The following is a 277500-nucleotide window of genomic DNA, read 5'->3' as shown; positions in this document are numbered from 1 at the left end:
AGCACTTCAGAGAGTGTGAGAGAATTTACAGGGTTTGTGCAGACGCCAGCAAATGTTATTTAATGCTATAACAGGAACATTATGATTTTCTTTACAAAATAAGAGCAAATTAATTGGAACATGACACTTATTCAAATAATAATAATGATAATAATAATAATAATAATAATAATAATAATTATTATTATTATTATTATTATTATTATTATTATTATTATCATTGTTATTGTTGTTGTTATTATCATTATTGTTATTGTTATTATACTCATCACTAAATTGTGCCATAGTGACTCCTCTGCAGAAAGTAGTAATTGATCCCTTGCTACTTTGCGCTTCCCCATCATGTGCATCATGGATTTTTTTTTCCATGAAAGAAAAAAAAAGCTACATTGTGGAGACACACTCTGTGAAGGTTTCCTACATGCCAGACTGACAAGTTAACTGTAATTTCACATGCCACGGGCACTCCTCAGACGTCGAACAACAGCAGTACACATATTTACCTTCATCTTAAATTATTAAACCTTATACCGTAACTGTAGTACTGTTATCTCTGCTGGTTTCCATGTCTTGGCTGTACGTAGTCAGGATCACGGAGCCGCTGTTGCCCTACAAGTAGGATATATAACTGTTATCAAGCCAGTAGCTGACCAAACATGATTAAAAAGCAGAGTTTACACATGACATTCCAATTTATTACGAAAGATAAGACGATCCCAAAACCTTCTTTCCTCCTTACCGATCTCTACTGTTCTCAACTGACAGGACAGTCAAGCTGTCAATTGGCTCAATGGGCACAACAACAAATCCACTCCTCATTGGTGCCCAGGTTTTGGTTCCAATTAACCCACATGCACAGGCATGAGTCAGACTAAATGCGAGCTGAGCGCTTCTGGTTGTATGTTTCCAATGAACACACTATTATGTATTTTTGTTTGTTTGTCAGTTTTACTGTATAAACAATATAAAAAAGCAAAATATGCAATCAGAAAACATTTTTAAATGTGAAAATCCGATCACCCAACTGAAGTAACAAAAACGAGTTGAAGCACTGTTATTTATCATGTTTTAAGAAATAAATACATTTTTTAACCAAGAAAAACACATTTTTAACCCTCACTCCAAAAAGCATTATTTACAAGATGGTAATAAGCAGCAAGTGGGTTACTTGCAGTGCTACTGGTAGGATGTCACATTATTTCGGAAGCTCATGCAGTTATCACTGATCGGCCAACGCACCTGAATGAAAATGTCAACCGAATGGGGTTGTACAGCAGACTACTGAACTGAGCTGTACCACCCAGTGAAAAGGTAATTACAGCTACCTTTTAATTATCCTGACGTTAAGAAAAAACAACTAATTAGAGAGGTCTTTATGTATTCAAGTGAACTGCGCATCACTACTATTTATGGAAAAACAAAGCATGTACAGTCATTTTATCTCTCGCCTAACACATTAAACGCAGTGGACTAAAACGTGACGTTCACAAATGAGCCAGGCAATAAATTGCTCTTTTATTTATTTGTCTTTTTGACTGCTCTGTCCATATTGAAGATGACAGGGGCCTCCTTACCGAAAGGGCACATACACTGACCGATGCTTACTTTTAGACTCCCCACAACCCATTGGAAGACAAACAAGATCTGAAGTATGCACACACTCAATGCCTTCATTGCATCCCTTCCAATCTCCATAGACTTAATAATTCAGCCTCTAAATAATAAACAAACAGGCAGACTCAAACGATCTTGAGATGGTCCCAAGATTATTTTTTGGGATGAATCGAAGATTGAAGGGATTGCGCGTTTAATCAACCACTCTTAAAAGTAAAGATGATTATTTGGTCTATGATTAATTTGTTTCTTTCATTTTCATTTCCAATATATACCGTATTTCTCTGAGTGCAAGTTGAATTTTTTTTTCTCTTTTTCAACCCTCCTATTAGGGTGGTGTACTTATAACCGCATTAGTTAAAACAGACCAATTTTTTTTTTTGAGTGAAATTAATTCGAATGTGAATTAAGAACTATTATGTCACTTACAAGGCGTAAAATGATTATATATACAATAAACCCCTGCTGTACGAAATTAATCCGTTCTGGAGTTGGAATCGTAAGGTGAAATCGTCGTATGGCGGGCAATAGAAACAAATGTGAATTAGCTAATTGCAAGGTATTAATCACCTGACACATGTGGGTGCTGTTTAATTAAATTTCTGACCAACCTAAGGAGTTGAAAATCACAAGCTAAAGTTCACAATGCAATGCTCATCATTGAATAAATTTCCCAATTCCTTAAAAAAAAGAAATTGGAATTATGGGAGAGCAAAAAAAAAAAAAAAATACCCCACAAAAAACAAAGAACCACAACTACAGAGTAATAAACACAATCAACACACATTGTTCCAACCTTACTTAAGAGAGAATGAGACACATCTGGACAATATACAAGCAGATGGAGAACACTGATTGGCTGATATAATATATAATGGTAATAATGATGATTGACAGCGAGCGGAAATGACAAAAACAGGTGCGGACAGGACAGGGAAGCCACAGACAATGCACAGAAAAACCAAACTCCAGATTACATGAAACAAATCCAACTCAGATCCAAACACAAAGAAAATCATGAAGCTCAACAATTACCCAAAGTCAGCCATGACACTAATGAGGATTGGCGGGATAGAAATGGAATGAGATAGACCATGAGCACAGCATTTGCCCCAAAAATCTTGATAGATTTTCAAAGACTTTTACAAATGTCTGTACAGACTTTGAACTGGATCTCATTTGTCATAATGTATTAAACTCAAGAAAAACCTTTTTTTATTTTAATTGCCAGAATGCATGTTACTGAACACACTGAAAGCAGTGCGGAAATGCTGTGTTTGGTGTCACAATAGTGGGCTTGTATAGATTCCATTTTGCCATGCATCCATGGGGGAATTGTTTTTCACAGCAACCTGACTGGCAATATGTGACGCAGCAGTGTGTGTGTGTGTGTTTGTTGCGGCGATTCATCATTCATTAGAGCGGCCTTGGCACCTTCATAGATTTCTTTAGCTTTCCATGCCGCAGATTCCAATTTGCTGCAGGTCTGAGACTTTTATTATGAGGATATCGATTTGAATTTCATAGTGAGACCAATAACGCTGGGTGGTAAACATGGACGGCTGGGTCTTGGCTCAGATGAGCAAACCAATTCCTGCGTCCAAAAACAGATGCAATAAATATTTCACTGGATACGTTACAGCCACCTGCACTTCCCTTATAAATGCAGGATTTTGGCATGGCATTTTTTTTTTTTTTTTTTTTTTAGTATCAACGTTTTTACATGTGTTCAGCAATCAGAATAATTAATCGACAGTACAATGTGCACCGTCTGAGCTGCACTGATTTCTTCCCCCGCTCTAATTTTTGGGAAGTGCACTCTCCTCTGCCCCAAAAATGCTCATTAGTGTAGCTAACACAGATCATGAAAACCTGGGGGATGCCATTAGTCTAAAAAGCCCCGCTAGTTTCTGCCTCATTGCAATAAACGGAAACAGAAATATTACAGGGCATGTATCCTTCAAGCAAAAACTGTCCTTTTCAATGTACAGTCGGCCCCCGGGTTACGAACTTAATCCGTTCAGCGGCTACGCTCGTGTCTCGAATTGTTCGTATAGCGGGCAATCCAAACCCATGTTAATTCGTGAATGCGTGCAACGCGCACCGAAGCCTTAGGTAAAAACGACACACTGTATACATATATTAAAATTGAGTGACATAATCTGCTGTACACTTGCATTATATAATAAATACAATAGATAAATAGCTTTTACCTTTGAAACGACGAAACTTGAGCTGGGTGTAAGCAGAGGGGGGCAGAGTCCAACGCTCGAAGTTAACACGGCGATAGATATGCTATTGGTCTTACAGTGTTACAGTAACTCTTTCAGTCAGGGTGCAAATCACGCAGATACTAAAACATCATCCTCTTATTTCTTTCTTTACCGCTGCTAGTAATTTTAGAAGCTATGTCTAACAGATAAAGTTTGCAAAGTCTTCACAACATTCCGTTTTTCACTAATTTTCTCTCATTCCTTCCATCCTGTCCGATCAAGCTAGATAAAGGCGTTCGGCCAATAGCATATCGGCATTTCTGTGATTGACGTGTGACGCCGGCCAATAGCATCTCCGTGAGTGAGACCGGGTGACCTTAATCGACCAATAGCATATTCGCATCTCCGTGACTGACTGATAATTATTCGCACTTTTTTTTTAAACGGTTGGAATGTATTGACATCTTATTGATTAAAACACATTGAAACCTGTGACGATTTTTTGTCCTGCAATCGGCACACTTAATTTCATGTCAGCTGTTTTTCCCTTTAGCTGTACAAACACTACACTTAAATGGTAATATATTTAGACACCGTGAGTGAGACAGTCAGTGTGACGTTGTAAGACCAATAGCGTTCACATTACTGCCACAAGTATCTACTAGTGATTGATAATGTCGCTACTGTTGATTTTATTGACGCACTTAAACGAGAATGTTTCTTCATACTCAATGGCCGGCATGTCGAATTGCTCGTAAGGCGAGAGGTTTGTTCGTAAGCGGAGGACAAAATTCCCCCTGATCCACGCTCGTAAGGCGAATTGTTCGTAAATCAGGGTGCTCGTAAGCCGGGGGCCGACTGTATTTTATCCTCTTCGCAGGTAAACAACGTTGCATTAACATTTGGGAATATATTGCGATATCAAAATGGCAAACATGGAGTAAGTGGTGTAATAAAAATGAAAGGTGCTGCAACAAAGTAAGACTGCTAAATTAATCGACTTTTAATCGCAATCATGATTACTTAAGCTGATACATGGCGATATTAACATTCAAAAGTCAAGCAATTTTTTTTATTACAAGTCAAATCAAGCACTGAGATCCTTGTCATACTATCACCAAGGGGTAATGTTTCCAACATGTTTGCATAACAAAAGCATGTTATTTTGTCACCCTGATATTAATTACCAGTGTGGAATGGTGTTGAGTTTCTCACCTGATATCTAATATATACCATGCTAGCTGTCAATTGAGACGAATTTTGAAAAATCAGATTCGGTTAATTCGGTTTGAAATGACAGAAAATGACATTTTGACTGAAATAATGTGCTTGGTTCTAAGTAGGCTTATTTTTTTCATTGGTTTGCACTCAGCAAGTAATTTTGCTGTGTACCCTGCATGTTTTTGCCATGAATTATTATTTACTTTATTTATTTATTTTAGTTTGTTCTTATTATTAGTAGGTATCAAGCCTTGAAGCCTTGTTTATATACTGTTTGTTGAAAAAAGGGCAATAAATAGACATGTTTGACCAAAGATAATGAATAATCGTGATTAATAATTGTGATTTCAATATTAACCAAACTAATCGTGATTTTCATTTTGGCCATAATCGTGCACCCCTACAACAAAGTATTTACGAAACCTATTCAACCAAGGTACATCCAATATTACAAGAATCTTCCAATTTTGGCTTATTTCAAGCAGTGGTTCTCAAAGTGAGGTCCGTGGACCCCCAGGGGTCCGTGGCCTGACTCCCCCTTGTCGTCGTTGTTTATTTAAAAAAGTCGCATCTATATGAAACTGCATAGTGCAGTTTTAAATTCATGTAGAAGCATGCTAAATCGCTAGGCGGCAGTAATGTCGCAAATTCTGTCCAATCAGAAAGAACTTCTGCCTCTGACGTCACCGGTATCTGTGTCTTCAGCAGGAAAAAGAGTAGTGTGATCACGCAAATCCCCATTGAAGCTCGTCACACGCAACCACGAAACCGGAGGTTTGGGCAAGTCTCCACTTTGGCCGGAGGTTTTGAAACATTTACATTTTGAGACATTTGCTGTACTGCCTGTTTGTAAGAACCTCGGCTACATGTAGACAAGACCTTAGTTTATCTTTTAATAGTTACAGATGTGTGCCTTGTTCGGCTTGGTCTTTGATTTTTGACATCGCCTCTGGCTGCTGTTGAAGAAACATTTCGTTGTGAGAAAATGCAAATTATGACTTCAAGTTTTGGCCAAAATACCACATTTTCAAGTTGTCTTCAACTTTTTTTCTTACTCTTTTTGTTTTTAGTGGCCTGCGATATCCGTAAATGCATGATGATCATACTTAAAATTGATTTGACTTCACAAAGTCATAACACCCCTCCAACAGAAACTTAACAGTCACTACAATGTGGCCCATGATAAAAATGAGTTTGACACACCAGCTATAAATGTTAACAAAAGAACCTCAAAATAAAATGAAACGGTGTTGTCATTGTTTGTCATTTGTATGCACATGCATACTAGTTATGTGCATGTGTATAACTATTGTAAATTCAGTTTAGTTCAACATTTTTCCCATGTTGCACTTAGCAACCAGTAGAGCGGTGCAAATGCTATTTTTGCCACTTCTCTAAAACAATAAATTCCACGAATTTTTCTTCAGGTTCACGCTCGGGTTCTTATTACCTGTTTGAACGTGGTCTCGAAAATGACTCCAAAAAATGTGTGGCTCCTTATGCTGACTCATTGTACATTCATGGAAGCACACATTTCGATTTTCCTCAGTGTAGCATAAATCTCTGGCTCAATGAATCTTTGTGATACATATACTTGAAGCCTTTCTTGGGTTTTGGTATTTAACATTTCAGAGATCATCATTAGAAATACGCATGAACACAATTGAATCAGAATGCATTACTACTGTGTGAGGTGTTCTTAGAGTGACTGCTTTGTTCACTTGTTTGGGATGTTATCACACAAAAGCCAAAGGAGAAATAAGCTGCAGGGTAATGGAATGCCATGGTGGCTGAGGTTTTTTTCCTTGGTTATTAGGGACGATGTAGGAGTCAAAGGAGGTAATGGGCTAGTTCTTGGTGTATTATTCCAAACTGCTGCATGGCCTGCAGCTTAGTTGTTATGCTGCTACACCACTGCATTGATGTGGTGGGCTGGGGTGTGTGAAGATCAGCCAGTTGTTGCACTGCAGTATATTCCACAAACTGACATTCATCGACCCAAATGTTTCTCTTGCTCTGTCCTGCTGTCCTTCTCTCTTTATTTGTATTTACCTTCAAGGACTTGTGCTGTCTAGCTTGTGGCACCAAAGTGATTCTGACAGCCTTGGAAATGGTCTCAGAATCTTGAATCTCTCTGGGTACTTTTTCATTACAATGTATTGCAAAAATAGGCAATGATTTTGGCCTGAAGTATTACTATATTGGTCAATCCATAATTGGAACCTCTGTTATCCAAAATTGGAACCTCTGTTTATGAAAAAAAATATTGATGCATTGATAATTTTCAAGAAAAACATGTAATAAATCACTAATTGTAATGTGTTTTCACAAATTCAAACATGTGTTGGCAAAAAGGAAAAGTGAAGTATTCATACACAATGAGCAACCGGTTTACGAAATTAATCCATTCCGTGGTTTAACAATTGGTATCAAAATAGTATAGTAAGTGCTACTTATATATAACATACATGCATAGAATTAAATAACATAATAAAAAAATATATAAAGAATTTATTTACCTTTGAGTGACGCTTGTTATGGCCATATTCCCTAGTAAGGGCAGCCTAGGCTAGGCTAGCTTAGTTCTCTTCATATTTCTTGATTACATCCAGCTTCGTTTCCATATAAATCATCTTCTTACTTCTCTCATTGACATCACCAATATTGGGACTCATGGATAACCCAATTCAAATACAAATACAAAACCTTTGCATATGCTAACATATAGCAAAGGGAAATACCTTGCACAAACTAAAATGCTAACAAGCCAAACACATACAAGGCCGCGCTAAATAAAATTCTGAATATAAGAACGAACATAGGTAGCATGTTGTCAACACTCACAAGTTATTGGATAAAGCATATTATCATAAATGACAACTATATTACAAAGAAAGTACAACTTCCACACACCCGGGCCAGATTTCACAAGGAGACAGAGAACAAGTTCATCACCGACAGTGACTGCTCTAAAAATGTAATATCAACAGCGGCCACAGGCGGCGCCAAAAAAAACTAAGATCTAGCCAGCAAAGCAAAAATGAATGGACTGTTAAAGCAGTGGTCCCCAACCCCCGGTGGTACGCGGATCAAGTGGTACCGGGCAGCGTGGGCTGCACACGAAATAATGTTTTGGAGATGATTAGTTTAATGGTACGCGTACCATTAAACGAACACGAACACGAACCAGGCGAACAAGCGGAGCGTTTTGTATTGTAGTCAATGGAGTTGGCGTGACTGGGGCGCAAATGCACGTCGGGCGTCGCGATGGACGCGAATGGAGCGACGCAAATGTCCGCGCGCGGTCACGAGAAGCAACTTTCGAGTGAAGTTATTTTTTTATTTACTTTTTCCGCGTTTCGAGTCACCATAGCCAATCAACTTCGGGAACATTCAACAGCTTACGCGATCCAAAACGGCCAGCTGAGCTTTCAATACGAAACAGAGCCAAGCAAGAGCCCTCACCTGGCTTGTCGAAAGGTGGAAGCGAGAACTTGGGACAATTGGTATGTGCAGCGTTTGCTTCACTTAACAGCTGTTGAACCGCAGTTACTGTGCTAAGCTAACGATAGCGCAGCATTGTCAGCACAATATTTAGCACGGTCTCGGCCACTCCATTGCGACATAGAAACTTTTATTTTTTTGGCAGGCGAGTATTGCCGCAAAGAATAAAGGGGCTGTCGGTGAAAATATTGGCTCTGTCACATCCCAAAAAAGTGAAAGTTCTCAGCAATGCTCTTTTTTCCTGATCTACCGTGAAGTGCACAGCAAGCTCGCCCCCCTCCCCCATTCAGTGGACAAAAAGTCCATACCATACCCTGTCCATACGTTTGTGGCCTGCACCGCCCCCATCCGCAGTCTAAATTTAAGACGGTGATCAAAAGGTTGGGGACCACTGCTGTTAAAGGATACACTAAATCAGTTCCAAAACATCATTTTTTCGGGTGCGGCCCATGTGGTACAGTTTGGCCCACGGACCGGTACCAGGCCGCGGACCGGCAGTTGTGTATGAGTCCACCAACCGTTGTATGGTATATTGTGTAACAAATACTTTATTGTTGATTTGATATTCCCCAAAGAACTTATACAAGCACAAACACATAAATATGTTTTACTCTGGAATAAGGTCACTTTTGTTGATAAATGTCCATGTAAAGGCTGTGTGCACAACATTAGTCATGATGTTTAGAGTTCCCATATCGAAATGTTCATTAATTCACCATGCATAGTCGGGAGATGATATTAAGTGACTGTGCTTGCGTAGAGCAGGGAGCAAGCTTGAGCGTGAGGCTGATAGACGAGAGCCGGAAACCAGACCAAACATGGGCACAGGTGACGCACAGAGGATCCCCAGTTTCCATAGCAACGGGCAGGTGCAAGAGCCGGTCTAGCTTGCGATCTGCGGAGGTGAAACATTTACATGCACATCGCGATGCGGCAAACACTCACACGCACTCAAAGGCAAGGAGGTTTACACGATACATATAGTAGAAGTACAATATGATGAAATGAAGGAATCATGGAAAGAGAAAATCATGGTTTTTAAAGGCGCTGGAAAAATAAAGGAGATCATGAATTTATAATAGGGGGACACGGGTATGATATAAAAATGCGAGTAGTGGGGAGGGGAAGCTTGTGAACAGGAGCCTTGATCCATAACCTGAGGCGTGATCCATGATGGCGGTGAGAAAAGTGGACAGGGTCAGAACGGAGGACATGTTGGCGGGGAGGAGAAAAAATAGATGAAAAACGACGAAAAAATGTTTGACGAATAAGCTAAAAAATGTCATTAATGTGATTGTAGATGCTTGATGAAAAATATTTTTCTAATTCTGTGTTCCTTGTAGGATGGGAATTATTACAAATGTATCAATTTTGATTCCATTAAATTTATAATGCTTGTGAGGCGTTTCACATAATTACCATGCAAACGGTCGACCACATATATAAATATAAAGATAAAATAAATTTTGAACTATTTTATGTTTTTTCTAGCCGCCAGGAAACAATCTCTTGGTAAAGAGAGACAGAAGAAGACTATATTAAAGTTTTGATTTTGAGTTTGAATTGATATTTTACTCGCCACCAGGGGACACTCTCTACTAATAAATGCAACACCCATGTTACTGTTGTGTTGGTGCAGCAGTCTCACAATCCAAGTGCGTCTGTGTTTTGTTGAAAGTATGTTGGTGCTACTCATTTCTAAACATGAATGGATTACAAGCTGCGTTGAAAGCATGATGTTGCTGTAACCAGGCAGTTTGAAAAAAAAAGTTTCATATAAAAACATAAATCTGAAAAAGTTTGATGTGCCATCCACATAAATATCTGGTGTTACATACTGTGACTTATAGCTCGGTGTGGCGAATTGTCTGGAAAAGAAAAATCACACACACACACACACACACACACACACACACACACACACACACACACACACACATATGGACTGACAGTATGTGAACTTCCACCTATGCCCTCTACAGTATCAGCAACTAATTGTTACCTTGCTGTCATAATGGGTGCCTTAACTTTTTACGGCACCAAGTTGTTTTGTAACTAAGGCCAACCCTAATGAATAAAAGAGGGACGGACAGAAAGTATAACCAGACCAAATGGAGCTATGAGAAAGTGAAGGTTCCTGCCCGCTCTCCTTGTGAATATAAGGCCATTGTCTTCCTTCCTGTTTGTTATTTATTAAATGTTTTACATTGCCTGAACATGACAGAAACTAAATGCACTCATAGCCAACAAGACAACATGAAACACCTGGACAGGAAATGATTGGCAGAGGGAGCTGATTGGTCAACACAAGGGGGCAGGTTAACACAGACAGGTGGACACAATCACACTGACGAGGACAGACACGAAGGGAACAACACCTGAACTACACACATGAACAAAAACCCCACAGCTCAGAAACAACTAAAAAACCCAAAACAGAAAAGAACAGTAAAACCCTGATACCAACCCACAACAAACAAGAACAGAACATTACACAAATATCTGCTAGCACAACCAGTTTTCAAGCATTGCTGCAGTTACATAAACCTTCATTCAATTTTAATTCAGTGTTATTGTAGAGCGTCTCGACTCGCTCTTATCGCAGAAAAATGTAGAAACTCTATCTTGGAGTGCATATGTAAGAGCGGTTATCCTGTGTAGTCCTGCCTGAGGCTCAAACCCACAAAACCGCTGTCCCTTGGGCCGGACTCGAATGCGCTCAACAGCTGAGAGGCTGCTAACCCACGACTGCCGCTACTCATAAGGCTCTCGAGGAGTGACCTTTGACTAATGTACTTTTGCAGGCATCCGCTGGCATCCGTTACAGACTCACACAGACTAATTAAACTCAATTCAAAAATGTTACAGCCACATTTGCCTCTTTAGCATGTCATCCCCATGCTCCACTCACCAGGCGTAACCAATCGAAGGTTGTGCAAAAATACATTACACATCAAAATAAAAATATAAACGATAGACGCTTGTATCATATGGTACCACAATGTTGAAAAATTCTTAACCAAAATGTGTTTCTTGTGTTTAACATCATCACTCATTTGTGGAATAGGATTAGCTAAGTGATTCTCAGGAATTAAATTACCGGTACACATTGTTTTAGGCAACAGGGTTTTATTTCCCATCTCAAAAGGGGATCGTTTTAGTTTGGCCTTTGACTTTTTATTTGGATGAAAAAAAAAAGGAGGCTCTCAAAATGTATGTTAAGTTCACCAATCAAAATTGTCAAATGATTTTTGGGCTATCTGTACGTTTTTTTAAATTAAAAATTTTGTTCCATCGTGACATGACCAGTTTGGCAGGGCAAAGATCCAGAGCCCCTTTCAAGCAAGCTCCAGAGTTTGGCAGCTCAACTACATTCTTTAAACTATCATACTGAATCACACACATCTCACATCTCATAAAAAAGCAAAAGGTAAGCAGAGCTGCATTGAGTTATGTTGACTGATTTATTGCTTTACTTGAAAATATAAACAAAAAAACAAAACATCTGTATAAAGAGCAATGACAAAAAAGAAAATAAAATACATCCCATGGCATAGTTTATGTGTTAAAAATGGAGTGGAAGAATATTAGATAAGAACCTAGTGCTCGCTGAGTCTCTGAATAGATTTGAATTTTTTAGAATAAGGTCTTATTAAATTAGGACCTTCAATGCTGGACAATATAGACCAAGTACAATAAATTAAATAAATAGGTATAATAGTATATATATCAGTGGTGGACCGTCAGGTCCAGCAAGGCCTTCTCTGCTGGCCTAACATAGCCTGACATCATTATCATAACTATAATGAACTATAATAATTATAATATCTTTAATGAAAGTCGATTTCATTTTAAATGTATTTACACTAAATATATGTATTATTCATATATATATATATATATATATATATATATATATATATATATATATATATATATATATATATATATATATATATATATATATATATATATATATGTGTGTGTTTTGTTGTTTCATGTTTAATATGTTTATTTAATATGTTTTATGTTATTTTATTTCATTCATATTCAATTGATTGAAATATTCTTATTTTAAACTGTGATTTGTAATATGGACTTCATAAAATGTCGTGTATAACATTGTGCAAATATTCCCCAATATATCATAACATCTATTGTAATACGTCACTGCTGTACCCAGCACTACTTTTGGGCCACAAGGTTCAAAACCGTCTAGTCACATTCAGCATAGAATCCAGTCCATTTACAGTGTCAAATTTGCTAGTTTCAGCAAGACATTAAACAATGTTTATATAGTTTTACTATAGTTGGCATTGGCTATTTTGCTGCACATATTTTTTTGGAAAGATGGCAAAACTGTTTTAAATTGGGTGAAATTGAATGTCTTGTTTAAGAATGTGTCCTGGAACAAATCCTTTTCGATGTTATCCCTCCCAGCATGAAAATAAACTCCACTCAATTTCTTCATGTTTACAAATTATGAGGATGCTTTATTCTAGTCATGCGGCAGGCAAATCTCAGCTGCTCCAACATTCAAACAGACACATGTTTATGAACAATTTTATACACGCGTGCGTGCACATATGGGAGCTGGAGAGTATGCACATTTTGAGATCAGTCAGCAGTAATGTGCACTGGCCAGGAGGGATGTTAGATTCTGGGCCAGTGCACCACCACAACTTCTCTTCGATCTGCCCGATCCTGCTCCTCACTCTTACATGTGGAACTACATTAAGGTGTTACCTGCGTGTTAGCACAATTGCGTTGCTCACAGCTGGTCATCGCCTAATAGCTTCCAAGATAACTTAACCCTTGTGCCATTATGTTAAAAATTATGGTAAATCGTTTGATTTTTTTAATGATATCATAAAATGATCAAGAACAAAAAAAACACTAGGGAGCTGAAATTTCCCGCAGATGATTAAAACGTAAAATTTCAAAATGCATCGTTTCTGACATTTCTGCAGTTTCTGGACGTGTGAGATTTTTGCAACGTTCCGTTGAACGGCGGTCAAACTGTCAGCAAACAGAACGTTCTTTGTTGACTTGTATTTCACCTCTAGACAGTAGGTGGCGGTAGCTACCAGTTAAGGGCTATGTCTACTTAAAGTGTCATCATCAAGTCACAGACTACAAAGAGAGATCATACCATTTTTCAAATTTTACACATATGTATCAATGGAACTGATGTCACTGACCCACTAAGTGGTGGAAGGAAAAAAATGTTCTTAAATAGCTTTAATTAGAAGCATTTACAAAATTAGGGACAACAAACTGCAATCTGTATAGTTTGCAAAGTGTGTGCAAAAGGGTTAAAGAAGTCGATGTTGCATCATACTGTATGTCGGCCGTGACTCTGCTGTCCTCAGATGTTTACATGCAGTCACTCTGGCCTTTTTCCGTCCTGTTTATAAAAGCTGCGGCCAAGGTTCCAAGGTTCATGTTCTTCATTTGCTATCGAGTCACTCATGCGCAAAGTGAACCAAAAATGGAATGAAAGCAAAAATGAGAATGTGCGCAATTGAGCAGGGAGGGAGAGAAATAGGAAAGGACAAGTAGGAAAAGAAAGACAAAAGGATGAATTTGAAGTAGAGCACTGCAGGTTGATGTGGATCAATGCTCCCACTCATCAATGTCACCACTCACTTTGGATTTATCAATACCGCAATTATTGTTTTGAATATCCTTAGTGGGCCGCACGCTCCTCAAAGCTATTTTTCATGCTTGTCTTCGCTCAGGTTTTTTGGCTTACATGAGAAGACGAAACAACACATTTAGCCTGCAGGTGAATAGAATGTGATTCGCACAATTGTGACAGGAGGGATGGAGGGACTCTAGTTGGGCTGCATACACACAAAGGTGTTTTTAAATATTTTCTTGCGCAAAATCAGTCCCAGGCTTTCAAGAGCTTTGGAAAATAGTCATATTTTTTCAGACCATTCACTTTAATAAAAGTGGTGTCAAAAATATTCCAAAATGGGTCAAAAAGGAATCAATGCATGTTTTTATTTCATTATAATTATTTGTTTAACCCAGAGGTGTCAAACTCATTGACATCGTGGGCCACATTTTATTTTATAGTTTCTGTCAGAGGGTCAGTATGACTGTGAAGTCCAATCAATTTTAAGTGTGTTTGTCACACGCTTACCTAATTTTGAAATCAGACACCGGCAGAAACTGTTCAAAGGAGAGATTGGGAATGAAAAAAATGCTTGTTTTCACCCTCAAAAATTTAAAAAGTTTGGTATTTTAGCCAGAAATTTGAAGCCAAATCTGCAATTCACAGGCCACACAAAATGATGTGGGGGCACCGGATCTGGGCCCCGGGCCTTTAGTTTGACACCTGTTCTTTAATCCAAAAAGATGTTTATACATCTTTTGATCTGCCACATTTATATAATAGAACTTAACTAAAACACAAACATTGATTGGGTGTTTTTCTGGGAAGTGTTTGTCATGTTTTTTGTTGCAGTGGGTTTTTGGGTATCTGTTTCTGTGAGGCTTTGTTCATTTCTAAGTTCATTTTTCTGTTCTTGTTCGTGTCATTGTTTCCATTTGTCTGTGTGTACCTGCCACACCATGTGTTATAACTGGACAGCCATGATCTATGTAATCACTAAAGTCAGGGGTAGACTTACGATCACATTTTTGTAAAATTCACCAAAGTCGAAGTTAAAAAGGACGGCGGGGCCGACTTGTACTCAGAGAAATACAGTAATATTTTCCAGCAGAATCTGGAGCAACTGGCGGTTGGATGTCTTGCTCAAGAACACTTTGACGTGGTCACAACGGTTTGGGGATCAAACCGTCAACCTCTCGATTAGAAAACGCTTACTCTCCCACTGAGGCATGCCGCTCCAACGGATGCCATCTGTTTGAATTCCTCTGGTAAATCACATTTTCACTCGTGACTGGTCATGACACGCTCTTCAAAGTGACGAGAAATAGGCTGAATGTGTTTTGAATGACTAAGTACTGATATTTTGAGAGTGAGAGAGCAATTTTAGTGCTGAGTCACTGCAAGGCTGTTACTTGTGCAGCACCCTCCCCCACATGCAGCTTGGCTCCATCGCTCTAGCCTCTTCTCTTTTTACCTCCATGTGTTCATCCTTAAGCCTCTGTGTGTTGTTTCTATGTATCCTTTTTACCCATTCTATGCACTACTACTCTTGACTATCCTCGTGAAAAAAAATATGAATGGTTTATCAATTAGTTATTTATTATACCATATACACCTTAAAAACCTGAATGAACTGCAGTTCATTCTTAATAAGCAGAGTGGCCCACTGTTTGCTGAATTATGGGCCTGGATTTATCTCTGCAGCTTTAGCACTTTGGTAGTTATAAATTGTAATAGCTCTTAAATAACGGTATGTAAAGTGTATTGCGAGTCATGGTTCACGCCCTCGTTATAGCTCAGATTGCGAAGTTGTTGTTGTTAATGGGATTTTAACAGCATACTGTACAAGCAAGTCCGATTTTTGAGTTCACTGTAATAATATGTGCTACAACATGTGGGGCAGCACTCTACCAGAAGTACAGTAAATACAGTGCAATTAAGTGTAGGATTAAGAGGCAAAGAAGATCCACTACTAAACTCCAGTAATTGTCATGACACTAATTAGACTAGAGCCGTGCTTCTCAATTATATTTTGCACCCCATAGATAAAATATTTTGTGCCCCCCTCCACTCACTGCAGTGACTATAAATGAGATCATTTATGAAAATTGAATGATAATATCTAAAATTGTATCCTTTTTAACATTAACGAAAGGAAAAAAAAATTATCAACTTTCAGCAAATGTTAATTGTACTTTTTACAGGTGACAGCTTATTCTGAATCGGGAAAAAAAGCTTAGAGTGTATCAAATTGCCTGAAATAAAAATGTCAACCTTATTCAAACTACAAACATTGTTGACCAACTGAACTGTTTGATGCTGAAAAAAAAATCATAAATGTACAGTCGGCCCCCGGTTTACGAACACCCTGTCTAACGAACAATTCGACTTACGAGCGTGGACCACGGAGATTTTTGTCCCCCACTTACGAGCAAACCTTTCGTCTTACGAACAATCGGACATACCGGCCATTGTGTATGCAAATATATTTTCGCTTAGTTGCATCATCAAAATCAGCAGTTGACGCTTGTGACAGTAACGTGAACGCTATTGCTCTTACAACGTCAAAGTCACTGTCTCAGTCACGGTGTCAGTCACGGAGTCAGTCACGGAGATGCCATATGCTATTGGTCGATTAAGGTCACCCGGTCTCACTCACGGAGATGCTATTGGCCGGCGTCACGTCAATCACAGAAATGCCGATATGCTATTGGCCAAACGCCTTTATCTAGCTTGATGGCACAGCTGGTCGGGATGGAAGGAAGGAGAGAAAATGAGTGAAAAACGGAAGGAAGGAATGTTGTGAAGACTTTGCAAACTTTATCTGTTAGACATAGCTTCTAAAATTGCTAGTAGCGGTAAAGGAAGAAGTAAGAGGATGATATGTTTTAACATCTCCGTGACTGACACCGTGACTGAAACAGTGACTGTGACATTGTAAGAGCAATAGCATATCAGCAATGATATCTGCTTCCCTCCACCTCCACCCAGTTCAAGTCACGTCGCTTCAAAGGTAAATTTCATTTTTCCTGTGTATATGTTGTTTAATTTAACTGTACAGTAGATTATGTTACTCATCTTTAATATGTGTATAAAGTCGTGATGGTTTTACCTAAGGTTTTTGCACGCGTTGCACGCATTCACAAATTAACATGATAGACGAATTTTATGATAGACAACAATAGATTTGAACTCCTTCAGTCAGGTTTTAGGGCCAACCACTCAACTGAGACAGCCCTAGTAAAAGTGACGAATGATCTTCTATTAGCCTTGGATTCCAACGTCTCATCAGTATTATTACTGCTTGATCTTAGTGCCGCATTTGACACTATTGATCATCATATTCTTATAGAACGTCTTAGATCATGTGTTGGTATCTCGGGATCAGCACTTTCTTGGTTCAGATCTTACATCCTGGGAAGGACGCATAGTGTTTCTTATGGTGATGAGATCTCTGAGTCTTTCTCCGTCTCATGTGGTGTCCCGCAGGGGTCAGTACTTGGTCCCTTACTGTTCAACATCTACATGATTCCTCCCGGCGATATTATACGCAAACATGCTATTAGTTTTCATTGCTATGCTGATGATACCCAACTCTATATGCCCTTAGAAATAACGGATCCGTGCAAGTGCAGTAAACTGGAGGCTTGCCTTGACGAGATTAAACAATGGATGTCTTTCAATTTTCTGCTTCTCAACCCTAATAAAACTGAGATGTTATTTATTGGCCCTGCTCATCATCAGCACTTGCTTAAGAATACCACGCTGAACCTAGAAAACTGTATTATTTCCCAAAGTAGTTCTGCAAAAAATCTCGGCGTGATATTTGACTCCACTCTCTCCTTCCGAACACATATTAATAACATGACAAGAACGGCGTTTTTTCACTTCCGCAATATAGCTAAAATTCGCCCTATTCTTTCTCTTAGCGATGCAGAAACATTAATTCATGCATTTGTTACGTCGCGCCTAGACTATTGCAACATTTTGTTTTCTGGACTTCCCATGTCCTACATTAAAAGCCTGCAGTGTGTACAGAATGCAGCAGCGAGACTATTGACAAGGACGAGAAAGTTTGATCATATTACTCCGATTCTAGCTGACCTCCATTGGCTTCCAATACACGTGAGATGTGATTTTAAGGTGCTGTTAATTACTTATAAAATTTTACACAGTTTAGCTCCTTCCTATCTCGTCGACTTAGTATCACCTTATGTTCCGTCCCGACACCTTCGATCGCAAAATGCCGGTTTGCTATCGAACCCACGGGCTAAAATGAAGTCTGCGGGATCAAGGGCATTTTCCATTCGCGCGCCAGTACTATGGAATGCCCTACCAATGGAAGTTCGCGCAGCCACCTCAGTAGAAATCTTTAAATCCCGACTAAAAACACATTTATATTCAAAAGCATTTAGTTAATTTAGCCTGTCTGTAGCCTTCTTCTTTTTTCTTTTTTCCTGCCCCCCTCTTCCGGCTGGGAGAGGGGGCTAGCTAGATGGTGAGGGTTGACTTGACCGCCTCCATTGGGTCCTGTGCTGGTCGACCATCACGGGTTAGGAGTTTGGCCTTCTGCGGTCCACCTGGCTGGAATGTGGGATGGTTCCTGCCCAATGGCTTTGCCTGCTGTCAATACATCACTGCACTATATAGCACAATATGTTTTCTGTAATTTATGTTGTTTCTGTGTCTGGTACATGCAGCATCCACTTCAACCTGTGGGCCTGGAAGGGGGCTCCTCCCACCTGTGGTCCCTTCTGGAGATTTCTGATTTTCCCCAAATTGGGGTTTTTGAGTTTTTCCTTCCCCTTCTGGGAGCTTTGACAGGGGATGCTGTTGTGTACCCTATACTGAAAAGATGTCTCTGTACGACCTCTTTTCATTCTGTGAAGCCCTTTGAGACTTTGGTGATTTAGGGCTATATAAATAAAATTTGATTGATTGATTGATTGATGAACATAGGTTTGGATTGCCCGTCATACGAGCAGTTCGAGTTACGAGCGTAGCCGCTGAACGGATTAAGTTCGTAACCCGGGGGCCCACTGTATATTGATTTGTAACATTGACATGAATATGTTTCACAAATGCATATTGATTTGTGACATTACACGAATATCTTAAATATTTTAACGAAGAAAAAGGGACAACATATTGTGCTGATCTTTTTCTGAATGACATTAACCATTAATGTGAGTTAGAAAAAAAGAAAATCTTGCTTACAGTGATTGAAAAAGTTTAGAACCCCCGCAGAGACTTCGTCAATGAGAGCACCTCTGCGCCACCCTGTGCCGTAGATGTGGAATTACACTATACGGAACAAACGCAAAGATTATTTTCCTGCACCCCTTCGCATCACACATGCCCCACTGTTTGAGAAGGACTGGACTAAAAGGAGGATCTAACAATGGGTTGCTGCTCCATTAAAACGTTTCAAGGCTTATAATTATCATAAAATATATGCTCATTTCCATATAAGGTGTTACACAACAAGCTAGCAAGTTTTGTTCTCTGAAAATGGATTTGGTTGAAGAATTTGATGTTTAAACAGCAGCACAATTCTTTTTTAGTATTTTTATTGCTGGGTGCAGGTAGAAAGGGGAGTTTGCGCCATTGTGAATGAGCACAGCTAATTTGTTTGGTTTGTCCTCATTCTCTATAAATTGAGCACAGAAGTGGCTCACACTCACATTACAGCAGTAGAAGTAGATTCGATGGAGTCCCTGTAATAGATTAAACAATGCATGTTCATAAGGGAATGAAAGCAGAACCCCATGGGTGAGGAATGTAAAGTTGAACAGGAGAAGCACCTTTCATCACTGTGAGGTGGATATTTGCCAACCTCCTCCCAACCCAATCCTGTGGGACCTAATATGCACTTAGATCTGCATTCTTGGAACCTTGACTGCACATGTATAGCATAATGGTTGCTGATAGTACCTGGTTTTGCTAAAGGAAAACTGCATGATTCCATCAAAAAGGGACATTTGTTTGGTCCAAAATTGAAGCTAGAAACATTTTGGAAAATTTGCATTTCGTACATGAAGCTCAAAATGTATACACTAATGGAAATATGTGCTGTTGTTTTGTTTTTGTTTTTTTTTAATATATAAATGCAATGTATCAGTAAAATAGTAATGTCAGTGTAAAAAAAAAAAAGAAATAAACTTGGACCAGGAGACATTGAGACAGGTTGTCTCCTACAAAAGCAACAAAAGGCTTCCTCCAACAGAGAAGTAACATTCCACTGTGAACAGAAGGCCATTTGCTGCTATCAGAAGAAGATGTCAATCAGGATTGATGGCTCTCTGACTTCCTCCCCCTTCAAAAGAATGATTGGCGTGTGAAGGACTTTTGAAGACACCATCCCCACGTACACCCACACACACACCTGCATGCACACACACGCACGCACACACATGTACACACCTGCATTCCTCAATGAGACCACATCCCCCAAAAGTGTAAAAGAACTTGATGTGGAAGATGAAATTCCACCACTATTGTGATCTGCTGAGGTCCGAGATCTCGTGTCCACTCCTCTTGTCTGGATTAAATCAATTGTTACTTTATGTCGTGGTATGTGTGATCTTTCAACAAAAAACGAACACAAACGAACACGCTTTGAACTAGTTTGATGTGGGAAGTTTGTCTAGGTTCCTTAAACACCCAGTGGAATAGTTACACGGATACACCAATCATTTAAAAAATTATGTATGATAAAACAGGATCAAAACCTGTAATACAAACATCAGAATGAATAAAAATACCATAAGTTAATAAAGTCAAGATAGATGAAAATTGTTGATGAGCTTATTAGAAAAAACTGAAAAACCTAATTGACATGTTAGACTGTTGGAAAACATTTCAGTTCTGGCAACATCTGGTGTGCTTTCTCCCCCTCCATCTTTCCTTCTCCCCAGAGCAGAGCTGAGCTGAAGGAGGCTCCCAGGGGACCTGCAAGCACAAAATCTGAAGAGGATGCAACTGGAACCCAATACAGGTGAGAACAGTTTGTTAGCTCCAGTTAAGCCCACTTCATTGCAGCAAACAGCAAAGACAGAGAGGAAAAATGCACAAACAGCTTAAAATTTGGTTTCATTTGGAGACAGAGTGCCAGAGCATATTTAACTAAGTTGGTTTCTACTGTTTCTTTGGGGTGACTGGGGCGCTGATGACGGGATTGAGCGACATACCCACAATTGACTGGCGGAAGGACCGACAATTTTAATGTTGAGCTTGAAAAACAACAGACTACCAATGACAGAAGCAGGGGCGGGGCACTGATGACTGACGGACCAGAGAAAACATATAAAATGCCCACCTGTGCCACCTGTAAAGAAGACGCATCCTTAATTTTGGGCTCAAATTCTGGTATTTTTATGTTACCGTGTATAAGATGCACCAATACTTTGTAATGTGAAAACTAGAGCAAAACAGAATGAATCTGATCTTTTGTAAACTCTTCATATTTTCCTTTGTTCGTATCCGTAAGTTGTAAATTTGTTGTGCATTAAGCATGTTTTATATTTTAACATATTTTATGTTATGGTAATTATTGTAACAATATGGCTGATATAAAAATGCAAATATGGGTGTCAAAATTTGGCTTATTTGACTGATCAGTATTCCTTGAATGGTGCCGAAAAAGAAAACATAACATTTTTCAAAAATCATATTGAAAGTACTGTTTATAGGATGCATCTTTTGTGCATCATATTTGGGGAATTACAGAAATACATGGAAAATGCAATTTCTGCAGAAGGCTTTTATTTTCTATTTTTTTCTTCTTTTTTTTTTTACAAATTGATGTAAATATTTTGGGAGGCAATGTATGAAACAAAAGAGTGGCAATGGGAATGTACCTATTGTTGCTATCTATTTTTGCTCAGTCACTCTTTCATAGTTCACTCCTATTCTGCTCTCCTGCAGCGTCCCACCACCCCTTGTAAAACCTAATTAAGAATGAAATATAGTAAGTCATCAAAAGGAGAGGGAGAACGAATACAATGTCTGTTGCAAGCTTGATAATGCCGCCACTAAGCTTCACCTCCACTTGCTTGTGTTTTGCTCTTTGACCGCGAGTCAAAGCACGGCTCATGCTGAGCTCTCCATCCTCTAACTTCCCACACCTTTCTCTCACGCAAATGCCACTCCGATTTCAATGGCCTACCGTGCAAAGTTAGACATTGTCTTCAGTCTCTCCAAAAATGGAAAATGAAGCTATCAGTTCCCATGGCCGGAAAGTCTCGAGGGATCTGAAGAATGTAATCAAGATTTAAGAGTTTTATTGACATATACACAGTAATACCACACAATGAAATTCTTATTCTGTTTTCTTCCCTGAGCAGACTACAATCCATAATCGAGCAAATAATAAAGTAGGCAATAAAAGAAAAAAAACAAACAAAACAAAAAAAAAAACAGTTATAGAGTAATAAGGGCAGCAATGATGAAAAACTAATAAATGAATAGACTTACATTTTGAGCATATTATGGACTAGATGGAGTGGAAGAAACTGTGTAAATATGAGGATGATAGTGCAAAATATTATGTATTTAGCAGCTTTCCTGCTCTGTGCAGAGGTTGTAAGGTGCATGTGTGCATGCAGTGAAGTGACTTGTGATGAGGCAGACATGAAAAACAACATTATACATTAACATTATGTCTCAGCATAGTGGTACTGAAAAATTGTTAGCATAGCTGCCTCTCAGTCAGGAAATAGTGAGTCTTCTCTTTAGCAGCGAAATGATATGTACAGGGTTAAAATCTGGCCACTGGTTTAAAACATTCCTCTTCATGCCAATAATGAAGTCCCTTGCAATTTTGGACACAGAGTATGTATTTATCTTGCTGTATGATGAAAGACCTTCCACCCAAAATGTGTAGTGCTGTATCAGTGAAGATGAATGACTCCATTGCAAAAGAATCCAGGCAAGCCCAAGCAATGATATTACCTCCATTGTATTTCACAGTGAGTTTGTACGTTTGGCATCACGAGCGGATACTTTCAGCAGTTCAACAGAGTGTGCTTGACCTGTTTCCATCTGCACTGCCTGATGCAATGGGAACGGTGACCTCGGGCTCAAATCCAAGCTCATATATTCTTCATCTTGGTCTTTATTTGATATATGTCCCTCCAAAATGTGAAGTGACCCCTGTATAAAATACGTAATATGAGTTACAGTACAAAAAATGTGGCACTTGATTTAGACATTTGTTGCTTGTTGCTTACTCTACTAGGGGTAGCTTTTTTGTCAGATCATTTTTTTAGATAATTTCTACTCCAGAAGGAAAGCTAACATTAGCGCAGACTTGGAATCCTATTACCTGCAACCATGATTCAAGATCCAAGACATTTATTGTCAAATGCATAGTAACACTACACAATGAAATTCCTATTCTGTTCACATCCCCGAGCAAACTTACATTCCACACAATAGAGCAAATAATAAAGTAGGCAATACAAACAGTAAGAGGGCAATAGGGACAGTCAAAATGAAGCACTAATATAAGAATATGCTCACATTCTGAACATACAACCATGTTACTGTGATTATAGGAAATGTGTTTATATATTTATTTAATCATGTGATGCTATTTATCTGTAAGGTGAATTAATCAAGCCTATGATAGTTAGTTACTTAATATTAGTGAATATGTAGCAGAGAATCAGAAAAGTAAAGATTTAGTTTTCAAGACTTTTTAAGCCAAAATGTCCTCCAAATCTGGAATGGCCTCTATAACACACTTAAAAGGCCTTCTCGTTTTTGTTTTATGTCAAAATATCTGAACTAAAAAATCATGTGCTCTGACAACCTGCTCCATATTACACAAACAGCTGCAAGTTTCATGTCACTCCCTATGTTTTTGTGTGTCCTATTAAGTGTATAGAACAGTTTATGTTCATAATATGGTATGCTGGACCGTATTGTAGTAGGGAGAATGGTAGATCCTGGAGATCCATTCTCCACACATTCACCCAAGCTTACCCTGACCAATGCACTCAGACACGCACATACAGAGCCAACCCCATCCTCTCGCTTCTTCTCTTCTGGCTCCCTTCTCCGAATTGATTTTTCATGCTGTGTTATCATAACCATTAATTTAGAAGACAGGCTCACTTCAGAGCAATTGAAGACACATTTGTTATGGTGCCAAGCAGCGACAGCGGCGGGAGAAAAGGAGAGGCGAGCAGGACACCGCCTCGCTGCTGAGTCCACATTCAAAGATCGATATAATGCTGATGGACTGAGCAAAATCTGCCAGCGCAATTTGTGTGCTTTTATAATTCATTCTTGGAAATTGTTTATCTTAGCAGGTATGAGGGCACCGGCGTTTACTGAGGGTATTGCCATACGCACTCTGCACATGTCTTTATGGTCTAATGGGGATGACCTTTTCTTCCACCCCTGTTGTGGCTTGATCAGAAGAATTTCATTTGTAAAGAGTCTGAGTGAAAGCACTACTAAAATTAGCCATACAAGCGAAGTTAAAGTCAATGGAACGTCCTGGACAGCAATTCTCCGTCACACAGCAATGCCATAAGATTGACATCTGAAGTAAATACTGTAAGTAGATAAATAATGTAATATCAGGCCCATATTAGGTGGGTCAACAGCCAAGGGCAGCCAAGGGCAGCCAAGGGCAGCCAAGGGCAGCCAAGGGCAGCCAAGGGCAGCCAAGGGCAGCCAAGGGCAGCCAAGGGCAGCCAAGGGCAGCTAAGGGCAGCCAAGGGCAACGTTCCACACTGTGATCTCACAACAGTCGTCACTTGGATAATGAAAGCTTGAGATAATAACCCAAGTAAGATGATCAGCAAATAACTTCTGAAGACCTCTTTTAAATAAAAAAAAATGGACAGGTCCAAAGATGACTTTCGTGTAAGAGTAACAGGATGTTTGGACAAATGATGTCCGGGAGTTAAATGTGAGAAGTTATTTGGATTTCAGATAGTGATGATGACTTGTAGGGCTGTTAGACAATTTAATGTTCAGCTGCATCAAAAAACGAAGCATTGAAACTTCATATCATTTTATTGTTGCAACATTATTTTCAGGTTTTGCATCTACGCATACATTGCCTCACAGTCTTCTCTTGTTTACGCCCCTCTCCCTTCCCTCCTTAACTGCAACAATATGTTACTTAATGTACAGTGTAGAAATGCCTCTAAAAATAACATAATTTTGTGATTTTAATAACACACCGACCGTATAGCTTGAAAGGACAACCATGATATATGTCGCCATTAAAGTTAGAGGTAGACTTAAGATTGCGTTTTTGTAAAATTCACCCAAATTGCAGTGAATTGAGGAGGCAGGGGGAGGGGCAACTTGTACTCAGAGAAATACGTTACCTCCAAAATATAGCAGGAATATTTGACTTGCTTAGTAAAAGCCTCAGGCAACACAAACCCAGTAAAGAGAAGGAGCCAGATGGACTAACCTAGAGCTCCAACGTGTCACGTACCACTATCAAATTGACTGCCAAGAAGAAAACATATGAGTGGCAGGAAATGCTGGACTGAAACGCATCACAGATGCACCAATAATACCAACATAAGTACAAGTCCTAAACAAGATCAATAGAAGCTGGATACAGTAAGATTGAGTCTATCCCAAAAGACTGTGTGAGAGGGTGGATTAAATATTGGTAAAACAATAAATCTGAAGATAGCAAATGACTTTGCCACACTACTGCGTTTTGCTGCATCTGCTTGAGAGTTAGTTTTATTTCACTGGTGAACTTTTACAGTTAATGACATACACAATTTATTGTCGATGCGGTTTTTACCACTGGCATCAGATGTGAAATTTGAATGGAAAAACAGTAAGGATACAGATATGCTAGGTGCTTCTTCACTTGCTGACGTTTATGAAAAGAACATTATTTTATTTTTTTATTAAAATATTTGAAACTAATTTCACGTTCCCTAAAACTGAATTAAATGATTTTATTTTTCTGACTGTAAAACGAGGTGAGGTATAATATTTATGTGTTATGTGTTATTAATTAAATGTTGTATTTAATTAATGAAACATTTATATAATTATTGACACTTTTAATTTACATTTTTTTTTAATTAATTGAACTTTTAATTATTGAATGGTACATTTATTTATTGAATTTGGGCACTTTTGCTCCTACACACTTTAAAAACAATTTGCCCCCAAAAACGTTGTGGCCAATTATTTAGTCAAAAACAGCATTATAAAATAAAATGCTGCTTTAGCTTTGCTGGCTTCATAACCTAATTAGCATTGAAGAAACAAAACGCATTTTGACAATTTTCTTAATGACATTTTTGAAAATATGTTAAACTGGGTGAATTGATTGTTTGTGGAGTTATGAATAATTTCACAATTTAATATAAAATAGAATGAACACAAATGTATATATTTTTTATGAATAACCCAATATTCTGTCCTTCCTAGATGGTCCAATGGCTTCTATCTAGGTAGACAGCGATCAGCAAATGAATGTCAGTGGTACAGCTGTCACTCATTTGTTTTGTGAAACTGCAAAAATATACAAACATAACTCAGGTGGGTCCCATATGCAAAAATTAGATATCTTACTAAATAAACACAAATTTCATATAAACCATTATAATGGAATGACAAATTATATTCCTTTCAAAAAAAAAAATCAGATGCGAACGAGTTTGATCATCAATGCAAAACATTTGCATGTGCCAACATTTACCAAAAGGAAATACCCAGCACAGACAAAAATGCTAATGAGCCAAACACATACAAGGCAACACCATATAACATGCTGAAGGTAAAAACTAAAATTAGCTAGGATGTTATCTACATTCACAAGATGGACCAACAAACAAATAATTTAGGGGATATTCGCAAAAATGAAAACATACTAATAAAGAAAACACAACACAGACACTCGTGGGTGATTTTCGTGCATCTAGCGTGCAATCTGAGGAATTTATACAGCAATTTTAAGTTTTGTTAAACATATAAAAATAAATCATTCATTTCTGGATTTTATTAGGGAATGACTTTGAATTATTTAATGCCGCTGCTCATGGAGACTCATCTATGCCAAAAGTAGGCGCCTGCTTTGTTTTTAGGTTGCTAGCTGTTTTGGTTGTGGAAATATTTAAAATTGAAGTTTTTAAAATACGCCTCCCAAGGATGGGCTCTGGGCCCTGTTTCCTGTCAAGTATGAGTGAAGTCTGTGCTTTATGATAATTGAAACTTACTGTAAAAAAAAATACAGATAGAATGAACAAAACCATATATAATAAGCATGAATATACTATATATATTATAAAATAAGCATATATTTTATTAAAATAAGAAAATATCATTTATAATTAAAACATACTGCAAATGAAATAAGTTTATAAAAGAAACAAAAAATGTATAATGAAAAAAAAAAAACAACCTTCACTTGGTGGATTTCACTTATTGCAAGTTTTTTTTTTTTTTTTTTTTTTAGAACATAACCCACACGATAAACGAGGAAACACTGCAATTTACTCAATAAAGATAGCTTAAATTAAACCTGGCTATGTATTTGTATTCCTCAAGTTCTCACCACCAGTTGAGTATGCAAGTGTGTCTAATTCATAGCCCCGTCTGTTTATTGTGAGAATATATCTCGTGGGAGATGCTTCGTGTATTGACCCACTATTAAAAAATACATGTGTAGTTTTAAAGCAAAAACAAACACCGCCTCTCTCTTTTTTTTCGATTAAACGCTGCTTGCTGACGTCAGAAGCTCCGCCATCTTTGACGAGAGCTGCACTGCTTCCCCTCATTGAAGAAGTGAGGAAGAATCGGCGCAGCGCCTTTGCAGCATCACCGTCACAGCGTGAACACACACATACACACACAAACGCACACATACATACACACACACATAGGGGCTCTGCTGGTCCAAAAACGCGAACGCATTTCCTCCAGTACTGACTGCAGGCCGACGACCACAAGCTCGGGTAAGTTTGCTCCCCTTCGCTCTTTTCTTCCAACCACATTTTGCGCATTGCCTATCGCTTGGCTATTTTCCTCTTGTGAATGAATGGCAGTGATTGACGGCGGATCTAAGACGTATTCAAGGGCGACACGTCTTATTTTTAACGTTTGAGGAAGGAACGGTGCGCGAGCTCCCAAGCGCAAACGCGCAGCGAGTTGGATGGATGCGGTGCGCAGTAATGCGTCGATGCAATGTGGGCGTTTTCGCTCTTTCAGCACCCCGGATAGCGACGCACCGCTGGAACGCGAAGAAAGGAAACGCCGCAAGCTTGTCATAATGAGGAAAAATATTTTAGGGCTCCATATGTTGTTGGTGAGCTATCATTCCGGTGCTTGTCTATACATGGGAATCCGCATCTGGTAGACTGACGCCACATCGAGTTGGTGAATTGTCTGCCAGACGCCGCGATCATTTTAGTCAGAAATGCAATACAAATCAATATTTTCAAAAGGGACAAAAAGAAAGGAGCTGCGGGGAGAACGGAGTGCCATGCAAGGTGATTGCGGCGGAAGTGCAATAGTTAAGTGCGCCATGGTGAAGTTGATGGGAGGAGGGTAGCCCGTATAAACAGCAAGGGGGGGTGGGGGTAAGGGTGGGTGGAGGAGCTCGAAACGCGCCGTGCGCCGTGACACCTTCGACGCTTGTCGCCGTCAATGAGGCCGCCACGCGTGTTCTTTCGATCGCGAGTGACGGGGCTGGTGGTAATTAACCCTCTGCGGCGCAGGTGCGTTTGTCCAGGCACGGAAAAACAGAATTGCTGCATCTACGTCACATCTCTAAGTTATGGGTCACCGCTGGGCCAGTGTTGCATTATAGGGTGCGCAATGGGTGGTGATCGGGGTGGGCCCCGCAGGATGGATGGATGGATGGATGGATGGATAGATAGATAGATAGATAGATAGATAGATAGATAGATAGATAGATAGATAGATAGATAGATAGATAGATAGATAGATAGATAGACAAACTGGTAGACGGACAATGGATGGAAGGAAGGATGGATGAATGGATGGAAAGAAGGAAGACAGACAGACAGACAGACAGACAGATAGATAGATAGATAGATAGATAGATAGATAGATAGATAGATAGATAGATAGATAGATAGACCGACAATGGATGGATGGATGGAAGGAAGGATGGATGAATGGGTGGAAAGAAAGAAGATAGATAGATAGATAGATAGATAGATAGATAGATAGATAGATAGATAGATAGATAGATAGATAGATAGATAGATAGATAGATAGATAGATAGATAGATAGATAGATAGATAGATAGATAATGGACAGATTTACTGTATCGATTATGTAAGTGAGAAGTTGTGTTGTCCATCGAGTACGCAGATGTTGTGACAGGCAGATCGAGGTAGAACAGTGTCGCGGCCGATGCGGTCTGCGGCTTTGGTGTCAAAGCAGTGTTCATGTCACATTTGAATAACAGCCTATACGTGTTGGTACAGACGCGCATTCATGCCGATGGCAGACGAGAGGACGCCCTAACTTGGAGGGAGTTAGGATGTTGTGGTTGTCATGACTGCTATATGCAGTTTGAACCGCAGGGAGACAGAAAAGGGTGGGAGGGGTGACGGGAGGAGGATGGCCTATTGAGCACATTGAGAAAGGGGTTGCTTGCCAGATGAATGGTGACTCACTGATATCATCACCGCGGGTTGGCTTCTCAGAAACGCCCTGGTACTGTTACACTCTTACTGTACCGCTGCTGAAAAGAAGCCTGTATAAACACTATGATGGATGCTGGTCAATATGAGCTGACTGTGTAACTGCATTGCCTTTTTGGTGCAGGCTGGTGAATATTTTATGACACGCAATACAATTAGGTTTCTCGTTGTGGGCGGATAAATGCTTAACAATGTATCATAATGACAAACATATGGCGTAAAACAAATGAATAATAAATTTTAAAATATGCAGGTCTGTTGTGAAAATACAGTATTTTAAAATGTTTTATGTTTTTCTCTAATACAAGCATGCTTGTTGTTTTATGAAAAAGGCTGTTTTTAAATTGTTTATGTGATAGCAGATGACACAAAAGGATTTCACGGATTTTGAAGAAAGTTGAGTGGCTTGCGCAAGTACCAGTGCAAAATAATTTTGGTCAGGAAGGGACAGAAAGATTCAAAACAGCGGAAGCCCCAGGCTTATTTTATTTAGAAACGTATTTAGAAACTCAATTAGAACATAAGAAATTTCATGTATTATCACTTGTTTGAGTTCCGTCCTCTGCCAGCAAATTGGGTCACTGATGACAGTATGACATACATGTACATCAAAAATCACAATAAAGACGCTTTGCAAAGGAGTTACATTAACACAGCAAGAAGCTGCTTAATGTTGCAATCCTTTTTCATTAATTTGAAAAGAAAAATGTAGTGTTCCATCCACAGCATGAATTAGATTTGCTGATAGCTGCAGAACATTTGTTAAAATCTAACAAACCCCCTGAAGTTCCTTCCCCTACACTCAGGGTTGCTCCTTCCCCCAGAATTGTTCCACTTGAATATATACATGTCAAACTCGTTGAAGCTAATGGGCCACATGGAGGAAAATATATATATATATATATATATATATATATATATATATATATATATATATATATATATATATATATATATATATATATATATATTGTTTTTCTTTATGAAACATATACTATAGTTTTTAATTTATTCACATTAGTTTTGTGAGGTTTTCAGTTAAATTATTTGTATGGCAGTTTTTTGCTTGTTATTTATATTTGTTTTATTTTTTAAGATTTTTTTGTGATATATACCCTGTTCAAGCCTCGTAGCATCAGTCCCATAAAATGTATGCGCATATGCCACAATAAAACTGTGAGTCCACCTGTTGTTAGTCATACTACTGAATGAATGACTCATGGCTTCCTGGAAATATATCAGAATAGTGTTAAATCAAACAAGGCCAGTTTTCACACTGAGTCAATCTGTGAGTAAACTGAGACAAGGTAATCATTTGAGTATCTTTGGTTGGTGGCATGTCGTTAGTTTTTTTTCTTCTAAAAATGATTGCCTCGGCTCGCTAAATGTTGGGAAACACTCTTCAATACAACTTGTCCTTTGCAGTCACTGAAGAGCAGTGTTAGGAGTCATGCATCACAAAAGTAAAGTAATTACCATAAGTGCATAATTTTTTTCTGTAACACGGTAGTGTAATATATTACACAGAAAAAACAGTGACATTCTACTCGGTACAAATGAGAGTAATGCAATGCATTGCAATGCATTTTTAACCTGAAAGCGCCAAAAAAAATTTGCCAAAAAACTGCTAGATCGGAAGAAATATGTCCAGTGCAGTGAATATGGGCAATACGTACCATATTTTCCGCACTATAAGGCGCACCGGATTATAAGGCGCCCCCTCAATTAATGACATATTTTAAAACTTTTTCCACATATAAGGCACACCACATTATAAGGCGCAAGGTAGAAGCAGTCAAACTTTATTAGTAGATTACAAAGCATCTTTGTGACAACTCCATTCACTCCCAAAATGAATACACAATTGTCTTATGTTTTATTTTATTAGTATTTCCATGACAGTTTATCTTTTAACAGCAAGGTATAACATGTAGTGTTACTTTTATATCAGGGAACTTTTCCTCCACTGCAATCACATTATAGTAATACTCAAAGTAATAACAATATGAACTCAAATAATAACTCTAAACTCTCAATAGCATAATAACTCAATGTCAATATAACCAACCTTGTTCAACTGTAAACACACAAAAGAAACAGGAATCTTACTTTATTAATTAATTCCCCATCTACAAATCCCAATCTCAATATTGAGCCACGTATTAGGCGCACCAGATTATAAGGCACACCATTAGCTTTTTAAAAACATTCAGGCTTTTAGGTGCGCCTCATAGTGCATAAAATACAGTACACAAGATGGACATACGTCCATTACTTTTAGTTTGTCAGAGATAAATACAAGAACAATAGAATAGTTAGGTGCACATTGTGCGTGACACCTAAGAGCTAATTCACACTTCAACAAATAGCACCAGTAATTTGACAAACCATTTAGAGCGAAGCCATAGTAACAGAGCATTGAGAGTGAGAATAAAACAAAGCAGGCAAAATGATCGTTCTGTCGTGAAGGGATGCCATTTCCACCTCAAGAGGTTAAGAGACGAGAGGTGTTCGTGGAAGATGTGTCGCCGCTTTGCACAGTGGATTTGCCAGCATTTCGAAACCTTGTCACAACTAGCAATAATGACAAGGTAAGCTAACACTTACTTTTACAGTACAAGTGTGATTAATAATAGTCTTTAACTAGTTCTGGTCAATGTGTATCAAAATACAAAAACTCAATTCAAACAGTATGTTAAACCCAAAAATCGATGACGTAGGCTAACATTCGCCCCACCGAAACAATCTACTGTACTTTTGAAATGTCTGTTCCTTACATAGCTGACTGTACTTGAATTTGAATATTAACATTAAAATTGTGGCATGCGCAAACTGTTTCTGCCTCAAGCATGAACAATGCAGGGCTATGCTGTGGAGCTACATTATATAGGGATTAAAATATACAAAATAATTGTAACGTGTCTTTAATAGTTTACAACACTAAACAGATTAAAAGATTTAAACTGTTTAAGCCAACCTTCCACTGGATGTGTAATGAGCGTAATGAGTTACATTTAGAATGGCAAATCCATATTTCCAGTTATGGTGGTGATCCTAATATAAAAGCAACGCAATAAAGTGTAATGCCTTCCATTTTCAAATACATTAATATTGTAATGTACTGTAATCTAATTACTTTGAAATGACAGTAATAATTAATAACTAATACATTACAATTTTGAAGTAACTTGCCCAACGCTGCTGGAGAGCGACAGTAACTTTGATGAAAGACAAAATAACCTTTTACCGTCGTCAGCCAATCACAAGGCACATATCGCCTTTCACGATCACATTTGGAGTCTTCAATTACCGCAATTTGGACACAAACATAAAAGGACTATGAAGCAGACATACCACCATGCTATCAAAAGGAAAAAACCCCGACAGATGTCTGCTTTTCATCAGCTGCCATTCCAGTCTATTGCTATGAAAGCTGTTTTCATACAGCGATTCTATTGCATTCAATGTGCTATGTAAGTAAATTATTGATAATGAATGTTACTTGTCATGGATTCTTTTGCAGTCCACTGGCAGGACCAAGACAGATATAGTTTTTTTTTTGTTTTTTACATAATGGATACACTATTATTATTCTAATATTTTTACTCCTGCTGCGAGGAGAGCAGCATATGGGTGTCTGGCAGTATTGATGCAAGAGATGAATAGCAAACAAGGGCATTTTAAGTGCCCTTGTGCAAAGAACTTGACCACTGGCCACTTTTTGAAAGTGCTGCGGCTGAGATGGGAAAATACAAACTGCAGCAGTTCCATTTTTGGATGCATGACAAATATGACCATGCTGATAAAATCAGCATGCCTTATACTTTCATATCATCTATCTGAATTTGTTAACTACTGCGACCTCAGGACTGTTTCCCTTATATTTAATTTAATTCATTTGATTTGTAGTCCGCTCAGGAAGGGAACAGAATAATCATTTCACTGTGTGGTATATTACCATACATGCAACAATAAATCTCTTTGAATCTTATGTTATTATTATGTTTGTTATAGTGTCAAGCAACCATTCACTCTTCAATCTTCAATGCTCGATGTTTTTGGAATGTGGGACCACAAGAAATCCATGCAATTACAGGATAGCAATTACATATAGCTCCACACAGGAAGGCCTGAGCCAAGACTCAAATTAGGAACTTCAAAATGTGTGGCAGATATGTTAAGTATTGGATCAAAAACTCCAGATATCAACAGAAAATAAGTCTGGTAAGAAAACAACAAAAATAAGAATAAAATACTTACTTAGAAGATCCAAATTCAAAGCAAACAGGGTGAAGCGGCATTTACCTGTCATGATGCATGCAAACAGAATAAGCTACCAGTAGAATTGATGTCAGTCACAAGTGTAAATGTTTTTAAATCCAGGTAAACAAACAACAACAACCCATAATAAGAAATAAATGTTTTTTTGCCATACTTTGTTAATATGTTATTATAAACGTCAATCTACAGTCAATTAGTAATTTTACAAACCTAGTTTTATTTAGTTACTTTATATATGCAATGTTAATGCCGAATATTCTCAGCAATGGCCGAAAACTCTTTATCAAAACCCAGAGTTTTGATAAAAATATTTTTGAAATATTGACGGATGCATCTTTCATTTGTACGCACGATCTACTACTTAGTTATTTTCAAAGTATTTGATTACAATGTAGAACGTTAGGATTTTGAAAAATGAAAGCCGTGAGCTTCAGGACCTTGTTTTTTGTAGAACTCCCAAAATGGACATCTCTGTCGAAAATTCATCTTTTCACTATTATCTCAAAACTTTGCAACATAAGCCTGGTTTTGAAAATGCATCCTTTATATTAATCATGTCATGACAGGAGGAAATAATTTCTTCTAGATTTGGTGAAAGCAATTTTTTGTTTTCCGAGTGATGGCTACAACTGCACAAAAAAATGCACGTAGTAATACGTAACATGTCACTATTACATTCGTAGCATAAAATCACATCAAACTCTTTTAACATATGATGTTAGCGGAGGTGGGCACTTCGTCAGCACTGACGGACTTTCCGTCAGTCTGTCGCTGCAGAACAACTTTGCATTCTTTCTATGATTGTCTCTTGGCCAGGAAATGCAAGGTAGAAGTTTTTTTTTTTAATTCCCTAAATAAAAACGTTTTTAAGTAATTTCAACCTCAGCACTTCTTTGTTTTACTTGTAGTGTATGTGACCGATGAAATTCAGACAAATATGGACAAATGTTGATGAAACCGTCTTCTATAGTTGTAGGACAGGCAGTTTTAAATGAGAACCAGCAGCCACTATTTGAGCGTCATGTAAGGCATTATAATTCCACTCAACGGACATGATTGCTAATTGCACTCTTGTCCCCTGTATTAAACATGGTGTATTATAGCCTAGGGTTAAAACCCTTAGCTGACTTTGTTTTCGTGTTATACTTATACTACGGTGTTGTGTTTCAATTGCAATGTAACTGTAAAACCACATAAATGGTGCTAACTTTAAGTGTAAATACTAAAACAGAAAAAAGAATGAGTATGAGTGTAGAATGACGGACCAGAAAAAAACAAATGTTGCCCTCTAGGGAAGGTTGGTCAAAAACACACAGACGGACTGATGGATCGACGATTACAATTTCGCTTGAAAAAATTAAGTGCAATGTGTGACCTGTCTAAACAGGCTTCCCTAATAAATTGGAACTGCTTCTTATGCTCATAACTTGCTTTGTTAGTCCATGGAATACACACAACAATAGCATAATTATTGTGGAAAAACTTTCCTTTTCATTTCCAAGGAAGTTTTTATGAGCCTGCTGCAAAAATCTCGCATGAGGGTGAAAGAGAGTTTGAGGTTGTTTTTTTTTTTTTCCTGTCCAGTCGGCCCTCTGAGGACAGTCCTCTCACAGACATGCTCGGCATGTAAACAAAAACAGAGGAACAAAATGGCTGCTCCAGAGGCACAGGCACTGCACTAACGCGAAGACAGGAAACACACACGAGCTTCATCAGACAACTTTTGGAATTTGGAATTCTTGGAAAGGAACTGGCTAAAGACGATGTATTGATAGAAATACAGTAGCTGCAGTTTTCCTTTTATTATCAATGCACATAATAAGACCACGGTGAATGAAAACTGACAAATTCAAATAAAAAATTGGGGGAAAAAATCTTTAATTAAATATAAAATGATAAAAGACTTGGCTTCACAAGGAAAAGCTGTTTGAGAATTGTATTTTATTACATTTGAGTGACCTTATTTACATTGCACTCACCAAATGCACCATATACTTAAAAGCAATATGAAAACTAATAATAACTACATTAAAATGAAGCACTGGAAAAATCGTACTTAATAAAATGAAGAAAACTGACTCTACTTGTTAAAACTGATTAAAAAAAAGTCCAAATTAATTACTGTATCTAATCATCAGAGGGTTTTGTTGATTGTTAAGTGATTGTCCTTCAAAGCTTTTGTTTTTAACTTAAGCGAGCACACCAAGATTTGAAATATAATTGTTCGGACCACAGATATGAACTCTGGTGAATGCGGGCCTGAGGTCCCGACATTTCCAGGGGCCCCCCCCAAATGCCTCGTAGGAATTGATAGTTTGCTTCTGTTTAAGATGATTAAAATTGTTTTATTATTAATTCGCACACGTAAAAATGCATCAAATCTATGCAACGGACTAGTGAGAGGTACCCATCCCCCAGTCCGGTACCGAGCCGTGGATAAACTTGTACCGGGCCACATGGACCGCTCCCAAAAAATGATGTTTTCATTCATTTGTGCTTTGTTTGGCTTGAGCTTTGTGTTTTGACGCCATCTCTGGTCGCAGGTGGTATTACAATTTATGGTGAGGAAGGACAGCGTGGCTTTTGTTGAGAGCAGTCACTGTCGGTGACACACACAGTGTTCTTTTTCTGTGTAATCTGGCCCACGAGTGTCTGTAAGTTGTACTTTCTTTGTAGGAATCTTGTCATTCAATCATTTGTCATTCAATATGGTAAAAAGTAATGACACTTGTGACTGTGGAATACATGCTAGCTAATGTGTGGCAGGTTTTGCCATATCTTGGTGATTTTGTTTTAATTATTATTCACTTCATTTATTTTTATTTGTTATTATTATTTGTAAGTATCCTGCCTTGAAGACTTGTTTATATACTGATTAATTATAAAAAGGGCAAAAAACGGACATGTTTGACCAAATATGATGAATAATCGTGATTAATAATTGGGATTTTAATATTGACCAAAATGATCGTTATTATTATTTTGGACATAATCCTGCAGGCTTATGGTGAGCTCACTTTTTTATACTCGCCCCTCCCACACAAAGATGAATATTGCCCCATGTCTGCAACAATGTCGCCTATGTTTGTTCAATCAATAGCTTTTTTTTGTTTTTTTTGTTGAGGCCACAAATAAGTCGAGGATTGATCAAAAACATAGCCAAGTAGAGTGCTAATTTTTCTTTAGTTGCTGAGACAATATTTTTCAAGTCAATGGCACAAAATTGTCAAAGTTTTTAAGTAATGAAATGATTAAGTCCATCCATTATTTGGATACTGTAAATGTTTATAGTAACAATTCCTTGCCTTTATGTTTTATATAGTGTATTATTGATTCCGGTGTATATTTAAATTTGAAAAACCTCATTCTTATGTTTCTTCTGCATAAATATTTTCTTGATTGAATTTACAGTATTGTAAGTTAATGTTATTCACTTTTTTAGAGCCATTAAAAAGAAAAAAGTCTACATGTAATATCATATTTTTGAGTGTGTGTATATCTGTATGTTCAGTGTGTGATTCTCTGGACAAGCCTAATTGTTTTTTAATGTCTTCTGGAATTTTTTTAGGATATAGGCAAGATCAGTAAAATAGTCTGGAAAACAAATGGTCTTTTTGGGGGGTTTCTTTCATTTGAAGTCTTAACAGAGCAGTCTGTTGGTCTGTAACAGAGTGTGAAGGGCATTGTAAGCATTGCATAATATGATTACTTCACATATTATTTCACATTTGAATTAATGTTATTCAGAAACAGATAGCAGATAACATGAAAAGTCGACTCCCCTAATATTGGGGTTTGAAATTAGGAAAAAAAAACTTTACTTGTACTTGCAGAAATACGATAATTAATTATTTTGGGTACTGAAGTACTAAAATAATTGATAGTTTAATGCACTAAAGTACCGTATCACATTAACCCTAAGTACCTGGGATTGAATGTCTTTACTCATAAAAAATTGTAAAAAATCTTTGGGGATTGAATGAGTTGAAATGAAAAAGAATATTTTTTCTTTCTTTCTTTGAAAATATTCTACTTAACCTTTGTTAATTGGAACATTTTTTTGGGACAAATTGTTTCACATTAGACACACACTATTTTAGACAAAAGATAGCATTTCCCCATATATATATATATATATATATATATATGCGTATGCATCTCTCTCCTCTCAGGAGAGGAGCTGCATCAGTGGCAGGCATCTTGGATCCTATATCGAGACATAGATAATCAAAAATGCCCTTGAGTTCACCTTCCATCTACCTTTTCCTGGCATCCACATCATTCCCTTTATAAGGCAATCAATCCAATTCAAGGAGGATTATTTACAGAGCCCATTTTGTCTTCTCTTTGCAAATTCCTGAATTAACCCCAAAAAGCCTTAGATGGCTGCATCATTGTTTTAAAGGATTAAAATCCACATTGTTTGAAGCGCCTGGAAGGAAAGATTATGCTGGGAATGTTATTACAGTTCATAGAGACACAATTATATGGGTTTATGGTAAGTCAAAATGTATAGTGGGGTAATACGGTGAGCAGCAAATATGGTGGTGCAAATAAAGCACAATACAAGCACAAACAACTTCATCTTCCCATCTTCCTCCAATTTTGGTCCAAAAGAGTGTAGATTGGATAAATGTTTACAGTGTTAAAATTATGATGATATTTTTCTGCTGGTGATATTTGCACCGCAGATGATTTAAGAAAGAGAGAGAGAGAGAGAGAGAGAGAGAGAGAGAGAGAGAGAGAGAGAGAGAGAGAGAGAGAGCTCTGAATAAAGGATGGGGTTCCGAGGTTCTTGGGTCATTCATGCATGTCAGTCTCTGTCGGGTGGCCCGCTGGGATGTCGCTCCAGCACTTAATGCCAACTCTTCTCTGGAGAGAGAGCTCGAGCTGAACTGACACGGAGGCCTATTGCGTCATCTTACATCACTTTTATTAGTAAGGCTTGTAAATATAGCATTGTAACGTTGAATGGGCTCGAAGCAGTAGTTTTTCCATTTCTTTGCAATCCAGCTCGAGTTCATTTTGCCATAAATACCCAAAGTTGCATACCACCTGTGTAGTGTGGGCCATTAAGTTTATGAATGTGTGTATATGCCAAAAGACCACAACTAATAAACAGGTCAAATGGAATACATTTTCTGTATTCTCTAACTTGTGTACTCTTATTTGAATAAAACATCATAAACTTTATATGATCCTCTCCTATTTAGTAATATTCCTGTGTGAACGAGGATGGGCTCGGACATTGGTTCAATCAGATCGCTTCTTTTATGTGGCTTTTATTTGGCTGATGTCGCAATCTTCCTCGAAAGATGTTGAATTAAAAAAAAAATAATCTTTAAGTTACCTTTTATGGGACACACCCATACTTTTAGCCTTCAATTTAAGAAAAAAAAGTGCATCTTATATTTGAGGATTTACTGTAGATATGTTGTATTATATACTGAAATGGACCATACCGATTATGACCCCTTTCTGTTAAAAATGTCATTAAAGTATATCACTATTTTTGGTTAACAAAAAACTCTGAATAAAGAGATTTTAGTGCAAATGCAAGGCTTGCTGGACATATTTGCCAATTTGGCAGATTGATTGAAACCAAGATGGCCGGTCTTGAAGTGCAGCGTCATGACAATTTTGTGGCAGAAAGTCAGTCAACCTAACCCCCCACCCCACGCCCCAACTACATCTAAATTTTGGTGCAAAGTAGATGTCTCCCATGACATTTACTTCCGATAAATTTCCCCAGAAACTATTTAAACGATAGCATCATGTACTTTGTTTCATTAATGCTGTTTACAGTGAGATTTTCTTAATGTAAAATATGTCATCTGGATTTCCAGTAAACTCCTCCTGATACCATGGGGGGAGGGGGGGGGGGGGGGGGGGGGGGATAAGGGCATATTCATATCTGATGTGATTGTTCCCACGGTGACCATGCTGCTCCAAATGTCGTAAAAACACATCCCTACTAACCTCATATGTTGTTTTGTCCTTCTCTTCCTCTCCTATTTATTAGTTGGAATATTGCTAAAGTCATTATTTAAAACACTGTGTTAGGACTGGAGCAACCTTAATCCAATAAAGCGTGTGGTCTTCACCGCACATGCCATAAATCACATTAACTGGCCCTTCTTTTGTGCCATAAATTAAATCCTGCGCTAATCAGCAAACCACACCCCGGCATCTTCGTTGAGGCAACATCGCTCTAATTATGCGCACGCACACACGCACTCACTCACACACACACACACTCCAACAGCTTTGTGTGTTTACAGCTCGGTTATGAATTTTCATAAAAGTGTGGATGGTTCTTTCCCTTCACGTGTCTTGTGCTTTATTGCCTGGCTGTTGACTTAAGGTCACCTTGGTTACCATTCACTGCCTTGGATCTGCGTAATCTGCGCTAGGTAGGAGATGACTCAAGGAGAGAGCAGTGCGTCACCTTTTTGTCTGGTCACGCACGCTCACACAAAAGGTGATTAGTTAGTGACGCATTCATCTCCTGTGACGTGTGTAAACGCTGAAAAAGACATCGGATTCAATCACAGAATTGTTCTGACATGCTTTTATCCATCCATCCTTTTTCTACCACTCATCAAGGGTCAGGACGTGGGGGCAGCAGCTTTAGCAGGGATGCCTAGACTTCCCTCTCCCCAGCCACTTTGCTCAAACTCCTCAGGGAGATCCCCATTCGAACTGAGGCCATCCACGAGACATAGTGTCTCCATCATGTCCATCGTTTTGGGACTCCTCCAAGTTGGACATGTTCAAAACACCTCAGCAGAGATGCGTCCTGGCAGCGTCCTCACTGGATGCCCGAAACACCTCAGCTGGCTCCTCCCGACGTCAAGGAGCAAGGGCTCTACTCCGAGTCCCGCATAAATGTCCTAGCTTCTCACCTTACTTCTAAGAGAGAGTCGGAACAGCCTGCAGAGGAAAACCCATTCCAGGATCTTCTTTTGGTCACGATCCACAGCTGATAACCATAGGTAAGAGTAGGCGGGTAGAAAAACTGGTAAATCAGAGAGCTTCAACTTTGAGCTCAGCTCCTTTCTCACCACGGCAGGCTGATATAGAGTCTGCACCACAGCAGATGCTGCAATGATCTGCCTGTTGATCTCCTGCTTAATCCAGCCCTCACTTGTGAACAAGACCCCGAGATACTTAAACTCCTCCACTTGGGGCAGGCCCTCATCCCTGAAACGGAGAGGGCACTCCACCCTTTTGCGACTGAGGACCATGGTCTCAGATTTGGAGGTGCTGACCTTCATCCCAACTGCTTCACACTTGGCTGCCAACTGCTCTAGTGAGAGATAGAGATCAGGCTTGAAGAAGCTAGCAGTACCACATAATAGGCAAAAAAAAACAAAAAAACATTTCTGCATCTAGAAATTCTGAAGGTAATGAACAACATTTGTGACTAAAGGCAACCTTGGCAGAGTCCAATCCTGATCTGGTTCCCCTTCTTATACAGGGGGACCACCACCCTGGTCCACCAGTCCAAGGGCACAATCCCCAATTTCCATGTGATGTTGTAGAACACAGGTGTCAAAGTCAAAGCCCGGGGGCCAGATCTGGCCTGCCACCTCACTTTTTGTGGCCCTTGAAATGCTGATTTGACTTCAGGTTTCTGACTAAAATACTAAAATTGTCCAAAAGTTGTCTTTTAAAAATTTGGGGGAAGAAAAGCAAACATTTTGTTATTCTCCAAAACTCTTTTGAACAGTTTTTGCCGGCTTCTGATATCAAATCTTGGTAAATGTGTGATCAACACACTTAAAATGTATTTGAATTCACAGTCATTCCGGCCCTCTGACAGAAACTATCACTACAATGCGGCCCAAAATAAAAATTAGTTTGACACCACTGTTGTAGAACGACACTAGTCATTTTCCAGGTCTGAACCGAACTCCTCCCACACCTGGGTTTTTGCCCTTTTGACCCCTGAATCCACGCTCTGTTTGCCAGTTGGTACTTGTCAGCCACCTCCGGAGCCCCACAGGCCAAAAAGGCTCAATGGAACTCCTTCAGATTGAAGGGATCCCTTACCACTAAGGTCCACCTTCTGGTTCGATGATTGCTCCCATGATAGGTTTCATCATTGATTTTTATCCATACTTACCAAAGTGTACCTATGGTGCTGGAATGGAAAGGGCTGTTTGGTCTATCAAGGAATACTGTATCTAAATGTGTTTTTGGTTTTATTGTTTGTATTAAAGAAAGCCTTCAAAAGCTGGGGAAACGTGTTTGTCGGGGATAACAGTCCTTCAATCCTTCAGTATTGACTGAAAAATTGCAAGACTTAATGATCGAATAAGAGATGAATGGAATGAAAGGCGTCAATCGATAATGCTATGTCATGTCTCTAACCCCTGTTGGCAAGTATTGCACACGTCCTCTTTAATTATTTGTTTTAAATAAGTCATAAAATAAGAGAATTAAATAAAAATAGTCAAAGTTCATCAAATTACTTTAATGCACTACAGTAATTTTACATGCTTTGAAAGGCTTTTTAATGACATGTTCAAAATGTGCAATAATAGTTATTCCATACTTGGGAAAGATGTATCAGTCAATATTTCAGTGACAAACACATTTATTGTATTTCACTCTTGTTGATGATCCAAATTTTGCGGTGCAACAGATGGGCTCTCAACAAATAATAATGTACCGTATTTTCCGCACTATAAGACGCACCGGATTATAAGGCGCACCCTCAATTAATGACATATTCTAAAACTTTATCCATATATAAGGCGCACCGGATTCTAAGGCGCACCTTCAATCAATGATATATTTTAAAACTTTTTCAATCACAATATAGTAATACTCAAAGTAATAACAATAATAACTCAAATAATAACTAATCTCTAAATAGCATAATAACTCCATGTCAATACAACCAACCTTGTTCAACTGTAAACACACAAAAGAAACGTGTAAAGCTTACTTTATCAGTTCAGTCCCCATTGACAAATCCCAAGCTCAATATTGATCCATATATAAGGCGCACCTGATTATAAGGTGCACCATCAGCTTTTTTAAAAAATTAAGGCTTTTAGGTGTGCCTTATAGTGCAGAAAATACGGTAATTTAAAGAGGATTTAACAGCAAACAAGATACTGGGATTTTGGTAAGCAAAAATTAAACCAAAAATGTAAAAAAAATAAAATAAAACAAGATACAATGAGAGAAACCAAAATGTGCTTACTACAAAATGAAAAAAGAAAGGACTTGGGAAAACAGGACTCACAGGTTCAGACTCAGAAGAAGACAATGACAAGGTTATTGACAATGTACTAACAAGGACCGAAAGAAAGCAGGGAACTCAATTACAAGCCAGTTGACAAGACAACAAGAAACACCTACACAAGACTTCAGTGGCAGACGGACATGATTGGTTGACACAAGGGATAGGATTCAAATGCACAAGAGAATGCAATAAACTAATGAGGCACATGGGACAGTTAAAACACGATGGGACTAACCAAACCAAAAATTCTCAAAACCCCAGAAAGTGAGTTTTCACTAGTATCTTTAATATCTTCATTTATCGAATAGGGAAAAAATGTTTGCTTTATCTTTTTTCATTCAAGATTATGACTGTATGGTTTCATGTCCTTTAAGTGGTGCTAGGCAATAGCATCTATCAACAGCACAAATCGCACAAGACGCAACAAGAATGAGATGAGACGAGAGTTTGGCGAGATTTGCATTGTAAAAAAATAGCGATGTGATCCGAGTTGATTTTACCATAAAAACCTGAAGTTGGGCAGCATGTGTGTTTCACCAAGTTTATGATTGTCTGTGCATGCCAAAAGACAGCAACTAATAAATGAGAAAAAAAATCATCATTGGTCATTCCCCACTGTTTTCAATAAATTCAAATTTGATGTAGGTAGACTGTTTTGTATTTTCTTTTTTTTGGACAGCTTTTCTTTTGTCTTTTCCTCAGTAGATGAAGTGGACGGTGGCATCCATTGCTAAGTAGCTAGCAAGTCAAGTCAGATTTTATTTAGGAATCACATTTCAAAAGACCATGGTCTACCAAAGTGCTGTACAGTGACATAATAATGCAAACAGAAACAGAAAACACATAAAACAAGAGGTCCTGAGGGAGCGAGGGTCAAGCTCCTAGATAATGATGTGGATTTTGTGTGTAAATTTGACAAATTTCAAAAGCGTTACATTTTTAAAAAACTATATTAAATGGGTTGGCTTGATTGTTTTATTAATGAGCCACGAATGCATAGTAGAGACTCCATGTCACCTGTGACCCTAAAAAGACAAGAGGTATGCAAAATATAGATTGATGTTGCTGATGCAGTTTACATATTGATGTTGACTCCATAATGTTTACTCATAAAAGCAAGGTAAGGCAAACAGTAACAAGTGAGCCAATGAAACATGAAAAACAACGTTGATATGCTCATTAGTCTACGATGTAAACTGATTATGTAAATGCATCATTTGAATATGAGTTGAATAAACAACCTAATACTGTATGTGTTTTACTCCATTTTTATTTTATATTCTCAAGCGTCTCCCAGATAGGTATCTTGGCATCTTATCAAGATGGGGATCTCTGAGAAGGTTGTCCTTTGCAAGGGAGCATTATTAGAACAAAAGGCTAACTCAAAGGTCATCAGTTTGATCCATGTATGTCAATAGTTCTGTGGATTGACACATTGTTGCATCTCTCTGATAGCGTGAAGCTTTGACTCACTCATTTCTCTCTCTCTCTCTCTCTTTTTTTTTTTAATGTTGAGAGTGATGGAACAAGGGATCCGGTGTCTGGATTGACAAATCTGATTATAGCTGTCATACAATCCAGAGCAAACAATGTCAACAGATTAGCTCTTCTTATAAACATATATTTTTGGATACGCCTAAGAACGCAATTTCAAATGTCCATCCATAAGGAAACACAGTTAAACCCCTTTGGAAACTATTTTGAATATTTTACCTGCGGAAAATAGGAGGCTATAATTGTAAACTATGGAAGTAAATTCTAAGACATATCTGAAATGTATTGCAATTGAAACCCACCTAATTAAGTGATATAAAATGTTCCCTTGCCATTCAAATGAGTTTGAGAAAAAAAAATCCCCAAATAGTGGCAAAGGCCTCTTTATGGGTCATTTAAGAATTAGTGCCTCAAAATATTTGAAATAGAAGATTTCAAAGGCTTTAAATGATATAATATCAAACACGTGATTGGCTCATCTTGGAGATTAATGGTACACATTTTATTCTGTGATGTATTTGGTGTTTTCAATATGTGTTAAATTAACACAGCAACGGGATTGCAGCTAACAGGGTTGCAATTCTAGAGAAAGTTTAGCCTTCTCTCAGGACTAGAAGCTAGCAATTTAGATAGCAACAAAACACAATTCTGTAAATAAGTAAAGAAAATATATATATATTTTTTTTTAAGTTTTAATGGGATGATATGCATTATGGGTTGCATGAGTCAGAGTGAGACATTGAATCAAAGCTATGTTAGAAAAATATGAAAAAAAAAATGAAGTGAGAACATAGCTTTGTTTTACCCATTCTTTTGGAAAACTGATTCTGTCAAGTCCAGTGTATCTCATTTGATCATGGTTTCAGGGTTGTTTGCATGCTATTAGACACACTTTGAGTAATAATTATTATTTGAAATATGTCAAAAACAAAATTTCCTGCACTTACAAGAGACAGCAATGAAACCAATAAAAGCAACAAAAAAAATAGTATTTTGACTGTTTTTTTGTTGTTGTTGTTTTTTTTTGGGAGGGGGGGTGTATTGACTATTTAGTTTTGTGATTACTCAAAAATTCCTTATGTCCATATATAAAAAAGCTACTAAATGCTCAATGCTATGCTACACAACGATGAAGCTAGCTCTTGAATCTTTCAGTTGTTTGAAAAACAAATTAATCACTCTCAACTTCCATCCACCCATCATCTATCGCTCTCAAATAGGGGAAAACAATATACAGCTTAGCGGTAATTTCGATAATAAATAACGTGCATGCTGCTTATTTTTAATGCTAATGTACTTTTCACAGTGTGTCATCATGTGACTTCTGGGCTCCATTTGATTAGTTAAACTGAGTTAAATGTAACTAGTGGTTACAGATTGGATTTGTTGAATAGAGTCTGGTCTCAGTGCTGTCTAAGGAACCAAAACAAAGAATGTAGATTACTGTACGAGCAATAATGAGAAAAATAAAAGTAAGTAACAGAATTGACGTAATGGAGTAAAAGCTTCTTCTTTTTTCGAAAAATAATGCTATGATAATGTTCCACTCAGATAAGTGCGTGTTTTGCCAAAATGCACACATCAGCTTTAGCTAAAAGTATTAGCGACACTAGGCTACGATTAGCCGCATTTTTGATGTCACTGAATGGGCCATGGCCTTTCATTTTACACAAGCAGCACTGAAGCTTTTGTGGTGATTTTCAGCTTGTATTAACATTACCAGTTATTAAATTTGATGACACTTTTTTTTTTACATTCTCTCATAATGTTGAAAGCAACACATTGATTTATTAACTCTCTCAGTGCGAAGAATTATCCTGAAAGGCAACCGCTAGAGGGCCAGCCAATTTCAAGCATTTTGATGCATCTTTCAAGGTCGACGGAATATTGTCATGTATAACTATGTAGACATTGGTGGTATATGAAAGCTTGGATTCCATTCTTTACCTAGAAAAAGAAAGTAAGATTCTACCTTATTTCTTTTTTTAGTAATGACTGTTTGAAAATAGGTCATTTCATTGACTCCGATCTTTTTTTTTGTGAAGAGATGTTTTCTGCACAATTGTGACTTTGACAATTTTTTGTAGCATCTGATATAGCATCTGAAATATCTCAACAGTCATTCCCTTTGATAAAATATGAACAAAAACAGTGAAAATGTATTTTTGATGGAAAAATAACAGTTTGCGTATGAATATAACTACATTACAACAAATCATTCGATTGGCAAAATGTTAAGAGGAGCACTGGCCATGAGTGTCATTTATCCATTGATTTAAAAAAAAATAGTTGATAAGAATGTGTGTCAATGGTACACCACCTAAGGATTTTACATGATGAAAATTCTCATCCATGGCACTTGAAAGAGTAATAAACACTTACAATTTCTGTGATGTTTTGGGGGGCTAGAACAGCTTCATGGAATTGAATGGAATCCATGCCAGACAACATTATGAGTGTTTGCAAAATTCCAAAGCTAAAACAAAAACAACATTTGCATAAACATCCGCACAAGAAACGTTCCAGTGCCAGGAAATAAATGCTTAGGAAAGCTAGAGTGCAAAATGTGACGCTTGTAATTAAGCCATAAAGCAAAAGGTCAGTGTGGCCAGTTAAAACATAATTGCTCGAATTTAGTTACATAAAGCAGGAGGGAGGCGATAATCCGTCTCCCTTCGGCAAGTGGCTGCGAAGTCTGCTGTAAATCGTCCTTGATTTAGATGCCAAGCACTGCGGTGCGCTGTCCACTTTTGAGGTTTATGTAAGCCAACATGGCTGCTGTTGGCGAGCGATGCAGCCGTGCGAGAGGAAAGATGAGAGCGAGAGAAAGAAATTAGGGCATGGGCAGAGCTCAAATAACATTATAAATTGTTTTTCATACAACATACAAACCATCTATGGGTTTCTAAAAGTATCTGTGTTTGGCTGTCTCACCATAAAACGAGACTCAAATGCAACCTCGATAGGATGGATTCTTTGCTTGGGGGGTTTGCTGAGTCACACCCCGCTGTTGTGATATCGACGTGGCCGTAAACATGAATTTATTATGTGCTTATGAGATGTAAGTGGCTCTACTCTTACAGTACAATGGACTGTACAGTATAATACAGTTGGTTCTTTGTTTTTCGTTGCTATGGCAACAACATAAGCTAAATTTGTACGTAAGTCTGTCACCAGTCCATTGGTAACACGGTAGTAAAGTCGTAATTACAGTAAACGTGTAGGGAAAACACTTCTAGACCACAATTACAAAACAATGAAGTGAAAAACAGTAATATGTGTGTGCTTTTCTGTCAAGATAACCAGCAGAAGTTGTTAGGGTTTTTTTTTTTTTTTTAAATTATTTTGACTAGTGTCACTGACTTGATGGTGCCTATCCTAGCTGTCTTTGGGCAGTAGGCAGGGGACACCCTGGATTGCTCTCCAGACAATCGCAGGGCACACAAAGACGAACAAACATTCACGCTCAGAATCACACCTATGGGCAAATTTGGTGTCTCCAATAGACCTACCATGCATGTAATTGGAAAGTGGAAGGAAAGCAGAATGCTCAGAGAAGACCCGCACAGGCAAGGGGAGAAAATGCAAACTCCATACTAGAAGGCCGAGGCAAGGTGCAATTGAAGCCCTGACCTCAGAGCTGTGAGGCAAGCATGCATTGGACACTCTAAAATTGTCCTTATAGGTGTGCATAGGTGTGTGAATGGTTTTTTGTCTCCATGTGCCCTGTGATTGGCTGGCAACCAGTTCAGGGTGTCCCCCATCTATTGTCCATAGTCAGCTGTGATAGGCACCAGCATTTCTAGCAAGGCTAGTTTTCTGAGTCTATTTTTTAGGTCTATTTTATGATTCTTTTTGTAGTTAAATTGGATTCCAGTGTAGAAAGACTTTCTACCACTCCGATCTGCTTCTAACTCCATTTTATGCTTGCTTTACATCCAGCTATGTCATGCAGCTGAGGGCATGCTGAATGCTGACAATCAATAACTGTTTCATACAAATGAATCTAATATAATTCTGTTTTTTGTTTTTGTTTTATTGCCTACTTTATTATTTGCTTGATTATGGAATCCCATTTAAATACATTTACTTCTCGATGTGGGGTTGGTCCATGTGGTGGCCAGAGAATGGCCAAGTAGCTCTGCCCCTATTTCCTGTGCCATGTAATGACATTCTTACAAATTGTGTTATTGCACGACTGATCCTTGAAACGTGTTATGAAAGGACCATCATAAATTAAGGACATTGTCATGTATCCAGCAGTGCATAGCCTACGTCTATATAAGTTGTGTCATCAAACCAATTTAACAAAGTAGCAGTCAATAAATCTTAAACAGAACAGTTGACTGTGCTGACATTATAGTACATACAAACCCGGTTACCTTTCGCTGCATATAAATTTACATTTATTTATAACAATCATGGTTACTTAAATCAGGTGTACCAGATGAGGGTTACATGGAAAACAGGCTAGGGGCTCTCGAGGACTGGACTTGGACTTTGAGCCTCCTAGTGTTTTTTTTTTTATGCTTTTCCTTTGATATCACACATCAAAAACATCAAAAAGCCCAAGTTGGGTCAAAATTTCCTTAAGGGGTTAAATAAACTAACCTGATCTTTTCCCACGTCAGTTGAAATGTATGATATTGGGTCTGATTTCACATCTGGACAGCCCTAGTTCAAACCCTTATGACAATTATCCAGCATGTCAATGTTCAGTGCATAAGAAGTGAAAGTTGTGACATGACAACTTGATGCTGCTCACAATACCCTGAAAATCTGGAAGTTCTAAGTTTCAGTGTGATTGTGATTTGATTTCCAATATTTATGGTGTAAACTTCAGTATGGCTGATTTGTTGGAATTGAGGAGGCGTGCAATTTGTAATTTTTATTTTGTACACTGTAGAATATGAATATGATATACGTAATATATGACTGAATATGATTTTTAATGGTGGTGTGTTAATGTTGGTAGAGACGTGATGATGGCAATAAAAAAAAGGATTAGATAGCTTGTAGCAAACTCTGTTGTGAAGGCCAACTTCAAAATAAAGAGTATTATAGTCCTTCCATTGACATCCATGTTTTATTTTTCGTATATTTTTATATACTGTATCAATTTTTCGACATTTGATATTTTGATCCTTGAATTGTAGTAAATAAGAACGTTCATTCTCTTGTGACTCTATTTTTGGGCACACCTCTTTCATTTTCCAGACTATAGGGTGCACCAGTTCATAAATTGTGTACATAAATAGGGTGCACTGATTATAACGCATACTACTGCACACAAAGGAAAACAAATCAGTGTCATCTTCTGTTGGTGTTGTTGGAATTTTGGTTAATATTGTGGGTTTTTGTTCATCTCTAATTGTGGGGTTCCGGTGTCATGTTCCTGTTTCTGTTCCCACTGTTTTAGCCCTCGTTAGTTTGTCCACCTGTCTGTGCTTACCTGCCCCCCAAAGCTACCCCTGCCTCTTGTTCCTGTCCAGCTGTCGTGTGTAGCCTAATTAGTGTTGAGTGTATTTAGTTACCTGTTTAGTTTCGCCTCTTGTTGGATCACTGTCATTTGTCCTGTCATGCCACGTGTACCTGCCTTTTTGTTTTTGTTACCCGCCTTCCACTATTTTGAAGTTTAGCTGTCCAGTTATTATTATTTTTTGACATTCCACCTTCCTCTTTTGCTAATTAAAATGGCTCCCTGTCTCGGAGCTTCCCTGCATCAAAAAAAATACTGTGAACTAACGAACTGAATCAACAGAACCTCTGCAGATGAAAATTCAAAATAATCAATCAAGTGATTAACCCTTATGCGGGGTTTTTTGTCCAATCTTTTGATATTTACATCAAAAGCATTTCACGGGGACAGCATTGAAAAAAGACACTAGAGAGCTGAAATTTCAACATAGTGCTACCATTTTGTTAAAACACTACCAGGGGTGTGCCATTGGCTAAAATACTGTGAAAATGATGTGGAAGAAAATGACCCAAAATGGTAAAAAATACACATCGGTTAATGTGAAATCAGAATGTTTATTGGGAGGATGTTTTGTTGTCATATGCGTCACAATTTTTTACGTGTTTTGAAGCACGATGAAATGATCATTCAACTGACATCTGGAAAATATTCCGGTTCTAATTCTGACATGTTACTTTATGCAAGATTTATCAATGCTGCCATTCTATGGAAAGGTTTCCAAAAATGATGTTATGGGTGTCATTCCTTCATGCTACACTTTCCGGCTGAATAACAAGTGTGACATTCGATTACTCATTTCTATCTCAACGCTCTGTGGGAAAAAAGCCGCGATGTCGCAAGTGTGGCGAATTCTCCAAAATGAATCAGTAGTTTGCGCTCCTCGCTTTGACTCACTTTACAAAAGGGACATCCATAGTTTAAGATCATTGTGCATGTAAAAGAGCAACAAATCAAACACAGATGGGCCTAATACATATCATTAGGCAATTAGCAATTGCAGGCACATGTCTCTTGTCTGAGTGCGCTCTGTGGCTAGTCCTTTTATTTCTGGTTAACCTCAGTACATATCTGAGCGGAACTCACTGTGGTAACCAAGCGTGCAGACTGCGTGCTTGTGATGATGATATAACTTTCATTTAATGATATGGGCTAAGTGCAGAAAGCTGAGCCTACTTAACTGCGCCTATAAAGCATCTGTCATGTCTTGACCCTTGGTCTATATCACGGTAGAGCTCGGTGGTTCTCAAAGATTCCACCATTTTAAGAAATAATCCGTTCTACTCTTATGATCAACATTTGGATTTTCTAAACAGGCATATTCATAGTGTCATTGGCCTCAGTTGCTCACATTGTAATTATTTTGTCTTTCTTTCAGCTCTTCCCGGATTCCCTCTAGGATTTCTTCTTCCCTGTTGGAGAGCCTCTCCACCCCCCACACCCAACAGCCATGGCAGATGATGCGGACATGCGCAATGAGCTGTCAGACATGCAGCAACGTGCTGACCAGCTCGCCGATGAGGTGAGTCCATGCGCCGGTATTTAGCGAAATCCAGTGCTAGCTTAAGAGGCACCGACTAAGGAGTTTTCTGGGTCAGGTGCCGTCGCTCTTAAAACATTTTAGGTCAGAGTGGGTGAGATATGCCGCTGAGAGATTGCGGCAATGAATGACACACGATCTACCCAGGAATGCGTTTTACAATTAGTTTAATAATTGATCGATGCGTCAATTATTTTATCGATGAATCAATGAATTGGACTTTTAGAATAACATGTATAGGCTTGTCAGGACAACAGATTGATTGCAATAAATTAAATACAGCCATAGATAAATTATTATTTATTGTTACTCATGTTAATCAATAATGATTTCTAACTTTCTGTTTTCTGCATGCTGACTAGATCAATCTTTTTGCAACAGGCTCCTTCAGTTGTTGATGGTTGCAAAATGGACACCCACACTGTGAAGTCGACACTGATTAGCTGTCATTGTGTTTGCCATTAACTGATAGGATCCTGCTGTAAGGGAGGGCAATTTCAGGAAGACATGAAAATGGAAGATCACATGACAATTTTAAATCTAACTTTAAACAGTGCCCCAACCACAAATTTGATACGCATTTTTGTAAGAAGTAGCTTGCTTACCACAAAAGCACCGAAAGCTTAGTCTACAACATAAATGCAAAGCGGCCAGCTGTGACAACGGCCACAGCTAATGATAGCAAATGTAGTAAAGCTCTTTGCCAAACTATACTAGAGAACTAAATGGTTGTAATTACATCTGTTTATGTTTTTATGTACTGTGCTTTCACAGAGTATTCAGGAAATCTAAGAATATTTCTTATCAAGAAGCTCAATGTCTGAACGTTTGGACTATTTTAGGTCTCTAAACAATTTGGTAATTGATTCTTTGTTGATTAATCGTTGCATCTCTAAATTCCAGTGTAAAATTTTGAAAATAAAGCCAGATTTTCCTCACTGTTGCCTTTGTAAAGATGGTTACGACAAAGCACAAGCAAGGTTTCACCAATGTCATAAAACTCTAAAGTAGGCCATTCAGAATAACCATGGCAATGCCATGTTATATTTTCCTTGACAAAAGCTGGTGTAACATCAAAATAGATTTCAAAATGATCTCACATTTTTAATTGTAATACACATCTCTATGGAATTGAAATGTTTTCCATACAAGACTGAGATCAGGGATTGCTTTCCTCTTTATAGGTCAAATATTCATATACTCGCTTGACCTTGTGAGAGTCTAAATGTGGATGTTTGTTTCATCACAGCAAGAAAAGCCTCAGTGAAGGCCTGGAGCAGGTCACCACTCCCACCACTCTCACATATGACTCACACTGACAAACACGGGCAGACTATTGAACATTCTCAAGAATAGGACACACACAAAATGGTGGAATCGTGACGATGACCATCTCGCTTTGCTTTCAAACGTACAGGTCACATTCATGGTTTAAACAAAAAAAAAAGGCTTTCTCTTATTATTGGATGTAGTCAGTGTAATGGTGGCGACCAGCAAGATGATGCAATGTCATTGTAACTGCCTCTCACATCTTAGGAACTCGAGCATGTCGTGTATTAATGATATCCATTTGAAAATGAACCACACCATTAGCACCACCTCCAAAAAGATCAAATATGAGAGCCGAAGCAGAAATTATGCATTGAACATTAAAGAATAATTTTCAGTCTTGCCCGACACAATCAGTAAGTTGATCATTTAATATTTATTTTACTGTAGGTGCGGAACTGTATCGTTTTATACTGAGAGATGAATTTTTATTCCATACTCTTCCATAGATACTCTAAATATTTATACTGCACCTCACACATTGTAACAAGAGTCTCTAGGCATATGCTATTCCAGAATATGCTGTAGATCATGTAACATCATCTCGTTTATTTCTGGCTCATTTGCTGGAAAAAAGTTGTGTCATTGATGATACTGTGCAACTATATAACACTTAACAAAATAATGGCTTGCAACGTTTTGCAAAGGAGTCACTATACGCAATTTTGGAATAGGTTGCTTAATGTTCTATTTCATTTGCTCTTAATTTGAAAAGTAAATTATACTGTCCCTTCCACTGTGTTAAGAAGCGTTGAGTTACAATTGTGAGTATCTTGTGAAAAACTAACCTAACATCTGAAGAGTTTTTACATACACCGACTGGTAATGATGAACAGAGACTTTTTGTATATGGAATTATCCATTCATCCATCACTAGATATGATCATTTCTACTTAAGCCTTTTAAGAAAAGCGAGCCACTATGTTTTAATGTACCCTCAAAATTTGACCTTAACTGATTTTAACTGATTTTGTCTTTCTTTCCCACAGTCACTGGAGAGCACCCGTCGTATGTTGCAACTGGTCGAAGAGGTAAAACTATTTTTTTTTTATCCTTTTTTTGTGGTCATTTTACTCTTCTGATCATTTTCCTCACACCAACGTGTCTACGCTTAAGCTAACAACTGCAGCTTGGGGCAACAAATCCCTGAATTGTTTTTTAATTGTTAGCTCATTATGAAAAATAAGCATACTGTATGTGTGTAGTTATTCATGCTCATACAACATTCATGGCCAGTAAATGACACTGAGGCAAATTAAGAGGGAAGGACAATGAGTTACCTAAGGCTTATGTGAGTAGATAAAAAGGCAAGAGTGAAGGATAAATGAGGAGGCAGAGAGCATCATAGGAAGGGAGGATCTGAGAAGTTGATGATGCAGATCTCAAGGTCATACAGATTGTCTATCTACTCATTACAAGCTTATGAACCCTGAAAAAAAAATCCTAACAAAGCCCACAGTTTGTCATATGATCTTGAATCATCTAGGATGCTACAACAGGCAGGGTTGTAAGAAAAGTACACTTATTTAGCCATTTTCAGAAGTTAAAATCTATAATTTTGTCTCTAATTAACTTGATGATTAACTTTGAAAACGACTGCCAGCTGTGAGAATCACATGACTACCAGTTGAGCCATGATTGGCCGTTTCTCTGGCCTTGATGTCATTTTCAAGTTTTTAAAGGTAGTAATTGTACATGAAAAGCAGTTTAGTTATCAAATTAACCCATTCAATCACAAAGACATGTATATATATATATATATATATATATATATATATATATATATATATATATATATATATATATATATATATATATATATATATATATATATATATATATATATATATATACTTTTCATCATTTTTGTAGGTGTTCAATTAATGACTATTAGCCATTGCTCAACGATATTTGATTATTCCACTGCAGATGCACCAAAAGAGTAATAACATTTTTTTGGAAAGTTTTCCTTGTGGCATTCACACAAGTAAAAGACTGGATCTGTGGTAAAACCAATGAAGAAAGATTTATTTTAATTACAGTATACTAGGAAAAAATGTTGCTTTCCAGAGCTGAATGTTAAAATGACTAACATTTGGAGGAGCAACGTTAGAACTTTGCATTTAAACATGATTAAAATGCTGCGATTACTGCAGTAGAACCAAAAATGAGCAAGACAGCCATTTCTTTGCCTGCTTTGGATCATGATTACTTGTTTGGGAGTTTCCTCATGAGGCACATTTCCGCTACTTGGGGATTTCTCCTGGCTGTAGACGCTGAATTACAGAATAATTTATACGACAGTCTTCCCTTATTGCACCCTTCTCGCCTCGCAAGCGTCAATGTGGCTTTCGTCCCAAACTGCTGAGGAGGCAGCCGGGGGGAGGTTGTGAGGGGTTCATGCATGCTAGATTACTTGTGTGTATATACACCGACACCGTATAATCGTATTCATGCCTATCGGGCCGAGCCAGGTGCCTCGCACCAGTTGGGGGTTGCAGTATTTCTAAAGAGCAGGCAGAAAGCAGGATTGCGGACAATCTGGTTGCAGTATCCTCCCTTCGAACAAACATGAAGCTGGGCTATCCATCACTTATTAATAACTGTCAAATCAACAACAATCAACAAACCTATTTAACTCATTGATTGCCATGGACGGGTATAAACATCAAAACAGCTCTTCGAGTTAATAATAACCTTTCTTCATCGACGATATTTATCCTACTCTACTGTGTAGTCAAAATCAGGGTTTCTACCCAGCTCTACTCTACCCTACTTGCTTTTTTTGGAACCAATAAATACCTTGGAGACCATTGATTGGTCCAAGGCGACATGGTGGAGCAGTGGTTAGCACGTCCACATCACAGTTCAGGGACCATCCATCCATCAATCCATTATCTTCCACTTATCTGGAGTCAGGTTGGGGGGCAGCAGCCTCAGCAGGGAAGCCCAGACTTCCCTCTCCCCGGCCACTTCCTCCAGGGGGAACCCCAGGCATTCTCAGGCCAGCCAGGAGACATAGTCCCTCCAGCGTATCAGGGTCGACCCCGGGGCCAATTCCTGGTGGGACATGCCCAGAACACCTCACCAGGGAGGCATCTGCGAGGCATTCTAACCAGATGCCCGAACCACCTCAACTGGCTCCTCTCAATGCGGAGGAGCAGCGGCTCGACAGAGTCCCTCAAAAATGAGCTAGCCTCTTACCCTTAGTTCAAGGACCCGAGTTCAAATCCGCCTCGCTACAGCCTTCTGATGTGGAGTTTGCTGTTCTCCCTGAGCCTGCATGGATTCTCTGGGTACTCCTGCTTCCTCCCACACTACAAAAACATGCATGGCAGGCCTATTGGACATACTAAATTGTCCTTAGGTGTGATTCGATACATGAATGGACCGTCAACCAATGAGGGCAGGAGTTTTATGGAATTTTATTTGTGCCACAATCACGATCACGCAAAGAAAGATTTTGAGCGTGCAAATACAGATTTTGAGCACAGAAAAAAAATTGGTGCGAGCAAAAATAGATTGTGAGCACAGAAAAAAGTATTGAGCGCACAATGAGTTTAAGTGAGCAACAATGGATTCTGAGCACAGAAAAAAAAAGTTCAGCACACACATTACAAATATGCCACAGAACTAGCCAATCAGAGCTAGTTAATACACGTTGATTGACGGCTTGGTGTCCAATTAGATTGTTTGTTGTGTTCACCAAGGAAAAGCAAACGAGATCGCGTCAGTACAGACTTAGGAAGGAGAAGGTGGATTTCTTCAGAAACAATGTATGGGCATTATTTTTAATATTATTATTATTGCTGTATAGTCTCACTTGATAGAACTACCTTGTTAAATTTTGTACTTTAATGCTATAAGTCCATCTTCTCCTGCCCAGGTTGACGTGACTCAATCTCATTTGCTCTTTCCAGGTGAACACAGTAAATCATCCACATAAATATCATCGACATCACTTTTCACAGCTGTCGCCTTAGAAAACTAAAAGCTTTCCCTGCTAAGAGCCTTATGTGCAGTGTTCAAACACGACAGACGAACTTTTAATAAAATCTACGCTTCACCCATGTTTCTCCACAGTTGTTTTTACAAGCCGTCAATCACCAGCCATCCGTACTCCACTCCCCAGCCGCCTCGTAACACATGTCACAATTGCTCATTTTAAAACTTAATAAGATTGGTGAGGGTTTTCTCGACTTTGAAAGAGTTTCTGAGAGAGAAATAAGCAGAGAACAAAATTGGCAATTTCCAAGCCATCCTAAAAAGTAGCAAAGAAAAATGGGGAGAAGCAGTGAGGGGAAAATGGAATGTGGGAATGGCTTATGGCAGCAAATAACTTTCAGTTCCCACTAACTCTCCAAGGCGATATCGCCTCATTACTGACTGCTACTTCATTTATTTTTTTTTCCTCCCTTTCGCACACTACCTTGCTACCTGCCTGCCTTTGGGGAGTAGAGCAAAGATGCCGGCATTAGGACTTTGGTCATGTTGGATGAACAAGGAGGTAAGTGTGCAAACGGGCAAATGGAATGAAAATGGTAAAACCTGTCATTTTGGTCACATAAATATAACATTGTAAGAGACGTTATTTATGTACTGGAAAATATTGTTTAATTGTGCCAAAAATGACTGTGTCATACACGATGAATGTTTTTAAATGTAACTCTAAATTTATTCCATTTCTCCAGATTTTACATTATTTTTGCAAGGGGTTGGATTTTTTGATGGTTTATTTAACATTTCTTTGCAGGAAATCGTATTTTCCATCTTCTTTTAACCTTTGTTTCTTTTTAGCAATTGTCTTTAGCCTTTTCTTTGTTATTTGCCAGGAGCTTTTTTGTTTATTTGCGTTAGCCAACATCTACAAGAGCTGGACATCTTGAAAAGTGCCAAACACTAAAACATGAGCACATATGAGCCAACCACCACAGTGACAGAAAACTCTCTTAATTAATTAATAACTTCAGTATTTTTTTTTGTCTTAAATGAATGTATTTGGTGGCAGAATTTAAAAGGGCAGATAAGCTTTTAGAACCATTTAACGCAAGTAATCTTTTTTGTTGGTTTTGGTCAATTGATATCCTAGAAGTAAAAAAAAAAACTGAAGAGAAACGATCGATTTAACTGGTAAAGACAAAATATTTTGCCACTTCTCAGTCAACCCATTCTCTGCTTTGTAAAATCCCTGGTTGCAATATTCCTAAACGTATTTATACGTTTTTACGGAGTCCAAGGTCCGTTCGTGCGCCATATGAGGTAATCCCGTAGACAGGAGGATGGATGCTCCTATTGGTTGTCTGACCTGTCCCAGCACACACCCACGGGACTCCAAGACCTCAGCTGATTGAACTACTTTCATTTATGCGGCCTACATCACACTTAAACGAGCATAGCATAAGTCAAAACAATGAATCATTTACCAGCGTCAGCTGGGACACTGCAATACAACCCTTGACCCTAATGAAGACAAGCATTCAAAAAAACAAACGGATGGAAATACTTCGTACTGTATGTCTGCATGCCAACCAAGGATTTTACAAATCTGAATGTAGTTTATTAATTAATATCCTCCATAATTCGCATGCTGTCTTTAATCACTAGTCAGGCTGGAACGTCTTGAAAATGAGCAGTCACCAAACCGCCATTCACCACATCAGCATGAGAAAGGCCAAATTCATCCTTGTTATAATTGTGTGTGTACCCCAGCCTATTCATTTGTGTCCACTGTAGTGGACAAAGGTTTTTGCTTTATATCGCTTGACTTTGAGCTCCCTTACAAAGTCCTAGTGTGTCCTAGTCCTTTGTTAGGTTCATTCTGGCCTTCAAATGATGTCTCGTGTGTTTAGGTGGGATGCAAATAACTTTGCTGTCTTGTTGAGACAAAAGTCAGTAGTGGGCACAAATGTACTTAATAGGCTGGGTCTAAGGAGGATATCTTAGCCAGGTGCATTTATTCACTCAATCATATGAGTCATAGGGTATCTAGTGTAAATGCTTTCTTTATCAAACATTTTACGAGGGCTGCCGGCTTTTCAGGCTGCCGGCTCAAAATGTACAAAACGTACAAAAATGTACACAAATTACACTGATTAAATCAATCAAATTACGAATGCTAATCATTTCGATACGAAACGTTAATCAAATTAAAACCTAATCAAAATCCTTTGCATATACTAACATATCCCAAAGTTACATGGCACAAACGAAAATGCTAAAGAATGCCTACAAGGCAGCACTATATAACATGCTGAAGATACGAACATTAGCCAGTCACAAGTTATTGGATCAACAAACAAACTATTTGGGGGCATATGAACATAAATGGCAACATTCTCACAAAGAAAGTACAACTTACAAACACTTTTAGGCACATTTCACAGAGACAACAACATGTGTATCACCGACAGTGACTGCTCTCAACTCAATGTAATATCAACAGTGACCAGTGGAGGCGCCAAAAAACAAAGCTCAAGCAAAACAAAGCACAAATTAACGAACTTCTAAAGGATGAGCTAAATCGGTTCCAAAACACCATTATTTTGGGTGTGGCCCATACCCCCGCTACCAGTTGATCCAGTGCCGGACCGGCAGTTGGGGAACTCTGATAAACAGTACTAGTTAAGTTTGGAAAGGTAAAATTAGGAAACATCTTCCAATTCAAATGATCTCAAACACGTTCACTTATTCACTCTCATTAGTTAGTTATACATGTCAAAGAATCAATTTTGCCAGAATAGCAACAAATAGCTCCTCCCATTTAACTCACGAACGTTCTTATCTTCCTCCTAATCATTCGTTCAAACATCCTTGTTACTCGGTAAGATATCTTCGAACCCATCCAATTTGTTTGAAATGGAACTCTTTGGAAAATATTTGCTAATCATCTTACTTGGGATATTATCCCAAGGTTTCCTTATCCAAGTAATGACTGCTGTGAGATCCCAGCACGGAAGGTTGTCCTTCGCTGTTTCTAACTTCACCTGCCGATATCCATGCCGGCTTCCTGCACACGTCCACTAGCTAAAGGAGACAAGTCAAGCCGTCTTCTCTTTTTTATAATGCATCAAAGTCTGACGAAAAAAGTTATCCATGCAGCCTCGTTGTTGACAACTAAGTGGCAATTAGGCGGCACTTGATGAAAGTAGATTTTTACGATGTTTTGTGCAAACACTGTAAAACGGATGCATATCTTGAATTAAAAGTATATATGATCATTTTAAGCCTTGGAAAAGACATATTACTTTTTTCGCATTCAAATAAATGTTATTCAAACACAGATATGTGGAGAAAAATTGTCCGTTTTGAGTTATGCAGTTATAAGTCAACCCCCCCATATTATGGGGGTTGAAAATGTGGGGAAAAAAAGTCAACTTCTACTCTGAGAAATACGGTGGTTATCGATTAATCAATTACCTTTAGTATATTTTACTATAAGCGCCTTGAACTCTGTCACTACTTCTAGTGAAATGGACGACATGGCTCCTTTCCACCGAGGGAGGGGCTGATCTTACCTGGAGTCGCTGTCTGAGATTAATCGAGGCAACCAGTGATCACACATCCTTAGACACAGACATCAAAATGTAAAAAAGCTCAAGGGAAATTGTTAATATTTGTAACAGTGAAAACATTTCAAAATTTGAGAACTGTCAAAATGACAGCAATGGTAGTTCTATCACGCAGTAAACAAAAGTGCCTTGATGGAAGTCTGTGGTTAGGTAAGTGATACCCCCACCAGACAGCTCTGCTCTTAGCATAACACATTTGCTTTATGGGCAAATCCTTCATTTATGTTAATGCTATTGTACTGTAATCAAAGAGTGTGTCCAATAACTCTAATCAAGAATGCAAATCCATCCGCCCCAAAGTGTAGTCCAGCAGTAGAAAGTCCTTGACGTTCAGTACAGGTATGGCTGAGCGTATCCCCTAAGATAAAGCTATACATTACGCACATTTACCCAACTGACCCAGTTACTGCTCATCATAAGTCATATTTGTGTCAATTAGCCAATGACATTCATTCCACTACTGTCATCCCTTTGTCCTGACCAGAGCAACTCGATCGTGTTGAAGATGGCATGAACCATATCAACCAAGACATGAAGGAAGCTGAGAAAAATTTAAAAGATTTAGGGAAATGCTGTGGGCTTTTCATATGTCCATGTAACAAGTAGGTACTGACAACGTGCCTCAAAGGTTGTCACATATGTGGTGGCGTCCAGTTTTTTCCTTTTTTTTTTTTTTTTAATTTTATTTTTTTATTTTGTGTTTATTTTTTTTGTTCTGACTTTCTTTCGTCACAGTGAGTGTCTGAAGTTATTGTCTTCTCTCCTTTTGTCTTCTATCTCTCTCTCTCTCGCTCTCTCCCTCCCTCTTTTTCTCCTCGTGCTTCGTTCTGTGGGGGATAAATGACTTGCGTTTAATCAGAACAACTGGAGCGCATCGAGGAGGGAATGGACCAAATCAATAAGGACATGAAGGATGCAGAAAAGAATTTGAACGATCTAGGGAAATTCTGTGGTCTTTGCTCCTGTCCATGTAACAAGTAGGTGCTGCTTGCCTGCCTGCCTGCCTGCCTGCCTTTACAAAAATTTCAATTTCTTCATAAGAACCACTTGAAAGCACTGGCATGATTACGGCCTTAGTAGTCTGCTCTGCTCCAGCTGCAAAAAGGCATCTGTGCCTTCCACATCCATACACATAGGAGGCCATGATGCAGTTTCAAAGACCAGTTATAGCCCATAAGCTAATATGGATAAATTCGTAAAAGAGTTCATTTTATCCACTTGAACTATCAAAAAAATTAATGGAGCCTTATCAACACACTGTCCTGTCATCATTGGGGTTCCTTCATGATGCAGGGACCTACACACCCAAAACAAAAGCATGGCTGAATTAACAAAAGACTGTAAAAAAGTGACATTTCTACATGGATTAACAGTTTGCAACTGTCAATGGAATGTTTAGGTGTTTGCTTAGATTCTGTAAAATAGCTGTTCTCAAATGGGGGGTATTAGTACCCTTGGGGTACTTGTAGGCACTTCAGTAGGTATGTGAGAATTTAAGATTTCTGCAGGTATCAGCAAATCCTATTCCAGGATTTTTAATGCCATCAAAGTAGTTTTATTTTCAAATTAAAAGCAAACTAATTGGAACATTTCACTGCTTATTAATGTTATAGTCACTCCTTTGCAAAACATATGCCTTTATTTATTTATTTTTTTTAACGTTTTAAGTCTTAGATACACCAATCCAATGTGGGCCAAACATGATCGATGACTTCCACCTGTGGCATCGGCCCGACCATGGGCATGCCGTGCTGTAAAAATGAGAGAAAAACACAGCAATGACATTAAATATTAAGTACCTTTTGCTCATGCGTGAGAGGTAAATCCCCTCCGCAGCATCTGTGGAGGTAGTCACTATTCCTAATTGTTAGAAAAAGCCAAAGAGGAAGCTCTTTACATGGGTGGAATATACTAATGTAAACAAGGCATGCCGCTATCATTTTTGCTCTCCCTGTTCACGCCGATTCACTCGCTAACAGCTAATCAGATGGATCAAATGAAATGATGGTTTGACGCTGATTCAACACGATGAATCCACCAAAAACATCCTGTCGCCTAACCGATGGCACCAACGTAACAATAGTATGTTATTATATTTCTCCGAGTACAAGTCGCCCTTGCTTATATACTGCAATTTGGGTGAATTGTATTGGGTGAACAATACAAAAGTACCAGACTCACTCGAAGTGAGTATGCACTTAGCAGTCAAAATGTCATTTGTGGTCATTTCAAAGCCAATTTATTCAAATTTTTGACAATTGGATTTTCAAAAATGGGTCTCAATTGACAGCTAGTACGGTATACTAGGAGCTGAGAAAAGTGGAGGCTTTTGGCATGCAAACATGTGGTAAAAATTGTCATCTAAAGGCTTTTAGGGTGGAACTGATATCCTGATATCTCCGGGGCGCACCAGTGAAACCAACTTCAGCTTTGTCAACGCGTCCCACTCTTGAGGCTTGAAAGAGGACGTGTGGAATCTTGCCGGCTAGTAGATTCAAACGATCAAAATTCTTCAAAGTCTTTTTTAGTTGTTTTTTTTTTTTTAACTCAGACTCCTTGCCTCTGTGTACTTGCTAGCCGGTATTCACCAGCAAACACCAATAAGCAATAGTTCGGCCATCATGTTTTCTGCCCGGCGCTTCCACGTGATAAAGAAATTCTAGAAGGTATGCGTTGCGGAAAATCTGGCTCGCACAGACATCACGTGACGTAGAGTGGTTAGCGAAAAAAATGTCATTTTGACGCGTGGCGCCGCGTTGAACTTGCGGGGCGCGTCAAGCATAAACCAAGCTGTGGACGTTCATGCAGGATTTGCTCGCTTGCTGTTTCTTAAGCTTAATGATGTCTTAACCTTGCGTTTGCCCCTTCGTGGTAGGATGACTGCAAGTACCTTATTTGACATGTACTGGTAGGCGTTTTTTAAAATGTTAATATTGCCAATTTTCATCTTAATTAATTGTGGCAGCCAATACCGTGATTGCGATTAAAATTCAATTAATCGTGCAGCCCTAAGGTATACATAACAATTTTAAGCATTGTAAATGACATCATACTTATTTTGCATTCAGAGTGATGTTATTCAAACACACATATATGGAGGAAATTAGTCTAGTTTTGAGTTATGCGGGTATAAGTCGACCGCCCCAATATGGAGATTGAAAAAAAGGTGCACGACGGTGCACGGCGACACCCCGAATCTTCCCAACTTCAGACACCGGATTGGTGTATCCAGGCACTTATACAGCTGAGCATTGTAATTAGTTAATTTTATGGCAGACAAGGCAGAAATAAGACTGATGATCTTACACAGTCTATCTTCTGGAGTATGTCAATAAAATATGGAAATACAACTACTAATGTAGATCCAAAGTTTGTTTAATTAGACGTATATGGCACAGCATTCTCTTTGAGGTTTTTTTTCATATTTTCTGCTGGCTAGGGGGTGCTTGGCTGAAGATAGAAAAATATTTCACAGGGACTACATCATTAAATGTTGACACCCACTGATGTAGAACATTGCCCAACCATAAGCAGTTGTTTTCAAATTGAATGCAAAGATTTACCATTTTTGAGAAAATAATGAATAGTTAACCAAAACCCATGTGGAGCTGAAGCATGTAGGGAGAGTACCCCATTAAGAACTCAAGAGCCAATTTTGGAGTTAACTTATTACATCACATGCAGTCCTGTTTGGAAAGCATTTTGTGTATCATTCTGATACTAGGACTGTATTGTACAAACGCAATAGCTTACAAAAGCAGCAGCTCACTGGCGCCTTCACCAACGAACCGCACTGAGATATACAATAAACCATCCCGGACGCCATCACTCGGAGGCTTCTTAGCTAATATTTATATCTATGACACAGATAATGAGTATGGAAATAGAATTACTATCCAGCAAGAGTCCAGTCCTCCACATAAGCTCCCCTGCACTCAGCAAAAGGTCTACCAGCATGTGTCTCATTTAAAACATCCTTGTGCTAAGCACCCTTTTCTCTCAACTTCAGAATCATCGACCTGCAGGCGCAGCCATTCCCAACAGTTATACTCATTCCTTTCAAAAAAACTAATAATTGACGTAGTGTGATAAAAGCAGGAGATAAAAATACTCAAACCAAGAGTAGAACTAAAGCATCCTGGCATTAAGTTTGAATTTCCACAACAGTCTGACTGTGTGAAGCTTGTCCTCATCTGCATGATTTTTACCACAAGCTACACCACTCTAACATTCACTAGATGCTCACCTTTTTGCAGGCAATAAACAGTTGACCCCATCGATACCCCCGTGCCACCCACTACATCGAAAATGACATGGAATGACTAGCGAGCATGACCCTTGGAATGCTCATGCATGCATGGCAATGCAACTCATACTAGCATTGCTGCACGTGATGATGCTAAGATTATGATGATGATGATGACATTGATGTACAGCTTTGGTGTCCAAACTGTGACCTGGGGCGCATTTGAGGCCCACCATCCAATTTTCAAAATGACCTTGGCTACAAATAAATATGTCATTTAGCAATTGCAGAGCTTTTCTGAAGATGCAAAGATACAAATTAACTGTTTACAAGTAAACTAGAAACTGTATTTCTCTCCAGAATACTGCAATAAATAATGCTAATGTTTTGTTTTGTTTTTCCAAACAAATATGGTTTCCTCTGCTTTATACTCTGTGTCAAGGTCCAAATTGTCAACATATCATATAAAAGATTTCAGAATGGTCACTTTACAAATGCTTGATTCCGTTTTGGTTCTAAATTTAGAGAGGGACAAGTCCAGCCCACCACATCATTTTATGTGGCCTGCGAAATGTTAATTATGACTTCACGTTTCTGACAAAAATACCAACTTTGCAAGTTGTCTTCAACTTCAAAAACTTTTGTATTTTATTTTATTTTTTTAGGCTTTTTTTTTAAACAACCCCCCTTTTGAACAATTTTTACTGGCCTGAGATTTCAAAAAGGTGAATGTGTGACAATCACACTTAAATTTATTTGGCTTCACAGCCATGACGGCCCTCTTACAGAAACTAGAAGTTCAATCTGGCCCATGATTAAAATATGTTTGACACTCCTGGTCTATGGGATCTATGACCACTCTCAAATGTTGTAAAATATGAATGATTTGCCTTATAAATGAGTGTTCATGCAGCAGGTTAGAAAAAAAATAAAATAAACAGCATACACCTAATTGATTCATGTTGGTGTGCTTAATAATTAAAAAAAAAACACAAAAAACAAAAAACAACAACTGATCAAAGAGTTTTTATGTAAGTGGCCCTCAGAGGAAAAGGTTTGGACACCTCGGATGTACAGTATATGATGATGATGATAATGATGTAAAATATATGTCCGTTTATGGTTTGATATACAACACAAAAAGAGATACAGAACCTGGAGAGGTAATTGGTTTGTAACCAAAAATAGCCATGATATACATGAATGGAAATATTGTATAAACATTGCAGCTATAATTGCTGTCACCTTACTGGAAAGAATTTATGGAATTTTCCAGATCGTCTGTGGGAAATAATAGTTAATAACAACCAAAACAGCATTTGTGAGATAAGAGATTTTGGCTAACATACTTCTGCGGTTCAAAAGTTCATTCATGCCAAACTCATCCAACCATGACTTTCTGCTTGCTTGTGCGCTTGGGCACACTGATGCTTGAACAAAAAAAGGTTGTTGTTGGGTTTTTTTTTTCTCAAACTGCTCCCAGAATTGCTCAAAAAGTTCAAGTAAGCTCATGAATTACCATGCGTGTAATTATGTACACGACATGCCATTTGTAATCAATTTTGATATAGCTCATTTTAAGTTTTATTTTATCCAAAAACCTTAGCTTGATTGCCACTGAGCTTATTAAATGGTATTTACAGCATCCATTCGACAGTGGAGAAGAAGCCAGTATATCTTGGAATAAAATGAGAAGCTAAGAAGAGCAGACAGATGGCAAACAAACAAGTACAAAAAGAAAAGAGTGTGTCAGCAGGGACTGGCAGCTAAGTGAAGCTGTGCCTATGTCCAGTTCTAATAATAAAAGTCAAGTAGGATGCTGAGCATTCGCCATCCGGCTTGCTGAAACAATACTTTGCCGTTACACTCCACAGTAATTCAGGCACAGAGGCTAAAAAAAAAAAATCATATGTATAAGACTTAATGCTGTACCCGGTGTCAAACCAAAGGCCGGGGTCATGTTTCTGGCTAAAATACCAATTTTCCAAGTTGTCTTCAACTTTTTTGAACAGTTTTTACTGGCCGCTGAATTCAAAACTTGGTAAATGTGTGACAAACACACTGAAAATTGATCTGACTTCACATTCGTCATACCGGCCCTCTGACAGACACTATAAAAACAATGTGGCCCATAGTAACAATTAGTTTGACACCCCTGAAATAGAGGGTGCCTACTTCATGTTTCTTGCAAACTGGATTTGTTCTTTTCAATTTTGCCCCAAAAAATCAAATCTCACTATCACGCGCTACCTCACTGTTTTGTGGACGTTCTTGCTATTTTTCGTCATTTCAAGCTGACAAAAAGTGTCACTTTATTTTAAAGTGAATTACAAAAACTCTTAACTCTCGGTTTGTCATTTAGTTCATGGAATTGCCCCCCCAAAAACAGAGCCTAGCTTATGCTGTCCCCAAGAAGTCAACAGCTACGTTCAGAAATGACCTTGAGTGGCACATGAGAATGAGCATGACAAACTTTGTTCTGATAACTGCATAGACTCTCATGTTGCACTGTAACCAAAAGCACAGATGAATTAATGTGCTTTTCAAGTCTTTGTAATTCGCAAACCAAAACCAAGTCGCCATGACTACTTCCATACTTACGGCTGAAGTTAGTTCTTGGTCAAGTCAAGTCATGTTTATTTGTATATTCCTGAATCACCACAGTCTCAATGGGCTGAAAAAGAAGGGTGACAAGGAAATTGGACAGAACATCACAAACACACAACGGCATCCCCTGAAGAAAGCGTCCAGTAGAGGAAGGAAAAACTCAAAAACCTCATCTGAGGAAAATGAGAAACCTTCAGAAGTGACCGCAGGTGGGAGGAGCCCCCTTCTATGGTCAACAGGTAGCACTAGATGCCGAGTGCTAAAAATAACACGTTTTGCCATATTAAACAGTAAATGTCCAGCGCAAAGATGCCGTGATGGTAGGCGATCGGATAAGATCCCCCTCACAGTCTGGCCAAGTGGATGCATCCGTACAAAACCCACGTCGGTCGATCGGCGCAGGTACGACAGCATTCATTTCATCTCTCACCATCTATCTACCCCTCTCTCCAAACCAGGAGAAGGGGGCAGGAAGGAGAAGAAGGAAGCTGCATTCAGACAGACCCATTAACCAAATGGTTGATCGTATAAAATATGTTTTTAGTCGGCAATTAAAGATTTCTACTGAGGTGGCTGGGCGAATTTCCAATGGTAGGGCATTCCGTGTGAATGGAAAAGCCTGAGACCAACAAACTTAGTTTCAGACCACAGGGTCATTAACAAAGCAGCATTTTGTGACCTAAGTTGTCGGGACAGAACATACGGTGATACTAAGTCAAGGAGATAGGAAGGAGCTAAGCCGTGTCAAATTTTATAGGTAATTAGCAACACCTTAAAATCGCACCTTAGGTGTACTGGAAGCTAATGCAAGTTGGCTAGTATCGCTTCAATACGATCAAACTTTCTCGTCCTTGTCAAGCGTCTTGCTGCTGCATTTTGTTCTGACTGCAGGCTTTTGATGCAAGACATGGTAAGTCCAGAAAACAATATGTTACAGTAGTCAAGGCGGGACGTAACAAATGCATGAATTAATGATTCACCATTGCTAGGAGACAGAAAAGGGCTTTGTCATCTTCTATAAAAGAAGAAAAAAGAAGAGGACGAAAAAGAAGTAGGGTAGTGAATACAATCATCAAGGCAACTTAGTTTGGAGAGCAGAGCTTCACTATTTGTTTTTCTGTCATAACGGCCCTCAGAGGGAACTCCCAGGGGGCCCACCACCAAAATGAGGGTCTATGTTGTTAAACGAGTCTAGTCTTCATGCCATCAGTCGATGGAAAATGAACAACGTTAGCAAAGGTTTTGTTTCGTTTTGGGTATTTTTAGGCGTGCTGACTATAAATATTAGGAGCATGCATGTATTGCTATTTAATCATTTTAACACTGTTATATTACTTACATATTCGTTTTAAATACAAAATAAACATAAAAGTCTGGACTAGCACAGGCCCAAACACAACAACGGCTGAAAAACAGTGCCTAAGCTGTAGATATTGAAAAACATGAGCATGTTGCCTATCAGTGCAACAAAATATAATGATGTAGTTGAGATAATGCAAAAATCCTGACATGCTACCTTTGGCATTTGTCTGTTCATTAACTGGGCTAACTAGCGTAAACTTACTAAAAAGCTTAGCTCAAACAATGCCTTCAAAATCTCCAAAACCTAATAAATTACTTCCAAATTCTTAGTGATTGATTATTAAGCTCATTTGGAAATAAATGCATCCCTAAACTACATGTGCACTTTTCAAGACCAATGTGGTACTGATTAAAAACACGGTGATGAATGCTAACTGTGATCAACAGGGAGGTACTTTCACAGCTTAAGAACATAAATGAAACCCACAGAAAACTTTAAAAAGAACTTTCTAACAGACAAGACTGAGATAAAACAAGCCATAAAGTAAATAAGACACAATATGGTTATGCTGCACAGTGAAAAATGATACAACATGTCTGTATGCAAAATGTAACTTTATCCAGTTTCTTCAATGGTTTGCGGGTAAAATAGATAATGAATTACGAACTATAGGGAGGCAACACTGACAAAAGCAGTCTGATTGCACATCTTGTTAGCACAGCTCTATTTGTCAGTACACACTTCCAGTTCAGACAGACACCGGGTAAGCATTGATATCGTTATCACACGCCTCACTGCTAATTAGGAACACAAAGCTTTTCCAAAGGCGATAGCACAGAAACCAATGGTGACTGATACAAGCAGGGGGGATATTGGAGTGTGAGGTCCAAAAATAGTACATGGAGGGTCATGTGTTACTCTGTCGACCTCCTTCAGTTTATTTGTTTTTTTTTCCTTGTTATTGTTTTTCTAGTTTGTTCTCCACATTATTGTCATCCCTCCACTAATGATGTGGCAGTCCTGTACACTTTATGTCGTTTGTCTCCCAGGAGCTTGGCTCCTTTCTGTTATCTGTCACATTGGGACAATCAACTGTTGGACTGATGGAGGGATTGTTTTTATTTCAGAAACATTAAGGTGCCAATGGTATAGTTCCAACAGGTTACTGCTGTTAAAATGCATGCCATATAATACAAACCTGCAGATGGTACTCAAGGTTTTGATAGCATGTTCAACACTTTGCAAGATATAGTATCACTCACATTGCTATTGTGTAAACAGAAGCTTGCACCTTCCAAATCCTAACAGTCCATGCTTGCTATGCTTTGCTTGACTTAGTCTAGTCTCCACTATTACTCATACATGTATGTGCTGAATGCATGAAATCACGTAATTTGATAGTTATTTATTTAGAACCCTACCCTCAAAGCCGCGGCTCTCGGTGTTGATTCATTTGAACAAAGGGAAGCCGGCCTGCTTGAGGGAAATCATCGTAAATTTCTCCAGAATGTTGAGTAACTGTTCTTCTTCGTCATCTTCGTCGGCCAGGATGAAGAGCGGAGCCAGCAAGGCCTGGGGGAACAACCAAGATGGGGTGGTGGCCAGTCAGCCAGCCCGTGTTGTGGATGAGCGTGAACAGATGGCCATCAGTGGAGGCTTCATTCGCAGGTAAAGATGCCAAAACATGGCTTCCTTCATCGTTGGGTGATGAAGGATTTTATTGTACGTCATTCGTGAATATGACAACTGTCTCATCCTGCAAATCGTCATAGAAATTTAAAGATTCTTTCTCCAATTTCCGACATGAAACACTGGACAGCATCACTGATGTCACTCGAACTTCTCACCCTTCTCTTACTTTTATTAAAATTAGTGAATTTAGTGGTACACGGATGACCCCAGGGAAAAGGATCTGTTTTTGCCATGTGAAGTGTAATTGTGATAAAATAAGGATTGACATTTTTTTCTAGGCACCTTAATTCACTTTCTGCTTAGACAAACCTTTAACCTGTATAAATCTTGAAAAAAAAAAAGTCGTTGACTTGTTGAAAACTGGTTTATAATGCTTTTTCCTTTACTCGATTTTAAAAAAGGATACAGTTTTAGGTATACTTATACAATTTTTACAATCGTTTTTATGGTAAATTGGCAAGTGGGATGTGGGGGCAAATTGTTTTCACTCTCCTTGGGAGGGGCTTTGCGAATATAATTGAGAAGCACTGCCTGAACATGTACATTTTTTCCACACACCTACCAATCCATAGATCATGTGTGACCCAAACTGTTGTGTTTGTGTGTGTGTGATCCGTACGGATCATGGATCAAAGCTTGTACTTGGACCAGTAATTAAACGTGTTATTAACGAAATCTTCACAGCTGTGATGGATATGAGGGACAACACCTGTGTTTGCAACCATTCGTAGATAATCAATTACAAATTAATAAAAATTTTCATCTAGAAATCTGTTACTTATTTAATGTAGTTAGCATCAACTGTTAGCTTAGTTAAATAGAGGCAATGAATACATATTCCCACGAGACAAACAAGCGGTGGTTCACTGAGTGGTAACATTGTCGTTCCTTGGCGAATCGCGAATCACTCACTCACCTTCACTACTCAACTGTTAATGGCAGTACGTTCATTCACTGATTAGTCCATGATCCGGAAATGACGTATCCCCAAGTAGCTCTTCCATCCTTGTTTCCATCCGACTCTCCGTGTTTTGGGAAACTAAATAATGCTTGGTTCAAATCGACTATGTGGACGGCGTAACAAGCGACGCATGTTAATTGCGGTCAATGAAGTTTGCGTGATTGGGTGACATCTATAGGATGTGTTTGGTACGACAGGACACGGAACGTGACGCGAGACAGCCAATCAGCTTTGGGTATGTAAAAACAGGAAACGGAAAAATAGCTCCGCCTTACAGATCAAAAGCACACATTCAATGTAAATTTTAACTGAACGTTAAAAACTAAAGCATTTGAAGAATTCTTAATGTCATCTTAATGGCCCGCAAGGATAGACTCAAATGTTCGGTCAGTCTGCTAGTTCTTTTCTTGAAACCAAGTGGGTAACAACCTTGGCTAAAACGAACAATGCTAAAACCTAAATTACGAACAGATAACATAAACAGAAAATACAGCACGGCCCTCCAGATTAAAAGCAGATATTTTAGAACAAGATGAAACATGTGAGTAAACAATCCAAACAAAGTGCTTGAAGAAGTCTTAGCTCTGAATAAATCTCATTTACATCCCCCTGTTGTGAACACGGATGAATTAGGACGTTGGTTCGGTCTGCTTGCTTCTTTTAATGAAAATAACTTGGCACTTGCCCCATTACCATAATTATCGTAAGAATATGTTTGATGTTCTATATATTAATCTTCTTTTCGGATATACAAATGTTTGAATGCCGGACACGAAATCAAGGCAAATCTTGTTTGGACCAAAGAGGTTGTTATTGCTGTTCCCTTACTTCGAGTTGATTGACACAGGGCAAAAATGACGTTTGAATGGAGAATATTGTTGTGGAATAGATATACAGCATACAATACAGCATACGAGATTGTAATTATAGTCACGTTATAAGTCCAATTCCTACTTATTTTTTTTTCGTCCTCAGGGTAACAGATGATGCCCGGGAAAATGAGATGGACGAGAACCTGGAGCAGGTGGGCGGTATCATTGGAAACCTGCGCCACATGGCCGTGGACATGGGCAACGAGATCGACACCCAGAACCGCCAGATCGACAGGATCATGGACAAGGTAAAGAAAACACACAGAAGGAAAACACGTATCAGCCTATTGCTTGTGCTGTACGTCCTCAAATATTATCCAAAGTATCTTCATTGTAAATTGTTTAAAATCATGCACTACTTCCATCATTTGTTTTATCTTAGCCAAACTAGATAACTGCATGGCATCTGAAAACGTTCATTTAAAATTTTCTAAAATGCTATTATCAACAAAGGTTAGTTCTAAAAAAAAAAAAAAAAAAAAAAAAGTAAAGTATCTCCAAAAGTATTAGGATGTTCCACAATCCTATTGTCACTTTGAGATTACACATAAATAAGAGTTTTCCAGTAGCATTTTCTCATAGGATTTCAAAACGGAAAATGACCCGTGTTTTAAGAACGTTATCTTCTATTCCCCCATATTTGTTGAGCATGAACCAAACCAACAGCAACCCTCCGTCTGTGCGTTTCGCTCACCCAGGCTGATTCCAACAAGACCAGGATTGATGAAGCCAACCAGAGGGCCACAAAGATGCTGGGCAGTGGCTAAACACCCACGCCCCGGCGAGCATGACCCGTTCCGGCGTACGGCGCGGCACGTCATCAGACGCCGACATGCTTTCATCATGATATTGACCTTCTAGGTTTGCACACATGCACATATCACCTCCCCTCCCCATTGTAAATGTCGTTCTGTGTGTTGTTTGTCGAGCTTTTTCAAGATGATTGTCCTCGTAAAATGATGATTTCTTATACTCCGTACATCATTCTTTCCAAAGGTTGTATATAGTGCTGAGTTACTGGCGCTCTGGCTCACCTGTGAAGTTTTTATTCTCTTGAGATATATATATATATATATATATATATATATATATATATATATATATATATATATATATATATATATATATATATATATATATATATATATATATATATATATATGTGTACACTGCTATGGATGGCAAGTATGTGATAGGAATGCGATACAAGCTGTTTGTTTTGATTCTTCCTTCTTTCAGTATCTCAGTATTGTCGAAGTAAAACGGTTTCATGTAGGCGACTGTCACGCTCCTTATTTTAGTGTTTTGTCACAGCAAACGGGAGAAGAGCGATGGGCAAGTCGTGAATCAGTGAGTTGGAGAAAATTGCAAACAGCGCTTACAATCATAAGAGGAAGTTGCTGGTCCATTTTCCACCTTTGCAATCATACTGGGTTTACTGTTTAGACAATGTGCAACTAGATTCTCTGTAGCTGTATTAGGCATTTGCATTCCAAGTGATGTGAATTGTGCGTTCTCTGCATGACAAATGGTAGATTTTAGTCTTCTAAATAAAACATGTCTGAAAAAATATATATAAAAAAACGATAACACGGCAGTAGCGACTTGACAAAACGCATGCTCAGTATTAGGACGCAGTTGATCGTTCCATTCTTCCCTGCAAGTTTGCAATAGTGCCACTCTCTCTGTCTTGATATATTGACTGACTGTGTCCATCTTGTTGTAAAATAATGCAAAAGGGATCAAAAAGTGAAATGAAGGTGACAATACAAAGATTTGAGGTGGTATTGAAAAAAAAAAAGAAAAAAGAAAAAAAAAGTTGTTTTCTAAACGATTATGCAGTTCCGCGATGAGGATGTTGATTAAGTGCTGAAAGAGGAGGACTGGTTGTGTACTGTAACATAGGTTTTGGATGCTCTGAAAAAAATAAATAAATGTTTGCAATGTAAAGCAAAGGCGCATATTTCTGAGAGACCTTACTTTTATAAGAAGACTGTACCTGTAAGTTTATTCTCCCCGTGTGGTTTGTTATTGGTAAAAAAAAAAAAAAATATGACAATGTTGACAATAACTATACACTGAAACAAACATAAAAAAAAAAAACATAAAGGGTTTTTGTTGCTTCTGTACTTTAGAGCTATGCATACCAAATCTCCAAAATGTCCCTTAGTTAGAGTAAGGTGATGAAATACCCAAACCTGAATGACACAATAGATTCAACTGTGAGATTGATGTCCTCAACGCATGTTCTATTAAAAGACTCCCTCTCTGTATCTTGTCAGTGTGTAAAGTGGTGGACATTTTGTAGCTAGCTGAATTGATTAAAAGTAATCAACCCTACCTGTGTTTGTCTTTATTGATCTTGTTAACACTTTCAGTGCCATGGACGAGAATTTTCGTCATGTAAAATACTTAGGTTGTGTGGCAGTGACAAGAATTCATATCCACTACAGATTTTTTTTTTTTTTTTAATGAGTTGATTCATGACATTTGTGGCCAGCGCTCCTCTTAATATTTTGCCATTTGAACACTGTTGTAATGTATTTATATGCATTAACTTATTTGGCCATCAAAAACACATTTTCACAGTTTTTGACTGATGACCTGATTTAGATGCTACAAAAAAAAACGTTTTGTTTCAAAGTCACTGTTGTGCAGAAAACACATCTTCACAAAAAAAGCTACTGTATTTTTCGGACTAAAATCTGCAGCAGCAAAAATTGAGCAAAAAAAAAAAAAAAGATTTTTGTCACAGATAAGCCGCACCGGACTATAAGTCGTAGGTCATAACATCAGGTATTTACACAGAAAGATGATTTTTAGTTCAAACTAAAAATGTCTACAGGTTTCGCACCAACACGTTTATTGAAAATGATTGGATATTTTCGACGTAACACCAACAGAATACTGTGAGGTAAATTAGAAGAACAAACTCAAAATCAATACTTCCGTCTTTTTTGTTTCCTTTTAATTGAGACATTGATTGAATTTAGGAAACATATAACATATATTGCACAAAATTCATATATACAATCGTGTATATATATATATATATATATATATATATATATATATATATATATATATATATATATATATATATATTCACACAATCGCTTTGATTGTTTTGCCTGGTTTCACCCAAATGACCTAATTTCAAACAGTAACTACTAAAGAACGAAATAAGGTAGAACCTTACGTTTTCTTTTTAGGTAAAGAATGGAATCCAATCTTTCATATGGTACAATCAATGTCTACATAGCCATACATTACAATATTCTGCCGGCCTTGAAAAATGTGTCAAAATGCTTGAAATCGGCTGGTTGCCTTTTCAGATAACGCTTGGCACTGAAAGTTTTAACTGTACCCTTAATAGATAAAATCTTCTCTATTAAATGTTTTAAACGAGTATAGTATGCTAAATGTGGCAAGCAATACATTAGAATGTGTGTGGAAAGTATTTTCATTCAGGAATCTAAAAAAAAATTAACTCTACAGTCAGGTTCATAAATATAGAGACAGACATAATGTTCATCTTTTTGGCTCTAAATAAAACAACAATGGTTTTCATATGAACAGATACTAGATAATGCCCTTTGGGGAGGTAAAGTGCAAACTTCTTTTTCCATTTCCTGGCTAAGACCCAGAGTGAGATTCTTACTTTGTGCAAATGATTTATTCATTTCAAACATATAAGCAAAATAAGACAAAAACATCTTTATATTTCAATTCTGCTTTTTACTTTAGGCATGTACAGTGGACCCCCAGCATAAGACATTAATCCGTTCCAGAGTTGGGATCGTAAGGAGAAATCGTCATTTGGTGGGCCATAGAAACCAGTGGTGAAAAAATGTCGTAACAAGGGGACGAAAAACTTCGTATTCCACTTCGCAACTTGAAAAAAACGTAAGCGAGCGACGCCTGAACCCGAGGGTCCACTGTACAATGAATGTGCTGAGCAAAATTGTGTGATCTATCTATCTATCTATCTATCTATATATATATATATATATATATATATATATATATATATATATATATATATATATGAAACGCACAAAAACCGTAGGAGAAAACTATTTTTTTCGTAGGTAGTACTCGAGTACAACTAAAGCCAAAATCCCTTGAATGTGTTGCTCCTGTAAAATGCTTAGTGCTCAATGCTGTGCGAGTGTGAAGTATGAGTGGGAAGAGAACACATCATTCCACTGGAGGGAGGACATGCACAGACAAAAGGAGTCAAACAATGAAACGGCAACACAATAAAAGATTCAAGGAGGAAGAGAATGGCTGTAAAGTAAAGCCTGTATACAAGCAAAGGCAAACATAATGCCAGTAATCAATATCTCAAGTGCCAAATATGAGCATATGGGAAACTACTACAGGAAGTACGAAAATATTCAAAAAATGAGCACCATCAGGAGCTTATTTGGATATATTATTGAGATAGGATCCAGTCACCCCCAACGTTCCTTCCTATATCCCCAATTAAGTTATTACTACCTTTCGAATAATACTATCTAACTAAATTCCTTAATAAGGGCTTTCTGGGTTTCATATTCTCCAAAGCACTGCGCTTAATGGGTTTCATGGCAACAAGAGAGATGTGATTAGAGTGTTGGCAGATGATGGAAGCTATCCAAAGTGAGACGAGGATATCACATGAATAGCAGAACAGCTCCAATGGCGGACTGTCGGCAGGCAGTAAGGGTGGGGCTGCTCTCTGCTCCACCCCTGGGGAACCACTGCAATCTCTCGCTCTCGCACCAACACTGCAGCTCTTTATCACACAAGCGATATGTGACGCAGGAACTACACTACTGACATCTTCCATCTTCACAACCACTGTTTGGACAGTTTTTATTGGAGTGGCGGTGACAGCAGGGGGATGGGAAGCAGATGTGACGGCGAGATGGCTCACATGGTGACTCACAACCTGAGAAAGGGAATCGGGAAAGAGGAGGGGGTGGGGGGGGCGCCGAATATTTCCTTCTAATGACTGCCGCATCAGTCGAGTGGTTGTAAAAAGTGAAAATCTTCAGAGAGCTTCCACGGTGACCCGCTGTCACTCCTCATACCGCCTCCGCATCCTCAGAGGCAAGAAATGACCTCTGCTGTCAAACCGAGACGCGCAGGGTCATTGTTCATCGGGAGAAAGAAGGGGAAATACTGACATCTCCTGGCAGTACAGGTGAAGTACAACACATAAATATGGTTGCGCATCACCAATTGCAATTGGGTTGCAGCATCCAATTTTTATCTGGGGAACTTGGATGGTTGAATTGGTGTGATGCTAAAACGTTCTTGCATCATTTTGAAAAAAAAAACCACACATTTAACCAGGTTTCAATGAGAAATTGGTCTCCAATCAGTCATAGCAAGGTTGTATATTTTTGTATTTCTAATTATTATTTTTCTACTGTTTGAGAGCGATGATGTGTCGGTCAATTTGATGGGTGTAGGCAATAGTTCAGCAATGGTTGGAACAAAAGTTCCTGTTTGAAAGCAAAATGTGATAAAGTTTGCTCTTTTTTACGTGCATTAATTTATTTGTAATTAATGCATCTTGCAAGTCCTACCCATGGTATATTTGTATTATCATTTACAGAATAGTCTCCATTTTTTTTAACCTTTTTAACTAAGCGTTTTTATTGTCCGAGTACACATGTATTCAAGCTATAAAAATGATCAAATATGGATACAGGCATGCAGCCATATGCAATTATTTGTTTATTTTATTGCATAATCGAACATATTCAAAATTCAAGAGATTTATTTTTGTATACATAGTAATACCACACAATGAAATTTGTATTCTGTTCATTTGCCCAAGCAGACTACATTACATCATCGAGCAAATTATAAGGTAGGCAATAAAAATTTTCAAAAAGACAGTATGGACATGATGAGATGAACATGACTTACTTAATTTGCAAATGTATGGTAAGGCATTTAAAGAAATTAAAAGACAGCAATGCCTTAAATTGACATCTAACGTTTACACAAAAAAAATATTTTTTTTATTCTAATGTACAGATTGATGGGCATTTTATACATGCTTAGCAGCGCTAATGTTTAAATTCAAATACTATGCAATGTTTTATTCATTGAATGCCACATTTTCCCGCATTAAAACATCAAGCCTTGTTGGACCATACTGCATTAACTCATATATTCAAATATAATATGAATATGTACCTATGAATGTCACTCGCAAGATTCATTCTGGCAGGTACAACCACTTTGCAACATGTCAAACAGAACACACACAAACAATTGAGGGCTTATTGTTTAGTGGCTTCCTCATAGTTTCGGACAGAGAACTTGAAGCCGTGCTTATGAAGGCGGTCAATGAGACTGGTTTTGTAGAAGGCGCTTCCCGGTGTGTAAACCCCTCCCCTGCAGAGGTAGATGTACGCCAAAGATTGAAGCGAGAACATCAGAGTATTTTCAGACAACCGGTCGGGTAATGTGAAGGAAACATTACTGACCTTCTAGGAAGGGAGTGTTTTTCTTTTAGCACTGTCACTGCTGCCTGTACCATAGCAATCACCGTGGCCACATAACCAGGTTCTTAAAAAAATAAAGACAAAAGTAATTCTTTAAACAAGCAGACATTTGTCCATTTTACATCAGTTTAGAATCGTTACAAACAAAAAACAGGATTTCTATTGAGAAAAAAAATATACAAACATATAGTGGAATTGAGGACAGAACTGATCTTGAAGTGCGGAACAAGGGAAAAAAAAGCAACTGCTTCAAGCGCATTCTACATTACGCTGGCGCAGCATGCACTCATCACTCAAAGCGTGGGAAATCTGAAACACAATGCCCAACAGATACCGTAATTTCTAATATAAAATACACTTTTTTCCCCAAAAATGAAGGCCAAAAGTATGGGTGCATCTTATAACTGGAAACTTAAAAATTTGAATTTTTTGTTTTTGTTTTTGTTTAGTCAGTACCATTCGAGGGAGCTTTATTTGTGAGCCACATAAGCTGAGTTTAGATGCACAGATGTGCATTTTTATATCGGCCCTATTTTTACTTATAATAATTACCGTACTGGGTTGACATCAGTTGGCTGTTGGCAGCAAGTGCCTTTTGCAGCTTGTAATAGTTGGGTTATAACGGCATTACAGTATTTTCAATAAAAGAAGTGAGCAGACTGAACCAACGCCCGAGTCTATCCATGTTCACAGGAATATTGCTAAAACAAAGAGCATCATGAAAAAGTTGTGATGTCTCTAGCTAATCCAGAGGTTCTCAACTATATTTTGCCAGCCCCCCCCCAAGAAAAGAGAAAACTTTTTGCCCCCCCCTCACCCCCGTCAATGCACTGACTATAAATAAGGTTATTATTGATGAAAATTGTTTAAGTATACCTACACATGTATCCTTTTAAACATTAACATAAAAACGCAATATAAATCAACTTTCAACAACTGTTAATTATTTTTATCGCGTTTATACGTGTTACAGCTTAGTCTAAAACGGAAAAAAGAAGCAAGTGCACCAAAGTGCCTGAAACTAAAAGAAAATAATGGAAATTATGATTTTATTACATAAAGTCACACTTAATTACATTCCACATGACAAAAACAAAGCTTTTTTCCTGGGATCATCCACGCCCCCCCTGACATCACCTCACGCCCCCCCAGGGGGGCCCGCCCCACTATTTGAGAAGCACTGGGCCAATCCAATTAAGAGCGGCGAGCTGCGTGCACCGGTTAGCGAAAACAGAAAGTTAATTCACTTGACTCGTTTAGTAATTGTGGTCTTTAGGTATATAGCTACACACAATCACAATCTTGGTGGAACAAGGATGGTGCATAACTTCGGGTATTTATGGAAAAATGCACTCAAGCTGCGCCGTAAGGAAAAGGAAAAACAACTGCTTCAAGCGCATTCAACGTTACACTGGCTCGGCGTTCACAAACCGCTCACAATGTGGGAAATCTGAAACATACTTAACTTTACACGCAACAAATATATAATTTAGGAATATGAAAACAAGAAAATATGAAGTTAAGGAATATGAGATTTATTCTGTTTTGCTCTAGTTTTTACATTGTTGCCAAAGTGTTGGTAAGTCTTATGCACACTAACATAGAAAATACCAGAATTTGGCCCCTAAGTTAAAGGTGGATCCTATACACAGGTGTGTCTTATATTTAGGCTGATTAGGGGATATATGTTATGGATATGAACACAAAAACATGAAGAATTTACAAAGATGAGATTTGACCAAGATTTTACACTGTCGCCAAACTGTTGTTGTGTCCTATACAAAGTAACATAGAAAATAACAGAAATTGCCCCTAAAATTAAGGGCGCGTCCTATACATAAGAGTGTCCTATATTTGGGACAGTCGTTATAACCACTCCAAATCACATTCAAACTCAATTGATTTTTTTTTTAGATGTTTAAAATGGAGGAGTAATTATTCAATTATGCACTGTAATAATCGATAGGATAATAGATTTTAAAAAGATTACATCGTGACAGCCCCGATCTTTTTCAGATTTTTTTCCCTCCTCTCTTCACATTTGTGGCCATGTTAGACTCAATAAGTAATCGAACAAGTATTATTTTGGAATGTGGTAGGAAGCCCGACTACTGGGAGAAAAGCCGCATAAGCACAGGGAGAACACGCAAACGCCAAACCAGAGGGCCCAAATTCAGATTCAAAGCCAGGAACGCCTGACTGTGAGGCAATCGTGCTGATCACTTGAGTAGCATCCTCTCAAAGTTGAAACGGTTCAATGGAATGACACCGCTATTGCATTATATCATTTACAAATGAGTGGCCACATGAGCAGAGCACACCTACCTCCTCCCATGACCTCAGTGCAGATCTTGGCATTGGGGGGACCCTGGGAGGGGTCTGAACCCTCTGAGTATCCCTCTCCGAAAAATGTCATGTTGAAACAGGTGTCTTCGATCTAGCAGGTCAGAGTACAACATTAGGGGTGGCCTCAAAACCACTCAACTAGTACACAAAGCACTAACTGAATAGTTGAAAAAAAGTCAGTTGTCAGGGGCTGCAGTGTTTGTTGATATGTGTTCTTAAATAAATAAATATGCACCAGGAATAATAGACTAGCTTTGTTCAGTGAATGAGAAAAAGGGATTGTAGTGTCAGAACAATATTTGCTTTTAATCTGCAGTTTCCTGTTTACATTCTCCGTTCGTCATTCAGGTCTTAGTGGTGTTCGTGTAGACCAAGGTTGTTACTTTCTTCTTTTCAATAAAACAACTAGCAGACTGACCTAACGTTTGAGTCCATCCTTGTTTACGATGCAGGGACAAGATTGCATTTATTTTGTGTTAAGGATTCTTCAATTGCTTTAGTTTTTAAACATTTAGTTATATCTTACTTTGAAAATGTGTACTTTTAATCTGGAAGGCCGCTCTATATTTTCATTTCCTGTTTTTAAATCCCCAAAACTGATTGGCTGTCTAGCGTCACGTTTCGTGTCCCATCACACCAAAATGTCCTATAGATGTCGTCCTATGACCTAATCACACAAATTTCATTCATTGCGATTCAAATGTGTCGCTTGTTGCGCTGTCCTACGTAGTCAAGCTGAACCAAGAATTAATTATTTTTCAAAATTACGGAGCGCCACAACATAAGGATGCAAGAAACGCATGCGGCTCAGGAACCGTTGGTTGCCGACCCCTGAACTAAATGGAGGAAGCATACAGAACAATGTAGCCCCTGAAAGAAAGTTTGATTTAATGGGAGAAAATTAAGAAATAAAACTCTTACCTGTTTAATTGTTGGACCAGCCTTACTGAAAAAGCCAAAGGAAAAAAACCTTGGAAACTTTGGAAAAGACAGACATCAAATTAGTTTTCCATTACAACATGGGGTGCAAATTTCTATCACCAAGCAGCTCAGTTCCCCTTAGTTTACCATGGTTTGTAACAGAAAATCAAGTTGTGTGTTCTTCCATTTTTAATGTTGCAACAAAAGCTACGTGGGATGTAAACTGCAGTCTTGCCCTACTTTTTCAATAGCTAACCCTGAAAGATGTCCCCATGAAGCAATGTTATGCTATAGACCTGTTGAGGAAAAGACGATGTCCGTACCGTGGTGAGAATTTTCCTGCCCAGGCTGAATTTGACCAAGATCCAGAAGAACAGTCCACCACAAAACAGTTTGGCAACTGAGAAAAGACCTCCTATCCCAACATAAGCACAATACTGAATCTGTGAATGGAGGATGAGGGGAATTGGAAGAAAAGAAAAAGAAATAGTTTTAAAACAGAATGAAAGATGAAGTTGCTGATTTTTCGCAGTAAGTAATATCTTTTAATAAAATCCATCCATCCATCCATTTTTTTAGAGTCATTTATCCTCACAAGGGTCGCAGGCTTGCTGGTGCCTATCACAGCTGTCCTGGGGAAGTAGGCAGGGGACTCCCTGAACTGGTTGCCAGCACAGGGCACACAGAGATGAACAACCATTCACGCACCCAATCATACCCAAGCATGATTTAGTATGTTTTGGGAGTGTGGGCGGAGAGATCCCAGGCTTGGGGAGAACACGCAAACTCCACATAAGCAGGCCGGAGCAAGCAATATTTGAACTCGGGTCCCTGAACTGTGAGGCGGACATGCTAACCGTTGCTTCACCGAGCCGCCTTTTTGAAGAAATTTATAATTAAAGTAATGCTTAACATACATTTTCATAATGCTTTTAATGAGCAGAATGCAAAAAAAATAAAAAAAATGGGCGTATGCAAATTGAAAATAGGAGACAAACTGTCTTGATCTTATCTGCCAGTATTTTACCACTTTTTTCTTGAACTGGAAACCCAAAATATCACCAGATTCGCCACACAGGTGATTTGAAAGTAATCAGAGAATCTATTATATATATATATATATATATATATTATTATATATATTATATATATTATATGTGTGCTATTTCTCCTGTAGGACCACAGCTCTTTTAAAATTAACATTTTTTTTTAATCAAATTAAAAATCCACTTAATTTTGAAATTTTTTGAATCTTTTTCTTCTGCTTAAATATAAACGAAGATTTGAGGCAACACTTTCTCTGACTTTCCTGATTTTGAATGACTGCCTTTTGTAATTTTGTGATAGCATTTTATGAACTCAAAATTAAACCGTGCTTGCAGCATCTTACTTTTGTCTCTCGAAAAAGAGAGATTTTAGACAACTCTTGCCACAGAAATATTAGTCTACATCTATTAAACCTGCCTTCCAAAAGAAATGTAACTGCGCTCTGGGGCGCCGTAGCACAGTGAGCTAACGACTAATTTACCCTTAACGATAAACTAAACGCTGGCAACAGGCACCGTACATGAAAAACTCAGTGAAAGAAAGTCATTTTTTAGCACTCCCAATTGGCGATTGAACGTTATTTCAGAATAATGTTTCGTTATTAAATCGAGAATCACAACTCTACACTTACTCCCAGAGCAACAATTTGTGTTCAGTCGGTTATTCAATGTCATTATTTTACAAACTCAGATTCTCACCCATACTAGAATGGTTTGACCCACCTTGTCACATGCCACCTCTCGTTACCTGTCCAACTAATGATTTACTTTTGTGAACAGATCTCTTCTATGATCCCAAAGGAGGACATTTTAAGTGCAATTTAAAGACACTGAATATTTTTTTGTGGACAAATATGTGTTTATAAGTATTTCTTTTTGAGAATAAGTCTGAACCCCTTATGCTGATTATTTTTTGTCGTTGAATATTTATTAATATTTAAGTTAATAACTTATTGTGTGACCAGATCTCGAATGTAATCCCAAAAGAGGACAATATATGTTTAACATTTTTCTGTGGACAAGTATTTATTTATAGGGATTTCTTTTTGAGAACAGGTTTGACACTTTATGTTGATTATTTTTTGTGGACTAATATTTATTAAGAATTAAGTTAATCATTTATTTTAGTGAACAGATCTCTACTGTATTCCCAAAAGAGGACATTTTATGTTTAAAATTGTTCTGTGGAAAAATAATTATTTATCATTTCTTTTTGAGAACAGATCTGACATTTTATGTTGATTATATTTTTGTAGACAAATATTGATGAATAATTAAGTTATTTCTTTTAGATAACAGATCTCTTCTAAAAGAGGACATTTTATGTTAATTTTTTTGTGGACGAAGACAAATGAAGTTTTAAGGGCTCTAAAGTTTAATAAATCAGACATTTGATGGCATATTTTAAGTCTTTTTTCTTTGAATGCTTTGCACTGGTTAAGGGTACTTGCCTGAAAACGTATTTCACATCACTTAAAAAAGTTTGAGAACCACTGATAAAGAGCAAAGCAGTGGTCCCCAACGTGTCCGTGGATCAACTGATAATGTTTTGGAACTGATTTAGTGTAACAGTTCATTCATTTGTGCTTTGTTTAGCTTTATCTTTGTTTTTGGCGCTACCTCTGGTCGCTGTTGATATTACATTTTGTAGTGAGATGGATTTAATGTAATTTGCGTACATTTTTGTACAATTTGAGGCCTGGTCCACAAGAAAAAAAATATCTAACGTTGACCGGTCTGTGGTGATTAAAAAGGTTGGAGATCACTGCAGTAGAGCATTAACGAGTAGCACATTCTCCTGTGAATCCCATTGCAAAAACAACAACCAAAAGAAAATAGATTTCATGCTGTGCTGGGATAAGAAATCATGTGGCGTTCTAATCTCAAGAGATCTCATTCCCATCACTATTTGCTTATTCATCATATAGTTTTCATGTAAATCAACTATTGAATTTGCACAATTTGCATATGCATCCAGAGTGGTGGTGCAGAATAATGGCCGCACACCTGCGGGATAAATTCTACCTAAGCCTAATTCATAGAGGCTATACACACCGATGAATGTAAGACCACTGACTCATTTTATTTGTGAGAGTGCACGGCACTCTGTATTGTTACTATAGTGACGATGAATCATGCCAGGTGACTCATCATATTTCCATAATGGTGGATGTTAAAAGAATGATGGTAAACAAGAACAAGCTTTTTCATAGGCTGCTTATTAGCTGCCTCATAAAAGGCATGTCAAATTATTGATTAAAAGGAAATGTAATTTCCTCTCCTCTGGATTAGCACTCAAAATGAACAATATTTGATGAGAAATACTCAGATTCTTTGGAAGGTTGGAGTAATAATAACATTCGCCAAAGAGTCTATGCAAAATGAAATTTTGTGATACAGTCACGATATTGCACAATGCATGCAAGTGCCTGCTGTATTTTTACTCCTCAATCATAATAAAAAAATGTTTTTATCATATTCCAGGGTATTTAGTGGAGTTACATGGTGTCCTACTATATCCCAAGGTTCAATATACACCAATTTCCGTACACTGGCATAACACTATCATACATAGCAATTCAAATGTGTGCAAGGTACAACCACAAAAAACAGCCTTCTATTTGATGGATATGAATTTACATTAATACTTACTGGTGTGCGACATTCCTCCTGGTAAAAGAAACGCTGCGTTCTCTTGACGACAGACGGATCTGAACCCATAAAAGGGATGGTGTACTGCATAATCTCTTTGCTATAAAACAAAAACCCTCTAGAGACACACAAAAACAGACACAGACATGAGATCGGTCTTCTTAAATACAGTAAACACAGGACATGTCAGTTTCGCTATTCAAATACAGTGTAAACCACCATTTATATACAAACAATGCAAACATATGACACCCATTCACATACAGATATACAGTATACACATACGGTATCTGTCATTTACATAAACCCAAAGTAAACACTTGTCAAACACCACAAACACACATTTGAGGACACTAAACATCTGCCCCTGCATTGATATAATGTAAAACTAAGGATTACAATCCAGCTAAACTGTAATGATCAGAAAAGGAGAATTTGCCAGAGACTTTTTTTTAACTGCCTTACCTGGGGCGAATTTTGGTTCCCACCACAGGAAGTAGCTTGTGGCCGAATTTTCTTCTCAGCTGGCGAAGGGCGCTACTGTCCGCAAAGCCGTGCACGGCCGATTGCCAAGTGGCATCATGGCCGCACGCACCCTACAAGGATTAAAAATACCCGCAATTCTGATTTGATCTTTTTATTTTGGTGAAAAAAAAAACAAGACCCAAAGATTTTGTCAACTTTTAAATGACAGGTTTCGTTCTCTGTAATGGAGTAATGATATTAGGTTTTGTAGTTTAATGATCTTAAAATAACAATGTTGTTATGTACGTTGTTAAAACGGTAAGCAAAGCTATTCCATGAAAACAAACCAAGTACATACTTTCTTTCTTTCTTAATTTCTTTCTTTCACTACTAAGGCAATTCTGATGCCGATTACCTGAGGCCCACTGTTGATTGTTAGGAAGCTCTCCACTGCTGTCAGCGTCCCTAAGATAATAACAGTACACAACGATTTACAAAATGCAAGATCGATGATGGCCTGACTTTTTAAAGGTCATTGATGTTTTTATCTATTTGTCAATTTTGTGCATGGTGAAAATAATTTATTTTATAAGTAATTTTAAAAATATTTATGTTCACACTCAATAATAATTATACAAATATGTGCAGTTATTAAACAAACTATTTCAATTGAAAAATTGGCCCATCTTGGGGTCAGATCGGCCCCAAAAATCCCAACCAATGTGGGACAAGAGAAAATGTAATTTAAAACGATTTTAAAGCATTGTTTCCATAGATTATTTCATATTTTGTCTAAGGACAAGTAAATTCACTCAGAAACTGCATGTTTTAGTATTTTATATGTGGATTATTTCAGATTTGTTGTGTGGGACGGAAAATGTCCTCCAATTCTGGGATGCCCCATATAATAATCCACAATGATTTAACAGTCCAAAAAAAAGGTAATTCATAAAAGCTACTAAATTTGCTTTAATTATGTCTTTTTCTGAGGATTGACCAAAACAATCTTGCCATAGAAATAAATACACCTTTTAGCGTTCTTTTTATTACTTCTTTTTTACATTTAAGGGGCTTCTGAGGGTCCACTATACCAAACTTGTCATGTAAAATTCTGACCATTAAAGTGGTTCTGAGTATAAAGAATTCCCAGGTCTGCTGGTATGGAATCAAAGCCACAGCTGCCAATTACGTATACTCCTTTGTGCAAGGCCTTAGTGTGGTACTCCAGTTGCATGCGCTCCAGAAACTGCCAAGAAAAAAAATCTTTTTTTAAGTTTGCCTCCCAGCATACACCTGATCAGACAACAACATGTCTATTTACCTGAGGCTCTCCACAGATGTCAATATAGTGAGCTCCATTCTCTACACATGCGGCGACCACCGGCTCACCATAAAACCTGTACTGGAAAAACAACACAGTGGAAAAGGTGCATTAGTTCTATTTTAACTTTTTTTTTTTCTGTATTCTATGAATTCTTCAGTACCAGCAGCATTTAACTTACAGGACCCACACAGTTGAGAATAACTAGAGCCTGTTGGCACATGGTGGCCAGAGAATCTTTGCTGGACACATCTGCTACAATGATGTCAATGTCTGTGCTCAACTCAGGAATGGCTGGAAAACAAATACATCTTTATGATATGATATTACAGTATATTGAGTATCTTTAGTTACAAAATCATGTACATTATGTCAAGCTGGGCATTCGCAGCCATGCATATTCCAAAGTTCGTAGTCTAAGCTTCACGATTGCAATTACAGTATAATAAAATTAATTCAGTTTGCCCTTCTTGAATTTTAAATTCTTGGGTATTGTTTTAATTATTATTTATCGTTTAATATTTATTCACGTTTCGTTGCGTAGTAAAAATGGGTTTACATATTGTTCGTTGAAAATTACTGCAACTATTCACCAGTTACTGTACTTCAGTAGCTTTTCATTGCAAATTCTTATTCATTTGGAGGAGAACATTTTACCGACCCAGCCTGTCAGCGGCCTGCTTTAACGCCCCTTTAAGACGCTGTTCGCTTCTCCCAGCCACGGCCCATTTTAGGCGGTTGTCTCCGGTACTGTCGGCGGCGAAGCGGGCTACTTCTTCAACCACAAACTTTCCGGTAAAGCCCGATGCACCAAAAACTACGATATGGTAAGGTCTGCTGAATGTTACCGCCTCCATTGTGCGCTTCTGCAAAATCGCTCCGGGTAACGTTACTTCCGGTCGGTCCCCGATTGGTCGGCTCGCTGCCTAAAAAAAATATCTATCTATCTATCTATCTATCTATCTATCTATCTATCTATCTATCTATCTATCTATCTATCTATCTATCTATCTATCTATCTATCTATCTATCTATCTATCTATCTATATATATATATATATATATATATATATATATATATATATATATATATATATATATATATATATCGAGCTGGTCACGATCTCGTATACGTTAGCATTTCCGCCATATTGGATGTGTAAGATCCTGCAAGTAAACCAATGTTAAATCAACAGACTAAACTTCAAAAAGCAACAACCTAACATGCGTACAAAACTAAAATGTTCCCAATGACATATTCAAACAAACACAAGCAAGCACAGATGATGAATGTGTTTATTCCCCCATAAATTTCAATAATAGCTTGCCACATACATGTTAAAATATAGTTGGCTCGTTACCCTTGAAAAAAACAACAACACCATATTGCTTTTAACGCATTTTAATATATATGGAGCAAAATTAACATCATATCAAAAGTTACTAACATTGTTACTTATTCCCGTGTTTTGCACACGTTCCCTTTAGATGATGAATTTAGGATATAGCACGAAATCACCTAATGCATTTTACCATTAGCTCTGATTTGGAAGGAAAAACAGTTTGGGCATGTTAAATATGGAGAACCGAAAGTGCCAAAATTCAACAAACAAATATACCATTCAATAATTGAATAAATGTGACATTAATCAATATAATATAATTATTAACTCATTAATGAAATAAAGTAAGTAATTATTTATTTAATTGATGTCACTTTTAATCAATTAACTAAACATTTCTTTAATCACACTTTGAATTAGTTAATTGATGATTATTGTATTTCATTATTAAATGGTACATTCATTTATTGAATTTTGGCACTTTCGGTCTTCCATGTTATGAGTATGTTAAGCGTCTTCATACGCCATGGTGTACTGTAATTCCACGTTCATGATGATCGACGATTTTGAAGTACTGTACTTGATGTCTCTGGTTACACTAGCAAAACAAAAACAAATGTACACTGACCTCTTGTGGCTAAGCGTATGAAAGACACTTTGTCCATTCTATCAGTTTGGTGCGAGAGTGTGAAACTGTTTTTTTTTTTTTTTTTTTTTTATCGTGGGCCACATTGTACTGATAGTGTCTGTTAGAGGGCCGGAATAAATCTAAAAAAAAGTCTAAAAAAGCTTCAATTTTAACGTACCCCTTTAATTTCTCTAAAATCCAGAAAATATAGATCTTAAAAATAGAAAAACACGTGTCTAATACACACGTTTTTACTGGTTTACATCTTGACCTAGTTTTGAATACAGAGGCCGATAAAAACTGTTCAAAAGATAGATCAGGAACAGAAAACAGTTATTTTTTAAGACAATCTGCAAGTTTAGCAAGAAACTTGAAATCAAACCAGCATTTGGCGGGCCACATAAAATGATGTGTCAGTCCGGTTCTGGCCCCCGGGCCTTGAGTTTGACACCTGTGGTTTAGTGTATTCATTAAAAAAAAAAATAATAATTCTATAGTTTTTTTAGGTTAGTTATAGTTTTAGTTATTATAGTTTCAAAACACAATTTGTCCATTGCGGTGCTGACCCCACCCATACCTCGCCCCATCGAGCAAAAAAAGTGCTGCTTATCTGAAGCTAACAGAACTACTCTATTGCATCCAACAACTCAATGCAGCTCAGCTTACCTTTTGGCATTGATGAAGGCAGTTTTATCCTTCCACCTGAAGGCTAGATATGAATATTGTTTGAACAAATCGACCAATAAATATCTACCAATAAATCACATCGTGATTACACATTCATTTGTCAGGGCCGTGCAACTAATAGGAGGGACACCCATTTTTTTTTAAAATACACAAACAATGAAAAGTCCATTTTCTATATCTCCTTTAATCACAAATAGGTACAGAACTATAAACAAACAGACATAATAACTGCATTTATCCATGCAGCCAACTTCATCATAAAAAAAGGTATTCATATTAACTACATCTATACCTGTGATAACTGTCATACTTCCTTATGGACATACAGTATTAAATGAACAAAAGGGTGATTGCATAATAGCACACTCATTGGTGACCATTATACATAGCGGCAATAGAAATAAAACATTTACTACTCAACTGTTGGAAACCAAACACGCTTTGTTTTTCTTTTTCATGTGGAAATCAATGTGGTAACAGTGGGGAAATGCTTTTAGCCACAACTGGCAACATATTGTCAGCATGTTTGGTAAAAAACAAACAAACAAAACAAACAAACAAACAAAAAATAACAACTTTACCCATTGCAATCAAATATGGTGTGCAGGGAAACGAAACTATGTATTTTACATGTCTAGACAAAAAAGGAATTTGTGCATTTCAACAGCTTTGCAACTACATTTGCACCTCTCCTTTGGTATTATGGTGTAAACTAGATGCACTGATTAACCCAAACACATGAATAATATGAATTTCAAGGGAAAAGTTGAAAACATTGTGCACTGTAGTTTACAAACAAAATGCAACAAAAGTACTGTTCCTGAGTAGGAAGTGGTTGTCAAATATTGCATGTTACACATTGACGAGTTTTAGTATTTTATGGTTAACGATGTATATTATCCCATACAGATGTGTGCTGACTTGTCAAATTTCATTGTATTGTATGCAGTGACAAAGGTGAATGTGCATTTGAAGTACATGCTTGTGACTTTCAACTATCGAGGCATGTACTGTATTTTCGATACCGTTGTCCTCACCTGCCAATGACTTCAGACTTGACAGCCCAAAGTGGGCTCATGTAGACTGTGAGATACATGATTTCGAGGAGTGGCTCTCAAAGTGGGGTCTGCGTAACCCCCCGGGGTCCTTGTCTTGACTGCAGGGGGTCCGTGAAATAATTTGTGTGTTTTGGAACTGATTTTTCCTCATTGGAAAGTTGTCATTTATGCTAATATGCCCAAAATTAGTCGTTTGTTGGTCCAACTTGTGACCGTAAATAACATGCTAGCTAATGTTAGTTTTTATCTTCAGCATGGGAAATAGTGTTGCCTTGTACTGTATGTGTTTACCTTGTAAGCATTTTCGTTTGTGCTAGGTATTTCCTTTTGGTAAATGTTACTATATGCAAATGTTTTGCATTAATATTCAAACTCGTTTGAATCTGTTATTGTTTTATGATTGATTTAATCTACGCGATTTGTGTACATTTTAGTAAGATATATAATTTTTGCATATGGGACTTACCTGAGTTATGTTTGGTGTATTTTTTTTTTTTTTCAGTTTTACAATATAAAGAAGTGATAGCTGTACAACTGACATAAATACAATAATTTTTCATGTCAAAATGCGTTTTGGGTCTACAATTGCTTGCTAACGAGGCGATGAAGCCAGCAAAGTTAAAGCTACATTTAATAATGCTATTTTTGACTAAATAATTGTCAGCAACCTTTCAGGGTAAGTTGACCTTGTTTGTTATGAGGAAAATTAACAAAAATAATTCATATTGTTAATGTTCACATTATCCTCCTGAGACCCAGCCTATTAAATTATGTCTTCTATAGTGGACATCTTTTTAAGTCTATATTCTCTTTTGACTCATTCAAGCTTCCCAAATAAGTCCTAGTACACTCAATAAAACATTGTGGCCTTTCCATATATTTGTCATGTTGAGTGCATTGTCTGGGCCAAAGCGGGATATGTTTCATGTGACCCCACTGGTCTAAATATGGTAGTTTTTACTTTGTGGAGTTGATAGCAAAATTCAACTGATTTTATTTGTCTCAGAGATCATATTGCCATACGTTGAAAGAAAATGACAATAGTTAGCCAAGGGTCAGGTATTGACCAATCACCGCTCGAAAACATACAACCGCAATAAGACAAGACAGATCCGTGATTAGTGATTAATCGAGCCAAGCTACAGTATTATAATTTTCTGCATATAAAAAATGATTAATCAGTATGCCATGTTGAGATTAGTGAGGTTGCATAACATTATTGGATACCCTTTAACCCTTTACTCTCGTTAGGACAATGCATCCCAGAGGGTATAAGAATAAGATGAAATGGCATCCCAGCAAGTTCATCACACACCTAGCTACAGATTTTACTGGGATTTAGCAACTTTTCCAGACATAACAAGCCAGTGCTGGGCCCACTGTCAACAAGGCAGCTTGTGTTGTACAATTTCTTGTGAATTAACCATCTAGTACTGAGGACATATATTGATGTGTGCTATATATGTTACTATTGATTACAGATTACTATGTATTGTAGGCATTTGGTGATAAAATATCGATGGGGCAAAAAAAGTGGGATTTTTTTTTTTTTTTAATTTCCCAAGTATTCTAGACCTATAAACAAGTAATATGTGCCATAAGTGTTATTTTTGGAATTAAAAAAAATTAGTTGTGAAAGGGTTAAAAAAAAATTGGAACCTGTTTAATGTGTCTGATGCAGCCCTGTCTGAGAATAAAAACAGAACAATACAAATTTGGACCCATTATTCTCAAAAAACACAAAAACATGCAATCCTAAACACAACAACTTCCTCATTGTACCAACAGATGCAATCATAATAGCAACAGTCAAAGTAATTGGAACAAAAGACTAGAAATGCAACAAACTGATACAAATGAAGGAAACAAGTGTTAGATATGGATACGAGTCAAAGTTGCAAGAACCCCTCTGAGGTGAAGATTTTGTCTAGGATTAACGATTCGCACAGGCAAGTCAACTACGCTCTTCAAGCACTTGACATCTTGCTGTTCAGCTGATATTGGAACCCAAATTTCCAAGTCATTATGAGCTCAAAAAAGTTTGTCTGTGACTTGGAGCCCCAAACTGTTTTTGACTTGACATGATGGCTCTTATGTCCAGTGAGGCAGCCAGCGTCTGAGTCCTTGGAAAAAATACTGCATGTTAGTCATGTAGAAGTCGACGTTGAGAGTGAAGTCGGAGCAAATGTTAGAGGACTTGTCCACCAAGGCGCAGTAGAGCGCGGTCCCACCTACGCTGATCACCATGGTAACCAGACACAGCAGGAGCAGGATTAAGCAGGAGTCTCCGCCGACTTCGTCTGCATTGGACACATGTGATGAAAATGTAAAGCAGGCAACTGTGCACACATACTGTACATTACCTTGTATATATTGTGTGGCTAACTTATTTTTACACTTGCATTGTAGTTCAGGGGTCCCCAACCTTTTTAATCATCACGGACCAGTCAACGCTTGAGATTTTTAATGCGGATCGATGATGATTATTAAATCAATTATAACTGAATTACAAATGCTATCTATTTCAATACTAAACGTTAATTAGATGCAAATGAATACTTTTCGATGCTAAACCTTTGCATATGCTGACATATATTGAAGGGAAATACCCGGCACAAAAGAAAACGCTAATGAGCTACACTCATACAAGCCAGCATTATGTACTATGCTGAGGATGAGAACTAACATTAGCTAGCATGTTATCCAGAGTCACAAGTTGCTGGATCAACAAACAAATTCGTTTTGGACATACAAATCAGTGGTCCCCAACCATTTTATCACCACGGGCCGGTCAACGCCTTAGATCTAAGGGGGGGGGGGGGGGGGGGGGGGGGGGGGTGCTGGCTGCTTTAAAAAAACCACATCATACTTCTCACTATGTATGTAATATCAACAGCGGCTAGAGGTGGCGCCAAAAAAAAAAAAAGATCAAGCACAAACATATACACTGTTACACTAAATCATCTCCAAAACATTATTTTGGATGCAGCCCACGCGGCCTGGTACCAGTTGGTACCGGTCCGCGGACCGGTAGTTGGGGACCACTGTCATTAATGACAAAACTCTTACAAAGAAAGTACAATTTACAGATACTCGTGGGCCAGATTTCACAGACACAAAATAACATGTGTGTCATGTGACTGACGTCACACTTTCCTTCCTCACTACAAAATGTCATATCAACAACGGCCAGAGGGGGCACCAATAAACACAAGACAAAATAAGCACAAATAAAGCACAGAGCTGCAACTGTTAAAGGATAGACTACATCAATTCCAAAACATCATTATTTTGGGTGCCGCCCATGTGGCCTGCTACCAGTTGATCCATGAATTGGTACCAGGCCACAGACCGACGGTTGGGAACTATGTTGTTTATAACATTAAAATGTTACTTAAAATATTCTTTGACCATGAAAACGATTAAAACCGTTTCAAATTGAAGGTCGACCCCCATTAGTTTCAATCTTTGAGGGTGCAGTAGAAAAAAAGGTCTGCTCTTTCATTTAAATTGGTACAGTTCAGACCTGGTTCGATGCCATCTACTGGCTCACGGAAGCGGACTTTGCGTTTGGAGCTCATTTTGTCCATATTGCTGGGAGGTGGCAGTCCATCAAGGGATTCTCTCCTCCTCTTCAGAATGGAGACCAGACCATCAGGTGATTGACTCTGAATATAAAACACAAGTGTGTGCATTATATTTGTAGTTACAGAATTGTACCCTTTAGGGGGCAGTAATAGTGACTTTCAGAGCTTTGACATGCAACAACAAAAAGCTCGTGTTCACCATGCAGAAATAATCAGCCTCAGCTTGCAGCATACGCTGCATAGTCTAAAACTATGTCATTTATTTATATATCTTCTGACATATTTCACAACCCTTTGATAAGAGCCCTGTGCTTACCATGTCTCATTACAAGTCTATCCCATGTCTGGAGTAGTTATTGGTAGATACAAGAAAAATATATTCATACCATAATGCAATTTAAAGAAATAAAGGACACGTCAAAATCCTAGTGTGGTCTGAAAATCTAAAATAAAATGCATGGTGAGATGTAGTAACTAATATTGTCTAACAGTGGTGTTGTTTCAGGCACTTTGATGCACTTGGTTATTTTTTTTTTGTTTTACTTGATTTATATTGCTTTTTTCTTTTGTTAATGTTAAAAAGGATACAGGTTTAGGTATACTTATACATTTTATAGATATTATTCATAGTCAACATATCAAGTGGGGGGGTTTTCCCACCTGACTTATAGACAGGTTGTATGCTAGGGGTATCAAAATATATTTGAGCACTGTTTTAGACTAAGCTGTAACCCATATGAATGCTGTTAAAAATCATTTACAGTTGTTAAATTTGATTTATGTTGCTTTTTCATTTTGTTAATGTTAAAAAGGATACAGATTTAGTTATACTCATAAAATCTTTATCGATAATAATTTTATTTATAGTCAGCACATCGAGTTGGAGGGTGAAACATTTTTTTTTTCCTGGGGGTGGTTGGCAAAATATAATTGAGAATGGGAGTGCAACCAACAATTAAGAGTGATGATTGAGTTCCTTGTTCCTCCCCCTTCTGACATGTCTTGCATATTATGATTATTAAAAATATAAAAACCTGTAAATCTCTGGGTGTTTTAGTGGAAGCAGACACTTGTTTTTTTTTCATTGTTTTGATTTTGAAAACATTTTACCACATTTGGGTGGTGATTTTATGCAGAAATTGAGAAATTCATTTCCATGTCATTGTGCATATTCTTAGTCCTGTCAGAAGAGAATTCACCTAATCCAGGAGCAATAATGTTCATGTCTAAAAATAGACATTCTGTAATAAAGGCCATCAGGCACACACATGCAGTAATAATGTCATATTTTGCTGAGTCTAGAAATACAGATTTAAAGCAAACTTTTTACAGCCTTTAAATAAAGCCTTAATGTCTGACGCTTCCACATCCGCCTCACAGTTCAGGGACGCGAGTTCAAAGCCATCTTGTTCTGACCTTCCTGTGTGAAGTTTGCATGTTCTCCCCGAGCCCGTGTGGGTTTTCTCCAGACACTCTGGCTTCCTCCCACACTCAAAAAAAAAAAAAAAAAACCTTGCATGGCAGGTGTATTGGACATTCTAAAAATTGTTCCTATGTGTGATTGGGTGCATGAATGGTTGTCCGTCTCTGTGTGCAAGAGACAAGAGACATCTTTCGATGCCTGAGTCTTCATTCCTATTATGGGATGTTGAAAGCCTTTACCTTCATAAGCTTGTGCAACTTTTCACTTGTCTCTCTCTATTGGTGTTGGAATGCTGGGTAAAAATACACCGACGAAACAACCTACGGAGGATGATGTAAAGAGGGCGGGGCTCTGACGAATGTCAGACCAGAAAAAAAAAAAGGGTTGCAAAGGAGTGGACATTTTCCATAGGAAGTTCAACTGAGGAATTTTTTAAATGTGGTGGTGACTTGACTTACAAGCGGCTCAGCTATTGAGTTTTTTAATTAGTTTAGTTTTTTTAATTAGTTTTTCAATAGGCAGGTAACCAGTTGAGGGTGTCCAGCGCCTAATGTGTGAAGTCAGCTGGGATAGGCACTAGCAAGCCCTTGAGTAGAAGCGGCTCTAGAAAATGGCTGGACGGATGCCGTTGTATGAGTAACACTCCAAGCAAGCAAGCAACTCAACACCATATCTTAGCCAAGAATACGAATAAATCAATCATGCCAGAATCACAATTGCTTTTATAACAGAATCTGGAATTTAGCATAGTATTATAATAATATTAATTATTATTATTATTATTATTATTATATATATCACTGTCACCTAAAAAACATACGTTTGAGAGAGTCAACTTGTATTATTATCATTATTATTTATTCTATTTATTGTACTATTTTATTTTACATAGGTTTTTACTAGACTGTACGACCAAAATATTTTTTTACCAACTGACTTATAGACAGGCTGTATGCTAGGGGTATCAAAAACTCGGTCCTCAAGGGCCGGTTTCATGCATGTTTTCCAGATTTCTTCCTCCACAACAACACAACTGATTGAAATGTATTTTTGCCCTAGATTGTCTGGCAAGGAGTCCCATGCATAACCTGCCTTTTGCCTATTGTCAGGGTCCACAATAAAATGACAGACGCGTTAAGACATTCAATTCAGTGTGTAAAAATGCCATTGTTCAATTGTAATTCAGTATGGCCACCCAGCTCAAGCCAGTCAAAATTCCACTGGGTTACGTAACCACAACTAAGTTTGGCCTGAAGCGCTCATTAGAAACAGCTGATTTCCTCCCTGCCTAGCAGACAAGACATGATGTCTTGGCCCTAGCTCACTAGAGAAATCGGGGATGATATCACTAAGGGAGTATCCCAGCACCTAATAGTTACGGGCTATTATTCGGTTTGTAAAAATGACACTGAATTCCACACATGAGTAAAGAACATGAAAGGGAAGAGGAAGTGGATAGGTGAGATTTTTCCTACCCCGTCTACATGGCAAAGTTTGGCCAAGTCTATTTCTGACGCTTGTGCCACTCCTGTTGGCCACTCCACCTTTGCATCTTCCTCTTCCTCTTCCACTTCCTTTGATTCTTCATACGCCTCTTCGTATCGTCCATGTTTAGGACTCCTAGGATGACCTGATTTGGGCTTCATTCTTCCTGTTTCTTCGTCATCTTCGTGTGTTGCTTCAGGGTTGCACGCTGTCAAAACACATTACACACGTTACAGCTACACTTACAAAGTTGAATGAGATCCACTGTAAGGGCAGCTTTTATAAACGTATATAAAAGTGTTCTGTATTCAAATTCAGCTCTTATTTTTTGATGAGCACTTCATATTGTAAGATGAAGCAAATTTTGTTTGGTGAATAGATACCTTTCAATCAAAATACAACGAGCATGGCAAAAGACTGGAACAAGATTGGACCTACTTTTGTGGTCAAGCCCTCTATAATTTTTTTAATCAGGCAAACATTACACACTCACAGTCAAGATTTAAACAGTTGTGAAATGTGACACAGCTTAAAATAAATTAATAAATAAATAAATAAAAATAAAATAAATGCATTGTGTTGTAATAAATTGTATTCGTACCCAAGAGAACATTCAATAAATAGCTGCTGAATAAATGCATAAAAACAATTAATTCAATACAAACAAAACTTACACAAATTATAGTAGAGACATTGCTATTTATTTTTAAATTACAGGAATATTTATTTAACTATAGACAGTATATATATATATATATGTATATATATATATATATATATATATATATATATATATATATATATATATATATATATATATATATATATATATATATATATATATATATATTTTTTTTTTTTTTTTTTTTTTTTTTTTAAATACACGATCCCTTAGAAAAAGGACACTTCATGCATATTATCAAAGAGGCGTTCCACCACATGGATATGTACTCGGTTAAGCAAGTCCTTAGCTAATACTTCAGTTTTCTTACAGCCCTGATTATTAAATGACACGCTTATATCTGCTGCATGTCTGACAGTTGTTAAAAAAACAAAACATGAATACATGAATACTATATTACTAAAACTGAAAGGTTATGATCTCTCCAGCTGATTCAGTCTAGAGCTCTGTGCAGCAGTTGGCGAACACGGAAAGGTATTTTTGACGCATTTATTAGTTGTGCTCTTTTGGCATATACACACAATCATAAACTTGGTGGAACACAGATAGTGCACAACTTTGGGTAATTATGGCAATACGAACTTGAGCTGCGTTGCAAGGTAAAGGTAAAGCACTCAACTTTACACTGGTGAGGTGTTCATTGAAACAAATTTAACAAACATAAAAAGATATATCTTACGCATATGAGAGCATGAAGAATTTACAAAAAGGAGATCTATTCTGTTTGGCTATAGATTTTACATTGTCAGTTTTTGCCAGTAACAAAGAAAAAAACAGAATTTGACCCTATAATTAGGGGGCATACTATACACATGTGCATCCTATATTTGGGGAATTAGAGTAATTGAATTTACCTTTTCCCTGATGGGACACCTCTTTCTTGGTTTGTCTTGCTATGTCTGTTATCTCTTCTCCAAGGGATGGTCTGAATTCGCAGACAACGATGAGCAAAAACCATTTAAGATAGGCATGAAAAAGACCAGGTTAATCAACATGAGGTCATATGAACATGAAGAAATCCACCTGTACCCAAAGGCTATGGGCTAGAGTCGCAATCAGTGTCACTGTACACAACAGTGTCTGGCAGACAGGTCTGTGGTATTTGTTAGGATTTGTCAGATCTTAAATTTTGTTCATAATTCTCATGTGCCCGTCACTGAATCTTTCCTTTTTGTTGTTTTTTAGCAAACAGATTATATGCAAGTTTGCTGGAAGGCTACAACGTGTTAGATATTTATACACTGCAAAATACTGTATCATCTACTAGTAATGGGTATCTGGAAATATTTTCGCCTGGGTGACCTGTGCTTGAGTAAGGCATCTACAACTGTCCTTTGCAATCTTTATACATCAAGTACAAAGACAGTTTGATATTCCCAAAAATGAAGGCCAAAACTACAGGAGCGTCCTATAAATGGTAACTTCTGAATTTTTTAAATTTTTTTAATCAACACCATTCGTAGAAGATTGATCTATCTACATAAGCAGAGTTTTGACGCACAGATGTGCATTTTTATATCAACTGTATTCTTACTTACAATAATTACCGTAACGGAACGAGCTTGTGGGCGGACGTCAGTTGGCTGTTAACAAGTAGCTCGTGTTAGCTGAGGTTGTTACAGCATTATTTTCAATAAAACAAGCGAGCAGACTGAACCACCGTCCAAGTCCATCCTTTATGCACACAGGAATATTACTAAAACTGAAAGTTAAGTCTCCAGATGATTTAATTAAAACTTCACTTAGAACAAGGAAAGATATTCCATTTCTATTTAACTGCGGTCTTTACTGTTCAACCGAACTGAACAATTATTCATGGTAAAATGAAATCAAACCGCATCGTGAGGAAAGGGAAAAACAACTGCTTCAAGTGCATTTCTGGCCAAGCATTCACTGACCACTCACAATGTGGGAAATCTCAAACATGCTTAACTTAATGCGCATAACTTACAAAAATAAACAAAAAAATATGACGAGTTTACTAAAGATGAGTTTGCTTCTGTTTTGCTATCGTTTTTACATTGTTGCCAAAGTGTTGGTGCGTCTTATACTCAGTATATAGAAAATATAGAAAATAAAGCACTAAACTAATCATACTTAATGTACTAGAGTAATCAACTTAGGTGCCAAAGTGACCCAGAGTAATTGATTACTTTAGTTACTAAAGTACCTAAAGAACTCTATTACTCTAGTAACTGTAGTAATTCATTACTTTAGGACCTAACTAAAGCAGTTGATTACTTCAGTACTTGATTAGGTACCAGTCATTTTAGGCTTGCCTTTGTCCAAAAAGTTGAAAAAAATACAAGCAAGCACTTGGGATTGAGCATCTAGCCTCCTTAAAAATCCTATTTTGAACCTGATTTTATGGTGTGAAAACATTTGAGAAAATATTTTCAGCTAATAACTGTCTACTAAAATATGTAGACAGAGGTACATTTACAAATAGCCAACCACTGCATGCCTGCATTTCCTATTTAACAGCAGAACACAAGACCCTAAGCGTGGATGTTCCGGTATGTCTCCAGGCTGTAATGACTCACCTGAGGTGTGTCCCACAGATGTGCCTCAAGGTCTCAATGTGTTTCTGGCCGATGGTGTCTGTTTCAGCAGGCAAACAGTGTTCAGCGTCTTCCTTTTTGCAGCGGCTCTCTGTAGGAACAGAAAAAAAATCTGTAGCGTCACAAAGGATCGAATTAGAAAGCAGTGCGGACCTTACCCCACTTCTCCTGCAGGACAGTGAGGTTGAAGAGCACACGTTCATGGTAGAGCTTCTCTAGCTGGAGAAGCTGGATGGCCAACTGGACTGGTGACGTCAGCAGTTAAAGACATTCAACCCATTCAAGGATTCGCCTCTTGGCAGACTTAAAGCATTAACAGACGCATCAAACGTCTGAGCTATGTAAGTATGGGGAAACGCCCACAGACAGATGAGCAGACTTGGAATTGTTTTGATGTGGAATGTATTCATCCGAGCATGGCTTTATGAACTTTGTTTTGTATATTGGGGCATAGCTCGAAGGAAATTTTCCACAGTTTAAAGAACATAAACAAAAAAAGGGGTTTCCCATATTTAACCAATTCACTGGCAGCCCAGTTACATTGGATCTTTGACATGTGCACTTGGCGATGGCAGTGAATAAGTGAAAACTCATCTGTCAAACTTCATTTAAAGCTGCATTATGCAGGAAATTGTTCTATGTGCCTGAAAAACAAAACTGCACATTTCCTTACATGTGCACTTGTAGAAACTCAAGTTTATGAGTGAAGACTCAGCATATGGGCAAGAATCGTCAGAAACAATTAGTACAAATTCAGCAGCGAAGGACAAACCTTCCATGCCATCTTCCATCTCATAATAGTCATCACTTGGGTAAAGAACATCCCAAGTAAGATGATCATCAAATCATCTCCGAAGACCTCCATTGCAAACAGACATTGGACGGGTCTCAAGATGACTACCCGAAGGAAGAGAATATCAGGGAGATAAATAGGAGGAGCTATTTGGCGACTTTTGGGGCTTTTCTACAGCCTTCAATATTCAGCTGTGTCAAAACAATTGCGCATCGAAACTTCAAATTTTATTGCAGCAACATTAGTTTCAGCGTGCATGCACTCTGCCTTGCACTTGTCTTGTTTCCGCCCCACAGCCTCCCCCCATAACCGCAATAGTATGTTATTCGATATATGATGTAGAAACGTGTCTAAAAGTAGCATCATTTCATCATTTTAAGAACACACACATGGACAGCCATGATCTATGTAACCACTAAAGTTAGGGGTAGACTAACTTAAAAAAAAACTTGACTCGGTTGAACCCATTAGCGTTGTTTGCCAGTGCGGTTGAAGCGTCTGTAGAGGAAGCGGATCCTCTTTTCCAAATTGTGTCTTCTTGTCAAATTCACCCAAAATGAAGTCAATAAAGGATTGTGGGGGTTACTTGCTAATTAGATGTTTAAGTCATAAATGGTCAAATAAAAAGGCTCTTGTGAATCTACTTTTGGCCAACCAACATCCTTCACAATGCCTAACCATATAGTTAATTTATTTGCTGTTTTTTCATTCCATTAAATAAAACTGATTGCCAATGTGTTTTCTCAGCAAAGGATACAGTCTTCTTGGAGTGAGCAGGCTTCTGCGATCTGCAACGACAAACATGTTTAACGTTCAGCAAGACCAATGTTGTAAAGGTTTTAACCCTTGAGACATTTTTTCGAAAAACAACTTTAATCCTCGTGACTGAGTAGTGGATCCTGTCAAATTTGGCTGCTCAGCCACAAGATGATTTGATGTGAAATGCACTCTTTTCCTCAAAGAGATGATGGTCGCATGGTGTGACGAAGCATGCGGATGACCTGTGCAACTCAAAGTCACGTGCGACTGCTAACTGCGTAACATGCATGTCACAAATTATGCTCAGTTTTATTTTGCTGTATGTAAAATGGTCTTTAAACATGTTTTTCCACTTTCAGATGGTACAGTTGCAAAACAGCTGCAAAACGGATTCCAATGATCATCCAGCAAAAACGAGATGCGTTAAAGCAGTTTTTTTGTGTATGATAGTTTTTTGTCTTCATTTCTTTGATGTGTGTAGTTTTTACAACCAAAGAACAAGATACAAGATGATTATAATGAATAAAAGAGCATTCATTTCCTTCCAATGCAATTCAATAGATGTCCATTATAAGTGGATTTTCACAAATCATGGTCCAGCCTGATACTTATTTCCCCGGAACAGCAGGAGTTAGCAGTAAATATATCGTAGAAAAAAAATCCTTGTTCACAGAATGCATTGCATGGTACAATTAATGAATTTAGCAGCACATTTATTTTTGTCATATTTGTTTGTGTTATTAGTAGTAACACAATGCTTGATTTATGTTGCAATATATATTTTTTATTTTTTTTTAACCCCTAACCCAATTCTTTGCACCACATCTTTGTATTGCTTACTTATTGCTTGTAAAATTGTTTTGAAGTATGATCTAATCTACAAATTTCATGAACTACATTTAAGGATACAAGGTTATCGTGTGGATTTATGTGTAATGACACAATTGCAACTTGTACACAATTGCTGTAAGTGGTTATCAGAGTAGATATGTTGAAATAATCGTCAAATATTAGCCTTTGTTTTCTTGTTAACATTGATCTTGTTAACATTGATCAAATTTTCTCCAAAAGTCACAGCAGAGACTTTTAATAAGACTTAATAAACACGTAATGCAAAAGACTGAATAAACACACGGTACTTTTCAGCACAGTGGTCACTCACACATATTGTGCACGCAATACTTTCTTTTATCAGTTGTTAATAACAAATAAAATAAGAAGACTGATTCCTAACACCCTATTATTCACTAAATGCACTCAAAAAATATTATAGAACTCACAAGAAAGGGAACTTCTAGTGTTTACAGTTTGAAGTGAGGCAATGTGAGAGACAGACTGAAAACTCATACATTATCTCCAAACCATCCAACATAAATAATGGCAGAAGGAGAAATGATCCCGTTCTCAAATTCTCAAGCCCATTCTGTGTTGCCCAAGTGTTATCCATTAAAAAAAAAAAAAAAAATAGAAGATTCAAGAGATTCAAATGAAAAAGAGGATTGCAGCATAGTATGCATTCAAGCTTTACTTATTCAATCCCAAAGACATACCGGTATTTTACTTTTTTTTTTTTTTAAATCCAAACATCCAATCCCACTCTTTGTTTTCAAGTGTTTGGTTAAAAGAGGGTTTAAAATGACTGTTCCTAAATGAGGTAATTAAGTATTGAAGTCCAAGGGGTCTGTAGCCTGACAGCAAGGGCTCCGTGAAATAATTTGTAATAATTAATAAAATATTAATTAATAAAGAAATATACATGTGTTAGTTTTATTTTATATTAAATTGTGAATGTATTCATGACTCTTCAAAAAAGCATCTATTCAACGACTTTATTCCATTTTTTTAAAAATGTATGGAATATATCAAATTTGGATTTATTGAAAACAACAATGGGCATCCAAAATGGCCTCAATGATTTTTTTGTTTTTGTTTTTGTTTTGTCTTGAAAAACATTTGCCATGCAGGTCCTTGGAAAATTTGCTTTCCAATGATGGGTCCCTGATTCCATAAAATTTGATAACCCTGGCTTTAAGTAATTAAATACGAAAGTAATCCATTACTTGAAGCCATAAAATTCTACTCTTAAAAAAAAATTTGGGATGTTCCCAAATTGAATTGCTGAATTTATAACCATTAGAAATGTTAGGTTTTGTAATATTAATAGTTAAGTGTGTCTGGTAAAAAAAAAAAAAAAAAAGACTACATTAACTTTTATAATTCATTTAAAAAAGTATTAAGTGAAAAAAGGTACTCTTTGAAAAGTTTTTAAAATAGGGTAAAATCCTGAAAATGTTTTTCTAAAGAAAAGAACTATTTTAGGAACTTTAAAATTAACATCACTGTTAAAAACTGCACTTCTCACACACTTACACAATACTAAACGAAGTGATGGCAGAGACAGTCTGCCAAGCAGGCAACCGGGCCCCGGTTAGCAAGCTAGCAGGTGGCTAGTGCCTCTTGTCACACCTTGGAAAGCCCCGCAAAGGCCTGCTGGGATACAGTATTTTAGTCACCCGAAACTAAAACATGTTGGGGATGTGTGGGCATGAAAAAAAAAAAAGTGTTATAGTGATCCCTTGCTACTTCGCGCCTTCCCTATAATGCCCTCAAGAGCGGATTTTGTTTTCATTTTAAAAAAAAGAAAATATATAGCGGAGAGATGCACTGTGAAGGTTTCATGCATGCCAGACAGATGAGTTAACTCTAAATCCACTTGCTGCAGACACTCCTCAGACATTAAACTAATGCACCTATTTACACATATGTACTTAAATTGTAAATTATTGAACATTATACAGTAACTGTACTGTTATCCCTTCCCATCGTTTGGCTGTAGTTTCACGGAAAGCCGCAGTTATATTAGCGGCGTCCGGAAGTCTAATTAGAGTGACTCCTGTAGCTGACTAAACATGATAACGATCAGAGTTTACACTTGAAATTCCAATTTATTACAAAAGGAATCTAGGAAAGAGATTTACAACGCTCCGTGCAGTGTGGCTCTTTCCTCCTCTCCCTTTGCATCTATCTAACAGTGAGAGACGGGCACATACAAGACACGTGATTGGTTCCCGGCGTGACCATCGATCAATGAGGGCAGGAGTTATAATCTACTCCCTCCCTGGAGTTGTATCTACTCCAGGACATTAAATAGCAGATACTTAAGTGCATTAAGGACATTAATTCTCAAATACTTAAGTTTTGAATCAATACTTAAGTATCTTAAGGACATTAATTCTCAAATACTTAAGTTTTGAATCAATACTTAAGTATCTGAGATTGAATATCTGGACTCTAAAAAAAACGTGAAAATTTCCCTGGCATTGAATGAGTTATTTAGACTTCAGCGCTCCACTAATATAACCACAGCTTTCCATGAGACTACAGCCAATTGGATGGGAAGGGATAACAGTACAGTTACTGTATAAGGTTTAATAATTTAAGATGTAGGTAAATATATGTAGTCCAGTAATACCTTAAATATGTAGAGTATGAAGACTTTTGTCAAAATTCAGGTCCCCACATAACACATGCATGAAAATTCTGTCAGGGGGGTGACACTACTCCGGGATGTGATTAACAGCTAAAAGCTGAGTGGGTTGGTTTCATCATATTGGCACAAAAGCTGTTTTGTTACCCAAGTGTGTCCTTTTACAGATTATTCAAATATTAAACAGCACCTAGGGCGGCTTGGTGGTGGAGTGAATAGCACATCCGCCTCACAGTTAAGGGGACCTGAGTTCAAATCCACCTGGCTCTGGGCTTCCTGTATGGAGTTTGCATGTTCTCCCTGAGCCCGTATGGGTTCTCCTACTTCCTCCCACACTCCAAAAACATGCATGGCAGGTGAATTGGACATGTTAAATTGTCCTTATGTGTGATTGGGTGCATGAATGGCTGTTGGTCTCTGTGTGCCCTGAGATTGGCTGGCAACCAGTTATGGGTGTCTCCTTCCTACTGCCCGAAGCCAACTGGGATAGGCACCAGCAAGCTTGCAACCCTCGTGAGGAGGATAAGGGATTCTAGAAAATGGATGGATGGATGGATAGATGGATGGATGGATAAATAGCACCAAATGTCTACAGTTATATAGATTTGAGTTTACCATGGAACACCAAATAAAGAGGTAGAGGAGTAACCAACAGAGGATGTGGTTAATGTCCTCAAAAAGAAACCTCTGATGTACAGTAGTAAATAGCAAACGTCAAACAGTTTGGTGAAGAGGATTAACTCATGATCACAAAAATACAAGCACATCTGTGATTGGGATCACATATTAAACATATAACATATAAACAGCATGCAGCAGCAGCAAAGTAGTCACCTACAGAAGTGTTTTGCTTACCAATCTGAAGAAAAATGTGACAATTTGACCAAATACAGCAAGATAATGACCCCAAACTTCGTCAAAACCGCAAAGGAGTTTTATCAAGGGTATGAAATGAAAAGGTTATAACTGGCTAAGTGAATCTCCAGACCAGACAGTGTTCAACGCAGGACGTGTCTGCACATGTATAAGTAGACAGAGCGCGTTGTCAGTAAAGTTAGCATACAGGACATTATTGTGTAAAAGTTGTGGTGGAGCGAATGAAGAAAGGGAGTGGTGTATCAGATCAATAACGATTGTTCCACATCAGTTACGTTCAACAATACTGTAAAATCCACCGCACACTTCAAGCTCCACCACATACCTCAGAAACGTCATTGTGCTGTATGCAATGTCACCAGATGCTTGTTTGGTGATGGTTTCATTTAGTAAAAATCCTGTATGCTCCCAAAGGATTACAGGAAGAAAAAAATATTGTCCTCTTTCCACACAAACACCCACCTGGTGAAGCGAGTGTGGCAGTAGTGTGTAGTCAGTATTTTCTCCAAGAGACTGTAGAGAGGCCAGCAGCTCTGGGCTGAGGCTCGACGCTCCATATCTGGAGACACTTCCTGGAAACATACCAGAAAACAAACAAAACACCTATGAGACTCACCTGCTCTTTCTCATGTCCAATTAATTATGTCAAGCCATGCATGTTTCCTTTCAGAAGCATTATCAGCTGCGGGAGAATAAACCTGGTGATGACGTAGAGATGACATCCACAATGTCATGAGTGTGTGGTGTGCATGATGAAGGTGTGTGTGAGCAAACAGGCCTCTCATGGAAAGTGTCACAAAGTGATGATGCACTTTATGACACGTATATATATGTATACCAATGGGAACTAATCTCGGAAGGAGAGTTTGTGAAATCATAACAGCAGCCTTTACACAGCATGAGAACTGTTTTGTTTTGCTTGTTTTGTTTTGGGTTTTTTTTTTTTTGGCTTGTTGGACCAGAAGAATACACAGGAGAATGCTCTGCTTGTTAATGCTTGTCACTAAAGTGGAGAATTTAAACATTTTAAATTTTAAAAATGAAACTTGACAAAAAATACATGGATTGCCTTGGTAGGCTTTTATTTTTAAGTTGTTCCCAAGGTGTAACATGTGACTTCTCATTTTTCTGTGCAAACTGTTCCTCTAGAGCAGTGATTCTCAAAGTGGGGTCCGTGGCTTGACTGCAAGGGGTCTGTGAAAGAATTTAGATGTTTTGGAACTGAAGACTTTAGTTTATCTCAACCACAGATTTGTGCCTTGTTTGACTTAGTCTGTTTTTTGGCGCCGCCTCTGGCCGCTGTTGCTAACGCATTTTGTGGTGGGGAAGGACGGTGTGGAGCAGTTGCTGTTGGTGCGCACAAGTTGTTCCTTCTCTTTGCGAAATCTGGCCTATGAGTGTGTTTTCTCTGTTGAAATGTTGTCATTTATGCTAATATGCGCAAATTTAGTTGTTTGTTGGTCCAACATATGACTGAAGATAACATGTTAGCTAATGTTAGTTTTTACCATCAGCGTGTTGTATAGTGTTGGATTATTTTGAAAGGCATATCATTTGCAAAGTCTGTTTTTGGGTGCCGCCTCTGGCCGCTGTTGGTAATGCATTTTGTGGTGGGGAAGGACAGTATGGAGCAGTTGCTGTTGGTGCGCACAAGTTGTTCCTTCTCTTTGTGAAATCTGGCCTATGAGTGTCTGAGTTGTGTTTTCTCTGTTGGAATGTTGTCTTAAATGCTAATATGCCCAAAATTTGTCGTTTGTTGGTCCAGCATATGACTGTAGATAACATGCTAGCTAATGTTAGTTTTTATCATGAGTGTGCTATATAGTGTTGGGTTGTGTTGAAAGGCATATCATTTGTAAATCATTGTATGCTCATATGATTGATTTAATCCAAGCAATTTGTGTACATTTTAGTAAGATATATAATTTTTGCATATGAGACTTTTCTGAGTTATGTTTGGTGTATTTTCTTTTCTTTACAGTATTACAATATAAAATAAGTGAGAGCTGTATTACAGTTACAACTAAATTAGAGTTACACATATTTGCTGTTTGCCGTCTGTCTAACTAGAAAGAAGCCATTGGGACATCTAATTAGGACAGAATATTGAAAGCGACATTTTATTGTATAATGCTGTTTTTGACTAAATAATTGGCAGCAATCTGTTTGGAGGAAATCCGGGTTGTTATAAGGAGGCGTGAAATGTGTATTTTTTTTTTATTTTCATGACAATGATAATGTTTTTGCCATGTGAAGTGTAGTTGTGATAAAATAAGGATTAGCATCATTTTTTCAGTATGTTGAAAAAGATGCAGTTTTAGGTATGCTTACAATTTTCATAATCTTATTTATGGTCAGCGTGGCAAGTGGGGGGCATGAAATGTTTTCTCTTTCCTTGGAGGGGGCTATGCAAAATATAATTGAGAAGCACTGATATACAGGAACAAAAATTCCATAACACAAGATGGATGCATTTATAGATTTCAATCCACATTAAATTTAAAAATATATTGAAATTCTAATGTCGTTTATGAGGGTTTATTTTGATGTCATCACAAACACAAAACTTGAGCTTGACATGGAATCTGACAAAAACTCTTGCTTTAGCAGGTTGACATCAGTGGCTGCTTGCGTAGTTGCGCTTGCAGCCATTTATTATGTCAATGACATATTATGAAACAAAGTTGTATGATACAAGCGCTTACATAACATTGTACTGTAGCTTCCTATCTCCAGCTGTTTGATACAATATAGGCAACACCCAAGTGTATTTTTCTGGGGCTTACTATCATCCTGCTCATCTTAATGCCCTGGTTGCTAAGTGCAATCTCAGAGGGGGCAGCAGGATGATGGTGATGATGGTGATGATGGTGATGATGGTGATGATGGTGATGATGATGATGATAATGTTTCTAAACAGCAGGGTTTTTCCAGAATGATGTTATTCACTGTGTATGCTTCCCTTGAGTTGTTCATAAACAGAAAGCTGTCCCTAAGAGGTATTTCATGAACAAGCACTGACAACATGTGTAAAATATACACTTATAAGTATTCAATGCATGTTTCTTTTATATTATAGTGTTATAATCAGGTATGCAAATAACTGGTCGAAATTTTTCAGGCATCCTTTGACATGTAAGACATGTATGAAAAGAGCATGTGAATGTAGCGCAATTTATGGATAGCAAGCAAGCTAATTGCCCTCTTGCTAGGGCGAGAAACAAAAAGCAGAAACAGCACAAGCTGTATGACAGAGCTTTTTTTTCCCTCTTTTTTCACAAACTAAGCACATTGTTCCATGTCTTCCTATTCCGAGGATATTTATTTGTTTACTGAAGCGGCTTGGCATAATTCATTATTTGTTGCGGGTTAAGCATGTTTCTGATTTCCCTCATTGTGAACAGCCTGTGAACGCCTCAGCAGCCAAAATTGATTACACTCCAAGCAGCTGTTTTTCCGTTTCCTCACGAAGCAGTTCGAGTTCATTTTACCATAAATACCTGAACTTGAGCAGTATTCGTGTTTCACCAAGTTTATGATTGTGTGTATATGCCAAAAGACCATAATTAATAAACGATTCGAATGGAATACCTCTCCATGTGCTTTAACCATGTGCTTTATCACCTCTATACCTTGCCATTCTTATTTGATTCAGCTGGAGACATAACTTTTACTTGATCCTCTACATTTGAGTACTATTACTGTGCATGAACAACGATGCACTTGGACGTTGGTTCAGTCTGCTGGCTTCTTTTATTGAAAATAATGCCGTAACAACCTTAGCTAACATGAGCAGCTGTTAGCTGCAACAGGCACTGGTTGCTAAGAGACACCTGACGTTGATGCTTGGCTTATGTGGTTGACAGATCAACCTTCCTCGAAGGTTATAAAAAAAATAAAAATAAATTAAGATAATTTATGATTTAAGATACCATTTTTAGGAGCCATACTTTTGGCCTTCATTATTAGGAAAAAAATGTCTTATATTTGGGGAATTACGCTAACACTTTGATGGGGCTTTAACATGAAAAGTCAACATTTGGAGCTTTTAATTTTTTGGACTTGATTTTGTAAAGTATTATTTTCCTTCATTGATACATTCCTAGGCATTACTTGCTTATGTTGCGCTCTCACACAAGCCGCGTTGCAGCTTGAAGTGGGCTTATGGCAGGAGCAAGACAGGAGCATTTTGTACTACTCCTACACCTCCCCGTATTGTCTATACAAGAAAAAATACATGCCGACCTTGTCCCCTTCTTTTAGTTTTCGTTTTGGTTTTAGAGCTGAGGAGAGATTTTGCACCGAGTCGGCCAAGTAAACAGCAACGTTTCATCTATTCGCTACAACGTTTTACTATAGAAAATGCTAAGTTGGCCAAAATGTGTAATGGAAGCACACAATTGGACAATCAACGTCAGTAGTAAATCATTCACCCGCGAGCGAAACTATTGTCATAAATACTGGATTCTCACTTGGACTGATTTAATTGGAGGAACATGTGATAGTGAGCGGTATCCCAACGACGCATTTTAAATTCAGTAAAACATCTGTTTTGGCCCCGTATTTGTGCTGTTGGAATAGTCATCAGCCGCGAGCCTTGTGAGGATGAGCAGTAAAAATGATGAATAGATGCATTGTTGGGTGGTTCACGTGGGCATTGAGCAACATGAAGGGGGCAAGGTACACGGTAACATGTGTGGTGTCTGTAAACAAGGCGTTTTATTTCCTGGTTAGAAATCTCGGTACCATGAAACCCATATTTAATAAGAAATTAAATCGTCAATGTGCTAAATGTAAACATATTACACTGTGGAAAGAATAAAATATCATTTTATAGGCCCTTTAATAATAGCCAATGTGTTGGCCTGCACAAAACTAAAAAAACGAAGATTTTCAGGTAATAATGGAGACCAAATGGGTGACTGGAAATGTTCTGTGGAAACCAATGCTCTTAAAAACAATAAGCATTTATTGAGCTTACAGTTATTTTCAGTCATACATTTTTGCAAAGTAATATGTGTATGGCACAGATGTCAAACTCAAAGCCGAGCGGCCAGATCAGGCCCGTCACATCATTTAAGGTGGCCCGCAAAATGCTAATTATACAAAATTATTCAAATGTTGTCAAAAACCCATAACTTGCTAAAGGGAAAAAAGGCCTTTATTTCTACAAGAATTTTTCTTGTATATGTAAATATTCAGGGAAAAAGTTACATTTGAAACCATTTGTTGTCATTTTCTTTTAATTAAATCCATGGTTTTCCTGGAACATTTGGACTTGTTATAGTGCACAGGTGACAAACCCAAGGCCCGGGGGCCAGATCTGGCCCACCATGTAAATGTAGGTGGTCTGCAAGATGCTATTTATAACTTCAACTTTCCGGCTAAAATATCAAATTTGCAAATTGTCTTCAACATTTACAGTTTTTTTTCTTGTTAACAATACCTCTGAACAGTTTTTAGCAGCCTCCGGTTTCAAAATCTGTAAATGTTTGACGATTATACTTAAAATTTGACAGTCACAACAGCCCTCCGACAGAAACTATAAATACAATGTGTCCTATGATAAATATGATTTTGACACCCATGATGAATGGTGTTATAGCTCACTTTGCAGACAGTTGATCACAAAACAAAATAAATATATACTTAAGTATAGTACCTTTGACATTGCTGATGCAAATGTCATCGTCCTTCTCCTGATGAGTTGTAGCTACTGGACCTTTAGGCGGCCCCGTGTTTTTGTTCCCCATCACCTCAGTCACTTCTGCTAGCTTGTCTTTCATGTGAACGTCCAACCAATCAGTATGCTTCTTCAGTAATTGTCTCTGCTTCTGAGTGATGTGAATCTGAGAAACTATTAGTGAGCCGTTTCCAGGAAATAAGAGGCTTCAGCAGGTCGCTTCTAACAAAGCATGTGATGTGTTCCTCAGTGGCCAAGCAGGGGGAGATGTGCAAAGTCCTCTAATCTTTACTTAGAGCTCGGCGGTAGAAGCAGAAAGCACTCCCTTAATTGTTCCCAGCCAGCTGTCAGAAAGAAAATATTTTGTCATTTTTAAAAACAGTGTTTTAGGAAAGAGAGGAAACATGAGCATAGAAAAAGGTTGCATCTTTGCATCACATTGCTTGTGACTAAAATAGCTTCTTTTTTTGGGTCTAAACGAAAGCATGGCTGCTCACTGAGCTACAGAATCCCATCTTGAATGGCTCCTGGAAATAAAACACATCCTCGTTGTGCGCATGTTCCATCTGTGACTTTTTATAACCCCAATTAAAATAAAACAAACATGAATATTACTAAGGCTTTTGTACTGAGAATATGACGTAACGTTGTCGTACCTTAAATTTGTGATGCTTGAGAATTGTTGGCTATTGCATAGCATCAAGAGATAACATGCCAAACTTAAATCAAGTCACTTATCTTTTCTTGAATGCACAAAACAATAGCAACATTATTTGAGTGACATGGGATCTTTAAAGGTGAGATATTACCCTCCTGAGACCCGGCCTATTCATTTGTGTCCACTAGTGTGTCAATTTGGTCTCAGCAAAACAACAGTCGATTGCATCTTACCCAACGACATGATGCATCATTGGAGAGAACAGGATGTCCTCGATTGAGCATACTAGGATTTACCATGTTTCTCTGTGTGCAAGTCAAGTTTTTTTCTTCATTTTAAACCCCCATATTGTGGGGGTCGACTTATTTCTGCATAACTCAAAACAGACCAATTTTTCCACATATTTGTGTTTAAATAACATTAATTTGAATGCAAAATATGTAATAGTATGTCATTTGCAAGTCTTAAAATTATTTTATAAATCTCTAATTTGATATAGTATACATCGGTTTTAGCACGTTTGCACTTTCAAATGTGTTTTCGTCAAGCGCCGCCTCATTGCCTCTTTGTTGTCAACAACGAGGCTGCATGGATAACTTTTGACACTTTATGCATGATGAGAAAGAAAAGACGGCTTGACATGTCTGTTTAAGACAAAAATGCGAGAGCAGTGGGATGGCACAAGTGGATGCCACCAGGTTGGGGGGAGAAACACAGCGAAGTGAAACCGATCCACGCTCTGATCTCGCCACAATCGTCACTTGGGTAAAGAAAGCTTCAGCAAAGCTATATTGAACGCGTCCATAGATGACTACCCGTGAAAAAGGAACAAGGATGTTTGAACAAACGTTCGTGAGTCAAATGGAAGGAGCTATTTAGCGTGTCAGATAGTGATGATGACTTTAAAGGCTTTTCGAAAATCCATATTCAGCTGTCAAAAAAAGAAAAAAAAAGCATTGAAACTTCAAACTGTTTTATTGTTGCAACATTAGTTTCCGCATTTGCGATACACTGCCTTGTACTTGTCTCATTTCAGCCCCCCTATAACCGCAACAGCATGTTATTTAATATACGATGAAGAAATACGTCTAACAGTACCGTCATTTCGTCAATTTAATAACACACACCATAATTGAACAGCCATGATATGTTCAACCACTAAAGTCAGAGCATTTTTGCAAAATTCACTCAAATTTAAGTAAAAAAGGAGCGGGGACAGCTTATACGCGAGGTCAATTTGTACATGGAGAAATAGCTCAGAGTCAAAAAATATAGACAAAAACTAATTTTCAAGACAGTGAACGAATAGGTTAGGTCTCAATACTGTATAGTACGTACATAAGTTTCTCATAAATCATGATAAATTGTCACTGACATCATTACAGCAAAACAAACAAAAGACAACTCAATACAGCACACTTCATATCCGTTTCTTCCACTCCAATCATTCAGTTTGGGTGAACGGTTTCGTCTCATAAAAATATGTCCCCATTAAGTCATTTGCTTTCCCATGATGGCTTTAGATGTCGACAATCTATTTTTACTGAAATGGCAGTGAACAATTCAAGATTAACTATACTAGTATGTCTTTTAATTGGTGCTTTTCTAGATTTATATGCTATTGAAGAACTCTGTTGTACATCTATATGTCAAATAAATAAGTCTAAAATTTGCACATATGGTCCTTATCCAACAGACTGAAAAAACGAAGAGATTTGTTGCCTTTCATATTAATGGCCTTTTACGGAAAATACATCTGGCAAGGATCTATTTAAAGATCTAAATAAACCTTTCATTCACTAAAACGCTCCTTTTCAAAGCCTCCCTGCATTATAACCACATAGCATCCTTTGCTTTTTCCTCATCCCAGCTAATCACCTGCACCCATCTGTTAGGGCCTCCCCCATGGGAAACAACTCACAAGAGCCGCTGCCATTTTACACACTAAAAGCTTGTCAACATCAACGTCATAATTTCCTGTCTCTTAAGATATGGTTTTGGCATTCTATTTGGAGCTCATTACACTCAGTACACATCCGGTGGAATGACCTTAAACTAAACTTTATTAAATTTACTTGCTCAAAATGTTCCCCCAAAATATATTATTGCTCCCTTGGACATGTAAATGATGCCTATATCGCTGGAAATGTAAAATAAAACGTGCAAATAAAACATTTCATTTGGTGCAAAGGCAACCATATGAACTGCATTCATATTATCAACTGTTTCAATTCATATTTGAATTCAAAGGGTTAGGGAGTGTTTTTTTTTTTTGTTTGTTTGGGGGGGCGGTTATATATTATAATGCATTGTAATGCGTGTTACTGTCATTTGTACCAAGTAAAATATTACTATTTTTTTGTGTGTAATGCCTACTACCGTGTTACAGCAAAAAGTAATGCATTAGCGTAATTACATTTCTTTCACAATGCCTTACAACACTTTTTAATGCATTTAAACACTGGTCATCTCTAGCGCGCTAATGCTAATGCCGATTATTATCTTTTTAGCACCTACAAATTATGTTTGATCATTCAAACGTTGTAAATATTATCCATTCACTTCAACTCACATTCAACATTAGATTAAAAAATATTTAATAATTAAAAATCATTTAAAAGGGGATGTTCACGTGGTGGGCAATTACTGAAATTTCAGATGGAATAATCTATACAACATTGGATTTTAAAAAGATTCAATATTGACAGTCCTATCTTACATGTGTTTAAGGACATTATGATTGTATACGGATAAAAGTGTAAAAAATGGAAAAAAAATAGAGTAATTAGGAACCTTTACGCCCTTATCCGGAAAGTTTGGGCCCAGGTTGGCCCACATGGATCAAAACTGGTTTTACCTTCATGCACTCTACAGCAGTTGCAGAAACAGTCGTTGGTCTTTGTCACTTATAAAACTTAACCCAAAATCCCCAAATTAACTAACCTGAATCCATTAAGCCCTTCAGTTGGTCGAATAATTTTCTTTCATACGGTACTTTTTAATCGAAGGTTGTCAGGCGGGCTTTTTTAAAATCACACGCATCAATTTTCGTCACTCCATAGTTTCCTCGCTTGAATTGTCAATCAAACGGGACCATTCATGCAATTCTTGTCAAATCCAGACGCAAAGATATGGCGTCTTCCTATCTCCATCGTTCGATTATACATCGTGAATCTCGCGACTGAAACCCAAACCCTTCGTACCTTATATAACTTAATGACACATCTGGGGAGGATGAGACATCATGTAGGCTACTCACCGCTGAATGATGTGTAGCGGCGTGAGTGCGCATCTTCACCCGGAAAGGAAGCACACGTCTCGAGCGTCTTCGCTTGTTTTCAGATGCAGGTGCACATCAGTCGCCAATATCTATCAAGCACATCTTGTTTACTCTTCCATCCGGGGAATTTGCAGCCTCTTCTCATTGCCAGAGGCCTGTGTTCGCTTCATGAAATTGTTTTGAATTTGTAAATGTTGTCGATGCTGCCATCTTCTGGCAGAAAGTGGACCCGTGCTGTGTGTAAAAGGTTACGTAAAGACCCCGACGAGTCATATGATGACTTAATCCGGTGGAGTGCGCGTCAGATTATCAGAAACACTTGAGTAAACATGTATGCATGATTGTTGTTGCATAATGGCAAAATAGCGCTGAAACATTAAACACCCAAAATAAGAAGAAAAAAAGTATTATCACAGTGTCATTTATTATTTTTGTAACTTTTTAAATATAAATTAAAAATGTAAAAACATAACAAATATTTTTCTAAATTGTAATTTAAAACACTTTTTTTAAAAGTATATTTTTATTAATTCAATTTTTGTAGATTTTTAAATTCATGTGGAATTATTTTTTTCTGAATTTGTCGTAGCTATTTTTAAATGAAGGAAATATAATTAGATGTACGTATTTAATAGTGCCATCAAGTTATATTTAATAGTCATCACACACGAAATATATTTTAATCACAGTGTTATTTATTAATTTTGTAACTTTTTAAAGATAAGTTAAAAATGTAAAAAAAATCATGACAAATATTTTCTAAATTGTAATTCTTTAAATAAATGGACTTTGGACTTTCACTTATATACCGCTTTTCTACCTTAGGTACTCAAAGCGCTTTACACTAACTAGTCATTTACCTACTGATGACGCAGCATCAGGAGCAACTGGGGGTTCAGTGTCTTGCTCAAGGACACTTAGACATGGTCTTGATGGTCGGGGAATTGAACCCACAACCTTTCGGCCGGGAGACGACCACTCTACCACTAAGCCATGCCACCCAAAATAAGAGAATAAATCATCTATTTTAAACATTACCATCCTTTATATTTACATTGTATGTGACTCATCAATTTCCCCTTGTCACAACCAAGTTGTGCTATTTGGTCAGTATAATAATGTTTCTAGTGTTTTATAGAAATGAAAAGGTAATTTTTTTTCATGCCATAAATTTATTTTCAACTTTTTTTCTACCTTATTCAAACAGATGCCCTGATACTTATAAGTATCCAATTCTCAAATAATGTACCTTCCAGAGCTGTAATTGAAGGCAGGTTGACTTGTCGAGTGGTGTTTTAAGTGTGTAAATCTGTGTGTGTGTGTAACTTCAGAATTGTTTTTTTTTTTTTTTTTTTACTTAAAAGCAAAAAATGATTAAAAAAAAAAAGATCCTGGATTGGACATCGTCCTCGGTTATTAATCTCTTCTACAGAAATGATGCACTAATCATTTCATGCTTCTAATGGATTTAGGTCCGTGGTAACATTGGTGTATAATATCCTTGCTGTCCTTGTTGGCAGTAATAATAAAACATGGCAAATACTACGGCTAACATCTTAGTAATGTCACCTAATGTAACAGACAGTGGCACTCACACATGCGTTTTAATGTTTCACAGAGGTACAAACATCTCGGCTATGTATAAAGTATTGGTTTTGAGTGACTACTAGGGCCAGTTTATTGCTGTTTGAATTCATAATTACATATTAATATTATTCGATAAGATTGATTCTTCTCAGGCAGCACTGTTTTCATTGTGCCTGGAAATTTCAGAGGCACTTTTACACCTGAGATTCAAAAGACTTTTTTTATTTCAATGGTGTTTAGCACCTTCTTTTACACATAGAAAGAAAACACAAAAATGTCCAACCTGTTGTTAACAATAAAAACATTTTAAAAAGCCAACACAGTTTTTCATCGGAAAGGAAGAAAAATTCATTTCATTTACAGTGAGTGTCGTAGCAGTGTGTTCAGGTTTGTTTTTTTGTTTTTTAACCCTAACATTAACCCTCCAGAAATAAGGCAAATTGGCAGACAGGCAGAAAGAAACAACATTCTATAACAACATACTCTACATGCCAATAATATTAAAAATGGGAATTCAGTGATGACAAAAGTGCTGTCATAAAAAAAAAAAATCACAAATATGCTTGAATTAGATGCTGAAATGACTAACTGGACACACATCTTTAAAATATACAGTACATGATAAACCATATGTACACTTATACAGTATCAAAAAAGTAAAATGTGACTATGTTCTGAAAGAACAACTAAAAAGAAAAAAGTTCCTCCATTATAAGTGCATAAAAATTTCACTTGACTTCCATTTACAGGAAAAAACAGCATTAGTACTGGATTATGCTAAAACAAATATTTAAGTTACATGTATTTAATCAATAAGTGATCATCCACAAAAATTGTGTTGTTAACCGGCAAGGACCGTCTTCCTGATTGAACTATCGTGTAACACAGTCTACTCTCTGGCTTTCAATAAACTGCCATTCCTATGAGACTGTCCTTTGAGGGGCATCCAAAGAGGCCAACATTTTCCTGCTCTTCACCAGATGACATCTCTTCAAGGTCCCCCAGGAGCTCCAGGGGGTCCACCTCGATACTCTGCCAAAGGTCGCCTGCAGGACAGTGAAGTAAGAGAGGATCAGTGGATTTGATTTGATTATACATCGGTGGTGTGCCGAGATCATCTGCTACCGAGCCGCATGGGCCGCACTGTCTAAGTGAAATCTGGCCTACGAGTCTCTGTAAATTGTACTTTCTTTGTAAGAATGTTGTCATTCCTAACAATATGCCCAAAAACAACTTGTCAGTGCGGACAACATGCCAGCTAATGTTTGTTCTTATCTTCAAAACTTTTTGTTGTCAGGGACCCCTTTAAGAAAGGGCTGAAGTTTATAACATAAAAATTGCAAATTGCACATCCCCTATAAAAAAACAAGTCAATTTCCAATTATTTAATCAAAAACGGCATTATATAATAAAATGCCGCTTTAGCTGTACTGGCTTCATCGCCGCGTTAGCGAGCAACTGTAGCCACCAAACCCGTTTTGACAAATTTCAAAATGATTAATTTTTAAAAAAAATAAATTAACTCATTCAATGCCATTAATGTATTTTCACATTTTTTTAAGAGTCCGACAGTCGATACTTAAGTACATTAAGGACAATACATTTTCAGATACTTATGTATTAAATTAATACTTAAGTATCTGGGATTGAATGTCTGGACTCTTAACTAAACATGAGAATACATCCCTGCCATTGAATGAGATGAACTGGTCGAATTGATTGCTTTATTGAAGAGTCATGAATACTTTCACAATTTATTATTAAAAAAAAAAACAAAATCAAAACAAATATTTATTTTTTCATTATTAATAACCAAAATTATTTCACAGACCCTCGCAGTCTGGCCACAAACTCCTGGGGTTAGCATATGCGAAGGTTTTGCTTTAATAAGTACTTATTTGCATCTGATTTACGTTTTGTATTAAAATGAAGTATATTTTTAATTCAGTTACGATTGATTTAATCCATGTCATGTGTTCACATTTTTGTAAGATAGATTTCTTGCATATGGGATTTGTTGACTGAGTTATAGCGATGTTTGATTGGATATTAGCTCCCGTGTGCTGCTCTCGCAAAGGCTTGTCCTGAGCCTAAATGCCAACAAAAATTATGACAATTGCTGAGATGGTGCTACTTCTCAAAAAATGTTTTTGTTTTTTTGGTTCATTTTTTTTTTTAATGTGAAAAGTGGGAGCGCTACTTCGCAGATATATATATCTACCGAGATAAACGAGGGTTCACTGCACACAACAAATTAAAAATAAATAAATAAAGCATTTTAAAAAAATGCTTGCAAGATAGTACTTTGAAAAGGCATGACAAAGTGCAATGTTATTATTGTTGAGGACCACATCAAATGACGTGAAAGGCCGAATCTGGCAATCAAGCCTTGGGCTTGACACCTGTGTTCTAGAGTGAATTGTATATTCCCCGAAAAATCCCATAACTCACAGTCTTGGTTCCGTATGGTGGGATCCTGCACGTGATTCGATCCGACCTGCTCCATATCTGTGTTCCATTTGTGGGATTGGACTCCGACGTTTATTATCATCTGCTGTATGAACCCCAAATACTGCTGCTTGCCGCTGAAGAATGTGAGTCCCTGAAAATTAACACATTTTTACATTGCACGTGATTTCTTGGGATACAGCTTCACTTCCATCTTTTTTTAATCACTTTTCTGGTATGTTTATGTAAATAATTAGTTTTATTAGCTGCACCTTGACCTGACCGTAACCCTACCATTGGTCGCAAGACTCTTAAGAAGTGTGTCTGTGTCTAAGTAGGTCAAGAAGTCTGACCAACCCCAACGCACACACTTCACACTTGAGCCCACAGCAACCCCCTACACTCCATCCAATAAAGACAGCAGACATGGCCCACTGGAGACTGAAACAAGATCCCTAATGCCCACAAGCCACACAACAAAATTAATCAAATTAGGCTTTATAATTTAAGGAAATTCAACATACTATACAAGATTATATCTCAGCGCTTTGCCCACAACATGTTGAGCTACTTCATTCTTTGTTCTGTACTGCACATTGACCCAATTCCCCCCCATGTGGTCATTAAAATTGCATCAAGAAACAGCATTCAAGTGTGGTGGAGGCAGGGAGCATTCTCAGGGGGCCAGACCGTTCGTCATGGGAACATAACGTCACCATATGCAGCAGATTGTGCTTCGCTGAACATTTGGACTCTCAATGCGATGTAGCTATCTTTTATTTAATATCTACATATGCAAGGCCAGGTTTGATTTTTTTTTTTTTTCCAGAGGAACTGCAAATGGAATTTTGTATTTCTGAAATTAGCTTTCAAGCAAAAGTGCTTCTTTATAAAAAGTAGTAGAGAATGTGTTCTTTTTTTCAATATGTATGTTTTTTGTCTCTGTGTTTCCAAATATTTTAGTGAATACGAAACAACAGTCAATTTGCCATACCTGGGTAAACTGCAATAGCTGCATGGTCAATACCTACACCTTTAAACATTTCACATTTTTATTATCCGTCATTTTTTTGAAAACTCCACTGATATTCGTTTTAGTTAAAAAGTTAACGTAGTCACTACCAACCGGTTAAAATAGAATGGTGATACAATGATTGTGAATAAGTTAGCTGTCTTTGGTTTTAGATATTTTTTTATGTATGTGACCCACCACCCTGACATCAATATTTATCTTTCAATATTTAAAATGTCTCTTTTTTTCAAATTTTGTTTTATTTGTAGTCTTTGCATGGAGAAAAACTTGTAAGAGTTTTGTTCCTCAGCACTACGGCTGGTTCTTTAACTGCAAAAAACATAAGGCTCAAAATAAACGGGTTTGTATCGCCATTTGTGGTATCAATTTTGGACTCTGCACATCATGTAAACACATGGACTTGCCTGTAGAGAGTGGTCAAGACAGCATTCAAGATCACCAGAACGCCGTTGCCCTCCCTGCACAACATCTACCAGCTCAGAAATAAATATGTAAATATCTGTACATTACCTACCCACTTACAGTCCATACCTGTGCGCTGTTATTTGTGTATTGTTCATACCTGTTTTAGTTTTCCTTAACTTATGTACACTGTGCACATAACAATAAACTCGTTGATATTATAAATTATATAGTGTTATATATATATTATATATACCGTATTTTTCGGACTGTAAGTCGCAACTTTTTTCTCATGATTTGATCCCTGCGGCTTATAGTCCAGTGAAGTTTATCTGTTGTTTTTTATTTTATTTTATTTTTTGCGAGCAACAGCAAGCAAATGTGTATATCTGTTCGAGGTTCCAATTTATGGAACAACGATGAAATAGAAAAGATGTGAATCAATGGCTGTACTCAAAAAGAGTTTAAAAAATGTATTATTGAAAAAAAAGTATGTCTAAATTGAATAACAGAATGTGTAAAATTTTGTAAATTTTATATACAGTACACGGTATATATGGTTTTATTTATGTATTTATGATTGTATATATGAATTATGTGCAACGTGTTTTTATGTATACTAAACTAATCTATCAAACAAAGGCAGATAAAAAAAAAAAGATGCTATTGAAATATCGATTTAGATTTTGAACTGCTATTTAACTAACAGTACTGTATTCTGTTAGTGTTGAAAATATCCATCGATCCATTTTCTATAAATATGCTGGGACCAAACATGCAGGCATGTTCAATCTGTTGAATGTGGGATATTGCTGTTGGCAGACAATTACTAAAAAAAATAAATAACAAAAAAACCAAATATAAACTTCTATGTACCATCTTTTTGCGGAAATATCTCATTTTATTACCTGCGTCTTATATTCCAGTGCGGCTTATCCATGACAGATTTTTTTTTTGCTCATATTTTGCTGCTGCAGCTTATATATTGGTGCGGTTTATAGTCTGGAAAATACGGAATATCCAGCTAGCTTCGGGCAGTAGATTGGGGACACTTGCATGTACCCAATCATACGTAAGGACAATTTAATATGTCCATGTTCCATGCATGCATGAACCCACGGAGTACATGCAAACTCCACAGAGGAAGACTGCTGGAATTGAACTCGGGTCCCTGAGCTGTGAGCCGGACATGCTAACGTTTTAATAAATATATATATATATATATATATATATATATATATATATATATATATATATATATATATATATATATATATATATATATATATATATATAAACAAAAATATAATACACAAAAATATACTAAAGAGAGAGAGAGAGAAAGCAAGCCCAGTACCTTTTTTCTGCATCCGTTGGACACTGTCAATCTCATATACTTTGATGTCATAGTTCTCTGGAATTGCATGATCCGCCCAGCGAGATTGGGGATTATTAGATGATTGTCTTGTGGCAAGGGCTGTGTCATCAGAAAGATGATGAGGGTGACTGCCTACAAACAAAAATGAATCCATTGTGAGAAATATGATGAAATGTTTTCATTCTCTTCTGCCGATTATAATTTGAAAATTGTACATGTTTTTGAACTGAACAACAGGCATAACACGACTACAGTATGTAAGCTTTGTTTAGTTTTCTTTTGCTTTCCTGCACCTTCACACCATTTACGTTTCATTTTTTGACTCATCGTTACACTTTTTATTATTTCTGATCCAAGTGCAACCTGATTTTGTCCACCATCAGTTGCTGAGTGAACCACTGGGTTCATCTATTAATAATACAACTTCTGGCATTGTGAAGGCTTTCCCTGCCACTAAGTGTGCATGATCTGACTCCTTTCCACAGACATGTCATCTCCAATTCACGTCACAACGTTTTAGGGTGGAAGCATTTTTCCAATCATTAATTAATATAAAAACGCCTCCAGTCTTTTACACTCATTTCTTTGAAGCTATGATGGGATTTTTCAATATTTGAGTTTAACACTTTTAAACCAGAGTTCCTACCAAAATCTTTGTCTCAAATGTCTCAAGTGATGTTTACAAGTTCAGTCGTAATCGGTTGTTACCTGAGCCTTGAGAACTTGTGATTTTTAGTCGACAAGTCGCAAAATAGGTTTTTAATTTAAAATTGTGACTGAAAAATAATTTTGCGGTCGAATGAATTAGATGCAAAACATGTGCAACCCTGCTTATAGCTGTCAGTTGCAGTGAATGAGTTAACTTATTCATCGCCAAAAACTTGAAAAAGTGAAAATCCAAACTAATATCTATGACCTTCTACTTATTCAAATTTTGCATGAAAGCCTATCTTGCAATTTGACTGCATGACTTATAGTTGTTGTACCTGCGTTGCCTCTCCGCCGAGATGATCTGATTCCGTGATCCTGTCTGAGGAGGGAGCCGCTCCTGTCGCTTACAGAATCTCTGTTGGACGTGCTGCTGGCTGTAGCTTCACTGTCCCTGACCAAGCTATCATAGCCACTGCTCATTGTACTGTTCCTGTTTGAGAAATACAGCGACGTTTTACCCATAGCTGGGGGCAAATCACCACTGAGAACACTTGTGGTGTCGCTTGCATGTCCACTCATATGAGGTGGAGTGCGGGGAGAGGTGACTTGACTGTATGGAGAAGGAAAGGAGCCCTTTGGGTCCAGTCCTGATGATGTGGGACTGGCAGGTCTTTCCTTTAGGAAGTCTGTAATGCGGCCATTGGTGAATCCCTGAATGGCAGATTTTGTGGATGAGCATGTGGAACTTTGACTGGGCGTCCGACTGATGGAGTGAAAGGAGGGTGGGGGAGAAGAGGAAAGGAAAGACGAAGTTCTCTCAAAGCTAACAGTTTTGCTGTCTGGAGAAAGACTAGCACTTCGGTTGATTGACTGCTGCAGGCCTTTACGGGGGAGACTGAGGTTCTTGATGCTGGGGGCAGACAGGCGACGCACTTTGGGACAAACCATTTTAAGTTTCCCCACTGCAGACAACTTTGAATGTGTCGGCTTGGATTGATTGACTGTTTCTGACGGGCTGGAATTATGACTAGTCTGGCGAGTCTTTCTGGAGCTTCTGCTTGCCCTTGGTATCGTACTATCTCCGACACTCTTTCCTTTGTGGGCACCTTTGCCAGATCCATCAGAACCTTTCTTGGAGATCCCCTTATAGCTTAGAGAGGTACTGCTATTTCCTCTTTCCAACGTTGGAAAGTCACATATGTTCCTCCCAAGGGATTTGCTAGTCAACTGATCCATTTTGGCACTAAAAAGTCTGCCACTCTCCTCCAATGGTGACATCATCCTCCCAGGCATGTGATCATGTTTCATGCCTACCTTTGAGGTCTCAAACAATGATCCAACACCCCTTCTGAGAGGTCTCCTAGCCTCCCGTTTGTAGTCTGTTTCATATTTCAGCGAAGAGGCATTGTGGTTCACCGGGGGAGACTGTTTGCCTCGCCTCCTCTCGAGGGTTTCCCCTGGGCTGCACGGTGTGGATGATGTAACCTCCCTCGGGTCCCTACAAGCGTCTGCCATGTAATGGTGGCTTTCCTGGCGGTTGGCATTGAGCCAGCTTCTAGGCAGACTACCTGTATTAAAAGACTGGCCTCTTGTTTCTAAGAAACCTAATGAAACACCAACTACCCTAGTGCTCCCAACACGTTTGTGAGCAGATTCATCCACAAGGGAGGTCTTTAGAGGGTTGAGGGAGTAAACATGTTGCCAGTCACCATGGTGGCTTTTGTCTGTATTTGTGTTCCTCTCACCACACATTTTGTTTTCAGCTGTGTCGTTATAAAAAGGTACATTTTCCAAGACCATTGTGTCACAGGAAATCTGACCGCAGCTTTTTATGTGAGTCTCTGAAGCAGAGTCTTGGCATTTTATTGAAGTCTCAGTCCTTTGTGTTTCCTTCACATCATTTGAATCACACTGTTCATCTGCATTTATCAGCATAGGATTTATGAATGAAGGCAGAGATCTTTCTCTTCTTGAAGGATACCGTACCTTTTCGATATGTGTGACATTCACCTGACTTGCCGCTGCGGAATCTTCAGTTATATTGCTTATAATTTGGATTGGCTGGGAACCAGCAGAGCCTTGCATATGTGCAGTTGACTGGGCAGCATCTTTGATACAAATGATGTTCCCTCCCGCCCGACCACTATCGAGTGTTCCGCTAATGGTCACCTCCTCCACCATAGAAAAGACAAGTTCATCTTGACCTTTCAAGTCGAGCGGCTGTTGAACTGTGACAGTGATAGTTGCTGTCATTTCTTTACTGTCCTTTTTGGCCTCTTTCGCTGCAGTGTCCCCAGGTAAAGAATTGCTAGGTAAAGATTTTGAGGAGCTGCAGGGTGGAGAAGGGGGGGAGGCAGGTAAACTCTTTCCAACTGGTGAAGTCCTTTTATCTGCTTTGAACCAGTCAGCAGCGTCATGATTTTCCTGTCTCTCTGAATCCTGAAGGCTCGTGTTAGCCATGCCCTGAGCTTTGACATTTCCAAATTGAGAAGATTCAGCTGACTGAATAGGTCCACTTTTTGGTAACTGATAGCGACAAGTCATGTTTCGATTGAGAGTCTGCGGCTCCTCACTGGAACTGGTTGCACTGCACTCCTCACAGTCATAAAGACCGGAGTCCTCTCTCTGAAAATTGTCACCATGAAAGGCAGCATCTGTTTGTTTTTCTCGACCCAATGTCTGACTGCAACCTATCCCCTGCTTCACCATCTGTGCTGGCTCCAATGTTTCTGGAGTAGCCTGTTTCCCTGTCTCTTTCTGGGATTGTGGTTTTTGTGTGACATTGTTAATAGGAGGGCCTTTTAAGGAGGACTTCAAAAAATCCATTGTTTCTTCTCCGTCGATGCAGCCCAAGCGCTCCTGAAGCTCGGCAAACGTATCACATTTCAGGCAGTCTCTCTCTGGCTTCTTCATTTCAGCTTTCAGCATTTCAGTCTGCCCTTGAGCATCATCTTTCTTGTTCTCTACATGGAGCTTGGGAATTTCCAGCAACTCTTTAAGCAAAGCGGCAAACTCTGGGTCTTCCATGTCAGCCTTGTTTGGTTGTAAGGAAGGTATAATGGGCACAAACTCCGGTTTTGTTAACCTTGGGGTTACTCTTTGCTGGATCAATCCATCAGAGTCTATTTGGATGACTGTATCGCAGGACTGGTCACTATTGGAACGTTCATCGAGCTCCCCGCGAAGACGAAAATGCTGCACATCGTTATCAACCTCGTCTGTGGAGTGGAAAGCTCGTAGAGAAAAAGATGGAGGGCCTCTCTTTGGTCTCGTCAAACTCCTGCCACTAGGTGAACATGAGTTGGATTGCTGTTGAGTAAAGTTACATTGGCAAGGTTAATTTTAGTATCGGATTACCTGGATATTTCACATGACATACATATAAAGTATATTTGAATGACTTGAACTATATCACCATCAGAATTTGACTTTAAGCCGATAAGATTGACTTGATCGTGATAGGACGATATATATCATTTTATGCTATATCAGTGATCAACTCAGGTCATAATTTGCCTAGTGAACAATGATGTCATTGTTCTGCTAATTGTATGCTGTATGAATGTTTTGAGGGAACACGTTGCGCCTTTTATTTACACTAGTATGACCGTTAATTTTATAGTTGTATAGAAATTATTGCTGCAGCAAATTCCTTATTTGCAGTATTTATTTTGTGCTGTAATTACATTGCTGTAATTTCAATACATAAGGTTTTTCATCTATTATTTCTGCCTATAGTTGTTTTTGCCTGTATGAACTTTGACTTTATGTCTGGCCAGTTCTTGAATGCCTTTTAGGGTCAATAGCTTTACCTCTGAATTTGTCTGTTTTGGGGATGCAAGGACTGTTAAACTCAGACAAAAAATGCTTTAGTTTATGAATATTAAATAAATATTTTTGTTGGTACTCTATACATAGTAGACCAGTATGTACAGCAAATAAACAATTTAAGTTTAAATAGACATATTGCCCTACCTTGTGATCGGATCGGTTATTGGTCATTTTTAAACTCGCTGATAGGAAACTGTGATTTATCTAAAAAAAATCCTGATCATGTAAAGTGTGATTAAAACGTTAATATTAGATAACTTTAATTAATAAGATTAATATTAGATATTTGCAATCATTTTATAGCATCATTGTAATTTCTTAATGGGATGCTTTTATTTTCAGGAATAAATGTTAGGATTTTTCTATACGGTAGTTGGTCTTAAACTAAATTACTTTTTATGGACCAATAATACATTTTTTATCTTCTTTGGCATGCTCTTCGACTCGGTCAACTTGTGTTCAAGGCTCAGGGAACAATCGACCTGGTTTTGGTCATGTGACGTCCACAAGCCGAACTGTGATTGGCATGTGATGTCATTCTCAGTTAACAGCAAATGAAAAAAAAATATTTTGAAGGTTAACATGAAGAATAAGATGTTAAATTAACTGGTGGCAAAATGTTATCGTTTGCTTCTGAAAATGGCTGACTAATTTTAATGACCCTTCAATTGATGACGTAATGTACCTTTGTCCTCTTTTGCGTCCTGCGGATGCGAGAAGCCAGCTGGATGATGGAGGTGGTTTCGTGTAGTTGCGTCAGTGAATTAGCAACCTGAGCAATGACTGTGGTGTGGCAGTTAGCATGACTCAAGGACTCCCGAAGAAGCATTGTTAACTTACTTCCCCTGCACAGACGCACACATTCAACAAAATATTACTTCATCAACAGTAAACAATTAATTTTATCTTGTCTTATCAACAATATCCAATTTCACATGCTTTGTGTAAATATTCTCAGCACTTATCGGTATTATTTTCATAAATTGCAACTAAATTTGAGGAACTGATGGGTATGTGAATACTGTGTTCACATTATGGATGAAACAAAAAAGTCACAGGCAGAGGGAACACAAACTGAACCTTATAAAAACAATTGTCCTTATTTAAAGCTCAAATTGTATTTGGTTCTATAATTATTGCTATCGGGAAGAAACCCTCTATGTCCAAATTTGGTCAATTTCAGATTTTTGGTGACAAACCTATACTATTGGTCAGTCTCCTGGTGGCTCATTGATACAACGGATCAATGGCAGTTATGCTCTAACAAAAATATTAAAGTGCTTACTTTTTAGGGATTGTTTTATGTCCACTCAGTAGTGCCAAAACAACAGGGCCCAGGTCTGAATGCGGTGGTTTATTTCTGATATATCCAACCCCGCCCCTCATACCATTGCAGACATCAATCATGGTCAACTTGGTTGCGCTGCGTGAACCTAAAGCAAATAAATTTACATAAAAATAGACAGGAGTTCTTTATTAAATGTTAAACTGAATAAAATAAGGGGTTAGATGGAAAATAATTAACATATTGCCTAGTTCAAGCTCTTGTGGCAAATAAATATTTGATTACCACCTTTCCCAATGGTGCTGCTTTCTTGTGTGCGAGGGGGTTGAACGTGCAGCGTGAAGAACATTATGGAGCTGTGGGACAAGTACGTGGTGAAGTCATTGTGCCGGCGTGCTGCAATGGCAACATCCAGAAGGGAAGCAGCCCGCTCAGCAGTTGGGGCTTTGACCCGATTGTGGTTCCGAAGCTGGGAAGGGAATAAATAAAAAATAAAACTGCATTGTTACAGCTGTACATGCAAAAAAAAGATTCTTGAATGATTATAAAAATGACTTCTCTTGTACACTGTTATTAATTAGCAATCAATTTAATGCTTCGTTTCTGAGAATACAGTGACATCAGTCTAGAAACACCTTCAAATTCAAAACATATGAAGAGTTAAAAAAATGTAAGCTGGTAAAGATCATTACGGGTCGTAAAGCATCATCCAAATCATAAAGCTGATTGGGAGAATAGCAAGGTGTGAAATGCTGTTATCTGAGCATAAGGTGCCTACTTTGTGAGAATTCAATTTAATAGTGTAGAAGTGTAGTAGTAGTAGTAGTAGTGTAGTGTCAATTTATAAAACACACGGTATTCTGTTTCATAAGTTTTCATGAGTGTTTTTCTTACCAAATAATTCAGTCAGTATTCATTCATAACATTGATGACTAAAGTATTAAGCTATGCTTCAAGATTGGCTTCTATTATATGTCAAAAGGATCAAATTTGTGAAAAGGCTGTCTGTCTTACAAACAGAACTGCACAATATACTCATCAGCCACAACTCTGGATAAACTATATATATATATATTTTTTTTTTTTTATTTTATTTTATTATTTTTTTTGTGTATTTTCTTTTGTGAAATTTATCTTTCTACCTGTATCCCATGGATGGGGTCCTCTTGGAGCCGAATATGAGCTTTTGGGCTGTCCTGCATGCTGCCTAAAGAAGAAGCGACCTCCCCCAGGAGATCTCTCAGTATGTCTTCTTCTCCGCAGCAGAGTTCCACAGCAGATACAGATACAGTAAGATCTGTCCATGTCTTCTCCCGCCGTTTCTCAATGGCACTGTACAACCAGGAGATGGCACATGGAATCAGCCCAAGTTTGTGGATGCTCTCAGAATTCCCTACCATGCTGGACCAGGAGCCTGCAGATGACAACAGTTTACAGGGATTTAGCATGCATTTTAAAACACTAAACATAATACTACAAAATTGCATTTTTCATGTTTATGCCTTGAATTTTCAAACCAGCATTGGTCATATGAAGGCGATTGAGATCAGTGCAACTGACTATAGGATAACCAGACTAAAAATAAAGGGGTTTTGTTTTTTTGTATTTTGTTTTTTTTTTGTCGTGTACAGAAAATGTCCAGATAACATCTCCATAAAAAAAAACATGCTGTATGAACATATGCATTGACTGAGTGTATCAAATGCTGCATGCGTGCTCATGTGTGAAATATACGTGGCTGTGACAACCGTGGGAGACGAAGCTAGCATATGCTTCTCCTAGAGCCAAATGAAAGGCATGGACTTGACTTGCAAAAGAGAAAAAAAAAAAAAAAATATATATATATATATATATATATATATATATATATATATATATATATATATATATATATATATATATATATATATATATATATATATATATATATATATATATATATATTTACTGTACATAGTAGGTATAGTACAAGTATATCGGAATGACTTCAGACTTTTTATTAAAAAAGCTGAAGTATTTGTAGTAAAAGTGAAATAAGAATAGAATCTGAGTGTAATGTTTATTAAAGCACTTTGCAGTCTAGAGTACAGGTGCAATAGACATAAAATTCTGAATTCCCTCTTTGAGGTTTTTCATTTAAGTATTAAACAACACATTCGGTTTTGGTTGAAAATTGTTTTGCTGAGACCGGTGACCCACCTTCCTCACAATACTTCAAGGATTATGAAAAACAGACCACTTTATACACCTTATTTTTGCCTCTAGTTAGCTATTAGATGAATTACAGTTGTCAGATTGATAGAAAGAAGATCAATTTGCCGTTAAATTAGCAACCTGACGATAAAACTGGTTGTTTTTCTGATTTATTGTTTGAAACAGATGTTTAATCAAAGGCAGATTCTCATTCATCTAGGTTAGTGTAAAATGAAGGCATGAAATTGATTACAACTGGGCTGTTCTGTCTCCCTCATCTATCGGAGCTGGTTCAGGTTAATAACTATTCAATGCTGCAGATTTTGAAGATGGGAATATGCAGGTATAATATTATGCATTGCATGAAATAAAGCACTTCCCTGCTGCAAAATAAAAGCTTTCCTGCAACATTTATTTCTTGGATCGAAGCATTTTGTCAACTACAAGTCCAACAATGAATAGCAAGAAATTTGCATTAAGGGAGTCGGGCTAAGTCATTCAATGAAGTCATTGAAAGGCTTGTAAATGTCATAAGTTGTTTGCTAGCGGACCGGTGGTTTTGGAATCCCAACACAAAAATTTCTACTGCACCCTGTTCACGAGTTGCCGTTGAAAGGCTTAATGCAAAAATCGACGGAAATGCATGATAAAACATTTGGTTTTTAATATGTCCAAAATTGAGAATATGTTTTAAATGGCAGTAAATAACCCCGAAATTAGCGAAATTTGACATCTATCAGGTATACCTCTCGACGTTCTGTTTGCAAGCATTTAGAAGTGACGGCAGGATGGCATATTGAAAGTCGACATGTTTTGACATGATATATCACACATCAAAAACATCTAAAAGTAAGTTGGGTCAAAATTTTTCTGAGCGGTTAATTATATCCTGTGTGAAAAATAATTTTTTGATATAAAAAATAAAATCAATATAAATCATAGACCAAGCAGAGCCGTTGCCACGGGCGGGCCATAAAAAGGCGTGCCTGCTTGCCAAGTTGCTTGTGCACTTGAAGCATAGATCTCTAAAAACAAAGTTTTTTTGGTGGAATTTGTGTTAAGAAATGCTTTTATTGAATTTATAACTCAGACATTAAAAATATAAAAAACTAAAAGCCATTAAAAGGACCGGTTTCACTATGTATACCCCTTGAAGAAGATGGTTCTATACAGCATGTAACTACAGTGCTTAAATACTCGTGCACTTAATGGACCTAACTATATACATCAATTCAGATTTTAATTAAATATATATTTTTCGGGCCTCATGTCCAACTGTACCTCATCATGTACTTTTGTCCGGCATCCGGTAAAATATACTGGCCTATTTTACCCGTTTGTCTCATCCAGACATTAATTGAATGAGGATAAGAGAATTGGTTTATTTCAATTAGAGGCCAAACTGCCTGCTACTGTCTGTTATTCAGACAGAATATTCTGCGGAGGAGATTGATATGCCTCGGCTGCGAGCCACGTGTAGTCTGCATCGGCCAACTAATTCATTTACGGAGAGTGGCTTCATGTGAAAAAGAAGCTCCAAGGAGACCTTGCCCTTATCCTGTATGTGTATGCGTGGGGGGTGGGGTGTTCTACAGTATCTAACACGCACTTTGAGCAAGGCTAAGTGCAGGGCTCCATATCTTTAATAGCAGCATTTTACAGTCCATTTTCTTTACAATCCCTCTGCACTCAGAAGATCCCCAAAATACAATAAAAGGTGTGTTTGTGTGTGCTGTACGCTTGAGTGTCTATCATTTATGAGAAGCTTTAAAAAGAAAAAAACAAAACATTCGCATGATCGACTGGTGGATTTTTCGGCGCAATGTCATTCATGAAAGATGAATGGTCTTGTTGAAGAGGAGTTTAACCAAAAAATAAAAAATTAAATCCCAAATAGTTTAATTGGAGCAAAAGAGGGCTAGAGAGGGATATTGAGGGTGCAGGCAAAAATGGAGAGGGGGTTGAAGGATGGATGACAACAGGAGTGGGACTAAGGTATAAGGGGGAGGGGCTGGATAAATGGCCCTTGAGCACAGATGAAAGCATCCCACTCTCATGTTAAAATTTGAACCCGTGGCCCCTCGCAGCGAGTGATTACTCACCCACATCAGCGCACCCCAAACCCAGGACACATCCGTCGCTGCCGCTCAGGACACAGCGAATGACATCAGACAAGACGCCTGCACACACCTCGGTCTGGTCAGAAGAAGAGAAGACAGAAAATCTTTGATGACTCATTTCTGCAGGAAAGTCACATCTTCAATGAAAGGGATGCTTGTCTGCTCTGTGAATTCCCTTGGGCTTAAATACTGTAAGCAGAGCTCAGACAGCCTTGAATATAATCGACTGATTTGCCAATTGAGCTATCCAGACCCTATCATTTTCCAAGTCCTCAGATGAAAAGAAAACCTTGAGTGGCATGGTAAACTTAAATCAGCATCAACTATTTTATGGCTATTGACGACCAGAGGTGGGCACTTCATCAGTACTTACAGACTGTCCGACGAATACAGACGAATAACGGAAATGTAAAAAAAAAAAAAAATTAAAAATGTCAGAATTGTAAGTTTAATCTGTCGCTGTAATTGTCAGGATAGATAGACATCACGTCGATGTCCATCAAATGCCCGTCAGCCCACCACGCCCCTCACTGAAATATATTTCAACTGACTTGGATGATTATATGCCATATTGCTGCAACTCTATTGTACAAAATGCAATCAGCCTATAATCAATGTGACAATAGTAACTTGACAGTACCACCAAGCAGTATTTGTATAGTAGTATAATATATTCAGTCAAGTAAAAAAACTGGGTTGGTGCAATTCACTTCTTGTTATTCACAATTATAACACACCTGACTACCACAGATTTAGGTGGTTTCAGGTTGTGTGACAAGTAACCAATACAAACCAAATTTGCATTCTTTCTCTGGTTGGCTCTTGGCCAGGAAATGCAAAATAGAAGTTGGTTTTTTTTTTGAATACCTAAATAAAGATGTTTTTATTCAATTCAACCTCAACAATACTTTGTTTCACTTATAGTGTATGTGACAGATTTAGACAAATTTAGGCAAATGTTAATGAAGCCGCCTTCTATAGGTGTAGGGCAGGCAGTTATAAATGAGAGCTGGCATCCACCATTTGAGAGTCATGTTAAACCTACTAATGCCATCTCGTGAATATGATTGCTAATTGCACTCTAGACCCCTGTATTAAACATGATGGTTAAACACCTTAGCTGGCTTTGTTTTCGTGTCACAATTATATTACCGTGTTATGTTTCAATTTCAGAGTAACTGTAGAACTCCAGACATTGTGTAAGCTAAAAATTTAAGTACTAAAACAGAAAACAGAATTAGTATGAGTGCAGACAGAAGTAGACCAGCGCCTGACGAAGGACGGACCAGAAAAATAATTGTCAAATGTTACCCTCTAGTGGTGATGGAAGGTTGTACAAAAATACACAGATGGACCGACGATTACAATTTTGTGAAAAAAGGACAAACCGATGATGACGGGGGGGCGGGACTCTGACGAATGTCAGACCAGCAAAAAAATGTAAGTTGCCCACCTCTGTTGATGGCCAAGAATGTCAAAAATCCATTCTTGCTGGTCTGGCAATAAATGAGTTAATATACTTTGACAAGATTCATTCAAATGAAAGTGATATTTGCTGATGAGAAAGTAGCACGAAACCTGACTAGAGTCTTGAGGATAGACAGCATCATAATGGAAAGCCTTCAGAAGATCCTTGCCATCCCTGCGGGAGTTCTTCTGAGCACGAGGCGGACTTTGGCACAGAGGTTCTAATAAAATGGCTCTTTTTTTCATCGAGTCGATGTGGAGAACGGGAGGTTGGCCATCATTCATCATTGGGTTAATTCGCAACACAACTTTGACCTGTAAAGAAAAAGATGCAGACACAACCCATGTCAAGGTTATAAAAGGAACTACTGTGCAACAGGAATTCCTTCTAACATTTCACTTCTTAATACTTTTACTACTCCATGTCCATTTTTCTAGATTTTTAACACTTTTGTCTATGGACTTTGAATGACAGCAAATTTGCTGCATTCTCACAATTCTATATAGTAGTATTACAATCCAAAAACTGAACCTTATTTAAGCTCTATAATATTACAATTTGAAGAGTAAGAATATCACAGTATTAGTCATTCTTCTCAGAGGATAATGAGTGTATATGCAGTTATTATAAAATGTTTACATGCACTGCTCCAGTTTTTATGTTTAAATATCTGTTGCTTATAGGGGTATAATAAAGCCACACTGATTATATTCATTAGCCCTTTTGAAGCATTTGTCATTGTTTCACCATTTATCTACCAGATTTTCAAGCACCTTATGAGATTATTTAAAGTAAACGATGTTTACTATATTTATATATACTTTACTACTGTATATGTTGTTGGTATTATACAATCTATTAACAGTATGCTGAAGATAACTTGGTAGCCCAATCTTATATCATTTTTGTTAACATGAAAGACCATCATATGATGGACTTTCAAAACAAAAAACTTGCTGCTGTTGCTGTCACACTGTTCTTCAGTGCAATGTGTTTCTAAAATATCTTCATATTAAATTTACAATCATTAAAAATGCATGTTTTTTGAAGATCATGAAACATTTCTATGGCGCTTCCGTGCTGCCAAATCATCAGATTTTATGTTTAAAGGCCCTTCGGGGGGTGAAAACAAGTTTTACAATAAATACACATTACTTACGGAACATTAAATTAAGAACCATTTTGTCTTTGTTTGAACAAATAAATATAGCCATATGGTCTTATAAAGTGGTCTCCAGTTAGATTACAGACTTTTTGATTGCTTATCGTTTTTTACATAAACAGGGAAGGCAAATCCGGCTTTGTTTTTGTCATAAGAAATGTAATTACAATGGGTTTTTTTTAAGTTTCATGCACTTTGATGTACTTGATTATATATATATATATATATATATATATATATATATATATATATATATATATATATATATATATATATATATATATATATATATATATATATATATATATATATATACGTCAAAGTGCATGAAACTTAAAAAAAAACCATTGCAATTACATATATATATATATATATATATATATATATATATATATATATATATATATATATATATATATGTATATATATTTTATTTTTTTTTTAAGATTAAGCTGTAACCTATATAAACACTGTAAAAAATAATCAACAGTGGTTGAAAGTAGATTTATACTGCTTTTTTTGTTAATGTTAAAAAGGATACAAGTTTCGGTATGCTCATACAATTTTTCTTATTTATAGTCAGTGCCAAATGTATTCTGTTTCCTATATGGGGGGCTTGGCAAAATATATATTAATTGAGAAGCACTGGTGTGCTGCAAGTAATGCTGGATAGGGCCAGAGAAAGAAGCAGAGAAATTCCGTTGTACAGTCAACGTCACCTGAGAGTGACACATAAATTCATTATGACAGAAAGTGGAGCCATGCATTCACTCTCAGTTGTGCGTGGTGATGCAAAGAGCGCACTGTTTTTCTACATGGCATGACATCAATTACTTAATGCAGTGGTCTACGGGAAAACGCTTGAAGGTCTTAAATTTGGTTTGATCCTGCCTGACAGCCACTTAACATGGCTCACAAAGCTCATACAGTGACTAGGGCAATAGAATGTGTAGCCCACAGAGGACAATACGGTGAATGAAGCTAAAGAAATGTTCAACTGACGTAGGACATTCTGTCCCGTGCACCAGTCGGCATAATGCCCAGATAACATCATCAATCACTGCCTATTTGAAAGCCATGCTGGCGCATGATATTCTTCTTTCCTGTCCCCTCCTTGTAATTTTCATAATGTATTCCGTAAGTGCCCACCAAACCATATTGAACCTGTGTCAAACCAAATTTATGAGATTTCAATTATTCAACAGACACTTGAACAACTCAGAAATGTTTTTCTTCTCCCTCACACGCATAAAAACTAGCACGCAGAAGCACAACGGCTCTGAGTGCCGGAGCAGCTGGGACAGGCGCTGCCAGAGCCCTTATCTGTAATTCTAGACTTAACCCCAGTGTCTGTCTATGAGACAAGGACGAGCAGGCTGTTCTTATTGATCTAGCTCACTGTTCCCACTGGTCAAGAAGGATGGGGAAGAAGAAAATAAGTCGAAAAAGGCGAGGGTGATACAGGATCCCCTCCAAATTGACTGTGATATTTTCACAATTCAATATGGTTGGTAATAATGCTCGCACGAGGGCATTTGTGGTTTGGAATGGCGCTTGTAAAGCTGCACCACCAGTGCGCCAATACTGCAATTCGTCTCCACACATTATGTTGGATATTGAAACCGCCTGGCCATTACCATTATTTATGATATGCAGACTTCCAATTCCAAAGTGAAAATGGCTCACACAAAATCAGTTCTGCTCTTAACAACTGGTGGTGAAGTTGAACCAAGAAGGACAGAAACAGTAAGACATGCACTTTTGCTCCAGGGACAGGTTTTTAATTCCGTAGGTCTCTGCTGCCAAGAACAAGAACCAAAAATAGAGAATGTTTTGGCTACAAACACTGGTTGGACATGGGCCCAATTGACGCTGATTGACTGGGTTCTAGTGATTGCTGATGTTTTGGACATAAACCACGTAACAGGACTTTCACGATAATTGTTAGCTCTAAATCTAAAGAATTGATGTAATTAGTACAGAAAACAATCTTCATTAAATGAGGGATTACATTACCTTGCCAACATTGGGCGAGTCTTTGGTTCTGATAGCAGCTTGGAGCAGGCAGGAGGGGACAGGAGGTGGATTTTTCTGGATGAGATCCCTGAAGCTGCTGGAGAGATGAGCAGGAGCTGCGTCGGAAGCTTGGCCTTTTCTCCTTGTCAGGTTGAGCTTCTCTGCTGCCCTGTAGGGAAGCTGATAAGTGTCGTAGCACTAACAATAAAAGTATCTGATTTTACTTTTCATTATTTTTGAGACATTTACCTGGTCAAAAATGACATTGCAGCAGTGTTTGCGATGGTCACCACCCTGAAGAGATGAGGGATCTTGGAGCTTGTGTGCACAATATCAGTACATCTTAACATGGCATTGTCTGAAGCCTACCATGGAGAGAGCCGTAGGTTAAAATCCAAACATGTAATTGCACTCAAGCACCCATTCCTAATGGTACTATTATCACGACGTGTTAGTCTAAGTGGGGCACACTGGGTTAAGCGTACACCATTAGTCACACGATGGCTGCAGAGAGCGCAGAATAATTTGTAACAGCTCCAAATGTGCGCTGTCTGAGTTAAAACGTGACTCACAAGATAAAATGATGCAGTAAATTGTATATACCCTTCAGTTGAAAATAGTATAAGACACACACAGAAAACGGATAAATTAGTTACCATGGCTACACTTCTACACTAATAAATCTTCACATTCAGCTAGCTGCTGCATTTACCACCACAACTCCAACATTCCTAATGTTCCTAATGTTGTAGCCACAATGTGTAAATATATCATGTTCAACCAGTATGCTCTTTTTTTCTATCTCACTGCAGTCCCATTTCCTTTCTGCCATCCAATCTCTACATCCCTCTTATCCTGTCCTATCGGCTTAATAATATATTCTATTGATCTGTTCCTACACAACAGATCAGTCCGATTTTTTTTCAGTAAACGTGCACATGAGTAGTTTATTGTTGTAATGCAATTTCATTAGACAGAGTCAGTTGAGAGAAGTGTGTTGATTGCAACAAAACATGTATAGCCATCAGGGTTTTCTTTTTTTTTTTTTAAATGAGACAGTTGGGACCCTGAATCAAGTGTGACTTCTATCAAGCTAATGCATATTTATATCTTACTGTTTGCCCTTTTGAATAGGACCACTTCTACAATTGATCACAAGAGCCTTTTGACTGGCTGCATTTTATGACTCGGTTAAATCATGACCCAATTCCATTCCATTAGCAGAAGTACTTATGACGATGTCTACAGCCATGGCATCTATCTAGACTGTGAGTAGTAATAAATCATTGCTTTGCTGACGTGCACTCATAAAAATGTACATTATCGCAAAAACTCATTAAAAGAGGGATCACATGATGGACTGATGTCTGATTTAGTGTTAAGGAAAGTCTTTTAGGGATACCTGATTGTGGGGATAAAAAGTGACCCCATCAGAAGACACAGAGTGCTGCTCCTCGACCCAGCGGTCCATATCCTGGTTTGGAGGCTTGGCTACCCTTCGCCTAAGGGTCTGTGGGGTTCTCTGAGGCGTTCTGGGACTCCGTGGTGTCCTGGGGCTTTGAGGGCAATGATTCAGGCTGTGTGGTTGGGAGGCAGATCTGTCCCCGAGTTTTGTGCCGCTTTGTCTCTGCAGTGTTGCATTCCTGGTGCTGGATAACTGATGACCCCTGTTCAGAGCCAAGTGCACTGCCTCGCGTTTGAGCTGGTTCAGCTTTGTGCCACAGGTGGCGCACTCCCCCAGGTCCCTGCCTCTGTCTCTGGACTCTGTGGAGGACCGACTGTGGACACGGAGGTTGTCTTGAAGATATGCATACAGGTCACTTGTGTCCTGTAGATTTTGACAAAACAGGTAACAGGGATTGTGATTCATTCATGATGTTGACTTTTAGCTATCATGAGTAGACATTAACACTTTGCAATTGAGTGTTATTGTGTCTCTTTCATTGCCATGGTGACCCACAATCATCGATTTTAGTTGTACATAACAGTGGTTCTCAATCTCTTGACGTATCCGCTTAGAAATATTTTCGCAGCCAAGCATCCCCTAACCAGCTCAAAGTAGTTTAGGGGATGAAATAAGTAATTTAGTGTTGTCTAGAAGAACTCTAGAAGACGTGCTTGTGAGATCATCTGTTTAATATCAGGCTGTCTTCCGGAAAATGGCATTTTTAATGACAAAGGGCATCCTTATCAAATTTAACAAATTAAAGGCATACAACATTTTGCAAAGGACATAGTGTATAACACAATTTAGAAATGGATTATCTTCATGTTCCAATTTTTTCCTCTTAATTTGAAAAGAAATTGTACTCTTCTTGTCGTATCATTCAATTAGATTTGCGAATACCTGCAAAAACCCAATTAAAATCTTACGTTCCTCCGAAATGCCTTCACATGCCCCAGGAATACTCATACCCCCCTTTCAAAAGCGCTGGTCTAGCGTCAATGTTAATGGTACGGATTGATGTGAGCTATTTTGTTGAAAACCAACTCAGACAAGGTGTCTTTAGAATATTGATGAGTTGGCTACAATGGCTTCTTTATCTTTGTCTCTTAATAAAAGCCCATTTACGACACTCTACTTCAATATACTGGAAGTGTCACACACTTCATAACTGTATAGGCACCCAGGGAATGCAATAATTCAATTGTTCTTCACACAAAAAAAAAAAATGCCAATTGAGAAAAAAAGAACACAGAGTTGTTTACATCAAATGCTGCTCACACTGGAAGGTAAAGATGATCAAGTAGTAGAATGTTGTGACAACCTTGCTTCTGGGAAACACTTCAAAATAAAAGCTTCCCAAGGCCTTCATGTATGACTAGACATTTTATTTTGAAACATTGCCTGGCTTCCTCTAAACATTAGCCTGCTTGACCAAATTACAGTAAAATAAAATAAAATAAAATAAAATAAAATAAAATAAAATAAAATAAAATAAAATAAAACTGATCTCGTCCAGTAAACATGTCTATCCTGCCTGGGTCATTCTACTCTTCCCTGCCTGAAAGGAGAAGCGATGAGTACTGTAAGCCTAAGTAAGCTGAGAGAGTCAGACTCTGTCTCTCAAATCTGAAAACGCGAATGACACAGCCCAAATATGCATTTTCATTCATATGGTGATTACTAAACTGTGATATAAACAAACACTTAATATAAGTAAAAAAATAAATGATGTCTCCAGCTGTACCCTGACTGTCAATTGTGTGTCGATCCAATGTGGCATATTTCATTGTGACAAATGCACTGGTGTCCTTTGCTCTGCCCTTGACCACGCACAGGAAAAAAAAAAAAAACCACACAACTCATATAGCCACTTCTCTTCCATCCTGCTCTTTGTCATCGGTCCAAGCCATCCTGCCCCTGCGAGTTCACTTTGACAGTGACCCAAATTCCCTCAGTGGACAACAGACGGTGCTCAGCTTTATTAAATAAATAAATCGGATACTAAACATTATGCAAATTTACGGTGCTTAACATATTTAATGGACCACCAATTATGAAAAATTATGAAGGGATCAGGTACTTTAATGCAGTGATTTTCAAAGTGGGGTCTGCGGACCACCACAGGTACGTGAAATAATTTAGGTTATTAATGAAAAATAATATACATTTGTGTTCATTTTAGTTTATATTAAATAGTGAAGGTATTCATGACTCTTTAATAAAGTAAAAAAGACCTACAGTACATAATTCACGTCATCATCAAAGTGCTTGACTTAGTCACTAAATATTTGGCATGAATACTAAATAATTAAATAAATATAATATATGAGTAAAATATCAAATATAAACGAAATATAAAAAACTAAATATTGTAATAGGTTGGTGAATAAAAAGGGCACTTATGTTTTGCTTGAATGATTTGTTTTTTATTTGTTTCCGCAAACATTTGCAATGGGGATCCTTGGAAAATTTGCTTTCCTAAAAGGGGTCAAAGACTCCAAAAGGTTTGAGAACCCCTACTTCAAGGCACTCATTCTGTTTTCTTTATTTTTATTGTCATTTTACAATCAGAAGTTTTTATTTGAATTCACCTTGTATACTCTAATTAGAGCCTGCCACTGGGTTTCTCTGAGAATCAAAAATTTTGCATAACATTCAACCGCTACAAATGATGATATTTAGGAATGCAGATAACTAAAGTTGACATTTTGAAAAATAGCAAGTAATGCGCTTTACTGTTTTTCAGTTTTTATAAAATAGTAAATGCGCTGCCAGACTCTGCTTTTCATTACAAATCAGTCAGTCAGCCTTGACATATCATCAGTAAAGACCTATTTTTATATGTTGAACTCTTGCTACTGTGTAGAGAGACTGCAATGAGTATCTCGAAACCTAGTGAAGATGGTCCACTTTAGCCAGATTGCGTTTCTATAAAAGGATGATGTAACTCACTGATGCTATAGAGAAACAGTCCTCAAATCAATAACGCTTCTATCTGGCTTATCCGATTATTGCACGTGACCTCAGCCCACGGCCTCTAAAGTGTGTGGTCTCAGTCTAAAAACATGGCCCATCCCACCAAGGAAGACAAAAATAAATTGCCTTTTCTCTGAGGGGAGACTTGAGGACATGACACAGGGATGTTGAGATAAAATATTAATGCCCGTTTGAAGGTACTTGCACAGGAATGGCACTTGTCTACTTTGTCAATTGAAGTGTGGATGATAGATGCTGGTGGTGTGATGCGAGAATGTGGGAAAGTAGGCCTTTGTTCTGAAGGAAAACTGTCACTGTAAGACCGCAAAAAACATTAACACATTTTTTACTGCCACCATCAAGGTTAGTTGTCTATTTGCTTTCAAGGGAAAAAAGGATACTGATGCACTCATTGTGGCTCACTTACTCATATGGGCTCTGCACAATAAATGTAATGACCCAAACTGGTAAAGAAGGGCTCAGTGCAGGTCAAGTAGACTCAATTATGGTTACTAGTCCAAGAGGATGTAATACCAGATGCTGATAACTGCTTGTACCGAATAAAATTCATGTTCACTAGCTACATACAGGTTATACGGACAAATATTAACTCTTTCAGTGCCATGGACAAGAATTTCCGTCATGTAAAATACTTAAATTGTGTGCCAGTGACAAGAATTCTTATCACCTTATCACCTGTTTTTTTTTTTTTTAATGAATGGATGGATGACACTCATCGCCAGCACTCCCCTTAATATTCAAATATATATGCAAACTATTATTTTGTCTTATTAAAAAAACATTTTCACTGCTTTTGTTAATATTTTATCAAAGGGGAGGACTGTTGAGATGTTTCAGATGCTACAAAAAAAAAAAAATATATATATATATATATATATATATATATATATATATATATATATATATATATATATATATATATATATATATATATTTATGTCACTGTTGTGCAGAAAACATTTTCTCCTTTTGTCCAAAATAGCTTGGTGATTTTCAAAAAGTGATTACTAATGAATGGAATATAATAGCAGCTTACTTTTGCTTAATATGTTCTCTGTACTCCCACAAGCCTGAAAATAGCATTCTGATAAATACTATATTTGTGGAATATGAATTAAGCTGCTACATAAACTCATTTTTAACTATCATGGAGTGCCACCATTTTGCTCTTTGCTTGTAAATTGAAAATTTATCACTGTTGCTAAGGGCTTAGGTTACAACCTTTTTTCTGAATTTGGTCATGTAACATTCACTAGCTTAACAGTAATTGATCATTACCCGAGACACTGTGATGTCATTTTCAGTTGACAGCAAGTAAGTGGCAAAATGGCTGCCCTTGAGTTTTATAAAAATAGATGCATTTTGATGCCTAGTTTATATTCCACAAACGCAATTTTTATTAATGTTGATAACACTTTTTAAACTAATAGAGGTGCATTGCACATATTGCAAAAACAATGTTTGTGTTGAATTGCCCGTTATAAGGCAATAAAGTCATGGGGTCATAATTTTACCAAAGTTCTATGGCAAAAATAACAACTGTGATCTGTTATTAAACTTAATGTTTATGAGTATTTATATGTAACAGTTCTTTTTACATCACGTGGTATAGAATTTTTTAATGCAGCAGTATTCCCTCTAGACCTAATACATCAACATCTGTTCTGTGACGTCATAGGGTTAGTAGGTTTGTGTTTTTACTTTAATTTACTTTTAGTGGTTAACTCATTCACTGCCAGCTCAGTTCAAATGCATCCTTGATGTGTACAGATTATTATTATTATTATTATTATTATTATTATTATTATTATTATTATTATTATTATTATTATTATTATTATTATAAATAATGAGAAAAGTGGGTGGAAAAGTGGTTAGCAGGTCGGCCTCACAGTTCAGAGTCCTGAGTTCAATTGGCTGACAACCAGTTCAGGGTGTCCCCGGCCTACTGCACATACACAGCCGGGATAGGCACCAGCGGGCCTGCACCCCTAATAAGGATAAGCGGCTATAGAAAATGGATGGATGGATAATGAGTAAAACATTCTGTAAATTTGTGTCCTCATGTGCTGAACCATGGGGATGTGGATAATAAACAAAATTGTCAGAGCACCAGCTGGAGGATCTGATAGATCTCTGCCTCACTTGCCCATGAATGAATGTGGATTGTTTGTTGTTGTTGTTAACGAAACACACAAAGACTGTGATTATGCCATACTTTGGACATGGCTTGCGTATAAGATATAAATGGCATGCATGAGATCTAGCCAAGCTTACCAACCTTACTGGAGAAGTGATGATGCACAGACAAGCTGAGAGCTTGTTTCTTAAGCGCAACAAGGGTGTTTGAGCATCTTTCACAGCACGCATCTTTCCTCTCAGACCTCCCGAGACCGGGATTTCTGTGCAGGGATTCTCTCAAGGACATGATGCGCTCTCCCACGGAGCCAGGGAGAGTCCGGTAGGACGGGATCGCTTCTGCTCTCGAGTGGTACATGTTCCGATGTGGGTCGCCTCTGAATCCCCCTGCGCCCTCTGGAGTGGGGCGCTCGTTAGCACGCGAGATGCAATCGTTCCCTTTAATACTTGAGCAAACTCGGGAGAACTCACAGTGATGCTGCACTTTAACGATCTGAGAAACAAAACAATTATGAGAAGGATGTATGCAAGCTCTAGCGGCGCCAAATTAGATCTCAATCGGCATAGACAACTGCAACCACACCCAAATGTTTTCTAACAGCGAAACAATTACATTCGCATGTATAAACTAACTACAGCAATATTATTTGAGGAATAATATACAAAATCGTTAATTTGGGATTAATATAGGACTTACCAAGCCCGTTCCACTGGTAGAGGCAGTAAATCTTTCTCGCCCTCCTGTCAGAGATGACATGACAACTTGTTAATATTTAAAAAGATATCCGAACAAAGACTGGGTGTACATCCGCGTGATTTTTCAACATCTCCATTCACGAATGTTGAGAATCTCCCTCCCATATTGATTTTAATGGAAAATGATAAAGAGTAAAAGTGTGGAGGACACTGTCGGAGTCGGATGGATGACGGTGACAGGGTCGGAGATGCAATGAGCGCACCGCCTAACCCTCGTGCATTTCCATGCCGTGTCACTATTCAAAAACTCCTCAGGAGGGCGCTAAAAAACAATGTTTTCAGACATCCAAGCAGCCAGTCGCACTTTGATGACTATTTACCTCATAACATCCACCTGTCCACCCATTTTCGAGAGCCACGCCTTCTCACCAGGATCGCAGGCTTGCTGGCGCATATCCCAGCTCTCTACGGACAGTTGGATACCCCGAACTAGCTGCCAGTTAATAACAGTTCACAAGAGGGACGAACAACCATTCACACACCCAATCACACCTAAGGACAATTTGAGCAGGCAAGTCCAAACCCAGTCCTCGAGGGCCGCCTATCCGGCATGTTTTGGAGGTTTCTGTCCTTCTACCACACCTGATTCAAAAGATCAGTTCATCAGCAAGCTTAGTGGAAGCCTGACAACAAACCTGATCATTTGAATCAGCTGCATTGGATGACTGAAACATCAAAAACATGCAGGCTCGGGGAAAACATGCAAACTCAACACAGGAAGAGCTGCGAGCAGGAATTGAACTCTGAACTGCGAGGCTAAGCTACTAACTACTGCTGCACTGAGCCGCCTACGTCATGACATGAGTTATTGATTCGCATCATTGCATGATTGATATTTGTAGGACTGTCAATAATTGCTTCTTGTTGCTATTGTTTCGTGAGAATGTTGACGGAGTGCTCAAGTGATCCTCAAAATTATAATATACAGCCTTACACAATAAAATCGCATAAAACAACTTTGGATACAATGTTATGGAAAAAAAGAAATGTAAAAACGTATCATCTGTGCGAATTGTTTGTTTGTATGGTATTGCTATGTGGCCAAGTTGTGTACAACAGAATGATTAGCACAATGTCCATTGAACTGAAGTGTGTCTTTAAACTGTTTTATTCTTTACAGGGCTGCAACTAATGATTATTTTAATCATCAGTTCATCCGTTGAATGTTCATTTTATTTTTCTATTGCAAGACACAACATTATATCAAAATGCAATGTTTAATTATGATATGTGTGTTTCTTTTATAAAGTACAATAATTATTTGGGGGCAGCACTGGCCTTCATGAGTGTTTGCATGTTCTCCCCATGCCCATCCGGGCACTCCTTTTTCATGCATGATAGGTAGGCTATATTGGACGCTCCAAATTAGGGTTACACATACCCTGGGATACTTTATGTTGATAGTAATTTTGTGTTCGAGTGCTTATTTATTTTTTAAAAATGTGTATGTTTTTATTTTCCAATAGCTCAAAAGAGGCCATTATATAATTATAAAACGAACTGAAAAAAAATTAGGAACCGCTGACAATCTGTCAATTTGTCAGTGGCGTTGACCATACATTTTAGAGTCTAACAGTTGGATAGACATAATTATAAAAGTGAACGCTTTGAAATATAAACCCAAATTAGTTTTTGGATTGTAGTTGACATGACTCCATCCGACCACTAGATGTCACTGGTGTGTGCATTTTAGAAGGCTTCGAAGTACAGTACAATATTGTCTTTTTCTAAATCAATTTGACAAAGAACTCAAAGGTTTCTCAAAGCTTCACATACCCGTTTATAATTTTGGAGGAGTGAGGCTGGAACGGACAATCATTTCAATTGAGAAAGCCTGTTTGAAATACGAGCGTATGAAGCCAGGAGCTTGATCACTAAATAATCATCGAATCTCAAGGCACCATTGCAATTGTATACAACACTCGTAAAACTAAGTAGCCTATTACCTTTAATATGCTAAGGAAGTGGATGTGGGAATGGCTTATACACTTAATTTGTGATTTAGCGTTTGCAGGTGGTGTGTCGTGTGGCGATAGATGGCCCGGCGCAAAATAAATGCAGCTTCGCCGCGCTTTTGTCATTACGGTAACTACGTCATCCACGCCCCCTCTGCCGTTCACACACTCTAGGCACTACTACTTACTGGTCGCACAGCATTTTGGCGCAGTTTCGCATCAAGCTACACGGGTGGTCTGTTATTTATTATTTTTTTCATTTCAAGTGCATTATATTCGAGAAATCTAAAGTGTTCACGATGAGTTCCATCAACGTCAAAAAGCTGAAAGTAAACGAATTGAAGGACGAGTTGAAAAAGCGTCGTCTCTCCGACAAGGGACTCAAAGCCGAGCTGATGGACCGCCTGCAGGCCGCCTTGGACGAGGAGGCCTTGGCCTCCGAGCAAGCGGCTGCCGAGGAGGAAGAAGAAGAAGAAGAAGATATAGAACAGGCCGCCGAACCGGAGTGCATGGGGGAAGAAGAGGAGGGAGAGGGTCCGGTAGTAGAAAGCATGGAAGCTAACGAGCAGGAAGCCGAGGTAGAAGAGAATGGGGCCGGAGACGTCGGCGTTGTCGTTGATGCTCCCTCTGCTTCGGCCGAGGCCGAGGACGAAGAGATGGGAGACGGGGAAGAGGACGACGAGATGGACCCCATGCTTAAGACAGACGTGGACGACATGGAAAAAATAGAAGACGACGACGATGGTGAGCCGGAGGATCAGGCAGCCGAGGGTGAGTCGCCTGAATTGGTCTGGTGTAGCTTTCTTTTCCTGCTTAAACCCACCGTGACGGAGAGCCGAACGCAGCGTCCATGTTGAACTCGACGGCCGCGTGACCTTAACTAGGCTAAGCGTTAGCTTCAGTGACGCAGTTTCGCTAATGCAAACGGTGGTTAAACTGGCGCAAACATTAACATTTCATATTGCCAAATTTCCACTGTGAATTTAAATTTCAATGAATAGTCGCTACTGCTTAAAACGCGCCTACGAATTTGAATAAGCGAACCTGGTTTGTGAAATAGCTTGTTAGCTCGCTAGCTAGCATATTTTTTCTTTGTTTGGGAGCGATCATTAGTCGTTTGGGCAACTATTAATTTGTCGGCTTACAATACTTTTCCGAATGACCGCTACTTTAGTAGCAGCGTTTTAGCATTCGCACTTTGATGTTTTATTGACTCTCGTACGAAAGGATATTTCTGCAAAAGATTAAAGCTGCCGACTATTTTCGAAACGTGCAGAAAATGATTGTACTATGACGTCCGTTTAGTCCATCCGTGGCTCAATATCCCTGGTGCGACAAGTTGGAACGTTGAAATCGGCATTTTATAGCTCGAAGCCGCCATTTTAATTCTACCTTAGCGATGGAGTAGATGGGGTGTCAGTGCAGTTAGCAGGCTCACCTTTCCTTGCATGGTGCATTACCTCTGAAGTACAGTGTACTTGTCCCACTCTAACTTTATTTTACAACATCTGTAGGATTGTTGTTCTCATTTTAATACAACAAATTGTTTTCCCGGCCCCACCACCTTTGTTCATAAATGTACATTTTTGGACCAGCTTGCATTGTAATTAGACTCTGGTCATTACAGTTGTATTCTTATGTATTCTTGTGTAATAATACGAGGTGTTCCCACTTCTTTAGTTTATGATGGTCGACTTCATGTAACTGACTGAACGGGCTTTGTGGGGCAGAACCCCACTGCCAGTCCGACCTCTCAAAGGAGCACCTCATTATATATCTTTGTTCTATTTTCAAAGGGGATGCGGACAAAGGCACGAATGCTGATCAGAAGAATAAGAAGGGTGTTAAGAGACGCCGGGAGGAACATGGAAGGGGCTACTTTGAATTTATTGAGGAGAACAAATACAGCTGGTAAGGATGGGACAGAGCCAAATGGCCTTCAGCATCCCTGAAGTGCCATCTTAGCTTTATGTATTGGCTTTAAGTGCCAATGCACATATATATCTAGTTAGTCTTTCAAGAACATTTTAAAGGAATAACCACTTTCTCACATGTTTTGTGGGCTATCCCTGGCTGCTCAGAGAACCTTACCATACTTGTATATATACCATGTATTAAATTGCACTGCAATTCTGTAGTGAATCTCTAGTCAGCTTTAAATCTGCTCCTCTTAACACTTAATGTTTTGATAAGCCAATTGTGTCCTCAAGGTGATTCAAGTCTGCTCACAAAGAACCCAGAGGAAAGTAGCAGATGTACACAGGTCATTCAATGGAGGGGAGGGCCAGAATGGGGAGGTAGCTGAGAAATGTGGGAGGAGGCCAGGCACACTGTAAAAGTCTAAACGTCCACGAAGGAACTCGCTCTCGACCGTCCATCGTTTGCCTCGCAATCGTAAATGATCTTCATTATCCCCCCACTCTTTGTATGATGTCGAAATGGTATTTTCTGTGTTCCTGTTGTATAGATCATGTTGTGTGTGGGTATGCGAGAGTGAGAGAGATGTCATGGTTTGAATGTAGATTTTGTGGCTTAATTATTTTTATTTATTTCTTTTAATTATTTGTTTTGCCCCTTCTGTGCTGGTAACATCCTGCATGGTGCACATGGTCCGTACACACATATACTTTTTTCTTGGTCAATTTTCTCATTACTTTAACCTTACTTGGCACAGAATTGGATTGATTTGTTTACTGTATTTGGGCTTCTGATGGAGTTGAGCATTTTTAAACTCAACATTTTGGTCTTGAATGAACAATATTGTACTGGGCCGACATTTGGATCTTGCACGTGGCCTCGTTGGGGCAATTTCCTGTGCCTATCTGGCAGTTTTGTTGACCTCAAGAAGTTTTCCATGGCCCATGCTAGTTTTTCCCAACAATGTTTTAAACAAGCATTTCTTGTTTCCACGTAAACATGATTCTGAGAACCCTCCGTGATTAGGGGTCTGATTTTGTGCTACAGATTTGGTAAGTTACCGTAGCTGAAACTACACACAGTATTCACATACTTTATTCATTTATAGTGGAACCTCCGAATTGTAAAACACAACCCTTCTTAAGTAACCAAAACATTCGTAATTCCTGTTTACCTTATGTACAATAATGCGTGAAGCATTTCTGCTTGAAAGATCAGATGTCACAGCAGTTTCCATTGTCTTTTTGTTTCAAGCAACTGGGGTGTAATCTTCCCCTTAAAAAAATTGAATATGTGGTATCTGAGGGTTGTGTTTGGTGTTGTTAATATTTATTGTTGTTCATTGAATTTTGTCTCCCAACAACATTATGACCAAAATGCTCAATACGGTCCGAATAGAGTCCATGTAAAGGACAACAAGCACCATAAGAAAAAAACAAATGACAAAAAAGCAGCAGACAGCTGCCAAATCTAGACACCATCTTGATAAAAAGAACATTATTTACCATTTGTATAAGTGTTAAACACGCCATGCTTGGAAAAAGATTTTGATGCAAATGCTCATAGCAGCTCTATGCAGACAATGCATGTCTTTCTGCAGATGCTAGTGTCTGATAGTCCAGTTGTTTAATAATCACTGTTTTTTTTGTTAAGTTTTAAGTTGGTAATTCAAATTTTTGATGTTCACTGAACTGAAATCTAATGTGGTTTTGAAGTCCACGCCACCAAGTATTCATGCAGAACACTGTCAATTGTGAACCATTGGACGTTGGAGGTTCCACTGTGACTGCGCAATACATTTTATTTTGTCGAGCCATGTCCCACAGAATGCAACAAAACATTCAACTGAAAGTTATTCAAATTCTTGCATCTCTATGTGTATTCTATGGCTTTTGGGGGCACTGTTGTCTGTCTTACATTTAGATTTCACTGGATGATACAAGGTAAGTGTCTGTCCAGGATCACAACACATAGCACTGCCCGCAAGGGTTTGGAGGCTTGCTAATATATTATTTTCCTCCCACTTCTTTTCAGCAAGTGGTGCCCATGCCTTTCAAATGACATTCATCCAACTGAATGTGTATTATCTGTTTTTTATCCCCACTAGGGCGTCATTTAAGTCGCCCGTGCCCCCCTTGGAAGAAGAGGATGAAGAGTTTGATGACACCAAAGTCTGCCTGGACAACTGTGAGTTGTAATTAAGATGAATGACTAAAATAGTATTTGTTATTGTTACTTTCATCTGACACAATCTATGGAAAAGCCAAATATTCAAAATAAATGTCACTCAAGTGAGTTGCATGTCTGGAAGTTTTCTAGACTGGCTTTATCTTTTAATTCAAGGACAGGTGTCTACCAAGGCGCAATAGGCCTGTCACACACTATCATTTTGCCAGTTGACTAATAACCAACTGTAGTTTAACTTAGCTGGCTAATCGAATCATTTGTGGATCGCACCATAAACCTGTCTGTCTTGAAATGACCATTTTCTTATAGCTGCCTAAGTTTGTTAAGGTACTTTATGTTCAAAGTCGTAATAGACAATTAAAATGTTAGTACATGTCACCTTGCAGCTGGTGCTAGCATTCACTTCCAAATTGAAAGGTTTACTGTGGCCTCAAATGTGTTTGCTGTAAATGTTTATTGCTTTTTTAAATGGAGACAAAAAAATAAAAACTACAGAGCTGCATGAAAGAAATACTTGTAGACATTTTTCGTTCTGCTTGGGCATCAAGCCTTTTTTATGTAGAAGGTAGTGTAATCAGAGGAGTAAAAGTAGAAAAATGTTTTTTTGCTATAGGTTAAATTAAATAAGCGGTTTTGTATTGTAATTTTGCTTTTATTTCATCTTTAGCCGAAACATTTAGGTTTTCTTCATAGATTGCATGATTTAAAAGTAATAACTCGACCTACACAATCAAAATGTGATCAGCCAGCTGCATGCGTTGTCAGAGTTAGCTTAACAGTTTCCAGGTTTTCTTTTGTTAAGTCTGCCCTGAAAATAAATTCCCAGTAATGTCCAGTCATGTTCAGCGGCCCACTACCTGCTTCATTCAACTGGAGTTGCTCAGAGTTTTGTGTTACTTCATTTGTATGGAGTCTACAAACCTGAGTCTGAAGAAGTGGGGATTTTTTTCTGCTAATATAGCAACACATATGCTGAAATCTGATAAGACAACCAAGAATAATAACCCACAAACGACTGTAGTCTACCTGCCAAGTCACACACTATCAAAGGAAGACGAAAGACCGTTTGATTCAAATGCATACAGCTTTTTTTTTTTTTTTAATTCAGACAATTTTAAGTGCCGAGCTTTTGTAGATATTTAGGCCTTCAATGAAAGTCTTGACTGCACGTCGTTGCTATGTTATCTTGCCTTATTGATTGGTCTGTTGAGTTCATCCATTATCTATAGCCGCCTATCCTCCGAAGGGTCACTGGCTGCTGGTGCCTACCCCAGAGGTCTATGGGTAGTAGGTGGGAGACACCCTGAAATGGTTCCAAGTCAATTGCAGGGCACATAGAGGCAAACAATCATTCACACACTCAATCATGCCGAGGGACGTTAGAGTGTCTGATACACCTACCATGCAAGTTTTTGGTATATAGGGGAGGAAGCCAGAGTGCTCAAAGAGGACCCACGCGGGCGGTCAGAACATGCAATCTCCACAACGGAAGGCGGGAGCCAGCTGGAATTTAACTTGTGACTCTGAACTGTGAGACAGACATGCTAACTACTCTTCTGCCGAACCGCCCGGTCTTTTAAGTTAAATTCCTAAAACTATATTTGACTTTTTCACAAAACTGTTTTAGAAAATAAACAATAGTTATTTATTTTTTTTATTTTTTTTTAATATTCACTTTGACTCTAATGCATGATCCAATCATCAAAACCATGAATGTGTTACACCTGTAATAGAAATAGAATTTGAACCAGCCAGGTAAACATGCACACTTTTACATATATACATTTTTCCCCCCCTCTGTAGACAACTGCGACTTGCACTTTAAGGTGTCACGAGACCGCTTCAGTGCTTCGTCGCTCACAATGGAGAGTTTTGCTTACCTCTGGTCTGGAGGCAAGGCCACACATGGGGTGAACAAAGGCAAAGTCTGCTTTGAAGTGAAGGTACGGTCGTTACCATAATGGGCTAACATCCATTTACATTTGTTTATAGAATGAAATTGTTCTTATCTGCCTGACAGATCACGGAAAAGATTCCAGTGAAGCACATTTCTAGTAAGAATATGGAAATCCATGACGTACAAGTCGGCTGGTCATCGTCAGCTTCATCGCTGCTACTCGGTTGGTTCCAACAGTATTTGGTGGCAACGCTGGTTTAGTATTGTCAGACTTGTATTATTTATGTGCCAGCTAAGCTATAATATAGTGCACCTTGTTAAGGCTAATAAGTAACTGCATTGTAAGACGTGTCTTGGTTGTCTTTGTTGTGACTTGTGTGTAATGGAGACTTGATGGCCATTTGAGTTCAGAGTACATTTCCTGACCATGGTCCTTGTAGAGCTTCACAACAGCTTCTCCTTTGTAGCATAGTAAAGTATTTCTTTAAACATCTAGGATTTAACAATTCATGAATCTTTGTTGATTATGTGTTCTACGGTTTTTATTTAGGTGATGGTATCCATTCATTCGCAATCTCTGGGAAGGGCTACAAGACTAGAAACTCTGTAAATGACGACTTTGGCGAAACATTTGATGAGAATGATGTCATCTGCTGCCTTGCTGTAAGATGTCTCTTTGAATAAATGTTTTTTTTAAGTTATTGAATGATTATAATTAATAGGTGCCGTAAAGCAACAACCTGTTCTTAGAGCGTTCGTTTTTGCTTTATTCAGGATTTTGATGGCGACGAGGTTGTCCTGTCCTTTTCCAAGAATGGCGGGGAACCAGTTGAAGCTTTCCGTGTCAGCAAAAACGAGATGAACGAAGAGCATCTTTTCCCTCACGTCATGTGCCACAACTGTGCTGTAGAGTTCAACTTTGGCCAGGTGGAGACCCCTTATTTCCCTGTGCCCTCTGGGTACACCTTCATACAGCAGGTTCCTGCTGACGAGCGCGCCCATGGGCCCCGTGGGCCAGAGACCAAGGCCGACTGTGAGGTAGGCTGCTATAAGCGTTGTTGCGTGCTTATACGGTACGGCACTCTCATGTTGGTGTCTGCTAACTACTACTTCATTGTTATTGTGCTATAATAGATCATAGTGATGGTTGGCCTGCCAGGTGCAGGAAAGACCACATGGGTGAGCAACCATGTCCAGGAGAATCCTGGGAAATATTACATCCTGGGAAGTGACACGATTGTGGAGAAGATGATGGTCAGTTATCTTTGGGCAGACTTTCTATACTTTTTCTGTCACCATAAGAAATGTTGCATTGTTATACATTTTTTTGTTCTTCCTTCTTGAATCCTGTTTTACAGATGAACACCCCCAACCGGCAAGCAAAAGAATATGGTAAACTGCTTACTATTTCCCAACGCGCACCTCTTTTCTTGGGAAAGTTCATTGAGATTGCCGCTCGCAAGAAAAGAAACTACATCTTGGATCACGTAAGTCTGCTTAGCAATGCCTTTTGTGTAGAATGTCGAATAGAAATAATCATTCTTGGCTTGTTCTCTTCATCCAGACAAACTTGTCTGCCCCCGGCCAGAAGAGGAAGATGTGTTTGTTTGCTGGCTTCCAGCGCAAAGCCGTTGTGGTATTCCCTTCCGAGGAGGATTACAAGCAGAGGGTTCAAAAGAAGGCCATGAGTGATGGCAAAGAGGTTCCTGAACACGCTCTTCTCAAGATGAAAGGTGAAGCAGTCGGCAGGAGAACTGTACAGTAGGGTGCCTGGGAATTGATAAACAGCTAGTACTATAAAAAATGTACAATCAATATACTGTACTTAAATTTTTAAGTATCTGTTCTATACTGGACTATTTGTTTATGTGATATTTTACTCTCTACATTCAGAAACCAATATCTGTGCCTTGCTCGTGTGTTAACAGTAGGCATGGGACAATATCAGATTCTCATGGTATGATAACCCTGAGCAAAAATATCATGGTATCACTATTGAAATAACAGCTCTATAAAGTTTATATAATTTTAAAATATTTTTGCTAAACTACAATTTTTCTACTTTATATAAAGTTTTTAAACCAGTGACGGTCGGTGACTTTCACATGTACGCCTTCTGTGATGTCGCTCTTGAATAAATACCCCTTATGCGCACACGTACTCATTACTGGGCTACACGGGCTATTTTCTGGAGCCTTTAAACATCAATAAACCCGCAGAACTATTTGCCAGGGTTCGCTCACGCCCCTGGTAGCCCAGTCAGAAATATGGCCAAGTCGGCACGGGTTAGCTAATAGCTACGCCATGCTTCTAGCCAAAGCCAACACCAAGTAGTTTGCTTGTTGAGCATTGCACCGCCTTCCTGCTGTGAGCATCCACTCATCACGTTCAACGTGAGGCCTCTAGATGGCGATCTTATGACTCGATTTGCTATTACAGCTGGCTATTAAGTTCACATATCCATCTGCGCCGTATTGATGTGAATGCCCTAGCACCTCCAGGAGCAGGCAGATTACATATAGCCTGGTGACACAAGCTGAAATCTAATTGGGTAAAAACTCCCAACTTAAAACTACATCGCTAGAAGGAGCGTAACCAAATGGATATGACACAGAAACAACAGAATATGGAGAATATTTTTATAATAAAAAAATATATACATACTGTATTTAGTAAAAAAAAAAGAATTTAAAATGAAATTGATTGACATTATAGTTATAATTATTATAGTTACTTATAGTTATGATCATGTCAGGTTATGTTAAGCCAGCCGAGAAGGGCATGCTGGCCCTGACTGCCCACCGCTGTTTTAAACATAGTATGTAGTATCGCATTTCTTTCAATAACGAACATTTACTATGCTAAATAAGAATAAGTACTTAAATAAAATCAAAAGCTTCAGTGAGAAACACAGGTTTTGCTCACCAATAAATGTACACAGTTTTTCCCCCAAATATAGGACGCACCCTTAATTTGAGGCTCCAATTCTGTTATTTTCTGTGTTACCGTTAAAAGGACGCACCAACATCATCTGGCGACAATGTAAAAACTTGAACAAGGTAGAATAAATCCTATCTTTATAATTTCATCAAACATTTTTTTAACAGCACTCTTACATGGATGTTTCTAACTACCTCCTCCGTCTCAACAACTTATTTTCTGACACCCCGCAATGCGCGCTTTGTCTTTCTCACTCGTTCGCCCACTCCCATCGCATGCCACACCCAGCTTTCTATTTAGGTACCACATTCGCAACAGAACATATTTTAATATTGAGACGAATGGAAATAAAGTATTTAAAATCAGCATACAAACATTAAAATAACTAATAGCTCATGAAGGTGAAGTGCCGCAAGCTCATCGGCAGACGTTTTTCGAATGCCTAGGGTTGGGGGGAAAAAAAGGTGTGGCTGGCTTGAGCACAGTATTTATTTATTTGTTGAAAGCATCCTCTGTGTCGGAAATATCCCTTCTTGAAATGCGTGCAAAAATCACCTCTCACACTTTGCAGAACATCCTTGCTGCACGCCAAATAAATTGGTGGAAATGTCTGCATGCGAGAGATTTGAATAAATCATTTTATCTTTACCTTATTAAATTTCTATAGGGTTCAAGAGACACCATCTCACTCAACCAGCTTATGTTTGCACTCCCGATGGGGACGAGTTAAAACAAATCAATGCATTGCATCTTGTTGAAGCCACGAGCCTATGGATTTCAAAAATAAAAAAGTTTTTGTGACAAGTAGACTTTGCAATGAGAACATGTTTTGACACTTCAGTCAGGCAAAAAAAATGTTTTGCTGTTTTTGTGAAATGTCATTTAAATGTTAGTAAAAATACTTGTTGAAGTACATTTTAAAATATGAAGGTTTTTGGAGGGGTGGGGACAATACTTATAAAACAGTAAAGATATGAATTACTAACAGAACATGTTTTATATTGTAACAGAGAAAAATGGTGTGTTTTTGAAAATTGTTTGAAACTGCCTGGCCCATGAATCAATTGAGCAGCATTCTGTCATTTTACTTGAGAATAGCATGGGCGTACTTTTGTCCCTCGTGGAATTGTTACATTGTGTTTGCTACCTACTGCTTAGCATGTTTCTGTGTTTTTCTGCCACAGGATTCTATTCTCTGCCCGAGGAGGGCGAGAGCTTCAACGAGGTGGTCTTTGCTGAGCTGCCAAAGGAAGACGCTGCCAAAATTTTAGAAACGTACAAAGAGGAAAGTAAAAGTGCCCTGCCTGCCGAGAAGAAGCCCAACCAGGGAAGCACCACACCCAAGCGTGGCGGCGGTGGGTCCCGCGGCGGCGGTCGCGGAGGCAAGAATCAGTTTGGCCGCAGTGGCGGGCCTGCACAAAGGGGCGGCGGCGGTCGTGCTGGCTTCCAGAACCGAGGCAACTTCAGAGGAGGTGGGAGACATGTTTGATACTTGTTGCTGCATTCACACCGAATGTGAACACTGCGAAAAAGCGGGTGTGTTTTTTGTTGCAGTCGATGTAGTTTGCGCAACATGGGAACGTCAATGAACCTGCAGAACTATTTGCCAGGGTTCGCTCACGCCCCTGGTAGCCCAGTCAGAAATACGGCCCAGTCGGCACAGCTAATAACTACGCCATGCCTCTGGCCAAAGCCAACACCGCGTAGTTTGCTTGTTGAGCATTGCGCATCACTATTGAAATATTGCTCCTGAAGCTGTGTCATCAGTAGGTAAATGACAAGTTAGTGTAAAGCGCTTTTGAGTACCCACGGTCAAAAAGCGCTATATAAGTGAAAGTCCATTTACCATTTACTCGCCTGGCTTGTAGAATGGCAAAAGGGGAACTTGGGATAACTGCTATCTATTGTATGTGCAGCATTTACTTACTTTTTCATCAGTTGTTGAGCTGTAACTGCCAAGATGGCAATAGTGCAGGATTAACCCCTTAGGGAAATTGTGACCCAACTAGGGCATTTTGATGTGCTTTATCAAAGGAAAAGCAAACAACAACAAAAAACAAGGGGGCTAAAATATTGCATAGATTGTCAAAACATGACAACTTTAGATATGCTGACGTCCTAAATGCTTGCAAGCGAGAGGTCAGGGGGTACACCCTATAGGTGTCAAATTTAGCACGTCGGGAATGCAAATAAGGAGAAAAAAAATAGAATTAGGTGCTGTAGGAGAAAACATTGGCTCTACTACATCCTAATGAACAAGCTAAGCCGGCAGTAAACACCCTGTGACCGAAAGATTTTTCGCAATGTTTGGTGTGAATGTAGCATTAGGTCGTTGCAAAAGCGTCGCGCGTTCCTCCATTTGACCTTTTCTTTCCTGGCAGCCCCTAACCCACGCGGCGGGTTCTCCCGCCCCCCTCGCGGCTACATGCCACCCCCTGCTTACAGGGGTGGCTACCCCAGCCGCGGTAGCTACAACCGCATGCCGAGCGTGGGCGGTTCCCCCAGAGGTGGACCCATGAGGGGTCACATGGGCCCCAGGGGAGGACACATGAATAGAGGCGGCCCAATGAATAGAGGGAACATGAGCAGAGGCGGCGGCATGTCTCGCGGCGGAAACAGAGGACATCACAACCAGGTTGGAGGCCGTTCCTTAGCTGGATCTCGTCAGCGTTCACGAGCGCCTGTTCACCATGTTGCTTTGCAGTTTCAGCAGCGAGGCGGCGGACGGGGCAACTTTGGCAACAAGAACGGCAATTTCAACAGGAACTCCGGCGCGTTCGGCAACAGGAACGGCATGGACAAGGCCCAAGCCTTCAACCAGAGCTGGCAACAAGGGGTCAGTGGTTTTCTTTAGTTTGGGGTTTGCCTCGGTACCACTTGTGCCTAAACAAAGTCTCTTTGTGCAGTTCTGGAATCAGAAGCCATGGAACCAGCACTATCAGCCCGGCTATTACTAAGACATTTGTTGGAAACCACTCCTGCCACGGACCATTTTCCCTCCTTCATGAATATCAACACTTTTCATCAAAATTTGCTTTTAAGAATCTAAACGGGCAATGTGATCAACATTCCGCTCTAGATGGAAGAGCATCGAAGATCTGGAGATTCTACAATTCTTTTTTTTTTTTTTTTAAATCTTGTGTTGTATATTTTGTTTTTGGTTTGCACCACTTTTAAAAAAAAAAAAAACATGCTTTTAAAAATGTTTGTGATATCAAGAACCAGAAACCTTTCCAGGGATGTGCATTGTATGTATTTTTTTGTTTGCTTTATTTTTATTCATAATTGTAAATATTTGTTTTGCATAGTTGAAGTTTTCGTTCTCATTGTGGCGTCAATAAAATCTTGTTTGCGTTTATTGTGCAGTTAACGCACAGCCACAAATAAATTCCAACGGGTTTCAGTCTTTTGTTCTCTCATCCCAAACTGTAAACACATTTCAAGAACTCCAATAAACACAATTTTGCTTGTTTCCCTCCTGGTTTATAATTGACATTTAAAGGCGTAAAAGATATTTGAAAGGCTCATTTCGAGAGCCCACGTTGGGCTTAAGCAATCTTGCCTATTGTCATGTGCACTAAATGTTTTCGAACGAATATTGGAAGGGATTTGACTCTAAGCTGCAAATTTATTGGAAGAGTTTCATGGCAGGGCAGCATTTGATAACCGGCCCACAAGTATGTTTTCATTTTGGCTGTCAAATTGAGCGTCTATTGATCTAAAGTGCCGTCATTTAAAATCTTGACTGCTTGTATTAGCAGGTTTACGGTATTGCAGTCAGCTGCTTGAGGGATCAGTTTACGCATCTTAACCAGCTAACAAGGGCTATACAACATGTTCGTCGCAAAATCTATAAATGAGCCAGTTTGTTCATTTCTCCATTGCCTGGAAATAAGCCTGCTTCCTTCCTGTTTGAATGTGCCTGCCACCAGATTTTCAAACAAACACGTATGTAAATACTGTTAAAGGAATGCTTTGTTGTGATAATGTTAGTTTGCCCTGCTACTGCAGTTACACTGTTTAAATGTCATTTTATTGTTTTAATAAATTTGCGGAATTTAGATGTCGACGTTTTTATTGTTTTGCATGCTGCAGCTTGTTGTTTGTAAACTTTTTTTTTAATTTGTGCCAACTGCACTTCTTTCCAGTATCAGAATTTATAGCAAAAGCTAAACACGATAGAACTCGGTTTGCTTTCAGCTTTGACAAAAAAATAACATCACACCTGATGGGAGTAGGTTTTTTTTCTGAGTGTATTCTGTCACCAAAATTGTACCTTGCCAGTGTCGCCAATTTTGCCAACGAAGTGTTCCAATACTGCCCACAGCCTCTAGAGGGCGGATTTGCATGTCAATATGTAAGTAAAAGTAAATTTAATTTTTCACTTTGGAATGAAAGCCAAAACAAATCTAAAATGTTGGATATTGATCAAACAACAATCCAAAACTGAAAGCAAATACAAAAGTTGAATTTTAATTTTGAAAACACATAAAATGCACGTTTCTATTTTTCATCAATCTTTCAACGTTCAATGTTTGTTCCAGCTATTGTAAGGAAAACGCAGCCAGCCATATATAACATGAAATTAATATGGGTCTTTTTGGACCCATTATATGCCTCGAGTTTGCAGGGGTTTTTTGTTTTTTTTTTTCTGAAGAAACCATCATGCTTGACGAAGATGAACCAATCAGAGACTGTATGTAACCAATGAAGTGGCATTTTTTTCACGGCACTCTCAGGCTATTAGCTTGGACTTAAAGCAGTGCTTCTCAATTATATTTTGCAACGCTCCTCCCAGGAAAGAGGAAACATTTTGTGCCCCACCACTTGCCACGCCAACCATGAATAATATTATTATCAATAAAAATTGTACAGTATACCTAATACCAAAAAATTGTATAAGTACAGTTTACATAAATGATTTTTTTTCATGTTAAACTGAAAGAATTCTTATATTGCACCAAAAAAGAACTTAAAAATACTGATGTTAACCGTCAAACCCAATCTTCAGGCTTCGATCGATTTACAAATATTCAATTGAATATTTTTAAATTAATCAAAGGCTATTTACATGTAAAAAGTGGCTCTCCTTATGAAAGATTTACGTTATGAAGTTACTTCTGGAACGAATTAATTTGGCATGTAGAGGTACCGCTGTACTTACTACTGTCATTCCAAAGTTACAGTTACATTATAATATTACTGTATTTGAAATTGAAGGCATTACACTACTATAGCACTAATTTTACATAACTCTCACCAACATAAATGGAAATATGAATTTGCCAATCAATGTAAATGTAGATCATGATCCTTATTAAGCATCCAGTGGAGTGACCTTTAACTAAACAATTAAATTTACATGTTCAAAATGTTCCCAAAATATATATTATGGACTTGTAAATGATGCCTATATCACTGAAAATTTAAAATAAAAATGTACTAATAAAACGACCTGAACAAAGTTCTCTGCATACCAACAATACATCAGCGCCATCTCAAGGCAGCCAAATGAACTGCATTCGTGTGATCAACCGCTTCAATTAATATTATCAATTTAAGGGGTTTAAAGCATTTTTTGGAGGATTGGCGGGCTGCATATTACAATGCATTGTAACTGTCATTTATACCGAGTAAAATATTACTGTACAAGATTTTTGTGTGTAATAACGTACACTACTGCGTGACAGCAAAAAGTAAAGTAGAACAAATGAAATTTTATCACGCTTCAACAATTGGTGTCCTCAAAAAACATTATATATATATATATATATATATATATATATATATATATATATATATATATATATATATATATATATATATATATATATATATATATATATATATATATATATATATATATATACATACTGTATATATGCATTTTTTAATTTATTGTTTAATCTTCATATTGAGTACAGGGTGGGATCATTTTTGCAAATCATTTTTTTCTGTTTTTTTATTGATATTTTACACAATCTCCCAACTTCATTGGAATTGGGTTTGTAATTAATGTTCCAGTTTCTTCCTTAGCACCACCTGCTTTCCTTCTTTTGACCTCCCATCATTGCGAGGGGGGAATCCACTTCCCTTGCAGACAGACAGGCAGACTTTTCCTCATCATCAGTAGGTGGCCTCCCCACTACGTTTACTTCCATCAGCAGCATTAGGGAATGACAAGCCCCCCTACTCAGACGGCAAACAATGTATTACATATGCTTGGCCCTCTCTAAGACTGATGTCAACAGCTTATGTGAATAGCCTCCATGTTTCTCTCTTGACTGCAAATATACTATAGCATTACAAGAAGGATTGTCCCGGGCGGGCAACAGTACGTAATTGCATGTGAATGTCATTACGAATGTAAATTGCAAGGTGGTAACCGTGGTCGTTTGGTTAGCGCTACCGTAATCAACATGCGACCTGCGGGCTGGATATCTCCCTCGCCCGCATTCCGCGTGACCCGGAGCGTGTTTACTAATCAAATGTGTCGGAAATGCATGGATTCTATTAATATTGTGTTTTAACCGGTCTGTGTGTGGGTGTGGGTGTGTGTGGGCGCTCTTGTTTTTTGCAACATGGTGGGGACAAAGTGATGTATTTTTCTGTCTTTATGGGAACATCTTGCTCTGTGGGGGATTTTTAGTGGACTTGAAAGGTTCAGATGTCTTTTTGAGGGTCAAGAATTTAGATCACAGGTGTCAAACTCAAGGCCCGGGGGCCAGATCTGACCCATCACATTGTTTTATGTGGCCCGCAAAATACTGATTTGACTTCATGTATGTGGCTAAAATACCAACCTTGCAAGTTGTAATCAACTTTTAAAAATTTGGGAGAAAAAAAAAACGACCATTATTTTGTTCCCGAGCTCCCTTTGAACAGTTTTTACTGGTCTCAAAACTTTTTCTACATTTTTACAATTTTAAGTGTGACAAACACACTTATATATAACACACTCATATCGGCCCGCTCACAGAAACTATAACTACATTGTGGCCCATGATAAAAATGAGTTTGACAACCCTGGTTTAAATTCTATGTTTGTACTGGTTTTATCCTTTAGCCACTGGATGTGTAATGAGCGTAATGAGCATACATTTAGAATGGCAAATCCACATTTCCAGATATGGTGGTGAGAGTAATAGAAAAGTAATGCAATAGTAGTGTAATGCATTAACATTTCAAATACAGTAATGTTGTAATGTAAGTGATTACTTTGAAATGACAGTAATAAGTAATAAATAACACATTACAGTTTTGAAGTAACTTGCCCAACACTGTTCCTGTACATAAATGTATTTCAGTTATCTCCCACATTCCAAGAAGGCAACGCTTATTGTCGAGACATTTTAGTCAAACAAAATAGTTTATTTTACCAAACATAAATTCATTCATATCATATGTACAAGATGTGAGGAAGAATTTGAATGGCTGCATGCAAATTCAAAATAAAGAATGATTTCAAGCTGTACAATATATATATATATATAAATGCATGTAAAAAAAAAGTGCTCTTGTGAGGAGTGTATGGTCACCCCTGTGTAATTGTCCATTTAAATAGGAAGTACTTGTTATAACCCTTTAAATATACCATGAAACAGCATTATGTGTGAGCTGTTCCATGAAGTTGACTTCACACTATGGAGACATTGTCCATGGTGCACGCGCACCTTTCCACAATCATGTTGGGAAACTCGGCCACTTCGATCTCAGTGTAGTCGCCTTTCTTCACCAGGTACATGATGGGCAAGGGGGCGCTCTCCGAAACGGTGCACCTCCTCTCTCCGTAGCCGTAGTTAAGCTTGGGTTGCCTGCAGCCTCCGGTGCACCTGTGGGCTTGATACCCCGCCGGCTCGATGATCCAGTACTGCGTCCAGGTGAGGGCTCGGAAGTCGATGAAGTACTGCTCCCTGCAACAGGTGCTCTTGCTCTGGTTGACGTCACAATCGCCGCGAGAACTGTAATACAAAAGTCAAGATGAGCATTATTCCTCTTGAATGACATGGGTTTTTTTGTGCTTAATGGATTCCTCAAATGGGTGAAGAACTATGCCTCTGTAATATGTTGGTTTTTGTTGTTGATTTTTTGGGAGCTCCTAATACAAATAAATAAATATGTCTTACAAGTAAAAATGCTTTCAGTGAAGCAAAGGCCCGGGGGCTAGTTGTGGCCCACCATGTATTTGTAAGTGGCCTGCGACATGTACTAAAAGTTTGTTACTAATAAGTCATGATGATGATGATAAGCATTTTCTCGAGCTGCTTCTCCTTACAAGGGTCGCAGGCTTGCTGGGGGCCTATCCCAGCTGACAAGGAACACCCTGAACTGGTACACAAAGATGAACGACCATTCACGCACCCAGTCACATCTAAGGACAATTTATTACAACCTATTATTATTATGATTTTTGTTTTGTTTTTTACAGCTGATTCAATATGAAATATAAACTATAAATGAAAATTCACATTTACAAACAAAACTGTTTTTCTCAATTTTCTGCTCTGTGTCCAAGTCCAAATTTTGAAGACTTCACATGAAAAATTGTCTCGAAAAAAGGTCAATTTATGGCAGATTGCCCTTGATTTTGTTTTGTATGTAGAAGGACTGATATTTTCTGGTGGGACAGGGTCTCTGACCACAGCAAATCTGGTAAAAAGCTAAACTATTCGCCTTATAGAAAGCTGTTCCACTTTAAAATTCGGTTACTTGATTGGGTGATATTGGTGTGCTTGAGTATTGAGTAAAAAAAATCAAGGAAATACAATTAGTAAATATTTGTATTAAAAATTATTGCAAGGCCATAAACGTTATAGGGACAGTATGTAGAATTTAGTGGCCTCTAGCGGTGAACTAAGAGACTGCGTTGATTTTGAATTAAGTGTAGGTCGTAATTAAATCTTCGTAATAAAAAAAAATGTACGTCGATAGGATAGAACACATTTTTTTGTATATTATTGGATTAATAACATGAATGAATTTTTGATCTGCCACTAGATACTACTAAATTCTACACACAGTCTTTTAAGCAAAATAAGGAAAAAAAGATACACCATCTTCTCACCTACACTGGTGCAATAGTAAAACCATAGTTAATCATTTTATTCGTAGGGGGAAAAACCTCCGTATGTGGTAGTAAATGAGTGGTTATTTGCGATAATAACCACCCTGAGTAATGGCATACTTTTATTATGCTGTGTGCCGTTTGTAACGTTCACTGCCAAAAATTTCAAAAGAGGTGTCAAACTTTTTTTTGTCTCAAGCCACATTGCTGTTTTCCTTTGGTTTGACATTATAGTTGTGATTTCGAATAGTGTATTGTGATTACGTCATATATAGACAACAAAACGAACACATAAGATGTTAGGTAGGGTAGTTTAGAAGACGTTATGTGTTCAATTCAGTTTATATTAAATTGTGAAAGCATTCATGACTCTTAAATAAAGCAACCATTTCAACCAGTTTAGTATCTTTTTAAAAATGTAATCATTATTAAATTTGTCAAAATGCGTTTTGTGTCTACAATTGCTTGCTAACAAGGCGATGAAGACAGGAAAGGTAAAGCGGCATTTTATTTAATAATGCTGTTTTCGACTAAATAATTGTCAGCAACGTTTTTGCGGGATATTGAGGCGGTTTGTTATAAGGAGGCGTGCACTTTGGATTTTTTCCAAACTTTACTGTAGGTGAAAAGTAACAAATATACTTGTTGTCAAATTGAATCTGTTGCTGAATAAAAAAGGGCATTTATGTTCGGCTCAATTTTTTTTAAGTGCAGTTTTTTTTTTTTTTTTAAATTGATGGACCAGTAAATACAATTTGCTCAAATATTATGACATTAATTTAAAAGGGGGTTTGGTCTCAAAACATATTGTTGCCTTAACATTTTTAAATTTTAGTATTCTTTCAACAATTAGACACATAAAGCCAATGTTTTAAATTTTGCTTTCATAGAATACACAAAATGCCTGTGATATAAACCAATCTCTATCAGGTTATTTTATTTTCAACATAAACATGACTGACCCCTTGTTGTTATTTTCAACATAAACATGACTGCCCCCTTGTTCCTATGCAAGGGGCGCAAAGGTGGCAGGTAAACCCCCCTCCCGTTACACAAAAAAAGGGTGGGGGGCGGGCTAATTTTCACATGGCCCCAATATCCTGTATATCAAAAGCTGGCGCCCTTACCCGTACTCTTCGAGGTTTAGTGTGTAGAGGACGAGCTCCGGTTTGCCCAAGGTGTTGCCCGTCTGCTCCTGGGTGGTAAAGCGCACACTTTTGGCCGCCTCCGCCGCGTAGCTGCCAGGTCTCTCGCCCTCGATCCACACCTCCAGGTGCATGGGCGTCTTGTGCCGCTGAGTCTTGGACCAATAGTGCACGGCTTGGGTCACATCAAAGCTCTTCCAGCCGGTTTCGTGAATGGGAATCAACCTGTGAACGCAACCGATCGTTAATTAGATTTCCACACCCCGTTTGACATTTAATTAAGCTTCGAGATAAGGAACAAAAGCGCAGACTGGATTTAACATCTGACCGTGAGTCCACCAGCGAGGTGCGGTTGGTTCCGTCGGGCAGCTCCTCGACCCAGTAGATGCTGACTCGGGCGTTAGTGACCGGACGGTGGTTCTTCCTCTCCGGCGCTAGGCGCTTGTGGTGCGACGCCCTCTGGTAGAGTTTCAGCTCGGCCATGGTCACCTCGCTGTTATCCGGGATCATTTCCTCCATGTCGAACACCATTCGGTGCCGAGTGGTGTCGGAGTACACGTATTCTCCGGAAATGTCTATCAAAAGTCATTACAAGTATGTATTAACACCGTGCGTAAATTGCGCACCTTGATTGCGCACTTACAATGGATGGAATTTATGTAGGCATTTATTTATTTGCGGCGCAGGTGGTCTTACCTGCATTGCCGGGGATTCCTCTCAAAATGCCGGCCAGGCTCGGCAGAGAACGGCGTCTCCTGCTGTGGTGCATCTTCAGCATTGACAAATACTTGTTTCTGACGTGAGCCGGGACAACCAAGTTCTCCAAATCCCTCTTATGGATATTCGGAACGTCGTCCAGGCCCAATTTGCGTAGGAGCGCCTCTTTCATATCCAGATGGCTAAAAGCCTTGGTCACGCCGAGGAAGACGGTGCACAGGACGCAAGCGCGGAGGAAATCCATGAGGAAGGTTTTGGAAGAAAAAAAGGGTGATCGGCAACCGCACAGTAGCGCTGGACAAGCCAGAGATGGGCAGTGGCCCTTATTTATATTGTCACGGCCCTCCCAGTCTCACACTTTGTCTAGGGGGGGCTGGGAGTCTTATCAGAACAAAGGTCCGACAATGCAAGGCCCCATCCTAAACAGGATATCTAAGTGGCCATACTTCAAACAGCAACAATTAGACTTGAGTGCCACCACTACTGTAGTGAGTGAGTGCAATTTGTCCCCGTTGCATTTGATACAAATCTTGAGCAGTCTGCGGGTAAATCAACACGCGAAGACCGTTCACCTCAAAACTGGCCAAATTTATCCTAATATGGCTGCGTGATGTTAGAAAAAGTCACGATTTGGGCGTTGATTATTGCAAAATCAATTGTATTGTAAAATATGATTGGTCAAAGTCAGGTAAAAGCATACAATTATATAATGTACATCTTTGAGAATGATGATGATGATATAGCTTTAACACACCCACACACACACACACACACACACACACACACACACACACACACACACATATATATATATATATATATATATATATATATATATATATATATATATATATATATATATATATATATATATTTTTTTTTTTTTAATTTATTCAAGAGTAAATATTTTTTCCCCACACTTTTTTTGATTGCAAATAGGCCAGCTCAGAGTAAATAACCAAATGCTTGTGTTTTTACCGTCATAGTTTTTTTCACAATGTAACTGATGGAGTAGTGACAAACTTAATTAGACCTTAGGACAGAATTGATTTTTATTTCCACTCAGTTACAGTGAGAACATGACTGGTTAGTTTGAGGCCTAACCCTAATGGGGATAAGCGCTACAGAATGGATGGATGATTGTTCTTATTGTGTCTGCCACAGATGTGTCCCAGACAGACATCTCTTGACCCCGTGAACCCGGAGTGCCCCCTCTTCACCATCGCACCCTCGTCTGTACACACACACACCCCGAACTCTGATGTGTACATTCCACCGGACGATGTCAGGCCTGGGACAGTCTGGCAGCAGTCTGTCACACCCCAATCTTATTTCGGGCCGTCTGGTAAACCGCTGTTTTGTTCAGCAATAAGCGAAGATTGAGTCATCCGGTCCTCGCCCAGCACGCGCTGTTCAATTGCGGTTTTCCCCGTAGGAGGAAATGAGAGGCAGCGTGGGAGGGATGGGTTTTAGGATTAGATGTTTATTCCAAGCCACGTCGCCCATTCTTGGCCCTCTCCCTGGCAGATTAAAATTATTAGCCAAACAGACAGTTAATCCAAGAGCCCAGGGGCCGGCGAGGGATGTGGATTGGGGCAGGCTCTTCACAGGTTGGTGATTATCTGATTCCATTGCGAGGATTTGCCTTGCCTTTTTTGTCACACAAACATTACAAGAGGGCCGCTCTCACTGGCTGCCCACAAGGCCCTGCCTGTGATTGTGTATTGGCCTCTGTTTGCTTGGAGATGTCAGACAGACTGAAGAGGCACACAGGAAGAGCAAATGACAGATGACTGCCAGGCCTGCAGCTTCTGAGCGGGCAAAAGGACCCTCATACTTCCTGGCATATATGCATCACCCGTATCTCGAATAGAATTATGCTGGGTGTTCGACGCACTTGTGAGCACTAAATTAACTAAAATGGAATTCTTTATCAAAAAAAATTGGTGAGCTTCAATGTGCCACCAAGCACAGAGTATATAACATATTTTGGTAGTGGGTCTTGTAGAGATCATGTATGACCACAAACATAATCACTGTCAATATTTCTTTAGCATTACACATAATTAAAAAAAATATGTCATAGTGTATTGAGTTGAAATCATGCTTGGCATTATTTAATCTTGGGAAGAAAATTAACAATGTAATTATAACGTCTTTTATGATGTGTATACAGTTAAAATTAGAAAGAGCAAGTGTTGCCCTATTATTTTTTGGCAAATTTTGGTTGGTTTACTTACTAGTTCCTACTGCCAAAGGGGAACCCTTTTGTAAATTATAGAAATATAATCAACTTGGCAAAGCTGGAGAGTTAGATCCTTACTCAATTAATGGCAAGTCAATCTTATTTTTTTTATTGAAAGACAAGCATTTCATATCATATATTATGGTACTTTTTTACAAGTGCCAACTACAAACATAAATTATAATTTTTCATATGATTGAATAGTGACTTAAATTTTCATAATTACATTATATCTGAAATTATATTCACGCTGCAATAATTACTGCTGAATATAGATTCATAATTGATTTTGACAAAGTGTTTAAAAATACTGTACCAATAACCAATCACCCATCCAATAGGATGAACCAATTTAGCCAATCTATTTAAACAACTTGTTTGTTTACTGTAGTGGCTGGCTATTTGCGGGATTGGGATGGCCTGGCCCACGAATAGCCAAAATTTGCGTATAATCAATTGTAATGCGTTGGGAGCAAATAATGACTTTTAAAGCTACAAGCAATCTCCCCCAAACATTGATAAACATTCAGAACATGTACAAAAGAGGCAAAAAAAAAAAAAAAAAAAAAAAAAAAAAATATATATATATATATATATATATATATATATATATATATATATATATATATATATATATATATATATATATATATATATACATATATATATATATATATATATATATATATATATATATATATATATATGTATATATATATATATATATATATATATATATATATATATATATATATATATATATATATATATATATATATATATATATATATATATATATATATATATATATATATCCAGTGACTTTGACACATACTGTATATATGTTGTTTTGTAGCATCTGAAACATAAACAGTCATTCCTTTCAATAAAACATTAACAAAAAGAATGAAAATGTGCTTTTGCATGCAAAATATGCTTGCATATGTATCTACACAACTAAATTACAACAGTGCTCGATTGGCATAATATTAAGGGGAGCGCTGGCCATGAATGTCATCTATTCGTTCATTAAAAAAAATAAAATACATAGGTGAAAAGAATTCTTGTGACTGGCACACAACCTAAGCATTTTACATAACGGAAATTTTCGTCCATGGCACTGAAAGAGATAACGATAGCATCATAGAATATCTCTGAAGTAAACAAGGTTGGATTAGCTGCACAGTAATGCCTTATTTCATGCAGCCATTCTTGATCAATCAGCAAATAATGACAACCGATCATCGATTGTGCATACAATGAAAAATATCTATTTTTTTCACCTTATTGGCTCTTTTCTAAATAGTGGTGCTAAAAGTAATCAGCTTGATGTCTGTATTAGTCTTTTATGAAGCCATCATGAGGGGTATATCATAACTATTATAATTCTGATAAATCATGATATAACATACTGTATATGGACCCCTCCCCCCAGCTTCCTTTTCCCTGACTAAATGTGTGGCCCAAAGTGCTCAATCAGCTTGTCTGCTGTGTTTCATTGTTGAGTTGAGTCAAGAGACAGTCTAAGTGCCGCTACACTAAAATACATTTGTCCTCTCTCTAATCATTACAAGCCCTAATTCGGCAAATGAAGATGTCCTTTTGTGTGATGTTTCTCAGTCTTTCTTCCTTCCCATGTCAATCAGAGACAAGCTGCCTTTAGTTCAAAGCTACAACTCAATGCTGCTAGGTGCCATTTCTTTCCAATCAAAGGCCACAGAACACCCACAATCAACAATGGAGGTGTTAATTAACATGCAACATTTGCATTCAAAAGGCGTTCAATTTATAGGTCGTTGCCTTCCATTTGTGCAACATCGGATCCCTTTTGCAGGACCTGAAAAACGCTGACTGTGGAATTTTCCTGGATGCCTTTTTATTTTTATTTTAATTGAAATACACTGAATGGGCTTAGGTTTTGCAAATGATATGTACTCTCATTTGAAAACATCCCCCCTGGTAGCTCCGCGGAGTCAATATTGAACTTATGTTGGTGGTCAGCGCAAATTGATCATTATTATTCACATGCTATCTGAACGTCAAATATTTGACGAATCGCTCGTTTGCACCATAATGGACCCCCGAGAGACAGCAGACGTCTATCCAAGACCGAGTCTGCAATCCAACCAAATGCTCAATAATCATCGATCTGTCTATCACGGGTGGAAAGTGCCAGACCAGACTAGACCTCTGAACAATTATTGCTCAACGACCCAGTCAACTATGCGAGCGTCTAATTGCATTGCAGCATGGCTCGACTCCAACTAATCCCACACGGCCCTGGTGAGATAGACAAATAGGATCAGACGTGATTAGATAGGACTGACCATTAATATTTACATTAACCTTTAATTTATATCATCCGCGGAAAACACAAATCATTACGTTTACAATACGCGGAGAAAACAACATAAAAGGCGTTGTACTATTTCAAAATTGATATTCAGTAATGTGCACCAGGGAGCGCCATTGTCCTGTAATTCGCAACATTTTCTTTCTTTCTTTCTTTCTTTCTTTCTTTCTTTCTTTCTTTCTTTCTTTCTTTCTTTCTTTCTTTCTTTCTTTCTTTCTTTCTTTCTTTCTTTCTTTCTTTCTTTCTTTCTTTCTGTCTGTCTGTCTGTCTGTCTGTCTATCTATCTATCTATCTATCTATCTATCTATCTATCTATCTATCTATCTATCTATCTATCTATCTAGAAAAAAAGAAAAGAAATAGTGCATGAATTCAATTCAGATTTGTGCATTCAATGTAATCTACCGAGACCCAGCCTATTGGTGTGTTTTGTTGCATTTTCAATTGTCTCAGCTAGACACTAAAGTTAATTACATCCCATCCAAACATGACACATCATACTACTTCGTATACTCATTTGAGTTGTGTTGATGATCTAGGTTTTGCTCATTATAACCAGTAAATTGGAGCAGCCACAAGAGCCAAAATAAAACTCATTAGTGGTTGGTGCTTTTTCCAGAAAGTTTCATTAACATTTATTACAGTGAAAAGTGAACCAAGAGAGCCACAATTACAAAATAACATTTTAATGAAACATAGCCATTCCTAGCAGGCCTTTATATCTCCAAATACAAACATTTGAATAAGTAACACAAAGTGCGGCTGCACAAAATAATTGTGATCATGGTGAGACACAAAAAAACTGTTTTGCCATTGGAAATCCCAGGATGTCCTCTACTGAGCACACACACTCAGATTTAGCAGGGTAGCTCAAACGACACAAAAAATATAAGTAGCTCTAGACCAAAATCAAATGATTGCAGTTGGCAAATGAATAGGCTGTGTGTCAAGAGCATATAATAATCCTGATAATTACATAAATGAACGCATAGTGCAGGGGTGTCAAACTTACTGTAAACCCAAATAATATGATCGATGGCCTCATATGACATATACACACTACATTGATTAAAAGGTAGTTTTAAAATCAGAGGCTGTCAGGGCATTTTGGCAAGGACCTGTCCACACACGCATGAGTGTGGATGTTACAAAACAATGACATTCTATGGTGTGCAAATACTGGATATGTTGTTATTGATGTTGACTGTTAAGAATGAAACGTTCTCAGACATATTCTGATAATTTTTATATTCAGACGTGACTTCTAAACACCCCTGACTACCACGTCATTCTGGCCGCTGATGATGATTGGTTCAGTATGCTGTCTATATGCTGTCTATATTTTTCGGTCAGTATGTTATCAATATTGTAATAGGCTATGCTCCCTCTGACGTCTCTTGGAGTAAGTTAAATAATCAAATAGGAACATATAGGCCCCACAATAAGCTGGTTCACTGGACAACCGACTTTGATGCCAGATGACTAGTCCAGCTAAAATGGTTTGTTCATGATTGTTGTTTATCATTAATACATTTATCCTAAAAGTATTTCCAATGTATACACTTTTTTTTCCACAGCAAAAAGTATGTAGTTTTGGTGTTTTGTTTTTTGAAAACTTAAAGTCGTGCACATAATTTGCTTTTGCGGACCACATGAAATGATGCCCAAGGCCAAATTTGGCGCCCGGGCCTTGAGTTAGACATCTGTAATATACAGTATACAGCTTTTGTAACTAAAAATGAAAAAATGGAACAGCAATGTAACTTTTAATGACTATAAAAATCAAATAGGGCATCATGCAGTACATTGAAATATTCAGAGGCACACACAATCTTTTTTTCTACAAATACAAGCGTGTCATTTTATTTCCTTACCTGGTAAGACTTTATATCAGCGACAGAAAATATTAGTGTGTTTCACTAGTTGAAAAATCTTTAATCATCTGTACGCATTTTTATAAAAGTGGCAACCAATGTTGGAAGTAATGCATTCCAAAAGTAATGTAATTACTGTTAATGAATTACTTTTTTGCTGTAACGCGGTAGTGTAAAGCATTACACACAAAAATTGAGTTTTTGTTTTATTGGCTTAAAATGACAGTAACACCTGTTACAATGCATTATAATACATAGCTCTCAGAAACGCTCCTAAACGCTTTAAATTCATACAAAAATAATTGAACATAGCTCTCAAAAACGCTCCTAAATGCTTCAAATTTATCAAATTAATTGAAGCAGTTGATAACATGAATGCAGTTCATTCGGTTGCCTTAGGATAGCGCTAATGTATTGTTGGTATGCAGAGAGGTCGTTTTTGTGCGTTTTTATTTTACATTGCCAGCGATCAAGGCATCATTTACAAGTCAAAGGGGGCAATAATATTCATTTTGGGATCATTTTAAGCATGTAAGTTCATGTAAGATTAGTTTAAGGTCATTCCACTGTATCTTTAATAAGCGTAATGAGCTACATTTAGAATGGCAAATCCATATTTTCAAGTTTGTTGGTGAGAGTAATGTAAAAGTACTGTAATGCAATAGTGTAATGCCTTAATTTCAAATACAGTAATATTAAAATGTAACTAATGACTTATGACGTCATAAAGAATGCAATACACCTTTGAAGTATCTTGCCCACCACGGATGGCAACTGATGTTACTGTGACCCATGGTTAGTGTCAGCTGTCAGGATGAATGCATTTACAGCCACCTAGTGGCGTCATTTGTTGCTGTTTTCATGACGTGAAACGGATGTAGGTGTCCTGTTGATTTCATTTAAGTGGCATTTGTAACAATTGAACAGGGCATGCATCCACTGAAGGGTAGGGCACTGTAAATTTGGTATACAAACAATCGCATTCTGTTTGCCTGAATAATTGTTAATTTCCGGCATGACAGGAAATTACAACAACACAAGCACAAGATGAGGCGTGTTGGCTGTAAATATATCCTTAATAACATTTGTTATTAACAAAGTAACAAAGGAAATATGAGTGCTGGTCCTCTCCTTAGTTGGCTTTAACAGCAGATCACTAAGTTGACTAATGTTTAAATATAGCTATTATAGAGACCTTAAATAAATAAATACATAAATAAAATTTGCTAGTGTATCAAATAACCTGATGCGTCTCAACATACCTCGTGTTTCTGCTCACAGCGAGATGATCACATTCCTTGAATACACTTAATATCAGATTTTTTTTAAAGTAGAGAAAGAGGCGAGGGAAAAATGAGATAAAATGCAATAAAAAAACATTTAAAAATGTCAAATGGTAAAGGTGCATTAAAAATGTCAAATGGTGAAGGTGCATTTTACATCCCAAAATTTTCTTTACGGTAATATTTTGAGCACAGCCACATTTTCAGTAATCAATCTGTTGTCATTCTTATACTGATAACACAATTGTGCATTTTAATTTTTAGCTCATCTCTTGAAAAGTTTTTTTTTCCTCGATTTTACATGGCCACAGGTGGAAAAAGTGAATATTTATAGGCCTTATTTTTATGAATCACAAAAACCTGCCATTTAGGGAGGGGTGTTGTAGATAGTGTTGGGCAAGTTAGTTCATAACTGTTATGTATACTTTATTACTTCATACGGTCATTTCAAAGTAATTAGTAACATAACAATATTACAGTATTTGAAATGTAAGGTATTACATTACTATTGCATTATTTTTACATTACCCTCATCAACATATCTGGAAATATGAATTTGCCACTCTAAATGGAGCTCATTACGCTCATAATACATCCCTATGTAATATATTTTAATAACTAGACCTACAATTATATTTAAAACATCCTGTTGGTTAAGAACACATTTATTTGCAAGTTTTTTAAATTTATAATCATTTAATTCATTAGTTTTAAATGAAAAACAATCCAAATCTTACATAGTGTCCCTTTACACTAAACTTAAGGAAACATAAATTTCTCAAAATGATCCCAAAATAAATATAATTGCTCTTTGGACTTGTAAGTGATGTCTAGATCATTGGAAATGTAAAATAAAAACGTACAAATAAAACGACCTCAATATAGATGTCTGCATACCAACAATACACCAGCGCCAACTCAAGGCAACCAAATGAACTAAATTCATGTAATCAACTGCTACAATTAATATTATGAATTTAAAAGGTTTAGAGCTTTTTGTTTTGTTTTTGTAGCTACATATTGTGCGTTGTAATTGTCATTTGTACCAAGTAAAATATTACTATTTTTTGGTTATAATACCTTACACAACCGCGTTACAGCAATAAGTAAAGCATTACAGTACTTCCAACACTGACTGTAGACTTTTCATATCCACTTTGTGTACGCTGCAAATGACCAGCAAACAGCAAACAATCACTCAATTCAACTGCTCTACATTTTGTTCGAACAGTTTTTGCTTTTCAGTAAACGTCTGAAAATGTTTCACAACCACACTGAGGTAGTATGCTTCCAATTACACCCGATCAACATGCAGCTTTATTTTAAAGCACAATTCTTGCATGCTGAGTTTCCGTGTGCAATGTGTATGAGGATTGCATAACTACTGCCCCTTTTTATGCCCCTCATGCTAGTAATCCAATGTTGGAAAGTAGTTATGTGAAATATAACAGTGCATTTTGGACTTGTGCACTTGTTCACAAACACAAGGCCCCATTCTTGATCTCACTCCACCCCCAACCCGGACAATTGAGCACACTCTCGCCAGTGTTGTCTGTTAATCATTAATCAATGTACTTTGAGCTGTGATAAGCGGCTCGCTTCAAAAGCATGCGGTGCGATAAGTCATTCCCAGTAATGAAAAATAAAAGCTCGTTTGTTGGACTGCATTTGTATTCAAAATGATTAGCAAATATTTTTGGGGGGTCTCATAAAGATGAATGTGATTTTAGGCCATTCATTTCAAACTGGGTTCAATGGGTTGACAGTGTACAGTACATTATGCAAGTAATCACTTGCAGATGCACGTTATTAATCTATAACATTAACAAAACATGCAAATTTAAGCCTTTTAAATAGTAAGTCAATCTCCGAAGGTTTTTTTTACAAAAATTTTTTCTCTACGGCCTCACAAGGTTAAACACGGAAATCTGATTAATATTGCTTTGTGGAGTAAGAGTAATGCGTGAAATGTACCTTTTTTTCCTGCCATTTTGCCACTTGTGGTCGAATAAAAACTTGATCACAGTTGCTCAGCTGCATCTGGTCAGCTGACATTTGTAAGCTGAGCCGTGATTGGTCATTACCTGAGCCCTGGGCAACTGTGATGTATTTTTCAGTTGTCAGCAAAAGGTAAAATAGACGCCCCTAGAGATGGATGTTAAACTGTTTTTTTTGTTGTTGCTTTTTTTTTTATATTCCACAAATACAATATAAATCTGGTAATACTATGTTTAGACTTGAGTGGCTGCAAAGAACATTATGTATTGACCATGTCCAATATACTTCCAAATAATTACTGGGTCATACCACAATTACGGGACATTTTATGCCCCACTCATCGAATTTTCAATAATCCATCCATCCATTTTCTAGAGCCACTTATTCTCAAATAGGGTTGCTGGTGCCAGCCAATCACAAGGCACACAGAGACAAACAACAATTCATTCACACCTATGGACAATTTAGTATGTTCAATTCACCTGCCATGCATGTTTTCGGAGTGTGGGAGGAAATCAAAGTGCTCGGAACTAACCCACATATGGGCTTGGGGAGAACATGCAAACTCCACACAGGAAGGCCGATGCCAGGTGGATTTGAACTTGGGTCCCTTTAAAGGTGAGGCAGACGTGCTATTGACTGCACCACTGAGCCGCCAAATTTAAATAACCCACATACAAAATGCTGAAAGGTGCAGTTTCTTACTTAAATTACTTGTGTTGAGACTATATATATATATATATATATATATATATATATATATATATATATATATATATATATATATATATATATATATAAACTAAGAGAAAACAAAATACCAAAGAAGTCTCGAGTAAGCCAAAACATAACCTAAAATATCAAACTCCAAGCCAAACTTAAGTCAAACTCCAGGGACATATTGTCACATTTTTTTAAGAGTGAGAACATTCAATCCCAGATATGTAATTATCGATTTAATACTTGAAAGTATCTAGAAATTAATGTGCTTAATGTACTTAAGTATCCATTTATTACTTAGAGTAAATATCTGGGATTTAATGATTGGAGTCTTAAAAACGTGAAATTATGTCCCTGCCCCTGGCACTGAATGAGGTAAAATGATTAGCTTATTAGCAAGCTCTGTAGGGTGAAAATAAACCTAAACATTTGAATCAGGTGTGTTTGAGACAGACGTTTTGAAAACACGCAGGATACTGGCCTTCGAGGAGTTTGACACCAGTGCCTTAAAAAGAAATGTTGGTCAGAAGTAACAGCTAGCAGTAACAGCTAGCTAAACATAGTTTCTATTCCTTAGAGCAGGGATGTCCAAACTCAGTCCTGGAGGGTCGGTATCATGCATGTTTTCCAGGTTTGTTCCCCAAAATACCTGATTCAAATGATCAGGATCATTATCAGGCTTCTGCTGAACTTGCTGATAAACTGATTTTTTTTTTTAAATATGTGTGTCAGGGAAATAAATGTGTAGGAAAAAAATGCAGGATATCAGCCCTCGAGGACCGGTTTTGGACACCCCTGCCTTAGTGATAGCTAACATTAGCACCGATTTGAAAACCTGTTACTCAATGAAGCCTGTGATGGTTGCTTACCTATTATTGACGAATATGTAGCAGAAATATATGAAAGGTTTACTTATCAAGAATATTGAAGCCAAAATGTCCTCCAATTCTACATTTGACTGTAATGCAATCCTTATCTTATATTTTAATCCTAAATTTTGTTGTACAGTGAAGTTGTGCAGTTTCATCAAAAAGAGCACTTGCAAAAGCAAAAATGCAATACACTCCTGCTATGCACCACGCCACCAGCAGCCTGACAGACAGCCCGCAGTTTCCATTCACATTTTTTGACAGCCCCCAGCATCACCCCCTCCCTCTTTTCCGCACAGCAGATGCCGCGATGGGCGCCATGACGGTGATCTGGGATTCTGCCTGCAGAAATAACCAAAGATGTTATGACACGAAGAAGAGCCTACATCGAAGCCAAGATGGCGGACTCACCCATATTGCGCATGCGCGTCAGCATGAACGGATTTGTTTTATAAACGCCTCCACCTCCCATTGTAATCTTTATAGCAGTAAAAATTAAACATGTAACATGTTCTGTAAGTGTTTACATTGAGTGTTTAGGGTGTGACGTTTTCCCTTTTTTTTAATTGTTGATATTCTACAAACGAGCTTCACTTCCCAAAATGCAATGCGAGGCTACAACCATGCCGGTTAAGTGAATCATCTCAACGTGTGAACGTCTTTGATAGCGGGTAGCTACTGTTTGAAGGCAGCAGAGAGGCGACCAACCGGCGAGGGAGGCAGCAGGCGAAGAGGAGGACAAGAGGACAAGAGGGAGTTTTGGGCTGCGTCCCGTGTTTGGAACCAGCGACACCAGACTTCTGCAACCCGCCTGGCGCGAGACAGGCACCCGTGTAACCTTCAGAAAAAAAGAGGCCTCAGCATTTTGACGACCAACTTACTTGTTTTGAACTCATAAAACAAGCGTCGCGCCGAAGTGGGCTGGAAGTAAGGAAACGTTTTAGTTTGAGGACGCACACTGGGATTTAAAGAACATATCTGGCAGCACGGAGTCGCGACTACAATCGGACCTTTTGGGTGTAAATTACGACTACTATTTGAAAGGGTCCGACTTGGGTTACGTTTGACAGGCACGGTGAGCACATGACACGGGAACCCTTTGAAGAAAATTGCAATGATGACGTTTGGCAGTTAAGCGAAGTAACGTTAACAGCGCTAGCCTGCAAGCTACTTGGCTAATGTAGCAGGCTGCTAACTAAGCCTGTGTCGCCCTTTGCATTCCCGGAGCAGAGGAGGGGCATTGGGGCCCTTGTTGCATTGCGGCTCTGCCTTGCATTTTTTTTTTTTTGAAGCTAGAATGGAGAATCCCAAATGGGAAAAGCGTTAAACTGCGGCGACAGGACCGTTTTCCATTTTTGTAAAATCAAGGAGAAACCTCCGAACCAACTGGCCTGGGGCTGCCAGGCTATGTTATTGGGACTATACTTTTCTCTTGTACCCTGCGGCGATCAGGAATGTTAACATGGGGAGCCGCTGCACCCCTTATACACCCAAAATGTGGATCTCCAAGTAAAAGATCATGACTAAATCGACAATACAGCAACTTGCCCGCAGCTGAAAGTTTGCTGTTATTATTTCCGAACCATTCAACGTGAAGTAACTTTTTTTTCACTGGCCCGTTTGAGCCCACCCGTTTCATATTTTTCACCAACTCGTTAAATCCAACTGGACTGTACAACCATGTCTGGAGAGGTGCGTTTGAAGAAGTTGGAAAAGCTGATTTTGGACGGGCCCGCTGAGTCCAATGGCCAGTGTCTTAGTGTGGAAGCCCTCCTGGACGTCCTGGTGTGTCTCTACGATGAGTGCAACAATTCTCCACTCCGAAGGGAGAAGAATATTCTGGAGTTTCTGGATTGGGGTAAGGCAGTAGTAGTAGCGATATTTATTCCCGATTCTTGTATGCACCTCAGATTCATTGTTATTATTTTTTTTCTTTTGGTAAGACGATAGGCTAATAATGTTGGTTGTGCACGGGCCCTCCCTTCCCCATCACATTCCTTTTATAGTAGTCTTGGGACACTAACGCTCCTTAAAAACAAAATACAACAAAAAATACTAACTAGCCTACATGGGTGTGTCTTACTGTTACCTTTTTGGGTAAAACACACTTACATATATTGCACACCCAACAATATACAGTTTTGTAATAAATATTTTCGTTTCATTTCATTTCCGAGCACTATGAGAATGTCATGGATAGGATCAAATGCATTGAGACTAAAGTATGTCAATGTAAGAATTGTATTTTGTGTAGGTTCAACAATTACTAAGTAATTGAACATTTTTGATAATCGATTGTTTGGATCTTTGAATGTCTCACAATTTGATTAAATACCTTTTTTGGAGGGGTCTGATTTGATTCAGAATCAATTTTCGATTCAGAGGAATTTTCGATTCTATATGATTCCATTCAATTAATGATTTCTGCTTGAATCTATGGATGCGCAAAGAGTCATCCCATTACTCCAGTCCGCTTTACAAGACAGAAGAAGTCCAGAAAATAATATATATGTATATACGATATATGATATGCTACAATTACAAATAAAAACGTTCCATAATAATCAATTATTTTCATGAGTTAGTGATGGCCATAACCGACACTGGTGAGTCATTTAACATGCAGCATTACACAGTTAACATCACCAATGCCTGTACTTCCACTGATCAGGATGCCTATTAAAAGTCATACACACTGAATGTTATAGATACGACTGTAGAATGTTTAGATAGGGATGCCAAAAGGACAACAATCCTCTCACACATGTACAATGTTATTGCATTAAATAATATATCTATTTGTGCCTATTTATCTATAACATACTTTTTATAATGTTTATTTGTAAAACTATCCTACAGGACTATTGGAGTATACTATTTGTTCACATTTCGAATCCTTTATATGGTGTTGCTCTCTAAAAAGAATGTTATTTTGTTTCCTTGGTTATACCGTAATCACAGTTGCATGGCCTTTCTTTTCCAAATTTTTATAAGTTTAAAGGTGTAACGCTTCCAGTTTTGTAACTCTTCCACCGCTCGCGTGTAAACCTAGGGGAAAAAACATCACATGAAGCCTTGGGGACCACACACGCACACACTAGTTAGTGTAGAAGACCAATGTGTGTGTGCGCTTGTGTGACATTGAGAGTTTGGTTTGTGCATGAAGCAGGAATGTGAACAACTCACCTTTTTTAGCTAGCTGCCGGAGCATGCCTGCCCTGCCCTGCCCTGCATGTCTGGGAAAGCCCTGGAAGCAGAAACAACTATGCACTCTCACAGGAGGGAATGTGGATTCATGATTCGCCAGACAGCGAAAGTCAATTTCAAATGGAAGAAAATCAGTTAGTTTAGTTGACAACTATATTTCCTCTAATTCATTTGTAGTCAGTTTTGCAAAAGACAGACAATAGATGTGATAATTACAGTAGACAGGATGATAGTTAAGTGGTCAAATGGTGGTTCATTTTGGTTGTGGTTTTCAGTGTTGTCAACCCCACCCAAAGCCATCTGTGCAACCTGTTGTCGGCCTATTCTAAAAATTCATCTCTGTGGGCTCCTAAAACGCTGGTCAGGGCGGCTTGCTTCGTGTGAGAATGAAAAGGCCATTTCTTGTTTTGCCTAACTATTTGTTTTTCTTTCTTCATTATGCACTGATTGTTCCAGTCAAAGCACTGTTTTTTTGCCCCAGTTGTTCTATTCTGAAGGATAAAGTGACCAATGTGGTCCCAGTCTTTTGTCCAATTATTTTAAACAACTTGCTGCCATTGATGTTTGTTCAATCCAAGTCATTATATCACAGCTCTGATGCAACTTGTTAGATAATAGTTTCTCAGCTTCTCAACTACGGAGTTGGTATTTCCAAAGATAGGTTTGTGCGTCCGCTTTTGCTGTATTGCTTTGAAACTAGGGATGCACAAATACATTTTGCGTTCTAAGATGAATATAATTACATATTTACATTTAAGTACTCATTGAAGTGGATAAGAAGTACACATACTTGATTTTTTTATTTTTTTAATTTCATAAAAACACAAAAGAAGCTTTTAATGAGTTTTAATGCTCGAATAAAATATTTTGTACATTAACAGCATGAAATTTACTAAAATTTAACGGCACATTTTTTTGCCACAAATTGCCAGTAATACAAGATGTTTTTTTTCTGAGTCAGTTATATATTACCTACCGGGATGAAAAAAAAAATCTCTTTCTTTGTAGTGATATCAGAGTCTGAATACTTCATTCAATCATTCTGGACTATTATGATTTTAATTGTGTAACATACCTGAGGAAACTTAATAAAAAAAGTGTTATCCAGAAAAAAACATTTACAACTTCTGCTAAACTAGCTATTCATATCTTTTGCATAACTTGCTTGGATGCCATCATTTAGTAGTTAACTGTTGTAAACGCATCATGTAAACCTCCAATTCAGCATTTTGCCACTTGTGCGAAATCTCACTTTCACTATTTATCTCATTTTTAAATAATTTGTGAAATGACTAATTCATCAGAATAATTTATTTCCTAGCCCTCGTTAACAAAAAAAAAAATTAAATGCTGCTTTTTCAGGATATCGCAAGTTCTAAAATGAAAATGTCGCGCAGAGCTGAGGACAGAGGTGTTAGCTTGGTGCTTGTCAGGTGGCTTGCGACGAAGCATAATTTACATTCGGCTAAAAGTGTTGTCACCCATATCTTAAACATCTCCACATGGCTGACATGGCTCCTATCCAGATTTATCAGTGTAATGGTTTTGGAGCGTTTTTGTATGAGTCGACTATGGCAGAGATGTAGGCCTACAGTATGGTATCAGTACCAATACGACTTCCATCGATGCATTACTAAAAAAAAAAAGTTAGGATCAATTTTTGCTGGATGAATTGATCATTGTCGCTTGGGGCCGTTATAGCGCATTTTAAACCAGTCACCAGAGGTTTTTCAAAAAACGATTCAATTTTCAGTTCATTATTTCAAAAGGTTTTACTTTGAAAATGGTTAGTGATAAAGAGATATTGTAAAAGTTGCTCGGTGCAGTTTTGCTTCTTTGACACTTAACCCTTTCACTACAGATTTTTTTTTTCGAAAAAAATAAAACTTATGGCATATATTACTTGTTTATAAGTCAATAGATAGTAATCAGTGTAATCTATGGTAACACACATAGCACATGTTGTCAATATATATCCACTGTACTAAATGGTTAATTGATGAGAACTTGTACAGCGCAAGCTGCCTTTTTGACAATCGGCTAAGCACTGGGTTTTTGTGATTGAAAAAGTTGCCAAATATCGCTAGAATCTGTAGATAGTAGGGATGGGACGATATCTCACCAAACAAGATCTTGCGAGATCAAACACCACGAGATTTTTCACTCCGACATGCCACGACATTCATTTCCTTTTCACTTTTTTGGAGGGAATGGCTTATTGAGACTATAATGCAATGGAGGGCAACAAGGCTGATGGATAGGTTTGATTACGAAACTCTTGTACAGTAGGTGGTGTTATGCACCTAACCGTTGTTTGCAATCCGCCATTAATTGAAAGGGAGAAAGACTCAATGGAACCATTTAAAATTAGACAAATGTTAGTTTGCTGCATCACGGATGGCTTGTTGTCGTGCTCTACAGTAAAATCATTATTGTAGTTACACAGTATTGCAGTTACTATTTGCATTAATGTTTTTTTAATGTTTGGCACTTTAAACATAAGATATTATTTTTGTCATGTTCAACTATGAAAAAGCTCAGCTGCTACTTTTTTTGAAGTAGCGTGCGTAAAGGAAGTACTGTACTGTATTTTATTTTGCTCATGTTCAACTATTCTGATCTCAGGTGCATCATTTGTTATTGCAACAGCACATGGAAGAACTTTAGTTTATTGCAGCCTGCTCAATAAAAATATATAATTTCGAAATTGGAATGTTTTTACTAGCAATTTTTTTTTTAAATTTTGGAAAAAAATCTCGTCATATCTCGTCGTGGACTCAATCTCTTGAGATAGCTCGTCTTGTGGGATTTGTATCTTGTCCCATGCCTAGTAGATGGGTGTGTAATCAACCACTGGGATGCCATTTCATCTTATTGCTTCCATTCCTATACCCACTCCCATTTTTTTGAAAAGCCGTGGCACGCATTGTCTAATCCGGAGTGAAAGGGTTAAAATGTTTGAACATTTTAATTAGTTGTTTTTAGTTTCTTTGTAGATTACCTGATCAAAAGACCAGCACACCTGCAATAAAACTTACAAACACCGTATTAGTTTCATCGCCTCCCAATTTCTGCTTTACCACTACAAAACAATTGTCACAGTGGCAGCCTATTAAAAGCAGGCTACATCTGATAGATGGCATAAACAAAGTTTAATCCTACATGCTGTAAAATGGTTCAAGATGGTCTGCGTGAAACCCAATAACGCACCAGTTTTAGACTGCGCTAGCCTTTTACAGACAACCAAAGTAATGTACAGCCAGAGTCAGACTCCCGCACAAAAGCCCCACATTCAAACCACACTCGTCGACCATGTGCACCTTTTTATGATCTATCAATAAGGGGCCACGGCGTTTCTTTTTCACCCCGCAAAAGTGAATGAGCCATGGAAGAAAGCAAACATTTAAATTGGGTGTGCTTTTCTTCTTCTTTGGTGACCTCATTCCACCTGAAATGGAGACCCCGGCATGACCTGAAGCCACGGGGGAGATGAACATGGGAAAGTACGCGGTATCCCGATTCCTCATGTTTACTTCAGCAGTTGTGCAGAGTAGACCTCTCGTTCAGGCTTGTGCTCCTTCATCTTCACTCCACAATGTGCTTTGTGAACCACAAATTGACTTGAATTCATGCACGCTGGTACTATTTTATTGTTTATCACAATACAAGGAGTACCGACACATTATAGACAACCATAACTACTAAATTGGTTTACATTGCACCTTTCTAAGCACCAAGATATTCATAGAACCTAAACAAAAACATTCAAACGTACTTGCACATACTTTCTAATTACACAAGTATGTTAAAACGAGTTTTCCAGTCAAAAATGGTTACTCCCCATTGGCTGCACTGTACGTCCGTATATATTAGACTTGTAGTTTATTTTTTATCATTCTAAATCCAAGACATATAAAATGTATATATGTCAAAGACAGTAAGAAGTGCTATGTGGGGACTTTGCACCACTATACAAAATAAACAATTTACAATGCATACAAAAGACACCTATTAATTTATTTTTATTATTATGAGATAAACCAGCATTTCTGAGCCAGCCTTTGAGTGTATGATTCAGTTTTACTTCTTTACTAAGCTTTCGCTCCTGCCAGATTACAATGAGTATGTTCCTATTTACAAGGAAAGTAATTTTCTGGCCCTTGTAATTGTTTTTAGCAGTATCTGTAGTTTTTATAATTTACATTTCACACAACTCAGATTAATTGTAATGTTTCTTTTGCCTTTCTGAAAAGTGTCTGCAATGCTAACATGGAGGAGGCCGCCTGACCTTTTGTCAATCCAGCGTCAGCACGAGCCTGCAATGGCCAGCTGTTCAGCTGCTGCTGATGTGTGTGTGTGTGTGTGTGTGTGTGGGGTTGTTTCTCTCCACCTTGCAGGGCTGTAATTGGCAGCCTGCCCCTGACACGCACGCCCATGCACACCTTGTTGTGCGAGTGTGTATGCAGACTCACTCATATAGACGCATACTTGTTGTTTTGAATTAAATTCGACGTCATGCCCCTTTGGTTCCACCTCATCCAGAACAAAAAGGCTTGTATTTGAGGCTATCCTCTCAGCCCCTTGGCATTTTGTACTTTCTGCCTGTTACTCTCCTACCAGCAAGCATGTGATTAGACCACTTTGAAGCTAATTCAGTAGCTATGGAGGAAAAACAGGGTTTATCACATATTTAGGGGCTCAATGAATCGGTTTTCCAAATTGAATTGAAGGATTAAGATTACTGGGTCTGTATTATGCTGATCTTGGTACTGGGCCTAAATTATTTTTTTTCAGTAGATGCACTCTCCTAACAGGACATCCTCACAACCTTTCCTGTCTGGTTGTCCGGTGGTGACGGTGGGCACAGTGAACAGGAAGAAAGTACAAGAACTGAGTGAGCTAGTTGGGACTAAACGTCTACATGATGTCATTCAAGGAAGTGAGACAGCTGTATTGCATTGTGGCATTGTGTGTTCACTTGTGTCCAGCATTGTGGCGGTGTTGACAAGTGGTTGAAGTCATTAACGGGGTAATTTCCTTCCAGAGAATCCGGCTTGCATATAAGCTCATGTCTCATTTGTGTTGCTGGTGTATTCGCACAGAAAATAGTTTGTTTAAAGTCTTGTATTCGTTTTTATAACAACAAAGTCGAATGACAACTTCAATGTTGAAAAGCTGGAGACATGTTTTAAGGTTATTATTTTGGATAAGGGAAAAGGAGTTTCAAATGTGTTGACGTTTTAGAACAGGGAGCAGCAAACTGAATGAAAATAGAACTAAAACTATTACACCATATAAAATGTGGTTTTTAAGGTTATTATTTTGGATAAGGGAAAAGGAGTTTCAAATATGTTGACGTTTTAGAACAGGGAGCAGCAAACTGAATGAAAATAGAACTAAAACTAATACGTTGCTCCCTTAACTTTAATCTGTGCTCTTCAGGAAAGAAGATTCCAAGTAATTTTCTGAAGATAACATAAACGAGATTTTGTTGTTAATAGAGGTTCAAAGATTTATTGACACCTAATCAATAATCAAATAAACTGATATTAGTTTTTTGGTAATGTTTTAATCATTTAAAGACTAAAATTGTCCACATTCTCAGAATTTTGTCATCTTGATTGTAAATACTCTAATTTCTTTCGTCAACTTTGAAAACTGACAAACTATCAGTGTTAAGTCAAAATTACATACTTACAAACTTCTGTTTTTATTTTGGAAAACAATTATCAGTATTTTAGCCTATTTTCAGACATGTTATGAACCAAACACTGTTATCAAATGATTTAAAACGAAACAAAAACTATTACGTTTCAGCCAATTTGACAAATGTCCTGTTTTTTTTTTTAATAAAGGTACGACATTGTTTATTTAATAATTCAATTAATGAACAATATAATAGACTGATTATTAAAATAATCATAAGTTGCCGCAATGGTTAAAATCAATATTTGGCTTAGGGGTGAACGTTTGGAAAATCCCGAGAGCTTTTCCTATGAAAAGAATAAATCGGTAGTAATCAGAGGCCAGTGCTGACGTGGTTAGGCTTTTCAGACGTTCTCTCGATTTGTTTGTTGGCAGGGAAAGACTTACTGTTAATTGTGTTGGTTCATTAGAAATGTGGCAGGTGCTGCTTGACTTCCTTTCTGCAATTCTCAAAGGAGCCACTGCAGCACACCATGTCATTAGCCAGACCCAAAGACCCCCAGGACCTGACCACAAATGTCATCTACCCCGCTATGCTTCCCCTTTCCTCTTCCCCGCCCCATCCCCTCATCCCTCAACATGAATATTGCTTTTAATTTTCTTGTCCTCTTCTGCTTCGTTCTTTGCTTGTGGGTTTGGATGACCCCTGCTGAACTAACTGTGTATCATGAAAGCTAGCACAGACTTATTAATTGGTTACTTAGGTCATCTTACCTTTGTCAGGGAGGTTTCATTTTATTTTTTTAAGGTTATGTACACATTGATTGGAAATTCCCTCTGATCATTGCTGGTTACTCTCCTTCAATTCAATGACTAAATTCCTTTAAAATGGGTCTTTGATGTCTATAGCTGTTAAAGGGGCAGGGTGTATGTAGTATTAGCAAGTTACTCATTTTAAAAACCCACTATAAATTTCAATATGACTTTCTGTATAATCATAGCTCTAGTAATCTGTATTTATATTACACGGGGAGCGCCGCTCAGATGGGGATAGTCATGTTTCTTTTAGCTACAAAAAGCGAAGGAAGAAAACTTTAGCCAACCTAATTTAAATCACGTTTTGCATGTCAGTTTGTGTCTTGTGTGCAGCTGAGTGAGTTTCTGGTTTGTATGCCAATCACAAATAAAAACTGAAAAAAGAGGAAATAGAAGGTTTGTATGCCAATCATAAATAAAAGAAAGAAGGGGGGAAGCACAAGTTTGACGACTGCACAACGATCGACTTGGGAGTTAGGATGACTAGTTATTCTACACTTTTGAGTTCACCCATTAAACACAAAAGAAAATGGAGACAACAAAGACATCCCTAACCCTCTGAAAGCCTAACCCTAACAGCCAAAATGAGCAGCTGTGGCTTCCTTGTATCGTGCGCAGGCTGTCCAGGCATGCGCTGTGTTGTTTATTCTCGTGTGCCTGGATTGCTTTCCTGCATTCTACTTGACTGGTAAAAGTGTTTTTTGCATTTAGAAAAGTGTGGAAGTGTCGGATTTTGGCCATGGAGTCTGTACTGTGCAGCTCTTGTTTCATTCTTGCGTCTGTGCCAATGGACTTCCCCAGCTGTGGCCTCCTTGATTATGTCTGCAGAAACCCGGGGTAAACTAAGCGATGTTGACGTATTTGCCCAAGTTTTCTAGATTGCCCACTATTGTGCACCGAAAGCAATGGTGAATTGTATCTATTTGCTCGCTCTCTCACTCGCCTGGCGCATGCTTCCAACGTTTGGTCTCTCTGAGACGCCGTTGTGCGTGTGCTGCATTCATGTAACGCTAGTAAATGGCAATTCTTAATTCTACACACTGCGCCTTTAATGGCAGTGAATGAGTAAATCAGTTGTGTGACGATGACAGTATCTCATGTGACCTTGAAGACTGCAGGACTTTCGCAGTTGCTTTCAACGCAACAGAGTAGGCGGAGTTAGTTGTGTGTGCTGAATTGCAAACTTCTGTTAAGGCAAAGGGACATTCCCGTAACCACAGTTGCCCTCCTGCCGGAGTAATGAGGTTATCCTCATTTAAGTCAGCGGGCAGATGAGTCAGTCCAGGCCAACTAAACTATGTTTTTTCAAAACCTTTATTATTTTAATTGTTTACTTCCTGGCGTTGCTGCCCTGTTGTGACATTTGTTATTGGGCATGTATGTTTTTTCATTATGCACGATGAGTGTAAACACATGGATATAGGATATGTGTTACTTCTAAAATGCATGCAACTGAGATAGAGGCATTATACATTACCTTCATGTAACTCCAGCCTTGCATTTCTTTCTCCTCTTCCTGTAGCCTTTTATAAATGAATTTACTGAACTTCAATAGTTTAACATAAAACAAGCTCCTCACACCTACATAAGCACAAGGTTTGGTTCTAATGATGAGTCTAATGATTGGCAGATATTGGCTTGATTTTATGTGTCATACTACTGGTATCTACATTGTCGACACTAATATAATTAGTTTGTGTTTCTACATGCCTCGACACTGGTGCAAGCATAGGAAAAGTCTTAGTTCTGTGGAGTTACTCAATAATTTAGTTGTGCTTTTAATGCTGTGTAAACACTTGTCATTCAGGAAAAATGTCTGCTAGACATTTGACTTTTCAGCGTGGAACACCAATTAGCAAGCCCGTCTTTGTCTACAAGCCGAGCTTACAATGGGCGACACATCAACAAGTCAATGCTGCAGACTGGGCAACATCTTAAATGCATTTTTCAAAGTTTCCCATGTTGTTAACGGCCAAAGTTCTGGCATTCTGCCTACCAATTGGGATCAAAGGGATCCACAGCCAGCTTGCAAAGGGAAAAGCACATTGGCATAGTTTTGTCTCTTCCCAATTGGTTGGAGAGGAAGTGTAAGCCAGGAAATGAAAGCATTTCAGTGCTTGTCTTAGAAAAAAATGCCAGCAAAAACTACTCAAAAGTTAAGTGAACAATGTCTTATTGTTTATCGTTGACTATAATATACAGGGTGTTGAGAAAGTCACTTAAAAATGTTTTGACAGGCGTTCAATATAGAATAGGGCTACGCTAATTATCGGCTGAGCTAAATACCACCGCCAATATTTATCATTTTGATAAATACCGCTATCAACCTTTGTCAAAACTGACGACCGATAAAAGATCATTTAAAACTTAGTTGACATCATCAAAATAAAGATACTTTACTTGTTGAACGACTTGTTGAACGTTTTTATTCTTCCAAACAACACACATTAATAGAGTATCTCATGAATTCTGAATTATGCTATGAAAACGTTTCCCCGAAAAGATGTAAAAAAAAAAAAAAAAAAAAAAAAAACAGCACTCGATTAGATCAAATTAAGTGTTAGTTTCCGCTTAGTTAACAGGAGATGTATGGTGTGCCGGTTTGTGGCTTCAGATTTAATTACGGTAATTGTTTAGTTTTGGACTATATCTTCATGTTGCGTTGCTGACTTTTGTTTTCTCAAAACCATCTTTAGAGTCAGATGAGATAGATCATATGACCCCTTGGTGCAATGGCGTAACACGTACATATGTCGATTTGTGCTTGTACTTTGTACTGTGCTTTTAGGGTGACCTTCTTTAATGTCCTATATGCCCTTTAAGACATTTCAAAAAAGTTGAGTTTGAAATTATGAATTTGTCAATTGTGATTAAAAAAAAAAAAGTTTGTGGTCGGTATTTTTTTTTCCCTTTTACTGAAAATGAATATCGGCTCGAAATATTAGTTATCGATCTTATTGATTAACAATAATTGCTGTCTGTGAGTAGGCAAATGCCGATAACCGAATTGGCAATATGCGTCGGTTTAAAAAGTCACGGTTATTAGAAACTGTGAAATATGTGATAGTACCACCCAAATCTGATATTATACTATGCCTATCTGTGAGCTATTGTGAATATTGTGTTTTTGTTTTTTTCCGAGGCATTTTCATTATGATTTTATTAAGTTCATCTTTGCATCATATTATTTGTACTGATACTCTTTCTTGATGAAGCTGTTAGGCTGACTTTTTTTGCTGTCCCATACACTCTAAGACATGGTAAGTCTAAGTTTGAATTTGTATTTTCAAAAGATGCTGACATTTAATTTTAACATTGCGTCCAAATATCAGTTGTCACCATTCTTGACTACCACATTGGCATCTCTATTGTGTATCTTTTAATATAGAATCCAGGAGGAACAATTGAGGTCTATTCTATATTGAAACAGCACAGTGACCTCTGATCACTTTGTATAACTTTATTATACACATTTTTGTTTTGTACCAAGCAATCTCTTTTGATTTAGTTTTGCTAACAATTTTTGAATGACACTGATTGTAATTGGGCACATTGGGCCTATCAGTGACTCAGTTCTTGGTCTCATATCTGGAGCCACTCTCTAATCAGTGTACTGAGCAATTGCACCTATAGTGTATGTATGGCCAGAATAAAATTGATATGGAAAGAGGATTAAAACAATGCAATGCATTCCAAGTTTGGAGCAAACTTCTTTTACTCACTGTTACATCTAAGGATTAGAGAATCAAAGGCTTCTTGGGATTCAGCCACAGACTCAATTTGGCTTCCACAGTAGATCCATTTTAAACCATGTGTACACACTATTATATCTCAGAACTAATCTTTTTTTAGTCAAGATAATCCTTTAATATAGAAGATGGGTTTCTCTGGGTAACGTAAAAATTTAAATCGCAATGCATCCCCTGTGTTTTTGTGGCCATAAAACGATCAACATGGGAGTTCAACTGCTGGCCGACCCGCGGCTGTCTCGACCCCAGGACCAAACTTATTTGGGGCTCTTAAAACCAGAGCCCTTCACAGTCCCAGAACAAGTTCATAAATAACGTGATTTTTTTTTCTATCCTCTGTTTTCTCCTCCTCCAGCTTAGCTTCTCTTTCCTGTTTCAGGATGTTTATGTGTCAGCAGAGAAACAGGCACAAAACCCAGGCTATACTTGGATGGGGGGATGCCAAGGAATCCAATCAAGATTTGCTTCACAGCTGTGGGCATGTGCTTACTAGTTGAAAAATGCTTTTCAGTTTAGAGACATTGAGTTTCTGGTTATCTAGAGTCTGTTGTCTAGGGCTCTAGATAATTTTACCTCAAAATTTAAAGATTGCTGTTAAATTTTTATTGTCATCTGTGTGAAATTACCTATAGAGTCCATTAGGGTAAGTTTGGCTCCAGGGGAAAAACTAGATTTCCCATCCGGGTCTCATGCTTGAGTGTTTTGCGGAAACCCTTTTCATTAACATTCCCAGATGTAGCATTATTTGTTTTGACCATGTACATTTTTGGATTCCTGTTAATGTGATTTTGTCAGCTACTTAGCTAACTTAGCTACATGTTTTGCATATTTTGACACGCAAGTCCAACTGTAGACAGCGGTTTGACATGTGGACGACTGCAAAGATCAAAGAGTAATTGGCACTGGGAGGCAAGTCCTTGCAGCTGCCAATTACACTTTAGTCTAAGATGGCAATTCGCCTCCCAACGTTACTGTACCAGTAACCAACGTGAAGTGTTATACTCACATTCCTGAGCTGCTGCAGCAAAGAGGGCCACGGTTATCATGCCATCATCAGTGGTCCAATTCAGCAGCTCTTGCTTTCCTCACTTAAGACTTTAAATTGATAGAGACCACTTCGCTTTTGCATCGCGAAATGGCTAATTTTCGCAGAGCTTTTGTGCTAACCTCTGCATGACGCTCAGCAGGGACCTGTTTTTGGCCTTGAGCTGGACACTTTTCATGTTCATAAAAGCATTGTGCCAAATGGGGCAATGTATTTTGCAAGTTTATGAAATCATTTTAGTTTGTTACTGATTCATCTTCGGTTTGTTTTAGTCAAATTATATGCAACGGTGAACTTTGGTAGTTGAATAAATACTAAGGTTTAAAATCAATAATTGTGTGTATCCTTCTGAGACACAGCCTATTAATTTGTGTCCACTGTTGTGTCCATTTTGTTGATTGCATCCCACCCAAACACACAAGACATCATTGGAAAGGCCAGGATGTTGGACTTAGTAGGGGAGCTCAAATGGGCCAAAAGAAATAGACCAAAAACAAATGTCCACTACAGTGGACACAAATAAGTATGCTCGGTACCAGGAGGATATTAATTCTATATCAATCAAAGTAATTGTACTTTTTATTGTTTACCCAGAAGTGCTTAATCTTAATTTGGTCAGAATTTGACTTGTTTTATTAATCTTGAATAGTATCTTATTGTGTGTGTGTTTCTTGATTTGCTAAGTGCAAAGAGGTGCCTTTCATTGGAAGCAATTGCATCCTGATGTCCTGTTGCTACTTGCAATTAAGGTTAGGCTGTTCTTGCTTCGTGCTGAATTATTGTAAATTCATGAGAAGATGTTTCCTCTAGGATTTTTTTTTTTTTTTCCAGCAGTGGGGGCAGGTTTTACGGGTAATTGTGGCATTGTGAACAAATAACCCTTTGAAGTAGTGATGTAGGTCTGAATGATTCTAGAATAAAAATGAATTGGGATTTTTCTGGCATGGCAATTTTTACTACAATTTGCTTTTTTTTTTTTTTTTTTTTTTTTTAGTCAACCATCAAGCTTCAGTGCAATATTCACAATGTATATATAAAAAGATGACAAAAAATGACATACAGTCAAAAAGTTAAGTTATTACTTAAGAAGACTGTTTTTTTTGAGCAAGGCAGTCCTTTTTAATGGTTTTAAAACTTTAAGGCAAGAATTACAATGCTACTTGCCGTCACGTAAAAATATCCAATTATGCGTAACTGTATGCAAATACGTATTTTAGATATGATTCCCCTTTATACTTTGCTCACCACATTTAAGTGCTTCAACATGAGACTGATGTTTTAGCAAAATGGGCTGAAAGTCATATTGTGTTATTGATTTAATGTTTTGGTCTTAACAGTAATGGTGAGAGTAAAATTGTAAAAATCATAATTAGAATTATTTATGATTGCATTATTTAAATGTGAAAAAGTAATTGTTGAGAAGTATCATATTCATTCTTTTCTTTGCTTTTGAATCAAATTGTGCATTTTTGTTTAAACATGTCTTGAGACTAATTTTATCTGTATTTCAAAACCCTATTCAATGGTGCAAAATAGTAGAAATAACATTGCTAATACTTCGTTTACTTTTGACCTTGAGCTCTTCGTCATGGCTGACGAGTACGCTGTTCGTGTCTGCTAATGTAGTGACAGTCTTATTTTATTTTAAGACTTTTTAAGTGTGACACAAATTTGTTCTTCAAATGTGATGGCTCTCAGCCTGAATGTGGTTCTAGCCAGACTTCAGAGTAAATTTTACTGTACGCTGAAGCACTATTTGGTTATTCTCATGATCCTGCATTTCACATTAGCGATTAACATTGATAGCAACCCCTTTAGGGTTTTGCAAAGGCCCCAAATCACTAGATTCGTCTGTTTTACCCCAGATTCTGGATTTCACATTAGCGATTAACATCGATAGCAACCCCTTAAAGGGTTTTGCAAGTGGCAAAGGCTCCAAATCACTAGATTCGTCTGTTTTATAGCATTCTCTGTTTACCGTGCATCTCCCGGTTGCTTTGAGCAGAGGACTCAGTTGTGTGTAAAAAGCGCTGACTCAGTCCGCAGCCCCCATTGCTGAGCTGCTTGTGGAATTTGGGGCTGAGGTGCAATGTTCGGCAGCACAGCAGCTGTTTGGATGAGGCCAGATTGACCTCTTTGTCCACCAGTGTCCCACTCACCCCTCCTTCTCATTCTGTGTGTCTTTCTGTCTGTCTGTCTCTACCTTCATTGTGGATTTCATTGTTGTGCTCAATGACAGTCAGTCGGCTTCTATTCACTGGTGCATTCTTTAAATGCTGCAGTCCAGCTATTGCTGAATTGTTATAATCGAGCATCTCGCTTCGTTCACTTGTTTTAGATTTATTCTCGTGTCTAATTTCTTTTTATCATCTCCACATGCCACCCCTGCCCCCTCGTGCCTCGTGCTACTATCTCTACCTCCCGCACTGCTGTATCCCAGTTCTGCCTAGTGACTGACAACTGTCTCCCGGGATTTGTCCAGCGGGCCATGGACAGCACGTGCTAACATCATTTTTTATGTGTGCATTGCAAATGCAATGAGTCCGTGAAATACTCTTGCATTAGTTATTCTTGATCATCCTGACCGTACCGAGATATGCTGTATTATAGAGCTCCTTTGCTACATTCATGCACATGTACAGTAGCCTGATTCATTTTATGGTTGATATGTCATGAAGTGAATTTGAAGCAGAATGAACAAGGCAGACATATGTCCTATTTTTTCAGGACTCCCAATTATTCTAAACCCGCTGTGCACATCATTTTACTTCTGGAAACTGTTGGGGGCCCAGGACTCAGAATACTGAAAAGCTATGGGTCCCAACAGAAATGTTTGGAGTCCCCAAAACTGTGCAATAAAAAGCACAAAGTAAGTCTAAGGTTGTGGCCCTTTCTGAAGGTTTATTTTTTTCAGATAGGGATTTTGAGTTTTTCCTTCCTCCTCTGGGAGCTATGTTCAGGGAATGGCGTTGTGTATTTGGGATGGTCTGTGTGATGCTATCTGTGATTTACTCCTCACTTGCCCTGCGAGACTGTGGTGATTCGGGGCATAAACTTTACTTTTGATTCAAACTGCATTTATAAGACATGAGCAAAAACCAACAACAGATATGAACAAATGTCACTGTAAAATGTATTAAAATAATACAATAAACTTACATGTAAAATACGTACTCTTCTTAATATCACCACCACTGATATAACTTAGTCCATTTTGTTAGAAAAGACCGCTTTTTACTTTGAGTGTTTGTTTAGCGTCAACATTTTTGTGTTTTGGTCCTCTTCTCAATCTCACAAAGCATTTCATTGTTGCTTTTTACTTTCTGTGTCATTGTTACCTGATTGTGTAATATTCGACTTGTCACTGATACCCCCAAAAAATTGCAGCGTTGACAGTGTTTCAGGTCTAAAGATAGCATTTTTTAGCGCTGCCACACGTATGTACGAGTGTTCGTCGTCAAGGAGGTCGATGAAAATATTTTGAGCTGGTATTTATTTTCAGCCAAAATATTTGTAAAAGGAAATCCCCCCCAATATTTGATTGAATACAACAAACACCAAACACACACACAAAAAAGCCACACGAAAAAGATTTGTTTTCACTCTGAACCACAAAGAAAAGGTGATTATAACAATAAAAAAATAAAAAAATAAAATACAGTTGAAGGTAACATGCAACTGTTCTGTCCCTTGTTCCATACAAATGTCCTTTGCAGATTTTTTTCACCCATATTTTATTGAATAATTATTCTAGCAACATGTTTAGGTGTCTCCGAAGTCTCTCAGCATGTCTCAAAAGTTTAATAACAAACTTGGAAAACAGTGTTAATGCGTAGGATCTGTTGTCAGTATTATTTAAAACCATTAACAAGGTTGTTTTTATAATAAGCGGCCTTACCCAAACACTAATCATGAGTGAAGGAAAGGTTTTTGTTATCGACCATATTCTTTCAAAACTGTCCAAAAACAAACACAATTTCCCAGTTATAACTATGTTTTTTAACATTAAAGTCATTCTGCACCAAACAGACAAAAGTCATAATCACTGTCATGAGTTATTGCCAAGGCAAATTATGTCCTTTATGCTGTTTATGGCAGAAATCCCAAAACTACATGTGATACAAGAGACTATTGGGATTGGGATTTCTGTCGTGATTGCTTTTCTTTGTTCTTTGCCCATATTGTTGCCTGTTACTTGACACAAATAACTTTGGTTTATTTTGTATTGCTAACTCTGTTGGTCATCTGATCTAGTTTTAGGCTGAACTATAAAAGGAGACTGAATTTGTCATTATTCTCTTGCTGGCTATCCTGACTTCCCCATCTTTTTAAGTGGCTACCGATAAACATGAGAATCCACAGTAGCTCTTTGCTAGACGAGAACACGGTTGCTACCGGTGCAGGCACCGTAGATCCAGCCTCCAGCTCAATGGTGCTCATTTACTTGGTGAAGTCTCACATGCTGTTGATCTGATAGCCCCACATCCTTCCTCCTGCAGTCTGAATCACTCGCATTGTCTGGATGCACTCTGTGATAAAGTGGAACTCCTGGGCACCACCTGACAATCTGTTCAAGCATTCTCTCTCGAGCAGGATTCCTGTTCTTGCATACTTTCAAAAAAAGCTGTATTTTGTTTTTTTTTTAGCTTGTGGGTATTACCAAGAGAGATTTTTTTTTCTTTGTGTGACTGAAACCCTCCCGCTACCCCCACTAAAAAACAACGTTTAAAGTATAGCTGCAACAAATGATATATTGTCTACTATCAATTATGGAATTAAACATTATTTATATTTGATTGTTTAGATTCTTTTTTAATTCAAAATGATCAAAATCCTCATAAACTCAGTAGCCCCAAACGTTATCAAGCAGAGAATAAAAATAAAACATTTTCTTTTACCTTGGAAAGCTAGGATAAACATTGTTCCTTTTTTGCCATGTTAAATCAAATCTGAAATCATTATTTCTGCAATTCCTCCCCTGTTGGTTTTAAATGTTCCTTGTTTTTGATAACAGGATGGAAATATATTTCTTTTCTCCAGATTCATTGATTAATTGACAGATTAATCATTAGTTCCAACTTTCACCATTCTTTTTTTGCACTGTCAAGAGATTAAAAAAAAAAAATCGAGTCACAGCTGGGTGCTTTGCATTTATGTGATAAGCTAAACTGGAGCTGGTTTCTTTGGTAAGCAAACATCTTCTTACAAAGAATACATATCATTCTTCATTTGTCAAGAATGATGTTGGGGCGTTTCTTGAAGTTAAATTTATCATTCATCAGACCGACAACTTTCACATACTCCTACATGTTCACATCTCCCTTCTGCTACTGAACTTGCCCTCCCACCTACAACAGGAGGCTATCATGTTATTCAAAACATAATAACTGCCAATCAATGCCTCCTTGGAGGGTGTGACTGACATTTGTTTCCAATCCCTAACAACTCAAGCACAAGGCGCTTGATGCATAAAGCCAGATCTAATCAGCATACAGAAAGCATAAAGTGCGAGATTAAAAATGTGATTATCACGATTAAAAAAAACGAAACAAAAAAAACAGGTTTATCTCAAACTATGATTAATTGATTGCAATTAATATGTTCATTTGACACCCTCTAATTCTTTTACTTGCTGAGATTGACATAATTGTTTTTCATCAAGCTGCCTACTCTATGTTGCCATGACTATCATCTTCTATAAACATACACGACCAAAGTCAATCAGGTGATCTGTGATTGGTCGTTACCTGTGCCCTGAACAACTGTGATGTCAACCTAAGTGCCAAATTGGTCGCTTCTTGAAATAGATGATTATAGTCAAGCAATTTAAGATAGCTGAACACACAAAATGTACAAATGCATCTCTTCATTTAAATATACCGTGGAGTGCAGTCATACATCCGATGGCATTTTCCTTTTGCAACTGATTACTTAGGGTAAAAAATAAACTTCATCATCAAGCTGCGCTACCTTAAAATAAAACTCACTCTTATCAAAACCTATAACTGTTGATCTAGGTAATTGTTCCATTGTCCAAAATGACTTTCTGCTATTCAGTCAAAAGTTTCTTGATCAGTATAGATTAAAATGCACAATCCATTTGTGGCCGTTCCACCCTGGTTGCTGGCAAAAAAAATATTTTCAATGCTTACTGCAATGCGTTGCTGTGTTCCTCCGCATTTCATGGACATTCCACATTGTCATCCCTCACTTTACAGTCACTCCTTGTCTGTTCCTTTGCGTCCAACCTAATCTCCTTAACATAACATTACACCAGGTCATTTACCATGTGGAACAAGACCATCTAAATATTATAGATGATACAAGAACATGCACTGTGTTAACATAGAACACAAGATCATGCATTTGCACCTCAAGCACCATCTGCTACGCTAGGATGTTTTATTCCCAGAGGCAGTTTGTACATAAGTTATCAGGAGACAGATATGTTATTTGACTCATGAGAGCAGTTAGTGAAAGCGATAAACTTGTGCATGTTATATTTTTTGTTTCACTAGCACTTTTTAAATGTGTTGTATAATCGACGGTCATTAATCCCTTTATAGTTTATCATAGCTGCCATGATGCAGAATGTAAATAAGCAATGATTAAAAAAAATGACAAGACCCTATCCTATTGAAAGGCGAGCTCTGCGTAGCGGCTCTTTTGATTTCCTCAGGTTTTGTTCTTTGTCACCAATGTTCTCCAAAATATCAGCACAAGTTTGTCAAAAATTGCCAAGTCGACTTCATTTGTGTGCTATACAAAGGGCGCCAATTTCATCGATTGATGTTGACCAGTAGCTTGCCATTGGAGCGTGGCTGGATTCCATGGTGGCATTAACTTACTCACCTATACACTCCTAAAATTTTGGTGACTTTGCATTTCTGCCTGAGCTCTCACGGGTTTTTGCAGGACATTGCTGCCCATTGGAGTTTAGTTTTAAAATGAATATTCAACTAAAATGATCATGCTTGAGCTTTGGAACATGGAAGTGGAACATTTTCCAGAAATGCAGCTCCAGCCTGCCTCATTCATCTGTTAACATGCAGTGTGTGCAATCACATTATAAAATGAAAATGCACAGGTGCGGCAGTCGAACTGGTTTGGTGAAAGTTGGCGCGCTATCATGGCATGCAGCTGCCAGGATTGACTCAGTGCAGCATGTTGTTCTTGAATGTTGAGAGAGGCAGCGTCTATACATTCACCTAGATGGCAACATGGGTCACACTGTGTCCTCCCACGCAGACTCAATCCACTTATCTATGAGGTCATTCGTCTCCTACTTGTTATCTTGGTCTCTGCCGGCTACTGTGCCAGAGGCTTGTTTGTCATAGTATTGCATCCATCCTAAATGGATCAGGCTTGTCTTTTTCCTTCCTGTTTTACCTATGCTTGCTCATGCTGTTTTTTTTCCCCCATTGTTAATAATGCTAATTTAATATTGCCAGCGCAGTGGATTTTTGACTTATATATCTTCTTTGATGTCGACAGTTGTCAATGGCGGTGAATGGATTAAGCAAAGTACCGCAATTTCCCCAATATCAGTCTGGTTAGAACAGGGGTGTCCAAATTTTTTTCAAAGCGAGCCATATTTAGTAAGGTGAACATGTGTGGGGGACAACCATTCCGCCTGACATACTTTGTCAACCAATAACATAAAATAAAAATTAACTATTTAAATTATTTTTTTAATATCAAATGACACACTTTTTGACAGATTTTCCAGGTTGTAGTGCACGTCATTCCTCGTCTTTCACGCCCACCCTTCTTTAACATCCGCATCCTGTTTGACCTTGTTTTTTTTTTTTTTTTGTATAAACGGTGTATGGGCAGGTAAAGTTTTCAGTCAGTCAAGCGGAGCGCTCATCGATATCACTCAGCAACATTGACAGATTTTGGAACTCGGTGCACACATACAATGCTGCGCATGAAAATATGCTTGCCGTCTTATGACTGTGAAAACACGGTAGATTTTTGAACACGTATATTTCATACAATTCTCATCAGTGCTGGTGGGACGAGTATTATGAATTTGATAAGAGGCTGCGGGCCGGTGAAAATTTGAACACTGGCCACAAATGGCTTGCACTGGACTTTCGACATGCCTGAGTTAGAACAACCGCTCAACATGAGTACAACGCAGCAAGAATTTTAAAGAAATCCAATGATGCATTTTGAAGGAATTTAGATTATTTTTGGTGTTCGAACAAACTTGACTTTTGGCTGAATGGTTTTGTATGATATTACCTCTAGAAAACCTGTTTAAATTCTTATATTGAGTAAAACTAGATAACTTCATTATTTTCGTAACATTCTCTTAGCCTCATTAATTTCATCTTCTACATGACTGGCCCCCAACAGTTGTTTACATCAGGCCAAAATTCGGAGTTAATTGTCGGCCAGAATTGCGGTTACTGTAAGTTGAAACGCTGACTCTTACCATAAAAACTCGAGGTTGTATATTTAATTATTGAACTGTTTTTTCCTAAATTCCAATAATTTCTTTTCCCACATGAATTTTGTTGTAAATGGCATTTTAGAGGCATGTGAAGTGCTTTTTTTTTATATTTATGATTTTTTTTTTTTTTGTTCGTTTTTTTTTGTTGTTGTTGTTGTTGAAAAACCCACTAAATGGCTACTTATCACTGCTAAATTTATATATTTTTCCATTTAAAACATTACGGTAAAAGTTTTGTACAGATTTTGGTAAGGTTATGCACAATTTCAATTTAATTTGAAACTGCATCACACTTTATGGTTGTCTGATGTCAAAGGTTCTCGGGCCCTCAATTTGGTGGAGGTGGTCCCGTCCCGATTTTAGATGCAGGAAAAGCTGAGGAATTCCTCTTTTCAAGATATCAAGATCTTTTCTTCCCTGACCCTTTATCTTTTTCCAGTTTATGACTGACCCCCTGGTAGTGGGCTCATAGCATCATTTTCCTTCTTGACTCAAAGGTCACAACAAAAGACTTGTGGATGCTCTTACACAAATGGGTGAATCCATTTATAGTAACGGGTGGACCCGATGGGATTCAAACCCTTAAATGGTGCAAAGTCCTCGGTGGGCCGCACCACTTGAGGCACAGAGTGCTGCAACATAGTAACAACAGCCCCCTCACCATCAGCTGGGGAATAACCATGATGTGCCCAGAAAAGGCCTTCAGAAACTTGTGATGTCAGGATGTTGTGACATGTTGCTGTTTCAACATAGATGCCGTGTATACAGCTCATTGCTGACTTTAATTTGCCCGCTGTTGACATTTTTTAAGTTGTCCTTTCTGGCCAGTTGTCACCGTACTGTATTTTGAAATTCTTGTATGCATTATCTGGCAACTTTTTTTTTTTTTAAACTACAGGGCTTTGGAAACTGGCTGACGTAGAGAACATTTGTGTTGCACGCTATTCCTGGCTTTTACTAGGGTCCAAGCTTAAATGCTGCCATAAAGTCACTTGTACCTGGGAATGCAGAAGAAAATGTTTCTCCTGGCTGCATACTGTTGACAGAACAGTCATCCAGCTGTCAGTTTCTGTTTCAGCAGTCACTAGCAAACCTTGGAGATGAAATAATTTTGCGAATTTTATTTGGATCAAAAAGCTTAAATTCCGGATGGGTGTTTTCGAATAGTGAGTGTGAACATTTTTCCGGCACAGCGTTCAAAACCATCATGCTGAATCGTGTTGAAATCTCAAGTACCCCCTGAAATGCCTTCATATACCCTCCAGGTTTGCTTGTATTTCCAGGGTTGCTCGTACGTCAATTTACACTACTGTGGGCTATAGTATTTGTATATACACTGCATGAAAAAGGGGATGTACACACTTGTCATGCGGTAATACACTGAGCCTTCAAGGGGGGGGGGGGTGGGGGGGGTCCTCCCAGGTGCGGTCCCCTCTCAAGGTTTCTTATTTTTCCTTGAAGGGTTTTGAAGTTTTTCTTGCCCTTCTAGGAGCTTTTTTTCTGGGGATGCCATTGTGAATGTTTGATGTTCTCTGTGATTCTTTCACTTGTGAATCCCTTGTGAATCCCTTGGAGACTTTGTTATGATTATCCATTGGTCGCGTGGGATTTGGACACCACAATTAAAAGAAAAAAAGGTAATTTCAATCTTGCAATTTTTGTCTCTGTCTTTACATGTGTTTTCCTGACTCATTGACCCATATGTATGATTAACCCTGTAACCCTTTTTTTGTATTGGGGTGTGCAAACTCCCCACATGACCAGCCATGTTTGACAACACCATGTAATCAACAAAGGGTTAATGGCTATTCAAATAAAATTTACTTTTGAGGTGGCATGTTACAGCATCACAGGAGTTGCTTTGTGGTCACTGAACTAACAAAAATGCCTAATAGCGATAATCATAGCTGTATTTTCTTTGTTTTATCTCAGAATGTTCAAATATTTGTACTGATGTCTGGCTATCAATGCTACATAGTGGAGTGAATAGTTGTTTTGACCTAAAAAATAAATCCCATTAAACTCCTCACTACCGCCTTGGCCGGTATTTAGTGTCATTTGTGTTTCTTTTACGTATTATCAGACTACAGTGTAAGAACTTCAAGCCGTCTTGGCAACATATCCTGGAACCCTCTTGACGTTCTCACCTTATCTACACATATCGGGAGGGCATGTTGACACAGAAGTGGATAAATCATCTTGTTTGCACTATGGGTTGAACATGTTGACTTGAAAGCCCGGAGGGTGTGTGAAAATACACGTGCATGAACATAATGTACAGTATATACTTTCAGGAACAGAAGTGTAAAGTTTGACACCCAATGCTAAACCTTTGCCAAATTGATGAAGATAATTTTGGGAAATACAGTTTAACATCGGGAGTGGGTGAAAATGCCACGAAAGGGACCTTGAACCTATCTTTGCTGATCGGATGAAGTGAGAGAACATTGGTAATTCTGGTGTAATTGCTGTGCAGTTCAGCATTAAATTGTTTGCTTTTCCAGTGACTGATTTCCAATAGTTTTAAATGATTTAATGACAAATATTTTGTATTTGCAAGCTGGGAGTTTGGCAGCTGTCTGGACCCACTGGTTGTGCCTGCAGTGATCTCAAAGCTGTCATTCAACTATAGAGTCTCTTTTTATCTGTGTTGGTGGTGCCTCACACACATTTGTTGGCTTTGACAAAGTGGGTTCACACATTTGGGCTACTTGCACTTGTATCGCTAAAAAGCATTGCGTAAAGTCACTTACCCTTTTAGAATTGCAATCTATTTCGTTCTTTGTGACCTCAAAATGCCTCCATCGGTTTTCTGTGGCTCAAAAAAATTCATCATTGCAATTTATCAGGAAGGAATATTAACGTACCAAGCAATAATGATAATTGATTAAGGTGTTTTTCAATGTATTAAGCATTTTGCTGTACGATGGCTTTGTTGGACTGAAGATCGGCCTGCCAAGTTCAGTGTGAGGAACGGTGTGACAACTAGCTCATTATGAGAGCAGAACGTGCAGGAACACGATACTGAAGTTGTTGGGGCCAACTTGAATTGACTCAGATGTTTCTGATGAATAAGAGGGAAATTAAATGGACAGCCTAGCTGGCTGTCGACTGTGTGGCCATGCTGAAAAACAGCTGCTGTATAGCTTTGAATTTCAGGGAAGAATAAAATAAAATTATTAAATTGCGATTTACCCTATTTTCATTGAATTTACAGTTCTGGACAGAAGGAAGGTGACCCTGAGTGACTCAGTGAAATCCAGCCTGTAGTCATTGCTGCATATTAATTATGATAATATGGTGAACACATGCTCCTGCTTATGATACATGGAGTTTTCTCAAGGTATTTTTTTTCAATGAAAACCAGCTTACGTGTTCTCTTCCTTCCAGTGGTCCTGTCATGGTCAGACGGAGGCCATCCACAGGTTTCTTCCTCTACTCGTCTAATCCTGAAAAGTCTCCCTCTCTTTCCATCTCTCTTTCCCCCGTCTCTCTTGAAAACTACATTTTTGTGTCGTTACCTCACTGTGGTTGTAAATAATATCCATGATGGCTTCCAGATGTCCCTCCATCCCAGTGTGGAAGTGGGAATGGGGCTAGAGTGTGGTGGGGTTGTAAGGCTTGGACACTTACTGTAACGGGCTCAACTGCTGATTGGTCTCACTGGCTCAGCTCTCGGTACTATGCGCTGTCCGGTAATGCTTTCTGTTCCGAGTTGAACCTGACAGCTTTTCCAGTCCTTCACTGCCCTGTCTTCGCATTCTCCTCAAACTGTATTTCGTTATTCCACAATCATGTTCTGTTGTGAGAGTTTGACCGCAGACAAGGAGCAGACATCATTGTCATGTTTGTCCTTCCAGTGGAGTTCATTAGTCTACTTATTCCTCCGTTTTTCTTTTTTTTTTTTTTTTTCTACTGGCAGTGTTTGTTGGATCGATGAGGATCTGTCAAAAAATGATCACCAGTTCTTTACAAGAAATGTTGCACAGTACATACAATGGTTAAAACAAGTTAGTAGTGTCTTTACAGATTTGTTAGAAAACGTTTTTTTCTTTCAGAATTTGTTTTTTTTCATACTTCATGACAAAACAGTCTTACGAATGAGGACTATTACATGTAAATGAGATTAACGATTGTGGACACGAGCCATCCCACAACCCATCCATTTGCTTAACACTTTTCCTCACAAGGGTAGCGGGCTTGCCGGCATCTATCCCAATTAACTTTGGGCAGTGGGTGGGGTAAACCCTGAACAAGGCATGAATGGACACTCACAAACATACCCAAGGGCAATTTGGAGTGTCCAATATACCTGCCATGCATGTTTTTGGGCTTGAGCGAGGAAGCTGGAGTACATGGAAAAAGGCACGAGGAGAACATGCAAACTCTATCACGGGAAGGCCGGAATCAAACCGGAGACCTCAGAATTGTGAGGCGGACATGCCAACCAGTCTTTCACTGTGCCACCTTGTGACAGAAGCCGCAAATATGACTGTAGAAATCCTGTGTCTATTACGCACCCATGTATAAAATCCTCCTTGAAAGGCATTTTTCTCCATACTTGTGGACAATACATTTCCCCAATTTGCTGGCATCCATTCATATTTATCTAAATATTTTGATTGGTTCTCAACAGTAAAATAGTCTGCTGCTACACATAGCTAAATTTGTTTTCTCTTGTCTCGAGTATTCATACTTATTTAATCAAGTCATTTTTATTAAATCAAGCATGAATAAATGTTTATCTGAATTATTTGATATAATTTTCAATAAGGTATCCTGATGCGATTTTCAATAACTGCAGCATTAAAACAAGCATTTTAATCAACATCAAATTTTGAAAAATGTTTATGTTTAGTCTGTATTGGCTAAAAAGCGTACTTTTCAAATGTTTGATTTCTGACCTACCAAAGTTATATTATTGTGATTTTGTTTTCACCTTCACCTTCTGACTTTGCTTTAAAGTTTGTGCCTATATACTCGTATGTTTGTTTTCTTCAATCAATCAAATTTTATTTGTATAGCCCTGAATCAATGAAGTCTCAAAGAGCTTCACAGGTGAAAAGAGGTCATTTTGAGACTTCTTTCGAAAAAAGAAGTCATGGAGACATCTTTTCGGTTTAAGGTACACAACAGTATCCCCTGTCAAAGCTCCCAGAAGGGGAAGGAAAAACTCAAAAACCCCAATTTGGGGAAAATCAGAAACCTTCAGAAGGGACCACAGGTGGGAGGAGCCTCCTTCCAGGCCCACAGGTTGAAGTGGATGCTGTATGTACCAAATACAGACAAATAGATACACAATACTTAAAATCTGACTGAAATGCAATGCAGTGGGTTGAGCATGGATGAAATTTATTTCATTCATGCGTTATGTATTTAATAAAAGCAATTGTTATGAATTGGTCATTGTTATTTTTTATACCCCAAATTAACATTTTCACTAAAATAAATCCACATTGGAGTGGCCCTAATATTGAGCCAGATCAGCACACAAAAAACAAACACTTACATAGAAAATCATGTCTCAAAACAGAATATTTCATGAAAAATGTGCTTGGAAATGGCTATACATGCAGTCATTTTGACCGCTCTAATGAAACATCAGTTACGCTTACATGTCAACTTGAACTAAACCAAGCCAGCAAAATGTCCTGAAATTCCTCATAAGTGTGCCATTTGAGCTAAATAAACACACTTGCCCGAAACTTCACAAAAACGGCCCTTGTTGTGATAAGGATAGATGGGCCAGATAAGTGGTCTGGATTTTTAGTTTGCAGCTCCACTACTTAGCTACATGGATATGCCTGGCGTCACTCACGTTTTTCCAGTTTCACTGGCTCCTGAAGCCAAACATGCCTGTGTATTTTTTATTGTAGACTGCAAATGTAGCCCTTACATATGCATTCCCATTGCATGCCTGTGTGTAGATGTCTTTCTCATGTAGAGTGCAATACATTAATCTACTTGTGACTGACATGTCATCTTTTTCCAATCTTACCTCACCAGCTGTGTAGTCATTGCAAAACATCTTGCAGACAAAGAGCTTCAGTCATGCTCAGAGCTTGGATTGACACTTTCTCAATCATAGCCAGGGGTTCGTGCCGCACCTTGTCATAGCAACTGTTGCTATGTTTGGCTCTACCTGTGTATTTTGATGACAAAACTGGATGGCATTTGCTTGTCTTGTGAGTTAAAAAAAAAAAAAAAAAAAACGCACTGCATTTTCTATTCAGCGACAGGGAAGCAGACACATTGATTGCTGTGTAAATGTGGGTTAGCTCATTGCTTATTGAATGCAGGCAGTGAGTGTGTATAACCTTACCTATACACTCACAGTCATACCACAAATTCCAGGGAGATGTTAGTGGTTATGTGCTACTTTCTATCCAAATATTGTCATTTTTTTTCTATTCTCAAGCAATTTTTAAAATGGTCTTGCTATGGATTTTCTAAGAAATCCAGAGAGACAACAGCTCAGCATTCTTCTGGTTTTGATGTGGAGACCACGACAGCTGTATTGGGTGAATGTGCACATATTCGCATGTCTGCTTTGTTGTTGCCTTGGACCTGTGGACTCAGAAATGAAAGATGTCTTGTGGTGGACCTCCTGACTCAGCAGACATCTACTAATCATGTCTTCCTTTTCCTTTCCCTTTACTCTCTACCCTGAATATCCTTTAATGAAGATTTAGACCAGAAGTGAACACTTGTATTCCACTTATTGCTCCAGCACTTACCTTTTCAAGTCACTTTAAAGAAGATGGTGTGTGAGATGTGGTGACCGACTACTCTTCCTATTAACTCTCAAGGAAGGTTATACCCTTAGGCTATCAGGATGACAGTTGAGAAGGTAGCAGCAGCATCAGCATCAAAGGCTGTGGTTTAAATTGGTCTTCATGACCTTCCTGATGATTGGAATGAGGCAATAAACATGTATGACCCGTGTGCTCTGCTTAATAATTGATGATGTCTTCTAGCATTAATTGATACGTCTGTCCCCAATGACTAATGCCAATATTGTTTGCTTGAGGGGCCAAAATGTGCTTTATTTACACTTTGTTGGTTTTCATTAATTCTGCTATTAGTTAAGTAGAAGCGAAGCAGATAAGATATATTCAGTACATAAACTGACATAGGATAGATTATCAAAGCATTTGCCAAAGAAAAAAATATGTATTTTGCTGTGTATTCTGATATTTAGTGCTGTAACTAATTGTTTTAATAATCAATTATACTTTTTATTATATTGTTTATTAATTGATTAATTAGGTTTAAATGACATTTAAATGACAATCTTAATTTCAATGGCTTCATTTCATCTTTTTAGTGGACCAATGAGTAAACTGAGATGAAGTTATTGGTTTTGTCAGAAATGCGGAAAAAAAGGGGAAATAATCTTTGTAATTCTCAAATCAAAGCAATTGTTCACAAATGTTTTGATTCACAAATATAATTCTATTTACAAGTTAGGATTTGGACCATTTCTAATGAAACTAGGTCTCAAACCAATCAATGGTCATTGATCAATTCAATAATCAATTAGTTGTTGGTTAATCAATTCATCGTTACAGCTCTACTGATAATTCATCCAAAATCTGTCATTGGGGAAGTTCTAATTCCGAAGTGCCCCTTTCAGTCGATTGTTAAAATATTTGAAATTTGATTTTTTCTTCACCACACACCGCCTGTAATGTTGTATTGGGGGACAATTTCATCCCCTAAATATTCAAGTTATCACATCAAATGCTGGCACTGCTGTCAAGACTTGTTATGTAATTGGTGAATGCCTGGCCGCACATAGTTCAAAACCCACTAGGTTTTGTGTAGAAGCCTAAGTCAATAAATGCCAGGTCTTGTTATAACTCTGAACTAGCAATCTCATCCATCACATTTTTTACAAGTTTTTCTCACACTAAAATTTGTAATCATAAGCAGTACACACATTGGATTGATATTTTATGTTTGTGAGGGTCTTTGCAGCAGCACTGTTGAATTCAGACATAAGAGGATGATGCTGGATGCAAAACCATTACCGACCACAAAACCAGTACAGTAATTGTAGTTTTACTACTTAGCTATTTGATGATTTTTTTTTCCCTAGTGAAACAGTCCTTTCCCTTAAAGATTCTATTTCATTCCCATGTAGAAACTCTTCAGGTTTTCTTTTCTGTCTGTCAGTCTCTCTCTCTCTCTCTAAATATATAATATATATACACACATACACATATATACTTATATATACTACTATATTTATATCATTTACCCCACACACACTACACACAAGTCTGACCCTGATGCGACCAGTTAGTTATGTATATGTATAGTTTTATAGTTCTAGTCCTACATGTTCTCTTCTGTTCACTGAAAAGCTGAACATAACGGCCTTGACTATTTTTTTTTAACTAACTGTTCCGAACTACATGACCAGTTAGCAATGCAGCAGTCATAGCAGCCCTACTATGTCAGCCCCTCTTGACTCCACTCAGTCAGCACTTATTGACCTTATGTGTTAGCTTAGTTTTACTGAAGGCGTTCCCCTCCTTTTTACAGTTTGAAAATGACATTTTCCGGAACACTAGTTGTTCGAAAAATTCGTAGCACACACCCTTTTATGACACATAGGTAGAGGGCGAGGACATATGTAGTAGTGTTTGAGTAACAACTATTATCTACTGGTAGTATCATTTTCCACATTTATAGCTACAGTTGAATGAAATGATGACTATTGCTGAAATGAATGATGACTTTGTCAACTATTGCTTGACTCTTTCAGCTATTGCTTGACTCTGGCTTTTTAAAAACAACACTAGTTTTAAAATAGTTTTCAATTGAGCTTTGTCTTTACTGTTATCAATCTGTCACTAAAACATACCTTATTTAGTCAAATGAATCATTGTGATGTTGAGAAATTCGAGTTTCTTGCATTTCGTTGAAATGTTGCATGAAATCACATTGAACTTTCACAAGATTAGAATCAAGGGCTCTTTGTCAATGTTTCTTTTAACTGATTAGTATGAATGGAATCTATTTTCTGATCTATGACTATTATTGCCAATACATGGTTTACACGTGGAGTCTTGTAGAAGTCACTTGAGATTTAAATGACCTTGACCCCTCTATTCTTCTTCTTCTTCCCTAAAGCAAAACCCTTTACATCCAAAGTGAAGCAGATGCGACTGCACAAAGAAGACTTTGAAATCCTCAAAGTGATTGGACGAGGAGCTTTTGGAGAGGTAATTTTCATTCATTTTTTTCTGCACTCAATGTCTTTTTGCAACAATCTCTCACCGTTCACAACCTGCAATTGGGATTTCCCCCTTCTCTTTTGTTGAGGAAACTAGTGTCATGGGTCCGTTTGAATCGTTCTTAATTACGTCACATCAAATCCAGCTTGTTTTTTTTGTCGGTTTTTCCTGGAGAAATGTCATCTGACTTTTTCCTCGAAGCACTGTTTTTTTTTTTTTTTTTTTTTTTGCAATATGATCCCAAGACAATAGTTATCTTTAAAAGACCTCAATTATTAAGATAAAACAGGTGAACAAATTTGATATGTAGCTGCTTTTTTTTTTTTGCATTCCAGCAGCAGTTCTAGACTGATGCCTGAGCGTGACTCCACTTGCAAAAGGAAATTTCACATTTCTCACTTCACAGGATTAAAGTGCCTGTGAAACTAACCTCTAAATACCACTTTGTTCATTTTGTTCTTTCGACTATGTGCACAAATAAGGAGGTTGGAAGATACTTATTTATGGGTTTCAGGTGATTATCTCAAAGCAGGGGAATGTTGCTCGGACAGGTATCTCAGGCCTCAGCCAATACTCTTACATAAAAACAATATTCAGAATAGGCACCTCTAATCTAAAACTATGTTCAGATAGCAGTTTGGAGTGACCCAACTCAGATTTGTATTTTTATGTTTTTTGCCCTTATGCGGCCTGTTTTTAATGGCAGTTTGAACGCCATTTTTGATCAAATGCGACCCAGTTCGCTTGTGTATGCGATCTTGAAGCCAATCTATATCTGATCTTTTGTCATGCGACATGAGTCTGAACGACCAGTTCACTTTTTTCCGAGCCCCACGTGCCAAAGTTGTGTATAAACTCTCTTGTCAGTGAACCGAAGCAAATACCTCTCTTGGCTTTGACTCCGCATCCATAAGCTCTTTTGTACAGGCATTACTACTACTGCTCCACAAACTTATCATGACCCAAAACCTTACTTAGCTTCTTTTCAATTTCCCTCTTAAATTTAACAGATTTAAAAACATTTTGGCTGCAGTATGACATCCATTTCAACGTTGCGAGGTACTCATTTCGGCCATCTATTGTGGTACTATTGTAAACGCTAACATTAAGCACGCCTGCCGTGTTTGACGTCACGGTGTCCTCAATGCATATGCAGGACAGTTTTGGGATGTTTATAGTTCATACACAGGATACAGACCACATACAGGTTGCATTTATTTGGCAATGTTAACTACATTACAAAAATCAGATTTTACAAAAAAATCTAAAATAAGCATTAAGCCCTTCTGTCTGAATGTTGCCTAATTGAAAGATATTCACATTGAGAGTTTATTTTGTTTTTTGTAGATCCGTTTCCTTGTTTTCCTATATCAGGGGTCACCAACCTTTTTGAAACTGAGAGCTACTTGTTTGGTACTGAGCAATACGAAGGGCTACCAGTTTATGTGAAGACACCGATCATGTTGATGATTTTTCACACTAATTAAGGAACAGCTGTAGTGAATATGTGAATCGAATGTATTTTGTAATGCACATGTAATACATCTCTAATTTTTTGAAAAATTAATAGAAAATCACCAATGTTCTATCTCTTGTAACATATTTGCAGAACAAGCCTACGGGCTACTCATGTGATCTTTGGGGGCTACCTGGTGCCTGCCCTATGTGTTATCGCAGGAATGATGGCAACCGAGGCTTTTTCTCTCAAATATTTTTTCAATTGATTATTCTACGTAGGAGATAGTCCATCATTTAATTACCGGTAGATAAAATATTGTTTTGCATTGAAATTTTGTAATATCTTGAAAGATTGGTGGGGAAAGTGATATGGAAATTAGCACACTGATGGCATGTAGTTATGGTACTGATGAAATACAATAATATCTTTACTTGAGCCTTGCAGCCAATGCTGGAATGTGCACGCATGAGTCATGTGTCTCCCGTGTGTGAGTATTTTCCAGTGTTGTGTTCAGGGTTATATTGGGACTTGTGAAAAGGTGCTACCTTGTGGTAACATTCCAATGTCAGCATTGCCAAGACCACCTTATTTAATGAGCAATGTGATTATTTCATTACTGCACCGTTTAGTCACCTGATTTAACCACTTTTTGTGTGTGACACCAAAATGATTACATTCAAAAGCCGTCTAGACATATAACCAAAACAATATTTCAAACAACGCACATAAATGAGATACTTTGAGGTAACAGGGTTTCGATTATCATATGATGACGATTTGAGTGATGTCATGCGCAGCAGTGGTTAGAACACTTGAGGTTTTATGTCTTAAGAGGCCCCTTTTCCAAACACATTTTGGTCACTTTCCAATTCTTTCGGGTATGTTCCACAAAATTAAATACCAAGTGAATGCACTTATGGATTTTAGTGGTTAACGCAAAAAGAGATACATTATGTTGTGTATGCATTGTCCCCTAACACTAGCCTTCTTGAAAAACAAGCATATAACTGAATTTAGGAGCAACACGAGAGAAACTTTTAATACCGTGTTCGGTTAGGCTTGACGACCGGAGGCATGGTTTAATTTCACACTCTTGTGAGATGCTGCGAATACACGTGTTTGTGGAGCTGATTTAATGAATAAACCACTGGACTCACTTGTCCCTTTATGAACGTTAATGGGCTCAGTTGGTGAGGGTAGTGTCATAAAGAAAGATGACGGTTAGGAGACCTGCTCACATCATTAATCCTTACTGCCATTTTGCAACAACCATACCTTTGACATGTGTTTGAGTGATATGACATTGAAATAAAGTCTTATTTTATTTCAAACATAATTCTAATTTTAATTGTTCAACCCTTATGTGGAAAAGCTGTTATAATGAAATATTTCAAAACTTTTTTCCTAATATACTTACATCGACTTCAGAGAACTTGCATCGACTTCAGAGCCATAAAACGTATTTGAAATATATTTCCTTATCTTAATCAAATAAATATTTAATGAAAGTGTTGTACAGATGAATCAAAACGATATTTTCAGCTTTGACAAATCAATGCTGCTGTAAGATGTAAATGGGCAGTATTTTTTCGGCAATCAGCACAGTTGAGTTTGTGCCAATTCATTTTGGGCATATGGCAAACCTAAACATAATTCCATTCATTTTCAAGTTTGACTTTACCCCTGAGAGAGTGCTTCATTAATTAAAAAATTACACTGACAACTAAAGACTATGTGGATTAATTATCCAAGCTTAAACTGACATAAGTAATGTGTGTTTTAGCATCACACCACCATGTCTTCATCAGTACTTACTATGATGGCAGGAGTAGGGGTGGCCCAATCTGATATTGATATATGATTTTGGTCCCATATTCTGATATCAGCCAATAAAACATTATCGAATATTTGTATTTCCTAAATCTCTGATATTACCACACAATTAAACTTATTTTGCATTTTAAAGAATATGTTTTGTTAGTTTTCTGTTGACTTTTGTCCTTTGTTTGAATGGTGTCACTTGATAAAGTTTTCTAAAATTTCTGAACTAAAAAATAGAAAGCACGTATCACTCCAGCTGACCGATAGATTGGGGTCTGATTCAGATTCTCTGTCTTTATGTGGCGTTGCAACTACGAGGAAAAAAAAATAAACGGAAGTTGTCAAACCTTTCAATTGGCAATAATCATTTCCGATAAATAAAAAAAAAAAAAATCCTAAGATCACCACATGTTGAGGTTCTTTTGCATGAAGCGCTCATCATAAAGTCTTTTGTTCAAGTAGCTGGAAAAAGTAGTCTTTGTGAGCCATGTTGTTGATTGTTTTCCAATCCCAAGTCAGGCCTTTGCATGAACATCCAATTTTTTTCATCCAAAGGAATACACAGCCTAGTTTAACTAATGGATAAAAAAAACAAAACATGCATATGATTCCATTCGCTGACTACCTGTCTAGCATTCGGTTCATTGCGTAAGGTAAGCAGTCCGCCCTAATTTATACTTTGAGCTATTAATTACGGAAAAGAGCGACAAAATATGTTGGGGGTGGAGAACAAGAAGCAAGTAAAGTGACAAGAGAAGACAAAAACACCAAGGCGTTGCCAAGAACAGTGCGCTCTCCCCGTCCTGCTCTCGTCTTCCTCTATGGAAGGATCCAAACACTGCAGGAAAGTTATCATTGTATTGCATTAGCAACATTCCTAAGCTCATTTAATAGACTACAGGCCCTGCTGTATGGGCTTCTGTTTGTTTCTGTGTGTGCGTGTTCATGTCTGTGTGGGTCACAAATTATTCTCTGTTTACGCTTTTGTTCCTTTGCGCCATACTTTTTTCATACATCCATACATCTTTCTTCACTGTTTTTTTGTTGTTGTTCTACATTCCCACTTAAAACCTTAATAGCATTAAGTGATAACACAACAATTTATCAGCAGTTGGCTATTTTGTGAAGATACGTACAAGAAGGGATGTCGTGTAATAAGATTTTGAGCTAAAAAGAAGCTTGTGAGATAGTTTGTAATTTCTATCATGTTCATGTAGTTTGCAGATGTTTTTAAATTCAGTGCAGGGTTTTTTTTTCTAAATGCTTAAAATTATCCACCTGAAATCATCTTTTGTTCTTACTAAGTTTTTTTTTTCTTTCCGTTGTGTACATGTCAACAGTGCAACTTTCATCCAAATATCAACTTTCATCCAAATATCGCATCTGTATTCTGTACACATTTGACTTTGCTGATTCACATCCATGGTGGATAAAACTTTCCTTGGAATTATGAATCATATTTAAGTATCCAGCTGTTTTTTTTCCTCCCACTCTTCTGGAACTTTACCAGCTTTTCTTCACTATGTGACGTGCCGTAATTTCTTCTACATTGTCATATTTGTACTACGCCATTGAGTTTGTGGAAAAAAAAAGAGATTAGAGTTTAAGTGGCTACTTACTTTTACTTCGAGCGGCACATACCTAGTAATCCAATTTCAAGTCTCCTAACTCGTACTTTCTCTTTCACTGTTTGATTTATCCACTTAAAGTCCCTTATATCAGTACCTCAGACATTCAAATTGACATTTGAAATTATAATTTCTGTTACTTTTTTGGCTTTACGTTCTTAATACATTGGCTAAATTTGCATCACTGGATACTTGTTTAGCCATTTTCAGCAGATAAAAAAAATAACACCTTGTTTATAATTAAATCGACTAAATTATTTTTTAAGTTCAGGGCCCAGGTAACGATCGATTATGGCTCACCCTGTTTTCTGGGTTTAGTCATGTGACATACACAACTGAGTCTCCATTGTTTGTTATCTGTGATGTCATTTTCAGTTGACAGCAAGTTTTAAAATGTGGATTTAAAAGTATTACTGCACATGAAGCGCCATGAATGACAAAATATTATGTGCTAATTGCACCAGCTAAAATTCAATTAAGGGATAATTTATATATGTATCCATTTTCTACAGTAAAAAAAAAAATACTTTGCCTCAAACTAAATTGACAACACTTTTTATTTATCTATAGTCACTACCTTTAAAACATCTTTTACCATTTGCTGTCGCCTGAAAATGACATGACAGTCTCAAGTAACAACCAATCAGACCACAATCTTTTCTCTGGGTTTGGTTATGGGATGTTCACAAGATGAGGAATGGTTGTTTTTTTTACCTAAGCCCTGAGTATATTTGATGTCATTTTCAGTCGACAGCAAGGACCAAACGCATATTTAAAGGTGTTATTGTATATGAAAAAATGTGAAATTATGTATACAATTATTTACAATATATACCATTTTACTGCTGACAATTATTGACAAAGTACCTCTTTAATAAAGTCATTCATTGTCACTAAGTAATACATGCCCACAATTGACTTTTGCTGGGTTTCACTAAGAGCCATAAAAGTCAAAAGATTCATTTTAACTGAACTGACAGTGAACGAATTAAACGTTCATTTTGACAATTTTATGACAAATGGTTCATTTATTGCCTTTTTTTCTCTGTGGCGTGCTTGAAATAATCTAAAGTTTGTTAGGATGCATCGTAGATGTCTATGTGCATTTCCTGTTCCTTTAAACCTTCCATTCACTATCGCTTCTTCTACTCTTGTGTGCAGGTAGCAGTCGTGAAGGTGAGAAATACAGACAAAGTATTCGCCATGAAGATCCTTAACAAGTGGGAGATGCTGAAGCGAGCAGAGGTAAGTATCAAGTTGCTAGCTGCCAGAGAAGTGGGGTCATGTTACTACTGAGACAGCATGGATAGTGTGTATGCTTGTGTGTTTATTTTGTAAGAATATGTAAATTGCAAAATCCATTTTGTCTGTCTTTAGACGGCGTGCTTTCGAGAAGAGCGAGACGTGTTGGTGAATGGAGACTCCCAGTGGATTACTACCCTCCACTATGCCTTCCAGGATGACAATAATTTGGTAGGCTACAGTTGTGTTCACGTGATGTTGTTAAAGCTTCAGAAAATTGTTGTGGTGTTCACACAATCTGCTACTTTGACCAGTTCATGTTGAGAACACAATACTATCTCAGCAGTATGGCAGATGACCTGCCAACCGCTAGACTGCACATTCATCTGCTACCACAAAGCATGACACGACTAAGAATTGTAGGAAATCAGAACACGTAAGTGCTAATTAACATGAGTCGAAAAGACTGAGACTTGCAAGCCTCCAATTTTGATATCATAGTCATCATTTGCCAGTTAACCCGACTGTCTGTCATCTTTCTCTCTGTGACCCAGAGTTCAAATGCCGAGACTGCTTGTCATTCCATTTCCCACATTCTCACAACAAATACTTCACTTGGGACACTCCCAGAGACTCTTAGCAATAGACACCACAGCCCTTCCGGTCATTTAATTATAGAAAAAAAATCGTGTGCATATTTTGGAGTACTCACATCCTTTGGTCCCCTCTCTAGTAATAGGAGAAAAGGGTGTTGGCGGGGTGGGGGGGGGGGGGGTCTCTTGAACGGCATTATGTAGGCTCCTGCAAAAAATAATTCACACATAATGTTGCTTTTTTGGTCTTTTTCCATCTTAGTCCTTTGCTACTGCATTTAAGACAGACCTCTAATGTTGTTTTAGTACCTGGTCATGGACTACTATGTGGGTGGTGACCTGCTCACATTACTCAGTAAATTCGAGGACCGACTACCGGAGGATATGGCCAGATTCTACCTAGCTGAAATGGTGCTTGCTATCGAGTCTATTCACCAGCTTCATTACGTTCACAGGTGAGGAGCAAGTCCATTGTGTATCTCAGGATGAAATCCTGTGTTTCTTGTGTACTAAAAGTTGTTGATTGTTTTTGTTGGTCATGACACTTGTGCAACACTTGTGAGACAAGGTTAAAAAAAAAAGTTTTAGTGCCATGCCTATCAGAAGGCAATCACAAAACTAAACATTACACTAGGTTTTAGACTAAGAAGTCTTATTTCTGCAGATAATGACAAGAACAATTAATGTTTTTGGATGAGATAAGATTAAAGACAAATTTTAGCCATCGAACGGCAGAATTCCTACACAGACAAAACAGTATGATACCAGCAGTTGCTATGTTCCTGTTGATGGGGGTCAGAAATTAATCTGCTAATACAATAAAACATTTTAGCTTCTGGTTAATGATTCAACAAACACAACAAAATATTGTTGTTCAAATTTTTGCACAGTAATAGATTTCTCCAACACTCATGGTAGTGCTAATCTACGGGTTCCTAAAAATCTTTTAGGGAACTTTGCAAGGTGCAGCTTGACAAGCTTCTCAACACTTATCTAACAACTGTATTCTTGTTTGAACTTCATTCTTTTCAATTTTTCCTAATGCGGCTTTTTAGTAGACCCACAAATATGCGTCCAAAATAATTATTGCATGTGGTTGTACAGTTGACAAGAAACTTGAAGAATCTTGGACTCATCATTTCGCATTGGGAGTTTGCCAGAATAGCTTGTGACACTTTTAAAGCCGCGTGAGCAGAAATGTGGCATGTGAGTGAATTATATTGCAATGTTTAAAAGGTTTGGAAAAATCTTGACTTGTAGATTGTTTTGCTTTTTTAAGCAACATACAATAAGGATATATTTTTCATTGTCACCATCCATTTTATTTCCTTTAACGAGACCAATTGAAGCGTTAATCCTGTTTTCTTTTTTCTCATGAGATGCCCAAAATACATCCCATGTGCTTTACTGCACCAGTTACCCATTAGTATTAGTATTTACACACTTTTTGGGGCTGAAAGTATGCATTAAATAGCATGACAAATGCATCATGAAGAGAAAAACAAAAACCTCTCACCTCACAAAACTGAAGGAAAAAGCCAAAAGTAGGAGGAGAAGAAGAAGAAGGGGGAATTTTGCGCTACAAAAACCGAGACCCATCAATACTTGGAGCTTTAGCTTACACCAAAAAAAGAAAAATAGGGTGCATTTTTCTTTACATGCTAAAATGGGTGTAATGAAAGTTAGTAATCAGTAATAGTTTTAACTACCCATTTGCAGATAATTTTATTTCAGAATCAAAGTTAAAAAGGCAACACACAAGCTTTTTAATCCATCCAAAAAAGGTGGAGGGTTTGGCTTGAAACCAGGGGCGTTTTGGCCATCAGGACTTCCGGTATTTTCATTAACAGCTTTTGGGGGTCGGGCCTCCCCTAACCCCCCCCATTGACAGCTTTCGTCAAAATGTCCTGTATATGTAAATATACAGAAGGCACACCAAAACATGTTGCAGCCACTATGCATCACTTTCCGGCTACTTCAGCCGCAGTCACCGCTACTGTGTTCCAAAAATGAAACAGTTTATTTTCAAAAGCCAAATGAAGAGAATGAGGATCAGACCGGGGGAGAGATGAGGAAACAGAGCCTCATGATGATGATGATAGTGTAGAGTCAAAAAGAAAGTTGGTCTTTCAACCACAATGGCAGTACCTGTGGTTGCAGGAATGCACTACTGTATGTGTGCGCATATATGCGTGCACATTTTACCTACATGTTTAGATGTATGAAGAAGAAAAATCAGCTGCATTATCGTAAAGATGTTTTATTTTTTTCTCATAGAAGTGAAAATGCCAAATCGCACCGTTTCTGGTGCATTAGCATGTGTGATGGTGCTAGAAACTTGCTTAATTTTAGCTGAACAGTGTCAGAATGGCACCGTTTCTGGTGCATTAGCATGTGTGATAGCGCTAGAAACGTGCCTAATTTTAGCTGAACAGTGTCAGCACGCTGCTTTCGTTATATCCTCTTGTCTTTCTCCTTGCATTTTTTACCTAGAAAGTTGATTTGGTCCCAAGCAGGTGATTTTAGCAACAGGAGATGGTAAGGAAACTCCTGTATATTACTAGCTATAGCCATAACACGCAACACTTATGGAATGCACAATTTCCATTCAAATTTCCTTTCATGAAGTCACCTATGCACAACACTGCACAGAACTGAATGGACTGTACTGAAGGTATATGTATTAGAGCAGATGTTTGCAAATGGGCATATGAAAACCCCTTGAGTTGTATGAAGTTCCTTCAAGGGCATAGGTGTATTTTTTTTTTTTTTCCAGGGTCTCCTTATTTATCAGCAAATCTTAATTTAATGCCTTTTAAGTCTGTGACAGGAACAGTGTGTTTTCTTTTCAAATCAAGAACAAATTAATTGAAACATGAAGCACTTCTTGAGCTGAATTATGTTAGAGTCGCTCCTTTGCAAAATGTCGTATGCATTTACTCAAGTTTATACAATGCAGATAGTCATTACTGAGGCAATTTTCTGGTAGAAAAGCCTGATAGAAAACAGATGACACACAATCTACCTTATACACATACAGTATACCTTCTGGAGTTGCTGGATAAAATACACTTAGAGATACCTGTACAAATGTTGGAAAACAAATGTTCCAAAATATATTGAATCACACACGGATAGTACAGCACTTTCTTTTAACTCATTCTTTTTTGCCATCCAGAAATGCTTTGCATTGCTTTGGGATACTGTGCTAAAAATGCAATGACTCATCCAGTTTTTGGTTGATAAATTGCATTTCATAATTTGGCAACAACTTGGATGCCTTTCCAAAAGGTGGTGGGTTCCCACCTCAATCAATACAGCAGTGGTGCTACAAGTACAGTATATGGAACATATGCAAGTCTATCCTCAAATAAAACAAAAGCACATGTGCTTTACGCTCCCATCAGAAGTCACCAACAAATGCTCGCTGACAAACAGCTAACCCTTAAATCAGCAGTCATCAAATTCATTAATTTCCCTGCCGTGACTGTGAAAAGACAATGTGCTGTTCTGGTTGACCAATAACTTTTTTTTTTAAATCCTAGTACTTGTTATAGAATTGATTAATGTCCCTAAAGAAAACATCTCACTTGCTTTACATACTGTATGTAAGTGTATGACATTGTATGGCAAAATGAGCAATGGCACGATGAATAGTAAAATGAGATCTATTTCACTATTTAGCAAATTTCCATCTACTCCCAACACTAATCGCAAAAGTGCATTTGAGACTGAGATACAGTAAACTGAACACTTGTAAAGTGTGGAATGTATGTAGTACAGAGAATACAATGTACACATTAGCTTGAAAAGGACTTTTTGTTTTAACATTTATGTGCTTTTCAAGTTCACTGTCTTCCCTGTCAATATTAGCATAGTTAGCTTAAATGATGTTTCATGTTTTAAACACTTTTTAATATTTGCTTGACAGGCGGCTAACATTAGCCTCAAAGTGGCTAACCAACCAACAAGAAACAAAACATTGCCTACAAATGTACAAACATAGCTTCAAAATCAATCAATTTTGTATATTAGGTATATCATGAAGTATATTATAAAAATATTAGGGATGATCTCTGATCATTGAGTTGAGAATTGCTGTGCTCATACTGGGGCGTTGTGAGCCTCACGCTAGGCACTTCTGCCTTTATAAAGTGACAGTTGCATGGAACATTTGATATGAAACAATTTTAAGTGTTTCGCTTGGCTGTTAGCACAGTGCTTGTTCCCCAGTAACAGCAATTGGAATGCTTCAGCCTACAACGCCGTTTCCATATCTGTGCCCACACATCAGGAGTTTGACATGGTACTCATCTAACAGTTTTGAAACTTAAATGAGAAGCGGGGTGGATTATCAAGTTTCTTTGGGTTGCCATAGTTTAGTTTTAAAGCAGAATCTACCAGTATGTCTTTTTTTAATTTAACTATGACATATTTTATCTCCCCCAAAAAGCCTAACTGGGTGTCAGAAAAAAATAACTGTGGATTTAAACTAAAGACTAATGTGATTATGTTTTGAGTTAGTCTGAAGTTGCAGACACTCAAATGTAGATACAAATTTGAAACTCAAAGTGATTGGGGAGCTGCTAATTATATGTTGTCATCTAGGGGCCTGCTATGGGGGCTGGTTACTAGTAGAACACATGGAAGCGTGTATGGAAAGGAAAAGGGACCTAGGGGGTGGGGACAGGGGTGATGACACTGTTTCCCTTGAAGTCCCATTGTGGAGTGTTTGGGACAGTAATGATGGGGTACAAGAGGTGCGTGGGTGTGGTTTTGATACGTCACTCTATGTATACACCCTCAGCCCATCCCCTCTAATTTATGTCCATGCTTTTGTGTGAGAATCATGTTTTTTTTTTTTTGTTTTTTCCTTTTTTTGCAGAAGGTGGAGTCAGCCAGGCACATCCCTTGGGGAGGGTGTGTTTTGTTGGCTGGTCCCATCTGAGAAAGTGTGTGTGTGGGTGTGTGCATGGGAGGTAGTCAGTGTGTGTTTTGGGTGTGTGTTTTTATCTTGGTTGTGGTGTGTCTATATATGAGGTCAAGCCTGTTTCCTATTCACATGACTAAGGTGAAGGACAATGCAGTAACCTATTAAATTAGAAGCCCTGGGTGACCATTAATTATAGAACCATCTCTTGTATTCATTCAATAAACACACATTATTAGGTTTCTATTTGCAGTTGTAAAGGTTGTGGTTTCAAAGTAGAGCAATGATATTCTGACAATTTTCCCTTGGGCCTTCACAAATAAATTGGATGATGTCAGTTTGTCACACAGTCTCCTGCAATGATTAGTGGAATCGTTCTTCTTTTACAGGGAAACATCTTGAAGTAGAGCCACATAGTTATGGAAATGATAATTCACAATTATTTTGATATATTATATTATATATTATATTATAATTTATTTAACTTACACTGACTTTGATGTGAAGCGTAGAGACAAAATTAAGCATGGATAAAAGAACACCAAAACGTTTTTGTTAACCATCGTTCAGCTCCCACGAGGGACTAAGTGTGTTAGTCAAATGAAGAGCGTGCACGTGATTATTCAGTGGTCACTGGTCAGTGATCTGCATGGCCTCACAGAGGGGCCAGACAAATGTTTCAATAGCCGCTCGTGATGGCTTAGTGCTGCCTAGCACCACATCTGTCTAGTGTGGCTTTGTGTGGCTTAGAGCAAAAGGCCTATTCTGCCATAGTGAGGGATGTGGGGGTTGGTACTGAGGAGGGGGTTTCCATGTGTGGACAGAGTGAGATGGTGCTGATGACATTGTGCATCATTTCTTTAGTAATGAGATGTACTTTGTCTTATGTAATAGTAAATCTTTGTGAGAGAATTCTGACTACAGTTGAGCTTAGCATGTGTGTGACTTGGTAAATGTTTTGTATTTAATCAGGACCATGTTTCTCTTTGTAGCTCACTCATCTACAAGAGGATAGTTTTAGTTGTCTCTGATAGGGTATGTTGACCCGTATGTTATGAACCAGTGGTACAAATTTCTACCGATAAAGCTAAATGAGCCCCTGCTTTGAAAGCTATTGTACACCCCTTAGAAATATGAAAACAAGTAAACAACTTTATTAATTAATTATGCAGAGCTACTAAAAACATGATTCCAACGACAAATTTGCAGGATAGCTGTTGTTCCCAAATTCACAGTTCAGTTTTTTTATTTTTTTTGTCTGTGAAACAAAATTATTTGGCATGAATGCACTTCAATGTAAATCAACCTGAATATCGCTGGCGTCGGGCCGTAACCTCATATGTTACATTTTGGTGTGTCAGAGTTTAAAAAAAATCTTTAGTGTTACTTTGTCCACATGTGTTTTGTAAGTATTGACCAAGTGCTGATGCTATGCTAATCAACAAAATGCCATTTTGGGGGTCTTCTGAAAAGTGAGGATCTTCAAGGATTTTGCCCGACGTCAGTGATAATTAGATAGCCTTTTGGTCGCATGTACTTCCTTCCTAACATTAAGGTAATACTTCCATTATATAGAAATGTTATGAAGCATTAACAACATTATGGTATTTAGAACTTGTCCTCATCAAAAACAGTACTGGTTTCAATGTTATTCGCCTGTGTCAAGTGGTACCAGAGGTCACACAGTCAGAACAATTGCTTGCATAGATCCATGTGAGACATCCTTGTCTGTGCAGCATCCTGTGTGTGTGCGTGCGTGTGTGCGCATGTGTGCGTGCATGTTTATTGTCGGGCTGCAACCAGATGGCCCTCCCAGATGGATGGTGTGTCTTAGGACAGCTTACCTCCCTCTATTCTAGTCTCAGTGCTGCTCCTTAAGACCACAGGAGACTTGTGACACACTTGCCCAATTAACTGGACTAACTAGCCTAGTATTAGGTTAGCATTCACTGTTGGCCTTACAGTCTGTGGAAGCTAGGGTGTGCTGCATAGCTGGAGGCGTTAGAGCTTCAACAATCACTGGTGAGTTCCTAACTTCAATTCGGGGTGATTAAGAAAAGAACGAGTAGCAAAACGTACAATTAGAGACGATAAACACAAGATGTCATGATGATGTTCTAAGAAAATAGGGCAACTCTATTAAAAGGTTTGTTAATAGAAAGAACAACAGAAGTGCCCCTCAACTGTCACGGTTTTGTCCAATGCTGATTGGCTACTATCAAAGCTTGATGTCCACACGTATTCCATATTATCCAGATTATAGTTTTTAAGGTACTATTGTCACCAGTTTGTTGGTTAGGTATCAGGGTCAAGCACCACAACACTGGTTTCATCAAATATTGTGGCTAGGTTATAGAAAAGCTCATTAAATATTGCTTAACACAGGCATGTCCAAACCCAGTCCTCAAGTGCCGCCTATCCGGCATGTTTTAGAGGTTTCTGTCATAAATCATAATGTCGTAAATCATATTATGATGATGGAAGATAAAAAATATATATATAATTGGTGACTTCTGACTTTGAAGGGTCAATTGTTTGTCAAGATGCATGGATTTATAATATGTCTACAGTACTTCTAGTTTTTTCTCCAGACCATGTACATTGAGCTGTGTTGCGGTTGTTAATAGGGCACTCATGCACACACACACACACCACTGCCCTCTGAGAAAATCTGTGGAATGGTCAGACATTGACGATGTCTGTATTTAAGTGTAGTCAGTCAGTTCCGCCAGCTGGATGTCGATTTTTAAGGCATAGTACTAAGCCTGACTAAAGAGGGCCATCATGGAAAATGACTAAGAGTGCCTGTAATCCCTCAAGTAAGACTAGATGGGCGTCATATACTGTAGGTTGAGTGACTGTGCTTGAACTGGCCAAACTGTGTGTCCGGATAGATTAATCCTTGATTTGTTTTGTGGGGTGAAGCATCAGTAAAATACTTGAACATATTCTGTAGGTCAACAGTTATCAACTTTCTTTGTAGGTTGTTCTTCTGTCTCATTTTCTGTTTTCTCCTTTCTGAAGGACTTCAAACCCATTTTTGACAATTAACTGATTTTTGGTAACTTGGGGGCATATTTATCTATCTATCTATTTATTTATTTATTTATTTATTTGTTTTTACTATCAATATCACATGACCAATGAATGATTTAATATGTACTGAGGCAAAGTCGGGCGGACCTTATTTTCAAGAAGAAACTTCTTTCAGACTTTGATGATGAATAAAATAATTTTCATTCATTCACTTTGGACGGCCTGCTACCAATAATACCCCATGGAATGGTATGCGGTCCGATGCCCAGTGGGTGACCGCAACTGCAGTAGCTCCTTTTTTTTGGCTGCAAAATACATGCTCTACAGTTTGTGGGAGAGTATTATAAATATTTCAATCAAGCACTTAATTAATTTATCAGATTAAAAAAAAAAAAAGAAAGCTTTTTTTCTATTTCCTTTGTTCAAAAAACAAAACTGTGAAATTGACAGTGCAGAAAATGCACAAACATTATTTTATTATGATTCAATCAGTTATTCAGTTTGGATTGGTCTGTAGCACCAGAGTATAGGCAAAAATATTAATCATTATTTTCCTCAGTAAAATTACATGTTTTATTTTGATACAGCACAAATATAATTAGTTTGCACTCATAGAAGATTACAGAAATGAGATTTTTTTTTTGAGAAGCTGCAATTTCAAAACATGGACAATTCATCACAAGTAATTATTGATCAATTTGATAATCTATTGTCGATGAATCGACTACTTGCTGAGACTGACTGCTGAGAACTAAGGTTATATAGCTACTGTGGCTGATCCTATTTAGGAAGAATGTTTCCTTTTTTTGAGGTGTTTTTTATTGTAAACAGCACAAAAAAAGCTAAGTCAATCACTTGCTAGGCAAATCTCCATAGAAATGTGGAAAAAGTACTTGAGTTGATGCAAAGAAGACAAATAAACATTGTGGTATCCTAACTCCAGTGATGGTAAATTATTCTCTGTATTTCAAATCCAATCAATCCTGTTGAATTTTTCTACAAACTATTACCAAGCTGTCATTAGTTGTAAGTTTGCAAACAAAATGTTGACAGGAAGTTTATACTGAGTGCTAGAACTTTTAATGGGATACATAAATAGTCATTCTGGACTTGGACATTTTTGTGAGTACATTACTAATACTTTATTTTTGTTTTTTAAGTCTGCATTTCCACCCTTAAAATGTTTAGTAATTGACAATTTGCTTTCTTAATCTTCCTTCAGGGACATAAAGCCCGACAACATTCTTTTGGATAGGAATGGCCATATCCGTTTGGCTGACTTCGGCTCCTGTCTCAAACTCATGCAGGATGGAACGGTATGCATTTCCCATGCTGATGCTGCAGCTGTTGTCAATTGTTATTGTTAAAGCATCTGAATACCCGCTCTCTTCGAATGGACTTGAGAGCCTGTTCGCTATTCTGACTGTAAGAGGTCGGCTGTTGTAGTCAGCCTGCTGTTTTTACCTCTTTGTTCGGGCGAATTGACTTTCTAGTATTTACGAATGGATAATTTGAATTAAAAACACTGTGGAATCATCGAATGTAGTTCACATTTTCTAGGCGTGAAAGCCAGTTCGCGGCGCCACAGGCCAAGCCACTCTCATCCACAGTGCTTTCACAAGTAAATATTAGTTCAGTGTTTTATGGAAAGGCAAAATATTCTTGCATTTTCCTTTTTTAGTTCATACAATGAATGTTTGGCTCTGTAAAGAGGAACGCTGACACATGTAAATTTTTTTCAACCACCAAGTATTCATTGATATATTTTTCTTCATCCTTTCACTTGGAATAGAATGTGCAGCAATTGGAATGCATAACATATGTGGAAATGAAAGCAGTAAATGGTTTCATCTTTTCAAAAGAGACTAACTGCTATCCTCACCATAATGTTAGGTTTGGTACTTCTTTGTATAGGACTTGTTGTCTGACTTGTGTTGCTGATTCTAGGTCCAGTCCTCCGTGGCGGTGGGGACACCGGATTATATCTCTCCAGAAATCCTCCAGGCCATGGAGGATGGGAAGGGAAAGTATGGACCTGAGTGTGATTGGTGGTCCCTGGGTGTCTGTATGTATGAAATGTTGTATGGAGAGACCCCCTTCTATGCCGAATCCCTTGTGGAAACATACGGCAAAATCATGAATCACAAGGTAAGATTATTTCATGGGTTGCAAGCATGTGATTTTAATACTGATGTAAAACCTCAAATCCTCTAAACTGTGCTGCTTTTGCCACATGCATCATGTATGTTTTTCCAGGAGCGATTCCAGTTCCCACAACAGATAACAGATTCAGTTACAGAGGAAGCAAAAGATCTCATACGTCGGCTCATTTGCAGTCGAGAGTACCGACTTGGACAGAATGGGATTAAAGACTTCAAGCATCATCCATTTTTCTCTGGTACAGTCTTATTTCTGAATTGCAACATGAAAATCGCAATGGCTTTCTTGGACAATAACATCACGGCATTGTTGAAATTAATTAGCTACCCCCTTTTTCTGTTCACCCGAAGTTAATTGGTAATATGATATTCTTTTTCTACAGGCATTGACTGGGACAATATCCGCTTGTGTGAAGCCCCTTACATCCCTGAGGTCAGCAGTCCCACAGATACCTCCAACTTTGATGTGGATGATGACTCCCTCAAGAACTCTGTAAGTTTCAGTCGTCTGAATGCCAAAGAAATTATCACTTAATTCCCCCATGATTTTTAGACTTTTGTAATCTAAACATATTAAATATTGGAACAAATAGGGGCCAAAAATTGACAATCAGGTGGAATTGCCAATACTAGCATCAGTCTTTGTGAATTAATTGGTTCTAACTGTTAATGTTATCTTAAGTCTAACAATACTGATTTAATTCATTGCTCAATTATCTACTTACTGACTTTTTTTTCTCAAAATTGCAACGCATCATGGAAGTTAGTAATGAATTTTCATCACATTAGTGAATGATATGTAACAATAAGACTCAGTCTGGACTATCCAATAGTAGATATTTTTTTAAATCACCAAAATGTAGGTACTTATGAAAAGTGCAGCCTTATTCAGCAACACAATGTGCGCACACAGCATCAATCATTCATTCATTTTTGTACCTTCCACAAACACTTTACATAGTATGTAGGTTTAAGTCCCATTTCAAAATGCATGAATTTAAAGCCAGAGTATCACCTTCATTTAAGTTCGTACTGCCAGATATAAACATTCATAAAACATGTCATCAATACTGGTACAGTGTGCTTGTAGCGGAAACGGCAGTTACATATGTAACAGCTGTTCTGTGTGCCCCTCCAGACGACCAGAGTTGGTATTTACAGAATATGCCTTCGCACAAGCGCAGGACGAGAATGCATACCATCGAAACACGTCATATATGACTCAGGGGGACGTCTATAAGGCAGTGTCACCCGGTTGTCTGTCCCACAGAACTTTCTCGCGTGAATAACACAGAGACAAGGCCCCAGCACAATTGATGACATCTCACAACACACGAATGCCCTATGGCATCAGTTGGGCTTGACGGTTGTATAGTCATGGAAAAATTAGACAACCTTGTTTTCCTCAATTTTTTGCTCCTTTTACTGCCTAGTACCACACTAAATGTATATCATGACGCGATTAACAGAAAACATGTAATGCCTCAATTAAAGCACTATATCTTAGACCCATTTTGATGTAAGAAATTAAGTTGTTTTGCAAAATATTAGCACCTAAATTCAACTCTAATGAAGTGAATTCTGTGGTCATCATTATTGCTGTTCAAAGAAATATACTGTTAATTGTACCAAACATTTAAAAGAACAAGGAAATGAAGAAACAAGGGTGGTCTATAAAATGGTTTTGCCATATTTGCAACTGCTTGCTGGTGTGTTAAATTATATTTTTAGAGCAGCCCTAATGTAGTCATTGTTTCCCCCTACAGGAGACCATGCCCCCTCCCTCTCACACTGCCTTTTCTGGTCACCACTTGCCCTTTGTTGGCTTCACCTACACCAGTAAATGGTAAGTCAACAAGTTAAATCAGTTTATTTTAAACATATGTTAAAAGAAAGTGGGCGTGGGACTTGTTCCCTATTAAACTGATGTTCAATTCACACTGAAGTTCTATATGTGGGAAAGCCACCCGTATCGCTTCAGGTCTTTGTGATAGTGGTATTTTCCACTCTTTCTCATCTTCCAATTCTCTCATTACTGTTTTACCTACTTTTTCAATTTGTGACTCATACCAGACTACGATTTCTCTTGTACCTTCTTACATGATTCGGACTTTACTTGAAAGGATGATGTTCCCTGGCTTTATCTCTGTATATACATAAATCAAGTCCAGCAAACCTTTCAACAAATAACTAAGGTGACCGTTAATTGTGTCAAGTCATACTTTAGTTATGTTATGGTGCAATTCAACGCGCCAGTTACCATTTCACTAACTCACGGCAGAGACTATTTGTCTTTCTCACCAGCGGCGGAAGGGCGGCAACTGTTTGCCAGCCAAAAATGCCCTAATTCCACATCTCAGAGGCACACCCTCTGACTCTCATGTGAAAGTCAGACTGTTGATAGTCACAGAGAACACTTTTAGTCCCTGTGATTCCCTTGTTACTGATAACCTTTGGGTGGGAGAGTTGTACAGTAAATGTATATATATGAAAAAAAGAAGTATTTTGTTTTGCTTTTTTTGATGAAAAAGTGATCACAAAGTGGTCAAGTTTCACTAGGAAAAGATACTATAATATGTATCAGCTGACGTGCTGTAAAAATTTTTTAGCGGTTACATTCTTGGCATGCCATTGTTAACCAATAGGAATGATAGCTACTTCTTGCATAGTGATGCTGATACACATGTGATTTAACAAACATACTGAAATTTGTTTTAATTTTGTTATTTGAACTCATTCATTGCCATTGACAGCTATGCACAGCAAAGATCGGTTTTTATTTAGCTGTCAGTTAATAAATTAATTCAGTCACTGCCACTGATAGCTGTACAAGTCGAAAATCTATTTTGACTGGACTTTTTATTGAATGACTTCTTAATTTATGGCATGTATCGGTGAGGACACTGATAATGTTAATGAGTTATTGCAATTAGAAACAATTATTTAACAAAGTAGGAAACAAAACACTTTTAAAGTATCACTTGTATAACATGACTAGGAAATGACAATTTCCCAACACCGAGGAGGTATTTTTGGTTTAAAAGGGCATGAAGTCTGTTGATTAGTTGGTAGAGAATCATCACTTATCCAAAAATAGAATGAATTGAAAGATAGTTTAAAAAAAAAACAACTCTTTGATGTACCTGAATAATATAATTGTTAGCTAAACAACAATAAATTTGGGGGAAAAAAAAGAAAAATAGACATTTATCTTTCTTTACATTGTGTAATGTGTTTGAATGGTCTGGACAAAACAATATGCTCATTTAATCCATTCTTCTCCATTTTCTTCCTCTTAAGTACAATCTCTGATCGTGGTTGCCTGCGGCAGCTGTCAGCTGAAGCAGGCAAAGGGGGTCAGGGACAACTTGACAAGGATGCCCAGCGCAGCTTTAAGGACAACTTAGCCGGAGAGGCCTATGAGAGAAGGATCCACCGCCTCGAGCAGGAGAAACTTGAGCTGAATCGCAAAGTTCAAGGTGAGTAAGGAGGTCATACTGTTACTAAAGCATCTGCACAGAAGAGCTTAATACTGTTAGTTTTCACTTTTTACAGGCGTGATGTCAAGAATTTTATCTGTTGTCATTGCAGATTTGACCAAGACTGTTCAATCCCATAAGCCCACAACTGGTGAAGGCTCTTTGAGTGCCAACAAGGAAGTAGAGATCAGGAGTCTAAAGACTGAGATTGGCATTCTCAAGAAGCAAATCGCTGGTAGGACTTCATTATTTATATGTTGCTAATGTCAGCAGCACACAAATATGTAATCCTGTAATATGGCAAGTAGTGTTTTGTGTTACATGAGTTTCCACTATTAAGCTTATTGCCTGTTTGCGTATGACAGACTCGGGCCAACTGGAAAAAATGCTTGAAGATGTGACGATGGCTCGTCGAGAACTAGAGGACTCATCTAAACATGTTAAGATGTTAGAAAAACAAATACAAAGTCTCACAAGGGACAATGATGACCTGATGAAGGTATTTCCACAGTTGAATGATATTTTAAATCAGCCACTAAATTCCATCATTTATTATTTACCTTGTTTGTGGCTAGGACCTTGTGGAATCCAATGATAAATTGAAGTCACAAGCAAAAGATCTGAAAGAAGCTCACAGTCAGAGAAAACTGGCCATACAGGAGTGTTCAGATCTCAACAACGACCTCTCAGACCTCAGGTATAGCCCCCCTATTAAACCGACTTAACGTTCATTTACATAAGACCGTGTCGTCTGAAAAGTTTTTCAAGAGGAAATTGCAATATTACATATAGGACTATATATTAGAAGCTATTTGCAAATGAATTTTGAATTTAAATTGTGGGTAACAATGGTTATTAGATTACATTATTTTTACAACAGACTGCAGTTTGATTTCTGCAAAATGGATGTTTAGGGCAATATTTTTTAGAGTGAACGAACACTAGTTAGGATTTTCCCCTATTTTGTGTCTTATTTTTAACTTTTAACATTGACTGCATATTCTGACCAAAACCATAGGTCGGAGAGGCAGCAACTGTCTCGCCAGCTGCGTGAAAAGGTGGAGGAAATGGCGAGTCAAAATAACAAAGTTGAGGCTCTGCGTCTTGAGGTGCGAAAGGCTGAGAAGGCCAGGAAAGAGGTAGAGTAGACTCTGTGGTTGCTAGCACACCCTGGTCATCTCTTTATACTGGTTAATACACAATTCTTTAACCCTTTACTGGGCACAGTGGATACTTTCGGCCAATAGTCTGAACAGGCAAAAACGGCTTTTATTAGGCACACGATTTTCTATTTTTAAGTGCTAAACAGGCAAGACTTTTCAGGAATTTAGAGAAAATTAGGGGTATGTTGGAATTTAAGCAATGACTGTTACGGACGTTTTGCCTGCTTAGGCTAATTGGTCGAAAGCTGCCACTGTGCCCAGTAAAGGGTGAATTCATGTGAGAAAACCTAAGAATGATTGTAAAGACAATAGAAACAAGAGTTTGTGGAGTAACCCAATAACCCATCAGTATTTGTTGTGTTTTTATAGACTTTTTTTTCATGTGTAGTTTGCGTCGGTATCGTAGTCATTCTCAAAGTAATTTGAGAATTTTTGAAGTAATAGAAGTAATAGAAAATTGCACGTGTGATTATGTAATCAGATGGAGACTCAAATGGAGGAGCGAGCAGCAGAGGCACTTAAGGAGAGGAAGCTGAAAGAACGTAATGAACAGTATACCCGGCAGCTGGAGGAGGAGCTGGAAAGGGTGAAGGTAGTTATAGTGCACAACATACGCACATCCTTGATACACCAAATGCGCAATTTAACCGTCATAGTAAATTTTCATTTTAATCTTTGGCTGTGTTCCATCATTCTTTAAACCCCTCGTCCCTTCGTTCAGCGGTTCTCAAATGGGGGTTTCTCAAATGTGGGTACACGCATTCCTGGAGGTTCTGGATCAATACAGTGGGTGCATGGGATTTTAACTCTTTTAGTGCCAAGTGGTATCGGAAAAGGAAACCTCTAGAGTTCCAGTATATTTAGCATTTTCACTCATCTTTCAAGGCCGAGACAATATTGTGTGCTATGTCTATGTAAATATGGTGTATCATATGAAAGATTGATTTCCATCCCTTTCTTTGAATTACAAATGTAATATCTAATGTTGTAAGTGTGGAAACACTGCCATCCAATGGTCACAGTTATCACTACCATAATCAATTGGCTTGTATTAGGTAAGCATTACTCAAGGGTGTCAGCTGCACTCCATAAAGAAATTTATTTGACGAGAATTTTATTACTTATTATTGTTATTACTATTTTAAAAAATGAGAATTTTCATCCATGGCAATGAAAGACAGTAGCTAACAGGGTTTCTGCAGACACCCGCAAATAATACATAATGCAATTTAATGCTGTGACAGGAGTAGGATAGTTTTCTTTTCAACTTGAGAGCAAATTAAATGGAACATGAAGCAGATTATTGGTTGAATTGTGTTATAGTCACTCATTTGTTTTGTTCAATTTTGTATGGATCCACATTTTTAAAATTATGCAATTTTCCAGCAGACAAGCCAGAAATAAAACTCATTTTACACACTTTTAGTTCCTGAATAAAATTTGCCTAGAGAAACCACTACAAATGTAATTTGTACATTAGTACTTGATTGAAAAAATATTTTATGAGGGTACATTATTGAAAGAGGTAAATAACCCATTCCATGGATGTTTTTGTTTTGTTAATATTTTACATTGCGTTATCAAGAGTATCCACAAAATTTTAAAAATTATCCTAAAACCTCCTATTACGTCTTAAAAATGATTGATGTGTTACTTATATTTATTGAAACATGCATAAAATTCAGTCTCCCTTTGAAATGTTTGGATTATTGTGGTATATTTGGTTTTTGGGGACTCAATTCCAAGTTGATCTAACACCAGAAGCACGAATGCAGAGAAAGAAAAATGGTATGGCAATTTTCCTTGACGTCATTTTTGTACTTCATTATTATCATTTCTTTTTCCCAGGATTAATTTGAAAGGCATCTTATGTTTTGACTTTAAATCGTGTTAAATTGGACTTGTTGAACCCTTATGCAATTGGTAAGAAACCCGCCCTCGAAAGTTTGGCTATTATTTGCAAAGTACATCAGGATAATCTCAAATAGCTGTTTTTTTTCCCCCACATATAATAATACACTATAACCTGTATCTGAACTCTTTTGTAAGTGATGCAAAATATTTTTCTGGTGCAATGAATTTTGCTATGCCAGGACTTTCCATTGTTTTTAAGCGCGTCACAGCCAGGGTTTTGTGTGTGTGATGCTTGTATTGAGGATATGTTGCAGTAAAACGAGTTGTGGAACAACATCCCATTTGGGACATTAAGAATTTATGCTGGGGTCCAAATTTCAGGGGGATTTTTGTAGACCACAGACAAAAATATGAGTGAATTTGTGGAGGTCAAAATACAGCGTTTAATGTTATCAGTATTGCCCCACAACCACTTATAAAACACATTTCAACATTAATTTGTGTCAGACTCCATCGTCTTATTCGTTATTCCCATCTTTTGTAGGGAAAACAAGTTGGCTCATTTACTCCCCTGACCTCATCGGGCCAATCTCAGGAGACGGGACGTCTGCGCGGTAACCTGGAGAAGACCCTCTTGCTCGAGGAAGAGCTGGCACGCCGAGATGCACAACACGGCACTGATTTTCAGACTTTGCGTAAGGAGCTACGTGATGCCGAAAGCCAGCATCTCAACCTGCAGAAAGAAATCCTGATGCTGAAAGACAAGCTTGACAAGACCCGAAGAGAGAGGTCTTTCATCTCCTTCTTAATTTTAGTTTTCGTATTTTCCGTGGTCACTGTTGTTAGCTTTATTACCTCTCTATCTTAGTGACAGTATTGTAACACCCATGTCCACATTTTTAATGCTGTGATTTAGGGTTTATTGGCTTTGCAGCACTGTAAATCTTGTCTTTCATTGATAAATACAAGTGATCTTTACATACATTTAATCCTGTGTGAACTACCAAATTACATACAAAAGAGAGGAGACCTCATGGTCCAAGTACTTTAATCAAGATGTTTACTGTGGTATTTCTACCATGTTAGAGACTCAGACAGGTGATTGCATTTTTAAGGACTTGAACACAATCTTGTTTTTAAGATTTTTCTTTATTTCTGTACCCACATGTTCAGGATTTTCTGAAAATTGTGATTCTTCTGTTATATCAAGCAGGAACAAGGGTTTATTGATTCATGTTTGTCGTAAATCCATGTCAACTGTGTAATTATTTCAGATTTAGTTTGAGAGCTGCGAGTATCTAAATTTTTAATTTAGCTCTAAAGCGAATAACCCTCGTAAGCAAGTGCCTTACCTCACAATTTTTTGTTTTATTCTGACATTTAAATTTAACACACCTGTATCAGATTCTGAATGTCTTCAATTGGCTCTGATTCCTGATTTCACATCAGCGTGACGACTCATCTCATCCATTTCAATCTTAAATTTTCTTGACAGGTGACCCCAATATGCTCTTGGATACCAATCACCATTCTAAAATACCACTCGCTTGAACACAGCAGAACCCTAAAATTTAATCCCCTGTAGCATAGGTGACATTTTATCCATGTGTCCTTACATTCTTGAACACAGCAGAACACCAAAATTTAATCCCCTGTAGCATAGGTGACATTTTATCCATGTGTCCTTACATTATACTGCATGACTTTCCTCATGAGAAAGTAGAATAAAATGTGACGCAGTTGGTTGCTTACCAAGAGATTTTAGGCATTTTTGAAATTAGGCTCAGAACATGCACTGCTTCATTCACTGTTTGGAAATTCACTGTAGAAATAATGCAGGATGGAAATTCACTGCGCACCAAAAAGGAAGTCTAGGTGCTCTGACTGGCAACGCCATGCATCAGTTTGTCCAAAAGTACAGTTGGAATTTTTTCAAGCACAGGCCGCTGATTGGTTTATAATGTAGATTGCGTTAAGAAATGTTATGCTAGGACAGCATGTTGAGTAGTGCACAAGCGTGAGAGTTTCTGAATGCACCCCTTAAGAGTTCTTCTTTTGTCTGTCTTATCATCACCATCCAAATTTAGTTTATATTGCATCAATAATTGTGTAAAAATACACTATACTAACTATAGGGGAATCTGCTGACGACTCATGCAGGTTTAAAGATATTGTTCCGTCTGCCAAAAACTCAGAAAACACATCTAAAATTACAACTGTTTTGGGTTAGATTCTTTTGTACAGACATCATTTTTAGGTACAGATCTATAAGTGCCAGTGTTCAGATCATTAGTAAATATCCCATTGGGTCATTGCTGAGCTTTTCCATATAGCAGGCCAGCAGCTGGCTTATGGGCTAACTGGCTCCTGGATGCCGTTGATTGTTGGGGGAGCTCATCTGATACATCGTCGTCTTGTCTGATGTTGTCAGTGTGTGGGTCCTCCTAAAAGACACTTCAGGCAAAGTTAACATTTAAACACAGTCACACGTTACTCAGCCTATTGCTCACAGTACATGGGATATTTGAGCACATACTTCCAGCTAGTTGGTTACAATACTTTCCGTTTCAACATTGCAATAGCCTGATTAACACAAAATATGAACACTTTAATCATTTAAATGACACATTGTTGTGTACTGATGTCAGTTCTGGCATCCTTATTGAAGGTCCTTATTATATAGTAGAGGAGAGCCTGAAATTTCTATGCTTAAGTCCAGAATAACCAACATTTTTGAAGTGTCAGGAGTTTAACATTGTTTTTGTTCTCTTCAACAGTCAATGTGAGCGGGAAGAATTTGAGACCGAGTACAAGCAAAAGTTTGAAAGAGAAAAAGTTCAGCTTACTGAAGAAAATAAAAAACTGTCCAGTGAACTGGATAAGGTAAGAAATATTTCAATAATGCACAAGATAAAAAAAATACTCTAAAATAAAGTTTATCTTGTCCGTCAGCCATTTCCTGTCTCGCACAAATAAATCAGTCCCTAACCTTAAGTAACCTCCTTCAACTGGCCCAAATGTTTTCATTACATTCTTCCAGTCCACCCCCTCACTCCTGATTCCAAAAAAAAAAAATAATACTGGTCAATAGCCCTTATAAAAGCACCCTGTAGCCTCCTATTTTTCTTTTTTATTATGATTTTAGCGAAAGGTTCCTGAGTTCAAAAAGACCGTAAGTTTAAATGGCCATTAAGCGGGAGGCGTTTTTGAATGAAAAATGTGCAACTGATTACAAAAACTATCACCGTACAGTTTAAAATGAAGTAGAAATCTGTACAATCAGATCAAAACTACCAAGAGGGTCTTTGCATGAATTTTTTTGCATGTTTTATCTTCATAAGGATGTTCCGGCTGAGCTTATTATAAAGAATATTCTTTTAGCATGACTATCTTATTTGGTTTTAGCACATTTACTGCGTGCTCCCTGAAATTGATCGTATTGGTTCAGAGCCCTTTTCAAACATTAACATGGCTTTGTTACCTTGACTGTCCTCAAATGCTGCCGCTCCCAGTCCCAAGGTTAGAAAGCCTCTGTCGAACTGTATTGCATTAGACTGTATTAGTGTGAACATTACCTCATAGAGCAGACAGAAATAAAACATGCTCAGTAACTGAGGGCATTTGATCAAACAATAGAACAGTTTGTGTGATTTGTTATGTCTCTATGGTTACATCCTCTTGCACAACACACATGAAAGGTTTCGAGATAATTTTCAAACAATGTGACTCGGTGTTGATAAAGCAGAAGACCTTCAACAATATTGTCCAAATAAATAATTAATTGCAAGGCAGCACATTTTTTGCTTCTGGGCCAATTCCAATTGGTCTTTCAAGTTCCATTAATTTTTTTTTTTCCAATTTTTGATGACCTTTTATTGCATCTGACGTCCTGTTTTTTTCCCTCAGATAACAAGCATGTTTGAGAAGGTGAGTGCCTCCCACCGGCAGCTTGAAGAAGAGATGAGAGAGCTGTCTGACAAAAAGGAGAGTGTTGCTCACTGGGAGGCCCAGATCACAGAAATCATCCAGTGGTAAGAAACACACTGTTGTACTAAGCAAATTATTTTACCCATAAACTTATTTTGCAGGCCAAAAAACAATGTCTTTTAAACAAAAAATGTTCATTTTAACCCACAATTCTGACCACCAGATATACATTTTAATGTAATTAATGGTGAATGTTTCAAATAAAACACTGCAATTTTATTCAGTGATCACCACAGCCGCCCTTTTGTCTTTATTGTCAGTAAAGACAAACAAGAACAGTTCATGGTGTCGTTTGTGGGCGCTGTCCCCACACCCCCAGCCAAAGCTGAGCGGGAATTCACTTTTCCAATTGCTCAACACCTGGCAGTAGATGCCGTTTCCTCAGACAGCCAAACCAAAGAGACCAGGCACCTTCAGTATAGCTCACATCCTACTAAGAAAATAAAATGACCTACCTATCATCTCTCCCTTGTGGATTCCCTTTTTTCAAAATGGGCAAGTCTGATGGGCCCCATTCAGGAGTCCCTTTCCTCAGCTGTCCAGTCCATTTCTCTGGTTGACAGTATAAGCATTAACAGCATGTTCTTAGTTATTTATGTCAGTGGGAGCATAATTGGACCTGGTCTAAAAATGTTTTCAATTGACTATTGCTTTACTGACTGTGATATATGATCTGACAGGATAAACATATGGCGAACAAATCCATGTGGCCTCATGGTTGATTGTATTAGTTGAAGATTGTGAAACAAAATTCACCATACACATGCTGTATATTCTAGTGTTCCAAGTCTTTACTTAGCAGATGGCTAGTCTTCAAATAAATCTTAACCATTTTCTTGAGCTGGGTTCCCCAAAAAGAGAGCACCACAAGAGTAAATGACTACAGAATAGTACCTCTTAACATGTGTTGAGAAAATTCTTTTGAAAACCCACTTTTTTTTTTTTACTGGTCAGTGAAAGATGCAGTGGTGCTGCTCTACATACTGGAATATTGAAATACGTGTTGATGCCAGCTAGAATGAGAGGCTTTGCAACCAATTTTATGATGCACTTGCCAAAGGATCTGGTTCAGTGATGCCATTGAATTATGACTAGCAGAAATAAAATGATAGTTCCACTGTACAGTTGAGCCTCGACTCAGTTCAATTACAATGCTCCGAACTCAAATCTCTACCCCTCCTCAATAAAATCTTTTTTGTTTTGTTACATGTTTTTAATCAGGTAATATAGTGCCATATGGTAAGATAGGCCTATAAAACATTTTAAAGTGTTTGTAAAAATTAAACTGGTTTTATGAAATGTAATTACTTAAAAGGCCATAGCTGAGTAAGGCTATGTTCTACTTTTGAGTTTTGTAATCTCTGTCCCTTGCGCTTTTCTCTTTCTACTGAGAACTAATTGACAGTTAAAAAAAAAAGTCCCTGTCAAGCCAAGACATACAGTACAGGCCAAAAGCTAGGACACCTTCTCATTCAATTTGTTAAAGTAATGACAACACAACTGATGGTTTCAACTCCTATGATAAATGCCAAGATTGTGCAAAGCAGTAATCAGAGCAAAGGATAGCTATTTCGAAAGAACTAGAATATGAAATGTTTTTCGTGATTTCCCCTTTTTTTGTTAAATACATAATGCCATATTGGTTTATTAACAGTTTTGATGCCTTCAAGGGGAATTCTAGGAAAGTCATAAAAATAAAACACATTGAATGCGAAGGTGTGTTTAAACCTTTTGCCTTTACTGTATAGCTTGCATGCGTCAAAGTTCCTTTAGGAGGCCCCACCTTAATTGCTACTACCCATGGGAGGTCTGAAACCCACTGGCAACATTGCTCTACAAAATTGCTCAAGCACAAGCTCACATATCAGAAAAACTTCAAATTTGGGGTCCATTAGGCAAGGTATCTCTTCTATGGAACTCAATTAATGCAAAATGTATGTCATTTTACTTGCATCTCATAAAGTTGATTTGTCAGATTTGCTGGAGCATTTCTGACCTGCTACAAACAGTTCATCCTTTTTACTCACAAAGTGCATGTTGGAGTGTATTGAGTTCCGCCTAATTTTGTTAAGGCTGCATTTTTTGCATACCTTTGTGGATCATGAGCTGTTTGACCCCCCCTTCCTTCTCAGATCACTTCCTTTTGTAGCTGACACCTTTCCAGCTGCCGCCCCCCCTTTCTGTTAGGCAAGCCTGAAGTCCTAGCATACTGATCACACATGCATGCACATGCTCTCATGTTTAAAGGGCAAGTGTGAAGTTTTCTTTGGTAATCCTGAGCTTTTACTGCCCCCTAGTGGGTGTATAAAATGCTACTTTTATAAAAGTTATTTTCTTGCAAATTTTTGTAAACTGTATCTATTATAGAAGTTTTGACTGTTCCTCTAGTAATGAAATATGGTGTCCCCAGGGTGAGTGATGAGAAAGATGCCCGTGGCTACCTACAGGCTTTGGCCACAAAGATGACGGAAGAGCTGGAAGGCCTGAGAAATACCAGTCTTGGGGCAAGAGCTACGGTAAAACACTTGCACTTATTGTGACATGTTAGAATCATGTCCAGTCACAAATGTGACACATCAATGAATCAATTCACAGATTTTCTTTTTTTTTTGTACCTCCTCCTCTTGTGCTGCAGGACATGCCTTGGAAGATGCGTCGCTTTGCCAAGTTGGACATGTCTGCCCGCCTAGAGTTGCAGTCTGCCTTAGACGCTGAGATCAGGGCCAAACAAAGCATTCAGGATGAGCTGAATAAAGTCAAGGCTAACAACATGTCCACGGAATGGTATAGTTAAATATGCATATGGTTTTAACCATTACATTTTATTTATCATTAGATTTTACTTGTGAAATGACACCTGGTTTTTTCGCACTCCACCAGCAAACTGCAAGACGTAGAGGGTAGAAATGGGGAGCTCCTGACGGAGATCGACAGGCTGAAGAAAGAGAATGAAGAGCTGCGGTTACGTAGAGGTGCCTGTACACATAGCAACACAACTGCTTGGAGATTGATGCCAACTAGGGCGATGAAAAGAATCAACGCTTGTTTGATGTCATGATTACAAAGACATTGATCAATGTGATGCAGATGATGTCATTTTCAGTTAAACAAGTGTACAAAAATGTAATTTCAAATTGCATAAAAAAACAATTACGTATTCACAATTTGATGTTCCATCATATCAAAGCCCATCGAAGAAACTGTTTTATGAACAAACACAACATTACGTTTTCCTCTTTATAACCAACATTGTATGATTTGCTCTGTGTCCATAGGAGTCAAGCACCAGGATTCACAGAATTCTTTCTTAGCTTTTCTTAATGCCCCAACGTCAACGCTTGACCAGTTCGATGTAAGTTTTGGTCAGCTCACTTGTTCAAAATATATATGACTGTTCATATGTATATATCTGTTGAAGATTTTATATGAACACGTTAGAGGGTCAATTATGGTCACCATTTCATTCGTACATATTGATGCTTGGAGCAACTAATTTTGACTGGCAAATTCGTATTTACAAGTGCGTTCAAACATATTTTCAATCATTTTTGAAACATTTTGAACATACAGTACTTGCCAAAGCGTTTGAAGATAACGTATTTGTCTGAGTACAAATGGAGTTTTTTTTCCCCTCATAACGGCATATAACTGCATAACTCCAAAGCATAAAAAATGTCTTCACATATCTCTGTTTGAAAAAATAAATTCAAATGCAAAATAAGTAATATCACGTCATGCACAAGGCTTAAAATCATTTTACATACCTCTAAATAAACCTGTATGTTCAGGCATATTTGAAAACATGTTTGAACATAATTGCAAGTATGTTTGCCTGTACATTTGAACGGATTTGCGAGTATGCTTGAACATACTTTTAAATATGTTCAAACAAGATTGCCAGGAAAACATGTTCATTTCACAATGAGAGCTCCATATTTCCATACGTTTTTTTTTTTTTTAACATCATCCATATTTCTATTTTTACATCAGTTGTCCTTGCTTTGTTTTTGCACATCAGGACTCTTATTCCTCTTCTTCATCTTCTTTAATTGAGTTTTGGGAAGACGTAAGTTTCCTTGGTTAGATGAAAGTTCTTGTTTGTGTTGTAACTGTACCCTAACGACCGGAAAAGGGCGTAGTAGATGTGTTTGTAAGTCCATGCTTGTTTGGATGTAAGTCTCGTGTATAATGCAACAATAGAACGGCAACTCCAAGTAGAAATCTATGTAATGATTGCCATTTTTGCAGTGCTGGTTCCAGATAGTCAGTATATGTTAATGAGCTCTGTGAATGACTCCGTTATGGCTGTCTGGTCACGGGGATTGGTTTGAATTGCATCACCAATAGTTCAGTGCATTTTTATATGAATGTGATTTTGCAGTCATAGATAAAATATATATGTTATTTTGAGCTAAAACCAACACTTAATTAGCTACCGCGCTGCATACTGACTTTGCCTGCTTCCCTCACTGTTTTTGTGTACAGTTTGTTCTCTTTCCGCACTATTCCTTAGTTCAAACCCAGTGCACATGATGCAAAATGTTTTGATTGTTTGCTGCTCAGCTAGACGACCTTAGGTTTCTGGTATTCACTCACTTCTTTGTCTCTACCACACACGCCGCGCCTCTCTTCTGCCGCTGAAGCGCTCGCCCTCCGTTGGCCCAGCTAGCAAAGGCAGACGTGTAAGCACCATCGCCATACTGTGTGACCACACTTTTCAATTTGCTTGCATATTTCATTTTTATTCGCTTGATGTCTGTATGTGTAAGATAACGTTTGCATGGCAAGGGTGGGATGTGATACTTTCTGTGAATGGTGAGGTGACAAAAGGCTTGCTGGAGTTGTTATATGTTCAAATAAATGGGTTTTGTTTGCTTTGGGAACTACCATGCATGTAGCAGCTGTATGGTTAACATAGCCTTTGTCTTTTTCTTTTATTCTTCAATCATAGGCATTTGTGGTATCATATTATAAATGAAATCTTTTTCATCATTGAGTGGAGTTACCTCAAGTATTTTTTTCTCTGAATGATCTGACAGCTAACCTTTCCCCCGAAATATGTAGAGGGCACATTTTGGTGAACTTCCAGTATATGCTTGTATTGTACTTGAGGCTTTACTTCATTTGTTTCTTCCCTCTCACCAGGTGGAATCAATGGATAATTTCACCTTCTCCAACACTCCATCCCGAGAAGATGACCAGAAGTCCCACCTCAAGTCCCGTTCACGTTCACCCTCAATGGCCAGTGATATGGAGCCCATAGAGGTGAGACTTCTGCAGATTCACTCACTCTGAGCTGACGATGGGTTTTGGCTTGTTTCGGCGGAGAGGCATCGACATGACTGACATGTTTGAAAATATTTTGTGACTTCTTGATAGCATTGCATATTTGTTCTGTAATGTTGTGAAGCGGATGCAAATGTGTCAACATGCTTGCCATACCGTCTCATTGTGGGAAAATGTTCAGCTCACATTAGTGACATTGTATAACAGGTTCAGCCTTGCCATCCTCATGATTTGTCAGTAATACATTTTTGGAGAAATGTAAGACACAACAGTTGTTTAAGCTTTCACAAAACAAAAGTATTCTATACGCTTAGGCTATGTGCACGCACACTGCAGGGCATGATGCCCAATCTTCGGGGTCAGAATTTACCTGCAATGTAAAAATAGCCTTAAATAGTTGCTGTAACTCAGTGCTCCTCAAATGCTTCTGGGCGGGTTTGAGGTGATGCCGGGGGGGCGGATGACCCCAGGGAGAAGGCTTTGTTTTTGTCAAGTGAAGTGTAACTGCAATAAAATAAGACTTTTTTTTTTTTTTGTAGTGTCAGGCACTTTGATCCACTAGGTTATTTTTTTCCTGTTTTAGACAAAGCTGTAACCCGTATAAAAGCTGTTAAAAAATAATGAGCAGTTGTTGAAAGTTGATTTATATGGCAAAATATAATTGAGAAGCACTGCTGTAAATTAACCTTGTCCTCACAGTCCTCATTGCTTTGTTTCTGTGTCCATCTCCCACAGTTGATAGATCATTCACCCCGTGCAGTCCAGACCCCCACTATGCGCTCAGGAGGATATGGCAGTATAGGTCGCTCCTCCCCTAAGGTTAATACTTTTTCCTCTACTTTTAGTTACTTTTTACATGATTGAGTTCAAAATTGCATTGCATCTCACCTTTTTCTACCTTTCACCCCTTGCCCTCCTAGCCAAAAGCACATCAGTTTGTAGTGAAGTCGTTCAACACGCCTACAAAGTGTAACCAGTGCACTTCCCTCATGGTGGGACTCATACGCCAAGGTTGCACCTGTGAAGGTAAGGGCTTTGCAAATTGAAATGGTTTTAATGTCGCTAAATAGTAATGTACATAACAAACCTCTAACCTGTCCCTCCTGCTATCTCCTCATCCAGTGTGCAACTTCTCGTGCCATGTAACATGTGCAGACAAAGCTCCAGCAGTCTGTCCCGTTCCGCAGGATCAGACCAAGGGACCACTCGGCATTGACCCTCAAAGGGGCATTGGGACTGCATATGAAGGGCATGTGAGGGTAAGTGAGCCCTTTGATGACTACAGTAAGTCATCATAGCTCAATGTTACAATAACATTCTTTGGTGGTTATAGGTGCCGAAACCAACAGGGGTGAAGAAGGGCTGGCAGAGGGCAATGGCAGTGGTGTGCGACTTCAAACTGTTTCTCTATGAGCTAGGTGAAGGAAAGACAACACAGCCAAGTGTAATTGTGAGCCAAGTCATAGATATGAGGTAAGAAAGGGAAATGTCGTTCGTGTACAATAAAAAATGCCACAGTCTTTAAAACTGGATTCTGGCCTATGCGTTTATTTCCAGCAATTAGTCACAAACCAGGGTACCATTATCAACTTTATTTTAATGTTTAAGGTTAACGCTTCAAGCAAGATACTTTCCCATTGTTTTTGGAGAGACTTATTTTGTTATTATTGATGTGATTTTGAAAAAAAAAAACAGATGTAATAATCTTTTTTTAACAGTAACAATTTTAACACTCACAGGGATTGTACAAGATACATCTTACTAAGAATCTGGGGAAAAAAGGAGATCAAAGTGCCTGAAACATAAATATGCCAATCCTTATTGAAACTAAAAATATTTTCGACCCAATGAACATTTGATGCTGAAAAAATAATTAATTTATTAATTAATTAATCATAAACATTTATACTAATATCTTAAATATATTAGAATATGGTATAAAACATTGTGCTTTTATTTTTTTATAAATCTCATTAACTCATTCAATGACAAGGAGTTCATGTTCCTCTTATGTTTCCAATAATGTGTTGTCGAAGATATATCTGGTTTGAAAAGCCTGAGTTTTGCTTAAAAACCTGAGATGAATCAGAACTTCCTATGAGGAACTGGAGCCATCAAATTATTCTTCAAGCAACACAAATTGATAGATTGATTTATATGTATATGTTGCTGCTTGTTTTGACCTTGACTTACCTGGCTTTGTCTCATCCAGGGATGAGGAGTTCTCAGTCAGCCCCGTTTTGGCCTCTGATGTCATTCACGCTAGCCGCAAAGATATTCCCTGCATATTCAGAGTGGGTTCTTCTCATCTGTATTCATTGTGTCATAGATTATATTGCAACAAAGCTGGAATCGTGCATATGAGATTAAATGATCATTTCATAGTTCAAAGGAGTGCCTTTCCTATTAAGAGGATATTGGCATTGAAAACAGAGCAAAAGTAATAATTGTGTTGGATTTTATTGTTTGCCTTTTTTTCACTTTTAGGATTCTTAACTTGAACAGTAAAAAAAAACAACCAAAAAACAGAAGAATAAAAACCTTATAAATTGCCCCAATGTTCACAGTTTTGTCCCTGTCATCTCTACAGGTAACAGCTTCTCAGCTTTCCCCCTCTAGCAGCCATAAGCCATCCATTTTGATTTTAGCTGACAGTGACCAGGAGAGAAACAAGTGGGTTGGCCTTCTCAATGAACTTCACCGCATTCTCAAGAAAAACAAGCTCAAGGAGCGCTTCGTCTATGTCCCCAAAGAGGCTTATGACAGCACTCTGCCACTCATCAAGACGACACAGTCTGCTGCTATAATAGGTGAGCATTCAGCATGAGCTGTGTTGACCTCCTGCTTAGATTCATGAGCAGCGAGCATTCTTATTGAACATGTTCTCAACATGCCATTGTTCTAATTTGCCATCAGATCATGAGCGTGTTGCTCTGGGCAATGAAGAAGGCCTCTTTGTCATTCATGTCACCAAAGATGGTAAGCTGGACAATAGACACTTCCATGAACAGCTATTCAAAAGTTTATTTCTACTATCAAGGGTCCACCTTATATACTCAAAGAGCCACCTCCTATAGGAAAAAAAAAGTCACAAAACTATTTTCATATTCAAAGAGAAGATATCATTGCACAAATATAATAAAATGACTCATTCATGAAATCAAAGACACCCTTAATGATTCATCAAAATCACAAATAAAAAATGCCATTTGTTTTGCCATCAATGAATCACATATGACTGTCCAATACTGTATTTTCCGCAATTTAAGGTGAACCTAAAAACCTTCAATTTTCTCATATGCTAGCGGTGGGCCTTATATATTGCATAAACTGCGAGTTTTCTTTGGGGGACGAAAAAATAAAATAACCTAATTGCCATGTAAACTCTTCAATTTTTACCCCTGCATTTCAGTTATAAATGTATTTTTTACAATTACAATTACATTTTTTATAACATCCTTTTTGAAATTGTGACACGCTATATATGCTCCAATTTTGAAGCAATTTATATGGGGACAAGGCACAAACACCATGATTTTTTGTAAAATAAAGTGTAGTTTTATATTATTTTAAAAAAATGAAGTTTATTTAATTGAATCATAATTATATTATTTTAAGCGCTTGGTTCCTCTTGGCATTGATGTATTTTTTATTTTTTTTAAATGTAATCAAAATGTATATTTTCCCATTCCTCTCCAGTACTTTTCACGACTCATCTTTATTCTTAATGTCTGAATGTCTAGCAATAATGTTTGATTGACTTATCCGATTGTTTTGTTGTCGCCATCTTGAAACCATGACTCCGACCAATAGCAGACCAGCATTGTAGTGACATAGGCAGTGACGTATGAGCGCGGAGCTACTCAGGGTCACGCACACACACTGACCGCCACTAGAAGATAAGTTGTTGTTTTTGATGTCGTAAGGTGAAAAAAATGTTGTGAAGAGAGGACAAAAAAACTTCGCAGTCCACGTCGTAAGGTGGAAAAAATACGTAAGACAGGGACGTCGTAAACCGGGGTTCACTATATCACTTGAACATACACAGATGTGAACAGAAAGTTTTTCCAGGTCATGGAAAGTGGAATAACCAAAAAAAAAAAAAAAAAATCTGAATTGTAGAGCTGTCATCATGGTAAAAATGCCTACTTTTAAGAATGTCTAATAATGAATAATAATAATGTAAACACTGAATTTGGAGGTGTTTCCAAACATTTGACTGATACTGACATCAAACAACTAAAACAATTTTATTTTAATTTTCACAAGAGCGTCATAATCCTCATATTTACAATTACATTTGGGAAACAAACTATTTGTTAATGAAATACTAATTATTTACCAACAAGATGGAGCCACATGCAGCTCAAGGGCTTGCAAACCCATGTCCCTTATGAGTCTTAAGAAATCCTTAGAAACCCCCCTGTAAGTTATTGTAATCAAGGCATGAAAGACCTATGTCATTATACAACCCTTCTACTCCTGCATCCATCCTCAGAAATCATTCGAGTGGGCGACAATAAGAAGGTGCACCACATCGACCTGATCCCACAGGAGCAGCTGCTGGCTGTCATCTCTGGAAGGAACCGCCACGTCCGGCTCTTCCCCTCACAGGCTCTGGACGGCCGCGAGATCGACTCCTTCAAGCTCGCAGAGACAAAAGGCTGCCAGACCATTGTCTCCGGACCCGTCCGAAACGGTTCGCTAACATGTCTCTGCGTGGCCATGAAAAGGCAAATTATGTGTTATGAGGTTTGTACACACCTTCCACTACACTTATTTCTTGGGAAAAGCCCGTGCTATTTTTGTTTAACGAATCTATGCTCCATGTACACCAGGTGAACAAGAGCAAAGCCCGCCATCGTCGGCTGCGGGAGCTGCAAGCTCCTGGGATTGTCCAATGGATGGGTCTGCTCAATGAGCGGCTCTATGTGGGCTACCAATCTGGTTTCACTCGCTACAGGTACTCAGCTCAGCTGACGTTGTGCGTTGGAGTTTCTTGTTTTTATGGATGGTGACCCAACCCAACAACTCTTCTGATCACCTCCATAGTGTCCACGGCGATGTGTCTCCGGTTAGCCTGCTCCATCCCGAGGATCACACATTGGCATTTATCCCTCAGCAGAACCTCGATGCCCTTTGTGCAGTGGAGATCTCTAGCAAGGAGTTGTTGCTGTGCTTCAGTGCCATCGGCGTGTACGTGGACTCTCAGGGTCGCAGGTCACGCCAGCAGGAGCTCATGTGGCCTGCTGTGCCAAATGGCGCCTGTAAGCATTGTTTCTCCAAATTAAAGTCAACATGAAACCTTAACAAATACGTGTAACCACATTTTCTTTCCCCACATTAGGCTACAATGCCCCTTACTTGTCCGTGTACAGTGAGAATGCAGTGGATGTGTTTGATGTCAACACCATGGAGTGGATTCAGACTATACCAATAAAGAAGGTACGCGGCTTTACGTTTTAGCATTTTATGATGTTAAACTACTCTGCTGGATTCATGCCACCTAGTTAAAGAGACATAATTTGGATTCTTCTGCTCTTGTGTCTGTATACGTGTATATGAATAAAATGCATGAGATCTTATCAGACTAAAGCCATTTCCAAATGCAAATATCATTATAAATCTGATTTTTATCAGATAAGTAAAAATGGACAGGAATTGTGTAAAGCAGCCAGTGGAGTAACTTTATTTAAAACAGTGGGAGTCAGTCCAGGCAAACTAAATGCTATATGACATTGTGTGTGAAAATGTTGTTGCTGTTGGATGCTGACAATTTTATTTCCATTTTGTGCAGCTATGTGTGGTTTAATGTGTTCAGTGAACTGGAAATAACGTCATCAGGGACTATAGGCCCTGGTATGCATTGTGAAAGTCCAACCTTTGTCTCCCTCTTGTGGGATACATTGGAAGTTTGACCGCTCTCAGAAGAATTAGAAAAATGCTTGGACTTGATTGATATTACCCATCCATCTTTTCTAGCCCCTTATCCTCACAAGGGACGCTGGCGTGCTGGTGCCTATTTGTGTTTTAGTGATTAATTTAAAAATATATATAATCTGTGCTGTCGTACGTGTGTGTGACTACAGGTGCGACCTTTGAATGTCGATGGCTCCCTGAACCTGTTGGGGCTGGAAACAGTGCGGCTCATCTACTTTAGAAACAAAACAGCTGGTAAGATGTCTTCTTTGCCTTTCACTTCGTTCACCAGACAACATGAAAACCAGATGTGTCTGAGGCGACATTGTTTGCGTGTTTGTGTGAGAATTGCTTTGTAGTTGCTGATATAAATATAACCGTGGCTTTGTTTTGATCTTTCAGAGGGCGACGAGCTGGTCGTTCCGGAGACGTCAGACAACAGCAGGAAGCAGATGGTACGCAGCATGAACAATAAGAGACGCTTCTCCTTTAGGGTGCCAGAAGAAGAGAGACTTCAGCAGAGAAGGTACTTGGCTATTCTTAAAACCGGTATGCTGAGGTTGATCATTTTCTATTATAATTTACACTCATGCATAGTTAAATAGCAATTAAAAACTACAAACGATATCACAAGTCTGCCTCCTTATTGATTTGATTTTTTGTTTATATTACTAGTTAAGTGCTCATTTTACTGTTGGGTCCCTGGAAGTCGCAATACTAAAAAGCTATGGGTCCCAACAGAATCTTTGGAGTCCCAAAAATTGGGCAGTAAAAAGGAAAAAGTAAGTCTAAGGTTCAAACCGCATTGACAAGACATGGGTAAAAACCAACAACAGATATTACCAAATGTCACAGTAAAATTTAATAAAATTATTGAATGAACCGTCATCATCTGTCAAGATATGAATATAAACTATTTCAAGAGAGCAGCTAAATTGAGAGAATGGGCAAAGCATGAAACCAGTTTGTTTATCTTCTGTTTATCGGGAGCATTGTCAATCACAATTGTAACATTTTTTTTTTTTTTAGTACAGTGACAGTCTTGACAATATTTTCATTCATTTACCTTTATGTGAATTAAATGTGTGCATGAATTAATTTGGAGTTTGCATACATTGTTTTGTATTTTGTTTTGTTCTATTTTATTTTGTGGAAATGCAAATCTCTATTTTTATGTAATACGTTTTTGAAATACCCCTGCATAAAACATTGATTCGGAGGACCCACATTGATTTAAAAGTAGGCGTTCTTATCAAAAATTATTCATCCTGGTTGCAGGGGAACGAGAGCGCTGCCAGTTAATACTTTGTTGAGCCTTACATGATTTTCCTGTTTGTGTGTGACTGCAGAGAGATGTTGCGGGATCCAGAGATGAGAAACAAGCTGATCTCCAACCCCACAAACTTTAACCATGTTGCACACATGGGACCAGGGGATGGCATCCAGATTCTCAAAGACTTGCCTATGGTACTGTATTTAAACCTTGTAGTCATGTTAAACACTATGCCCAAAACACCTGATTACATGCACACACAACATCGCAGTGAAGGCGGAGTAGAACTTCCTCCTGGAATGCTAAGATCAACGACATTGATTTGCAGTTCTCTGGTCTGGTACCACATCGGTGTCACTTATGTTTCTATTTTAATGTGCTCAGGCTTGTCCAACTCTTACTGTTTTGTTTAGAAAACGTTAACAGCTATTCAATGCTGCAGATTTCACAGACGGGACGATGCAGATATAATGTTGGATGTTGCATAAAATAAAACGCTTCCCTGCTGCAAAACAAAACCTTGCCTGCAACATTTAGTTCTTGAAATCAAAGCCATTTGTTACTTACAAGTGCCACAATGCATAGCAAGAACTTTGCATTATGGGAGTCCAGGCAAAGCCACTCAACAAAGTCAGAGAAATGCAAACGCTTGTAAATGTCATTAGTTGTCCGAGAGCGTCCCCCCCTGTGGTTTTGGGGTCTCAACACAAAAATTTCTATCGTACCCTGTTTGCGAGTTGCCGTTGAAAGGATTAATGCAAAATTTGGGGAAAATGCATGATAAAACATCAGGTTTTCAATATGAACAACAGTTCCAATTTTTAATGATCAATATAGCACTGCCTGCTTGCAGTGAGCATCCACTTACGTCACTTACATTCTACGTGAGGTTTCTTGAAGGCGTTTTTATGGGTCCATTGGCTATTTATTCACCCTCACTCTTTTGATCGACAATTTAGTGATTCTAGACACACAGTCCAGAGCTAATTACGGTGGGAGAATTATAGAGTCACACAAGGTGGGAAACTCCTTTTCAGATTTCATGGTGAGTTTGAACGTAGAGATAGTGGTCAAGGAGGCAAATAATTACTTTGAGCCAATATTAATTTTTTTATGGAATAAAAATGATGTCCAAATTAAAATAAAAAAAGGCTAACACAAACTCTTAGTTCTGTTGAAATGTCTTCAAGAATGTTAATTGATCACCTTTTTATATGCTGCAATACATGATATATGTATGTCTAATATTACAAAAAATAGCCATCAGTCTGGTTGTAGCATCATGCGCTGGAATAGTGGAAGCACAACATACTTACTTACATGCCACATACGTTCAAATTGCTTCAAGTCAGCTGCTAGAAAGCTGGAACTTGGACAATTGGAACATTTGCAAAAGGACATTTCCAAGCACACATCAAAGCTGGTTTTGGAATGTTTAAGCAGGTTTAAATTAAGCTTCTGGAATGGCCTTCCCAAAGCTCTGACCTCGACACTAGTGAACATTTTTGAAGATTTTGAAAACCTATACAAAGCTGTTGCATGTGACTGACACCTTTTTGGGGGGTGGGGGGTGTTTTTGTGCTTGAATTTAGAATGTCCGCATCCAAGAAAGCCGCGCAGGCTTCAGTGGTTCGGTTAGCATCCCTTCCATTACCAAGAACAAGGCCGAACCGGGCCGCTCCATGAGTGCCAGCAGCGGACTGGGCATACGTAAGTGGCCCGTGTCACCTCCGTTTGGTTAGTGGCCTCCTCGTGACTTCTTTGTGGTGTCGCAGGCTCGTCCTCCCAGAACGGCAGCGCCCTGCGAAGGGAGCTGTCAGGAGGGAGTTACAGCTCCAAGCGCCAAGCCATGACATCGCCCTCGGAGAGCTCCCTGTCCTCAGGCGGCGGCATGGACTGTGGGGACGCTCCCCTCTCGCAGTTTGACAGAGAGGTCAGTGCATACGCTTCATGGGGGAAAAAAAACAAAAGGGGGGAAACATACCCTACAATGTGATTGTGTGTCTGCATGTGATCATCGTTGTTGCGCATTCCCCCATTTGCCACAAACATCCCAGCAGGCGCTTTTCCTCACCCTCTTGTTCCAACCTGCTGATTGGTCAGCACCCTGTGATGTCTTAAGTGGCTTTCTGATCTTGACCGTTGCTCCCCGTGGTCTTCCATCAGCTGGGTTTTAGCCTACATTGTCACTTCCTGTTCTGTGAAAGGAAAATCTTTCATGTGGTCCTAAAGTCCTTGTCGCATTGAACAGTAGGTGAAGTGCTGTAGTTGTTTGGTTATGGGTGACTTCTGCCCCCCATCTAAACAAGTCCACCCCATTCCACCTTCGCTTTTGATTCCTCCTCCAACTCCACCGCCACCCTCGTGGCCGCTGACCACCGGAAGCAGTCCATCCCCGATCCCATTCTGCCCCATTTGTCACCTCTTTCACCCCGCCCGCCCGCCCGCCCGTCTTCCCCCACCCCAGCATGCTGTCTGTGGGTGTGGCGCTGAGTCTGAACTCTCCTCTGCAGTGGCAGGCAGTTTCGCCGTCGGAGAAGACCCCCGATCTGAAAAGGGCTTTAAGGACCTTGCTTAGTAAGATGAAGGTAATGTCAACAACTGCAACGACCTGCACTTGACACACAAGCGAGAGCACCCTACGAGGCGTGTGTGTATGTGTGTGTTATAGCTCCTCAACAAATGGATGTGTGTTGAGTCCACAAACATACCCACGTGCCACTTTTGGACATTTCGGGGAAGTGATGCCCCATCACATCGTTCGCCAGAGCTTTCTGGTCATGCTTTCATCCCCTTGATCACTATTGCTGCCCACTCAGCCAATCACACGGCATGTCTGCTTCCACTCAGCTGCAGTAACAATAAGCCAATTGGTGCAGTCTACTTCTTGTCCACTTGTTTGACATGAATTTTTTTTGGGTACTCTAATCTCCCAGCAGTGTTTCCTAAATTTTAATCAGCCAAGGCACATAGTTTACATTTGAAAAAATGTCACATCGCACAAACCTTTCTAAAAAAAAAAAAAAAAAAAAAAAAGTATAAATCATGTAGTCACTCTACATAATATTAGAAGTGTAACAAAATCGATATTATGAATAAAAATTAATAAAACGAATTCACTTCCTGGCGGCTTTTGTGTCATCACACTGGATGTGCACTACCAACAAAGGTTTTGTGAAGGTCAGCTTCAAAATAAACACACCAAATAATGCATGAACATCAATGCAATAACCATAGTATGCTTTCATTTTGAAGTTGATTTTTGCAGTGGTGGTTGCATAGCAGCTGGCTTTACTCTGTTGTGATGGTGCAGCACTTAGCTTGTCTCATTCTCATGATATCATTTATTGCCATCACATCATAGCAAAAAAAAACAAACAAACAAAAACATTACTTAATCCTATAGATTGCCAAGAAACCGCTAGTCAAATACACTGCCATAATATAGCACATGTCTCCAGTGTTAGTGCTAGCCGCTAACTAAAGAACTTGGTGGTGTTAATAAATGCAAATATCTAAACAATATGGGCTTTGTATCAATCTGTAAAAGCTGACACATCAATAATAATAATCAATCAATCAATCAAATTTGATTTGTATAGCCCTAAATCTTAATCTTTATCCTAATATTAATCTTTATCTTAATTATGGGAGTCAGTCTAAGCCACTCAATGGTCATTGCAAAAGTCTTAAATTGTCCGCAAGCATTTCCTGGTGGTTTGGGGTGTCAACACAAAAAATTCTATTGCACCCTGTTCGCAAGTTTACATTGAAAAAAAATTGATGCCAAAATTGGGGGAAATGCATGATAATATATCGGGTAAGCCCAACATGGGCTAAGTTGACATATGCAGAGTGCACCTCTCGACCTCTCGTTGCCAAGCATTTAGAACGGATGGCATTTGAAAGTTTACAGCTTTTGACAAAATGTGCAATATTTTAGCTTCCAAGTGTTTTTGTGTGTGTGTGTGTGTGTGTGTGTGTGTGTGTGTGTGTGTGATTTTCTTTTGATTTCGGACATAAATAACATCTAAAAGCCAGAGTTGGGTCACAATTTCCCCCGGGGGCTAAAATTGTAGTTAATATTTAAACGGTCATGAATCAGGCCTGGCCAAAAAAGATGGTGTCTCTAAGAACAGATGGAGGTAGTTAAATCCATTTTAGGTCATCAGTGTATGAAGTACAAAAGTTTGTATATTTGTCTCCCACTTTTTAAGCCATCTTCCATGGCCTGCTGGGCATTTATGACTCTAATGGAGGTGTTTTACTTGTACAGTATTTGTTGGGGTTGCTGACAAAAGGGTCAGGGTGAATTCTTAAGTGTTTTGAGCAATATCATTATCATATCATAACCCATTCGATGACGCTCTAGAGTGACCCGAGGCATTCATTTTGGTCCCTTAAAAAGTGGCAGCCATATATAAAAATGCATGTAATGTCACAGCCATTTACTTGAATTAGCTGCAACTGCCTTCAAATTAATTGTGAACAATTAAAGTTGAAAAACATTCAGCATCATTTAAAAAAAAAAACAACAATCCATTGCTCCTTACATTTATGGTTAGCAACAGCTTGGCCAAATAAATAGTTAATTCAGCGGGACTGTTTGATGCACATCCTTTTTCAGATGTATCCAAAGCTGTTGAATTGAACTTAAGCCTGGATTTTGGTTGGTCCATTTCTGTTTGTCGGGGCGAGACTTTGGTATCTTGGCTGTGCGTTTATGATTACTAATAATTCTTGTTTTGACCTCATTCTTGGTGGTTTGTGCTATGACGCGCACTCTAGACAGGCATGTGGTTTTGCATCTCATACCTGGTCCAATTGAGGCTCAATTTAGAGCTCCATTACAAAGGCTGTGAATACATGTTGTTTCTTAGTTTAACTTAGTTTCACCACGTTTGCAAAAAAACAAAACAAAAAAAACCCAGCAGAATCAATGAGGTAATGTTAGAACACAAGTCTCATTTGAAATAATGATTACTGAAATTCCTTAAATATAAGACCACTTCTTTTTTTAACCAACAATGATGGGCAAAAGTATGGGTGTGTGCCTTTGACGGTAACTTAAAGTTTAGATTGGTTGTTAGATCAACAAACAAAGCGATTTTGGGCATATTATCATAAATTACAAAATTCTTACGTAGATAGTGCAACTTGCAGGGAATCGTGGGGCAGATTTCACAGAGACACAAAACAAGCACTGCCCTTCCTCACTACAAAATGTAATATCAACAATGGCCAGAGGCGGCGCCAAAAAACAAAGATCAAGCAAAACAAAGCTCAAATGAATAAACTGTTAAAAGATAAACCAAAACATCATTATTTCGGGTGCGCATGGTAAAGGTTGAGATGTCTCCAGCTGATTCAATTAAGAGTTGGAGAACACAGAAATGTATTCCATTTGACTTGTTTTTTGCATATACACACAATCAAACTTGGTGGAACACAGATGTTCCCGAAGCACAATTTTTGGTATTTATGGCAAAATGAACTCGAGTTGTGTCACGAGGAAAAGGAAAAACAACCGCTTTCAGCACATTCAATGTTACACTGGCGCTGCATTCACTGACCATTCTCAATGTGGGAAATCTGAAACACACTTTACACGCATCAATATAGAACTTACAAATATGAACACAAGAAGATGTTAAGAATTTAGGAAGATGGATCTATTCTGTTTTGCTATACTTTTTTTTTAGGTCGCTGAACTGTTGACGCATCTTATACTCTGTAACACAAAATACCAGAATGTGACCCTAAAATTAAGGGTGCGTTTTGTGGGCAGGTGCGTCCTATATTTGGGGAATTACGGTACTTTGTGGCTTTTTTATTGCACATTTCCCTGCATTATCATTTGTTGCGATGATCGCGCTCCATGTGCACATGGTTACCATAGCAACAGAAGGCCTTCAATAGAATACAGTTGCCTAAATGCAGATTTTTTTCTTCTTCTTTTGTATTTTGCAGGACTCTGACTCTCCGCGCCACTCGACGGCCTCAAACAGCTCCACTTTCAGCAGCCCCCCGAGTCCGGCCTCGCCCCACAAGACCAAGTCGTTGTCCTTGGAGAGCACTGACCGCACTGGCTGGGACACATGAGCCGGCCCAGCTCACCAGCCCGCCTGCCCAGCGACAGCACACAATACCCCCCCGGTCTATGCCCACACAACTGTACCTCTCTGTACCCCCCCTCTACCCCACCCACTTTCCTTCCACAGTTGTTTATGGAGGAAAGAAGTGATGTCCAAATCAAATGCTCCCTTCTTTTTGGCATCAACTGACACTCATTCAGATGCAAAGACAGAAAAAAAAAAAAGATTTGTATTTGTACATAGGAGCGTTTTGGGTTTTAGGGGACAATATTTTAATTTATTTATCAAGCTTAGACTAGAAGCATTTGTTTTGCGTGACTGCCCCAAGAGCCCCCTCCCCACCTCAAACCAAGCTGCAGATTTGCTAACACTAAACTTCCCACCAAGTGCAGCGACTTTATGAAACGTTTCCAAAATAAAGCCCACAACCTCATGGTTAATCCTCATTGGTCCGGCGTAAAGCACGTCATGGAAGCCCAACCACCACAATAATGTACATAGGTTCAAAGTAGAGAGTAATATATGATAAGGAAATACTATAGAGAGCTACACGGGGAATTATACTTTTATTCACGAGTGATTTGGGATTTTACTCACACGGGTTCCATTTTTAAAGTATTTTATTGACAGATGTTCTTATTTTATGACACCGTGTCCTTCCCGTACACATTCGGATTTGCAATTGAGAAAATCCGGAGATGTCAATGCGGCAAAATGCATTGTAGTGTCCGTGTAAGCTTCATTTGGTAAACCCCCTCCCCCTTCCCCCCCCCAAAAAAAAACAGAGAAAGAGGTCAACATTGGCAATCAAAGTATAGTCTTTGCTTGTATTCAACAATGTTTGTTTGGATCACCTGCTCTTTTATAAAAAGAAGAAACACAAAGAATGTCAACACTAAGCTTCGTGGTTGGAATAGCCTATCCGCTTATCAATGCTCTGACTGTTGTTTGATTTTATTTCTTGTACAGGCGGATGCAAAGTTTCCTCAAGTGTGACACTACCATGCGAATGTTCCACTCAAATATTCACTACACTGCAGTGTACTAATGTTCTAGAGCAGGGGTTCTCAAAAGTTTTGGAGTCAGGGACCGTTTTTAGAAAGCTAATTTTCCTAGGAACCCCAATTGCAAATGTTTGCAGAAACAAAACAAAACAAACAATCTTTCAAGCCATATATAAGCACCCTTTTTATTCACCAACATATTCGATTTGACAACAAGTATATTTGTTACTTTTTAGCGATACTGAAGTTTAGAAAATAAAAATCGCAAATTGCACGCCTCTTACAACAAATCGGATCAATTTCCGATCATTTAGTCAAAAACAGCATTATAAAATAAAATGCCGCTATAGCTTTGCTGGCTTCATCGCTTCGTTACCAAGCAATTTGACAACTTTAAAAATGATCGTTTAAATATATATTAAACTGGTTGAATTGATTACTTTATTAGAGAGCCATGAATACTTTTACAATGTAATATATAATGAACAAATATATATTTTTTACGAATAACCCAATGTTCTGTCCTTCCTAGAAGTTACAATGTCTTCTAAGTAGACAGACAGCGAACAGCAAATAAGTGTAACTTCTTTAATTTAGTTGTGTCAGTAGTACAACTCTCACTCATTTATAACTAAAGAAAATACACCATACAACTCAGGTAAATTGTATATGCAAAAATTATATATCTTACTAATTGTACACAAATTGCGTAGATTAAATCAATAATATAACTAAATTACAAATGATATTCCTTTCAATCCAAATTGTTAATCAGACGCAAAGAAGCATGATTATCAATGCAAAATATTTGCATATGCTAACATTTACTATAAGGAAATACCTAGCACAAACGATAATGCTAAAGAACTAAACACTAGGCAACCATATATAACATGATGAAGATATAATCTAACATTAGCATGATATCTATAGTCACAAGTTGGACCAACAAACGACTAATTTGGGGCATATTAGCATAAATGATAACATTTCAATGAGAAGGAACAGCACAATGCCATAGACAACAATCGCTCCCAACTGAAGCCGCACCTTCCCCACTACTAAATGCACTATCAACAGCAGCCAGAGGGGGCGCCAAAAACAGGCCCAAAATCTATAACTGTTAAAAGATCAACTAAATCCGTTCCCTATTATTTCACGGACCCCATTTTGAGAACCACTGTTCTGGACTAGTATGTCACTTTGTAAGTGTGGTCAGGGAAATAAAAATGTTCCCTGCGGTCATTCCGCTTCATCCAGCTTTCGAAAAACACTATTCCAACACATGCGCGCTTTTCCTTTTAGATGTGTTTACTAACAGCCAATTTGATTCTGATTGAAAACACCTCCCGAGCGCCTGGCATGTGGAATGTATAATTTCAGAGCGAGGAGGCCCTTTGGTTGTACAGAAAAATCAAATGATCACAAAGAAAAGATGGGACTAACTCAGGAAAAGGATGGTAGCAATATGATGATTTTATGTCAGGATTGGATAATACATAAGGTTTTAGGGCTGCTGTGGCGAGAAACACTTAAGAATAATAATTAAAAAAAAAAATCAATTGCCTTTGCATTTCAGTGAGGTCTTATCTACGATACCTTCTATATTTTGCTCTTTCATATCATAATACACTTGGTTGTTTTCTAGGATTGCTTTGTAATAATTTGTACAGTTTTGCATGTTATAGATGTAATCATTTGTTTTTGTTTTTTTGGTTTGTTTTCCTTTGGATTTTTTTTTTAACGGTTTGGGCGTTTTAATGAGGATAACTCACTACAGGTAATGTAGATTCTTTTTGCACAAAAAATATTTAAGGTGTAAGGTCAAAACAAAATGTATGGAACTGGCTGCCACACTTCCGTGGACGACTCATAATAACCTGACTCCGATGTATTTCAATAAAGCGGAGGGCTGTTACAAATGCACTGTGTGAGTGTCTCATTTGTTTTTGAAATTAAATGTGTTTCTTTTCCATTTAATTAGTGTTTTGAAAAATTCACTCGTACGTATATGCAGAGCTTTTAGTCACTAAGGGAGAGTAATGATCACAGGGGTGTTTGAACTTAGTGTTCAAGAACTTTTATAGTTCAAAGTGCAATCAGCCTGCCGTCAAGAACCAGACATGTTAACTAATTGTAAATAATAAAACAGAAAAAAAATAATTAGTATGAGTGTAGACAGAGGTAGACCAACGTCTGATGAATGATGGACCAGAAAAAAAAAACTCAAATGTCGCCCTCTAGTGGTGGCGTAAGTTTGGCCAAAAATACACAGACAATTACAATTTTATTCGCCTTGAAAAAAAAATACACTGATGATGACGGAAAGGGGGTGGAGCTCTAACAAATGTCGGACTAAAACGAAGTATTACTGAATGTAAAAAATTAATGACCTCATTTGAATAAGTAACATAAAAAGTCAACTTTTAGGAGCTTTTAACCAAGTTCAAATGGTGATTTGTCAGCCTAAACACTCCCAAAGTATTATTTTCCTTCATTGATGCATTTCTAAATATTCCTTGCTTTTTCTGCACTCTCACACCGGCGCGTACAGGTGAAAGCAGCTTGAAGTTTGGTTATGATGACAGGGGCGAGACAAGCAATTCACAACACCTTGCACCGCCTGTGCAGGAGAAAATACACGCTGACCTCATCCATGTATTTTACTTTCGTTTTGGTTCCACAGCTGAGGAGGAGAGATTTTGCACCAAGTCAGCCAAGTAAACAGCAACATTTCATTTATTAGCTACAATGTTTTACTGTTAAAATGCTGAGGTGTCCAAAAAGTGTGTTTGGGAGTACACAGCCAAATAATGAGTGTCAGTATTACAGTAAATAATTCACCCTTGGGCGGAACTATTATTATGAATATTGGGTGTTCCAACATGGACAAATTTGATATAAGGAACGACACTACTTCACATTTTAATGTGAGTAAAACGCCTGTTTTTGGCCCCATTATGCTGTTGGAGTAGTCATAGTCAGCTGCAAGCCTTGTGAGGATCAAATGGTCAGGATGATGGATGGATGCTTGAGCTGCAAGATGGCGTGACACGGAAAGACCAAACGAGCCATTTTACTTCCTGGTTAGAAAGCTTGGTACCATAAAACTGGTATTAAATAAGGAATTAATTCGCCAAAGTGCCGAACGTAATTTATATGCACATATTACACCGTGGAAACTACTTAAACATCATGTTATGCCCCCCAATGTCATAAAATTAATGTTTATTTTTCAATATTTTAAAGTTAGGGTTTCTTAGAATATTTGCTTACACCTGTGAAAAATGAAACCTCATTAGCCACTTGTGATTTTTTGTTTTGTTCTTTTACTCTTAAATGTATAACAACATGCTTTATATATATATATATATATATATATATATATATATATATATATATATATATATATATATATATATATATATATATATATATATATATATATATATATATATATATATATATATATATATATATATACTGTTTACTATATGCAATAAAAATGCCTTACTTAAAATGTGGTTGTGCAACCTTTTTTCAACGCCATTATCTGAGACCAGTTCATAGGTGAAAGAGACAATGCTGCCTCAAGAATACATGCACGCGCCAGCTGATCCACAAACGTCATTCAACACTTCACAACCCGAATGAACTAGTAATGAGAATAATGAGAAGACAAGACAAGCGTGTAAAGAATCGCAGATTTAGTTGTGTGAGTTGAGACAAACGTTCTTTCGTTAAATGTGACTACACGTGTAGTTCAGATTATAGCCACTAGATGTTAGTAGTACGCCGTTCACAATATAGCATTAGCTGGAAAAGACTGTGAATGTCTTTTTGATTGGGTTTTAAATAACACCATACAAAGTTTTTCTTTCCTTCAGTGCGAGAACAAGAGTACACCCTGAGGAAACAGTGGATCGTCAGTTTTCTGTGATTTTCAAACTAAGTAAAGTCCATGCATGGTGTTGTATTTGGATCGAGAGGTCTGATTTGAAGCGACTGAATACAGATTTGGGGCAATAATAAAGGGCGATGGATACTGTGTCTAATTTATTCTAATAATAGCCTACATAGCTAGTAAAAACAAAACAAAATTGATTAGGAATGGAAGATGAGGGTCCTTTGATTTTTCCCATTACACTTCTGACACCATCCATGCAATATTATGGAAGATCATGTAATGTCTACTTGGGTTTTAAACCTAAGATTATCATTCCTGGATTAGCCACTGTGCGCATGGTAGGCGGGAATGCTAATTGCTCCATTTGGATATTGCTAGAGGAAGTAACTCAGTGGTAGAATTAATATCTGTCTTCGTCCGCAATGACAGCAATTCAAAGGGGAACTTTTGAATAATACTTGTGAGAGACAAATCTAAAGCACAGTTCTAGCCAGCCATTTTCCTTAGGGTTTATCCTCACCCGGAAAATTTATATATTGTTATGGCAACAGTTGATACATATCGCAGTGCCATACAATGCAAACGAGAATATTGTGATAAGAAAAAACAATACAAGAAGAATACTTCAGAGAACTGGTTAGTTATTTTCCATAGCGGCCCTTCTGAAAAAGTGGCCCACCTCATATTTTGTTCTGGTCATTCGGGGCAGGGAAAAAATAGAGAAGACACAGTCAAACAGGGCACCATAGTTCTGTCCTAGGCTAACATGGTTCATTCAAATTTTCAGTTTTCACCTAAAAGCATGTTTCTTTTACCATTATAACAACTATTGGGTTTGGTTTATGTAGTCTAATTTTATAAACAATACTAAACTGTAACTGTATGTTCGCAATTGTACCTAACTAACCGTTGCTTGGTTGTTAAATATTTTTTCTTGTTTAGCTGGCTAACATCATGCCACCTTAATGTTTAAAGGTATTTTTTTATGCAGCATGTTGGCGCCATCTTGTGGCACCTCTCAGCGTTTGAGCGCTCCATTATCGTATGGCGAGAGCAGTTTGTTTACCTTTCAAAGGCATTTTAATAGATGCAAATGGCTCTCTTTAATGCTAGCTGTCTGACAGTTGCCATCATCACTTTATTTCATTGACCATGATCAATGGTGAAAGAGTTGCCTAAAATCTCAGTTCATATAAAAGTTGTTTATGAATTGTGATAGAGTGGTTACAAAAAATTCACCGTCGGAAACGCCTCGGCGGAAAAATATTGTCTCTAGTAACGATAGAAAATTCAAGATACAAAAGATGACATTGTTGGCATATAAAATGAGACACGAGACACCAGCGCTCGCGCCAACATGACTTTAATGTAACTTGTTATCACAACCTGTAATGTTTACTGTATTTTTTTACAGTTTGTGATGCAATTTTATCATTTAATTATGTACCGGCTTGCCCACAAACACGATAATAGTTTTTCGCATTGATGTTTACTGCAGTCTTCCGCTTTTCATCTTTACTCGTTTCACCCACACGTCCCACCAACAATTTACTCTGTAGAACTAACAAACATAAAATGGACATTAGCGATGGCTAACATTGTATATATTCACATAAAAACACATGCTTCTTTGGGCTATTGCATCTGATGTTTGCGTTGTTAGCACGCCGTTAGCATTTTAGGAATGACATCGCAGAGGAAGCACTTTGCATGACCCCAAACTAAACTTAAGTAAACTTGCATGCTCAAAAAAATCCCCCATATTTTCGCTCCATTGGGCTTGTAAATGGTTTCTGGATCACTGGAAATTTAAAATAAAAACGTACAAATTAAACGTCCTAAAAAGGCATCAGTCCCTGCACTCATCACCAACACACCAGCACCATCTCAAGGCAAACAAGTGAACTGCATTCATATTGTCAATTGCCAAAATTAATGATTAATTCTAAGGCATTAGAAGTATTTGTTAATTAATACTATTCTTTACATTATATATTTTCATTATTATGCGCTAACAGAATTCTGATATGTATTTGTTACAGTTTTTGATGCATGTTTATTCTTTAATAATACTGCATTCATTTAAAGGGTTCAGGAGCAATTTGGGGAGCTTGGAACAGATTAGGCTATTTGTAAAAAGCAGCTCCACTTATGAAAGATTACTTCCGAATGATTTAATATTGTAGATAGAAGTAACATCCATCCATTTTCTTTTCTTTTGTTTAGCCACTTATCCTCACACTGTCTTGCTGGTGCCTATCCCAGCTGTCTTCGGGCAGTCGGTCTTCAGTGTTTATTTTTGTGTCTTGTCCCATCACTAATAGCTATGTATTTTTTTTTTTTTTCAAAGTGTATGGGGGGGGATTGAATGGTGCTAATTTGATGTCCTGTTGTTTTGAGAACGTCTGTGTGCAAAACAAAACGTGATTCTTGTGACCGCAAGCCGTCCAACTTCCTGCCGCAACCAGCTGGCGACAGAACAAAGTTGATGGTGGGTTGCCTTTGTGGTGATGTGTTCTGCGAGAGAGGAAAAAAAAAACACATTTCAGCCATTTCTTTGGGGATTATAGAAAGGGATTATGTCAATATAAAAATGGCAACAAAAGTGTGTGTGTTGTAAGAACGAGTGAGTTGTCAACAAAGCCATTTTTATGCTTTGTGGTAAGAAAGGCAGAGGTATTGCGTTAAAGCTGGTTAGTGTATTGATCAAGGAAATAAAATTGTGCACTGTACACACTATGTACACAGTGTGTCCCAGAGGACTGAATCATAGCACTGTCACTTGCAATGAAGAGTGTAATGTTTCACGAAAAGCCAAGGGGAGTTCTAAACTGCTGTGTCTGATTGCGTTTGCTCATCTGCCTTTTTTTTAAAAGGTCCTGTCTGGGGATTTGGCCCGCAGTACTGTTATTTTCTCAGAACAAGAGAAAACCGAGGGAAAAACGTCTCCACACGTTAATACATGTAGGTTGTGGAGGAAATGGCTGGAATATACGCCTGCTCGTACGTTTGTCATACTCATTTACTTTTATTGCTAGGTCTCAATCGCAGGCAGAATTATTCACCCATACAGTAGGCCATAATATGAAGCACACTCATAGAACTTGAAGATGCCATTAAAGCCTTCAGCAAAGTGAATCAGTGTTTCAAAATCTATTGAGCAACATAATTGGCATTCCAATAAAAATTAAATACGAATTAATTAAATGTGACAGAAGAGCAGTGTAACCAGTGTGAGGTAAAGTTGACAAAACGTGTTTCACTGTATGGGCACCAGCAGGCCAGGGACCCGTGTGAGGTTAAGTGGCTAAACGAAAGAAAAGAAAATGGATGCATGGATGTAAGACCAAATACAGTGGTACTTTTATTTGCACAATTAATTCATTCTGGATGTAATTTCGTACCGTGAACCTTCCATAAGTAGAGTCACTTTTCATATTTAAATAGCCTAATCTGTCCCAAGCCCCCCAAAATGGTGAATATTAAATGAATATTATTAAATTATTAAAATACATCAAAAACAGTAATACATACTGAATTACATTAGTGCATAATAATCAAATTATGTCACACGGACACTAGGACCATGTCTCCACCCAGTAGGCATGTTGTAATGAACCTTTGATGCTTTGAACCTGTTGGCTTTGTCTTTGCTGATTTGGACAGTGTTGTATGTTTTTGTGTTGACAAGTGAAGTCTAAAGACGTATACTAGAACAACATCGTTTCTTCACCTTGCCACAATATAAAGAATAATAAATAAATAAACATGCCTAAACCCTTTAAACTAATCATATTCATACAGTTGACAATATGAACGCAGTTCACTTGTTTGTCTTGAGATGGTGCTCTGGTGAGCACATGAGTCCAGAACGAGCGAGACCTTTTTGGGACTTTTAATTTGAATGTTTTTATTTTACAATTTTAGATATCCAGGAATCATTTATAAGTATATATATATATATATATATATATATATATATATATATATATATATATATATATATATATATATATATATATATATATATATATATATATATATATATTGCTTTTTTTTATTTGTCTACACCTCTGTCTACACTCATACAAATTATGTTGAGCATATAAATTCACTTAAATTTAGTTTGGGGTCATGCAAAGTGCTACATGTGTGATGTCATTGCTAAAGTTCTAATGACATGCCAACAATACTAATGTCAGACGCAACAGTCCAAAGTGGTATGTTATATGTATGTTTTTATGTGAGTATGTTCAATGTTAGTCAAAGCGAATGTTCATTTCACGTTTGTAGTTCTACGGTATAAATTGTTGGCGGGAAGTGTGGATGAAACGAGTAAAGATGAAAAGTTGGAAACCACGGGAAACATCAATGCAAAAAACTATTGCCTCATTTGTGGGCAAGCCCGTATATGAATAATGCTAAAAATCCATCATAAACTTAACAAATATGGTTACAGGAGAGACGAAAGCAAGCTTTTGGATCCTCTTGCCTTTTGTAATGAATTGACAAGTGAAAAACCAATACAGCACAGCGTCAATATTTTCTTTCGAGACAACAGTAAAGCCCCTGAGCCAATCAGGATTCAGAGCACAATGCGCTGTGAAAAATATCCACGCTGTAAAAAATCCGTGAAGCAGCGAACCCGTGAAAGGTGAACCGCGATACAGCGAGGGATTACAGTACTATGATTTTATCAATCCGACTCACTTGAGATGTTCAGATGTTCCTCCATGTGACCCCTGAGCTAAAATGAGTTTTGACACCCCAGTTTTAGTTGACGAGTACAATCTGAAGTATTTGTGTATGTTCAGACGTATTTGAATGTATGCTTGAACACACTTGCAAGGGTATTGCCAGTCAAAAATGCTTATGCGGTTGGCAGCTCCACGTTTTTCTAAAAAGTAGATCTTCGGGGGAAAAAGTGTTTCCATTTTTCACAGTTATCTGTACTCTTAATGTCCTGATCTGGATTCGGGCCCTTTCGCCTTATACGGAGCCGACTTGATTAAAAAGCTATAAAGGCTAAAGGGGAGAGACGGGACGCTTTGAGGAGACAGTCAGAGATGTATGATGGTGTCGGGATCCTCCAGCAGCCACAGCGATGCTTTTCACCCACCGGAGCTTCACGTCAAGCTAGCGGAGAACACACACTCTCGGCCCATAATGACTAATGCGTTCAATACTCTCCTGACGGATAAGGCTTGTTTCCAATCGGACGTGCCGGCTGACTCGCGGGATTCGGGCGGGCATCTGTTGCACAGCCCCTGCACTTTGTCTCCAGAGCTAATAAATCAAACTGGAGTGAAGTTGCGGCCCACCGGGGGAAAGTTCCATTTAATTTACACTTAATGAAAACAAAGCGTCTTGTTGTCCACTGTTCTCCTCGGCCTGGACACAACGATACAGTCTATCATCCAATACATCATAAATTATGATTCTTCAATGATAACTCCATAATGTTGTTGGGTTGCTTCTTGTTTTATTTTGCTTTTCACAATTATTATTTTTTTTTTTACCTTTCAATCCGCTTCACCCTGAGTGTACTCTTGCCCCATAAAGGAAAAAGTAAGAGGATGATGACAATAGAACCGAAGCAGGAGATAATAAAAAAATACGGAGGCACACGCATAGTTAACCTTGCTAGTGAGTATGGCCGTAACCGCTCGACGATCGGTACAATTCTCAAGAACAAGGAAGCTATTAAAGCAAGCAAGACTTCGGTGATTTAGGGCTATATAAATAAAATTTGATTGATTGATTGATTGATTGATTGATTGATTGATTGATTGATTGATATTAAAGCAAGCAAGTCTTCTAAGGGAGGGACTTTCCTTGTCAGGGGACGGACCTCGGTCAACAACAAAATGGAGAGGCTTCTTCTATTATGGATTCAAGAGAAGGAAATTGCCGGTGATATGTTCTCGTTTAAGAAAAGTTCTCGTTTAAGAAAAAAAATAAAATAAATTCTGCGGGTTGGTCTCTGCTCCCCTCCGCCTCCACCCAGCTCAAGTCACGTTGCCCCAAAGGTAAATGTCATTTGTCCTTTGTATGTTTATGTTATTTCATTTAACTGTACAGTAGATTATGTTACTAATTTTTAATATGTGTATAAAGTTGTGATGTTTTTACCTAAGGTTTTTGTACGCATTGCACTCATTCACTAATTAACAAAGGTTTGGATTGCCCGTCATACGACCAATTCGAGTTACAAGCCTAGCCGCTGAACGGATTAAGTTCGTAACACGGGGGCCCACTGTACGTATAAAACAGAAGAGTTTGAGACATTGAAAAACAAAGTGAAGGTGTGGTTCTCATTATGTGTTTTCAAATTTACGCTTTATAAAAATCTTCCTTCATTGTTGTTTTCCCCAGTTCTAGGTCCGTGGTTTTTGCATCGAATATTATTTTTGTCTTTCAAAGTAATGATGCTCGTTTCTGTTGATGCTTTCACAAAGAGACGTGCAATAATAATCAGTATAGAATAAACGGCAGATAATAAAGCAAATGGGTAGCTGGATATGGTTGGATATAGGCACTTCATAATGAGTGACATTTAGTAGGTTCAATGGTTTTTCTTTTTCTTCTCTGTTTTTTTTCTCAATACCATATGGAAATCCCTAACCACATATTATTGTGATTTTTTTCCTCTCCCCGTTGTTTTCCTGGAGCTTAGCCATCAAACGCAAAGGTTTCCGCTCCTTAGTTTGTTTTGACTGTTTCATTCTATAGAATTCTAATGTAGCATTGTCTTTGTTTACAAGATGAATGCGGGATCTGTTTGCGCCGCATATGCCTCAAGGCATTGCTATTTTTCAAACATCACAGAAGGAGGGGTGGGAGAAGTATCAGGAGACATGTTCACATTCCAGTAATAAACTTTGCATGTAAAATGAGTGTTTCCTCAAAGTTTAGAGCTGTCATAGACCCAAGTGTATAAAAAAAAAAAAACTAAACTCACTCTAATACTCTGCCTGATCATACAAGCATTGCATTAAACCTTGCACAAGCTAGCATAATAGACTTTAGCCTAGAAAAACGCTGGAAGTCCACCTTACCATGTTGTTATATACCCTATGAAATCATGCAATACCATATCATATTACCATGTCATAATATAGTATGACAAGTCTTTGATAATGTTGTAGTTTACAACACAAAACCATACCATACCATTCTTTAAACTGTACCATACCAATGGAACAGAGCCTATTTTAAAATAATACAAATTCAAAGCCAGGTGTTAGCTTATGACATAACATATGATAGAATGATTAAGCATACCAACGTCAACAATGTTTTGCAGCATTTTCTTGATATTTATTTAGCCGCCACTGCTAGGGCTGAATGATATACCCTTGCATGCACATTGCATGCCAGACAGATGAGTGAACTATAACAACATCTGCTATGGGCACTCCTCAGACGTCTAACGACTGCAGTACACAAATTTACTTAAATTATTAAACCTTGCAGTAATGATAAAAGTACAGTACAGTAACTATACTGGTATCCCTTCCTGTTCACATCCATTTGGCTGTAGTCTCACGGAGAGCCGCGGTTGTATTAGCGGCGCCTGGAAGTCTAATCAAAGTGAAGCTTATGGCTGACCAAACATGATAACAGTCAGAGTTTACTTTTAAAATTCCAATTTATTACAACGGAAATCTGGGTAAGAGATTTACAACACTCTGCTCCCTTGTCTCCTCTCTCCCCTCCCTTCGTCCTGTGTGTTCCATGAGGGAGACAGAACGTCCTCTCTTGGTCTACCTAATAGGTGGGAGTTGGGGCGGGAGCGGGTTACAACTCCTGTCCCCATCGTTCGATGCTCGCGACAGGAGCCAATCACGTGTCTTGTAGGAGTGGCTGCCTCCCTGATGAAATTCACATACACATGTTAGGTAGACGCTACTTTGCGGTTTTTCACTTATTGCCGGGGCTTCTGGTCCCCATTACCCGTGAAAAACGAGAAATTACTGTATTTTTTTTGGGACCAAAATCGCGACCTTGGACAACGCAATTTTGGTATTGTCAAAGGTTTTTATTTTTTTATTTTTTTAATGAACTCATTCTGTCTCAAAAACATACGCTCACTTTAATTTAGTTTTTATTTACTGAATTTTACGTGTCATTTTCTCAGTTTAGTGTTTTTGTACATTGGCAAGTTCCATAGGAAGCGTTTTCCCTCATTTGCCTCATTTGCCCCATTTGCCTCATTCTTTCACTACTTTCACCCCTTTCCCCATGGAAGAAGAATTCAGATGTGCTTGGTGGTGGGAAGTCCAAATGTTGATCTGGCAACTTGGCGCCGGCATGTGCACAACATGAGGCACAGTGATATTCCCATTTTGGGTCTGTTGGTGCAAAACAGCTCTGCTTTTACATCATACACCCGTCAGGCGCTTTTGGACATTCGACTGCAAAATTACAACTATTTTATCAGCGATCTTTGCCTCATCCCTGAGCTACAGAGAACACTCAATGCGTCGCAGTCAACCGTGCTGACTGGACGTGCTCACAGGTGACATAGAGACTGTAAACGAAGGGGGGGAATCGCAGAGGGCTGAGCGCTAGACTGAAGCTAACCAATCATTTTCCTCTTTGTGAACAAATCGCGACTTCAGGTTACACAACAACAGAAACTCATAGAGCGCAATTTCATGTTACGGAAACATAGCTACACAGCGAAATACCGGACAATGCTATCTTACTAGCTGGACGCTACTCTGTGAATCTGGTAAGACAAAAGGCAGAGGACTGTGTATCTACTTGTACTTAAAGTTGACTATACTACAGGTCTGGTTCTTAATTACAAATAGATTCTTGGTTGTTTTAAACAAGAGCTGTTTATGATCTACAGCAGGGTTCCCCAACATTTTTATCACCACTAAAAAATTGCATTGATTCTATCAATCATATAACTGAATTACAAATGCTATTCATTTCAATACAAAACGTTAATTTGATGCAAATAAGTTCTCATCAATGCAAAACCTTTGCATATACTAACATATACCACAGGGAAATACAGTACCTGGCACAAACGAAAATGCTAACGGGCTAAAGGCATAGGCTACTGGGCAGCGTTCTATAACATGCTGAAAATAAGAACTAACATTAGCTAGCTAGCATGTCACAGTCACAAGTTGTAGGATCAACAAAACAATTAATTTAGGGCATATTATCATAAATTATAAAGAAAGTCAAACTTACAGACACTCATGGGCAAGATTTCACAGAGAAAAAACTCTGCGTGTGTCATCAACAGTGATTGCTCAATAGAACAAATTGTAATATCAATAGCGTCCAGAGGGGGTGCCAAAAAGCAAAGATCAAGCCAAACAAAGCACAATTGAAAGAACTGTTAAAGCATGGACGTCAAACTCATTTTTAGCAAGAGCCACATTGTATGTTTTAGTTCCTGTCAGAGGGCCATTGTAACTGTCAAAGTCAAATCAGTTTGACATATTTTGAAATCAGAGGATGCTAAAAACTGTTCAAATTTGGTTTTGGTAACAAAAAACAAAAGTGTAAATGTTGAAGAAAAAAATGCAAATTTTGGATTTTAGCCAGAAATTTGAAGTCAGAATTAACATTTCACGGGCCACATAAAATGATATGGTGGGCCGGATCTGGCCCCTAGGCCTTGAGTTTGACACCTGTGTGTTAAAGTGTAAATTTGTACTAATACTTTACAGTTCCAAACATCATTACTTCAAGTGTGGCCCATGCGGCCCGGTACCAGTCTGCGGTTGGGGACCTCTGATGTAATACAAAATACAGTACTATGTTTTAACTGTCGTCTTCCACCAACATTTATTATTTATTTATTATTTATTATTTAAACATTTTTTGATAACTTAACTAGAGTCAAGTGTCAATTGTTTTTACCGCCGTGGCTCCCCAAACACCTGTCCCCGCTGCTGTTAAAATAGTTAAACGTACCTGACATCCTTACACATGACACACATGCAATTCAAAGGGTTTGGCATTCCTCCAGATATTTTTTCATGTGGGAAAATGTTTTACGGTAGATTATTCCAGTCAAAATTCACATGCAATCTAAATGCAAGGGAAGAACTAATGAATATCCACAACAGCTGCGCGCACACAGTCTAGAAAGTGTAAGGCACCCTGGAGGCCCCGACGCATTCCGCTAATTGCACATTTCATATTCAAGCAACGCTAAATGCAGAAGCACGCTCCAGCTAAAGAGAAGCGTTCTGTAAGACACAGTTCATAAAAGATCAAGAAAGCCACTTGAATATTTCATGTTCATCTTCTTCACTTCAGCCGGCGGAAAGTGAGTCAGCACAACCGGCTTGCGCTTATTTCAATGCGAACCGCAAACCAACACGTCCGTTTCATTCTGCGAGTGAATTTACGAGATAGATTAATATCTTTATGATTCCGAGAGCATTTGAAGTGCGTCGCGTCTTGCGAGTCGATGCATCGATCCAGGATTTGACGGAGCGCTCGGATGCACAGGCGAGGGATCAATCCGGTCGCCAATTTACCTTCAAAAAGTGGCTTTTTAGAAAACAATTCAAGAAAAGGTTTTATTTCTGTTACCCACCACCCGGTGTACTCTATCAACAACAGCGAAAAAAAGCAGACAAAGACGCAGCGAGAAAACCCCCGGGGCGTCAATACTTGTTCCCTAAACCTGCAGCACGACAACACGTCAGGCTAATTGGCAATCAATGTTCTCACATAGAAAAGCTTCTTTTCCTTCTTTTTCTTTTGTGTGATTGTATTTGCGAGTGCGGCGCAACGGCGAACGAGGATGTTATTCAAGTGTCTGATGCCAAAACATAATTAATGTCACACTGTTTTGACACGAACTAGCGCTGCTCTTAGATGGAGCCGTGCTGTTTAGCCGCAAAGTGGGTGGTTTGGATTTGCCTTGATGAAAATGTAGAATTAAACGCAGGGGCTGTTGAAAAGGCTCTGCGGTGAGTTTAATTGTCACCATTTTGAACTAGATAAAAATGAGTAATTTCTCAAAGTTCTTCACTACAGCACAAACAAGCGCAGCATGACTTAGAAATGCTCCTCAGCCACCTCGGTAGAAATGTTGAAATCTCGACTAAAAACACATTTATACTAGCAAACATTTAGTTAATGGGCCTGTCTGCAGCTAGCTTTCTTCTTCTTTTTCCTGCCACCTTCTACCGGAGTGTGGGCTAGCTAGATGGTGAAAGATGATTTTGAACCATTTGGACCTGCACTGATCGACCATTGCGGGTTATGAGATCCACCACCTGCCGTCCACTTGACTGGATTGTGGGGAGGTTCCCGCCCAATGGCTTCGGCTGCTGTCAAGACATCATTGCACTATATGGCACAATATGTTTTCTGTAATCTGTATTGTGTGACTGTATTAGTCTGTATTTGGTACACGCAACATCCACTTCAATCTGTGGACCTGGAAGGGGGCTCCTCCCACTTGTGGTCCCTTCTGAAGGTTTCTGAGTTTCCCCAAATTGGAGTTTTTGAGATTTTCCTTCCTCTTCTGGGAGCTTTGACAGGGGATGCTGTTGTGTACCTTACACCAAAAAGATGTCTCTGTATAACTTATTTTTTCAGTCTCGACATGACCTCTTTTCATCCATGAAGACCTGTGAGACTTTGGCGATTCAGGGCTATACAAATAAAATTTGATCGATTGATTGATAGCTTTGCTTGGCACCGTACCATACTCAACATTAACCTTGTTTCTTTATATACGTACCAAACTGTCACTTGCCGTATTACAATGCCCCTATTGTGGCATATGTAATGAAAAGAAACTATTTGTCTTTTAGTGACGACCTGTTTTTGTTTGAACAAAGAACCTTTCACTTAACATACATGAGAACTGAATGAGACAATCATGTATTTTTAGACATATATTATTGTCGGTGTTGGGAGTAATGCATTTATAATGCATGTTCCACAGACATATATATGTATATATACAATATATAGAATATATACTTTTTTAAGTGTTTGGCTACAGTAATGTAGTTACTGTAGTGCATTACATTTTGTTGTAACACGATAGTGTGATGCATTACACGTAAAAAAAAAAATAGTAATATTTTTCTCATTACAAATGAGAGTAACACAATATATTACACACATTTTTAGCTTGAAAGTAGTGTTTTTTTTTCACCAAATTCGCTAAAAACACCGCAAGATCGGAAGAGAAAAGACCAGGGCAAAATGTTTACTTATCACAGCAGAGATTAGTGCGGTAGCAGCAGATAACAGTTGAATATGGAAAATACATCCACAAGACGGACGTACACCCATTACTTTCAGTTCGCCGGAGATAAAGACAAGAAGAATATAATAATTAGGTGCACTTTGTGTAAGACACCTAAAGAGCTGCCCACTTTGCCAAATAGCACCAGTAATTTGACAAACCATTTAGAGCGGAGTGATAATAATGTGAAGTTAGCAAAAAGAAAACACGAAGATAATTGAATGTGTGGATTAAAAAAAAAAAGCAGGCAAAATAATCGTTCTCTGTTCTTGTTAACTGTTGTTGAATTTCTTGACTGGCATCTGTTATAACCCTGCTTTTAACGACAACAGAAAATGACGGTTGTAGGTTTGTATGATAAATAGTATAAGTATTGATGTACAGTGTGAGATGTAATGTTTGTTTATCAACAAAAAATATATAAATGGAAAGAGAAGAATAATTCTCCCACAGGTCTTCCAAAAACAATGTACATATTCCACAAGAAAACAAATAAGAGAAAAAAAATGGAATCTGAAAATATGCAACTTAATGATTCCCAAAACACTTAATCCAACATATAGGCTTGAAAATAAATGCAATCAGCAGCACAAAAAACACATGGAGCAAAGACTTTCCATAATTTCTGCTAACGACCCTGACTAAACATACTTCCTACCTGGAAAAAAAGCTCCTGTCAAATATTGTATAGATGTAGCGTATTAACTATTACTTTTGCAATGTTCCAATTATGGCGGCTTGGTGGCACAGTGAATAGCACGTCCGCCTCACATTTCAAAGGTCCCAGTTCAAATCCACCTCCTGTGTGGAGTTTGCATGTTCTCCCCAAGCCTGCATGGGTTCTCTCCGGGCACTCCGGCTTCCTCCTACTCCCCAAAAACATGCATGGCAGGTGAATTGACCATACTAAATTGTCCTTAGCTGTGACTGAGCACGTGATTGGTCATTCGTCTCTGTGTGCCCTGCGATTGGCTGGCAACCAGTTCAGGGTGTCCCCCGCCTACTGCCCGAAGCCAGCTGAGATAGGCGCCAGCAAGCCTGCGAACCCTGTGGGGATAAGCGGCTATAGAAAATGGATGGATGGATGGTCCAATTTTGATGAGAACATCAGAAAAAAAACTCAAGAAGGTAAATCTCTGAATACTGAATTGTATTCAAAAAATATATTTCTTTTTATCTCAAAAGTGTCTGGTTTGGACTCCCCGGGGTGACATTTGGTGTTTCATTTCATGCAACTATGATATGAAACGCAAAGATCATGGAAAAGGCATAGCGGTGAGTTTAATTGCCTCCATTTCTAACAAGACACTTTCAAGGATCACGCCGTAAATTGAGGAGTAGACCGTTACGATCCAACCGAAAAGCAGCCTGCAAATGAGGACGCAGGAGCCTTGCTATGAGACCTGCGGTGGATGTCGACGGGCTTAACGGAGCCGCGCATCTGGAGTGGAGCGTCGGGGGTCCCGGGTGCACGGCTTAGGAGCATCATACCGCCTGCGCCTCAAAGCCAGGAGAGTATATGATGCTAATGGCGGCCAGTTAGCGCCGCAGGCCGCCACCTGTATAATCTCCTCTAATACCCTCGCCACCCACGAGCTGTTTACTGAGGCCATTTTTGCATGAGATTTTCCTGCGCAAAATTGAGGAAATGATGTACTCTGGCGCCACTCCAAATGGTGTGGAAGCTTCAACTGCCAAGGCCGGAAAGTCCTTTGACCTAAATTTACATTTACAAAGCAAGCATAACCTTTTTGTGTCACTCTTCTCGTTCACTTGCAGTAAAATAACATGTTAAATTCTTTGCAATGGAAGAGAATGATGACTGCCTGGTTTAAATAACACTGAGGTACAGTATGACTTAATATGTTCTATATGCACCCTAGGAAATATTGAACCAAAACAACTTGTTTATATATTACCCTGGACAAAAAGTGAACGACTAGAACAGTAAGAGTTGTTTTTTTTACAACTATATAACTAAAATAATTAAAACCAAAAGTAGGTGAAGAGAGTGCCTGAAACTTGGAAAGCATTATTAAAAAATGTCTGCCATTACAAGAATCTATTAGACAATCATTTATTACATCCATCACAAGAATCACACATGCACATGCACATCTGTGCACACGCAGCTCTCTCACTCGCAGCCACAAGCACACGTCCTCAAACTGTATAATGTTGCGACTGTTGCTGTAGAATGAAATCACACTACACAGTTGCCATATTGTTTGATCAAGACTCCTTTGTTGATTACAGAACTCGTTTTTAAATAGGGTTTTTGGTTTCATAACAACAAACAGGACATGCTGATATTAATAAAAGGATGTGTCTCTTGGCCACTACAACGTGGCTATCTCTCCCTTCTGACCAAAAGACAAAAATCTGGATGTTTGTGGAACACTGAACCTGTGCCCAGTCACATACGCTTACCAGTTCACTAAAAGTTCAAATCCATATGACATGTATGTTTTTTTTTTCTATTACCCGCTTTGAGGTCCTTTGACCCTGAAATATAAAGTATCACATCAAAATGTCCATACAATGAGTCAAATTCCCCAAATTCCGCCAAAATTCCACGACAACTAAACCATACTTAAACATTCTGTGTTTTCTATGGTTTCCACAAAAAAAAGGAAAACAAATCCAATAGGCCTTGCGGGAGTCCCTTGATCCCACCACAAGTTCACAACGGGTGTGTTTTGAAGACCAAAAGCGAGTCTGACATAATTTAAGGTTTGAGCTTGTCCCTCATGAACAAATGCTAATTGGAGGTGCAGACTGCAAGTAGCAAACACAAACAGCAGATGGCTCACGCTGGGAGATTATTTATAACACCATTGTTTACAAGGGGCAACATCTCATCTGCATTCACAACATTGTTTGCTTCGAAACTTTGAATGCTCCACTTTGTTCATGAATCATCTTAGATCCCACAAACTGATATAGGACCAAACATTTTTCCTGTAATCAAAGCCTCGGCTCACCACGTCCTCAGTGCTCATCTGTCCGTATACTTTGAACGCCGCCGGGACAATTACTGTAAGATACTGACGGGTAAATGTAATTATAATGACATTAAATGCTAATTAAAAAGTGCCACAGTCGTAATCCCGGCAGGGCTGCTGACGACTCGCTTGCTATTTGGTCTTTGTACCGACCGATACTGTAGCTTGGAATGCTCACAAAAGGTCTGCATTACCACGGTGAAAGGAGCTCACCCGGCCCCTCATATAATAAGTGCCACCCCTATCACCATTAAAAAACTTTTTCTGCACTTCTGTATATCGGTATATATTCTTTTTAAAATACATTTGGAACTTGAGACAGTTAATGGGTTGGAAGGTAAGAATGCCTTTTTTCTCATATAAACCCTTAAGTACTATAATTTTCAGAAACACAAAATTAATTGGCCCTTTTTATATACGAGAGATCAATTTTATT

General features: G+C 38.1%; 7 protein-coding genes and 1 long non-coding RNA gene across 16 annotated transcripts; 3 read left to right on the top strand and 5 right to left on the bottom strand.

Annotated features, from left to right (window-relative positions):
- The first annotated feature begins 27931 nt into the window (after positions 1-27931).
- snap25a (synaptosome associated protein 25a) lies at positions 27932-74818 on the top strand. 2 transcript variants are annotated; one of them, XM_088402731.1, is made up of 8 exons: positions 27932-28130; positions 51739-51882; positions 54219-54260; positions 57688-57736; positions 61282-61399; positions 70502-70621; positions 72582-72726; positions 73177-74818. In XM_088402731.1, exons 2-8 carry the CDS (start codon positions 51811-51813, stop codon positions 73243-73245), a joined length of 615 nt encoding a protein of 204 aa, XP_088258857.1. In that variant the 5' UTR covers positions 27932-28130; positions 51739-51810; the 3' UTR covers positions 73246-74818. The 2 variants fall into 2 exon arrangements, with proteins under 2 accessions (XP_088258857.1, XP_088258856.1); XM_088402730.1 differs by lacking the exon at positions 61282-61399 and adding an exon at positions 61657-61774 and having other exon boundaries at positions 27937-28130.
- Positions 74819-78195: 3377 nt separating this feature from the next.
- Positions 78196-88614, bottom strand: LOC148407419 (saccharopine dehydrogenase-like oxidoreductase). The gene is made up of 12 exons (XM_088402729.1): positions 88400-88614; positions 87920-88032; positions 87739-87819; positions 87534-87663; positions 86833-86882; positions 86418-86548; positions 85953-86070; positions 82578-82697; positions 82255-82311; positions 81313-81424; positions 78970-79051; positions 78196-78877 (listed from the first exon to the last, which is right to left on the bottom strand). Exons 1-12 carry the CDS (start codon positions 88593-88595, stop codon positions 78763-78765), a joined length of 1305 nt encoding a protein of 434 aa, XP_088258855.1. The 5' UTR covers positions 88596-88614; the 3' UTR covers positions 78196-78762.
- A 1948-nt stretch (positions 88615-90562) lies between these two features.
- Positions 90563-116906, bottom strand: cnstb (consortin, connexin sorting protein b). Of its 2 annotated transcripts, XM_088404038.1 has the most exons (11): positions 116708-116906; positions 112770-113134; positions 107570-107679; positions 102743-102773; positions 101351-101437; positions 101175-101283; positions 99486-99556; positions 97940-98157; positions 94981-95122; positions 93686-93754; positions 90563-93577 (listed from the first exon to the last, which is right to left on the bottom strand). In XM_088404038.1, exons 2-11 carry the CDS (start codon positions 112891-112893, stop codon positions 93546-93548), a joined length of 993 nt encoding a protein of 330 aa, XP_088260164.1. In that variant the 5' UTR covers positions 112894-113134; positions 116708-116906; the 3' UTR covers positions 90563-93545. The 2 variants fall into 2 exon arrangements, with proteins under 2 accessions (XP_088260164.1, XP_088260163.1); XM_088404037.1 differs by having other exon boundaries at positions 90563-93754.
- A 1610-nt stretch (positions 116907-118516) lies between these two features.
- Positions 118517-145342, bottom strand: LOC148407417 (kinesin-like protein KIF26B). Its single transcript, XM_088404144.1, has 14 exons — positions 145028-145342; positions 139705-140130; positions 138552-138667; positions 138303-138471; positions 135235-135438; positions 133639-133732; positions 130486-130757; positions 129632-129812; positions 129344-129491; positions 128744-128903; positions 124563-127536; positions 123556-123708; positions 120767-120917; positions 118517-119361 (listed from the first exon to the last, which is right to left on the bottom strand). The coding sequence occupies exons 1-14, from the start codon at positions 145241-145243 to the stop codon at positions 119307-119309; spliced, it is 5319 nt and encodes a 1772-aa protein (XP_088260270.1). The 5' UTR covers positions 145244-145342; the 3' UTR covers positions 118517-119306.
- A 2416-nt stretch (positions 145343-147758) lies between these two features.
- hnrnpub (heterogeneous nuclear ribonucleoprotein Ub) lies at positions 147759-160009 on the top strand. Its single transcript, XM_088403186.1, has 14 exons — positions 147759-148367; positions 149393-149507; positions 151621-151700; positions 153504-153643; positions 153721-153820; positions 154148-154260; positions 154372-154635; positions 154732-154851; positions 154956-155084; positions 155162-155330; positions 157722-158009; positions 158919-159172; positions 159242-159373; positions 159444-160009. Exons 1-14 carry the CDS (start codon positions 147896-147898, stop codon positions 159492-159494), a joined length of 2427 nt encoding a protein of 808 aa, XP_088259312.1. The 5' UTR covers positions 147759-147895; the 3' UTR covers positions 159495-160009.
- A 4048-nt stretch (positions 160010-164057) lies between these two features.
- lft1 (lefty1) lies at positions 164058-167740 on the bottom strand. Its single transcript, XM_088403188.1, has 4 exons — positions 167443-167740; positions 167075-167321; positions 166729-166971; positions 164058-164498 (listed from the first exon to the last, which is right to left on the bottom strand). Exons 1-4 carry the CDS (start codon positions 167705-167707, stop codon positions 164174-164176), a joined length of 1080 nt encoding a protein of 359 aa, XP_088259314.1. The 5' UTR covers positions 167708-167740; the 3' UTR covers positions 164058-164173.
- Positions 167741-179491: 11751 nt separating this feature from the next.
- cdc42bpab (CDC42 binding protein kinase alpha (DMPK-like) b) lies at positions 179492-259824 on the top strand. 7 transcript variants are annotated; one of them, XM_088403172.1, is made up of 44 exons: positions 179492-180663; positions 210871-210962; positions 217044-217127; positions 217260-217355; positions 218024-218172; positions 226906-226999; positions 227631-227831; positions 227940-228081; positions 228226-228335; positions 229609-229688; positions 231143-231321; positions 231434-231556; positions 231687-231820; positions 231897-232018; positions 232340-232430; positions 232966-233076; positions 234883-235127; positions 237116-237221; positions 238245-238369; positions 240736-240841; positions 240961-241109; positions 241206-241297; positions 241601-241677; positions 242344-242391; positions 242969-243007; positions 243471-243590; positions 244347-244430; positions 244532-244637; positions 244734-244870; positions 244945-245084; positions 245824-245905; positions 246202-246421; positions 246528-246590; positions 248110-248363; positions 248450-248574; positions 248664-248878; positions 248959-249056; positions 249701-249785; positions 249933-250056; positions 250880-250997; positions 252396-252513; positions 252579-252736; positions 253317-253391; positions 256774-259824. In XM_088403172.1, the coding sequence occupies exons 1-44, from the start codon at positions 180486-180488 to the stop codon at positions 256903-256905; spliced, it is 5427 nt and encodes a 1808-aa protein (XP_088259298.1). In that variant the 5' UTR covers positions 179492-180485; the 3' UTR covers positions 256906-259824. The 7 variants fall into 7 exon arrangements, with proteins under 7 accessions (XP_088259298.1, XP_088259297.1, XP_088259302.1 ...); XM_088403171.1 differs by having other exon boundaries at positions 232340-232460; XM_088403176.1 differs by having other exon boundaries at positions 232340-232460; positions 240736-240861; positions 240921-241109.
- On the bottom strand, positions 235574-241307 carry LOC148407414 (uncharacterized). Its single transcript, XR_015863784.1, has 5 exons — positions 241183-241307; positions 240941-241036; positions 238781-238877; positions 237820-237877; positions 235574-236792 (listed from the first exon to the last, which is right to left on the bottom strand). It is a non-coding gene; the product is annotated as an uncharacterized LOC148407414 (long non-coding RNA).
- Positions 259825-277500: the final 17676 nt, after the last annotated feature.

This window comes from Hippichthys cyanospilos, chromosome 20, assembly GCF_059441005.1.
Source record: "Hippichthys cyanospilos isolate Australia breed blue-spotted pipefish chromosome 20, RoL_Hcya_1.0, whole genome shotgun sequence".
NCBI lineage: Eukaryota > Metazoa > Chordata > Actinopteri > Syngnathiformes > Syngnathidae > Hippichthys > Hippichthys cyanospilos.
This window is presented reverse-complemented; position numbering and strand designations above follow the sequence as displayed.

What these genes read in the sequence shown, in the direction of transcription:
- lft1 (XM_088403188.1), bottom strand. Translation starts at nt 167,707, where the DNA reads ATGGATTTCCTCCGCGCTTGCGTCCTGTGCACCGTCTTCCTCGGCGTG. An exon ending in ACCTCGCTGGTGGACTCACG is followed by an intron (nt 166,972 to 167,074) that starts GTCAGATGTTAA and finishes TTGCGTTCACAG; the next exon opens with GTTGATTCCCATTCACGAAA. An exon ending in CTAAACCTCGAAGAGTACGG is followed by an intron (nt 164,499 to 166,728) that starts GTAAGGGCGCCA and finishes TTTGTATTACAG; the next exon opens with TTCTCGCGGCGATTGTGACG.
- cnstb (XM_088404037.1), bottom strand. Translation starts at nt 112,893, where the DNA reads ATGAAAGACAAGCTAGCAGAAGTGACTGAGGTGATGGGGAACAAAAAC. An exon ending in GGTGTCCCATCAGGGAAAAG is followed by an intron (nt 98,158 to 99,485) that starts GTAAATTCAATT and finishes GTGTTTTGACAG; the next exon opens with CGTGCAACCCTGAAGCAACA. An exon ending in AACTTTGCCATGTAGACGGG is followed by an intron (nt 95,123 to 97,939) that starts GTAGGAAAAATC and finishes TTTTATATTCAG; the next exon opens with AGTCAATCACCTGATGGTCT.
- snap25a (XM_088402731.1), top strand. Translation starts at nt 51,811, where the DNA reads ATGGCAGATGATGCGGACATGCGCAATGAGCTGTCAGACATGCAGCAA. An exon ending in TGTTGCAACTGGTCGAAGAG is followed by an intron (nt 54,261 to 57,687) that starts GTAAAACTATTT and finishes TTTGGGGAGTAG; the next exon opens with AGCAAAGATGCCGGCATTAG. An exon ending in CATGTTGGATGAACAAGGAG is followed by an intron (nt 57,737 to 61,281) that starts GTAAGTGTGCAA and finishes TGTCCTGACCAG; the next exon opens with AGCAACTCGATCGTGTTGAA.
- LOC148407419 (XM_088402729.1), bottom strand. Translation starts at nt 88,595, where the DNA reads ATGGAGGCGGTAACATTCAGCAGACCTTACCATATCGTAGTTTTTGGT. An exon ending in CAATCAACAGTGGGCCTCAG is followed by an intron (nt 86,549 to 86,832) that starts GTAATCGGCATC and finishes TAATCCTTGTAG; the next exon opens with GGTGCGTGCGGCCATGATGC. An exon ending in CTGGTCCAACAATTAAACAG is followed by an intron (nt 81,425 to 82,254) that starts GTAAGAGTTTTA and finishes CTGACCTGCTAG; the next exon opens with ATCGAAGACACCTGTTTCAA.
- LOC148407417 (XM_088404144.1), bottom strand. Translation starts at nt 145,243, where the DNA reads ATGTACCACTCGAGAGCAGAAGCGATCCCGTCCTACCGGACTCTCCCT. An exon ending in CCAACGGATGCAGAAAAAAG is followed by an intron (nt 120,918 to 123,555) that starts GTACTGGGCTTG and finishes GTTAATTTTCAG; the next exon opens with GGACTCACATTCTTCAGCGG. An exon ending in CACCATACGGAACCAAGACT is followed by an intron (nt 119,362 to 120,766) that starts GTGAGTTATGGG and finishes ACTGTCCTGCAG; the next exon opens with GCGACCTTTGGCAGAGTATC.
- hnrnpub (XM_088403186.1), top strand. Translation starts at nt 147,896, where the DNA reads ATGAGTTCCATCAACGTCAAAAAGCTGAAAGTAAACGAATTGAAGGAC. An exon ending in GAAACTACATCTTGGATCAC is followed by an intron (nt 155,085 to 155,161) that starts GTAAGTCTGCTT and finishes CTCTTCATCCAG; the next exon opens with ACAAACTTGTCTGCCCCCGG. An exon ending in ACAGAGGACATCACAACCAG is followed by an intron (nt 159,173 to 159,241) that starts GTTGGAGGCCGT and finishes GTTGCTTTGCAG; the next exon opens with TTTCAGCAGCGAGGCGGCGG.
- cdc42bpab (XM_088403176.1), top strand. Translation starts at nt 180,486, where the DNA reads ATGTCTGGAGAGGTGCGTTTGAAGAAGTTGGAAAAGCTGATTTTGGAC. An exon ending in GACGAGGAGCTTTTGGAGAG is followed by an intron (nt 210,963 to 217,043) that starts GTAATTTTCATT and finishes TCTTGTGTGCAG; the next exon opens with GTAGCAGTCGTGAAGGTGAG. An exon ending in GGCAAATTATGTGTTATGAG is followed by an intron (nt 248,364 to 248,449) that starts GTTTGTACACAC and finishes CATGTACACCAG; the next exon opens with GTGAACAAGAGCAAAGCCCG.